Source organism: Paralichthys olivaceus, chromosome 21 (genome assembly GCF_024713975.1).
Source record: "Paralichthys olivaceus isolate ysfri-2021 chromosome 21, ASM2471397v2, whole genome shotgun sequence".
Lineage (NCBI taxonomy): Eukaryota > Metazoa > Chordata > Actinopteri > Pleuronectiformes > Paralichthyidae > Paralichthys > Paralichthys olivaceus.
This window is the reverse complement of record NC_091113.1, coordinates 18901470-19189827: the sequence shown is the minus strand read 5'-3', so window position 1 is coordinate 19189827 and position 288358 is coordinate 18901470. Positions and strand designations below refer to the sequence as shown.

Sequence of the window (288358 nt, the reverse complement as noted above, 5' to 3'; positions counted from 1 at the left end):
TATTGGATTTGGCTGCAACAATGTTTACCCCTGAGTTTACATACAGTTGTGTTCAAAATAATAGCGTGTGTGAGTACAGCTCAAAATCCTTATAATAGCTTTTATTTCCATACACACAAATGCATTGGGAACAATGCACATTCTATTCCAAATCAAAACATGAAGAAACATTTATCAAATTTGTTATTACTTTACAGAAAGTGAAGAAAAAGGAATACTAGGCTGTTGAAAAAAATAGCTGTGGATTTTTCTTTAAAAACTCAAACATTTACTGTACAAACTGAAAAATGCTTGAAGATTTAGCTTTCCTGTCAATCACTGAACTAATATTTAGTTGTATAACCACTGTTTCTGAGAAATGCTTCACATCTGTGTTGCATGGAGTCAACCAACTTCTGGCACCTGTGAATAGGTATTCCAGCCCAGGACGATTGGACTACATTCCACAATTCCTCTGCATTTGTTGGTTTCGCTTCAGAAACAGCATTTTTAATGTCACTCCACAAGTTTTGTATTGGATTAAGGTCCGGGGATTGGGCTGGCCACTCTATAAAGTTAATCTTGTTGGTCTGGAACCAAGATGCTGCTTGCTTACTGGTGTGTTTGGGGTCATTGTCTTATTGAAACACCCATTTCAAGGACATCTCGACATCTCCTCCTCAGCATAAGGCAACATGACCTTTTCAAGTATTTTTATGTATTCAAACTGATCCATGATCCCTGGTATGTGATAAATAGACCTGTCATATCATGATGCTTGCACCACCATGCTTCACTGTCTTGTACTGTCGTGTACTGTGGCTTGAATTCAGTGTTTGGGGATCATCTGACAAACTGTCTGCGGCCCCTAGACCCAAAAAGAACAATCTTGCTTTCATCAGTCCAAAAAATGTTGCGCCATTTCCCTTTAGGCCAGTCACTGTGTTCTTTGGAAAATTGTAACCTCTTCAGCACATTTTTCAACAATGGAACTTTGTGGAGGCTTCTTGCCGATAGCTTGGCTTCACATAGGCATCTTCTAATTGTTACAGTACTTACAGGTAACTTTAGACCTTTTTGATCATCCTGGAGCTGATCATTGGCTGAGTCTTTGCCATTTTGGCTATTCTTCGATCCATTTGAATGGTAGTTTTGCGTTTTCTTCCACATCTTTCTGATTTTGGTTGCCATTTTAAAGCATTTGAGATCATTTTAGCTGAGCAGCCTATAATTTTCTGCACTTCTTTATACTTTTTAATCAAAGTACACTGTTCTTCTGAACAATGGCTGGACCAACCCAGTTTACTCCAATTTTCAGAGAGAAATGCACTATAACCAGCATGTACAACATTTGCTGCCTTCGTCCTTAAATGAGACTACCTATTTGACACCTGTTTTTTCACAGAATGAATGACCTCACTCATTGAACTCCACACTACTATTATTTTGAACACACCCCTTTAAATTAATGATTGAATTACACAGAATCAGCAGCCTGCATGTCATGACTGTTGGGTCTGTTGGTTTTCTATTACTCTACTACACCTACTAGTAAATTATTTGCCATGTGGAAATATAATTTCTACCAAAAACAGTGATCCATCGATATAGTGGTGAGTAGATAATGAATTAATTTTCATTTTTCAGTGAACTATCCCTTTAAGGATGGAGGCTATTAGTGGAATGTAGCAATAACAGTTCAATCTTAAGAATTGATGAGGCGCAAAACAGGACACAAAAGTTTCACCAGTTATAAGTAAGACTATTAAAGACCTTAATTTCTTGGCTGTATATGTACATTTTGTTGTGGACAAGTCCCACTGAGCAGCGCCTTAACTCATGTATCATCACTATTAAAACATTGCAAATTCAGGGCATCATCCCAGTGAGGGCTTAGAGAACACAGTTGAGGTATTGAGTTATGTGTGTCATTTCTTGGAGCTGCTGCAGTGTCTCAGAGTCGAGCCCTGAACGTAGGTGAGGATGGCACTCTGCAGGTAGCTTGCTCTGTTTGTCTCGTCCTCCCTGATCCTCCGGATATCTGCCTCCTTCAACCGCAGCTTCTCCAATATGGAAGACATCTCACTGTCTTTGTCAAGGAGCACCTCTCTGTGGTTACTGCTTAAAACTGCAGGACAGCAGGAAACCGATATATATATATATATAAAGTATAACATTTAAAACAAATCAGTTGCATAGTCGAATGATTTACACTACAGCTTGACCCTTTGTTTCAGTTTTCACATCTGTAAAGTTTGCTTTCATTATGTTTGCAAAAAGTAAAAAAAGACTGTACCTTTAATCTCTCTCTCCAAAGCACAGATCTTCTCTTTGAGTCCTCTATGTACTGTCCTCTCTGCCTGCAAATGTCCAATTTGCTCCTGCAGCTCCACCCTGACCTGGCTCACCTCAGCCACCTTCTCCTGGTCCTTACCTGCCAGCTCCTGCAACAACACCCAACCCGTTTAACACCCAAAGCATGTTGAAGCTAACAGAAAACCCCTTTATATGTCAATTCTGGAGGCATATGTAATGGGAATTTTTACATTTGTGAATGTTTAATTGCATTAGCAGACATGTATGTGGAGGACTTACCAAATGGTTCACCAAATTGTTAATCTAAAAGGGTTAACTTTAAGGTTTACGATGTTGGCTTAAGAGACTTGAGTTTTATGGCTTCTCATGGTATCTCTGATTGGGATCTCACACCTGGGGTCTGAAAGGGGGGGGTCATCCACAGAACATGTAAACAAATGGACAGGATGTCTCCTCCACTGAGTGAAACTACAGGAGGGTAATAAATACCTTTGCATGCTTAGTGGGAGGGGGCTGAGAGTCATAAGAACACAGATTCTCCTATGTTCTTTGCTCATTTGTGCATGTCATTCAGGTGATGTGTACTGATGAGTCCATCTGCAGATGCTGAATTAAACTTTCAGAAAGAAGTGTTTGACTTTGTGCTTGTTTCACAGAAATTGCCACCACACATATCAGGTGGACAAGACCATGGTACAGTAGCCATTAGTGTTAGCTGGGGTTAATCCTAGCATGGTTAAGAGAATGGTTTGTCTTCTTCAAGATACAGAAGATAATATTGTTAATAATTACTGGTTTGCTCCCCCCTGTACATTCTATTGTATTTTTCAAGACACCTAAGTGTTTTATATGTATTAGTATCATTAAGTAGTGTGGGAAATCTGGTATGAAGTTGTGGGTCAATGCTGCAGTGGTTAAGTTCCCTCACATTAACCACCCATTTCATATGTTTCATCTTGCATGGAATCTTTTCTTTTTCCTTCGGGTAGCTTCTTGTCCTGGGTTCTGTTCATACACAGCTCATGTCTGTTCACACCTGGCATCAGAATCTGTCTGAATATGTGTCTCCAGTGACCACTTGTGATCGTGTCTCACTGCCCTGCTCTATATGCAAATAATCACTTAATTTTCTTCTGTTCACAAAGACCAAATGTATTGTTATGATAGGTCTACATGTTGTGAGAGCGAAGAATGTGGCCACAGTGATCGTATCTCAAATGTTTCCTCAATGCATCATGGGTGTATTCACACCTGGGGCCTCTTTTATATAATAGTGCTTATAGGATTCATACTATAAGTGTACGTGTGCACAAAGGCCGAAAATGACGTCCTCAAAGAAAAGATTCAAATTTATAAAACTGTGCACATTCACACCTGAAGGCCATGTTCCCTTTGTAAATCCAACTCTCCCTGGAAACGTGCGTATGTGGATCTGCCTCAAAGTCGCCCACAATCAACCATAAATGGTCAATGCAAAGCACCTCATGAATAAAAAACTTTCCTGCTGACAAATGGGTTTCTCTGGTGAATCTGGCATCACGTGATAGGGAAGAAGCACAACTTTCTGACACAGACATCAAGGTGTTTCTGAGTGAGGTAAAGGTGAAGAAAGATAGAGGGAGTACAGGGAGTCCAGTATTATGTGTTTCACGGAAACGTGGCTTCACGAGCAGATACCGGACTCCAACGTTCCCGGCTTCCAGACGGTTCGAGCCGACAGAGACACCACCACGACCGGCAAGAAGAAAGGGGGGGGTCTCGCCGTGCTCGTGAACAACAGATGGTGTCACCCCGGGTACGTCACCGTTAAACAGCGTGTATGCAACCCGGACATCGAGCTCATCGCAGTCGGACTTTGTCCATATTATTTGCCGAGGGAGTTTACCAGTGTTTTTGCCATCACTGTTTATATTCCTCCATCTGGGAATGCAGAAGCAGCGTGTGACGTCATCCACACTGTGACTGCAGGATTACAGACACAACACCCCGGGGCCTTCATCGTCATCACAGGTGACTTTAACTATGCTTCCCTCTCATCCACACTCCCAACATTCTTCCAGTTTGTAAAATGTGCCACCCGTGACATTAAGACTTTGGACCTGCTGTATGCAAATGTTAAGGATGCATACAGCTCCACTGCCCTGCCACCACTGGGCAGGTCAGACCACAACCTAGTCCTGCTCTCACCATCATACAAGCCTGTGGTTCAGCAGCACCCAGTCAAAGTGAGGACAGTGAGGAAATGGACTCCTCAGGCCATGGATACACTGCGTGGAGCGCTGGAGGCCACAGACTGGGATGCTCTGTATGAGCCACATGGTGAGGACATTGATGGCATGACTGACTGTTTCTCTGAGTACATTGAGTTCTGCATAGACAACACCATCCCCACTAAAGAGGTCCGCTGTTACCCAAATAACAAACCGTGGGTAACAAGCGACCTGAAGGCCCTTCTCAATGAGAAGAAGAGGGCCTTTAGATCACGGGACAGAGCAGAACTCAAACGGGTACAAAGGGAGCTAAAGCGCAGCATCAGGGAGAGCAAGGACAACTTCAGAAGAAAACTGGAGCACAAACTGGAGGACAACAATAGAAGAGACGTCTGAGTGGGATGAAGGAGATCACCGGCTTCCAGAGGAGAGGTGAGGGAGCAGCTGGGAATGAACGACGTGCGAACGAGCTGAACATTCTTCAATAGGTTCAACTCCAACCCCCCCACCCTCCACTGCCTCTACTGCTTCTCTGAGCAACAACCCCCCACCTCCCCCCATCACCCTCTGCCCCACACCACAACCGTCACCATCTCCCCCACCCCTCCGCTGGCTTTCACCACAGACTTTTTCACACCTCCCACCCCCAGGACATCCTCACATCATGCACAGCCCCCCACCACCACCACCTTCCGCAACACACACCTCTTTGCACCACCCTCAAACCCAGCACTGACATCCCCTACCCCCCAGTCTGGACTACACATCAAAGCCAGCCAGGTGAGAAGAGAGCTGGAGAGGCTCAAACCGAGGAAAGCTGCTGGACTGGACCACATCAGCCCTCGTGTGCTGAAGGCATGTTCCAGCCAGCTCTGTGGAGTTCTCCAGCACCTCTTCAACCTGAGCATACACCTTCAGAGAGTGCCAGTGCTCTGGAAAACATCCTGCCTGGTCCCAGTGACAAAAAAAGGACGTCCTGCTGCACTGGAGGACTACAGGACGGTGGCACTGACCTCTCACATCATGAAGGTCATGGAGAGACTGGTATTGGCACACCTCAGACCGCTGGTGTGCCCATCACAAGACCCCCTGCAGTTTGCATATCAGCCCCATGTTGGGGTTGATGATGCAATCATCTACCTGATGCAGAAGGCCTACTCCTCCCTGGACAGACCCAACACCTCAGTCCGGATCATGTTTTTTCGATTTCTCCAGCGCCTTCAACACCATCCAGCCCAGACTGCTGAAGGCCAAACTGGAGGTCACGCAGGTGAGTGCTCCCCTCATCACTTGGGTCGATGACTATCTGACGGGCAGACCGCAGTTTGTGAGATTACAGAACTGTGTGTCTGATCGTCTGATCAGTAACATCGGGGCCCCCCAGGGAACTGTACTGTCCCCCTTCCTCTTCACCACATACACTGCTGACTTTAAGCACTGCACTGAGTTGTGTCATCTGCAGAAGTTCTCTGATGACACGGCCATTGTGGGGTGTGTTGAGGGCTGGAGGGAGGCTGAGTACAGGGACCTGGTCGACCGCTTTGTGAAGTGGTGTGGGGAGAACCGCCTGCAGCTCAACGTGGCGAAGACGAAGGAGATGGTGGTGGATTTCAGGAGGAACAAGCCCCTGCCCTCTCCTGTCTGTATCGGTGGGATGGATGTGGAGGTGGTACCTGCATACAAATACCTGGGTATCACACTGGACAATAAACTGGACTGGTACACCAACACAGAGGCCGTCTACAAGAAAGGCCTGAGACGGCTTTACTTCCTGAGGAGGCTTGGGTCCTTCAATGTCTGCAACAAGATGCTGCAGATGTTCTATCAGTCTGTTGTGGCGAGCACCATCTTCTTTGCTGTGGTGTCCTGGGGTGCGGGCATCAAGACAAAGGACGCCAACAGACTGAACAAAATCATCAGGAAAGCTGAGTCTGTGGTTGGCTCTAAGCTTGTTACCCTGGAGGAGGTGGTGGAGAACAGGATGCTGGCAAAACTGCTGGCAATCATGGACAATCCCTCTCACCCCCTCCACAAAACACTGGACAAACTAAAGAGCAGCTTCAGCCACAGGCTCATTCAACCCTGCTGCTCTAAGGAACGATACAGGAAATCGTTCCTCCCAACCGCAATAAGACTCTATAACTCATCGACCTCTGTCAGAGCCACCATCACAGAACTGCACTAAATGTACCTGTCACCTTTGCACCATGTACCCTGTACTACACTCTGCCCCATATACTGGAACATTTACTCCTGTGATATGTGTTAATTTAAACCATTTTCATATTACAGATCATTTTATACAATAATATTGTCTTTTTGCACACTCTGTCTACATATTCTTACACTCATAGTATATTATATTATCTATTGTATAGTCAAGTACTTATATTTATACCCTACTATATACTATATATTATATCATATTATATCATACTCTGTATATTCTCTGTATATTCTTCGTATATATAAGTCTATATACACATATTTATACATGTGTACATGTTATTATTATTATATTATTATTACTACTACTATTACTATTATTATTATTATATATACTGTTGCTGCCATTATTACTATATACTGCTATTATATTGGTATAATTACTATCTATATAAATATATATTATGTTATATTATATACTATATATATATATATATACTGTACTACTATTTTTATATACTGTCTAACAATAACATTACCATCATATCATCAGTACTATTACCATCATATTGCCACTGCACGTTATCTTATCTACCTATTCATCTTGTGTTTCTGTTTTTATTCTTTCTACCTCAATATTTTATTTTATTCTTTTGTATTGTATTTTATTGTATTCAAATATACCAGCTGCTATGACGACTTAATTTCCCTCCGAGGATGAATAAAGTAATCTATCTATCTATCTATCTATCTAGATTGTTTGTTGGCCACAGCAGTAATATCACTTCTAATAAAAGAAAATGTGTTGCTGATACGGTTAATGCAGTGAGTGAGTGAATATGAGAAAACAGTGCCTGAAATATAAAAAAGGTCAGATTTTCATAATGTGAGAGGATTTGTATTGCCTGTGCATATTTAATCATCCAAAACTGCAGGATTGTTACATTTAAAGATAGCTGCAATATCTCCAATCTATAAAATTTAACAGCAAAGGTTAAAATGATATAGTATTATTCGTATCAAACATGCTGACAATTCGTTTCCAAATAACCCTACTATACGCGTAATCCTCTATCAGTGCCAATGCATCCATCACGCAGCATTATGCATGAGGATCACTGCAGTATTTATGTTTACAGCAATCAGACCAGTTACTTGGCACATCAGAGAAATGGCGTACGCACAGAATAGGTCTGAAAATCTGAAAAATAGCTGGGTCTCCCGAACTGTCCTCCACCAGATGTACAGTTGCCCTTGATTAATCTTTTCCTGGAAAATCATGATATGGGAGTCTTTAAGTACCTTAAGCCTGGAGCACAAAGGATTTTCAACTGTTGATCTATTTAAAAAAACGTAGGAGATCACAGACATATTTAACCAATTTCGAATCCTATAATCATCAGAACACACACACTAGATGATTTGGCCTGAACGTAAGACCATACACTTGCCATTTGTAGGAAACAATCTCAAAGTGGCGATCCCAGAGACTTGAAATCTAACAGAAACGTGCTTGATTCTGATGAGGTGCAGAACAGTGAACAAAAAAAAAAGTTTCACCAATTATATATTGGACTATTTCAAACCTTCATTTCTTGGGTGTATTAGCACATTTTGTTGTGTCAAATCACACTGACCAGCACCAGTTATTTTCCAATATAACCACAGTTAATGATTTGTAAATTCAGGAAATTGTGATTTTTTTTATTCAGCGGACTCTCCTGATCTGAGCAGGTTCCCACTGAAGGCTTAGAGGACACAGCTGAGGTGTTGACTTCTGTGGGCTCTGCAACATCCATCTCTCATTGGTTATTGAGGGTTTCTAGCTATTGCAGATAATCACTCTGTGTACTTCAATCTGACTGAATAAATGTTGAACAACAGTTATTTTTACTAAAATTACTGCAACAAAGAAAAGGGAAAGTGAGCCTTGAGTGCCTGAGTGGCCACTGAGAGAGATGGAGGAGACATGCTACCAAGTGAAATGGTCTCTCCTGCTGCAATGTGAAGTTACATTTTCATTAAGGTGCATGTCAGACAGGGCATGTTCTTATTGTAACAGGAATATCATGGTTCCTCACCTGCTGGAGCTCCTCTATCCTGCGCCGCAGTCCATCCACCTCGATGCTCTGTTGGCTGGTCTTGGCCTGCAGCTCAGAGATGGTTTGCTTCTGCTGGGAGCAGTGGAGCTGGACCTCCTGCAGGGAGGAATGCACAGAGCGATGCTTCTCTTGTAGGGATGCCACATGTTCCTGCTGCTCAGCGGAAATAAGAAGAAAAAAGTTGATGGAGATAATTAAATCTGAAATATCTGGAAAATTAACTAATCACAATTGCACACATCACAACTTCTTGTAGACATAGATTTTCAAAATAAAAGCCCCCAGATGGTGATAGGAAATTGCCAGAAAGCCTGAAGGAGGCTGGATTTTCAAACTAAAAGCACCCATGTGGTAAAAATCCCCCGGATAGTTACAGGATGTTACCAGGAAACCCGAAAGAAGGCTGGCACAGTCTCTCTCTCTCTGTCTGTCCCTCTCTTTCAAATTGGCACAGTCTCTCCCTCTGTCTCTGTCTTTCCCTCGCTTTCAAATTGGCACAGTCTCTCTCTCTAAACAACCTGGATCATGCAGTTTTATAAATGTCTTTCTAGGCACACATTCAATATTTCTTGGGAGGAATTCCGTAAAAAAGTTTCTCCCGATACTCCTCCTGCACATACACAAGGGTCGTGAAAAAACTTGAGAAAATGACAGCGAATGGTGTAATATGACTTTTCTAAGACTACGAAAATGGGGGTAAAGGTCTCTTGGACAAAAGAACTAGAGTGAGAACCGGTCTGACTCTAAAACCAATGTTCTTAAACTGCTCTCAAAACCACAAATGGAGGTTGTCAAACATGATTTTTAGCTCAAAACGTAGGAACTTGTTGGCTTTGTAGAAATGTCAGTATAAAATCTATCAGACATAAACTTTTGTCTCTAGGAGCTCTTACCACCCTCCCAGTGGTCTGATTTTCTCTCCATTTGATCTAATATTAATTTTAAAGGGAAATTCCCCCCAAAGTCACACTTCCTAACTCTTAAATTTCACAGATAGGACTTATAGTTTTTGAACAAGAGCTATTTGTTCAGGAACTGCACCAGAGCATAGATCTGTCCCTTCCCAAGAACAGGTTGGTCTCGTTAGCACCTTACATACACAGAGCGTAAGGTGCATTTGGTAGCTCAGTGGTTAGATCACTTGGACAGTGAATCAGAGGTATTGGGTTCAAGACCATGTGAAGGTAGAACTTTAATTTTGCTTTTTACCAATGCAGCTACTTAGGAACATAACATTACATATCATTTCAAACTATAACCCCCCAGATAGTTACAGGAAGTTACCAGGAAACCCGAAATGAACATATTAAACACATTAGTATCCTCATCCTTCTTGACCTCTCTGCTGCTTTCGTCACCAAATACGCCTTCTTCCACCATAAAAAAATATTTCCAGACTCCAGCCCTCACTTCGTGATTTTGCGGCAGAAACCCTCACCCATGCCTTTATCACCTTCTGCTTCAATTACTGCAATGAAGTCCTGTTCGGTCTACCTGACAACATCTTGAAACGACTCCAATATGTACAGAACTCCGCTGCCAGAGTTCTAACTCGCACTAAGCCCTGGCAGCACATCACCCAACCCTCATTTGCCTCCACTGGCTCCCTATATAGGCCCGCATTAATTACAAACTACTCCTTTTCACTTATAAATCCCTCCATGCCCACTGTATTTAACCAACCTCATCCAACCCTACACTACGCTCCGATGGCTACAATCATCAAACTCAGGTTTGCTCACCATCCCCACCACCAAACTCCAAACTTTTGGAGACAGAGCCTTCAGTGTCGCAGCCCCCACCCTCTGGAACTGTCTCCCTGCCAAAATATGCAATGCTGAATCTGTCAAAATCTTTAAAAAAACTCCTCAAGCACCACCTCTTCACTCAGGTCTTTGGCCTCAGTTAATGCTCCACCCTGCTGCTAAATTTGATCATGTTTTGTATTATAACTATTTTTTCTTTCTCTTCTGTCTTGTCCTCACAAACTTATGTCAAGCGTCCTTGGGTCCCGTGAAAGGCACTATATAAATTTCAGCCATTATTATTATTATTATTAAAAGGAGGCTGGATTTTCACAATAAAACCCCCCAGATGGTGAGAGGATGTTAAAAGGAACCAGAAAGTAACCTGGATTTTCAAAATGAACCCCCCTGGATGGCGATAAGACCTTACTAGGGAAGCCTGAAGGAGGCTTGATTTTCAAAATAAAGGTCCTGGAAGGTAATAAGCTCCTACCAGGAAGCCTGAAGAAGGCTGGATTTTCAAACTAAAAGTCCTGGATGGTGATAGGAACTTGCCAGGAAGCCTGAAGGAGTCTGGATTTTCAAAATAAAAGTCCTTGATTGTAAAAACACCTTACCAGGAAGCCTGAAGGAGGATGGATTTCAAAATTAAATCCCCTGATGCTGATTAGACCTTATCAGGAAGCCTGATGGAGGCTGGATTTTCAACCTAAAAGCAGCCAGATAGTAAAAATCCCAGGTAGTTACAGGATGTTACCAGGAAACCATAAAGGAGGCTGGCACAGTTTCTCGCTCTCTCAAACTGAAAAAGTCTCTCGTTGTCTCTCTCTTTCTCTCTCTCTCTCTCGCCAACCTGGATCATGTCATATCATGCAGATTTTATAAATGACTCTCTCGAGCTGGGATCAAGCACTAGGCACACATTCAAAATTTCTTGTGATGAATTTTCTAATTCCCTGCATAAGATTTAGATTACACAACATTATATTTCATTTAGACCAGGGGGCGCCAGAGTTCTTCAGGGGGATGCGATTGTGGTGATGTGAGGTGTTAAAGATAGAAAATGTGATGTGTTAAAAAAAGTACAGATGTTTGAAATGTGTAAAAATGTGTTCAACAAACATTTTTTAAATATGAATGGAACATTAAGTATAGCAACAGCAAAAGAGGGGGGGGGGGGGGGGGGTAACTCTCCCACACTTTGAAAACCCCTGATTTTGAATTTGAGTTTTTATTCTTTTGCTTTACATCTACATTGTTACACTTCCTGACAGACCACTTAAAATATGAGGACATTCGAGGAAATGTTTTAGAAATAAATGTACTTTACACACATACACACACACACACACACACACACACAGACACACACACACACACACATATATACTGTATATATACACACACATGTTTATGTCCTTTTTGTAGTTAATATCCTGTTCAATTAATACCATCTATAATTTTATTACTTTGTTTGTTATGGTAGTTATGGTCATGTGTGCCTATAAAACTTTTTTATTTTTTATTTATTTATTGACTTCATCATAAAACCAGTTTTCTTTTATGTTGATGAGTGCTCACTTATTCCTTACATTCACCTCACGACCCACAGAGGGCAGTAATAAACACATGCTACCTACCAGGAGTGCCAAAGTGGCGTTAGTGTCCATAAAAGCTAAACAGCAGCACTTGTGTGCTAACATTAGCATTAGTGTGCAGCCTGCAACAGGCTGTTCTCTTTCTCTTGTGTAACAGGGGTGTTTTCTCTAAAACTACAGTATAGCCTAAAGTAAATATCTGAGACTAGTATTCAGCATAGAGGTCTAAAATAGTACAGGACTCTATGCACCCTGCCAAGCTCCTCTTAATAACTCTCCCCTCAGGGAAAACACTCGATCAAAACTAAGACTTTCTGTTTCCTTAACAGCACTAATCGGCCCTCACTGCAAGGGACACCTAGCCACTCAACAAAATCAGGGCTGCTTGATGTCCTGGCTCCCAAATGGTGGAAAGAGATCCTCATCGACATATGGACTGCAAAAAATCGACATCTTCTGCCGCAGGCTAAAGACATCTCTTCCGACTGCACCTTGGTTAAGAGAATAATGTCTAATAACAATCGTGAACTCTGGTGTTTATATAAAAAAAGATTTTTAAAAGTTAGTTGCACTTATACAGTAGCATATTGCACTTACATGCAGCACTTGTAGTTTGGCTTTTTTTAAAGCTAATTGTACTGACATGATTCTTGCTGTTCTGTGTTTGTACCCTCATGATTAAATGCACTTATTGTAAGTCGCTTTGGATAAAAGTGTCAGGTAAATTATATGTAATGTAATCTGAGCTGGAGCAGTGCATTACTGGAAACAAAGCACTGCAGGTTAACCCTGAGCTGAGCATCTGTGGATACTTGGCCTGACAGGACCCACATCGGTGCATGGTGCGCACACAGACCTGCACTGCACTATCAGACCTGGGTTGCATCTCCTGAGCTATCTCTTGTCTCATAATATAAGTAAACTTGGTTTTCAGAATTAAAAGGCTACACTTAGAGGGAACATTTTAACTAAAAGGTGTAGCAGTAAAACCGTGGAACATGTGACACACATTTATTTAGTTATGTTTGATTTTTTTTTCTGTAAAAGGCATACAAAGATTATTATTAGAATTTTCTTGAATGCATATTGGCTGACTCAAATCAGGATTAATTTATTTAATTCACCGTGTTTTTCCTCAGGGGCCAATTGACTCATCTCACATCTAAGACTACTATAACTATGGCATTTCATTAACATTTGCAGTAATGTTACACTGAATTTTTGAAGCCACCCAGCATATCACCCACCCGCCCTAGTTAGACAAATAGATAAACAAAACAAGAAAAAACAAATGGACCGCAGATTTGCAGACACACCTGACAGGACATGACAAGCATCATGCATCCTGACAGATTTACAGACAAACAGGTTGACAAGACAGGACATGACAAATCCACGTATTTATGACACATTTGAAGGTACAGTGTGTAGATTTTAATGATATCTAGTGTTGACATTGTATGTTGCAGCTGAATACCCCTTACCTCACCCTCCCCTTCCAAAAGTGAAAAATAACCTGGTGTAGCCTTTAATTGTCATAAAAAGTCAAAAGGTGTTAAGTTTGTCAAGTCTGGACTAATGTAAAAAACATGGCAGCCTCCGAAGAGAGGGTTCCCTCGATGTAAATATAAAGTATTTAAATATAAAGGGCCTTTTCTGGGGTAAAGAAAACTACAATTCATACAATTTAGATGAAATCAACTAGTGAAAACATCCTGAGGATTATTCTACATTAAATATCTGCCAATAGTTCCCTTTCACCTAAATCTTACACACTGGACCTGTAATATGTAAACACCAGTGTGTAAAAGATGGGTGCATTTTTTGTGACTAAATATTCTCATCTTCAACATGTTAATGTGTTTTTTATATGCACTGAAACTTATCTGTCTTTTTTCAAGATAAATGTGACAAAATATTAAGGTTATTTAAGTGTTATTCTACAACTGATTTTACACAAGCATTTCAGTTGTCAAGTGTGCATAAAGTGTGCTCCTCAGTGTGCGTAGATTCTGTTCTTACATAAAAACAAATCCCAGATAAGAAAACAGTCAGACTTAAGTAAGTGGGTTTTCATAAGAAAATTTTTCTTAAGAAAGGTTGGTGAATGAGGCCCAGTGTCTCCTTGAGGACGTTAGTTGAATAAACTTGCAGTTCTGAGTGACACTGCAAGGAACAAGTGGGGCAACCATGGTAAATGAAAAAAAAACAAAACAACAAAAAATATATATAAATAAAGCCAGATAAAACTTACATTTAGAGGCACAAAAATTGAGAGACCTCACAGTTGGTGCATTTTTTGAGGTATAACAGATGACTGATCAAAAATGCAGATTTTATAACCCACCTCTTCCAAACGCACTTGAGCTCGCATTCTTCCCAACTCGTCCTTTGCCTGGGCCCTCTCTGTCACACACACTGCTTTAGCTTTACTCAGCTCCTACAGTAAATACACGTTACATTTTCACATCAGATGGCATGTCAGCATACACTTATACATGTTTATTTAACTGTGTCCACCAACTGTGACTCTCTACTAACTGAACAGATATATATATATAAGAATCCAACACCCCGACAATAAGGTGTTCCCATGCTCTACATTGATGTTCAGCATGACCTGCAAAGTTGGAAAAAATAGCTTGCAAAGGGATGCCAACATGTGATTGGCACTACTCCTGATTAGCAAACTGACAGGCGAGGTTTAGTCTGACTTGTGTGACGATTAGTCAGGTTTAATAGGTTTCACGATAGCCGCGGTTTGATAAGGTCATGATTTCAAAACCGTAAGAATTGTAAAAACTATGATATCTAACTTATGGTGTGCCGCGATGTGAAATCTCTCGCAAGTCCTGTTTTCTGACCCCCCTTCCTATTAACCATTATAAATGTTGCCTGGAATTTAATTCAACTGTACTGAAAGGTAATAGTATGATAAGGACATGAAGAATGTGGCTGAACCCAGGACATGTTTAGTTTTTCAGAACTAAATATGTCACTCCCATAACAGTACAACTTCTGTTGCTGACCCTTCAAAATAAAACTCCCACACAGATAAATAGATAAACATTACACTATAAAAACTAACTGGATAAAGTTGATGATAATAATATTTTAGTTCATAAACTATATTATTAGCTATCTATTAGCTATATATTGCTTGTTGTGAGTCTTTTTCCTTCTATAGTATCAATAATATATCGTAGAATATCGTGAAACCATGATATTTCCTCTGACAATAATCGGGGTACCAAAATATAAAAAAAAATTAAAAAACACTATGACACTAACTGTGACCTAGCTTTTGGCACAGCATATGACCTTTCTGAAAAATCTAACTTCACCATTCATAATCATGACTTGAAAGTTGATGTGAGCTATTTACAAGTTGGACACTAATAATCACAATAACCCTGTCTCTACATTAATGCAGCATAACAAATAACTACAATCCGTTATTAGTTACTAGTGCAGTGCCAGTTCTTAACATGCCTGTTTGGAATGTGCTGTTTGCTTTGCCTGTAGTAATGCTCTGAGGCCTCATTTATAAGTGCTATAATGCTTGTGTTTCTACTGGTTCGGTTCTATCGGTCAATCTAATACTGGACTCAGTTCAGCACAAGGATCCAAGGTCACAGATCTATACAATCTCTATGAACTGATCACTGAACCTTTGCTTCCTCCTCATCCTTTCATTTGTGTGCATCCATCACGCATTATGCACGAGTGTCCTCGCAGTATTTACATATTTACAGTCATCACCAATTACTTCAAACATCAGGGGACAATATTTGGAAATAGAAATTTGAAAGTGAATAGTTTTTATTTATTTTTGTGAGAGATCTCTAGTGCACTCTGTTGCGCCTGATGGCACAGAAATGTTCAGAGCAACGATTTTACACACACTCGTCCTTGATATATGCACAGTGTTACAGGATTTTATTAAAAACTATTAATGACTCTGCTTTGCAACTCCGCTGTTTATTATTATCTGAATAAATTTGGTGTAAGTTGTTTTAAATATTTTTCAATTGAAGGTTCTTATCGAACAAGATATATCGTGAAAGCACAAATAAGTTGTTGGTTTTAATGATCATGATGAAGTGAATCAATAATATGCTTCAGTTCACCTCCTCAAGTCTTCATCATCATTTCCTGTCTCCAAAATGTCCATACGCATGGGTCAGAGATGGCGTTGTGAAGTCTGCACATTCACCCATTAAGTTTGTTTTTATAAATCCCAACATTTGTGTGAGAAGTGGCGTATGCATGTGTCAGGCCCCATTTTGTGTGTATGCAATGGTCAGAAATAAGGCCCCTGGAAAATACATGAGAAGGATTCCTTGTCATTAACGAGTCCTCCTCAAACAGGTTTACAATATACCGTCACATTTTATTGTTTGCATGATGGACGTTGTGTGCATAGCTTTTTTTAAACCAAGGATCACATTTTAGGTTGATATTTGAACAGTCCAATTGAGTCAAACGGACTGATGGTGAGAGAGAGTTCCTGAATCATGGTGCACAGCAACTGAAGACTCTGGCACCCACAGTGGTGAGTTTGAATGCAGGGACATATGGTGAAAATAAAAATTATCATAATGATCTGGTGGCGAATTTGAAATTTGGTCTGACCCGGTTACTAAACATCACTGTATTTTATCAGAGGACATAGAAGAAAATTAAACTCCGTCACCAGACTGAAGGCACACTACCCCGCCCCTACTGACTGTTACAGGGCATTGGTCACCTTTTCAATGCTTTTCAATGCATTTCAATGTTTATTAAAGTAGTAGTTCACCAAAAAATTAAAATTCACTCATTATCTACTCAACACTATACTGATAGAGGGGTGGGTCGGGGCTTGAGGACACTTGGATGACACCACTTGAGCAATATGGAGGCATGTTATGTTTTTCCTGTTGTTTTATTACGTTTGAAGAAGGACTTACCATTGACTTCAATCGTATCAGATTCTGCTGCAACAAATTATACCACTGAAACTCCAAAAGACTTTTGTGGACTCAAACACTTCACCCACCCCACAATAGGCAAAGTGGTAAGTAGAGCCATATTGTGTCCTTTTAAACATGACACTGAGCTCTGACCTCCTCCAGTTGTATCCGCTGTCCCTCCAGTTTGAAGATGCGTTCTTGCAGAGCTCTCTCACTCTCCTCTAGATGACAATTCACATGCTCCACCTGTATAGAAATTTTAATATTTAGTATAATTTCTTTTAAAAAAGTCTACATCTATTGTCACAGATGAAGAATGTGTGTGTGTAAACTTTGAAACAATTCTCTAAAATTAATTTTCAGGTTTAAACTGGTACATTTTCCATTAGTGTTTGTCTGTAAATAATGTGTATGTGTTTACTGTCAGCCAGGCTGACCAAATTTTCAGTCAGGCAATTAATAAAAAGTCAGTTTAAGAAAGCTGTCAGAAAGTATAAAACAGGCTGGAAAAAACCAAGGGTTTACCCATATTGCAACCCATTGCATTTGATTTGTTTTGTTTAGTTCTTGTGACTACAATATTACAGATTGCAGCAACCATGTTACAGACTACAATAATTAGAGCAAAAGGGCAAAAAAATGAAAAGGTAATCAGAATGGTCTTTCTCCTTAAAATGGTGTTGCATACTCTTGCAACCTGCATAGAACAGAGCAAAGAGAGCACCTGTTTCTGTCGGAGACTGTCCATGTCCCTCAGGGCTTGCTTGGACCTTCGTTTCTCTGTTTCCAGACGGTCTAACAAAGGGTGACAGAGGACATATCAGTTGCGGGTTGCGTGACAAGGACTGTGTGTTTGTATGCATTTGTGTATGTGTGTTTATGCCTCCTCCAGTGGCCGGTGGCATTATGTTTTCGGGTTGTCCATCCGTACATCCATACGTCCCATTCCTGTGAATGCGATATCTCAAGAATGCCTTGAGGGGATTTCCTAAAATTTGGTACAAATATTTATTTGGACTCAAGGATGAACTGATTTTGCTGGTCAAAGGTTAAAGGTCAAGGTCACATTTTTTGCCTTGTAAAGGTGATATCTCTGGAACACTATCAAGGAATCCTTTCATATTAGGCACAAATATTCATTTGAACTCAGGGATTCACTCACTTGATTTTGGTAGCCAAAGGTCAAGGTTCCCTCACAAAGTATATATATGTTTTTCTTGAATGTGATAGCTTAGGATCAGCTTGAGGGAATATCATAAAATTTAGTTACATGATTTTGTGTTTGTTTTGAACTCAATATATCGGGAATGCCCGAAGGGAATTTCATCACTTCTGGCACGAACATTCATTTGGACTCAAAGATGACCTGAATAGTATTTGGTCAAAGTGACATAACAAAGCAAATATTTTGCCTTGTGAATGGAATATCTCTTAAACACCTTGAGGGAATTCTTTCACATTTGGCACGAACATTCACTTGAGCTCGGATTTCATCTTGGTAGCTCAAGGTCAAAGGTCAAGGTGGCCTCACAAACTATGTTTATCTAGCATAAAATCTTAAGATCAGCTTGAGGGAATGTCTTCAAATTTAGTACAAACTTTCACTTGGACTCAAAGACGAAATTATTAGAATTTGGTGCCTGGAGGTCAAAGGTCACTGTGACCTCTTCTACTGTGAATGTGAGATATTAGGACTGCCCAAATGGAATGTCATTACATCTGGCACAATTCACTTGGACTCACTGAATAGATTTCTGTGATCATAGGTCAAGGTCACAGTAGCTTCAAAAAACTAGTTTTTGGCCTCTTGAATGTGATATCTCAAGAATGCTTGAGGGAATTTCTTTTTTTCTCAAACTTTTTGTCAGTTGTCACTTGGACTCAAAGATAAGTGATTATGTTTCAGTTGTCAAAGGTAACAGTTACAGTGACCTTTATATGAATCTGGGAAAAAAGTATGTAGAAATATATACACAGAAACTGCATTGGTTGGCAGAGGCATACAACCGCAGTGCAGTGTTTCTAGGTTTTGCATGTATGAGTGCTACCTTCTGCCTGAGCTAGTCGTAGCTTGAGCTCAGCTGTACTGTTGGTCATTTCCTGCTTGAGCTCAAAAATCTGGTGTTGTTGCGACTTACACCATCTCTCCATCTCCTCCACCTAACACACACACACACACACACACACACAGTTAGACTTACATCTATCATATCTGTCACAACTGACACAAATGTATTGTTCAGTAGTCTTAAAATCGACTGGAGCACCTGATTTATATTTTCTCCTACCAATCTCTCTGAAGAGATCCCAAAACGTTGGACACCTAAACCATCAACATGTCTTTTACATCCTGTTCCAAATAGACAGTTGTAAGAATGTATTTTTGCTTTAATAAATTCATCTTTATTGCAGGCTTTTCAGACTGCAGTAATCTAATCTTTGTTCAAAAAAAACAATTTTGACCCAGATGTTAGTCATGGAGTTTGTCAAGGTTCTGTGCCAAGGAAAGATGCTTTATATTTTTCATCATTCAAGAGGTTTCTTCATTTGTAACTAACCTCTGAGGGATTGTTATCAAGTTGAAAAGCTGACAAGTAAAATTTGGCAAAACTCGTAAAAACATCATCCAAGGTAAATTCACCACTAGCCGTTGATGTAGTATCAAGAATATGTGTGGGTAGGAACCTTTAACATGTAATGTTGCAATAAAGAGTTTGTAAGTCAACCTGTACGTTGGTCTGTCATGTTCCTGTGTCACACCTCCAGATTATGATTTATAATCAACTAACTTCTAAGGTGTCATAAGTAAAGTTGACACATTAAGGATGTAAGGTTGGTGTGTAGTGGTCTTGAGAGCGTCCGTTTTAGCGTTCAAGGCAGTTGACGAAGTGTACACAGTGCTTCAATAGATTTTGTATCGCGTCTGGATTAGAGACACAAGTGGAGGAAAATCAAGTGAATGTGCTCATCTACACACTGGGAGAGGTGGAAGAGGACATACTGATTTCCCTGCACCTGAGTCCGCGAGTGAGTATGACACAGTTAAAAGTAGGCTGGATGCTCATTTTGTGGTTCACATAATCTTTGAGAGGGCAAAGTTTAATCAGCCATCGCAAGAAGTGGGCGAGTCGGCTGACAGCTTTCATAAAGCTCTGCATTGCCTCTTGGGGCACTGTGGATACAGGGCTCTACATGATGAGATTGTGAGAAACAAACGCCTATCAGAACAGTTACAAATGGATTCTTAGCTGACGCTAAAATAAGCAACACAATGCAAAAGATGTGGAGATGCAAGAGGCCACAGTCACCATACTCCAGCAGTTAAAGAAGTACTGTGAGGAGGGATAACCAGACCAATTCTCAATTGAAAGAGTGTTTCAACCCTATCTGCCACTCTCAGGTGAGCTCACAGTTCAAAATGGTCTGCTGGGCCAGCAGCATTTCAACACAAATAGTGTGGACATCAGGCGTGAATGTAGCAAAAGTGATGTGTATACCAGAAGGTATTAGTGTGGAGGTAGCATTTTAATAAACTTGTATTTGAAGTCACATGAGGCCAAGTTTGAATGGTTGTTGTTGGCTTTCTCTATTTAATATTGGAATGTTGACCTTGCTCTGTTGTCTTATGTATAAATCGGGGTTATGTAACAAAATGTGTGTGTCTTGTTCAGCATCAGCATGAATGGTTTGAGTGCAAATACTGAATACATAAATTCAATGTTCTGAAAACAAAATTACTCTTACTTTATTCCTGAGTTGGCTGTTGGTTTCTGAGAGGTTTTGGATCTCTCTAAAGAGTTTTCCCTCTCGCAAAACACAGTCCTACAGGATGGGGAAAAAAATTATACTGAGGCAAGCCAAGGGAATTTTATTGCAAGCACCTTTCATACACAGAGGTTGATCAGGGTGCTGTACAGGAACATTCAAGAAAAATAACACTGAGACAAAATTTAAAGAAAACTATTAAAATTCGGAAAGCACAATTAAAAACAAATTTGAAGCTAAATTTAAAATTAAATAGGTAAGGTAAAATACATACAATTAAATCTGTATCATCAATATCAATATCTTAAAATAAGTTGAGAGGAAGAAATAATACAAATAGACAAAACTTTGTAAAATAATAAAATAGAGTGAAAGACAGTGGAGTGAATTGCATAGCTTCTGTGTGATAGTCCTTGATGGAAAGGTAACATTGTGAGAATGTGCGCACACACAAAAATCTGTTTTAAACTTTAGATATATTGTACAGTTTTGTAATCCTTAAGATTTTTTCTATCCACACCAGAAGAAATAATGGGCAAATCCCACTCAGAGGAGACATGGCACAGCTTTTAGTGTTCTTTGTGCCCAAAATAATATTCTGCTTGAATTGAACAATCTGGGAGAGGTCACTTGGTAATCTGGTAACTTGTAACTTGTACAGCCTTAGTTCAGCATTTAAATCAATAATAGACTCGATTGGTTTCACTCAACATGTGAATCAACCGACCCACTGCCTGAATCACACTCTTGATCTTGTCCTGACATATGGCATTGACATAGAAAATATAACAATATTCCAACCCGCTTCTGTCTGACCATTTTTTACTTACATTTGAATTCAGAATTGTTAATTACGTCAATTCTGGACGGAAATTCTATTATAGTCGATGTTTATCCGACAAAACTGTTCACAAATTTAAAGAACTGCTCCCCTCCTCACTTCCCTCTCAGCCATGTGTCAGTACAATACAAGAAGATTATCAAAACCTTACTCCCACACTAGTTGATAACTTTGTAAATAGTACTGCAGCCTCACTAAAAACAGCACTTGAAGCTGTCGCCCCATTAAAAAAGAAGAAAGTAAGTGAGAGGAGATTAGCTCCATGGTATAATTCCCAAACGCGCGTTCTAAAACAGACATCGCAGAAGCTAGAAAGGAAGTGGCGTTCCACCAATCACCAAGACTTCCACCTAGCCTGGAAGAATAGCCTTATAAATTACAAAAAAGCACTTAGAAATTCCCAAACCTCTTATTATTCATTACTAATAGAAGAAAATAGGAACAACCCCAGGTTCCTCTTCAGCACTGTAGCCAGGCTGACAGAAAGTCACACCTCTACTGACCCATCTATTCCTCTAGATCTGAGAAGCAATGACTTCATGAGCATCTTCACTAATTAAATTACAACCATCAGGGATAAAATCCACCATCTCCTCCCAGTGAATAACACTGATACATTGTCTGGTCCTGAAACCATAGCACCAGATTTATGTCTAAACAAATTTTACTCTATTGATCTTCCTGAACTGACCTCGTTAGTTTCATCATCTAAACCAACTACTTGTCAGCTGGACTCTGTTCCAACTAGACTTTTTAAAGAAGTCCTCCCCCTAATTGACAGTTCCATTTTAAATCAGATTAATATGTCTTTGCTAACCGGCTACGTACCACAGGCTTTTAAGGTAGCCGTTATTAAACCTCTGCTTAAAAAGCCTACGCTTGATCCAGAGGTTTTAGCTAACTATAGACCCATATCCAACCTGCCCTTCATTTCCAAAATCCAAGAAAAAGCTGTTGCTAACCAGCTGTGTGGTTACTTAGATAGTAACGGTTTATTGGAAAAATTTCAATCAGGATTTAGAACTCATCACAGCACAGAAACAGCACTATTGAAAGTCACTAATGACCTTCTTATGGCATCAGATGATGGACTTGTCTCTGTCCTCATCTTGTTGGACCTTAGTGCAGCCTTTGACACAATAGATCATAAGATTCTGCTACAGAGATTAGAACAACATATAGGAATTAAAGGAACAGCACTACACTGGTTTAAATCATATTTATCAGATAGATTCCAATTTGTTAACGTTAACAATGACTCCTCCATGCACATGCAAGTTAATCATGGAGTTCCACAAGGTTCTGTCCTTGGACCAATACTCTTCACCTTATATATGCTCTCCTTAGGCAACATTATCAGAAAGCACCACATACAATTCCACTGCTATGCACACGACACCCAATTGTATATTTCCATGAAGCATGATGAATCTAATCGCCTAGTTCAACTTCAGGAATGTCTCAATGATATCAAGGCCTGGATGACCCAAAATTTTCTACTTTTAAACTCAGACAAAACGGAGGTTGTTGTAATTGGCCCTAAACATCTCAGAGAAACACTGTCTGACCAGATAGTCACCTTGGATGGTGTCAGTCTGGCTTCCAGCTCCACTGTGAGGAACCTTGGAGTGTTGTTCGACCAAGACATGTAATTTGACCCCCATATTAAACTAGTGTCTACGACAGCTTTCTTCCATCTGCGCAATATTAACAAAATTAGAAACATCCTGTCTAAGCAGGATGCTGAAAAACTAGTCCACGCGTTTGTAACCTCTAGATTAGATTACTGTAACTCTCTATTAGCAGGATGCTCCATGAAGACTGTTAAAAGTCTCCAGTTGGTCCAAAATGCTGCAGCACGAGTGCTGACAGGAACTAGAAGGAGAGATCATATCACTCCTGTCTTAGCTTCCTTACATTGGCTCCCTGTAAAATTTAGAATAGAATTCAAGATCCTGCTCCTCACATTTAAAGCCCTCAACAATCACGCCCCCTCATATATCAAAGAGCTGATAACACCTTATTATCCAAGTAGATCACTTCGTTCCCAAAACACAGGCTCTCTAGTGGTTCCAAGAGTCTGTAAGAGTAGAGCAGGAGGTAGAACATTTAGCTATCAGGCTCCTCTCCTATGGAACCAGCTCCCACTCTGGGTTCGGGAGGCAGGCACTGTCCCAGCATTTAAAGTAAAACTAAAAACCTTCCTCTTTGACAAAGCCTATAGTTAGGGCTGGATCAGGTGAGTCCTGAACCATCCCTTAGTTGTGCTGCTATAGGTTTAGACTGCTGGGGGAACTCCCATCATGCACTGAGCACTTCATCACTTCCCTCTGTCTCTCTGTCCCCCCACACCTGTTTATTTAGTTATTTATTTATTTTAACATGTCATCATGTCAAAGTGTCACTTTGTCCTCCCATAGTCCCTCTGGCTCTTCTTTCTATCTCGTTTCAGATAACTCTGGCACTGGGACTGCAGGACAACAACGACTACCATCACCATTGTTAGCATTAATTACAATAACTCAGTAATTCATTAATATATATAATCCTGTTGTAGATCACTACATTGTTATTGTTATAGTCAGCCCTGATAGTGATTGGTGCCCAATTGTTCCCAGTCTCTCTCTCTCCACCTCATCTCTCTCTTCTCTCCCCCGCTTTCCACCCATCTCTCCTTTCCTCCCCCCTTACTTTTCTTTCCTCACCCCAACCGGTCGAGGCAGATGACCGCCCACATTGAGCCTGGTTCTGCCAGAGGTTTCTCCCTGTTAATGAGGGAGTTTTTCCTCTCCACAGTCGCCTGTGCTTGCTCATTGTGGGAACTGTTGGGTTTCTCTACGTTAATATTGTTTTAAGGTCTTGACCTTTAAATGTAAAGTGCCTTGAGATAATGTAAATTATGAATTGGCTCTATATAAATAAAATTGAATTGAATTGAATTGAAAAGTCAATTGCTGTAGTCAATTTTACTGGAGATAAGAGCATTAATCAGTTTTGTTTGGTCATTAGGTCCCTGACTGAGTCACTTAAAATGCCAAGGTTTTCAACCTGCTCATTTGTGTGTAATTGGTTGTCTTTTAGGTGAGCGGCAAACCTATATGTCATCTTTACTGCCAAATATAATTATTTATGTTTGTTCTCTGTTGAGTTTTAGAAAAAAATGTGACATCACCTATTTGATCAGAATATTCATTATTTATTTTAATTTAATTTCTATTCGAACAGTCATATATTTTATTATGGTGTGTCAGTCTGTAATAATGTTGTTTTGCAGAATTTCATTGGACAAATATTGACACTAAGCAGATAATAGCAGGAAACAGAAAATGTGAGTTATGTAGCTTTGCTAAACACTCAACATCTGCTAGATGCCTGCCATGTTAGACTGTATACTGTTACCACAAAGTTATTTTATCTAGTATTGCAAAGTTTAGTTTTTTTATTCCACCTAAAGCCTGACTCATGGAGCTATATCTACATACTGAGACTATCTCCTTACAATGGTGATCCTGCATGACTGGTCCCATAGAGCTGATGAACAACTGGCTCAGTTAACAGGTAAATTTCCTTCATTGCAGCACTTAATAGCAATAATCCCATAGATCAAGTCACTTGTCACTAGAATATAAAAAGCAGCACTGGAAAATAATACTTGCTTTATAAGTTTTATAAGGCTTAAATATTTAACAAGACCCATATGAGAAAGTACCAAAAACAAAGGAAACAGATTCTTAGATCGGATGGGACTCATGGTCCTGTAGGCAATAAATCTCCACAAAGAGGACAAGGTAATAAAATTAGATATTTTTTTAAACAAAAGCACATGACAGTAAAAAATCACGTCCTGTTGATGTCGTCAGAAATACTGCAGTTATTAGAAGAAAACAAAACTTTAAAAAGATGTATGGGACAGACTACAGACAGGTGTGCATGTCAAAGGCTGATAACTGACATTGCCATTGGAGGACAATGTACCTTTTATTTATATATGCATCAATGTACTCAATGTAGAAAAACATTTTCTATTCACAAAACCACAACCACAGCCACAACCATAACCACAGTAGGACATTGACTGAATTAACTTTCTTTCCAGCCTTACCTCTTGCTCTTTCTTCCTCTCTCTACTATGTCGCTGCCTCTGTTCTTCTTTATCAACCTTCACTTGAGTCATCAGTTCTCCCATGTTGTGATTTTTCTCCTCAGAGAGAGCTAGGGCCGCCTCTGTCATCTGCAGTCTGCAGATCAAATCATTAGCAGATTCAAGTTTTTGTTAGAGCATGATCAATAAAGCTAGAATTATTAAGCTGCAGTATAGAAAATGGACAGATGGTTTTATTAAATGTTGAATAAAGTCACATGAGTTACTAAAACCACCAAAACTGTGCTGGTCTTATCATGAACATGGAGTAAAATACGTACTTGGCAGTGAGAGAGTTGAGAGCTGACTTTCTCTCATTCAGAGCTTCCTGGAGTTGGCCTATCTGAATGGAAGTGGACCTAATGAAGCAGAAGGGAAATAATAAGATCTTTACCATGAGGTTATGGATACAAAATATGATTTCCTTACAAATATTTTACAATCTCAATATTATTTCTTGTGAAGATGCAGTTTTATTTTGATTACAATGGTGAAAACATGCTATATCTCCCAAGCTTTATTTCCTTTCAGTCCATATATAGAGGGTTTTATTTTCAAATGGAGTATTGTGACTCTCAAATATACAATAGTGTTTATGTAAGTAATTAAACATGGTAACACATTCTCTTACCTGTTAGAGAATTGTATCTCCTCCCGCTGGCTGTCTATAGTTTCCATCAGACTCAGGACCTGAATCAGAACGACCATGAGTTATAACTATATAAAATATATTTATATAGTTATACTTAATTTATTCTCATATATCCCACCTAAATTGTCATAATTATAAGATGTTGCAGGAGTGATTACTTCCTCTGGTCAAATACTTTAGAAGGCATCTTAAGCAACAAAGGTACATAAGAAACCTAGTTTTTCATTCAGAATGTGTTAACAGAATCCTTCTACTCATAGTTAAGTCACTTAAGAGCCACATTTTTAACTTTCCCCCCATCTGTTCAATACCAGGGTTGAAGTTAGAATAACTACAATCATTCTCATTAAAACAAAAAGTGTTATGATACCTAAATATACTTGAATTTTCATCAGGAACATTTCTTAATATTCCATATTTTCATATTTATTACATGCTGATCACCAACTGCCTCAGCTTGATGTTGCACAGCTCGTGTTTGCACATAAACTGCACATGCCTGCACATTCCATACAGTCTACTGCTGTTGAACATATCCTAACCAGATGTACTGTATATACGTGTATATATTTTTCCCTTCATACTCACTATATAGTTTTCACTGTAAAAAGTAAATTCTTATTTTTTTATTTTTTTATGTTTATATGCAGGAAAGTTGAAAAAAAGGATTTCACTGCACGTCTTTCTGTGTATGGTTGATATATGTGACAATTATTTGAATTTGAATATAATATAAATCACTAATCAAAAGTTTGCATGAAGAAGATAATTCCTATATCCTCCTTTCTAAATAAAACAATATTTTTCCCCTTGTTCTAACCATTTCATTTTCCATCAAACAAATTCAACTTTAGCCGTTTATACATTTTGTGAAAACCTCTGCCAAGGAGGTTATATTTTCACCCCTGTCCCTACTGGATGGATTTCCACAAAACTTGGTGGCAGGATGCGACATGGAAAAGAATGTACCCTTTTAATTTTGTCAGCATCTGTACAAAGAAGCAGATCCAGGAATATTCACACTCAGAGGAGACATGGCAAGGCTTTTAGTGTTCTTTGTGCCAAAAACAATATTCTGCTTGAATTGGATTATCTGGGAGAGGTCACTTGGTAATCCGGGACACTTGTATCCTTTCCTGAACATAGTGAGAGTTTTTTTTTTTTTTTTACATTTTTATAGATTTCTCAGAGACTTATTCATGGATCTTATTGAAAAAATAATTTTCCCCACTGGCACAGAAATGTCTAAGGTTTTATATATCTGTCTCCTGTATCTGATGACATCAGCAAAATACCAAAACAGGAGTGTTAAAGTTACAGTGTGTAGAATTTTGTTAGAATCTAGTGTTGAAATTTCATGTTGGAGCTGAACACCCCTCACCTCACCCTCCCCTTACAAAAATGAAAAAGAAACTGTGGTAGCCTTTAACTGTCATAAAAACTCAAAAGGTGTTTGGTTTGTCCAGTCTGGACAAATGTAAAAAACATGGCGGCCTCTGTAGAGAGGACCCCCTCGATGTAAATATAAAGTATTTAAATATTAAGGGCCTTTTCTGGCATAAGGGAAACTACAATTCATACAACTAATATGAAACGAACTTCATGAAAAAATCATGAGAATTATTCTACATTGAATTTCTGCCAATAGATCCCTTTTACCTCAATCTTACACACTGGACCTTTAAGATTTATCATAACTACTCCAAGTGTTTTTTTTGTTGTTGTTGATATCTGTGTCTCCAGACATGATTCAGGCCAACCCTACCACATGCACATTTGCCTTTTTTTCTTTTGTCCAATGATTAATCCATCACATTATAAGGAAACACCCATTGACCTGTTAATTCCACATTTCTGACCCTGTAACTAATTTCAGTTTATATTTCTGGAAGTTTGTAAACAATATTGATATCGGTAAATCACATATGTTTTGTGAAGGTCTGATTTGTCTCACAGTATAATATATGATCATTCATTGTTAAGGAATTTTTACCATTTTCACATATTACTGAATATGCCACTATATATTATGTATATAGTGTGTTACACTATATATGTACAGGGGAATAGTGTCTTTCTAATTCCATAGCTACACCCTCCTCTCTCTAAGCAATACAAGGTCAGGTTATAGATAAAGGGCCAAACAAAAGTACAGTCAAGTGTCTACTAGGGATGAGCATGATTAATCGACGAATCAATAATTGATCGTTAAGAATTTCGTCTATCACGTTATTTTTTTAATCGATAAAATGCTCGAATAATGCGTGGAGGTACCTATGCATCCTGGCAACGTCAGTCCGCTCAGAGTGGGTGTTTTTGGCGGCTGGACTGACGGTCACCAGGCTGCGGTCGCGTCTGACCCCAGAGCATGTTAACATGCTTATCTTTATCAACAGAAACCAGTAGACTGGTGCTGAAGTTGTATGTGAGTTAGGCCTATAGTTATTTAGAGGCTTTGTTAAGTAGCCTTATTGATCTCTCTCACCCTCTTTTTAGACTCTGTGCCTTTTGGATAGTTTTTGAGTTACATTTTGACAAAACCTGTCAGACCTAAGTATTATTTTGTTTTTGGTTAAGTTATTGTTTAACAAGATTTCTTTTATTATTATTATCTTGGAACAAACGAGGGTCAATTGTGTTGAAGAGCGCTGGCTCGTCAAGTCTAACCATTGAATGTCAGTTTAACTGCCACAAATGTTGTTCTTCTCGTAATAAAGATCTCATCCAGGAAAAACATGCTGTATTTTGTATTTTCATAGCATTTTTAATATATAAAAAGTTAAATAATTGATTTTAATTAATAACATTTTTTTAATGATTAATCAATAATTGATCGTTAATTCTCCCGACGATCGATTAGGAAAATTTAATCAAATGCCCACCCCTAGTGTCTACACTTAGGGACTTTCATATCTAACTCAGATGCGCAAGACAAAGAGGCACCAACTTAAACTCTCACCAACTTCAACTATTTTTGTATTTCATCAGTGGCAAGACGTAAGGGCACAATCTGCTTTAGGAATGCATGCTTTAGGCTTAACTATCCAATACAATGTGAATACCTACATGTAACGCAGAGGGTGACAGCAATTCTAGCCATTCATGGATGTGCTGTTGGAATGCGTGACGCAAGTAGAGGAAGATATATGGGGATGCTGTGGAAGACATTTTCAGACTTGGGGGTGACAATTGCTCATGTTACTCTGTTAGTGTTTGTATATTGTTCCACCTTGTGGTCTCCTTGATGCTTCAAGTCTACATTAAAATCTTCTGCATAAGACATCAGCTGCTGCCTGAGTCCACCTTCACCAGCTTCCAGAAACATCCATTACAATATCCTAATAATAATAAACTCTTGCATGAGGATCCTGGCATCATGGATTGACAAAAAGGTTGATATATTATAGCAGCATTTTTCCAAATTTATATTTGCTATTGACAGCGGGTGATTTTCAGTCTGACCCAGTCTGAACTGAAGTGGTACACAACCCAAACCTAAATATTTGTATTGCGCAGCATGCATATCATCATCTTCAAAGTTTCAAAGCAAAACAGTTTTAAGTTTAGGAACCAAATAACAGTGCCTTTTTTTGCAGGGCTTGGCTGCTCTCTCCAGTTCACATCCACTTGCTGAAGCCTGCTAAGCTGCCTGCCCCACACTCCACCACTGACCACACTTCACCTTTGGCTATTTTTGTTACAAAATCAACCACTTCTTGTTTTCACTGAAACCAAGTTGTCTGTGTTGTCCGAGTGTGTCTGGGTCCAGCTTTTGCAATATCATAACACTACTTGCTTTTTAAGGTGAGTAAAACCACAGTTCAGACTTGTTTTGTTGTAATATTACCACATGCACATATTTTCAATTCATAGTCTAATTAGTTAATTAATTTTGTTGCTATTAATTTAATTTTTTTGATAAGCTCTTTATGATACCTGAGAGGATGAGGTTAAGTATAGAGTTACATGTTCATGGAATTTAGGGGAGTCCATGCTGATGATACAGGATGACCTCTTCAAAACAGTCCAATGAAATAGCCATTGTAAGCCCATGCCATTTCACGTTTCCCTGGTTCATTAAAAGGTTTATGTGAACATAAGCCAGATTCTACTGGACCAAACTACTCAAATTAAAGAGTGAATGTTACTTGGTGGCTCCTCTTGTCCTTCAGTGTCTGGATCTCTTTGCTGAGGACCTGGGTCTTCCTGTGGTTCTCTCGCAGGGTGGACTGTCTGTCTAAGTTGTGCCCTATGGTCTGCTCTGAAAAGGTTAAACAACAAAAAGAGCAAAATGGTATTGGATGAGGACAGAAAATGTGGGTCCAGAGGCGGCAGCGTACATGGTAGTAGTAGGACTTATCACTGTACCACTATTGAGAAGTTTTTATTTAGGGTGAATCTATTATGTTACAGCTACAATCACAGATGTAGCTCTAATTATTACTGCATCTGAATAAAAGACTTACCGAGTGCTTTGAGTGTGTCACTGGGAATATTGTTCCCTGCCAGCTCCAGCTGCACGATGCTCTTGTTTTTTTGCAAAGCCTCTAGCAATATCCTGCCACCCAGAAGACCAATGTTGTTCCATCTCAGGTCTGTCAACACAAGGTAACAGTGATCTAACTTTAAATAAGAGTGGACCACCATTCAGTCATAAATATTCATGTACATCAAAACAGTAATAATGTCAGACTAGACAAGTGTTGTGCTCTGCTCCACGTGGCGTCAAAATAATGTTATTATTAATGACTTTGCCTCACACGGAACACCAAAAATGTTGTGATTATGTACTTTCCCTCACGCAGGGTACTATTACGTACTTTCCTTCACGCGGGGGCGCCATTAAATGGTGTGCTTTTGGGCATTCAATAAATGTGGCTATCAGATAAATAAGATTAATATTAAATAATAATTAAACTGATAAAAGATAAATCAGGGCACCACCCTTCAAAGGAAGGGAAAAGATAGCCAATTTATTGAATAAGTCTCATGAAATTACTGACTACAAATTTGGAACTCTGATTAATAATTAAATAAATAACTATAACCAAAATTACCACATCAATAGCTAGCAAAGTTGAAGGATATGGAGTTCTTGACAGTGTAGAGGTTGGCAAAATTCACACTTATGCAACATTAACTAAGACGTGTTTTGAAGAAAAACATTTATTATGAGAATAATAAAAGTATAAACACACAAACTAACAAAAGGTGTACTTACTATATACAGATGTGTATGCGAGTATGCGTGTGTGCGTGTGAGTGAGTGACTGAGATTCAAAATGGCGGCTGGCCACTGAAGACAAAAGGCCCCCTGGAGTGGTGAGACCATGTGGCTGAGATCACATGTAGGTGTTAAGTTTGTGGAGATGAGTGTGTGAGGTGTTGGTGCCAGGTTAAAGAAAGTAGTTAGATGCATGCAAAGAAAGTGATCCGCATAACAGAACTAACATTAACTTTCAAATAACATATTACCAAATATCACAACAACACAAGTCAAACTTATAAACATCACATGAAACAGAAATAGGATTAAACAGTCCTTTGCTTAGCCTAGCATAATAATAAAGCCCAGTTGTGTTACCCATCCATGAAAAAGAGGGAAAGGTCCTTTTTGGATGTGTTGTTTGAAGTCCAGTGAAGTGGTCTTGTTGGTTTGTGGATCCTGTTGTGCATCTGCTGGTCAGACCTTGTGTCGTGGCCAGTTGTGCTGAAGTTCTTAGGCAGGCTCTTGCGTCGCTGTCTTTGGAAGGTTTTAGCAGTCTGCTCCAGGCAGGCCTGCTGGAAGTTGAGGAGCTTGTGTAGGGAGGAAGTCTCCCTGGCTGGGAGAGCAGGGCCAGAACCTACTCCTCCAGGAGTGGTCAGCAGGGGAAGAGGCAGAAGAGAAAAGAGAACTAGCAGAGGGGAAACTCGGCTAATATTGGCCTTGTGACCTCATGGGTCATGGGGCACACAGTGACCAATAGTTGTTGAGAGTTGTCTCCAGGAGCAGTTTTACCACCTATGTGTGAAGATGAAGCACCCTGGGAGACTGGGTTCTGGAATCTCTCCTTTGTCTCCAGAACCAAGGAGACATGCGGTCAGGCTTTTGACTACACATGTAGGCCCAGCTATGGTTCACAGGTACCAGGTCCCAACACAAGACAGACAAACACGTGGGCAATTGAGAGTCACCAGCTAGTCTAACCTGGAGCTCTTTGGACTGTGTTAAAGCCACACAGGGAGAACATGCAAACTCCAAAGAAATGCCTGAGACAGCCAGCAGATTCAAACCAGAGGCAACAATGGTAATCACCGTACCACTGTGCCGCCCTGTTTAGTAACTTAAATTGAGAAATGTCTTTTTTAACTGAAAACCTGGCTGTTTTTACCAGGATGAGAAAAGTCTAGATAACAAGCTAAAATTTTGCTGACAAACATAATTACTGTGGCAATGTACAAAGTTCACAAGATTTCATACATTGCTTTCTAATTTATGTATTTGTATACAAATTAGCTTTATATGTCTGTGGCACCAATTTTAAAAATGAAAAAACAAAATTGAGTATAAAGTATAGACAAAGTGAAAGGGGTCATGTTTGATGTCATCGTAAATCACCTAACACTTCCAGCGTGGTGTTGTGTTTGAGTGCCAGAGCAAGCTCAGATGCTCCGTGGTGGTTGATCTGATTGTTCCGCAGGTCCAGCTGCGTCAGCACACTGTTGGAGGCCAAACCCTGACAAAAGGGTGAGAAGGCCTCATCCCACACCCCCAACGCATTCCACTCCAAGGCAAGCCTGCAAAAACCATATAAAGGTTTTAAGCAACACAAGTTTTAAAAATTTGGTTTAAGAATACTATTTCAGATGAGAGATTTATTTGTTGACAGCTACTAAATGTTGTAGAGATAATTTAACTCATTTTATGTAGACAGTTACAGTAAGCACAGAATGCTTTTAAAATGACCATTCCATTTATTGAAGGTAGAGTACAAAACCTATATCACACAAGCACATGAAGAGAGTCCGGATGAGGAAGGTTTTGCCTTCTTAGGAGAGATACGTTCAGCAAAAGCCAATGAATGGATTGACGAGTACAGCTGAATGGAGAGGAGGCGGTGTTTAAGCTAGACACTGAGGCAGAAGTGACAGCGATCCCAAGCAGCATGTATACAACTGAGAAGCACGGGACCCTGCAGGCACCACGTAAGGCGCTGTATGGACCAGCGAGATACAAGTTGGAGGTGAAAGGCTGTTTTAAAGGGAAACTGTGTATCAGAAAGAGAACAACAGAACAACAGATTTATGTTGTTAAAGAGTTGGGTAAGCCCCTGCTAGGCCTACCTGCAATCGAATCTCTAGGACTCATAAAAAGATACATACAGTTGAAACTCAGCAGGAGGGGGTTAAAGCACAATTCCCCACAGTGTTCTCAGGCTTGGGGAAATTAAAGGAGCCCTACAAGATTGAGCTTTTGCCAGACGCTGTTCCACACACTCTATCATCTCCACGCCGGGTACCTCTTCCCCTGCGGGATTCAGTGCGAACAGAGCTGGAGCGCATGGAGAAATTAGGGGGTGATTTCAAAAGTGACACAACCCACACCATGGTGTGCTGGCATGGTTGTGGTTCCCAAGCCCAGAGCAAAGATACCAATACGGCTGTGTGTGGATCTAACACCCTTGAATAAGTGGGTTAGAAGAGAGAGACACATCCTCCAAGCAGTAGATGACACACTCGCCATGTTGGTGGGAGCAAAGGTGTTTACAAAGCTGGATGCAACCTCTGGTTTCTGGCAGATCCCCCTGTCAGAGGAGAGCAAGCTGCTGACGGCATTCATTACACCATTCTGGCGATATGCATTCAATCGCCTGCCATTTGGGATTGATGGGGATGGCCAACTACATAGTCAAGTTTTTACCCGATCTTGCAACATACACGGGCCCAATAAGAGACCTGTTGAGTGGTAAGAATGAGTGGTGTTGGACTTCCGGTGTAGCGAATAATGGAGTAGGACGTGTTTCTCTGAGCTCCTGCAACAACTTTAAAAAAATCTATTTTAGGTACACCTTTTGCATCTTTCTTCGGTGTGTGTTTTCCCCACCTTCATAATGTGAATTTAACGCCGTTTTTCTGCCGACCAAAATGCCTCAAAAACCAAACCACCTGTACAACCGATGCGGCCTGCTTCGCACACCGCATCCCCGCCTTGTAGTGACCCCCCCCTCCCGCCTGGTCGAAGCCGCCGGTGGCACTCCTTCACACGACTTTAAGGCCGAGCTGCTCTCGTCACTCCGTGTTGAGATGGCGGCTATTTTCAAAACTGAGCTTCAGGCTGCCTTGACCAAGAACTTGTCAAGCACCAAGACTGAGCTACAGGCAGTGAAGTCGGAGTTATCTAGCAGCATTACAAACATCCAGTCTGATGTGAACACCGTAGGTGAAATGGAAACATCACTTTCCTCCTGCGCCGATGACATTACTGCCTTACAGGCTAAAGTGGAGCATCTGACAACTGAACTGATAAGACTGTACAATAAATGCGAGGATTTGGAGGCGAGATCACGGCGCAATAACATACGGTTAGTGGGAATTCCCGAAGATTTTTCCACCTCTTCTACTGCTACGGATATTTCCTCTCTGCTCAAGGAGGCTTTTAAGCTGGAGAAGGAGCCTCTCGTGGGCCGCGCTCATCGTACTCTCCAGCCGAAGCCGAAGCCCGTAGAGCGCCCTCGCCCCATAATCGCCCGTCTACACTATCATACAGACTGCGTGGACATATTGCGCTGAGCCAGGGCCCAGCAACGGATCAAGATTGGAGAGTTGAGTTTCTCTGTCTTTCCCAACCATACCCCTAAGACAGCTCGTGTCCGAGCCGCCTTTAATGATGTCCGACGCCGGCTACACGAAATACCGGGGATCCGCTATGGTCTGCTCTACCCGGCGCGCCTCCAGATCACTCACAACGGTGCGGAGAAGGAGTTTAAATCAGCAGAAGAGGCCAGTGCATTCATCAGGTCGCTCAACACATAAGAGAACCGAGAAGTGATACACACCATTGAGGAAACAGTGACAGTTAATATTGACATTTATTACTTTTTTCAGTTAATCTGTTTCCTCTTATTTTCATAAACACACAGTATGTGGTTTTCAGTTTAACTTGGTCTTGATTGGTTGTACCTTTCTGTCAAATGTTGCTAGGCTTGCAGGAGCTCATCCCGAAGCTTGATAGTTATGCAAAAAGCCGTAAGTGTTCGTTTTAGAGATCTGACTCCTTGTGGAGTTAGCACTGGGTTCTCCATTGTTTGGGGATGGGGTCATTGTAAGTGCAATTGGGGGGTGTTTTTTTATTTTATTTTTTCCTTCTTCTTCCTTCCTTGGGGATCTGCATTCCACCAATACTAATACTTCTGTTGTCCCACTTACTGGGTCCTCTGTGAGATTCTTGAGCTGGAATATTAAAGGGATGGGGATTCTAATTAAGAGATCAAGGATATTTGCTCATTTGAAACGTCTTAAAGCGGACTTAGTGTTTCTGCAGGAAACCCACATGCGCACTAAAGATCAGGTCAGACTTAAATGTCCCTGGGCTTCTGAGGTGTTTCACTCTAATTTCAACTCTAAGGCCAGGGGGGTTGCTATTTTAATTGGTAAGTCAATTCAGTTTTCAGCTTCTAAGACGATATCAGACAAAAACGGCAGATACTTAATTGTTACAGTTTTAGTTGACATATATGCCGCCAATTTCGATGATCCACACTTTATGAATAAGCTATTTGAATGTCTTCCCTCATTAAACAACAGCCTAGACCGCTCCAACCCACGAACTCTGACCCCTTCTTCAATGCCGAGGTCATTTTCAGATTTTGTGTCCAAGAACGGTTGCACTGATCCTTGGAGATTTATAACCCTCGTGCCAAGGAATATTCCTTATTTTCTCAGATGGATTAATCTTGATTATTATTTTATTGATGCTAAACCCAAAGTACTGTCTGTTAATTATCATCCTATTGTTATTTCTGACCACATCCCTCTTTCTTTAGATATTCAGTTCTCTTCACAACCCCGGTACTCAACACCTTGGAGGTTCAATACATTACTTCTCTCAGATGATAAGTTCACCAAATTTATTACAACTAAAATTGAAGATTATATCTCTTTAAATCAAAATTATATGGAACCAGTTTCATGTTCCCTGCTGTGGGAATCATTTAAAGCATACTTGCGGGGACAAATTATTTCCTACTCTGCCCACTTGAATAAGTCCCGTAAAGCCAAATTGCAAGAACTCTCTATCAATATCACCAAATTGGACCAACAACTCGCTACTTGCCCCTCTCCCAGTTTACTTAAACAGCGTGTTGATTTACAGACTGAATTTGATCTCATCACCACTAGTGATGCAGAGCGACTTCTTTTACAATCACGCTCCACATATTATGAACATGGTGACAAGGCAAGTCAGCTCCTGGCTCATCAACTATGTCGCCAGGCAGCCTCACGTATGATCCCTCAGATAAAAGATTCATCTGGCTCATTGCATAAGGATCCCGCCACCATTAATTCTGTCTTTCACTCATTCTATTCCTCTTTATATAAGACTGAATCTCCACCTGACACGACTGAATTGAATTAAATCCTAGATAGCCTCAACTTTCCTGTGATGAGCTCAGATGCTACTAAAAAACTTGACTCACCATTAACGGTAGAAGAAATCACTCTCGCTGTGAGAGGTATGCAGAAAGCTCCTGGCCCTGATGGATTTCCATTGGAATTTTTTAAGAGATTGCATGATAAATTGTCCCCTTTACTGTATGCTGTTTATAAGGAATCACTGGAACATGGCACTCTCCCTCCCACTTTAAGGCAAGCCTCCGTAAGTCTCCTCTTAAAAAAAGATAAGGATCCGAATCTCTGCGGCTCATACAGACCTCTTTCATGAATAAATGTAGATGCTAAGATCCTTGCTAAAGCTTTGGCCTATCGCCTGGAGAACATTGTACCAACTATTGCCTCACGTGAGCAAACTGGATTTGTTAAGGGGCAGCAGTTATTCTTTAATGTCAGAACACTCCTAAATATTATTTACTCTAAAACTGCCACAACAACACCCGAAGTAGTAATCTCGGTCGATGCTGAAAGAGCATTCAATAGGGTTGAATGGGACTATTTATTTACTGTACTAAAGAAGTTTGGACTGGGGAATGGGTTCATTTCATGGATACGTCTCCTTTACACATCTCCACAAGCAAACATTTCCACTAATGGCATTCAGTCCAATATTTTTACTCTAACCCGTGGCACCAGACAGGGGTGTCCCCTATCTCCTCTATTGTTCGCACTAGCTATAGAGCCCCTGTCAATCTTTCTGAGGTCCTCCTCCACTTTTACTGGGATCTCACGATTTGGGCACAGAATTTAAGTTGTCACTTTATGCTGATGACTTATTGTTGTATGTCTCAGATCTTGTCCTTTCCATTCCCACAATTGTATCTGCTTTCCAGAGATTTGGATCATTCTCAGGCTATAAAGTGAATATTTCTAAAAGTGAATGCTATCCTATCAATGCTTCAGCATCACAGCTCACACAGTCAGATGTCCCTTTTAAAATGAGTCTTTCTGGCTTTAGGTATCTTGGGATCAGGGCAACCAGAACGTTAAACTCTCTTTTTTCTGCTAATTTCTCACCTTTAATGTCTAAAATTAAATCTGACCTCCTAAAATGGAAAAGCTTACCTCTCTTGTTAATTGGAAGAATTAACGCGGTTAAAATGAACATTTTGCCCAAATTTCTATTTTTGTTCCATTGTTTCCCACTTTTCCTGCCAAAGCAGTTTTTTAAAACAATTGATCAAACTATTTCTGACTTCTTATGGTGTGGAAAGGCTCCTAGGATCCGCAAATCCACACTTCAGAGATGTAAATTCAATGGCGGATTGGCACTTCCGAATTTCCAACTGTATTATTGGGTGACACATATTCAAAAAATTTCACTTTGGTTCAAATCAGTGAATCTGCCATGGTGTCACTTGGAGGCACAGTCATGTGTTTCATCCTCCTTACCTGCTCTACTTACCTCTTCTATTCCATCCAACCTCTCTGGCTTTACAAATAATCAAGTGGTTCACTCCACACTTAAAATTTGGTATCAGTTTAGGAAACACTTCAAATTTAAGTCAACATCTACTTTAGCTCCTTTACTGAACAATAATTTATTTCAACCTCCGCTTACAGATTCAACCTTTCACGCATGGCATAATAAAGGCCTGAAATGTTTTGAAGATCTTTACAAGGATGGTATTTTTCGCAGCTTTACAGATCTCTCAGGAGAATTTCATATCCCACCTTCTCATCTCTTTCGATACTTGCAAATTAGACATTGCGCTAAAGCTTTGTTTCCAGTTTTTCCCTCCTCGCCGCCGACTCTACTGTGGGAGGTGCTTTTAAACCATGATCCACTTCAAAAATCACTAATCTCTAAGGTTTATAATGAACTTCTGTCTTTTGATTGCTCACCAGTTACCAAAGTTAAGGCTGCCTAGGAAGATGAACTGGATCTGAACTTGGAGGATGACTGGTGGGACACTGCTCTTAAGAAAATTTACACAACTTCATCCTGCGCTCGTCTCACACTTATACAGTTTAAAGTACTGTTTAGAGTCCACTTTTCTAAAGCTCAACTGTCGCAAATCTATCCCAGTATCACTGACAAATGCAACAAATGTCATGCCTCATCCTGTAAATTAACCCATATGTTCTACTCTTGTCCGCTACTCTCTTGCTTTTGGTTGAATTATTTTGACACCATGTCAAAAATACTTTCAGTGATTATAAAAGTCTCCCCCAGAGGACCATAACCGGTTTACCTCTACTCAATTAGACATTTTAGCTTTTTCTTCCTTACTGGCAAGACGCCACCTTCTTCTCCACTGGAAGTCGACTAAAGCTCGCTCTTGTACTCAGTGGCTCAACGACACCAACATTTTCTAAAGCTGGAAAAGATCAGATATTCAGTGAAAGGTAGCTCTAACAAATTTTATGATAAGTGGCTTCCCTTTCTTACATTCTTCCACTCTCTCCAGTCCCTGCCCCCTGATTGACAGACCCCCCCCCCTCTCTCTTTTCTCTCTTTGTTCTTCCTTTTTATTTATTCATTTACTTCTCTTTTTTTTTTTTTAAAGTTCTTTAAAATTAAAATTTTGTTTTTATTTATACTGTGCAGCTCTAATAATTCATTATTACTTAATAGAACTTTCAGTTATTAATGTATTTATCATTATTATTATTATTATTTTCATTGAATTGTGTTATGTATTGTTCGCATGACCACGTTCATGTGGTCCATAAATTAAGAAAAACATCCTAGGAGGTAGACTATATATCTTACTCATCGTGATGCACAGTATTTTTTATGGTGTCAATATCTATATATTGTTAATTGTCATACAGAGATTATGTGATACTCAATGTAAATTTGACATTGATTCCTGTTCTACTGTGCCTTACCTCCTAATAAAAATATTAAAAAAAAAAAGGATTAGTGGTGTTGGAAAGAGCCACAGAGAGAAGCCTTTCAGAGACTGAAAGCTGAACTGATCTCCCCACGGGTGTTAGCTCCATACTCACCCACAGCAGAAACTTGTGTATCAGCGGATGCATCATCTTTCGGCCTTGGAGGTGTGGTGACTCAAAAACAGACAGATGGAACGTGGAAACCTGTTGTGTTCATCTCTAGAGGCCTGTCAGATGCAGAGAAAAACTATGCACAAATACAGAAGGAGGCTTTGGCAGCTACCTGGGCGTGTGAGCACCTGTCATCCTACTTTCTTGGACTAAGATTCAGGCTAGAGCCTGATCACAAGCCACTGGTGCCACTCTTAAGCACCAAAGCACTGGATGAGCTCCCATCCAGAGTTCTGAGATTCTGATTGAGACTGCTGAGATTCACATTCGACATTGTACATGTGCTGGGTAAGCAGCTGAAAACAGCAGACACTCTATCAAGAGCTCCAGTGAAACACAAGTTTACACAAGAAGAAAAAGAGAATGAGGCAGAGGTCAAAGTGTTTGTGGATGCAATTGTTCAAAGCCTTCCTGCCACAGAAGCCAGACTGAAGGTGATACAAGAGAAACAGAAAGCTGATCTTGTTTGTAAAAAAACTCACCGGATATTGTGAGACAGGGTGGCCAGAGAAACATGACCTCACTGCAGAGCTAGGGGCATACTGGCCTGAAAGAGAGAATCTCACCTTGGCTGGAGGACTGTTGCTCAGAGGCAAGACGATTGTGATTCCCCACTGCATGAGGCAAGAGATTCTCAAGAATCTACACAATGGTCATCAGGGTATTGTTAAGTGTAGAGCTAGGGCCCGCCAGTCAGTTTGGTGGCCTGGACTTTCAGAACATATCAGACAACCGGTGGAAAAGTGTGTAACATGCTCACAGCACAGGGCAGAGCACAGAGAGCCCCTACTGACTGTTGTGGAAAATCTGCTGATCAATGGTCACCTCATCAATGAAGAAAGCGTTCAGGAGCCCTTTGATGTCTTACGCTGAAATATTTATTGATGCTTGGCCAAGGAGAAATTCAGAATTCATCCATACAACATCTGTGCATGATGTTCTCTCATTTTCTCAAGTCTGCTTTCCTGCAGTCACACTTTAAACCCCAACAGATCATTTAATCTATGGGTCTGCTAGTTCCTAAACAATCAAATGTATTTACTAGTTATGGAGACAGTATTGCCTGCTTACGCAGTCTCATATCTGTGATGTCTAAGGAGTGAAGGCTTTGACCTTCGCCAAGCTTTCGCACTTCCCAAACACAACAGCCTTTTGCACTCTGCCCCAGAGAGGACAAGAGACAGTGTCTATGAAAATTCCATAACACTGACCACACCAGTACAAGAGAGACCCTGGCAACGAGTCGGCACAGACTTGTTCTTCTGGGAGAAACAGACTTACCTTCTTGTAGTGGATTACTTTTCATGCTACATAGAGGTAGCTCATCTTAAAGTAACTTCAGCAGAGACAGTTGTGGCAACTATGAAGGATGTTTTCAGTCGCCATGGAACACCAGAGACAGTGGTGTCTGACAATGGGCCACAATACAGCGGAGCTCCCTTTAAGACCTTCGCCATGGAGTATGGGTTCAACCATGTGACCAGTAGTCCAAAATATCCGCAGGCAAATGAGGAGGCTGAACGCGCAGTGGCTACTGTGAAAGGACTGTGGAAAGGAGGAGGTGAGAAAGCAAAGGCGCTGATGACCTATTGTGCTACACCTCTAGAAAGCGGCTATGCACAGCTCCTTATAGGGAGACAGATAACCTCCTCCCGGCAACCCTTCTCCCTCGCTGGCCAAACATCAGAGAATTCAGGAAGTCTGAGAAACAGACAAAGGAGAACCAGTGTCGGCAATACAACCACAGAGTGCGACCTTCATCACAACTGCAGTGTGGCCAAAAGGTGTGGCTTCCCAGGGAAAAACAACAAGGGACTGTCTTACAACAGGCTTCAACACCAAGGTCATACATAATAGACACAGAAGATGGACAGGTCAGGAGAAATCGTACGCACATGCGCACACTTCACAACCCACTAGTTCAGAGTACAGTACCTGTGGTACATCATACATCCACAGAGTCAAGCAACACTGACACACCCAGTCACGCACCAGTTCAGGGTACCAGACACACTAAAGCCTAGTTTATGCTTCTGCATCACGTCGACGCCGCACCTACGCCGTCGACGTGACACAGTCGTTGAGCATTCGAAGTTCTGCGTCGAGGGAACGTGTTGCTCTGCAATTCACCGCCATGGCACTAGGGGTGTAGCTGTGTGTTTGTGTGGTTATAGGCGAATCCTCGCTTTTTCTTCCGTAAAGTAAACAACAGTAAACAATGGCGACCGAGGTGGAGCAGCTGTATTTGTTGTTGGAGCTCATCAATATTGAAGAACAAATGCTTATATTGCAAATGTTGAAGCGCAAGCTACAAAGAAAACGTTTGCGGAGGTGGTTTTTACAACGAGGAAGAAAGACCGGAAAAGCAACTGCCGGAACTTACGTTCTGAGCGGACCAATCACAGCGCTTACGGTCCACGTCGACGCGACGCGTAGTTAGGATTTTTGGGAGGCGCACGTCAGGCTACGGCGTAGGGGTCTGCATCTACGGAGTAGCTACGCCGTAGCTACGGCGTCGACGTGACGCAGAAGCATAAACTAGGCTTAACAGTCAGATACATACTGAGAGCACTAACACATCATATGTGACTTCATCAGGAAGAGTGTCACGCCCTCCAGTACGTTTGGACTTGTAAGACTCTGATTTAAGAGACAGTTCTGTTCTCAGAGAGAGAGAGAGAGAGAGATAGTATAACAAATAAAATGTGTTCTATGATAGTACTGAAAAAGATGGGTTCCATAAGAGTACTATGAGAATTGTTCATTGAACATGTTCTGATATACTTGAAAATGTTTGAGTTACCAGTAAAAGAGATATTACTAGGTTAAAGTGTGTTAAGGGAGTAGATGTCTAACTAAAAGGGGGAGGTGTCCTGCAATGGGAACTCTTCAGGGTTGTTGCTACACATGGGAGTTAGAAGGTAAAACCAGGTGTGTCATTGTTATGTGTTCGTCTGAAGTAAACTACATGTTATGGACAGTGTGCATCTTGTCATTCATCAACCATCGTCATTAACGAACGCAACAGGGACGATAACTAATTTTGCTGGACGATATATTGTCCCACAAATTATTGCCGATAAACGATATTATTGTCAACAAGATAATACATCATAATAATGCACACCCTTTCAAATACAATAAACGTTTATTTCTCAGTGTTTTTTTACCATTGTAATTGTAATTTCAAGAACGTTTAAATATCCTAAATAAATAAAACAAACAAAAAACAATAAACAAAAAATAACAAAAATTGCACTTGAATAAAAATCACAACCAAAAACAATAAAATTGCTGATTCAGTTTGAAGCCACTGTGGCATTTGACCTTGCAATCATCTTTTTCCCTCGCGTTGCTCCGCACGACATTCACTTACTGCACTGTGTGTGTGGAGCTATTGCTAGCGCTAGCAGCCCCGCCTCCCCCCACAGAGACAAAGAGGCTGGATGAATGACAAGAGGGTTCACTCCGTTCATTATGCAACAAACGCCCCCAGGTGCTGAGACCGAGCACAGAGTGAACCCTCTTGTCATCCAGCCTGCTTGGAGGCGAGAGACGAGGAAAACAAACAGGCATGAACATGGCGATATATCGAGGCCGGCAAAATTATCGAGTTCATTTTAATTTATCGTGCGATTAATTGATTTATTGATTATCGGCCCAGGCCTAGTTGTGACACAGTGACAGAAAATGTTCAGAAATAATGAGCATCATTCTAACCTGTGCAGGGTCTTGTTGCATGCCAACAATGTTCCCAACACCTCCACCCCTGCCGATTTAAGATTATTTCCCTGTGAACAAAAATTTTACATGATGTGAATATCAACAAACGTCTCATGAAAAATCCATTAGTGTCTAAGAGAGCCATATGTTTAATTTGGCAGGTGGTACCTTCAAATCCAGGATTTTCACAGTTGTGTTGCCACACAGTCCAGTCAGGAGTACTTTTGCACCTGAGTCACACACAAAGCAGACTTATAAATATACATAAAATCTTATGTGCACAGCTGAAACCCCAATTAATGTATGTAATTTATAATAACAAGTATGTAAGAATGTGTGTCCAAAGTCCAATATACTGTATCCTACACCTCTGAGCCGCAGAGCTCCACTGTTTCCGAGACACACTTTTGCACTGGGTGACATATTCCTTGTGGCAATAGCTCCAAACAATTGTCCTCTTGTTTGAGTAAATAGTCAGTACCTATATAGCGCTTTTCCGGTCTTGTGACCACTCAAAGCACTTAACAGTTTTGCCATCCATCGATTCACACACGACTCTTAAAGTGCATTAATGTGCAGCACTTTGTCTATAGCCGTTTTCAGACATGACCTGCGGGTAAAGTACGGAGAATTGGGTCTGGGTTTATCCAGTTTGCCTTTCAAATATGCACAACCCAGTGGGAGGTTCTCTGCCAGGACACGTCCACAACAGTAACAAATCATCTGCATTATTCAGCCGAGAAGTGGCGCATCAGACAGGCATATTAATATATATAACATAACTCTGCTGCAGATATTAACTCTGACAGCACCTACACACTGTCATCAGCTCTTATCACAAAACACAAACTCTCTCTGTGCCCTCTACGTGTATGATACCTCTTTTAAATGGTAAAAATGTAATTTTTATATAGAGCTTTTCTAGTCTTGATGACTACTCAAAGCGCTTTACAGTACAGTTTTCCATTCACCCATTCACACACTTTCATTCATACAGTGCATCTATTAGCAGCACTTTTTGTTCTATGAGGGGAAATTCAGGGTCAGCATCTTGCCCAAGGTCGCCTCAGCATGGAGATGGAGAAGACTGGGGATTGAACTGCCGACCTTCTGGTTGGAGGACAACAGCTCTACCCCTCAGTCACAGCCGCCCCCACTAGGAGATATTAGTTTTATTTTTATTTTTGTGTCTGTCACGAGCTATAAGTGGCATATATCCCCACAACTGCTTGTGCCAAATCCAGCTGGGGTTCCCTCCTGGATTTCTACAGACTTTATACCAGGAGGTCAGGCGGATATAGCAGGGTTTCCTGCAGCACTTTATAGTAAAGGCGGCCGCCTTGACAACAACGGCCCCCCGCCTTGACTACGTCCCCCCGAAAATAAATAAATAAATAAATAATTCCGCATCCCCGCATGCATAGGCAGTAGGTTAAAATAAGGCCGCATCGCAATGAGGCGGAATAGCGGCATCTGTAGGTTAAATATGTTAAGCCATCTATCATCTGCTGTAACTGCGTGGCAAGGCCAACATTTCTTTTTTATCGGGAAAGAAGCTAAATCCGACAACCGGATAGCATGCCTGTCGTCGTCGTCGCGTATTTGCCTAAGGAGAAAATACGGAGGACCTGCTGAGTCTAGTGCATGTCTAAAAGCAGCTATAGATGCCTTAGGGCTTTTATATCACTGGCATTTTTAATTGGATTCAGATTTTGCAATTTGAACATACACTCACCGGCCACTTTATTAGGTACACCTTGCTAGTACTGGGTTTGACCCCTTTTAGCCTCCAGAACTGCCTTAGTTCTTCACAGCATAGATTCAACAAGGTGTTGGAAACATTCCTAAGAGAGTTTGCTCCATATTGACACGATAGCATCACGCAGTTGCTGCAGATTTGTCGGCTGCACATCCATGATGCAAATCTCCCGTTCCACCACATCCCAAAGGTGCTCTACTGGATTGAGATCTGGTGACCGTGGAGGCCATTGGAGTACAGAGAACTCATTGTCATGTTCAAAAAACGAGTTTAAGATGATGTAAGCTTTGTGACATGGTGCATTATCTTGCTGGAAGTAGCCATCAGAAGATGGGTACACTGTGGTCATAAAAGGATGGACATGGTCAGCAACAATACTCGGGTAGGCCGTGGCGTACTACCAACGATGCTCAATTGGTAGTAAGTGACCCAAAGTGTGCCAAGAAAATATCCCCCACACCATTACACCACCAGCCTGAACCGTTGATACAAGGCAGGATGGATCCATGCTTTCATATTGTTTACACCAAATTCTGACCCTACCATCTGAATGTCGCAGCTGAAATCGAGACTCATCAGAACAGGCAATGTTTTTCCAATCTTTTATTGTCCAATTTTGGTGAGCCTGTGCGAATTGTAGCCTCAGTTTCCTGTTCTTAGCTGACAGGAGTGGCACCTGGTGTGGTCTTCTGCTGCTGTAGCCTATCTGCTTCAAGGTTTAACTTCTTGTGCTTTCAGAGAAGGTATTCTGCCTACCTTGGTTGTAACACGTGGTTACTGCTGCCTTTCTATCATCTTGAACAACTCTGCCCATTCTCCTCTGACCTCTGACATCCAAAAGGCATTTGCTTCCACACAACTGCCGCTCACTGGATATTTTCTCTTTTTTGGACCATTCTCTGTAATCCCTACAGATGGTTGTGCGTGAAAATCCCAGTATTTCAGCAGTTTTTGAAATACTCAGACCAGGTCATCTGTGACGAACAACCATGCCACGTTCAATGTCACTTAAATCCCCTTTCTTCCCCATTCTAATGCTCGGTTTGAACTTCAGCAAGTCGTTGTCACCAAGTCTAGATGCCTAACTGCATTGAGTTGCTGCCATGTGATTGGCTGATTAGCTATTTGTGATAACAAGCAATTGAACAGGTGTGCCTAATAAAGTGGCCAGTGAGTGTATATGCATGGTCTTGTTTTTGACCTAACATGCAATTCTTATGAAGCAGGAAAAGTATATTAATCAATTGATTTGCAGAAAAGGTCAAAACTGTGCTCTCTTTTCATGGAGATTTCACATCCGCGTGTTGCATCAGCACTGTTGTATGTCATATTTTCTGTATTTTCAGATTGAATAAATATTCAAGTGAAACTATTGTCTTTGTTAAATACTATGTTGTTGTTTTTTTTACTGATGTCATTTTTTGCATTCCTTTATACAAACACAGCATTAATTGGAAATGCAAATCGAACAACACAAGTGGCCGGTGAGTGTATAACTAAATCTTTTTTACCAAACCCCTTTCTGTAGCAATTGAATTGCATTATCATAATTGGCCTCTAACAATGGTAATCCTGCAATCACAATAGTGGCTGCATTTTAGAAATCTAATCTCAAATAGCATTTTTGTTTTTTGTCAGATTAGGATTCTTGTGCAACGCTGTGTCAAACTGTGTGATATGAAATGACATGTAATGAAGATCTCCCAGTGAAAAAGCAGTGGCATAAACATAGAGGACACCGAGAGTTCATGGTGATAAGAGCTGACGATGGTGTGGGGGTGCTGTAAACATGATCATTTGATCTCTGCAGCAGAATTAATATGTTTCATCGTGCTTGTGCCTGCTGCACCCTGCTGCACCCAGCTGCTCCCCCTCTCACCTGAATAATACGGAGGATTTGTTGCTGTTGTGAAAGCATCTGTGCAAAGAACCTCCCGCTGCATAATGCATGTGTGAAAGGTCACTGGTCAAGTCCTGACCCAATTCTCCGGACTTTACCCGCAGGTAATTTCAGGAAACGGCTATAATAAGAAAAAAACCATAGCTTTATCTATCAAAACTTTTGTTTTTGTTTGTAGAAGCTAATTCAGGCAGATTTTGGTGAAAGGTAAGCAGCACTAAGTAATCGCACTGCAGTGACTTCTCTTGCAGCTTCAGTCATTCCAAAGTACCAATAATTGTAATGCACATGGAAACACAAAAGATTATCAAGCACACAATAAGTGCAGGAGGGGAGAAACCCAGAACAACAAGAATCAAGTAAGTACAGTTTGCTGTAAAAAAAACAAGACCAAACTACGAAGTGCTAAATGTAAGTACCATTGACTTTTTTTTTTCAAATTTTTATCCAAGGTATTGTCTGAAAAGATGCGTATTTAGTCTTTGGCGGAAGATGCGTAGACTTTCTGCTGTCCTGATGTCAATGGGGAGCTCATTTCACCATTTAGGAGCCAGGACAGCAAACAGTCAAGATTTTGTTGAGTGATTAGCTCGCAATGAGGGAGCAGGAAGCCGATTGGCAGATACATAGCAGAGTGGATGGGCTGGGCTGTAAGATTTGACCATGTCCTGGATGCAGACTGGACCCAATCCGTTCACAGCACAGTATGCAAGTACTAGTGTTATGAAAAGGATGTGGGCAGCCACTGGTAACAAGTGAAGGGGGGTGGAGTAGTGTGAGTAAACTTAGGTAGGTTAAAGACCAGTCCAGCTGCAGAGGTCGGATAGCACCAGCAGTTAGACCAGCCAGGAGGGAATTAGTAGCAATAGTCTAGGCAGATAAAATAGTCTAGACATATATTAGTTACATTTTTTGCATAACAATTTGCACTTGCTTCTTTACAAAGCAACTATAACCATATAATATATGAGCCATCATACACATGGTTTGTCTGTCTCTTACATACCTTCCTCGCTGAGCATGCAGTCACTTAGCGACACATTTGTCAAGGTGATATCTTTTTGGAAGGCCCTGGCCAGCATAGAGCATGTATCCAAAGACAGGCTCTGTCCACTCAGGTCCAGTCTGGAGCTGTGAGCAGCCCTGCTCTCCTGGATCTGAGCCACAACACCCTCCTGGGGCTCCACACCTCCCTCCTTACACAGACCCAGGTATGTCCGCACAAAATCCATCCTCACCTCTTCCTTGTTTCCATTGTGACTTGACCTGTTGTTAATCTAGAACTGAAAGGATCAGATGATTAACCACTCAATAGAAATTGGCTTAAATCAATCATGATGCACAATGCTCACCAACAGAACCTGAACTGATACAGAAAATCAGCACTTGCAGCAGCTGCAGTTGCATGAGTTCAATGAAATAATTGCCACAAATCATACTGTAGCCATTTGAAGATTTACTTTTCTATCTCTGTTTTCCTCATTCGACCCTGTGAAAACTACAAGCAAATAAAAGAAAGTTTCAAATTTACATCTCTCAATAATTTTTTGGGTTATGTCTGTTGATAAACATGCTAGCACAACATATATGTGCCAAAATTAATACACTGCTCAAAAAGGTTGATCCAACTTGCATGAATTTCATCAGGGCAACTCAAAATGTGACTCAGTAGTGTGTATGGCGTCGATGTGCCTATATGCACTCCCGACAATGTCTAGGCATGCACCTGATGAGTCAGCAGATGGTGTCCAGGACAGTCTGTTGCAGTACTTGGCAGCGTTGGATACACGTCCTATAGGTGCTCAATTGGATCACAAGCAGCATAACGTTCACCATAGCACGTTCCCAATCAGTTGTGCTTCCTAAATGGACAGATTGATATCCCTGAAGTTTAACTGACGTGGTGTTACACTGTGATGATTAGTGTTCCCTTAATTTTTTTGAGAAGTGTATAATGTCCAAAAATGTCCATATTGTGGTTCACATAGTCACTCAAACAAGTATTTCACATTCACAATGTGCGTCTCTTAAACCATGTGCAGAATGTGGTTACTCCAGGACTGTATGTGTTCTCTCTGGGTCTATGTTAGCTCTATTCTATAATGCCACCCTTACATACGTAACCTCTGACCTGTGGTCATGTGACTACTTACACTACACATTGAATGAACCTTATTTAAAACAGCATTACATTGTTAAACCAACATTACATTAACGTGGTATACTTCAAACAAATATTTTATCAAAGTTAACACTTTTAACCTCTTATTTATAACATTTTAAATCATTTTAATAATAATATAAACTCAATGGCTTATGAATTTATGAAAAAGTATATAAAATGTAGTCTTGTCTCTCAGACAGTTACATCAGCACTAGGGGTGGGCATTCGATTAAATTTTCTTAATCGATCGTCAGGAGAATCAACGATCAATTTTCGATTAATCATTAACTTTTTTTTATTAATTAAAATACATTTAACTTTTTATATATTAAAAATGCAATGAAAATACAAAATACAGCATTTTTTCCTCGATGAAATCTTTATTACAAGAAGAAAAACTCTTGTGGCAGTTAAATTGACGTTAAATGGTTAAACTTAAAGATGTTCACTGCAGAGGAACCTGCAGCTGCGAGCCGGCACTCTTAAACACAATTGACCCTCGTTTGTTACAAAATAATAATAATAATAAAAAAATCATGTTAAACAATAACTTAACCAAAAACATAATAATACTTAAGTCTGACAGGTTTTGTCAAAATGTAACTCAAAAACTATCCAAAAGGCACCGAGTCTAAAAAGAGGGTGAGAGAGATCAATAAGGCTACTTAACAAAGCCTCATAAAAATAACTAGTGGGCCTAACTCACATACAACTGCAGCACCAGTCTACTGATTTTTGTTGATAAAGATAAGCATGTTAACATGCTCCGGGGTCAGACGCGACCGCAGCCTGGTGACCGTCAGTCCAGCTGCCGAAAACACCCACTGATGTTGCCGGGATGCATAGGTACCTCCGCGCATTATTCGCATTATTCGATAGTTTATTGACACAGAGTAAATCCTGTAGATGATGAAGTCTATGAAGTCAGGAGAAGGAAATCACTTTTGAGGAGTTTCTGTACTGGCTTCACTTTCCCACATCCACATAATTTTTATTTACAGTCTGATTTGATACTGTGGTTTAAAAAATACTCAATTAAAGAAAAAACATACACATCTTTAGAATCATCATGACTTCCAGGCACTGTGTGACAAAGGCTTGTTGTTGGTTAAACATCACTGAGGGAGCACCAGTTATTACAGGGGACGTTTTCTGGTCGAGTCACCCCCAGTTCATAGAGCGCATTATTTGTGCATTTTATCGATAAAATGATCGACAAAATTCTTAACGATCAATTATCAATTCCTCGATTAATCATGCTCATCCCTAATCAGCACTATAACTAATGAATTCATGAGTTAGGGCTAGGCGATGTTGAAAACAATCATATCACAATGTTTTCCATAACAGTCTATATTGATATATCACAATATAAATCAAATCGGCGCCACTGCACTGAGGCACGTTACGCAAGGGACACACCGGAGGCGGAAGCCACACAAGGCATCAATTAGATCTTCTGCTACTTTGAAATTACACATATAGTATAAGTATGTAAGCGTTCGGTGGTAAATGATGATGGTCTTCACAAGTGACTGACCTATGCAAGCCTATAGTCACCTAATCCCGCCCTCTCTCTTTTTGACTGCCTGTTTGTGCGCGTCTGTCTATTCAGACACAACTGACATGTGTGGAATAAATATATAATAAAGAAAACTAAACAATTAAAGTGGATGGGCAGATAGGGAAATTTCATCATGTGGGGGTAATAATCTGGGAGAACAGCAGGGAAATCAAAAGAATGGGATGCATATTTGATCATACATTATATATAATATATCATGTATATATACGGTCGATTTTCAGTATTTTTTGGCCCGATTTGCAAAAAACATTAATCGGTTGTGTTCAGTCACTGCATTGATGCAGGAGTGACCTCTCTGCAGGAGCCTAAACATTAGGACATATGCAGCTGCTCCTCCTACATTCTGTGCTGCGTGCATCAACCTAACATGGCTGTAACTCTATTCCAGCCACATGACTGGTTCGGCGCGGCGCTATTCTCATTGGTTGATCGTGTTGATTGTCAAAACATAGTTGGGATAAGTTCTATCGATGATTTATTGACCACGTCACATATTTCTATGAAAGAAAAGTTATACTGCGATTAATACCGTTATCGTTTCATTGCCCAGCCTATCATGGGTCTAGTAAGAAACAGATTCCATTACTCTGTGGGGCTGCAACAACTAATAGATTTATTCATTATAAAAACAGTTGGCAACTAATTTAGTAATCGATTAGTCGGGTCTTTTTTTAATCACGGCACACTCACCTGAGGTAGGAGCAGTAAAGAAGCCATCCCCGTACCTTGTATAGCTCACGTGACAACAACGTCTCCTCAGTGTTGCCAATTTAGCGACTTTGTCACTACATTTAGTGACTTTTCACCTTCCCTAGCAACTGAAAATCGTATCCATCGACTAGCGACTTTGTCACTACTTTGGCGATCTCTTGTTTCATTGTTGAGCAACAGCAAAACCACGTTCACCGAGTTGTGAATTACGTGACGTTTGCATTTCTTAGCATTCTAGTGTTCCCAATATTTGATCTGTAATTTGACTGCGATGTTGTCACAGCGGCTCCACCATGTAGAATGAGCCGCTGTGACTACACAAAGTTTATCAACGGACCTAACACGATCTAACGCGCAACCGTGTCGTCACAGTAGCTCCACACTAGTCAAAAGCCCCACACGGGCCTGATAAACGGTTAACATGTAACGTGACGTGGATGTTTGACAGCTTTCCCGAACAGTATTAATATCACTTTTAGACATGGAACAACACAAACCTTGGTCACTACAGCACGATTCATTTCCTGGCTGTTGTATCAGACGACACAGCTAACATGGCTGACAGCCACAAAATACCAAACGGTATAATCAGGAAATGTATTTTGGCGCATAGCATCTTGGTCAATGTAGTTTCAAAAACATATGCGTTGTCGAGCAACCTATCCTTATAAGTGAGGATAACTACAAACCAATATAAAACAGTGTTTAATCAAACTTTTTCCGTCGACGTCACACAGGCCATAGTTGTATACCATGACATGTTATATACTTTGTTTTTTTCTGTTTGTTGGGGTTTCAGACATAGTAAACGCGTTAAACCGGTAGATGGCAGTAAAATGACAGCGCTTCGCTAAACTGCAGTCGGCAACAAAGAAATCAGAAGAAGAACACCATCCACCCGAGTAGATAATATATTGATAAAACGAACTGATCCACACTCCATACCAGCTGGTGGCGATAATTCACCAAATCTTTGTTTGCCAACCTATATAACATCTAAAAGAGGGAGAAGTGTATCCACCGGAGGAGTAAAACAGGCATGGCCAGGAACATGAGCACCAGCTTTGTCCCTATAACTAGTTCCTTGTCTCAATTGCAGTCTCTGAATGGGCTCTTTGCCATTTATAAAAAACAAGGGCCTACGTCTGCAGACTTGTTGAATACGTTCAAAGACGCTCTGCTCAAAGGTAACAGCACAGGAAAACCCCAAGAGGTAAGTCCACTGTCAGTTGGTGAAACTGTGAGTGAAATGTTTGTGTCTCGTGCCTTTCAGAAGCCGGTGTACAAAACCCAAACTCGCGTAAAAGAAAGAAGCAGAGCCTGAAGATGGGGCACGGAGGGACTTTGGACAGTGCTGCCAGTGGAGTGTTAGGTAAGTTGACTGTACCATGTTAACAAAGCTGCCACTGGTACCTTTATTGCCTTGATTGGATTGTAATGATGGGGGGCCTCATTTCAAGGGTCCGTTTTACCCAAACGCTTGTTAAACTTGGTCAATGTTTGGGCTTTAATATATCCATGAGGCTGATAATGGTTGTTTTAATATTATGTTTTTATTTAAAATAATGCACATTAGGTTGAAAAGTGCTGTTTTAAAAAGAAAGAAACAACTGCTATAGAGCTTTCTGAAAACGAATGTTATATTGAAGGAGTCAAAATGTGTTCTTTAATAAACCTAAATCTGCTTCAACTTGCTGAGTCAAATGGCCCAGTCAAGCGGAGATGTATGTGAACTTTATTTGATTTGCAGGTATTTGGTCATACACCAGAAATGATCAAATGAAAAATGTACTTGGTCTAGCTGGATGAAAAGTCAGAGCATAAAGATAGGATAGGATCAGTCCAAGGGTCACCAAAAAGACCACCATTCATTCTAAGAAGAAAAATAATGTCTGAACTTAATTTCACACAAAAAATTAAAACATTAAATTCAATGTATCAATAAAGTTTGTAGGATTTATCTACATGTATGTCACATATCGGCCTCATGGTTAACAGCTTTAGTGGCCAATTGTCCTCAAACTTGATAAGAAAAAGCAAAAGAATTGAACTCACAATAAAAAAGCCACTGAATCTTATTCAGGGAATAAGAAAATAAAACAGGTGTCATTTTTTTCTATTTTAGCAAACACACAAAAGGCAATCTCTTCTGCTGTCTCTTTTGCCCTGGTAAAAAAAAATCCACGAATGCGATATTTCGAATATACTCGATGTATTACACGTGAGATGTATATTCGATTTATGATATAGGACATTTCTTTTGACGCATAGCATCTTGGTCAATGTAGTTTCAAAAACATATGCATTTTCTAGCAACCTATCCTTATAAGTGAGAATAACTACAAACCAATATAAAACTGTGTTTAATCAAACTTTGTCCGTCGACATCACATAGGCCATAGTGTTATACCATGCCATGTTATATACTTTGTTTCTTTTGGCTTGTTGGGGTTCCAGACATGGTAAACGCAATGAACCCGTACATGGTGGTAAAATGACAGCGATCAACATAGGATAGGCTTGTAGGAAACATTTATATTCGACTCGAAACAAGGTCATTCACATTGTGTTTTAAGCCTAAATGTTCCTACGAGGTGCATTCAGGGACCGTTGGAAATGCGAACATCTGCTAGCTTAGCCACTTCCTGTGGACGTTTATGAATTTAACAGTTGTGCAGTGATTTAGAGGAGATTTCAAAATATTGAGATTCATATTGTATATCACGAAATAGCCTTCAAATATCAAATATCTCTCTTTCCCCCAGTTGTGAGGGGTGAAAGTGTGAACTCACAATTACTTGAATTTCTATGGGGGAGCTATTACTCTCTACCTGGCCCTAACTGTTCTACATAAATTCTTCCATCCTTTTCTCGATAACTGTGGAGCCAAAATGGAAAGAGGGAGGACAGAATAGAGAGAGAAAAGAAAGAATAAATGTCCATGATCCAAAACTGCGGCCTCCAGGAGCAAGCAGATATTTGTTACAGATCTCTCCAAGACAATGGTCTTAGTCTTGAGGCACACAGAGCAGAAAAATCCTTTGGAGTTAGACTTGGTACTTAGAACTCGGCTCAACATCCATCCTCTCAGAGCTGCAGCATTGGCAATGATGACAATATCGTCTGGAGAGAAGCTTTTTCTTGGCTTAGCCAATTTCTCTTACCCTAACCCAACTGAGCAGTAATTTCAGTTTGACGCTGAATGATGTTCAAGTTCTGAAAGTCATTTCTATTGTTCAGTTGTTTGAGTTTCATTAGACATTTGACAATGTCCGTTGATAGCTTTGAAAGGATTGTATTTGCAGGGTTGGAATTTTGTACTTGGCTGTTCCTTCTTCATTGCATTACTGAAATATGAGTTAATTCCATCTGAGCCTGCATTTAAATTTGGCTAACTTGGCATAAGCTGCAGCCAACTCTGTGTCCATCTGCAGTTGTTTTTTTTTTGTCTTTTCAGACAATCTTCTTGAGCTTTCAAAGCATGTTTTTTCTCCACCAGCCATTGTTTAACAATTAACAGTCTCCTCACAATGCTTAGAGAGCTCCTTTAAGGAAGTGTCATCATTGTGATAGTTATCCTTTGTTACTTTCAGAGATTTTAATTTGGCAATCTATTTGATTTTAGAAAGATGCTCAATGATCAGAAGGCATGCCCCGACATTTATATTCGACATGAAACGAGTTAATTTACAGTGTTTAAAGCCTAAATGTCTACTGATGTGTTCCGCCTAGGTGCATTGCAGGACTGTCAGAAATGATAACATCCGCTAGCTTAGCCACTTCCTGTGGACTTTTATGAATTCAAAATATGTACAGTGATTTCGAGGAGGTTTCAAAAATATTGAAATATATATCATGTATCGTGCTGTAGCCTAAAAATATAGCAATATTTGTTTTAGGCCATATCGCCCAGCCCTACTCTGTCGTTCTCCTTAAGGCATAATTTGCATTGAATGAAATTCAGTGTGAACAGTCAACCGACACACAGAGTAGGGTTCTCACTTACTTACAGAACAGTATGAAGTTAAATCCATGATCCAAAGCAGTTTTCACAAGTCAAGGATGCTCTGTCTCTGCTTCACTCTGTGGGGGTGGGATTAATTTTGTGAAATTCACTCCTGAGGTGTCACAGTCAGGTTCAGAGTTTGAAAATATAGAGTTAATACATTTACATTTAGAGATTTGATTTAAAGACACCTCAATTTGACACTCTGTTTTGACACCAACTATTTGCCAACTGACCAAAGTATAATAAACTCTACTTTTGCTCAAATTTGACCAACACTGAAAATACACTCACTGGCCACTTTATTAGGTACACCTTGCTAGTACTGGGTTGGACCCCTTTTGCCTCCAGAACTGCCTTAATTCTTCGTAGCATAGATTCAACAAGGTGTTAGAAACATTCCTAAGAGAGTTTGGTCTATATTGACATGATAGCATTACGCAGTTGCTGCAGATTTTAGGACTGCACATCCATGATGCGAATCTCCCTTTCCACCACATCCCAAAAATGCCCTATTGGATTGAGATCTGGTGACTGTGGAGGCCATTGGAGTACGGTGAACTCATTGTCATGTTCAAAAAACCAGTTTGAGATGATGTAAGCTTTATGACATGGTGCATTATCCTGCTGAAAGTGGCCTTCAAAAGATGAGTACACTGTGGTCATAAAAGGATGGACATGGTCAGCAACAATACTTAGGTAGGTTGTGGTGTTTAAACGATGCTCAATTGGTAGTAAGGGGCCCAAAGTGTACCACACCATTACACCACCACCACCAGCCTGAACCATTGATGCAAGACAGGATGGATCCATGCTTTCATGTTGTTTACACCAAATTCTGACCCTACCATCTGAATGTCACAGCTGAAATCGAGACTCATCAGACCAGGCAATGTTTTTCCAATCTTCTATTGTCCAATTTTGGTGAGCCTGTGCGAATTGTAGCCTCAGTTTCCTGTTCTTATCTGACAAGAGTGGCACCCGGTGTGGTCTTCTGCTGCTGCAGCCCATCTGCTTCAAGGTTCGACGTGTTGTGCTTTCAGAGATGGTATTCTGTATACCTTGGTTGTAACGAGTGGTTATTTTAGTTACCGCTGCCTGTCTATCATCTTGAAACACTGTTCCCATTCTCCTCTGACCTCTGACATGAACAAGGCATTTTTGGCACACAATTGACACTCACTGGATATTTTTTCTTTTTAGGACCATTTTCTGTAAACACTACAGATGGTTGTAGGTGAAAATCCCAGTATTTCAGCAGTTTTTGAAATACTCAGACCAGCCCGTCTTGCACCAACAACCATTCCACGTTCAAAGTCACTTAAATCCTCTTTCTTGGCCAGTGCTCTGTACCTTCAAAACAAAAGCATAAACTACCAAAAAAAACTAAATAACACACAATATCATCATCATTATTTTAGATTATCCTAAAGACCTAATATAACTTAGCTGCTATATGTCTAGACTGCTGGGGAAACTCTCATCATCAACTGAGCACTTGTATCTTGTATTCCCCCCCCCCATTCATTTTAATACATGTTAATAACTTTCTTTTTCTCCCATAGTCCCTCTCTCTCTCCCATATTGCAGGTATCTCTGACTCCAGATTTGCAGGAGAACAACTATTATTATTATTATTATTATTATGATTATTGTTGTCATGAGGTAGATGACTGAGATTGAGACAGGTTCTAGAGGTTTCTCCCTGTTAATGAGGGATTTTTCCCCTCCACAGTTGCCAAAGTGCTGCTCATTGTGGGAACTGTTGGGTTTCTCTATATTAAATATGATTTTATGGTCTTGACCTTCTATGTAAATTGCCTTGAGGTAATGTATATTATGACTTGGCGCTATACAAATAAAATGTAATTGAATAACTAGTTATATTAAACAAAACTAAAAAGTAAATAAACAAATAATAAATTGAAAAAACAGTAAATGGCTCCAACAACAATCTATACATCTTCATTATTATCTGTCCAGCACAATTTTGCCTTTTTGTGTAATGAAAATGAGGGTTGCAAGCAGGACTCTTACACTGTTATGTTCCTTTTAGTTGTAGGTGTTGGATATGGCACGAAAAAGCTCAGTACCATGTTAGCTGGTTCAAAGGTAAGTTTGTTTGCACTTGTGTTAAAGAGTAAATAGAATTATAAATAAATACAGTGACAAGAAAAACTGAAACTATTAGGATAACCTGGTTTCCTGTTTTGATTAATCATAAGATATGATCTTCTTTACACTCACAACTACAAACACAATGTGCTTAATCGACTAACACACAAACTATTTAACTTTTTAGTGTTTTTTATAGAAACTCACCGAAAAATGAAAATTCACTCTATCTACTCACCACGGTGCCGATGGAGGGGTGGGTATTATATATAAGAGTAGGCAGGCATAAGCAGCCACGCACTGGGAAGGAATCCCTAACATTCAAATTTGAAACGGCGTTATTTACACCATTTTCTTTAGCCTAAATGTCTGCTGATATCCTCCCCTGGAGCCACATTCTCGTTCGCATGTACACACTGCACACAAGCTCTCGCCCAAGTGTCTGCGCAGCGTGCACAGTAGCATCGCTAGTGGCTGAAATTTAGGCCGAAAACATGGCGTAAATGAAGCTGTTTGAATTTGAATGTCTATCACACACTTGGATGACACCACAGGAGCAATATGGATGCATTTTATGTTTTTTCTGTTTTTTTACATCTGAAGAAGTTTTTAAAACAATGAAAACAAAGGTGCTAAGCTAAAACAAATAGACAGCCACACAAAATTATAAAATATCGATAGATTAAACAAAAGGTTTAAAAGAAATGGGTATTAAATCCCTAAATTGTAACCAATTAGATAATAACCAGTGTCACTTTAACGAAACACAAACGACTGTTCTTTGAGTGGCGGTACCTAAATCCAAATGTTTCTGTTGGATTATAAAATTGTTCAGAAAGGGGAACGTTCCACTTATGTCCCAGGGAGTTACCACAGCTTACTCACTGCCCCTCCTCACTTGAACATCTGCGGCCACTGGGGAAGAGAAGGAAGCACCCTGAGCTGCAGACAATCACACTGAAGGCCCACTCGCACACGACCATTTCTTTGGTCACTATCCTGTACTTAGCTTATAGCAAGCATTGAACCAAGTCTTTCAGCCTCCGCGTCACGTCCGACTCTTTCAAGGATCTTAGTCCAGCCCTTTTTTCTACTTTGCCACCCAGTTTACAGTCCGCAAACTCCCACGGTAGAACAGCCTTAACCATCCATTTTCTTCTGCCCCCCTCGTGTCCATTTTCCCTGTGTTTTCTGTCGTCTTTCCTCCTGCCGTGCCTGTCCCAAACCAATCCTTAACAAGCACACAGTCCTGTGTCAACCAATCCTGAGCTGTGTGAGCTGTGTGAGGTGTGGTCCAGTCACAGCTGTTTCTTGATACTCTGATCCATAATCCAAATAAACATCCAATGTAAGTTCAGTCCATAGAGATTTGGCTTGTGAACCGGAGGGTGGCTGGTTCAAGTCTAGCATGGACTAAAAAGTATGGAAGGTGGACTGGTAGTTGGAGAGGTGCCAGTTCACCTCCTGGGTACTGCTGAGGTGCCCTTGAGCAAGGCACCGTACCGGCCAATTGCTCGCAGGGCGCTTCTCCAGGGCTAATAAAGGGCTCATAAAAATGAGTGTAAAAAAAAATTCCCCTTTGAGGATCAATAAAGTTTCTCTTCTTCTTCAAACGGAATTTTAACTTAAAACATGCAACTATTGGATCCAGTTAATTAAAACATAGCTTAAAAGAATATCTCACTTCCATAAATGTTCAAATGACAAATTTTCACCAATTTGGATAAGAACAGTACAATTATCTTTAATTAATTCAATCGATTTTTCGTGTATGACTCACAATTGTAACTTAGATAAAGAGCTGACAACATTAAAGACCAATTTATACATAAATGCAGAAATTTCCGAAAGGTTTGCTTAAGTTTCTTGCCCCTCTATATTAAAACAATATTTTGCTAGTAAAGAATCTTTGTTCTTGTCTCAAGATCATCTCTAGCAAACTAAAACAAAAAATACAAAACAGTAAGATTTGGGATTGGTTGGATGTGTGGGTGGACTCATTACAACAATGATTATTAGTTTTGATACATTCAAGGAAAGGGAATTGGAAACCCATAAATCACTAAATAGGCACTTTAACAATCTCCAAGATATATTATTGGTTCAATCAGTATTAACATTTCTCTGTACCGGCTGACTGATACTATTCATTGGATATCTGTGACAGCAGTGTTGACTAATAATATCAGCCCAGCTAGTTTGTAGATTAGGGCCTACACAAGACTACAAAGTGTATTTATCTTTCAGAAATATGTTGCTGTGGGGGAGCTGGGAAAAGCAACAGACACTCTTGATGCTACTGGTAAAGTGATTCTAGAGAAAGACTTTGGTAAGACATTGTGCACAAATCACATCACATCATCTGAATAGTTAAACTCTTCTGTTTGTATTCTATTACTGGAGCAGTTTGTGATTTATTTCCTCCTTTTTATTTATTTTTTTTTAAACAAAAGAACACATAACCAGGCAAGATTTTGAGGAGAAGCTGAAATCCTTCACTGGTGACATCATGCAAGTTCCTCCACTGTGAGTAAGGCCTCCAATCTGACTGAACGGTTTAAGTGTTTCACTTACAGATTATTTGTAGATAATATCCCATCCATCACATCAAAATCTGGTTTTGATGATCCTGTGGACTTTGGCATCTTCCCCACCATATTTCCTGTTTGCATACAAGATGTTGATTGTCATGGTAAATGGTCTGTATTTATATTGTGCTATTTAGACTTGATGACTCAAAGCGCAAGTACAGTTTTGCCGTTCACCGATTCTCACACGCATATTCATACAGTGCATCTATGTGCAGCACTTTCTCTATGTGAAGGGGCAATTTTGGGGTTCAGTATCTTGGATTTCATGCAGATTGGGGAAGACTGGGATTGAGCCTTTGGTTAGACAAGTTCACAGCAATGTAAAATGGCATTTGCTGAGCACACTGATAGGATGAACTTCAACTTTCTCCAGAAAAAGCCTTTGATTTCATAACCTGGGACCTTCTTTCAGATGATTAAAGGTGACAGATATGTTTTCTGAATATCTCTGGAGATATATTTTGTATAGTTGTTTGAGAGTCAAAACAAGACATTTGAACACTGAACTTCTGATGGACATAATTCACAATTTGCTGACATTTTATTACAAAAGATAATTGATAAATTAAAGAGACAGTGTGTAGAATTTTGTGATATCTAGTGGAGAAGTTTCAAGTTGCAGCTGAAACCCCCCTTACCTCACCCTCCCCTTCTAAACATGAAAGAGAACTTGTTGTAGCCTTCAGTTGTTTGTCCAGTCTGGACTAATGTAAAAAAACATGTCGGCCTCCATAGACAGAACCCCTTGATATAAATACAAAGAATTTCATATAAAGGGCCAATTTTTTTGGGTAAAGAAAACTACAATTGATACAATTTAGAAGAAACACACTAGTGACAACATCACTAGAATTATTTTATACAAAATTTTGCCAATAGATCCCTTTCACCTAAATATCATACACTGAACCTTTAACTAATATATATATTCAATTAATTATTCAAATCAAGATAACAATCAAATCAAAGATATGATTAATCAGCAAGCATCAAAAACTCATATTTACCAAAAAACTAGTCAATTGTTAGAGCAAATGATAGAGCAATTAGAAAAGTCAATTTATCCCTATGCACTATATAGAGGATGACTCGAAGCTTTTCACTATATAGGGGATAATGGTAATCAGTTATGGTTCAATGATAAAAGTAAAAAACATTTAAAACAACACAAATCACCCTTTCATCATCCCTACCTGTTTTCCCCACCCACACCCCACCAAAAGAATAATCCAACCTGCAAGAGAATGGGATGCCGGTCAGCAGTGCGACATTTGCAGGTGTATCTACGTAACGTAATGTCCCAACCCAACCCTTTAATTGAAAATAATTGCTAGTTGCAGCCTGATTGACCTGTAGCTAACTGATGATGATGCTGAAGAAAAGATTTATTGATATTTGTCTCTTCAGCTACTCTGCTCTGAAGAAGGATGGCCAGCGTCTGTCTGTCCTGCTGAAAAAAGGTCAGAAGGTTGAGGCCAAACCTGCCAGACCAGTCACTGTGTACAACCTGACTCTGCAGGAGTTCAAGCCTCCTCTCTTCACTCTAGGTTAGCACATGATGTATCATGAAGTATCAAAGGCTTTCTTTAAACAGAATTTATGATGGAATTTCCTAATACTCCCATGTTCTTTTTAAGCACAAATACAGTTTGAAAATTGTGTCACATTTAATTATATTTCCATGACAGATGTTGAGTGTGGTGGTGGATTTTATGTCAGAAGCTTGGTGGATGACCTGGGGAAAGGTGAGATGAATTCATTATATTTCACAGTTTCCCCCTCAGTGTTTTTATGGAAAAATCAATACACTGTGTGCATGCTGCAGCTCTGTCATCCTGTGCTCATGTGAAGAATCTGGTGCGCACCAAGCAAGGTCAGTTCACCCTGGAGGAGCATGCCTTACACGAGGAGCAGTGGACACTGGAGCATGTCCTGCACTCTCTGCAGCCCTGTACACAGTTGGAGCAGGGTACTAAACCATCAGAGGAACACAATGTGAACAGGACCTAGGCTAACAATACGACATGACTCACTTGTTTGGCTTTTCGATGAATAAAACAGTTGATCCCAGTGTGGCTATTCCTCCTGGTTATTTCAGGTGTTTGTTACAATCATGAAAAACTGATACAATTGTTGAAACCTCTTTTTGGGGACTCTTGACCAGTGTCATTATTCTGGACTTTTGATTTTGATACCATGTATTTGTGGTTTCTATTTGTCTCTGTCTCACCTGCAGTTTCATTTTAATTTAATTTGTGAATAGTTCTGTATTTGAACTTTGTAAACACTCCAACCCCAGCTTCTATCTTCATTTGATCATAGCCCTCGTATTATAGTGTTAGGTAATAGAAACTCAAAGTGTATATATAGTATATGTATCACTTTTTAAAATCTTCCCACTGTTCTATGAAAATGAGAAGGAAAGGCTGTGTTAGGAAAAAGTGCTTGACAATACACATAGGAAATAGACTGGTATTATATATTAAACATAATTTGGACATGCATGACCCACTACTGGACCCATAATGAAAAGGTTTAAAGTATTACTTTATTTTTGAAGAAATTCTGTATAAAGAAAGAATATTTTGTGTGTAATACAGTTGTGAGAAATCTTTTAAAAAATCTTCAGTTTTGTTAGGATATAATGGCATTTCAGTTGTGGTATACTCACCAGCCACTTTATTAGGTACGTCTTGCTGGTTGGACCCTCCTTTGCTTTCAGAACTTCTTAGCATAGATTCAACAAGGTGTTGGAAACATTCCTAAGAGAGTTTGGTCCATAATGACATGATAGCATCACACAGTTGCTACAGATCCCCATATCCACCACATCCCAAAAGTGCTCTATTGGATTCAGATCTGATGACTGTGGAGGCCATTGGAGTACAGTGAACTCATTGTCATGTTCAAGAAACCAGTTTGAGATGATGTGAGCTTTGTGACATGGTGTATTATCCTCCTGGAAGTAGCCATCAGAAGATGAGTACACTGTGGTCATAAAGGGATGGACATGGTCAGCAACAATACTCAGGTAGGCTGTTGCGTATAAACAATGCTCAATTGGTACTAAGGGGCCCAAAGTGTGCCAAGAAAATATCCCCCACACCATTACACCACCACCAGCATGAAATGTTGATACAAGATGGATCTCTGCTTTCATGTTGTTTAGGCCAAATTCTGACCCTACCATCCGAATGTCGCAGCTGAAATCGAGATTCATCAGACCAGGCGATGTTTTTCCAATCTTCTATTGTCCAATTTTGGGGAGCCTGTGAATTGTAGCCTCAGTTTCCTGTTCTTAGCTGACAGGAGTGGCACCTGGTGTGGTCTTCTGCTGCTGTAGCCCATCTGCTTCAAGGTTTGACTTGTGCTTTCAGAGATGGTATTCTGCATACCTTGGTTGTAACAATTATTTGAGTTACTGCTGCCTTTCTATCATCTTGAACCACTCTTCCCATTCTCCTCTGACCTCTGACATCAACAAGGCATTTTTGTCCACACAATTGACACTCACTGGATATTTTCTCTTTTTCAGACCATTCTCTGTAAACCCTAGAGATGGTTGTGTGTGAAAATCCCAGTAGATCAGCAGTTTTTGAAATACTCAGACCAGCCCATCTGGCATCAACAACCATGCCACATTCAAAGTCACTTAAATCCCCTTTCTTCCCCATTCTGATGCTCGGTTTGAACTTCAGCAAGTCGTCTTCTCCATGTCTAGATGCCTAAATGCATTGAGTTGCTTCCATGTGATTGGCTGATTAGCTATTTGTGTTAACAAGCAATTGAACAGGTGTGCCTAATAAAGTGGCCGGTGAGTGAATATGCATGGTCTTGTTTTTGACCTAACATGCAATTCTTACGAAGCAGGAAAAATATATTAATCAGTTGATTTGCAGAAAAGGTCAAAACTGTGCTCTCTTTTCATGGAGATTTCACATCCAAGTGTTGTTGCATCAGCACTGTTATATGTCATATTTTCTGTTTTTTCAGATTGAATAAATATTCAAGTGAAACTATTGTCTGTGTTAAATACTATGTTGTCATTTTTTGCATTCCTTTATACAAACACAGCATAATCTTATAATGATAAGTGGTTTATGAGTGGGGTAATATGCATCTGCCATGTGATGTAATGTCATGAGGCTGCTATAGTCGACTGAAGGTGGTAATGGTGTCAGCTGGTAGAGACCATTCTCTCCAGGAGCTATTAATAAGAATTGTTTTTAACAAAGGTTTAATAATTTTTGGGAAATTTTGGTTTGGAAGTGATTCTAAACTGTATTTCTCTATTACAATTTTCTTTTTGAAGTCATAGTTCCAATATATGCTCTTCAGCATGTCAAAACATTTAACACTAAATAAATACCTAGATGCTTTGTATATGATTAGGAATCTTACATCAACTACAAAATAAATTAATCCAAAATTAAGACAATGTCAAAATCTTTATAATAACTGTTCTGTTCTCAGTGTGTGAAAGGTGAATGAATGTGTGCATGTTGTACTGCACAGCTCATTGAGTGGCCATTGAGGAAAGCACAATATAAATGCAAACCATTTACCATAGCAGGAAAGCAAAGTTTTAATATGTAACAATCACAACAGATGACATGATCTAATGGGTCACTAAATGGAACTGAGCCATTGATAATGTTATTAATTGCATCTGTGCGATGCTGTGTGGGTTTTTTAGCTTAGTCAATACACATACATGTGTGTTCATATACAGATATGTTCATCGCGATATATGTATGTGTACATAGGTGGGCATAAATTCATGAAAACATTTATGTTAACTTATATTCTCTATGTACATAGATACATATGTTCATAGACAGATATATATTAATAAACATATACGTTCACAGACAGATAGACTACGTAATAGACAGGGATGTGCAGAGGATGTCAGAGGAGGCCCAAATTCAATAAAAAAGCACTTTTTGCAAATACAAAAATGAATGTGTGAAAAGACGGCTTTTGTTTTACTCTTTAAAGCAGAGATGTCAAACTCAAGGTAAAAAATATCATATGTCTATCCTGTTAAATAAATGTTTTGCCCTCGACATAGTCCCAGTTTTTAATTTTGGCTCATGTGATTGAGTTTGACACCTGGCTTTGGGGGGCTTGAGGTGTATGTGGAGCAAATATCCAACCTAAAACTATCTTCATCACTGTGTCCAGTTACTGTTACTGCCTACCAGAAGACCCCATTCTACACAACATTGAATCAATCAATTATAGCAGTAAAACAAATTTATAAGTCTATAAACATTTTATTCACATTTAAGTGTGTATTTCATTTTGAATTTGGATTACTTTGGCCTATGTCGGACCAAATTGCCTCATTTTGTTCAGCAGCCGGTATTGGCTATTCTTCCAATTCTGTCTCCGTTTCCTCTGTTCTCTCTCTCTCTGTTCTTCTTCTTCAGTCAAATCCTTTATTTTTGTTATTTTCCCTTCTCTAACTCTCAGTCTCCATCTCTTTCTCTCCTGTCTTAGAAATGATTCTTTAATTCTGGCTGTATATTGATTTTCTCTCTCCACTTTTTTAATACTCTCTGTTCCCCCTAAACTACTTCAGGAGAATAAAATGATCTAAACAGTTGTGATACCATAGTTGTGACACAAGAAATATTAACATTGAGATACTATTAAAATACTATAAAACTATGAACCTTATTAAACCCTGTCTACCACCGATGCACTCTGCATATGTGGAATGTCAAAATGGATTATTTTGAGTGACATCTGCCCTTCATATTGCCTGATTTTATTACATTTTAATGAATGCCTGGCGGTGTTGACAAAAAGTGGGGACACAACTTTGAAATATGCATGTGTCATTGAAAATAAACTTTGCTCTGATATGAGATATTATTATGTTTTTCTTTTAATGAAGCAAGCTCCTTTTAATAATTACAAATATTTATATCCATTTTATTGCACATTTATGATTGAACCCTTCTCTGTTGACAAGCTGTTTTAGATATAGTTGGAAGACAGTAAGTGTCATAGATTTGATATAATAATCATTAAATTAAATTGAGGAAGATAATTGTGTTGAATGTGTTTTGTCCCATGTCTCAAGACAGACAGACAGACAGACAGACAGAAAGAAAGATAGATAGATAGAGCGCCAGCTGCAGCGAAGCAGTACCAGCAACTCTGTCGTAAAGTTATCAATCGTTTGTGGACAGCAGTCTGACGCCACCGGACGCTGGACAGATCAATTAGCTGTAATCATTGTCTCGGTCCAAATATTAGTCGTTTAGTGGCCTCTTTCATGTCTTCAATGCTGCTTATATCCCTGTTTGTTCTCTGAGTCTACTTTATCTAAATTACAAGTTGGCAAGCTGCGGCGCGCGCTTTCAAGACAAATCAGAAAATCGAACAACAGGCTCGTATTTGTGCACACGTTTATCAGTGAGAAGCAATAGTTAGCGCAGCCTGAGCTGAGACGAACTGAGCTCCGCTGCTACCAACATAACTAGATGACTGTACACGTGCAACAGGTCGCAGACGCACGAGAGAGGCAGTGTTACTGACAGTATTGTAGCTCCGCAAACACACGACTCTGTTATTGTTTAAGACTTTGCGGAAACGTGTGTTGGGGAATAAGCGTGATCTTTGTATCGCCTTAGCCGCACTGATATGATGCATTTCACAGGAAAACTCCAAACATTCAAATCATGAGTTAATTACTCGCCTTTCAGCTGCGCTTTTAGGCCAGTGGTTTGCAGTTACCCGGTATATTACCTTGTTAGATAATGCTAAGCAGTTTCAAAGAGCTATTTAACGCAAGTAGATGCCGCTCATACAGTCTATATCCTTTAACAGTTTTTGTCCAGGGAACAGGGGAACTTGATACAAATACAAGACAAAGGAGATAAGAGCAGAACATAAGTTCCCGCTTTTGTATTAAATTTACAGCTAAATGATAAAATACACATACATTATTTAGCTTAAAATTATGGTGCATATGTATGCAAGTCACATAAAATGGAAGATCATCTAATTAAATGTATTTTGTGTGTTTGTTCCAGGAGCAGCCGAATAGCCCACTGATTCACCTGAAATACAATAATCTCTTCTTCTCTGCCATCTTGATCACTGTGGCTCCATTGGAGCTGAAAATAAGCCAATCAGGAATGGTCGTTGGCCACCTGCAGGAAGTTGACCGTGCACTTATCTCCACCCACCTCCGCCTGCAGCCAGATAACAGTCTCAACAGTTGGAGTATCTGCTTGTTCACCCTTGCAACGTGATGGACACCAAAACACTCTAACGGTCTGATCCACAACCCAGAGGGACTTTGTTTGGTTTGTAAAGGGAAGTCCGCAGACTGAAGGTTTCACTGAAAGTTACAGTAGATGGTTCATATCATGTAAAAAATTGAGGGTGTTATTTAAAAACGTGAGAGACGTTGTTGTTAAATAGGAAGGCTCTTGTAAGACTGTTAATTGAGTTCCAGCGCACAGCGGCGGCAAACAGCACCATGAGCGTCCCGCTTTTTGCACCAACTCCTATCCAGCCGGCTCATCCGACTCCCTTCTACATCGAGGACATTCTGGGGAGGACTGCCTCTACTACCTACTCTCCCTCGTCGTCTTCATCCTCCGCCTCTTCATCCTCCTCCTGCGCCACGCTGGTTATCCCAACACCGACTCTCGCATCGCCCAATTCTTCGTTCACTAGTGTAATCTCACCGTACCGGGCGCCGATGTATGAATCCACACCGATCCACGCGGCGCTGTCTCACCATGCAGCTGCAATGTTGACAACGACGTACGCCTCCGCCGGAGCTTTCGCCGGCCCCATCTACCCGTTCCACCACCAGCAGAACCGCTCCATGGGGGAGTACGCACAGGCTCTGCTGAGGCGCGACCAGCTCGGTGAGTTGGGCAAATGACTTGCGTGAAACTCGTAAATAATTCGGGGTGTAGGCATAGGTATTGCTTACTCATTTATTGTGAACGTAATTTACAGAATTTCCTTGAACATCCTGCAAGATAAACCAACTGACCTAAATTGAGCCCATTTCAGCCCAACAGTCAGGCTTGCGCAGTGGATGTGAGAGCAGTTAACACACTGTGCATCAAAACTATTTTTTTTATTTTCAAAAATTTCGTTTCAGTACCAACGAAACCAATTTTGCATTTGCAAGTGTGTCACGCTTGGTCATGCTTGCATATCGAGCTCGCGACCGTATAGTTACATATAACCTATACATAAACAAAGTGTGAAGGTTTGGTGGCTTGTTGTGTTCGGCTCATATTATTCCAGAAGAAACAGTTGTGCCGTGTTGTGCCGTGTCATTGACATTGTCATTACAACAGACATATTTGGGGCCTTTCTTTCCATTCAGTTTGCTGTGGTGGTGTGTGTGTGTGTGTGTGTGTGTGTGTTTGTGTGTGTGTGTGCGCGCGGGGGGGGGGGGGGGGGGGGGTAGCCTTGACTCGTTTTCCTGGCTCCCATTGTTCTCCAACATCAGAGGAGCAAGTCAGAAACATATTTGTGCTCTAAATCACTTGGTATTTCGCTGCTCTCTCTCTCTCTAATGCCAAATTTATCAGGTTCAAATGTGGTATCTGAATAAAATGTAAGCATCACATATAGACAGCGGTGGCAGAGGTTGTGTCTACGGTTTATTGGCTCACACCATTTTTTTAGGGGCATATTTGTCTCCCTTTCGCTCTGTGATCATCTTGTGTGTCAAGCTAAACGACTGACTTTGTGTTGCGCTAAACAAGCTGGGCCTTTCCGTTCATAACGGAAGCCGTGAGCCTGTCAATAGGAATAAATCTGCTTTCAGAAGCTGTTAAATGTTTTCCTGGCTCACCCGGCCAGTCGCTTCCTCGGGAGCCCGCTGCACGCTGCTGATTATTTTATCGACATCCTCAATACAGACATATTCAGGAAACACTCGGCCTCTGATAGCCCGGGATCCGTTTTTCACATATTGTTACACTTCCTCTGGCTGGCCAGCGAGGATGTGGCATGGTTGGCGGCTAGAAGAAAATAAAGCAAACAGAGCGACACGACAGGCCTAATGGGATCTTTGAGAAAAGATAAAGCCTCGTTTGAGAGCAGGCAACAATAATGAAAGAGGAAGGGTTGGAGTGACGTAAACGAGTGTCATACGTGACAACGAGAAACACAAAGACTAAGTCTTCTCAGAGAATAATGGGATGAATTCAGTGTATAGGCCTGATTTGTGTTCATCCACACTCATTTTTATATAATTTTTTTATTTTGTGAAACTATATTGAGTTTACGGAATAACCGACTTGTATAAAAGTTTGATGATGAAATTCACTCGAGGTTTTGTTTTGGCTGCAGATTAGCTATAGTATCCTCATAATACACAATAACGTAATATTAACTATTATTAGTATTATTATTGTTATTATTATTACTTTATTTTATATCATATTGCACATTTCAAAATAACCGCTACAATGTGCTTCACAAAGAGGACAATGAAGACAAAAATACAAAAAATCTAAAAAAGAAGCAAATTAATAGAATGTCATTTAAAATCTAAGCAAATTATATAGTTGTATATGCTGGTGATAGTAGCAGTTTTCTCCAGTTTCAACACTATCTCCTCCCTCATAGTTGTTCTTAATTAATTTAATAAGCTCAGCTTCAGCGTAGCCCAGCTATTTCATTTTAATAGGAATAAACACCAGATAAATTAAGATCATCAGAAAGAAAAGCTGAGGAAGAAGTCATTGTATGCGTGAACTCGACATTGTTTTTAATCATTACAGTACCAATACACATAATCATAAATACTCCCGAATAAAGGACAGGACATCTTCACAGAATCTTTTTGAATTTCATGACATTTTTTTTGGTTTTTAGAAACAGATCACATGGGCCTGGATTAGCTAACTTCCTTTGGAAAAGAGCCGCAGTAAGGTCTTTGACAGCAGTTTCGACCGCAACAGATTTATATTGTGTCAGTGAGTCTGTGTCTGTTGGTGGATGCCATAGCCTATAATCACGCCACAAAGGAGGAAGCACATGCAGCGGATATTTGGCCATAGTTTTTACTCCGTCACGACCTTCCTTTAAAGACAGCATGCAGCAGGCTGGTGGGGGGTGGGGGCAGTCTTCCTGTCCATTAACTACAGAGGAAACTAGGCCTGAACCCGCTGCTTTACAGTCATTTCAACAACACGCAAAACGAGTTTTAAGATGAATTAATCTCAACAATTCACAATGTTTCCTGATTTATCTGAACTTTAACTGTGCACGTTGACCACTATATCTTATTGTTATTGAATCATAAAGTAGAGTGAGACTGTCAGTGTGTTACACAGTCAGATGTTTCGATGAATGTGTGCACATGGGGTCGCATGCTCTCGATCTGAAAGTCTTCCTAGGTTTTTTATTTGTATTTTCTGTGTCTAACTTCCCTTCGATTAAAACGACATATATCATTCAGCTCTATAAACAGCCTGTGTATAATACAATCTTCAATTTCGATTCACAATTGTTTTCTGCACCTTATAATGAGTCATGTGACTCATGATTTTCCCCAGCGAGAGGAATCTGAAAACATTTAGCTTTAAACTGGGAAAATGTAACAACGTTGCCTTTAATAAAACGTTAGTCATAAAAATTTGCAGGTCTGCCACATCCAACAGTCAAAATGAGAGCGACTGTCCTCGTATATGATGCAACTTTATGGGGACTTGTATTAAATGCCCTGTTCTTCCCTCCCTCCTCTAAAGGGAAGCCACTGCTATGGACTCCCTTCATGCAGCGACCGCTGCACAAGAGAAAAGGTGGTCAGGTCAGGTTCTCTAACGACCAGACCATTGAGCTGGAGAAGAAGTTTGAGACGCAGAAGTACCTCTCTCCTCCAGAGAGGAAGCGACTAGCAAAGATGCTGCAGCTCAGCGAGAGGCAGGTGAGAATAAAAGGAAAAACAACTTTAATGTGAAGAAACCTCAAGCAGAATCAGACTCAATGGACGAGGAACAGTTGTTTAACTGCGGACGTGTTGCTATAATTAAATTAAATAAGAATGATATTTAAAGATGCAACGACGTTTTTAACGATAACAGCACCAGTAAATAATAATTATAGACTAATAAAAATAATTATAATAATAATAATCAATAATTTTGAATGAGAGAGAGCAAAAACTATGGGAGAGAAAAAACACAAAGCCACTGACGTCTTCTGTCGCCACTACTTTATATTATTATGATTAATTCTCAATAATCTAACTGATTTAGTTGTGTTTAGAAGTGTAGAAATTGCAGCAGAACTATTCTGCTGTCTGTTCCAATGTTTGATATTTATTTGTTAATAGAAGTTATTAATTGTGTTTGTGTTTGAAGGTCCTACAAGTTAATTTGATTATAAATGAGTCCTTATGGTGTAGTCCTGCGGCACAATCCTCTACGGTCTAATTTAATGCGGTGTGCATTCCACCTTTAAAATTATGGACGGGAAGTATGTAATTATTAATAATAATGGTAAAGTTTGACTCAATTAATAGCCTGTACTAAAAAGGCCTTGCAGTATTTAAATCTTCTTTGACAATTTCATATCAGTTTGGATAAAAAATATTTTAATCCGTTAATAACTGACGCAAAAACGAGACATTTTATCTGGGGCAGGATTCTAGCTTAATGTAATATAATAAGATATATTTTGTTTTGAATTGTTTCCTCTCCAAGGTTAAAACCTGGTTCCAAAATCGACGTGCGAAGTGGCGAAGGCTGAAACAGGTGAGGACTTTTGACAAATGTCTCATGACAAGCCTTCATTAAAAACAATTCTGTCCAACCAGGGATACAATTGTCCATACCCCTCTATGATCAAATCATCTGTTTCAATGTATTTCAGGAAAATCCTCAGGGAGGTAAGAGGGAGCTGGAGAATGACAATCCCGCCGGGAGGAGTAATAAAAGTGATGAGATGACCGACTCGACCGTTATGCAGAGCCCGGAACAGAAGCAGACAGTCTATGTGCGCTCCTTGTCCCCGCAACATCTGCACACAGCGTTGGACTCTAACGTGACATCAGACGACACTGACCAGGAGCTGGACATAGAGGACGACGACGAATTCACACGGAACCCGCAGTTCTGAAGGGTAACCAGTAATCCACAATGACGCGGGATCCACTGGACATTCAGAGCTGGATGATGAAGGCCAGCGGAATCTTCTCACACCTATAAATCTGGTCACTCACCTCCATTCAGACCATTTGGCAAAATAGTCACTGGTGTAATATTTAGGTAACGTTTACGTCACTTAATCCTGTATGACGCGTCTTTTTGTATATAAAGCATATTCGTTTTGAATGTCACTTTGTTACTTCGAACACTGTAAATTAGTTGAACTGTATGTTGTTTTAAATGAGAAACATTTTTAAGTCAGGCTGTTGCCATATGTTATATGAAATCAATACAGACCAAATAATGATGTGGTTAATTGCATATAATAATAAACATATTTTCTGATGAGAATACGGCTAGAATTTTATTGTGATTTAGTATTTTTTTAATTGCTACAGGAAAAAGGTGTGTGACGTGTTTTAAATTATAGATCATTATAATTTGGCAAACGGAAAATATAAATCAATATAAACAAATTAATTAACCAATAATATTTGGACATTTTGAATGACTACAAAATATTGAGTTTACTGGGGAAACATACGTTTTAAGAATGTATTGTATATTCACAGACTACTTGTTTTCATATGGTCTGCTGCTGATCATGTTAAAAACATTAAAGCCCAATTTAAATGCTACCTATGTAGCTATGATTGGCTGCTCTCACATGAGATCTAAGATATTTTGTAGTTTGTAGTTTTTTTATCTTATGACTTTATTATACATAATGATAAAACATTAGACTTTGCGTTGGAATTAAGTGAAATTATTTTTCACATGTTAGGTGTTTCCTTTTTTCTTTCCACTGGTTTAATCGGACTCTGTCGGTTGTCTGGAATGTTTCATCTAATTAACTAATAATCCAGTTTTATGCAAAACAATCAAATTAGCCTAATGTCATTGATGCATCAATAATTTTATGTATAGCTAGTCAAGTTGTAAGTAATGTTAACTACTTAATTAGCTACTCTGTTAATCTGCAATAACAGAGTTTGCATTAAATTCTCAAAATGTATCAATTGTTCTGGGTGAATTTTTCCAACTGGAAAGTAATCACAACTGATGCGTAGACCTGGTCCTATACTGTAACAATTTCAAATACCCATACATTTTTATGATAATGTGCACAGTATGATGCAAATTAGTTTTTATTAATTTGATTTCATATTATTGTTGTTTGATAAATGACACCCTGGATGGATGTTGCTGAATATGTAAGTTTCCCACTTAAAGATGCAGACCCTCACTGCTCTATTTTACTGCCTCCTGATTTCCCAGCGAGTCAAAGCAGCCACAGATTAGCAAACAGTTTAGTCCATGTTGATCGTTGTCCCATCACCACCTTCATCTTCAAATAGCTTATCACTGAGGCCTCATGCAGACACTGTGAGTGGGAGTTTTTCAGTAAGTAGATTAGGTTAATGATTGAGTGAACCTTCAGAACAGCAGGAACTACAGACAGATAGCAGGCCACTGATTGATAGTCATGCAATATGTCCTTAGTACTTTTTAATATAAGGGATGATTATAGTCATTGAGACTAACATTTAAACTGAGATTATGGGCCTGATTAGTAAATTAGGGAAGACTAATTTTTAACCATTTGTGATGCTTAAAGGCAAAAGGTCATTGCTCCCATAACCTGTTTGAGTTGCATTACTGAGGTTCAATGGCCTTTCATGTACAAGACTATTCCTAAACCAACAGTATGCACATTGATCTTAGCCTCTGTATTGTGTAATGGTTCACAAATTGTGCAGGGTAAAGTCAACATTCGGAGGAATAGCACACACAGTTGGTGGGTAAAATTTTAAGCAGATAGCTGGTCTGTTCTTGAGTGCCTGTCTGATCTGGTCAATTCACACACACCACACACACACACACACACAAACACACACACACACACACACACACACACACACACAAACACACACACACACACACACACACACACACACACACACACACACACACACACACAAATTATTGTATGCCATACATATGATCAATATGTGACACATGTTTCTACTAATGACCAAGACTATGATTGTATCTGCATAGTGTTTTATTTATTTATCCTACAATCTACAATCTAGATCAAATAAAGCATGTTCATGTTTTATTAATTATTATCTTTATTAAGATAAAAAATAGTGGCTTGAAGCACAAGACATGATGTGTTAACTTCCTCAGTACTTAACCAAATCATGAATGGCTCAAGCGTAAATACATGGACACAGGACATGAACCAACACTAATGTCCTAGCCTAACCTTAGAAAACGTATGTGCTTCATTTGGCACAAAACTGAGGAAAACAGCAGAGGGACCAAAGTTTGGGGAATTTAAAAACATTAGAATATATTGGCCCCCCTGTGGTAAAAAAAGGCGCTAAAACATAGAGCAGACTTTTGCAGATGTTGTGGTGGGGGATTTTGAAAGACTCTTGAGGCTGAGCCCTTCCTTGGTGATACAAAGATAGACAGTGCATCCGTCCAATTAGCAACGACCCTGGTAGACAGCCTGTAGATCATGTTTTCTGCTTTGTGGTTACAGTTTCTGTATTGTGAGTTCTGTTTTGATTTGTTGTTGTTTTTTACCCATCTGTCACGATAATCCCATATTATGGCATTAAATTGTAAATAACCATTTTTATACAGTAGTGGGCTCAGTAGTGGGAGAGCCAGGTTTTATGATTTTATTTTCTTATATATTTTCAAAGATAAGCCCATATGTTCATGTGGACTGAAGATATTCTTTTTTTGTAATTAAAGGTTCAGTGTGTAAGATTAGGTGAAAGGGATTTTTGGCAGAAATTAAATATAAAATAATCCTAGTGATGTTTTCACTGGTGTTTTTCATCTAAATTGTAAGAAATTGTTGTTTTCTTTACCATAGAATGGGCCCTTTATATTTAAAAATGTTTTACAGTCGTTTGGACTGGACAAACTTTTCAAACAAATTTTTCATGACAATTAAAGTTCACCACCGGATCTCTTTCATGTGGGGAAGGGGAGGCTGAGATGAGGAGTATTCAGCTGCAACATGCAACTTCACCTCTAGATATCACTAAATTGTACACACTGAATCCTTAAACATGTACAAACAGACAGTAAAAACAGACTTAATTATTACTTTGAGTTACAAAATACCCAAAAACCTGTGAGAAATACACCCAGAACAATCAAAATAACGTTAACAGTTACAGTAGTACAACCAGATCATCACAGTGTCCTCCACTGAAGTTCTCACCTTCACTATTAATTCCAGCTAACATGTGTTCATATGATACCATTTCCAACATAGATTCCCCCCATTTCTTAATATCTGGAGAGGATGTACTTTACAGCCATGACAGCCCGACCTTTATTACTGCAAAGTCAGATTTTGATATATTGGGCAGTTCTGTCTGGTCCCCCAGTAGGCAAAGTCTTGTTGATACAGGTACCGTCGAACCTACACACTCCCTTATGTATTCTAGTACTTTTTCCCAAAATCGGTAGACACATTTAAACTCCTAAATTTATATATATGTATATATATATATATATATATATAAACGCATATAAAAATGTTCATTCAACATAGATTATTGGGCAGCACACCCATCCTGTGAAGCTTAGAAGCAGTTAAATAAAATCTAATCTGTATTAATTTAAGTCACAATTACTCCCACCCAAATTATAATCTGATTACAACCCTGAAGAATTTAGCCAGTACATGTTTTAAATATTAGACTAATAGTATTAGACTTTCCAGCTCCTAAACAAATGCAAATATCCCCGGTATTTTGGGTTCTGATGATGTAAAGTCCTTTATTTGTCTTTAGCTGTTATCTATAGCTGTTATCTGAAGTTGACCATTCTGATATTCAAGTGATTTTCAGATCAGGATCAGTGTATTACCTCTGTAATAGGATGAAACCCGTATTGACAGGACAGTGGTACCACAATCTATTGGCTGTGTGTGTGTGTGTGTGTGTGTGTGGTACTGGTGCACACAAGTTAATGTGTGGTTATATTTGAACGACTGAGGAATGTGTTGACTGTTGACCTTGGCCAAATGGCAGCCATTATCTACCCTTGCTGAGGCCTCCCTCCTCTGCTAAGCTGATAAATTAATGAGAGAAAACATCTCTTACATCGATACTAGTGTCGCCAGCAGCCACACAGACAAAGAGAGGTAGAGGAGGAGGGGAACAATTGGTAAGGAGGAAACAGAGACAAGCATAGAACAGATAGCATGGACAAATATAAGTGGTGAGACACAGGTTTATAGAAGTTGTGGAAAAAATAAGCTGTTTATTTTTGTTTATTTATTCCAGTATTAACTTCCTGTAATGATTGAGAAATAATAAATAAACAGAAGATGGCCTCAGATAACTAGATGGAAGAGTATATCTTTCAGTGCAGTATTTAGGAGAAAGTGAACTGTTCTGATTCTGTGTTTGACTTAAAGACCAAACAATACTCATTTCATTTGGACTTGTGTCCCTCCATGGCTCCAGTAGCAGTATTTTTCACAAATACAGCAGTCCAGTGTCGAGGAGTTCTTTTGCAGGAACTATATGATATGCTGGTTTTACCTCATTGTTAGTTATGCATAAAATACTAAATGCTTTATAACTTGTATACATCGGTTAACATACTGTATGTATGTATCTTTCTGTCTAAATGTCAAAACATCATACTAACAAACCTCAGCAACTGACAGAGAGTGACAAAGTCTCCAGTGCAGATAATTAATGAAAATGTTTCCCTCATAGTGCCTGGCAGAATTATCATCCCAGCCTGGGAATATTTAGTCACTGATTTATGTAGAAAGAGAGCAAACAGTGAATTGTATGCTTTTCTGGGTGGCAGAAGACAGGACCAAACAGCTCTTTGAAGATTTTTAATGATAGCAAATGCACAGCACCAAGAGTGAAGGAACAAACCATTAACTCATCAAGAATGACAATAAGTTATTATTATTAGCAATAATAATGCTTATAATAATAACAACAAACAAGGCAATTAAAGGAAATACATCTGTATATTGCCAAATAAAGAAAATAATCTAATGTAAAACCGATGTGATTCATAAAGTGGCATCCAAGGTATCTGTATTGCTCCAACACCTCCACTCTAACAATGGAGAATACTGTGAGGACCCTGGCTGCATATGTTTTCCTGGCTGTTCTCTCTGTTGCAGGTGTTTTGCCCATCGCTGTGCTTAGTCTGCTTTGCCCTGGTCTCCTGCTTTGTTTTGCCTGGCTTCCTATATTAAAAGCAAGACTTCATTAGATTGATCTCTCTCTCCCTGGGCAGCCAAGCTCCTACTATCCTTGTATGTACTTTTGCTTACCACCACCCACTGACAACTGACGTGCCATTCCATAAATTTTGTTACTGTTTTGAATCCATTGAAAAGGTCTGTTTGGACCTCCCTTAGTTGTTGTGGCCTAAAACGAGCTGGTCATAACAAAACAAACTGTCATCACTATGTTCCATGGTCCATGTCAGACATGAAGGATTCCATGTGATCTAAACTGATTTATTTTGGTTTCATCAGACCGAAGTACCAGTACATTTATTACCTTTTCCATGTATTTATCCTCAATTGTAAATCATAGGTTTGATCATTTAGTTTGTACTTCAGGATGCATATTTTCAATGTCATTTATCTTACTTGCATGTTTGTTTTTCACTATGCATAAGATGAAAAACCCTACACTTAAACGTGAAAATAATACAGTTATTTTAAGATGACACAATATTGAATCATTTAACAGCTGAGTGATTTTGACCTTTGTTTTTTTGATTAGTATAACTTAATGTCCATTCTTTTGTCTCTGCTAAACACTTTGATTAATAATACAAAATGGATTAGACATTCAAGTTTATTATTTTCAGACTACAGCCCATACCTTTTCTGCAGAAATAATTCCAAACAATATACTATGGCCCCAAAGACTACTGCCCATTAAACTTCCCCCCTTTTACTTCTCACTATGCAAAATCTACTTCAAATTAAATGTGTACATTGAATGTATCTGTCTGCCTTTTTTGAGCATCCCATATGGTGAGTCAACATTGAGGACTGGAGTTGTTCAAGAAACCACTTACTGTGTGTGTGAAAAGAATCCACATCGAGACATTAATTCCTAAAACAATGTTTCAATAGATGCAGAGAGAGGCCATTTGAAGCAATGGAAAGAGGGGCAAGGGGGGCTGGTAGGAGAGATTAATTCCTGTGTCAGCTAAGGAGATATCACTCACCGATTCATGGGTGCACTCAAGGGTACTATTTGCTTTTCAATTAGGCCATATCCAAATGGAGGATAGCAAGGTTTTAAAAGTATTCACATGCTAGTCAAAAGAGTACAGGATTTTCTGCCTCACCATCCAATTTAGATAGCCCATCTGAACAATTAGCTGCTCAAACAAACTGCCCTGGCAGGGCACACACACTGATAATAAATAGCTATGGCCAAATGTTGCAAACATCCGACTGAATTAAGGTGCTATTAGGGCACAAGTGAATTCAGAAAGAAAATAAAGCATATCTCTTAATGTAGATGAATATGTGCTGGAAATCTTTTCCATTGCTGTAAAACCATAAAGATCTGGCTTTTTCACAAGGTGTCTGTTTAAAATGCCTTTACATCTCTAAAAGGAAACCAATCAATGTATGAATCACTAACTATTTTTTTAATTCAACAAAACTGACAATCCATGAACCACCTGCTCTTTTTAGCCTGTGGGAAAGCATCATCTCAGCAGAAGACATATTGTTCCCAGTGTATATGCATGTGAATAGGACATTGGTGTTCAGAAGAGATGATCAGCTCTTTCTGGGTTCTGTCAAAGATGTTGTTGGAGCTTCCTCTCTTGGTCACGCCAAAGTCTTCCCAGACACCTCACAATGTAACCCACAGTACTTCACCCTTATATACCGGTTATTTATAAAAAGTTATCACCAGGAAGAAATACACTTCACATCCACTCCAGGTCACATCCTCTCCATACTGGTGCAGGGGCATTATCCTTCACTGCCTTGGACAGAGGCACTCATCCTCTTGGGCTACTACTTTGTGGATGTTCTGCTGTTGCCCTCTGAAACCTAGGTTTTCTCAATGCTCTCCAGAGATACAGCCCTGGGAAATCTATATTTCCAACCTCCATGGGCAGGTACTTTGCTCTACCCTTTCTTAGTGGATTTATTAACCGGTGGCTACTATTTTCTGCACTTTCTCTGAGGACGCCATGTCCTAAAAACCGATAGGAAGTCAAGGAGGAAAACACAAGGAGCAGAAACTACAAAATAAAACAAGAAACAGATTGGAACACAAATCTAAACAGAATGAAACAGAGTGGGACACAATGAAACACAGAGTTAAACAAATCTGAAAACAAGGAAAACACACCAGGAGCAAAACTGCAACATAAAAACGCAAAAAGTCCAGAGTCAAAACATTGAATTCTATTCTGAATCTTACAGATAGCCAATGCAGAGAAGCTAAGACAGTTCCTGTCAGTACACGTGCTGCAGCATTTTGGACCAATTGGAGGCTTTTCACAGACTTCCTGGGGCATCCTGATAATAAAAAGTTGCAAGTGCTCTAGTCTAGAGGTAACAAATGCATGGACTAGTTTCTCAGCATCCTTCTGAGACAGGATGTTTCAAATTTTGACAATGTTGCGCAGGTGGAAGAAAGCTGTCCTAGAGACTTGTTTTATATGTGGGTCAAATGCCATGTTTTGGTCATCCAGGCCATGATGTTCTTGAGACATTCCTGAAGCTGAACTAAGTGATTAGATTCATGCTTCATAGACATGTACAATGGAAGTGTATGTGGTGCTTTCTGATGATGTTGCCTAAGGGGAGCATATATAAGGTGAAGAGTATCGGTCCAAGGAAAGAACCTCGTGGTACTCCATGACTAACTTGCATGTGCATGGAGGGGTCATTGTTAACATTAACACATTGAAATCTATCTGATAAATCTGATTTAAACTAGCCTAGTGCTTTTCCTTTAATCTCTACATGTTGTTCCAGTCTCTGTAACAGAATCTTATGATCTATAGTGTCAAATGCTGCACTAAGATCCAACAGGACGAGTACAGAGACAAGTCCATCATCTGATGCCATGAAAAGGACATTAGTGACTTTTAATAGTGCTGTTTCTGCTGTGATGGATTCTAAATCCTGACTTAAATGTTTCCAGCAAACCGTTACTATCTAAGTAGGCACACAGCTGGTTAGCAACTGTATTTGTATAGCACTTATCTAAACAAAGTTAGAAAGTGCTTCACAAGAAAAATAATAAAATCCATGGCTTGAAGAAGAATTAATTATAACAAAATGGTATTCAATTCAGTTAAATTTTTTAAATTGAACCATCACATTTGGCCTCTGTAAGATTGGTTGTTTTAATGAAAATAATAACTTCAATTGTAAGTTGGTGTCATCAAGTGTTTCAGCCTATTAATTACAAAAATGTTGAGAGAGGCTAAATGTAAATCTGACTGGCTACTGGCTTGTATGGCAGTGCTATGAAAGCCATGTGGCTCGCTCAGTAGATCAGACGCCATTACCTCTGTGCCTTTTTTATCTATTTATTTATTTATTTGTTTTTAAACTAAATTTAACTAAATACCTACTCTCATAGGTGGCAGAGTCAGAAGCTGTCATATTAAACCCAACAGTTCCCACAATAAGCAAGCCCTTTGGTGACTGTGGAGAGGAAAAACTCCCTCTTTAACTGGGAGAAACCTCTGGCAGAACCAAACGAAGTGTGGAGGCCTTCTGCCTTGACCGGTTGGGGTGAGCAGAGAAAAATGGGGATAGAGGAGATGGGTGGCAATGAGGGAGTAGAATAGAGAGAGAGATGAGGTGGTGGGGTCATGGGAGGGGAGAGGGACCTCAAGAACCTCACACATGAACTCTATAAGTCTCATTATTGTAGTGAAAGTAATTACAGGTCACATGTTAGAAATGCTTTCCTGTAAAAATAAGTTTTGAGCAGTGATTTAAAGATTGGTAGTGAGTTTGCGAGCCTAATCTCATCCGGCAGGGAGTTCTAGAGCCTTGGGGCGCCTTGAATGGCAAGCCTTGACCTAGGGACAGTCAACAGGGACATGCTGGCTGAGCTCAGGTTACGACTGGGATGATAAGGAGTCAAGAGCTGTGAAATGTAGGTTGGAGACAGCCCATGTTGGGCTTTAAAAAATATTTAAAAAATCTTAAAATCAATCCTGAATTTAACTGGTAACTAATGAAGGGATGCAAGAATTGGTGTGATATGAGCCGTACGGTTTGTATTTGTTAAAATACAAGCAGCAGGGTTCTGGACAAGCTGCAAACGAGTTACCAGGGTTTGGCTAAGGCATGTATACAGGGCATTGCAATAATCCAGGCAGGAGAAAACAAAGGCATGTATTACCTTTTCTAAATCAGCGAGGGATAGAACTGATTTGATTTTAGAAATATTTCGTTGATGGAAGTAGCAAGATTTAATGATTTGATTGACACGTGTTTTGGAGTTTAGATGGGGATCGAATGTGACGCCTAGATTACTCTTATACTTGGCCCTAAACACCTTAGAGATACATTATCTAATGATAAAGCTGTGCTAAATGACTTTGCCTTTGCTTCCAATGAAATTTGGGAGTCATCTTTAATCCTGATTTGTCCTTTGATTCTCACTTAAGACAAATTCTAGGGACCACCTTTTTTCACTCAAAAAGATGCAGAAAAACTAGTCCATGCCTTTGTTACATCCAGACTTGATTATTGTAATTCCTTATTATCAGACTCCAGCAGTAAGTCTTTAAAGACTCTGCAGTTAGTCCAAAATGCTGCAGTACGTGTCGTGACAAGAACCAGGAAAATAAATTATTGTATTAGCTTCACTACACTAAACATTTGAAGTTTGTTTGAGCATAAGAATACTAAAAGGTGATTCAAGAATAATAACATAGCAGTGAGATGAAAGTTTTGCATCCAGAACTACTACAAAGATGTCACTGTTTTTACAATAGAAGAAGAGGAAGATTTACTTTTATTGTCACGTTAACACTTTACATGCATACATGAAATTGTTCTCCGCATTTAACCCATCCAGTTGGCACCTGTTGAAACACGCATAGGAACACACATTGACAGATGCCATGTACACACATATACTGGAGCGGTGGGCTGCTGTTGCCAGCACCCGGGGAGTGGATGTTGGGGGGGAGGGCGGTGCCTTGCTCAAGGGTACCTCAGTCGTGGCGAGCAGGAATCGAACCTTCTGGTTATTGGACGACCTGCTCTACCGCTGAGCCACGGTTGCCCTATACAGATATTTTAAGCATAAGGTGATTGAAAGACACAAGTAACTGGGGAGTATTGAAGCCAAATATAAATACATATTTAAAGATAAATAACTGAAGCTTTACAAAGTAAATGCGTTAACAACTGACTGGTAAAACATCATCAGCAGTTTCCTGCAGATGTTAAAGGACCCCAGCCTCCTCAGGAAATAGAACCGGCTCTGCCCCTTTCTGTGGAGGGTATCCGTATTCGCTGACCAGTCCATTCTATCATCCAGCTGCTGCCTGAGGTATTTATACATCCAGAGCATAGACTGTATATAAAAAAATGGATGTAGCTTCTGGCTCCAAAAAAAGAAGCCTATGCGGATGTGCTTAAAAGTGTAATATCACAGAGATCCTGCAGTAAATAATTTCATATTGGACTTTAAAAAGCCTCTGATTAATAGTTAAATTAATATCTTTTACCAAAATTACCATGTCAGTAGTAAGCAAAGTTGAAGGATATGTTATTGACAGTGTAGAGGTTGGCAGAATTCACACATTTGCAACATTAATGAAGACAACATTTGAGTTCAGGAAAAACATTTATCATGAAAATTAGAAGTTTAATGCTTCCTGACCGGGTGTCTGTGGCTTTCTCAGCCTGCAGGAAAATAATGATATTTATGGGGCACTGAGCTTGATGAATTTACTGCTTGTCATAAATGCAGCCAGAATGCAGTATTTCTGTTTGCCGAAGTAATGGCCCAATGAACACAGCTGCACCAGGCGGAACATCATGGTTCTGTTTCAGTTTTCCGCACTTACTTACTCATTCCTGTTAGGTCATCTGTAAGCCCCGATCCTCCTTCGCCTATTTTACCTATTTTATCTTTTACCTACTCAGTCACCTCAAGATTCTTTGTGATTTTAAACCAACCATCCCTGTTATAATCACCGATAGAAGGAACAGGTGTTCATCTAGCTACCACTCTCCTTGTACAGTCCAATCTTATTCACATTATAGCCCCCTTAACGCTCTTCCCCCTCGATTTTTTAAAGAAGTTTTTAATACAATTAATCCTTTTATACTGAACATTTTAAATAGCTCCCTCTAGACTGTGCCAAATTGTTTGAAAAAACCTGTTATCTAACCCCTTTTAAAGAAACCCAGACTTAACTCCAATGATTTTAACAACATTAGAACCATCTCTAAACTTCCCTTTTTAGAAAAAGTCCTGGAGAAGATCGTTTCAAATCAAATTTTAGCTTTTATATCATAAAACTCATTGTTTGAATCCCTTCAGTCCGGTTTTAGATCCCACCACAGCACCGAAACTGCACTCCTGAAAGTAATGAACAACTTGCTATTAGCTGCTGACACTGGATGCCCCTCCATTTAATACTCCTGGATCTTAGTGTGGCATTCAATACAGTCAATCATACCATTCTCTTGTCCCGTTTTGAGGAGTGGGTGGACATCAGTGGTATGGCCCTGAAATGGCTTAAATCTTACCTCACAGACAAGACTTTCTGTGTCAGCATTGGGGAATGCCTCAATAGCACCCCCTACAAATTTAAACGGGGTTCGTCCTATTCATTTACTTTCGCCTAGAGTAATGAAAATCGGCACACGTGTATCATGCCCAGACATACAAAAAATCCTCTTGACAGTCTTCGCCACATGCAACAGAAAGTCGGCCATTTGGATGAAAATTAAAAACAGCGCCACCTACTGGAAACTGCGAGTAGGCACTCTGGGTCAAACTTAATTGTAAACACCTCAATTTTTCACAGCTGACTCAAGACCTCAGCTGAATCGTAAGATGTGATCAGCGATCATTCTCCAGCGCCGACCGATGGATGGTCTGACATCCTTCATGAGTTTTGAGCGAATGCCTCTTCGCGGGGCGACGGGGGGGACATGTCGCTTCCCCACAGTGGCAAAGCTCGGGACCGCATTGTACTTGCTCGCAAGTCCAGTTAATATTATTATTGTTATTATCTTACAAGACAGACAGACAGATAAAAGAGAAAACAGTACAAAGGATTTGTTCAGGACTGTGAGGGACAAATGTGCGTTGAGAAGGGAGATTTTTGAATGGAGTTTGGTGTGACGCTGCCACAGCCACTACAAACTGCTACCCCCACCTAGTGATATGAAGGTTGCAGCTACTGAAAATGCAGACAAATCTCCTCACATACTGTATTTGCAGATCACTGCACACATTTTCAGATCTGCCATGGCAGAAGTCTAGCAAAAGTCACATGTAAAAAATACCCAGTTGAGAGGGTCTGAGCAGAAACTGATGACATGTCTATATATTCAGCTCTTGAAGAAAAAATACTTTGACTTTTCAGCCATTAATCTCCATGTATGGGTTTACACATTTATCTACACATTTACAGATATAAATACATTTTCATATCTGAATATATATTTGAAGACTTTTTCTTAATCTGACTCACATTCATTTATATAGTTTGCTTCAATATTGGCCCCATAGACATATCATAAATAAATTAAACCTTTGTACTGCCATCTGAGAGCTTCTTTTAACCTTTGTTTTCTTTAGACAAAGCAAGTATATTTTTCTACTATTTATGTGAGGATCACACAAACATGATCAACATATAAAAATAAACTTTTGTTAAAATAATAGTTTTATTATACATGTTGTCTCTCTTGAGTTCTTCCCTCTTACTCTTTGTCTCTCTGCCTGTCTCTGTGTCTGCTGAGTCATGTGGATGTTCCTTCTTCACAGGCTGCAGCCGTCAGTGAATGCACCCAGAGGATTTGCCTATCGGTAGCAACACATGTTCTGCTATTAAAAACAACAAGCTATCTAACAGCACACATGCAGGGTGTATGGCTACACTGCTTTGCTGAACACCCATCTGTGGGTGTGTGTGTGCATATGTGCCTATCTCTCACTTCCCCTTTCTAAATGAACACTGAACCAATTTCACAACAATGGCAGACTGGATTAGCAGCCTGCACAGACACATGTTCACAGTGACAAGGTTACTTACAATATTATACCAAATCGGTAACCTTTAAAGGCAAAGTGTTCTTTAAAAGACTTGACACACCAAGCATACCTTAAAGAACTTAGGCCTAATCAAATCCTCACATTTTCTATTTGAAGTTGCATTGAGGACCACTTAGACTGCAGCTGACAGCTGACTGATAGTATGCATGGAAGAGGAGGAACAAGAGACAGAAAGAGTGCAAGCCAAAAGAGTGAAATGGCCAACCACATATATAGAATTAGTGTCTGAAGGCCAATGTATGTCAGGGCCTAAAAATATAAAAATATTCACTGTAAATAAACATTATGACTGTAATGCTGATCCTATAACTGAATGTATTTTATACTTTCTGCCTATATTTTCTGGTTGTGATCGAAAAAAAGTTATTTATCCATAGAGTGTGAATGTGCATTTATTTTAAGAGTAAAGCAGTGACCTATACAAATTGGATGTAAAGTAAATACGCTTTGTTTATATTAAACCTTTTATTTGTAGGGACTCAATAACACAATGGAAGCATCGCTCTCTGCCGAAGAACAAACTCTATATTTATAAAGTTAAGACATTGAAAACAAAAGCTGAATAATAGTCTCATTTCAAAATAAATTTAGTGACTGTTCATGTTATCTAATCAAAAGGTTAATGACAGCCACTAAAAGGACCTTAAAAATTGTTAATTTCTTAGAGGTTTTATAAAACCTCAACATTGAAATAACATATATGCCACATAATCTTGCACATTTTTTCTCTAAATGATTCCTTAACCATAGGTACAATTATTTACTTTATTAGCAAATTTGTTCCATTTGAATCTTGAATCTTTTTACAGGTTCACAATTGTCATTTCACTAGTAAGAATATTTTTGACCCCATCTCAAGCCTAAACAAGACAAAGGAAGACTGTAACAAATGTCTGTTTTGTGTTTGATAAACTTGCATGGCAGGATGAGATGGATCTCCTCTTTAAGAGAAACAGAGGTGAAGACACCACAACTGAGCAAACAGAGACTACACTGCAAACAATTTATCAGTTGTCGTCATTCAGCAGGTAGACTGCAGCCCCACCATTTAGCAGGATACATTTGATTAAATTATGTCTTGCTATGGTATTTTGTTTATTTTCCAAAGAAGAACTCAGTTGGATGTTTACTCACCTGCACACATTTAACAATCGCAATGGTCTCCTCACTCATGGCCATTGAACACTTCCAATATCAGAGACAAAAAAACTTTTGAAACTTAACTGAGGGATGTATACAGTTATTTTAGAAAGAAACGGATTTGTGTGGGATTAGAAAAATCTTTGAGATTACATCTACTAAACGTGTCTATAGAGGAGAAGAAAACAATAATGAATAGGAGATGGATACAGGGAAAAGAGTGTGTACACATTCTTCCTTGTACTGCATAAAATGTTTCCACTTGATGGAGACAAGAGACCGAGCTGGCAGCCTCTGAGAGGTTTAAGTCTGCTGAGCAATAATCATGCATGTCTGATGTCTATGAGTGAGCAAGCCAGTGTAAGTGGTGAATGTAGCTGAGTAAACTAGACACTGAGAGAGACTCTCAAACACCCATCACAGCCTTTTGTCCTGCTGACAAGAGCTCTTAACAGAGACACACATACACCTACAACAACCTTTTCAAAGTCAAGCCCACTGTCCATTACTGTTAGCTGCAACAGCACAAATCTGGTTTCTCCTTTCAGAATAAGCTGCATTTAAACAAATAATTTCAAGCTGTTGCTCAGAATTACATTTTTAAAATAATTTCCACAATTTCACCTTTAAGTGATTTTATCAGTTAATTTAAAACCCAAGCACATCAAACAGGTACTTAGAAATATAGCCTAAGTGACTGATAAATAAATATTTATTTTTCCTATTGTCACTGTTATATTTAAAGAAAAATATACTGATCAGATATAGTGTAACATATTGCAATTTACAGTATTTTCTTTAGGTGAGAAACTACATGTATATTCACATCTATGTAATGTCCCCAAACGTGTTTTATGACAAAAGGCCAGTCCTGCTTATATACTTTTTACAAGATGATGTCATACACATATATACACGAATATGCTGCTCTACACTCTGGGAAGTTACTAACAAATATTAAAATGAATATGTTATATATGTCTCTTTTATAGCACCCATCTGTAGGGAAATGCATTTTGAGCAGCAGGAGTCTTTTTTAATACAAATGAAATCTTTAAAATTTTACAGTATCTACAATTTCATCATATCATATTGTTCAGGCAAGTGAGTCAGTAAGCAAGATTGTAATTTTATTTAGCAAATTCTTTTGCCAAAATGTCTGCCGGTTATATCCATCTAAATATCTAAAAACATAAGTGGGTCAACATACCTTCCACAGCAGTATGCATATACATGGAGCTCTGCATGCTGGTACTTTATTGTAGTGTGTCTTTAAATTAATATTTACTCAAAGCACTATACAGATGTACATAGTTGAAATGATGGAGAGTACATGACCTACAGTCTCTAAACTCTCTCTTTGGCTCCCTCTGCAGTTCAGCATCAGTCAGCTGAGCTAAAATAGTTCATTAGGGTGGTGGATTATGATACAGAATGTAAATGATACATCAATCAGCCACGACATTAAAACTAATATAAAACTATATATAATTTTGGTTAAAGTTATTAATTTAATTATTGATCAAAGTTCCAAATTTGTAGTTATCACTAAATTGGCTATCGTTTCCCTTCCTTTGAAGGGTGGTGCCCAGAGGTAAGTCAATTAAAAGTTATTATTTAACATTAATATTTTTAATATTAATATTAAATATTTTTCTATTTATTTACACTTTTGGGGACATCCCCGCAAACAAATGATAAATATATTTTTCTATGTTATAGTTGTTATAGTATGTTACAGCGACTGTGTGTGGCAGGCTGCAGCTGTCAGTATCTAATGGTAGGAGGGGAGGACATCACGATGTTGGCTCAGCTCACACACATCCAAACATGCAAAAGTATTACTTGTCCAATTATTCGATTAATAGACGGAATAATCAATAGAATACTCGGTAACACTTTAAATTAGGGAACACATATCAACCATTAACTAGTTGCTTATTTGCATGGATATTAGAGGCATATTGGCTCTTTATTAGTCATTATACAGCACTTATTAATGCCTTATTCTTTATGACCTTATTCTGCAACTACTCCATTGATTAACAGTTTTCCCTTAATAACCTCCTAATTACTGCTTATTGATGGTAAGTAAGGAAGATGTTGTTCATGAATTACAATCAAGTGCTTGGATATGTTCACTTTGTGTGTTCCATAATATAAAGTGTTACCGAATACTTGATTACTAAAATAATCGATAGCAGCAGCCCTAATATATATGTTCTATATAACTTTGTATTGTATCTGTTTACTTTTTCTCTAGAGAAGATAACTGAGACTTTTGTGAGTCTAAGGTACGGCTGGGCATTCAGTCTAATTTGTAAATGCTTTGTAAGGCATAGATAGCTTTGTTTCAAATGTATCATCATTACAGAAGCTGCAATTTAAGGTGCTGTTGAACTGTATTGCATTATGCAAAGTGATAATGCCAGATGATTTTCTTCTAGACAACACAAACCTGTTTTAAAGCTTAAACCATATATTTAGCTGACAACACAGCATTGGTCAAAATAGAGTAAACTATAGTCTTATTAATTATATTATTTTGTTATTGCTAGGCTAATGTGTATACTGCTTCGAGTCCTTGTCACTAATCTAGGCTTAACACACCCAGGTGGCAGTTTTTTGTTTTGTTGGTGAACTACTGCATTTCAATGAAGATTTTGAATGTAATCCAATGGGCCCCTGACAACATCCCTGGCTTAAGGAGTGAACTGTCTGCATTCCATTCCTGGATGTCCTTTACTTCTATTTCCTTAAAGTGTAACTTACAATGGAGGTCAGCAGTTGTTTAGGAGCCTGTACCCTAGACAGACTCAGGAAGCTGGCAGGAAGCTGGCAGACCATGGAAAGGAAATACACATGGAGAGAGGAATAGGTGATAGTTCACAGTGACCCTTGCTGCTGTGATTCATATATCCTCCTCTTTCAAATGGGGCACTTACACTGCTTATTGCTCAATATGAATTGTACATCTTTCCCTTTTCCTGAGTTTGCTGACAAAGGCGTTAACTGTTGAGGTCACAGTTTTGAATCAACATGGCAAAAGGGAATTATTGCTGTGGTTTGTCCCATTAAAACTACCAATTAGATTGATGAAGAGGAAGAAGTGTCAGAGCAAGGTGAAAACTCCTAAACCCTGATTGAAGCTCAACAGAAAAGGTTGACTGGACTCACTGTTTACCATGTATTTGACATTTTATCCACTTTTCACAAACCTGACCATTATATAATATAAATTTGCGTTTAGGAAGTTATAAAATGATAATTTTTGCTCACATCTACTCCTCCTACAGTCCCCATACCATACCTTATGATCAAACCCCATACAAGCTCTGAGCTCTGAGTTCTCTTCTTCTCTCGTCCTCTACTTCCTTGGGGCTGAATTGCAGCATGCATATTACTGCCATCTTCTGGAGTTAGTAAACCCCTACTGTGTCTGGTTTGTCTTGCCAGTCCTGTTCTCTACATACCTCCTACTTCTATCCTTAAGTGGTAAATTGTTCTTTAATGTTTAGCCTATTGTTAAATCAGATTCCAAGATTGTTTCATTTGACTTAATGCAAGGGGACTCAGAGACAGTATTAAATGAGGGGTAATCCTTGTTTTCTGCAAAAGCAAGAAACATCACTGCAATTCTACTAAATAACTTCCCTCGAATATAATTACATTCAAAACGAGCACAGACTGGTATTGGATTCTATGTGCCCTGTCAAATGAGGATTTGTTTATTATTTGGGGGAATATCTACTGATATAATTACATAAACCAGAACAAAACTCTCTGAAACTGATAATCTTATTAAGGATTTTAAACATATGCAAGGCATAATTTTTCTGATACTAAATTAAGATCCCAAATTATTGGACAATTGGAGACCGATAACACTTCTTCACAGTGACTAGAAAATTGTTCACACATATTTTCAAATCATCTGAAATAAGCTCTTTCTCAAAGCAATTTGACATGGCAGATGACTGCTATATTTTCAAAGCATTGGAATGCTGTGGCTTTGGAGAGAACTTTAGGAATATTCTTAAATGCTTTTATTGCAACACTTATAGTTCAATATCTCTGTCAAGTGGCATTTCCCCCTCATTTTAGAATAAATAGAAGCATAAAAAAGGCTGCCCCATCTCTCCTTTGGAACCTTAAAAATCAAATGGGTGTAAAAAATAATTTTTAAATGATTATTATAGTTTTATTACCAATTACTAATCTAAACTACTACTCATACTACTACAACTACGTACTCATTTCTTATCATTACCTTTACCTCTGAAAGCAAAAGAGCTTGATTCCAAAATACTCAGCCATACCCTAGAAGCGAACTCCAAAGACAAAAATTCAACTTTGATCCAAATAACTACATTGTCTGTGGTGAAGAAGTCAAGACTACAGCGGGATTCTGTCTTTTAAGCAATACGTTCTGGTTTGATGTGTACTATTTGCTGGAACCTATGAACTTCAATCTCTCTCACTTTACCAGTTACATTTGGAATCATAGTGGATAAATATTTTTGACTGTTTGTCTCATGAAAGAGATCTATCTCATCATGGTATTGTGCAGGATTTTCAACGCTGAATCGTCTCTCCGATGTTGCTATTAAATCAATACGTTTTCTCATTAAATATCATATGTTTAATCAAAAATAAAATTGAGAGGTTATATACACACCGTAATCTGTTTAATGTTAAGGTCTTCAAAATTATCTGTGGTAACTTCTTAAATATGGAAAAAATAAAGGGATTATAGAGGGAGGGGGAGAGGAGAGGAAAGAACAGTTGGAAATAAAGGAGTAGATTGGGGTTCACCAACTTCATTAACCTGTAGTTGTGCCCAGTAGGAATGCTGGATTGGGCTGGGTCTTGTGCTTCTCAAAAATAAAATGGAGGGGCCGAAGCCATATTGCTGTAAGGAAGAGTAGAGGAAGGGATGATGGATTGTGAAGCGAACACAGGAATGAAAAGTAATAATGAAATAATGAATTAATGGCCAAACTATGTTGGTGTTAAATGTGTGCTTGTGTTAATGTGTGTATGCATGTAAATGAAATTGCCTCTCTAAGACATTATACCTGTATTGTATACTACTCTCTTTAGGTCCCCACTGTGCAGCACATGCCCCTTCAGGTTTGCCTGATCAGTGGGATTGCATGATGGAACTCAGACAGGTCAACAGTGTTGTGGAAAATCTGCTGATCAATGGTCAACTCATCAATGAAGAAAGTGTTCAGGAGCATTTTGACGTCTTATGCTGAAATATTTATTGAAGCTTGGCCAAGGAGAAAATCAGAATTCATCCATACAACATCTGTGCATGATGCTCTCTCATATTCTGAAGTCTGCTTTCCTGCAGTCACACTTCAAACCCCAACTGATCATTTAATCTTTGGGTGTGCTTGTTCCTAAACAATCAAATGTATTTTCTAGTTATGGAGACAGTATTGCCTGCTTACGCAGTCTCATATCTGTGATGTTTAGGGAGTGAAGGCTTTGACCTTCGCCAAGCTCTCGCACTTCCCAAACACAACAGCCTGTTGCACTATGCCCCAGAGAGGACAAGAGACAGTGTCTATGAAAATTCCATAACAATCAGATGTGGTGTTTCGTGACAAATGACAGCACCACAGAATCTATTCAGCGCCCCTGGTTGACTGCCTCAACACCTGCTGGCATCTACTGTTTGGCGAGACTGGAGGAGAAGAGGCCGTGGCTCAGCGGTAGAGTAGGTCGTCCAATAATCAAAAGGTTGGCAGTTCGATCCCCGCTCGCCACGACCGAGGTGCCCTTGAGCAACCACTATTGGTCACTGTGTGCCCCATGACCCATAAGGTCACAAGGCCAATAAAAGCCTTGTTTCCCCTCTCCTCTATCTTCTTTCCTACTGACGGCTCCTGGAGGAGTAGGTACTGCTCCTGCTCTCCCAGCCAGGGAGACTGCTTAAACCTTCCAAAGGCAGCGACGCAAGAGCCTGCCTAAGAACTTCAGCACAATTGGCCATGACACAAGGTCTGACCAGCAGATGCACAACAGGAGTCACAAACCAACAAGACCACTTCACTGGACTTCAAACAACACATCCAAAAAGGACCTTTCCCCCTTGTTATTTGAAAGTTAATGTTAGTTCTGTTATGCATTTTCTTTGCAAATCTTTTCCCTTCCTCTTAAGGGTGGAGCCCCGATTTATCTTTTATCAATTAAAGTTATTATTTAATGTATTAATATTTTTAATATATATATTGAATATTTTTCTGATAGCCAAATTTATTGACTGAAATCCTGAAAGTTTTCCAACAAAACATTACTATCTAAGTAATCACACAGCTGGTTAGCAACAGCTTTTTCTAGGAAGTGAAGGGCAGGTTTGATATGGGTCTATAATTAGCTAAAACCTCTGGATCAAGAGTGGGCATTTTAAGCAGAGGTAACAGCTACCTTAAAAGCTTGTGGTACGTAGCCAGTTAACAAAGACATATTAATCTGATTTAATATGACAAGTTGTTGGTTTACATGATGAAACTCAGTTCAGGAAGAACAATAGAAGAAAAGTTGTTCAAATATAAATCTGGTTCTACAGGTGCGTCTATGGTTTCAGGACAAGACAATGTATCTGTGCTATCCATGGGGAAGAGGTGACAAGAAAATGCCCCTTACCAACCGTCTCAAACATCAGAGCGCCCATGGGAAACATTATTACCAGTTTACCCTTCAAGTCGATTGACAAGCTTCACGTAGAGTCTAGCAAGGGAGGCTTTTAGTATATTTTGGTTGTTTACCGAGTTCACACAAGCTTATGCAACCAGAAAAAAGTCCAGAAAGACAGCTGGAGAGAAGTTCTTTGACTACTTCATCCCATGGTTTGGCTACCCATGGAAAATACATCATGACCAAGGGAGAGAATTTGAAAAAGAACTGTTCAAAACCCTTCAACACTTGAGTGGAGTGGGTCACTCAAGGACCACCCTTTACCATCCTCAGGGAAATCTTGCAGAGAGATTTAAACATACCTAGCTTCAAATGCTCAGAACCCTGAAGGAAAAGGATAAGCAAAGATGTAGAAAACACCTATCAAAAGTTATCCACATATGTAACTGTACCAGGTAGTGTCGCACGGTATACTTATATGAGAAAGGTATCATGATACCAAGCCGTTAAAAATTTAACAATACCTAATTTTATCAGTACTTGAATGATGCTCGGGGCATCGGCTGCATGTCACAGTTGTCACTTTTTCACAGCTGCAGCAGAGCTGTGACTGTCAGCACTGTTTTTACACAGGGTTTATATTGAAAATGACCATAAATGTGAATGAGTGTGACTGTCTGTGAAAGAGAAAGAGACAGAGAGTGTGAGAGAGAAACTACTGCCCATCACCTGAATTTCTTTATGTTAACTTTATGTTAACTTTTAATAATAGCATTATATAAAAGTAGTCCTATGAACTCATATAAATACCAGTACTATACAGTATGAAGCCGTGCATCTTCCGCTCCAGCAAATATTTCACAATAAAAACCTATTACCACTAAAAGACAAATGAACATATTTAGTCAAACAACTTTTATTTTCAAAAAGGTACCCTACCTGGAGTGTTGAACCGCTGAACAGAGGCTGTTCAACAGCCTGAGAGTTTAAATAAGAGCTGTAAATTTCCTGTATGTGCAATGCTTTGTTTTCATCCATAGAGACAAACCTGTAGTGCCTTCCTGTTGACGTGCGTTATTTTTTTGTTCACTGCAGCAGCTGTCGGGTTGCACATCTATAATAAGTCACTATGTTAGTAAAGTTAACAAGCTATTATCTGGATTTTTACAATAATCTAAATTATATATAGCTTACATGCATGAAAACAAACAAACAAGAAAACACTTATGAGATAAACTACAATAAATGACATTGTAAGTCTGGCATTTCCTGGTGACGAAGCTCAAACCCAGATAGAGCTACTCATTTTTACAACACTAGTACCAGGCATGAGGTGATAGGGTTCTCACTTTTCTATTTAATGTACAGCCACCACTCACGTCTGCCTCTGGACCAAGTGGCAACCGTGACGTCAGCCATTGGTTTGTGAAGCCGAGATATTTCGAGATTTGATCAGCGCCATCTTGATAGTTTGGAGCCAGGCTGAGATGGATGCTACCATATTATGATAAAGGGAGGAGCTGGGTCTGATCTCTGACCTCCAACTTGAGTAGTGTAAACACGCCCACCAACACTAGCTACTGAACACAGCTCGACTACACTGAGAACTAGCTGATAACAAAGTTAGCTTCCGTCATCCGAGTTGTTTAATAATGTGAAAAGCCAGTTGTCACATGTCCACATATTTCAGAATTGTAGCTGAAGTCAGCTTGTGAGCTGATGTTAAATAGTATTGTGTAAAATATAATATAATATAAGCACTAAAGATTAATGTTGTAACAGTGAAGATTATGTTTACCTTGATCCACAACTGTATTTCATTTTTTGTTGGATTATAAGTTAATGTAGTTTAATGTGCAATAAAGTTATCTTTGAAACTCTCTTTTACTACTCATGATTCTAAGGAGCACATCTGTATTTTAATCATACAAGTACACTGATGAATGTGTTGTGAGCGCCCGAGCACCGACAGTGCGAAGACCCTATTTAAACTGTCAGTGCTCGGGCCCTATTGAAATTGAAGTTATCATTATTATTATTATTGGTGCCCGATCACTGGCAGTGCGAAGGCCCATTGTAATGATTATTTGGGCCCAAGCACTGACAGTGCGAAGGCCCTATTGAAATTGTAATGATTATTATTATTATTATTATTAGGGCCTGACCACTGACAGTGGGAAGCAGCACTGTGCGGGCCAGAGCACTTGCAAACTCTGGACCTGATACCTAAGATTCTCAGGAGCACGTCTGTAAAAAAGTAACAGCAGCAACATGCACAGTATTTTAATCATACTAGTACACTGATGAATGTGTTGTAAGTGCCCGAGCACCAGCAGTGCGAAGGCCCTATTTAATCTGATGGGATTATTATAGGGCCCGAGCACTGACAGTGCGAAGGCCCTATTGAAATTGAAGTTATTATTATTTTTATTATTTTTGGTGCCCGAGCACTGACACTGCGAAGGCCCATTGTAATATTATTTTGGCCCAAGCACTGGCAGTGTGAAGGCCCAATTGAAATTGTAATGATTATTATTATTATTATTATTATTAGCACTGACAGTGGGAAGCAGCACTGTGCGGGCCAGAGCACTTGCGTACTCGGGACCTGATGCCTCCGCGGGAGAGGGCGAACAGGGACCAGGTGAAACGACTCCGTGTTGTGTGCGTTTTGCGCAGGAGGGATAAATGCTTCACTGGAACCGCGCCCACCAATCATGATTTACAGCCCATGCCATGAAGTGCAGACCACAAGGTGAATATTTTATATAAATCAAATTTAAAACCAAGGCTTATTTTCTGTTTTCAGTAGGTGGTGCTATCACTATCATTACATACAGACTAATAGATCTGTTCAGGTCAGGGCTCTGATGAAGTTTGACCAATTTGGGGCCAATTGGACAATGCACAGTGGAGTTTAAGAAAAATTTCCTTTTCACAGTCGATCAGTAGGTGGCGGTATATGACCCCGATCAAGCCAGGAAGTCAATCAGAGGTTTAAATTTTGGTGCCAATTGTAAAATGCAGAGTGGAGTTAAAAAAAAAAGAAATCCTGTTTCATGGCAAACCAGTAGGTGGGGCAATGACCCTAAGTTAATATTGACATATGGAGCTGTTCAGGCCTGGACTCTGATCATGTGACAGAATTCTGGGGCTTATTGAACAATGCACAGTGGAGTTCTAACAACTTTGTCTCTTTTGGCAAAGGATCAACCTTCGCCACACCTCAATGTTTACATGGTTTTTAGGAAATGTCCCAATTCTGACCATGTTCTTATTGCTTGTCTGAGCTCATTTGAGCTGTATATTGTAAAGCAGCCAGCAGCAATGCAGCTAAGTCTAAAACATGTCAGTTCCTGTGGCCAGCAGGTGGCGCTGTGACAATGAGTCAATATTGACATATGGATCTTTTCAGGGCAGGACCGTGATCGTGTGAATGAGTTTGGAGGCTGATTGGACAATGCACAGATGAGTTATAATAAATCCCTATTTTTTGGCGAATTATCAAACTTTGACGCCACAGCACGGTCAGACCGTGTGACACACACTAAAAATTCGAGGTAGTTTTAATGATCTGATTACTGACCACCAGTTCGATTCACTGTGTCTAACTGAAACCTGACTGCAAAAGGATGAATATGGGGGTTTAAATTAAGCAGCGCCCCCCCACCAATATTGATACTCATACTCCTCGACGCACAGGCAGAGGTGAAAGTGGCGCAGCAATCTTTAAATCTGACTTATCTATCAACAATTGACCTAAAGGTAGTTATAACTCATTTGAAAGTCTCATCTTTAGCCTGATTCATCCAAGCCTGAAATCACATAAACCAGTTCATCTGGTTATTATACATCGTTCTCTTGCCCCTTACTCAGAATTTTTAGCTGAAATCTCTGAGGTTTTATCTGAGCTAGTATTTAGGAAAGATAAGTCATTATAGTGTTGCCAATGACAGTCCTAATCTTTCAATAAAGCCTATAGTTAGGGCTGGATTAGGTGAGTCCTGAAGTTATGCTGTTATAGGTCAAGACTGCTGGGGGAATTCCCATCCTGCACTGAGCACCTTTCTGTCTTTCTGCCCTGACATTTATTTATTTTACTACAATGTCACTTTATGTTTTTCCCTCACATAGTCTCTATCTCTCTTTTATTTTTTCTCTCTCTATAATAATTATAATAATAATAATAATTATTATTATTATTATTTAATAATTGTAACCTTGTTACCAACATCTTCAAAGGCTTCACTCTTGGTCGCCTTATTGCCTCCTTGATACTCAGACTACTGACACATATACAAACCACGAAAATCAATAAACTTTTACAGGCCATGTCTTTCATTAAAATGAGGAATATACTTCGACACCGCCCCTGTCGGTGTAGCTTACCTGTTGTCTCACTGATGCTTCAATGACGCTCACACCCACATCTCGCAGTCGTCATTTTAAATGCGTCTAGAATAGCACTCAGAAAAGCGTTCACCTCCACTGATACCCAACAGTTCCCTTTAATTTATTCAAGCCGCACCTAATTGTTTACATGAATGTATTAGTCCCCGAAATATAAATGATTCTTGTCATCCAGAGTCATGAATTATACATGCGCAGTTTTTGTGTAATGCTAGCAACTCACAGACAAATAAACAAACAAACAAATGCCGATGAAAATATTTAACCACTTAGAAAGTCGTAGAATGAAAGAAAATATATTTTACGGTACGACCGTAGACTGTATATGGTAGGAGCCTGTGGGTAGCACACGGAACCATTGTCTGTCTCAGTAGCAGAAGGACTGATTTTCAGACGTACGGTTTCCAAGGATACATTTCCATCACATAACGACTCACCAGGTTTTAGTTAAGGTCGACTTCAGCTTGTTAAATTATATTTATTGTTAACAGTTTAATTTGTTCGATCGGGACTTGTTATATTGACTGGGAAGTATACAGACTTGGTTTGGAAACAGTGCTAAGTTTCATGCTACCACTGCTTAGTTTACCAGCGCAACAAAGGCGGAAGCTGCTCACGGTAGGCTACCTAATTACTTTGTTTTGCCTTTGTGTGCGTGTGAGTAAAAGTGTGGGTGCACGCCGTGCTCGTGTGCGCATATTGTACGCAAGAGTCTAATCTTTTGAAATCAAACAATGAACTCTGGTGATTTAGGGCAGCTGACTGTAACCGGTCACATGAACTCAGAGACAAAATGAATGACTCATAATGAGTTCAAACCAAATGGGATTTATTGTTTAACGTTAGTACCATTACTCTGAGTCTACACATTTAATTTTCCCATTTTGATGCAGCCTTCACAGCAACTTTAGAAACTCTTCAATGCAGTGATGGAAGATACCAATAATTACTTAAATATCAAGTAATTTATTAATTTAACAAATAAAATAAGCTTTGGTTCATAGGCTGCAAAATTTCAAAAGAAAAAACTCAGAGGGTTTCTTCTATCAGTTGTTTATTTTCTTTCTTATGATGTTTTTTTATTCTCTTGTGAGTTAAAACTTGCAAACTGACCCATGGACAATGATTTGCAGCACAGTAGGGTACTGCATAAGAAGTGTACTGGATAAAACAAGATTATAGGCAACAAAATAAACCTATAAACAACATTTTAGAAAATGCACCAACTAATAGCATTAATTGGGTTTTGGGGCATTTTGGCTGTATAATTAGTATAAAATAATATTTATATAATATATAAAATATATATTCTGCCCCTAAAGCAAGATTTGAGATTAAAAGATGCCTTACCAATTACAATTGAAAGATCCATCCATCAGGGATGGCCCCTCTCTCCAACCCTTTTTGCAATTTACATAGAATTTCTGGCACATGTAATGACAGAAAACTGATAACAGGGAATATAAAATAGTGTCGGATGGTGAGGATGATTTGCGTTACATAAATTATCTAGATGTCTGCCTGAATATCCATATCTTAGCCTGCAAGATCTTCTTTACACATTCAGTCTATATTAAGGATACAAATTAATATTTGCTTACCATTCATCACCTGAGCTTAACCCTCAGCACTCCAGGGCTCTTTTGGCTATTTTGTCTGTTTTTAATGCTTTTGAATATGTCCTTATATACCATATAACACATTTTACCATGCTATTATTTGATTTATTTTATTTTTTTTACAGTATTTAGATTACAAATGTAAAAGTAATTTAAATCCCCTGATTGTGGAATGCAGTAGCAAGTACATTTCTCCAGTTACATATGGTTTTCTCCAAGTATATTCTTTATTTTAAAACATCAACTGATTAGGAGAGATTGCATCCATCCCACGTTGGATGGAGAAGCTCTCATATCTAGAAATATGACAACCTTTGTTAGACAGTCCATACCTTGACAATCCAGAGTTGAGACCAGGAGGCAGAGAGACAGTCTTACAAGCTTCTCTGTGTGTCTATTTGAGCAGTCACCCTCACAATATACCTCACAATATCCTATAGAAACTGTGTCTGCCCCCTGACCACCTAAATTAATTTAATCAAAAGTGAGGGAGAGTAATACATTCAAACCTAAATGTTAACACAAACCAAAAAACAGAAGTATAAAATGCGGTTTATTAAATATTAGGTCACTTAATCCAAAATACTTACTTATGAATGATCTGATTACTGATCATCAAATTGGTCTATTATGTCTAACTGAAAACTGGCTGCAAAGTGGTGAATATGTAGGTTTAACTGAAGCGACGCGCCCCACCCATACTAATACCCGTATTCCTTGAAGCACGGGCAGAGGTGGAGGGGTTGCAGCAATCTCTAAATCTGACTTATCTATCAACCCTCGAAAGAAAGATAATTATAACTCCTTTGAAAATCTCATAATCAGCCTCATTCATCCAAGCCTGAAATCACATAAACAAATTCATCTAGTTATAATTATATCGTCCGCCTGCCCCTTACTCTGAATTCTCTGAATTTCTATCAGAACTAGTTCTTAGGACAGATAAAATCATTATGGTTGGTGATTTCAACATTCATGTAGATGTTGCCAACGACAGCCTTAGTTCAGCTTTCAAATCAATAATAGACTCGATTGGTTTCACTCAACGTGAATAAAACCACTCACTGTTGAAATCACACTCTTTATCTTGTTCTGACATATGGCATAGACATTGAAAATGTAGTAATATTTCCCCAAAACCCTCTTCTGTCTGACCATTTTTTAATTGCATTTGAATTTAGAATTATTGACTACACTGATTCTGGACAGAAATTCTATTATAGTCGGTGTTTAAACAAACTTAAAGAACTGCTTCCTTCTACACTTACTCACACTCATGTGTCAGTACAATACAGTACAATAAGAAAGTTATCAAAACTTTACTCCCACACTAGTTGATAACTTTGTTAATAGTACAGCAGCCTCATAAAAAAAAAACCCTTGACACTTTCGCCCCGCAAAAAAAAAAGAAGGTAAATCAGAGGAGATTAGCTCCATGGTATAATTCTCAAACACGTGTTTAAACAGACATCACGGAAGCTAGAGAGGAAGTGGTGTTCCACCAATCAATATGACTTTCACCTTGCCTGGAAGGATAACCTGATGAATTACAAGAAAGCACTTAGAAATGCCAGAACCTCTTATTATTCATTATTTATAGAAGAAAATAAGAACAACCCCAGGCTCCTATTCAGCACTGTAGCCAGGCTGACAGAAGGTCACACCTGTACTGACCCATCTATCCCTCTAACCCTAAGAAGCAATGATTTCATGAACTTTTTCACAAATAAAATTATAACTGTATAACCACCTCCTCCCCATGAATAGCACAGATACATTGTTCTGTCCTGAAACCATAGACCCACCTGTAGAACCAGATTTATATTTGAACCACCTTCTATTGATCTTCCTGAACTGACCTCACTAGTTTCATCATCCAAACCAACAACTTGTCTAATAGACTCTGTACCAACTGTGATTACTTAGATAGTAATGTTTTGTTGGAAACATTTCAGTCACGATTTATAATCCATCAAAGCAGAAACAGCACTATTAAAAGTTACTAATGACCTTTTCAAGGCATCAGATGATGGACTTGTCTCTATACTCGTCCTGTTGGATTTTAGTGCAGCGTTTGACACCATAGATCATAAGATTCTGTAACAGAGACTGGAACAACATGTAGAGATTAAAGGAACAGCACTAGGCTGGTTTAAATCAGATTTATCAGATAGATTTAAATTGTTCATGTTAACAATGACCCCTCCATGCACATGCAAGTTAGTCATGGAGTCCCATAAGGTTCTGTCCTTGGACCGATACTCTTCACCTTATATATGCTCCCCTTAGGCAACATCATCAGAAAGCACCACATACACTTCCATTGCTACGTACACAACACCCAGCTGTTCATTTCTTTGAAGCCTGGTGAATCTAATCACTTAGTTCAACTTCAGGAATGTTTCAAGAACATCAAGGCCTGGATGACCCAAAACCTCTTACTTCTAAATTCAGACAAAACTGAGGTTGTTGTAATTGGACTTAAACATCTCAGAGAAACACTGTCTGACCAGATGGTCACCTTGGATGGTATAACTCTTGTATAAAAAATTATGAAACTGTAAACAGGAAAATGAAAGAAGATCTTAGGACATGGTCAACATCCCCACTACATTTTTGTTCAATAATAGAAATTGTGAAGTTGTCTATTTTACCTAGACTGTTTATTTGCCACTATTAGTTAAAGCCCTAATCAGACAGGGATGGGATGAACAAATTTCACAATTCATTTGAAATGACTGCAGTGCCCATTGTATACATGCCTGTTTGCTTGGCTTGTGATAATGCTCCGGAGCCTACTTCAGAATGATTCCTTGTCATCAGTGTTGTGGATCAGTGGTCAACTCATTAGTGAAGAAAGCATTCAGGAGCCCTTTGATGTCTTATGCTGAAAAATTTATTGAAGCTTGGCCAAGGAGAAAATCAGAATTCGTCCACACGTCTGTGCATGATGTTCTCTCATATTCTGAAGTCTGCTTTCCTGCAGTCATACTTTAAACCCCAACAGATAATTTAATCTATGGGTGTGCTAGTTCCTAAACAATCAAATGTATTTTCTAATTATGGAAACAGTATTGCCTGCTTACGCAGTTTCATATCTGTGATGTCTAGGGAGTGAAGCCTTTGACCTTTGCCAAGCTCTCACAGTTCCCAAACACAACAGCCCCCCAGAAGGGACAAGAGACAGTGTCTATGAAACAAACAATTAGTAAGCTCTCCTTAGACAGGCCTACAAAGAGGAAGTGATTCTATGAATGTTGTTGCTATGATAGGATGTTGAGACAGACATGTTCAACTTGGTCTGCGGACTGCTCTACAGCACTGGTCGCCTCTTTATTGAATGTTTATTAATATTGAGCACCAAACTCTGCACTGTATTTCCTCTGGCAATTAACAATAGACATGACTAGTGTGAGGTCGATAAGAACAGTTTGTGTGATATGCATGCTACAAAGACAGACAGATGTTTGTTTGGTAGATGGTATTAGTACCAGCACGTTAACAAGAAGTAACAAGGGAGAAGGCATGTCTCTCCCTAATTATAGAGATTATTTCCTTTCTGGCCAGTTAAAAACAATAGTTCACTGGTGTGACAGTGGATATGATGCTTAATGAATGGAAATGGAAAGAGGATGTGGAGGAAACATGATGTGTAATCAACATTCAAAATAGATATGACATGAACATTTTAGCTATTAAAATATGCAATTTGAACTACTATGAAAGAAATTGGGATGCCAAAGAAATGGGGAAGAAAAAGAATTACAAGAATGGTAAAATAAATCAATATCTCACAAAACTAGAATTTCAATAATTAAGATATTTTTCTTATCTAAACCTTTATTTTTATCAACGGTTTTTCCTCCCGCAGACAGAACAATAAAGAAAATCCAAAATCATCAGAAGAACAACTAGAGAAGTTTCAAAGAGGAGACTTATGTACAATGATGAATGAGTAAAATTAGTATTATAAGAGTATTAAAGTGCCAGTGTGTAAGATTTGGATGAAAGGATGAAAATTAAATTGAATGTAAAATAATCCTTGGGATGTTTTCACTAATTTGTTTCATCTAAATTGTATGAATTGTACTTTTCTTAACTCTAGAATGGGGCCTTTATATTTAAATACTTACATCAAGGGGGTCCTCTCTACGGAGGCCGCCATGTTTTTTACAGTTGTTCAAACTCTACAAAGTAGACACCTTCTGAGTTTTTATGACAACTGAAGGCTTCCACAGGTTCTCTGTCATATTTGTAAGGGGAGGGTGAGGTGAGGGGTGTTCAGCTGCAACATGAAACTTCACCACTATATGTTAAAAAAATTCTACACACTGTACCTTTAAAAGAAAAGCAATGTGGATTGGTGAAGTGTTGAGCTTGACCAAAAAGAAAGTATGAGCAATTAATTCCATACCATCTCCAAACTAGTATATAGTAATTTTATTAATGATTTTAAACACCTAAATATCCATATTTTTCTTTATGTATGTTATAGTTCTCTGTGACTAAATTAAATAAAGTCTGAGAGTCTAAAAAGGAAAGCAGATGTGAGGGAATCTCAGTACAAGCAATGATTAGAGATCACAAATTTGCATTAACTTATCAAGACCATATGAATCACGTCATCTAATTTAACCTACACACTTGGTTTAATGCTGTAAAACAATAACATTTTTGGACTGTAATGGAAATTTTGTCATTTGTGGATGTGATATTGCATGAGCAGATGTGTATGTGGAAGACAGACCAAATTGAATCTGAAAAGGCAACGAAATTGCCACCACAGGACACAGTTAACTCAGATGCCCAGCATATGATACAGAATTCAAACCAAATTGGATAATAAATAAGATAAGATAATAAGTAACAAATAACAAAAATACAAGTAAAATAAGGAAGCATGCAATGGTCTAAAAAAATGAATGGAATATAAATAATATATATACAGTGCAAACACAATATATACAGTGTGAGATTCCACAATAGCCATGGCACAGGTAAAAATTGGAACTTAAAATTACTCTAAAATGCATAAATTGGTGTGTGTGGTCTACTGGGAGCATTTCTGGTTGTACACTCTTACTGCTGCAGGAAGGAACGACCTGGTGTGGATAGAAGAGCTAGTGCTGTGATGGCGTCCTGCCAGTGGTGGGACAGGTTGTCAATCAGCTTCGCCATTATTCTTTTCTGTCCCACAACCTCCACTGGGTCAAGGGGGTATCCCAGGACCGCGCTGCACCCCCTTCAGTCTATCCCATCACTTACTGTCAGCAGTTGAAATGCTGAAAACGTGTGAAACAATTTTCTACATATTGTTCTATGTATTGGTGGGAATTTGGGTTGAAAAACCTCATTATTCCTAAAATGAAAACATATACGATTAACAAATCATACATCATGAATCATGAATGATCATGATTATGAATCCTGATGCAGTCAATTTAACTACAATGTCCTGGCTTTGCATGTGGCAGGTGAACTGCGTATGCAGAAATTTTGGGCATTTTTATGTGACCTGTCCGGGTTGTCTGTTCGTCTGTATCTATAAGATAAGAGATTACTTTTATTGTCATGTTGCATGCAGTCCAAACACAATTGAAATGTATCTTGCTCTCCCTCAGATCACACACACACACACACACAACACATGCATTACAGAGGGGGAGCAGGGCAGCCATTATACAGCGGCCATAGAACAGTTGGAGGTTTGGTGCCTTGCTCAGGTGCACCTCGGCAGCTCTGGAGGCGAGCTGGCAGCTCACCAGTTTGCTTACTTGGTCCAGCGGGGGACTCAAGCCGGCGACCCTCCAGTTCCCAGGACGGCTCTCCCAGGACTGCGCCATCGCGCCACCGCTGCCCCCGATCTACATATGTATGTCTCATTCTCGTTAACGTGATAGGTCAAGAATGCCCTGAGGGAATATCTTCCAATTTGGCACAAACATTTTTCACTTGGATTCAAGGATTAACTGATATTTATTTTTATTTGATAGCAGTCATTGGGATTTCGAATTATGTTTACTTCTAGCACAGAACCTAAATGTTTGGATTTAACCCAGGGTGTCTATAATCTTTGTTTCCTGGCTACTGATAGGGGTGCATATGAATATAGAGCTCAGTGACATGATGATTCTTACTGCAATACACCTTTGGAGTTACTTTTAACTTTCCCCCAAAAATGTTTATGTGCACAGGCTTTTGTGCTCAACAAAAGGACAAAAGCATCAATTTATGTACATTGTTACAATTGCAACAAGAAAAAAAGCTCAAATTAACCAGAATAATTTGTTTTTGGTAACATATATTGTGGTTCAATCCCAGGACCAGCATGCAGCCAGATGGGGACAGTGGACTGAATCTGGAAGCCCAGCTGGCACATAAAGAAAGAGAGCAGAAGGAACTTCAAGCTGTAAGGGTTCATCAGCTGGAGAGTTCCCTCAAAAAGGCCCAGGAGGAGTGCTCCACCCTCAGGTATACATCCACCTTATTTCAAAGTAACAGTGAATGTTATATGAATGTCAAGGTACATTTTAAGAATTCCAACAGACCCCAGTCTCCATCATTGACTGATGCCACTCAGAAGGGAATAAATATTGCTGTTTGGTAGGGCTGAATGTCAACATTGTTCGCCTGATGCGATTTCAGTTCCAAAGGTTCATTATCAGTTTATTTGTCTCTGATTCTAGATTCTTCAATTACTTTAGAAAAAAAACAATTTCACATCACAGGACATTGTCTTGAATTTATCCTGGCATCAACTACATGAGCAAACATTTGGGGAAATATAACCCTCAAAGAAACCATAGTGATTGTGCTAATAATGCATATTTTTAAAATGAATTTAGTGTGTGACAGAAACTCAATGTCTGCTCACTAATTTAGTGGCACTGTTTGTGTTGACAAAACATCAATCTTATATCTTCAGACAACTGTTGGCTGGTGCTGATTCCCTGGCAGGAAGTGAATAGAATCAATACACTGTTAAGTCAATTTCTTCTGCTTCACAAATCATAGCCTGAGATATCTGTTCAACAAACACAACACAAACAAGATCAGATCAGTTGAACCAGGGAGAGTTGACTGGCACAACTGAGGTTAGTTGGCCAATAACCCTCCCTGGATTTAAAAGGCAGGATTTGAGCACATGAGAGAAGCTCATGAAGAGAAGAGTGACTGAATAGAGCCCAGCTGCAACACATTTATGTTTGGTTTAATTTATGTTGGTGCTTGTTCACCAAATAAATATGCTGAAAAGTGAATGGTTTCCCTCTGGCTGTTGTTGGGAGACACCGGTGGCAATGTCCTTTGCCACAATCTGTTAATACATTCAAATCAGTTCATTTAAATTGTATTTGTATAGCATCAGATTACAACATACATCATCTCCAGGAACTTTACATAGTAAATTCAAAGCCTTGCAATATTAGAGGAACCCAACAGTTTCTACAATGAGCAAACAATTGGTGACAGTCACATTTCTGTCGGAAAGTTTCAGTCATTTGGTGAAAGAAGGCAGTCCTAGAAATTTGTTGTTAGTAAGAATCAAAGGACAAATCAGGATCAGAGAGTTGTGGTTTAGTTTAATCCGGACCCAAAAGCAGACACAGAGATGGATAGGTTGTGAATGATGAGTTTTTGATCTAGTCTACTAAATCTAGAATTTAGTCTGCTTTGGTAGGCAGATGACAGGCTTGTGGCTGGCTGAGGGTGAGCAGGAGACTCTGTGAGCTGCAGTAAAGACAGGCGAGTTGGCTCTGGCGATCCTGAGACTCAAGGAAAAAATAGGATTAGTTAGATCCACTAGAAGCACACAAAAATACTTTCTCTGAGAGTGTATACCACTGAGGTGACTGACAATCTGGCCACGAGTGGAGAGAAGACCGGGGTTTTTGTACAGCAGTTGATTATGTTGAGATCAGGTGTGTAAAACTCACACCAGGGGTGGGGACTGCGCCCACCAACACACACTCACACATGCACATACAGGGAAGGAGGAGAAAAGGACAACACAGAGAACAGGGAAAATCAATCCTGATAATGTTTCCTAGTGGAAGCATATATAATCAGAAAATAGTGGGCCGTGCACAGAACCCTGAGGAACACTGTGGTTACCTTTGGTGCGCACAGAGGGAGGTTGGATATTGGTCTGTAGTTGGCTAAAACCTCCGGGTCCAGGGTAGTTGTTTTGAGAAAGGGTTTGACTACAGCTACTGTGGTACATATCCTGATGATAATGATAGATTGATTGTATGAGGCAAAGTACTATTAATTAAGGGCAGCATTTCTTTAAGTAACTTGTAGGAATGAGATCTAAGATACAAGTTGTGGGTTTAGATGATTATTGGGGTCAGCTGATCAAGGGTGATCAGAAAGAAGCTGTCTAAGTAATTGGTAGGATTCTCAGCTGTTCCTAAGATTTCTGTGGTTGATGGTGCATTAGTGTCAACTAAGAGCAGGAGATGGTAAATTTCTTTTCTAATAGTTAGAATTTTATCGTTCAGTAAGTTCATAAAGATATTGCTTTTCAAGGAAGGAGGAATACTGGGTTCAATGGAGGTGTGACTCTCTGTCAGACTGGCTACAGTGCTGAAGAGAAACTTGGGGTTGTTTTTATTTTGCTCTATTGATGTGAAGTAGTAGGCAGCTCTTGCTCTGTATACCCTCATACTATCTATCCAGGATAGATGATTTTCAACACAGTTCTTAGAGCGCCACATCCTTTCTAGTTTTCTTGTTGCTTGTTTTAATTCGTGTTGAAATTGTACCATGGAGCTCATTTATTTGTTTTACATGCTTCTTTTTTAGAGGCGCTATGGAGTCTAATGTTATTCGTAGTGAGTTTAAAGAGCTATCAACAAGATGGTCAATCTCAGTGGAGCTAGGGACCATCATTATTGTTGTCAACATTAATAATGTCACCAACTATAATACCTTTATCTCTTTTTAGGACTTTTCAGAATAAGCCCCAGTAGCACGGTTTAACTACAGCAAATATGACCGGCTGTTGTGATTTCTTGGATAGGTGTGGAAGACAAAGAACAAGACTTTCAAATGAGTTATAGCTTAGTTTAGGTTTAGGATGGATAATTGATGGACTGGAGTTAAAAATAGCAGTGTAGAGTCTCGAGGAATGTGTGTACTTATATGATCGGGATGAGTAGATTCATTTAGGCTGACATATTTTTCAGGATGCAGCTAGGTCTCATTGAGGGACAATAAATCAACATTGTGATCTGAGACTAATTCATTAACTAAAACAGCTTTTGGTGACAATGATCTTATGTTTAAGAGTCCACATGTAATTGTCTCGCTTTGTTGCATTGTTGCAAGGGTTTAATTTGTATTTATTTTTTGCATGGAATTATCCCTCTGTTATTGTTTGATTAAAATTATTTTAATGGGACAGGGGGCAGACACAGTCTCTATGGGCATGTGGTTGTGTGACTGATCCAAAGGGAGTGAAGTGTGTAGAACTGCAGCTCTGCGTCCTGGTCCCAATCCTGGGTGGTCATTTTGAACTGAGTTATATTCCTAGATAAGAGAGCTGCTCCGTCCCAAGTGGGATGAATGCTGTCTCTCCTCACGAGAACAGGTTTCCTCCAACACGTTTGCCAATTGTCTACAAAGCCCATACCGTTTGCAGGACACCACCTCAACAGCCAGCGGTTAAATGACAACAAAAAAATAAAATAAAAAAGGTAATGATGTCTGATCTACTGAGCAGGATACATGGCTTTCATAGCACTGCCATACAAGCCAGTAACCAGTCAGATTTACCGTCAGGCTCTTTCAAAGTTATTGTGATTGATAGGCTGAAACACTTGATGACACCAAGATACAATTGAAGATATTATTTTTATTAGAACAACCAGTCCCAAAAAATGTACCTGAATTGAATACCTTTTATTATAATTTATTCTTCTTCCTGCCATGGATTTTTTTTGTGAAGCACTTTGCAACTTTGTTTAGTTAATTGCTATACAAATACAGTTATTATTATTATTATTATTATTATTATAACATGTGGCTAAACATGTCGTCACTGGTCGTATTAGGAAGAGGTTGCTGCCAACGTAAATTACGATCTTACTATATTTACATTTAGCTTTAGCCAGCAGCTTCAGTTTGGATTTGAAATGTGAGGGATACTCTCCCAGGACGGACAGAAGTGCAATATATTCCATGTGTAATGAGTATTTACAACATTGATTAGAATAAACAGTTTGTAGCAGTAATGACAAATGAATTGAGTTCATGTCAAGAGTGTCTACTTAAGCTTTTAAGAGATGAGTGGTGTCAGAACCAGATGCAGACACAGAAGCAGCCAGAGGAGAGGAAATCTTGTGCACCTCCACTTGACTTGGAATCAGACATGGGGCATCTACACTATAATGCCATACAGTGTGGCTCAGGTCACATTTTTTTCTCTCAACCCCCTTCCAAGCCAGAGAGAAAACGAACTGACCTGAACGTAACAGGCATTCTGTTTTTTTGTGTCCAAGCCTGACTCGACGACCCATGCATTACTGTCAGCTGCAATGAGACTGTTTTACCCTCTCCTTGACACTCATTGTGGTGGAAATCTTTGGTTAGAGAAATAAGATAAAGAACCTTAAGACAAAACTGTCTTCCTCAATTTATGTAAGCAGGAAATAGCTGTCGTCAGACAGTGGAAAACACCTTGAACTGTGCTTTCAGTGCAATAAGCACTAGCTCTGAGGGTCGCACAGGGTGAAGGAAAGTTAATGGAGTAGAAGGGCATTGAGTACAAAGTTTTCACAGACTTATTAATGAATTTGCACTTATAATTGCAAACAAACAACAATTTCAACATTATACACTTGTCTCTTATTCATACTTTGTCCACTCTTGTATTTAGTCTCTTGTTTGTCGACTTATTTGTCTATTATATTTACTACTTTATATTATAGTACATGTTTGTTACATACTATTTTTATTCTTCGAATCTGTTTTATTGCAACATCACCATATTAGCAATGCCCTTGACATGCTGCTGTAACAGAAGAATTTCCCACTTTGGGATCAATAAAGTATCTATCTATCTATCTATCTATCTATCTATCTATCTATCTATCTATCTATATAACTATCTATCCTTGCTTTCTCTTTTGGAGCGGTGGTGGAGGCTCAAATTTGTAATGCTCGTGTTTGTAGGGGCCAAGAAAGGGATTATTACTATCACGGTCAGTGACAGTAATACTCCCTTTACATACTTCTTCTCATTCTCCATCCATGCCGCATTTCCTGGAGAGATGGGGTCAGAAAGAAATGAATGAGCTTCACATTTTATCACAAAAACAGACTAAATGTCACGTTCTCAGGAGCAGGTGGACCCAAAAATGCAGAACGAGAAAGGTTTAACAAAAAAGTTTCCTTTAATCTCAGGTAGGTCTTTTACAGAGATCAGACTAAATCTAAATAACAGTTAACTCAAATGTTCTCAGCAAAAACAAGGTAGACACTAGAAGACACTGGAGAACTTACTTGGGGGAATGACGGACAACGACGGGGGGGGTGAGACATAGGACAACAACGAACCAACAGGAAGCACAGAGACTTAAATACACACTGAACTGATGACAAACTAGACACAGGTGGCACAGGACAAACCGGTGAAACTAAAGAAGGCAGGAAGTCTGGGTGGAAAACACACAAGGAGCAGAAACTACAAAATAAAACAGGAAACAGAGTGGAACAAGGAAAACACCAGGAGCAAAACTACAACATGAAACTGAAAACTCAGAACACAAATCCAAACATAAGGAAAGCACAGGTAGACAAATATAGAAATGAGGAGTCCATAATTGAAATGAAACTCTCTTTTCATAAAAGAGGACAAAACACAAGAGTTATGACACTAAACCAGCAAAATGGCGTCCAGCAGAGTTTATACAAGAACATGGTGAGCAATAGGTTTACCAGATGAATTGAGAAAACAACGCCAAATGCATATCTGGAATCGGTTTAGATATCAAAATGATTTTTCTTAGCTAACTTGCATTCTTCAGTGAGGGCTACCAACTCAACAGCTTGGTCAGAGAAATGTGAAGGAGGTTGCCCACACATCAGAGTCTTTTGTAGAGTTACAACTGCAAATACATCTTTGTTTTTACCACTCTCTGGATCTCGAGCAGCTGAACCATCATCAAAAAAGTACACTGGGGTATCAGTCAAGTCAGGTCTGGGTGTGCAATCTCTAAAACATACTAAAACATCAATACAGTTGTGGAGGTCTCCGTCATCTGCAGTCGGGAGTGGCATAGCTGGATTAAGCATGTTACATCTTTTCACCATGATGTTAGGCATTTCTAGAAGTGTAATGTGATATCTTAGCCATTATGTGGAGACAAATGGGACGTATTCTGTACATCTGTGCAACAGCATGGGGAACCAAGAGTGTGTGGTCAGAATCACCCACCATGTATTTGGAGGCTAGCCTTGGTTTCTCTGCTGCTGCCACTGCTCTGAGACAGAGGGGCAGCTTAGTGGGGTTGACAAAACACAGATGTCATAAAACCTTCTTTGTGATCAGAAAATAATGACAATGATAGATCAGGTCTAAGCAAACCAAGTGTGGGAGCCTGATTTAGTGCACCTGTTGCACACGCAGAGACAAAATACACTGCCAGGAGTGCATGAGTTATCACGGGGGTTCAGGCTTTATTCTCTGTAACACAGAACATTTTCATTAACATCAGCCTGTTGCTACATGTGAGCTAAGTGTGGGACAGTCCTCTAGTCAGTAGCTTGACCACACCTTGAGGACCCCAGGGGTGTCATAAGGTGCCTGTCCATATATCACCCTTTCTGACCATGTTAATGCCTATAATAATATGCAAACAGTGTTTATATTCTTTCAAGTGTCGATCAGGTAATAACAAATACAAATAATATATAATTGCAGAAATAATGTCTGGCAATCAGAGTAGTAGTATGGGGGGGAGCTGCTGTTGCTGCTCCAATCACTATGGGTCCCACACACCTTTTAAATCTTCAAATGCCTTTTCTGCTTTAGATCAGACTGTCATGAGTGCTCAGGAGTTTACCATGGACCATGGTTGAGAGAGAAGCTTCTCTTTCTGAGTAATTTGGAATCCACTGTCGACAGCAGTGTTGTGCCAGTTCACACTTTATGAACTAGTTCAAAGTTCAGTTCATGCAGATGAAAATGAACTAGTTCATGTTCATAGTTCACGGTTCTAAAAATGAATTTGTTCACAATACTTTGTTCCCTTATTATATGGATGATTTAGGTGACAAACTTACCATGTAATTAGTTATTAATCGATGGGGTCAGATCATGTCTGTGTATCACTGCAGTCATTTTAACACTGAGTCTTGACTGTGCGTCACATCTCTTGCACTGAGCGTGCACAAAATGTTGACGAGTCATTTTTCATGATGTTTAAATGCAGCCTCATAAACTCTAGAGCAAATCAAAAAAACACTAACTAAACTTCATGTACTAATCAGATCCTTATAACTTGTGATGAGTGTTGGTGTTATTAGTTAAAGTGAGAGCAGTTCAGCAGGAGAGTGGAGGAGAACACAGAAACTCCAGCTTGGTACAAACCAACTGCAGCTTCTGCTCTGATCATTGAGCAGATGCGGACCAGAGAAACTCAGTTTTTTACTGTTTCCACTGCTCTTCAACAAAGTCACTTACCGGCTGCTTCATGAGAAAGAGCTCTGACCTCTCACTGTGTGTGTGGACCGTGTGTGTGGAAGTGAACATGTTATGTTATGTAAACGTGTTCAATGAACAGCATGCACAACACTGGTCGGCAGTATGACATAATCCCCTAGAAATTCATCATTTGTTTCTTAGTGACAGCCCTCTGCTGTGATCTCATGTCCCAGATACTGTAAGTCACTTCCTGTTTGGCAATTGCAATTGCCTCCTCATATATCCTCATATAGGTTCAACAATCGACTGGAGCCTCCTTGGCAGGAAGTACAGTGGAAACTGGGGAAGCTGTGGCTATGAACCCCCATAGTTTAAGCACACCCTCTGCTCCCACTTTTTGAAAAAAGGAGCCACCGCATTTACTCATCCTGACCTCAATGCGACACTGAAGAGGAGTGTCATGTCTGCCAGGGATATTGGCTAGGCCTTTCCCAAGTCCTCAGACTCTATCTCTTCCACTCTCCCTCATCCACAGAGGATGTGTAGGGTGGGTTTAGCAGTTCTTCAAAGTGCTCTTTCCGCCACTTAAGAACTTCCTCAACTCCAACCGAAGTTCCTCCTCCACAGCCTCACCAAACTTCTCCTACACACAAATCTTTGCTTCTGCCCCTTTGGCCTCTTTATACTTGTCTGCTGCCCCGGGAAACTTCTTGGCCAAAAGAGCCCAGAAGACCTTCTTCTTCATCCTGATGACTTTCCTTATGGGTTTTTAGGTTGCCACCTCTACAGGAACTGACAACCTTCAATCAATCAAATATTATTTGTATAGCCCATATTCACAAATCACAATTTGTTTCATAGAGCTTAACAAAGTGCAACATCCTCTGCCCTTAATACTCAACAAGAGTAAGGAAAAACTATTAAAGAACCATTTTAACTGGGGAAAAAGAACGTAGAAACCTCAGAGTGCCACGTGTGAGGAATCCCTCTCCCAGGATAGACAGAAGTGCAAAAGATGTTGTGTGTAACTGAACGCATCAACAAAATAACAGTATTTACAACACTGATCTGAAGAAAGTCTGCCTATGTTTAAAGTATTTATACATAAGAAAATGCCTGATAGAGATGAAGGAAGCAGCAATGACAAATTATTACAAGTAATGGTATGTAAGATCAAGCAGCCACTGATCCACCACCAGGATCATGATCCATCACCACGATCAGCTGCACCATGATCAGGATCCACCACCATAATCAGATGCCACCATCATGATCCACAATCAGCTACCACTGCGATCATGATCCACCACCACTCTTTATGACAAGCTGCCAACACAATCATGATCCATGAGCCGCCATCACGATCTCTGATTTGCAATTCACCATCTATGGTCCATGATCATAATCTATGATCCAGCATCATGATCCATGATGTGGCCGCAGCAGCGATCCTGGTTCTGCAAATGATATAGCACAAGGACACGGAAGAAGAAGTAATTATAATCAAATTATGAAATAAATTATAAGTAATACGTATTGATTAGACATCAATATGATAAAGAGCAACAATATGAAAGAGAAGCTCCAGGTGTTATGTGTTTCCCCTGACAATCTAGGCCTATAACAGCATAACTAAGACCTGGTGTAAGACAGACCTGAACTAACTATAAGCTTTATCAAAAAGGAAGGTTTTAAGCCTACTCCTCTCCTGTGGAGAGCAACCTTGTAGGAATGGGATCTAAGCTACAACTTATGGGTTTAATCAATGGCATAATTGAAGTCAGCTGTTCAAGGGTGATTGGAGAGAAGCTGTCTTAATAATTATCAGGAGTCTCAGCTTTTCCTGAGATTTCTGTGCTTGTTGATGTATTAGCATCAATTGAGGGCAAGAGATGGTAGATTTTATTTCTAATTATTACATATTTTATCATTGAAGAAGCTTATAAAGACATTGCTATTCAGGGATGGAGGAATACTAGGTTCAAAGCACATGTGACTCTCTGAGTGATAGAAGGCAGCTCTTGCTTTGTGGGAGGCCTTCAGACGTGCTCCCGCTTCTGACAGTATTATAACAAGTTGTTATGGCGAAATGGAAGGTCATGGTCAGAAGAAAAGAAAAAGTGGAACAGAGGGAGAGAATTAAGATAATGCCCTCTAAATTCAGATCGATATTAAAAATAAACTACTGGTTTCACAATGACAGTTTGCCACCTCAGATTGTCACCCAAATACAATGAAAGACAACTCGATGTAGAATTTAGTAAAGTAAAAGCCCTTGGAAATATCGTATTTTTACTGATTTGGTTGTGGCAACAGAGAAGGAGATTCTTATTTCACTGGACGAAAATGACGTCATTCAAAAGATGGCAGATTTGTTTTACATTTGTGGTGTTAAGTGTAACGGTTGGACGGTGAATCCAGGGGCAGACACAGACAAGGACAGAGGAGTAGGGAAAGGTATTTTATTGCCAGGCTGAACTTCAGGCTGAGGCTTGAGTGATGGGGGTAAGGGTGGAAGGTCCAGAAGTTTGTCCCAGGCAGGAGGTGTGAGGCAGGGTTGCAGGATAGCAGGGTAGTTACGAGGGGAGGTGGCAAGGAGCAGGGACCGGACCCAGAACAGGAGGAGCTGGAAGGGAAATGGAAAACAGGATGAGGTCAGGCAATGGTTCAATTCTCTATATGATTTATAATAAATGGCAGGAAGCGTAGCAACACTAGCTGGTATATGTTTGATGCTTGATGACAGATGAGATGCAGCTGGTAAGGCTCTGCTTTGACTCCGGTGCACCTTTAGGTAATCACACACAGGAAGAACCACTCAGGGGGTGGTAGCCGGATAGCAATTCCCAGAATTAGAGGTAGAGGGCGTGGTAGGAGCAGTTCGAGGGGCAGATGTAACATGTGGTCACTCTGAGGTGACCTTTATGCTCTCCAGGGAAAACTCCAATATAGCGATCAGTCAGGGACTTGTTCCAGTCGGGTACCATTTACTTTCATAGCCTCCCCCTGCATTGTAGACAACAGTTAGCTTCACTTTCAGATCCATTTTCCATTAGAATCAAAATTTTAATCTGCTTCATTGGTCGAGTATGTTTAAATATTCAAAGAACTAAATCAAATAGATTCACTCATAAGAGGAACGTGTGAATGGTTTAAAATAATTTGTGGAATTCTGCAAGTTTCTAGTAATTTTCTCTTAATATTTAAAATACATTTATGAGAAATAAACTCCAGATTTATCACATAAGCCATGTATCCTGGCTTGCCAGTTCACTTAAACCTTTTATACATTTAAACACTTAAATTGACATATTTCCACAAAGCAACACCTGTTACACCATACAGTGTAATATCTATTGACATAAAATGATTTTTCAAGATCTCAGAAAGATGTTTTTAGCATCTCTATCTTTATGTTGGATCATTCTTCTTTATGTTTCAGAGCAGTGCTACTGTGCTCACATTTCATTAACAACAGTATCATTAATGGTGAATAGTATGTATATAGCACTTTTTTAGTCTTGATGACCACAGTTTTTGCTATTCATTCACATTCAAAAACTGCATCTATGTGCAGTATGTTCTCAATTTTGAACAAGAACACTTCAGCATGTAGAATGGGAAAGACAGGGGCTGAACCGCCGGCCCTCTGGAGAACGACCACTCTTTCCCTTGAGCCACAGCTGCTAAAAGTTACAGGTCCTTCATACCAGTTCTGACTAAGAAGATTTTGGTAGTCAAGAGTCAAGGTCACAGCAGCCTCACAAATATCTTAAGATCAGCTTTAGGGAATGTCTTTAAATTCTGTACAAAGATGAACTGATTCGATTTAACTGTCCGAAGTCACAAGATCAAAGTCACATGACCTCATATTCTTGTGAATGTGATATATCATAAATGCATTAAGGAAATTTCATCACATCTGACACAAACAATCACCAAGTATGATTTGATTAGATTTTAGTGGTCAAAGGTCAAGGTTATAATGACCTCAGACAGTGAATTTATTTGCCTTTTGAGTGCAATTTGTGGTGCAGAATAAAGTGCAATTTCAAGTTGATTATATCATCCACTAACCTGTTTTCTTGGAAGGCAGACTAGAGGATGTCCAGCATGATGCTGGTGATGTTCAGATAGGGCAACACCTCTCTCAAAGGATCTCATAACCACAGACATTAGGGCGACACTGATACAGTCTACTGATATGGGATTGAGAATTGGGATGGTTGTGGTGCTTCTGTTAAGTATAGATGTAAAAATATTAAATGATAATAATGATGAAAACATCAGGTGTCCATTTAGACCACATGCTTCAAAACACACTCTGCGCTTACATTAAATTGTGTCTTTGTTTTTGTGATAGCCCATTAATTGGCATTTTGCATTTTCTCAGGGAACTCTACCTGCAACTGAGGGAAGATTTCCAATTCAACCTTGCCATCCTGGATGAACGAGACAAAGAGTTGGAGAAATATGATGTTATAGCTGCCAGAGCTCTGCGTGTGGAGCACAAGAGGTATGTTTCATATAGAAGATGCAATCACTTATATTCTTCTGTTACTTAGCCCTTTAATTTTTAAACATTGTGTTGACTGTGATTTTGTGGAACCAGAGCTCACCTTGGTAATGTTGGTATGAAATTCAGAAGTTAGACTCAAGAAGAACAATAATGGCCCTAGTAGACACAGTGACTATATCAATCAACTAATACTGAATTACTGCTCCCATTTGTAGGCACGAGGGGCTAAATCAGTTCAATATGCAGATTGCCAAGCTGGAGGAGCAGAAAGCCAGAGGGGCTGAGAAGATACAGGTGAAGCTCAGTGAATGTCAGAACAGTACCACTCGACAAAGGTTGCAAATGGACAAGTTTAAACGGTGAGCCAGGAGGAATAAATTGAGGACAGGACAAGAAAAGGCAAACAGCAGGCAGAGTGTTTCCTCCTTGTCTGAAGGGCCTTCTTTGTGAAGGGTAGGATCACTCAAGTTCTTTGGATTCCTTTAGCTCCATGGATGAGTACATGCTGTTGCATTGCTGTTTGAGGCAGGTCATCATCTAAATTTGCACAGGAGGTACTACTGTACATGCATGAACTGAAGACAAGTCATCCACAAGCATCAACGGTGACCATTACTCTACTGAGCTGATACATCACTTGTGCCGCACACACCAATCATCACTATTCTATGACCAGCCCAGGCTTTTTTTTCTTCACTTTAGTGAGAGAGTGACTTTATCATACTAGCCTGATCATTTTCATTTAAATCTAGAGTCACTTCTGTTTGCTAGGATTTGTTTCATGTCTTGTTATGAAACACCCCTTGCATGCCCTCAACACCATGCCAGCCTATTGGCTTGCCTTGATGCTGCATATATTGTGGGAGGTGACCCGCATCCCCCCCTTTATAACAGGAGCCTACATATGAACAGCTGCTCCAGAGCCTAGCTTAACTGTTAACAGATTTGAGTGCATACAGTACCTCGGTCACTGAACGCTTTTCTCTGGGTAATTGTTCGATGCGTTGGGCAACAGTTGGCTAGAAGTAATTGTAGTTTTTTTTGCTTTATTAATGTTGAAGTAGCAATACATCAGCACTACCCAAGAAAGGAGAGCAGCAATTTTTCCGCCTTCTAGGTAGTTCGGTGACAATATCCACTTATTTACCTTGTTATCCCCACAGAGTAGCAATATACTGTACTACAAGGTTAGCTTTAGATAGATAGATAGATAGATAGATAGATTGACAGATGGATAGATAGACGTACTTTATTCTTATCACTCATCTATAAGCTAACAATTTGGCTTGCAGCAAAACTAGACTGTGTCCAGGGATTTTTTTCTCTGTACCAGCACTGTGCAGGTTGTTAACAAAAGAGGAAAACTATCCTACCTGTCTGTGACTCTCGTGTCTCAGTTCTCTGTGTGTGTTCCTCCAGTGGCAGCTCCGCTGCTGCCTTTTAAAGCTGAGGATCAATCAGCTAACAGCTCTCACCTGCACTGATTGATCCTCTCGTACAGGTGGAGGTGTTCTCCCAGCCACCTCCACACTGCCCACCTAGTGGCACGTGTCTCCTGCCTCACTTTGTAGCACATTTCAAAGTTTTTAACAGTCAATCGAAATAATCAAAATGACATCAATCTGTCTCAATAACACTTGTCTTGATAAAACTAAGCTTTAAGAAGTTAATGTAGGTGACTCTCACCCACTACTAACCTGTAAAATACATTGTGAATGCAGCAGCAATGAAGACACTGAGCATTCAGTTCATCATCCAGACTGCATCTGAGATGTGGGCAGAAGTTACTCCCAAAAAGACAGTGCTGCTCCAGTGCCAAATGTTCTACCTGGGTGCTGCTGTCATTTACCGATCTTTAAGGTAGAATTTACTGATTCATTTCGGGTAGAATAATCCTATCACAGTCTAGGCGAAGGGCAGAGATGGTCGTAAAGGACAGAGCCTTTTGGTAAAAAATCCACCTTGCCACCCAGAGGTATAATGTGTAAATGAATATGTTGCTATAAACAGATGTAGTGACTTTCACAGAGCTCAGGAGTTCAACAGTCTTATAGCCTGTGGGATAAAACTGTCCCTGAGTCTTGTGGTCTTGGTCCGGATGCTGCAGCTACCGTCTTTTAGTATCCTGTGAGCCCCCTTCCTACACCCTGCTGGGTGTAGAGGTCCTCCATGGATGGTAGCTCCATCCTGGTGATGTGCTGAGCAGTTTTCACCACCCTCTGTAGAGTATTACGGTTGAGGGCGGTGCAACTGCTGTACCAGGCCGTGATGCAGCCGGTCAGGATACTCTCGATGGTGCATTTGTAGAAGTTGCAGAGTATCCTGGAGTCCATTTTGAACCTCCGCAGCCTGCGGAGGAAGAAGAGCCGCTGACGAGCTGTCTTTGTGATAACCCTGGTGTGATGGGTCCATGTCAGGTCCTCAGTGATGTGAACCCCGAGGAACCTGAAGCTGCTGACTCTCTCCACAGGAGTCCCATCGATGGCGATGGGGGCGTGTCCATCTCTCTGCTTCTTCCCATAATCCACAATCAGCTCCTTGGTTTTGCTGACGTTGAGATGGAGGTTGTTGTACTGGCACCAAGATGTCAGGGCTCTGACTTCCTCTCTGTAGGCCGTCTCGTCACCATCTGTGATCAGGCCGATGACGGTGGTGTCGTCAGCAAACTTGATGATGGTGTTGGGAGCTGTATGTGGCCACACAGTCGTGCGTGAACAGGGAGTAGAGGAGAGGGCTGAGCACGCAACCCTGGGGGGCTCCGTTGTTGAGGGTCCGGCTGGAGGATGTGATGTTCCCCATCCGCACTGCCTGGCGTCTGCCCGTCAGGAAGTTCAGGATCCAGTCACAGAGGGCGCTGTTGAGCCCGAGGTCCCTGAGCTTGATGACGAGCTTGGAGGGCACAATAGTGCTGAACTGTAGTCAATGAACAGCATCCTCACATACGTGTTCCTCTGGTCCAGGTGGGAGAGGGCAGTGTGGAGGGTGAGGGTGATGGCATCGGCTGTGGACCTGTTCTCCCTGTAAGCAAACTGCAGGGGGTCCAGTGAGTCGGGGAGGGAGGAGGTGATGAACTGTTTAACTAACCGCTCAAAGCACTTCAAGATGATGGGGGTGAGTGCAACTGGGCGGTAGTCGTTTAGGCAGATGGTCTTTGTCTTTTTAGGGACTGGAATGATGGTGGACTCTTTGAAACAAGTGGGGACTATAGACTGGAGCAGTGACTTGTTGAAGATGTCTGTGAACACCTCTGCCAGCTGAACTGCACACACCTTGAGAGCACTGCCAGGGATGCCGTCAGGCCCAGGAGCCCTATGTGTGTTGATCTTTTTTAGGGATCTGCACACATTGCACTGGTTAAAACCAGAGGGCAGGGGCAGGGTTCCTGAGCCTTCTGTACCTCCACAGCCGGGGGTCTCTCAAAGCGTGCATAAAATGTGTTCAGTTCATCTGGGAGAGATGCACACACTTCCTCGGCACCACTTGTTGTTCTTTTATAGTCTGTTAAAGTTTTTAGTCCAGACCACATGTTTCTAGCGTTGGAGCCCTTGTAGTCAGACTCCACTTTGTTCTTATAATGTCTTTTAGCACTGCTAATAGCTCTCCGGAGCGCATACCTGGAGTTCCTGTATTCATCCAAATCACCTGCGCTGTGCGCGACAGACTGAGCTTTGAGTTTGGCTCGGACCTCGCCATTTATCCAGGGCTTCTGATTTGGGAATATTCGTACAGTAATCCGCGGCACGACATCATTGATGCATTTGCTGATGTAGCAAATGACCGTGTCTGTGTGTGTTTATGTCCTCCTCCTCAAACACACACCACTCCGTGGTGCTGAAGCAGTGTTGGAGAGCAGAGTCTGACTGCTCGGTCCAGCGCTGGACTGTCCGTGTCACAGGTCGGTCTCTTTTCAGTCTCTGCCGGTAAACGGGGAGCAGGAGAAGAGATACGTGGTCCGACTAGACTTAAATACAAACCATTTACAGACCATTTAGCTGCCATTATGGCTTGCCATGCAGGTTTTGACAGTCACACTCTGGTGGGTCAGTTTGTGAAGGGTACATGTAATAAGTGCCTTCAGTGAGGTCGATAGTGTCGTGAAGAGTCATTAAGTGTTGTGAAGTGTTGTGAACAGGGACATGATCCCAGGACCCCCTGGTTGAAATACTGATGCTCTACTGGCTGAGCTACACAGACTTCTGGTTTAACCTCTACTGTAATCCTGACTAGCTTTCTACAACTCACACAAGAATGTCCTTGATGGCTTACCATACTTGTTGGGGGTAGGGCAGGGTAGCAACACAGAACTGTACTTCCCTATTTAATATTAGCTATATGCGGATAGTAGCTAATAGTGAGTCATTAAGAAGAGTCATTAACCGTCGTGAAGAGTCATTAAGTGCTGTGAATTAACTGTAAACCGTTTTATTCACCGTGGGAGTTTTCCTCGTTTATTCTGGTCGGAGTCTACATCCCTCCTCAGGCCTTTGTAACTGAGGCGTTACAACACCTGGCTGACCAGATAAACAACGTGGAGAAAAACACCCGGACTCTCTGCTCATTGTGTTGGGGGATTTAAACAGAGTAAAGCTCAGCCATGAACTGCCTAAATATAAACAGCACATTAAGTGTCCCACCAGGGACACAAACACTCTGGACCAGTGTTACACTGTTTTAAAGGACTCATACCACTCTGTCCCCCGTGCAGCCTTGGGACTCTCTGATTACTGCATGGTTCATCTTATCCCGACCTACAGGCAGAAGCTATCTGCTAAGTCTGTGGTCAAGAAGGTTAGGAGATGGACCTACGACGCCAAAGTGGAATTACAAGCCTGCTTTGACTGCACTGATTGGAGTGTTTTTGAGGCTGCAGCCTCAGACCTGCATGAACTGACTGATACCGTGACATCGTACATCAGTTTTTGTGAGGACATGTGAGTGCCCACCAAGACCTTCCGCACATACAACAACAACAAACCCTGGTTCACTGCAAAACTCAGGCAGCTCCGTCAGGCCAAGGAGGAGGCCTACAGAACTGAGGACAGAGTCCTGTACAACCAGGCCAGAAACACACTGACGACCGGGGTGAAAGCAGCTAGGAGCTACGCTGAAAAGATCAAAAACAGCCTTTCAGCCAACGATCCAGCGTCAGTGTGGAGAGGCCTGCAGAACATCACAAACTACAGGAAACCATCCCCCAACACTGCAGTGAACCATCAACTGGCTGACATGCTGAATGTGTTTTACTGTATATTCGACTCATTCACACCTCCCCCCCTCAGTCATAAAAGACCCATCCACACCCCTTCTGCCACCTCTCCCCTCTGACCCCCCACCAGCACTCAAGATCTGTGAAGAGGATGTTTGACGGCTTTCCACAGACAGAAGATCAGGAAGGCTCCCAGCCCAGACGGTGTGTCACCCTCCTGTTTGAAGGTCTGTGCTGACCAGCTGGCCCCATCTTCACCCAGATCTTCAACAGATCCCTGGAGCTGTGCGAAGTCCCCTCATGCTTCATACTCTCTATAATAATCCTGGTCCCCAAGAAACCCACCATCACAGGACTAAATGACTTCAGGCCTGTCGCCCTCACATCTGTAGTCATGAAGTCCTTCAAGAAACTGGTATTGTCGCACCTGAAGGACATCACAGAACCCCTCCTGGACCCCTTGCAGTTTGCATACCGGGCAAACAGGTCAGCGGATGATGCTGTCAACATGAGACTGCACTACATCCCGCAACACCTTGACTCTGCAGGGACGTACGCCATGATCCTGTTTGTGGACTTCAGTTCGGCGTTCAATACCATTGTTCCAGACATCCTCCACACCAAGCTCACCCAGCTCACTGTGCCCTCCTCCACCTGTCAGTGGATTACAAAATTCCTGACTGACAGGAAGCAGCAGGTGAGGTTCGGGAGCATCACATCCAGCACCCGGACTATCAGCACTGGCGCCCCCCAGGGGTGTGTGCTCTCCCCACTGCTCTTCTCCCTTTACACCAACAACTGCACCTCTTAAGACCCGTCTGTTAAACTCCAGAAATTTGCAGACCACACAATGATCATCGGCCTCATCCAGGACGGTGACGAGTCTGCTGACAGACGGGAGGTTGAACGGCTGGTCTGCTTGTGTGGTCAGAACAATCTGGAGCTGAACACGCTCAAAACTGTGGAGATGACAGTGGACTTTAGGAGACGCCCCCCACTCTGCCGCCCATCACCATCACCAACAACTCTGTGACTGCTGTTGAAAACTTCAAGTTTCTGGGCTCCACAATCTCCCGGACCTGAAGTGGGAGACCAAAACAGTCACCATCATCAAAAAGGCCCAGCAGAGGTTGTACTTCCTGCGCCAGCTCAGGAAGCTCAACCTGCCTAAGGAGCTGCTGTCACAATTCTACTCTGCCATCATTCAGTCTGTTCTCTGCTCCTCAATCACTGTTTGGTTTGGATCAGCCACAAAACAGGAAAAGAACAGACTGCAATGGACAATAAGGACTGCAGAGAAAATTATTGGGGTCAGCCTGCCCTCCATCCAGGACCTGTACCTGACCAGAGTCAGGAAACGGGCAGGCAACATCTCTGCAGACCCATCACACCCTGGATACAAACTGTTTAAACTTCTCCCCTCTGGTAGACGCTACAGAACACTACGCCGAAACATCCCATTATAAGAACAGCTTTTTCCCTTAGGGTTTCTCTGTGTCAAACAGCTAAAACCGGGCTCAAATATCAGAATCATCACCTGTAATATATCTGTACATAGAATATACTGTACAAACTGTATATGTATATTTATTATTTCATCCTTGCACTATGCACCATTATTGCACCAACTATTTACCTTTTCGTACATGTACATAGCATTTGTTATTGTCTTTTGTTCTTGTTCATCTCTATGTTTGTTTGTTGTTTTTTTAAACTGTTGTACTAAGAGAACAAAGGAAAACCGGAGTCAAATTCCTCTTGTGTATTCACATACCTGGCAATAAAAGCGATTCTGATTCTGAATTGTCATTTAGTGAGACATTAAGAAGAGTGATGAAGTGCCGTGAAGTTTCGTGAAGTTTTATAAAGAGTGATTAATTGAGTCATTAAGAAGAGTCATTAAGTGTTGTGAAGAGTCATTGAGTGACTCATTAAGTTCTCATCTTCAACATATTATTAATTAGCATTTTAAGATAGTTAAAATCCTTTCATACAACTGTAGAGTTAAAGAAAACACAATAATTCATTGTTTTTCACAATGTCAGTAGGCAAATATGCATTAGAGTGTTCTTGAGTGTAAGTAGATTCTGTTCTTACATAAAAACAAATCCCACATAAAAAAACATAATTGAGTGTCAGAATCTTCGTTAAAATGGCATAATTGGGTTTTAAAGGTACATGTTGCAGCTAAATACCCCTCACCTCACCCTCCCCTTCCAGAGGCCCAAAGAGTACAAGAATGGTAAGCAATTGTTTTCATTGAGTAATGCTTCCTAGGCAGTAGATGTGCGTACACACTGTGTATAAAATGCAATGTATTTGTTGCTGGTCGGGGTTTCTGGACATTCAAATGCCGATCAGATCTGGGACATTTGTCCTCCACGGTGCATTGTTTCGAAAAGTCAGTGAGAATGCGTCTTTTAGGCTAAAAACATAGTGTAAATGATGTGATGTTGTTTCGAGTTGAATATATGAATGTGATGGCTTGCAGACACTTGGATGACACTAAATGAGCAGTATGGAAGCATGATTTTTTTTTTAAATTACGTACGAAGAAGGTGTTCCATTTACTTTTACTACTGTTTAATTGTATTGGATTTGGCTGCAACACTGCTTACCCCTGAGACTCCAAAAGTGTTTTGTGGCCTTAAACATTTCATCCACCCCACCAATGAGTGAATTTAAATTTTTCTGTGAACTATCCCTTTAAGCAATCAACACAATCGTCAGAACCAAGTTCATAGTTTTAAAATAAGAGCTCTATAATTCCGCCTGGTATAAAGCATTGCCGCAATAAAGCAAACATATGCTTTTACCTTGTAGAAAAAATGCTATGTAATGGGGAGTGGGGGATGGCATAGCATCTTCTCTGGCTCACTTTGGAGTTGCATGTCTTAAATCCATGATGTTATTCTCTATAAACCTTGGTTTAAGAAATGTTTCCATGTTTATTATGTCATGGATCTAAAACCTTTTGGTATGTCTGAATTTTTTGTGTGATGTCTGTTTAGACTTACTAGCAAGATTAAAGATGATTCAAAAGGTATGAAATACAATTTTTTTTTCTGGCAGTATGTCACTAATCAAAATGATGCATGCATAATGGAATTTAGAGAAAGTTTCATGGTGAAGCAAAATGCAGGTGTATGTTTTCTGTTATCCCACTCATCGAAGGAATCTCTATATAAGTTAAAACATAGAGGACAGTCACAATCAGCTAACCAGTTAACGAGTTAAAAAGGAATACTCTTGAAAGCTGGATATATGAATCTGCTTAAGTAGCTGGCAGTCTATCTAGAGAAGAACTGATACTGAATGTACAGAAAGCAGAGATCCCTGGTTTCTCTGGGTGTTTGGAGCATGCAAACATGATCTGGCAACAAATCAAAAAGCCACCAAAAGGATGGACGAGATCTCCATATAACGGCTCTTGTCAAATCCTACTTCCAGGACATATAGCTATGCGTTGCATATGCATAGAAAAAGTGCTGCACATAGATGCACCGTATGCATGGGTGTGTGATGTTCTAGGACATTGTTGGCCATGTACAGTGAGAGGACGCCTTGGCCTTGGAGAGAACAGTCCACCCTGCTACAAAGCAACCCCATTACAAAGCTGGGGTCTTGTGGTTGAGGAGGTGCAAAGGCCCAGGGCTCCAGACTGCAACCATTAAGTTGCATTTTGCAACTATTTTTGAAGACAGCACAACTAAATTTTATAAGTAGTCACGCCACTGCGACTTGCATGCCCCCCATTTTAAAAAAAAATCATGATTGTATAGGCTTTCCGTACATAACAGCAGTGAGCGAAACATATTGTGTGTGCTGAGTGGAGTCTATACACACAAATAGAGGCCCTGGGGCCTCGCCCCCACTCACTCACACACAATGATCAGACAAAAGCAACAGTTGGTTTGAACACTGCTGGTGTTTCCTGTATCCTCCCTCCACACTCCTGCTGACCTGCGTTGACTTTAACTAATAAACACCAATATTTATCACAAGTTATTAGGACCTGATCAATACATAAAGTTTACATTGTGTTTATTTGATTCGCTCCAAAGTTAATGAGGGTGCGTTTAAACACCAGTCTTAAACATTTTGTGCATTTTGAATCTGATGCCACAGTATGCGGACACAGTGGAGGACCTGATTAGAATAAGTCTTGAAGGAACTAGCTTGGAGGAGGTTGATATCAAGGAGGCTGTACAGATGTGGTTCAGTCAGGGCAAAAGAGCTAGAAGGCCCAACAAGGGTTGGCCTTCAGAGGTGCCAGGCCTAAGCGGTCCTCAGGGGAATATGCTCTAAAGTTCCTTATTTACTTATATTGTTGTGGTTATTATTTGGTAAATTGTCTATTGATTACAAAACATTTTTCAGTAACAGTTAAAATAGGAAAACATATGAATGTGTGTGTTGTATGTCGTTGCAGGTGATTTAAGGTGTGCCCCTAAATCTTCTGCTTGTACTCCTAAAATGTTCAGTAAGGGGCTACAGTGCTGCTAGTAAAAAAAGTTAGTCTGGAACCCTAAGGGCCATCTCTTAAGCAAAGCTGGGGCAGTGGATCCGATCGGAGAGGGTAAGGACAGAAAGTTCTCTTGGAAGGAGCTGTGTGACATGGAAGCACATTGAACCAGCTTCATTATAAGAGCCACCTACCATCTCTAATTATCCTAAACCAGTGGTATGAAGAAGACCCTGCATGCCACCTCTTTCCTTCTTCAGCCAATGTAAGCCTTATTCAGGTGGGCTGCAAAACAAGCCTAACACAAGACTATTACACCTGGCGAAACACATGCGTGCTGAAGTGCTGCTCTGGAGACCAGGCAGACATCTATTCCTCCTCCATCAATCCATCCCACACCTGCAGTACAGTTTGTCAGTGCAGGTGCGCAGCAAAACATAGCCCATAGCCCACGGTGCTTTGATTCTCTTCAATGTCCATATAATAGAACTAACTGTACCCTAGTAGGAGGGTGTGGAGGAGGCCTACGATTGAAAAAGCCTCCAGAAAGCTGGAAAGCTAGGGTCTGCCAAGTTGAGGTCAGCTGCAGAGGTTTTGTGGGGAAGTCAAGTCACTAGGCTGCTTAAGGACATGGGAGTTTGAGGTCAAGTCCAACAGCAAGCCATTAAAGCCTTCTCCAGTAAAGCCGAATGGGCTAGTCAGTAGTTCTGGATCAAGAGGAGAGATACCATCTGGGCCCCAAAATAACAGCCACACCATTAGGATTAGTAGAGTGAGTTAAAGCAGAGGGGGGCACACCTGAAAAGCCAGGTGTCGGAGATGAGCCCTCTGGGGGTGTTGTGGGCCCATCATTAAAAATCCTATGAAGGAGGGTGCCCACCTGATGGCCCCAATTAAGTTATTTTACCCCTCTGCACATCACTTCAAATACCATCATGACCCCCACCTAGAAGACAGTCCTGTAAATTTTAACATGAATAAAAGTCAGTCTACAATAATCAATGTATGCCGACTCACTACAGTTTACAGATCTATTGGGACAACTCACATAGGTACATTACTTTTTTTTACTTAAAATAACCTATTTGCCTACACATTTAAGACACATAGTATTTATCTTCACATCATCCTGTCATTGCTGTCTTTAGAAAATGTTGGACAGTATGTAAGTTAGAGAGCAGTGAAGTAATATATTTCTGCAGTGCATAGTAACCAAGCAGATGATTGGAACCACACTGACTAGCAGTAATTGCAATGGTCTGAATGATGACTACATATGTGGTACCAATTATTTACTTGGTTACTGTGCTGAAAAGCGCTTTGAGTGGTCATCAAGACTAGAAAAGCGCTATATAAATACAGACCATTAACCATATTACAATAAATTTAACAGTGTTAAAATCTATTCGTATTGTAATATATCTGGTTGCTCTCCTTTGACAAACAGGAGATCAGAGCAGCTTTTGAGAGAGAGCTCAAACAGCAGGAACATGTGTTCAACTTGAAAATGGATGACATGTGTACGTGGTTGCTGTCTCAAGGTATCAAGGTGAAGAGAGGATGGAATCTTACTATTTATATATGTTTGACTTGAGCAATGAGTCTATTTATGTTGTACACCATTTAAAAAACATGTTATCATCACCTTTGTTGCTTCATGTGTGTTGTTCCTTGTCCAGGTAAAGATGCTATCAAAAGAGACTGAAGTTAACCGCCAGGCAAAACTGCAGGCTTTAGAGGCTTTCAAAACATTTGAAGAGTTCTGTCAGTACATACAAACCCAGCTGCAACACCAAGAACAGGAGATCAAAGACCTCATTGCTGTCAAAGACCACAGGCATGTAGTGTGTGTGTGTGTGTGTGTGTGTGTGTGTGTGTGTGTCTTTGTATGTGTGTGTGTGTGGACAAGTGTTTCCAGTGTGCTGACTGTATTCTGTCTCAGGATAAAGGAGCTTAATAATGAGGTGAAGCAAATGGAGACCAAACTGAAAAATACGGAGGAGGACAACATTAACAAGTGAGTGGTCAATAACACAATGTCCTCAAGCAGTCAGAGCTACATGCAAATACTGAATGAGCATGAATAGAGAAAAAAAAAAAAGAATTTGTTAATTCAGAATTTAAGTAATTTTTTGTATAGGATATGCACTAGTAGCAGCAATAAAAATGATGATGACTGTGACAACAGGCGCTCACTGGTACCACGTAAATCAATATATCAAACTTAAATTCAGTAACTCAAACAGAAATTGTCCTGTGTATTTCCTGGCTTCTCTCATGCACAGGACCAACTCATGTCAATACAGTGTCCAGTGGCAGCTCAGCTCTTTGTCAGTGGCACCGGTCTCTTTCTCTGTGGCGGCTTTCTCTGCTATTTAAGCATGGGAGTGATTAGTGTACTAGAGGTGGTCTCCTGATCCATCTCCACGTTGCCATAATGACAAATGTACTAAAAAAAAAAAAGAGAGAGTGTTGTTTTTCTTTTTTCCAAATTCTTAACGGGGAGAATTACTATACATGTAATACTTTTGAAGAATGGACAACACATCTTCTTATTGGCATTAACTAGAGAATGTTTGTTTTGCTGTGGTGTGTGTGTGTGTGTGTCTGTGTGTGTGTGTGTGTCTGTTTCTTTGGTTCTCTGTTTTTTTTAAGGCTTCATAAAGAGGTAGAAACAACTCAGACTGGCTGGGACAAGCACATCAGTCACGCTTCCAATGAGATGGAGGTCAAGAAAACCGAGATGATGAACTTGTGGGACAGGGAATTCAAACTTAGAGCAGAGCTGGATAGGAGCAGGGAGGAGATGGAGAGGTGAGAAAACTGGAAAAGGTAGACATTTTTAATGTGATGAAAGGATAAACTAGTAAACAAAGGCAGGAAAAGATTTGCTATGATTAATCTTTAATATGAGTTATATTACCTGTTCTGAGTTATTTGTGTTAAATGGTCTTCAAATGGTCTGTATTTATATAGTGCTTTTCTAGTCCTGATGACCACTCAAAGAGCTTAACAGTACAGTTTCACATACACATTCATACAGTGCATCTAACTTGGATAGTAATGTCCGATCCTGTATCGTACTGGCATCTGATCGTAGTGGTCGACCATGATCTGGGTGGTAGCTGATGGTGGATCCTGATGGCAGCAGTGGATCATAACGATGGATTATGATGGTGTATCCTGATCGTGGACTATGACCGCTTGATATACAATATGTCTCCTCAGATACTCGACTATTACTGACAATAATTCCTCAATTTATTTAGCTTCAATCATGCTACAAACTATTTACTCTAACCAATGCTGTAATTACTCTACTATTTAGATAGATAGATAGATAGATAGATTACTTTATTCATCCCCGAAGGGAAATTAATTCGTCATAGTAGCCAGTATATTTGAATACAGTAAAATACAATGCAATAGAATAAAATAAAATATTGAGGTAGAAAGAATAAAAACAGAAGACACAAGATAAATAAGTAGATAAGATAAGGTGCAGTGGCAATATGATGGTAATAGTACTGATGATATGATGGTAATGTTATTGGTAGACAGTATATAAAAATAGTACAGTATATATAGTATATAATATAACATAATATACATTTATATAGATAGTAACCAATATAATAGCAGTATATAGTAATAATGGCAGCAACTGTATATATAATAATAATAGTAAATATAATAATAATAACATGTACACATGTATAAATATGTGTATATAGACTTAAATATACAAAGAATATACAAAGAGTATGATATAATATGATATGATATATAGTAGAGGTATAAATATAAGTATTTGACTATACAATAGATAATATACTATGAGTGTAAGAATATGTAGACAGAGTGTGCAAAAAGACAGTATTATTGTATAAAATGATATATAATATTAATATGGTTTAAATTAACACATATAACATATGATGTGAAGTAAATTTATCTGACGTTCTCCATCACACGTGGCATCTATTGCACTTCTGTCCGTTCTGGGAGCAGGATCCCTCACATGTGGCTCCCGCTGAGGTTTCAATGCTCTTTTTCCCTGTTGAAAGTTTTTTGTTGTTGTAGTTTTTCCTTACTCTTGTTATGGGTTAAGGACAGAGGATGTCACACCTTGTAAAAGCCCTATGAGACAAATTGTGATTTGTGAATCAGAATCAGAAATAAAACTTTATTGATTTATTGTGTTTGTTAGAATTGCTAACAAACACATATAAGTAAAAGGTAGAAATATAGCATATAAGATTAAAAATAAAAATAAAATATGAAATATTGTACATACTTAGTGCAAATGGATATGCATTGTAATGACTCCAGTCTATTGACTCAGTTTTTCAGAGGGAGAAGTTATATAGTTGAATGGCCACAGGCAGGAATGACTTCCTGTGGTGCTCTGTGGTGCATTTTTGTGATCTGAGTCTTGCACTGAACGTGCTACTGTGTTTGACCAGCACGTCATGGAGAGGGTGGGAGACATTGTATCTTATGCAGCATCCTCTTGTCTGACAACGTTGTCAGAGAGTCCAGCTCCAAAACTACAGCGTCACTGGCCTTGCAGATCAGTTTGTTGCCCTTCTTGTAAAGGGCATCAGTGTTCTTAGCCCAGTCCAGCTTATGAAAACTCCCAGGTATTTGTAATCCTCCACAATGTCCAAGCTTCCCCCCTGAATGGAAACAGGGGTCATCGGTGTCCTGACCCTTTGTCAGCTCCTTTGTCTTTGTCACGTTGAGCTTCAGGTTGTTCTGCTCACACCATGTCACAAAGGTACCCACCACAGCCCTGTATTCAGCATCCTCACCCTTGTTGATAACCCAACTATTACAGTCATCAGAAAGCTTCTGATATGGGCTATACAAATAAAATCTGACTGATTGATTGATCTACGGGCAGCACTTTTTTCTATGAGAAAAGCCAATCCACACTTATAAAATGTCTGTTTGTCTTTTCAGGTACAAGCAGCAGCTTTGTGCTGGTTTGGAGAAAGAAAGGAATTTACAACAGTTAAAAGGTGGAAAGCTGGAGTGGCAGAGAAACTGTGAGGACATGAAGGCCGAGTTCTACCCTGCCAATGAGAAGCAGATACAGGAACTGACACACACTAGAGATCAGGTCAGGTCCTCAAACATTACATGAACTTAGCGTTCAAGTTCATTGTTGATGGGTTCAAAAACTGGCTATGGTATTCAGTCAAATACTGTGTTAATTTATTATTGGTGCATTCTTGAGTCATCTAAAAAAAAAAAATCAATATCGGAGCCAATTTAGGCATATTGGTTGACACTTTCTTTACTGAGCTTTACTATTGTTTTCCTCTGTTCAAATGAGAAAAGGCAGCAGTGGTAGGCACTGATCAATTTTAATTCCATGAGTAAGTTGATCGTAAACCAAAAGTGAAACAACCAAATGATTCAGTTAACACAAGAAATTTCTCTTATACTGGCACTTCTCCTACAAGTCTTGTATTTCTTTTTAGAACATCAGAATCACACAAACCTTTATGTAGCAAAGCATTTTTCTTTGACGTGGCTTATACAGGTACACATAAAATAAAATGAAGAAAAATACACACATATTTACATGAAGAGAACAGTTTGACTGAGTATAATAGTGTTCTACTGTAATAATGTCATAATTCCCTCAAAGCTTGTTTATCACTAGGGCTTAGCTTTAATAAATCAATTTTCTGATCAAAATTGATCTTCATTTGAAGGATCTGATATTGATTAATAAAACAGCGAGATTGATCTTTTAATGAATGCCTTTTCTGGGAGCACCCTGCCCTGTTCCTGCCCCCACTCACTCACATCGAGAAATAAGCGGTGAACCACAGATAAGGGAGGAGAGCACTTTTTTTGAACAAGGTGCTTTGTCGAATCAGTGTCAGTTGGTTTGTACTGTGCCTTCCTCCCCTCTCCCTCACTGGCCTGCACTCACTTTACATTTAAACAATGACAACTAAACAGAAGTTATTACTACTCATATAGTACTTGAAGATTACTTTGTGTGTGCTTTACTGCTCAAGAGTTTATGAGGCACGGTAGCATATTGCTTTCACACCAGAAAAACTGAAAAATGATCCGTATTACATAATAACGTAAAAATATAACAGCAATATGCTTCCATAATGAGGCATTTGTACACATCAGGAGGAGGTTGTTATTCTGGCACCATTTCTCTAGGCTTTTAATCTCTACCTGGTAGGCCCTTTTGTCGTTATTAGAACTCTCTCCCTGGAACTCTCTTGGTGCCAAACGTAAGAGTAAATAATTTCCCTGGAACATGGTAGGACAAGTAAAAGGGAGAATCCAGCACCAGGACAACTGTGATAGGGAAAACTAATAAGCCTTTCAAACAACTGACTGTACAACAGAAAAACATGATTTTATCCACTACTGCAGGATACCTGATTGGCATTTAATGACCTGCATAACTTCTCATTCTCTCACGGGCAAGGGTAACAACTTTGGGTAATTCAGAAAGTAAAAGGCTACAGGGAATGCTAATGACTGGGCCTTAAACTTTGATTGTGGGTGACTCTGCAGTGAAAGACATGAGAAGCAGTGAAAGCACCTTAATTTTGCTTTCCAAAGATATGGTTTTGAAAATGGCAGGAAGAATCCAACATATTGTACCTGCACATCCCACTATAAAAACACATCATACTGCACAGTGGAGCATGTATTGCCCATTCAGTGCACTTTATTGACAACTTCAACTTTTTCTGGGACATCTTTTTAAGGCAGATGGACTTTTTCTCAACAAGGCAGGAACTAATCCCCCTCCTCCCCACTCTTGGAGTTCACTGACCACATGAAAAAGTTGGTCACCGCTGGGATCCTACTTACCCCCCATGACCCCCTCATTCACCTTCACCAACTACTCACTCAGTTTGCTAACTACACTACAGGGAAGCTTCGCTAGGACCAGATTGAAACATAGTTGAAAAAGCTGTTGGTTTTGACCACACCAAAACACTGAGACTGCTCTTGTTAATGTCTTAAATGACATCCAAATAAACACAGATAGTGGAGAGTAGCAGAGTTTTGGCAATGGAGTTTACCCAGAGTCTGCCTTTCATACGTGCACAACACAGCGGAGGGGTCTCTGCACAACAAATCCTCCGCATTATTCAGGCAAGGGGTGGAGCAGCTGGGTGCAGCAGACAGAGGCAGGAAATGACGTTACATATTAACTCTGCTGCCTGGATAACATGATCTTATGTACAGCACCCTGACACCGGTGTCAGCTGTTATCACCACAAACTCTCTGGACATCTTCATCGGTGTCTTCTTCGTGTGTATCACCACCTTTTCACCGGGAGATACTTGTTTTCTTTTTGTTTTCTTATTTTTGTGTCCATCGCCTGTTAGAAGCGTCATCAACCAAACCCGCCTCTTCTGTTCCATATCTACAAGCTTTCATACACTCAGATAATGGACAATAAACACATTTGTCACCACATTTTTGGAGGTGACAAACACATTTACATAACCACACCATCAAGGGACTACACTCGACTTATAATTGACTAAGTGCCTCAATTGGATGAGTAAGAATTTTGTACAGAGAAATAACAGACGCATTTGTTTTTGAAGACAGAGAAGAACAATTACAAGTCAACGCTCAGCTTGAATCTGTTAAGTTAAAGACCACAAACCAAGCCATAAATCTTGCTGTCATAGACTCAGACCTTAACTTTCACAACCACCTTAAAGGGATAGTTCACCAAAAACATTTAATTCAATCATTATCTACTCACCACTATGCTAATGGAGGGACAGGGTGAAGTGTTTGATTACATTACATATCATTTAGCTGATGTTTTTATCCAAATAAATGTATTCAACCTTGAAGGTACAAACCCAGAACAGCAAGAATCATGTAAGTACAATTAGCTTAAAAAAAGTAGAACGACAAGTGCTACATGTAAGTGCAATATATAAACACCAGACTTGACGATGGTTGTTAGACATCATCTTCTTAACCAAGGTGTAGTTGGAAGAGATGTGCCTTTAGCCTGCGGCGAAAGATGTTTAGACTTTCTGATGTCAATGGGGAGCTTTTGCCATCATTTTGGGAGCCCACACAGCAAACAGTCGCAGTGTTGTTGATTGGCTAGGTGTCCCTCACAGTGAGGGAGCAGCCAGCCAATAGGTAGATGCTGAGCAGAGTGGACAGGTTGGGATGTAAGGTTTAACAGTATCTTGGATGTAGACTGCAACTGATCAGTTTGCAGCATGATATGCAAGTACTAGTGTCCTGAAGCGGATGCAGGCAGCCATTGGTAACCAGTGAAGGGAGCGGTGTAATGTGAGCAAACTTGGGTAAGTTGAAAACCAATCGAGCTGCTGCATTCTGGATGAGTTGCAGAGGTTGGATGGCACACAGGCAGAACAGCCATGAGTGAGTTTCAGTAGTCTAGATGGGTGAGGATCAAGAAGGTTGTTTTGGTGAAGATAGGAAGAGAGTTAATTAAAGATAACATGCTTGAGTTTGTGTGGGTTGAGGGAGGGTTTCTTGCCAATTGACAGGGAAGTGTTTATAAGATGGGTGACAAAAGGAAGATGAACGGGAGCAATATAAGAAGAAAACTGGAGATTGTGAGAAGGAATGAGGTCAAGGGGCAGGTGGTTGGACAGGCAGATGTTACCAGGGCAAGAACTTGATTCCGAGACAGGGGGATGAAAAAAGAAAAAGAAGGGGATGAAGATGAAGATGTAGACGGAAAGGTAATTTCAGAAGGTGGGTTGAAGAATGAGGAGCGAATGTCATCTACCTTTTATGTAAAGTAGTTGACAAAGTGGCTTGTTAGAGGGACGGATGGAGGTGGGGGACTGGGGGGGTCAAAGAGGTTGGAAATAAAAAGAGCTTTTGGATGCAGAAATAGAGGCAGAGAAGGAGGAGAGAAGAAATGATATGTGAGCAGGTGTTTTGATTTTCGCCATTTGCTTTCTGATGCCTGCATAGTGGCTCTGTCGGCACGCACCATGTCAAGCTACCACGGAGCTGGAGAGGACTTTTGCACCTGTCCTGAATAAAGAGGACAGAGAGAGAAAAGTAGTAAGTCAGATGACTTCTCTGTCTGAATGTTGATGTTGCATGAACTCCATCTTGCGATAAGCTGACTGACAGTTCCAGAGGCCCCCTGTGACAAGGTGTTGGGTATGTGTGTAATGGGTGGGATAGATAAGGGTGGATAGGTTATGGTACTGTTATGAAGGCGTACGATGACTTATAGTATCTACGAGAAGACACATGAACAGGGACACATATTCAAATAAGAAAGTAAGCAGAGCAACAAAGCGTTTAGACTCCAACCAAAGACTCCTTTGTCTTTTTCCTCCATGACGCCAACCAAAGACTCTTTTGTTTTAATCCTCAGAGACTCCAACCAAAGATTCCTTTGTCTTTATCCTTAGAGTATCCACTGGTGCTGACGCTTCAACTAATTCTGTTTTTTGAACACCAGAATTGACGATTGGCTACAGCTGTGCTGACCACACCCCTGCTTATGAGTCAAACAAAGCACATGGTCGTAATGGCCCAGCAATTGAAACTGATAAAGGACAAAAGTCTAAATACTTATGGAGTCTCAGGGGTAAACAGTGTTGCAGCCAATCCAATCCAATTGAAGTAACTGGTGTCTCCTTTTGCAGACGTAATAAAACAACAGAAAATAAAAAACATAACATGCCTCCATACTGCTCATGTGGTGTCATCCAAGTGTCTGGAGGCCCCGACATTTAAATGCTTACACTGCACAGCTATTTTAAATCTTTATTCTTATTTAATTTATTTATTTGTATTCTCTATTTATATCTTAATTTTTCTTTTAATGCTTCTTTTTTGTTTTGTCTTATGTTGCATTTACAATTTGTCATGATGCCTTTTATATTCTATGTAAAACACTTTGAATTGCCTCTTTGTTGAAATGTGCTATACAAATCTAAAACTTGTCTAAACAGGTCATTGTTGGGGCGTGAGGTGTCCCTAATGATGTTTTGGGCATTGAGTCTCACCCTCTGTGTCAGAGTTCAGATTTGGTTTATTTTGGCGAAGTGAGTTAAACACACACAATGAATTTGTTTCTGGCTGATCATTAGTATCTATTAGTACAGACAGTGTATATATAGGTTATATACAATAAAATATACAGACATGTTATTTACAGACAGCATATATATATATATATATATATATAAATATACAAGAAAAAACAGTGTAAAAGACATGAATACATGAAGACCCACTGTGATTTTCCAACCTGCGTTGGTGCAGTCTTTTATGTCCATTCTGTAAAATAATACAAACAACTAAGATATATACAGTGCATTAATCAGTCTGTATTTATCCACACACAGGATTTTATACCAAGGGTAGAACTTCTGGCATCTGAAGAGATCTGCCGTTTGAAGGAGCAGAACAGCATCCTTCGGGCTGCAGTTACTCAGATGAGAAAGGACATGGAATGTTTCAACCATCCCCTATTCCACTCCCAGCCACAGGCAACCTATCCTCAGTCAGTTCAGCAACCAGGATCCCTTGCTGCCACATCCATCGATCCAACAGCTAACACTCAAATAGCCAATGGACCACTTCCCCATTGCCCTGACCTCTTTTCCAGAGTCAACCTATCAGGTTTGGACAGCACTCTTTTTAAAAAATGTTTAACATTTATTGAATTATGCTTTGCAGAATGAAAAAAAGGCATTTTCAGACCTGACATGCAGACAAGTTTGGTGAATTGTGTCCCAACTTTACTCCAGAGTCTGCTTTTCTTACATGCACAACTTAGTGGGAGGTTCTCTACACAGACCCGTTCACAACATCAAAGAGCCACAACAACATCGAATCCTCTGCATTATTCAGGCAGGAGGTGGTTCAGCCAGGTGCAGCAGGCAGAGGCAGGAAGTAACATATTAACACGATTAACACACAGTCACCGGTGACGCCTCTTATCGCCACAAACTCTATAGAAAGCCCACTGAAAAAATGTTTTGCTTGGCACAGAATGTTAGGACAAAAACAGTTTTCTGTGATGTACATCAGTAATGAGTTTACTAGGAAGATCAAGGAGGAGTGACACTGGCTCCAGGTCAAGCTTTAAGGAATAGGTCACCGAAAATTTTTTATTCTCTCATTATCTACTCACCACTATGCCGATGGAGGGGTGGGTGAAATGTTTTCGAGTTTCAGGGGTAAACAACATTACATACTTTACCCACCCCTCCATCTATATAGTGGTGATACAAAACACAGTACTGTGATGATTTGATTGATACTGTTCAGAAACCAAAGTCAGCAAGTCTCAGCAAGTACAGCATTTGTTGTGTTTTGTAAAAACACAGGAGGTGGAGTTTTAAGAGCAGGAGAACTGTTAGTAATCTCTGGTCATAGCAAATAAATGCTAACATACACTGTCACCAAATTTCTGCATTTAGCAATTTGGGGAAAATAATATATATTATGTCAATGTTAACATAGGGGAAATAACTACAGTTAGTGTATCATTGTTTGAACATCTAAAGCTCATTTTAACAATACCGTGATAAAACTGATATCCATGATAATTTAAACATCCAGCAAAGTTGAGAACAGATGATTCTGAGCCCAGTACCTCACATATTTTAAGAGAGCATTTAATTGATTGATTTATTGAGGTCTGGAAGGTTCAGACCATCCACCTCACCTGGGATTGATTAGAGATTGTCATTTACACTAGATGAAAGTCAAACCAACTGTTTATCTTACAAATTATTTTATGTGAGAGTAAAAAATCATTCTCATTGGATACAGTAAACGAGGGAGAACATGTAGCTTAGAGGTACATTTCTGCCAAGCCAGGATACAGGAAGGGGGTTCCAACATGTCAAATAAAGGGGTAAAATTGGCTTTGAACATCTGGTGAAACTCTGATGTTATGGATATTCCAAAATATACAAATTCTGTTGATGACAATTTGAAAGGAGAAGGAGAGCAAGGCAACATTCATGAACTTGAATGTTTGCTTGATCAACCTTAATACCAATCAATCATGTTTCATTTCATTTCATTTATTTGACAGGGACAATGCTCATTAAACAACAGCGAAATGACTATAAATGTGCCTGAGTTTGTCTCAATATGCACATTTTCTTCTGTTGTCCCTGGCCAGTTTTTTAAAATGGCAACCTAAAATTTGAATAAAACTACTTGTTACAGTTTGAATGTCACACTCTGACACTGCTTACCATTTTCCTCCCTCACAGCCCATCCCGAACTGCCACACCCAGAATGATAATGCTGTTACAAGGTCTCAAACAGGTTTCACAAACATGTCAGTAAATTCAGTGAATTTCAATGACCTCCCCAGTCACCAGCTCTAAATCCAGTGGAAGACCTTTGGAATATGGTGGAAAAGGAGAAAATATGTGATGCAATCATATCAACATAAAGCAGAATTAGAGAAATATTTCCAACATAATGTGGAATATATGACACAAAGCTTTAACAAGCTAATATGGATCACTTCCAATATTTAACACCATTAAAGCTAAACGTTTAAAATTGTATTTTATTCTGGTAATGTACTGACATAAACTGAATCTAATGAGCCAATGAAAGATAGGGAAAACCCATTTAAAATTACAGAGCCACTCATTCATCTTGAAATGGCTGATGGTAATGTAAGTTGTAAGAACAAATATGAAAATAAAAAACACAAATTTAAACTCTAACATATTTTTGGAATGTTGTATTGTATTGCATATTGTATTAGTTTTTATTTGTCTTCATCTGTCTTTTTCCTCAGATGGGCAGAAGGTGAATAGAGTGGCACATAAAGAATCTGCTCTCTGCAACATCATAGAAAAGGTATTGAAGGAAAGAACTAAACTAATTGAAGTTTAATGGCATCCAGGTAACTTTCTGGATCAGATGCTCAGACTAAAAGCTTGTAATGTATTAAGAGCTAAACCATAACTACGGAAATTGAAAAAAATGGCAACATAATTATGCACTAATTTTATCTCAATACTATATATCATTGCCTCAGTTAACAAGGCAGGTGATAGGAATATATTGTGTGAGGTACATCCAAATTGTTTCAAATTTAATCTTATCTTCCTTCCAGAATGCACTGGTAGAACAGCTTCAAGAGAAAAACCTGTATTTGCAGCAGCCACAGTTGGAAAATGTCCAGGGTGCAAGAGACAACCCTCCTCTACTGCATACCAGGTTGAAGCAGGCAGCATTGTGTATTGCCCGTCTGAGCAGCGAGAAACAGCAGCTGATAGAGATGGGCAACCACCTTCGTTCGCAGATTACCACTGCTGGACTACAAGGTACAATTTCAGAAATTCCTTCATATAAACTACATTAGGGGGACGTCCTATGAAAATGTTTCTTTTCTGTGCTTTTCAACATTTGTGGGTCTCTGGAGTGGCTACCAATGCTGAAAAATCAAAATATCAGGGCCATTTTGTCAAGGGGCTATCAATATACCAAAATATGTGAATCAGTGTGTCGATCAGATTAGAAGCCCAAATTAAAATCAAGTTAGGGAGCTCATGGAATTAAACTGCCGCTCTCCCTGATTCTAGACCAAGTCTACGCCCATAAATTCAGAATTATCTTTGCCAACGTGGAGTGCATTTGTCTGCTCTTTATCGAAAGTCACCTGGCTGAGGAGTGGACAAAGGCACCTCACACAGGAACACGCCAATCGGAATTGTCTGCAACAAGTTTGGTCTCTGGTCATGTTCATCAACTTCATCCATTATAGGAAGAAGAGTGTCTTTAGAAGTAGTGAGTGCTTTTATTTTGGCAGGTCATCAGGTCACATTTTACCACTGCTGCATACACCGCCAGACCTTCCCTGAACAGTAGTACAGGCTGTCTGGGTGTTGGAATTAACATAAGTCTGTGCTCAAATGGACAACTGTATAATACTTTGAAGCCGGCAGGAATGAAGCCAAAATCAAATTGGTATCTGAACAATGGATATCATTAATAGCTTGCAAATCCTGAACATATCTATACTCATAAGATGGTATGGTTTTGGAATCTGCAAGATGGGGGTATTGAAAGGACTGGTGGTTTCTACCAGTACCCGAGGTGTCAAAAGTATTCACATTCATTACCCAAGTAGAAGTATAGATACTAGAGTTTAAAAATACTTCTGTAGAAGTTGAAGTATCAACTCAAGTTTTTTACTCAAGTAGAAGTATAAAAGTACTGGCTTCAAAACTGCACCACAGGGGCCTATAGCGCACTACACGACCTCCCCCCCAAAAACATAATTTTCCTAAAGGCCATAATGACTATAATGTTATATTAAAATGTTAATGTTGAAAAATTTGGGATGCACTAGGCTACCCGTTTCAGCCTCATATATGCCCAATGAAAATGAATGAATTTTAGTATAATGCAAATACATTAAAGAACCATATATGTGTGCTACTGAGCATTAACATGTGTTTCATGGAGCGGAAGATATGATGACTAGTTATATGCCTATAAGCATTGTAATGGTGCAAAAAGTCAAACTTCAGAGGCATGTTTTCAAGAACCTTTATTGGAATGTAAATGAACATCCAAGCTTAGCTGCAGGTGATTAATCAAAAAAAAAAAAGATCAAACATCCTTCCCTTCATCCCACTTTGTGTGTGTGTGTTTGTGTGTGAGGATGTACATCAGTTAAGCACACTACCTGCAACAAAGAGTTACCAATAGGCTTTGTTCGGCCGCAAAAGCAGCTGGTTCTCAAAGTTCTTTGAGCCAGTGCATGCTCTTCTTGGCCTGAAGATCAGCCCTGCAACACTAAACAGTCTTTCACAGGCTGCTGAGGCAGGGAGTGCCGTATTAAGCTTCAGTGATAGCTGGCACACAGCGGGGAAGGACTTGAGTACCTCTACTGTGTCTCCGGGGCACCCCAGGTATGTGTCCAACTGCTGGGTCATTTCAAGAGGGCCGGTCCTCTTCAAGGAGGAAAAGAAGTCCTCTTCCTCAGATGATTGGGAGCACTCACTGACGTGATTCTCAGCCTGACTGTCCAGGTGGCTTCTGATATAGTCAAGGCCTGTGAAATAAAAAACAAAAATCAGTACAGATTAGACCATATGACAGTATTGTAACTGTGTACTGGATAGTATTGTTTTTGTGTGTGTGTGCGTGCACGCGTGTGCCACTAAATGTCATTTCAAACTAATTTCACTGCTTCCATGGAAATGACATGTATTAAGGGCAAGTTGAGAAGTGAGACACTTACCAAGTTTAAGGATATTGTTGTCACTTGTCCAGCAGGTCTTAAATTTTGGAACTAGAAAGGCTGCAACTCTGGATCTGCAAGCATCTCTCCGAAGCGTTTTTCAAGGCCTGAAAGAAGTGCAGCAATCAAAAGCTCACAGAACTTGGAGGCGACCTGAAGGTGCTGGAGCTTGGTCCTCAGTAGAGTTATGGTGGGGACATCAAGTACCTTTGCAACTGGGCTCATCGTCTTCGCATATTCTGCAAGAAATGGAGGAACTGATAATTAAAAAGGAAACATATTGTCATCTGAGACTTTTAGAAATGTAGTTGTGTTGCTACAAATTACACCCATTTCTATATTATTCTTTCTACGGCTGAGAAGAGAGAATTCCACCTTGTCGCGACAGGCCTTACAAGCTGGAGTTTGCAGTTGTCTTGAATTACTTCAGATGCAGTGGTTGATCTTGAACTTTTGTTCCACAAGCTAGAGCATTTGGCAAATGTGGACCTCGACACGCGCTTGTACAATGGGTTGACCTCTGCTTTTGAAGCATCAACTGTGGACACTAAATTGAGGAGGTGGCAGGCGCAGCGATGGTGCTTGGGTAGTTGGTATTCCAAATAGTCATCTTCGTCCAACATGGCTCCAGCATTAACAAATTCAGCACCCTCACCGCTTTCCTCTTTTTCATCGTCATCATCGTTTTGGGCACCATCATCCTCTTCTCCATCACCCTCTCCTGCAGGTTCAGGATTGTTGTTCTCGTCAGTCTGCCCATAAACTCTGAAGGCTTTCAGGAAGTTTGATCCATTGTCAGTTGTAGTGCGAACGATCTTCTCTCTGATATTGAATTCTGTGTGAATATCATTTAGGGCACCAGCCAGGGCAGAAAAAGTGTGTGACCCTCTAAGTTGCTTGCATGCCAAGGCAGCACAGGATCTCTGCATTGTCTGGGGGTTAAACCAGTGCGCAGTGACACCAATGAAACTGCGACGGTGTGCCGTCCTGCAGTCTGTTGTTGTTGCTATGAACTGAACTTCACTGAGGGCAGCTTTCAGTTTTCTTTTCATTTCAACAGAGGCCTTTGTGACTTTGTTTTTAGTATTGTGTGTCATTACATTTGTATTTGGCTGAAGATGTTGCACAAGATCAATGAAGACCTGTTGCTGAACAATGTTGGGTGGGTGCAAGCCTTGGACAACAAAATTGAGGACTACTTTATCCACACTTGCCTGGGACACTTTTAGAGTCTCCCACAGCTTGGTTTGTTTGGAAGGTGGGGCCAATGAACCTTCAGTGGATGACTTCCTTTTGAGGGCTGCAGAAGTAAGTTGTGTGTACCTCTCTAGATGAGTGGGGTGTTTCTTCTGTGGAGAAAATACATGCACAGGCACAGATTGAGATTCATATTATTTCTCTCAAACCACAAGCTCAGACTATCTAGGACTTCCACTGTATTAATTGCCATGCCTGGCTACCAGCCTCCTCGCTGGTGCTTGGTTGGGATATATCCGAAATGGAGCAGATGAGCCTGGCAGCGGGACGAAGCAGTAGTGATGGCAGCGGAGCGCAACACTGAAGCTTCGATACGCACTTCAAACCCGGAACTACAATTCCATGAACCACTGCTTCGAGGCTTGCTTGCGTGTGATGTGATTTGTAACATGCAGGGGCGATGGATCACATGCAGACCAATAGTGTGTCGGAATGGTATATGTTTATACTCCTCAACCAATCGCAATCAAATTCACTCTATGTTTTTGAACGATGAAAAAAACCCAGGCAAAAATGAAATACGAGTAACGAGGCTGTTTTAAAAATGTAAGGAGTAGAAAGTACAGATAATTGCTTGAAAATGTAAGGAGTAGAAGTAAAAAGTCGGCTGAAAAATAATTACTCCAGTAAAGTATAGATACCCAAAAATTCTACTTAAGTAAGGTAACAAAGTATTTGTAATTCGTTACTTGACACCTCTGACCAGTACACCTCAGTCCAGCAGAGATTGAATCACGCCTTCAATGCCTGTTATCGCTCTGAGAGGCAAGGGATACTACTAAATTGCATGTAGCATAGCATTAGCATTTACTCTCACTATGTTAGTCTAGAAAATTCAACATTAAAATGCACGTAGGCCATGTAGAGATCTTGGCTAAAATACTTGTTATTGGTTGGTTGTGAATGGAGAAGCGGCATACTGCTTCTCTCTTTGGCTGGCATGTAGCCACCATCTCTTCAATATGTTTTGGTTCACAGACACACAGCAACATGTGGATGTGTGTCACTTACTCTGTACAAATTATTTTGACTGTTGAATTGGAAAGGTGCACCATTGTGGACCAACAAAATATTCATATTTCAACAATTGTTTTGTATCCAAAAAGGCATTAGCTTATTTATCTGTAGAAGTGAATGCTTTTGCACAGTAACACTGCAAGACAGGTCTCATTACAATCATCAATGCCTTTCAAGCTGTAAATGTTTGCATTAGGGTGATGGATAGAACAGTAAACAAAACTTTAAAGGCAAAAACTATTTTAATTGAGTGTAAAGAGAGATAAGGTTGAATGTGTAATTTTTTAAATTTAAATAGTGTTGATACTCAATTTTCTGAAAGTTTAATGTAGAATTAGAAGCGTAGTGAAACCACAAGTTTTTAAAAAGGAATATATATAAATTGTTTTATTATTTTTGTATTTATTAAGTGTAAACTAAACTTTAGGATTAGTTGTTCATAACTTAAGTGATTGAGTCATACAAATTCAATTGTGGGATTGATTGTAAAATTATTATTTATTTATTTATTTTCTGCAAAGTTACCTGCATTTTATTTCAAATTGTCCATCCACAGACTTAAAGTCTGAAAAGTCCAACTCTCAAATTCAGTTAACTAGATCACCCATAAGATGGAGACAAATTTGACAAAGTTGTGTGGGTGTTTTGTTTCAACAGGAGGAGAGGGATGATGACGGTGTTTAATTTAGTATCGCTTGAAGTGGCCTGCTTCTTGACGTTTTATCAGTTTCATACAGAACACAGTGAGAGTAACTTCTAAGTTAATGGCTTTAAACCTTTCATACAATAGAACATGAGGCATGGTCATTCATCTGCGTTACTTTACATAAATTAGAATTTTATAATGTGTTTTTTGCATTTTGCTGATTTTGAACATTAGTGATTATTATTCTATATAGTATGGTAGTAATAGAAGAGGAGAGTATAGAGACTGTCTGTCTCTCCCTGCTCTACTTTAGATCTGAACTCGGAGGTCATCTATCTCTTACTTGCAGTATAGTGATTTGATATGATGAAACATTTTATTTAAAAAAAAATGTTTTACAAATTGTTCACAGTTTAGTTTTAACCTCAGCTGTGGACTGATTATGTTGGCATATTCACATCAGTCTGAAAAATAAAAAAACACTCATACATTTATTTTTTAAACCCTGCTGCAGCCTCTCAGCTTCCACAGTTACATTTTCCTTTGCTACATCAGTGGTGGCAAACTTAGGATTTTGAATGAAAAGTCAGAAAGTCTTTCGTCCCAGCTGGCAGCTATTGTTTTTGCTGGGCGTGACCCAAAGTCACCCCAGAAAGTCCCAAAAGACATAGGCTCCTCCCCAGGGTGCAGTGGGCGACAGCTATTGCCTGTGCCGAGAAAGAACCTAAGTCGCCCCGAAAACCGACCAACCACTGTTAAACATAATTAGTACAGACTTAGCACACTAGTACAGTGCATTATAAATATATATATCCCATTTTCACTACAGCTAAGTTCACCTCCTTTCATTTCGGCTGATTCAGTTTTGATTCAGATAGATCAATTTGTATTTGACTGTCACACAGGGGTTGGGCGTCAGGTCAGTCGTCTAAGAAAAAACAACAGGCAACTCCCCTGCACACTCATACTGGCCTTTGATTGTTGCAAATTTGTTACTGGGCAAACAGGTCGGTGGATGATGCAGTCAACATTGGACTGCACTACATGCTGCAACATCTCAAGGGACATACGCATGGGTTCTGTTTGTGGACTTCAGCTCAGTGTTTAACACCATCATCCTGGAATACTCCAACCCAAACTCTCCCAGCCTCTACCTGTCAGTAGATCAGTAACTACCTGACAGACAGGAGGCAGCAGGTAAGGCTGGGAAACGTCACATCCAGCACCTGAACCATCAGCACCGGCGCCCCCCAGGGATGTGTGCTCTCCCCACTGCTCTTCTCCATCAACACCAACGACTGCACCTCATGAGACCCGTCTGTTAAACTTTGCAGTTCACAGACGACACTACGGTCATCAGCCTCATCTGGGATGGTGTGAGTCTGCGTACAGACAGGAGGTTGAACAGCTGGCCCTCGGGTGTGGTCAGAACAACCTGGAGCTGGACAAGCTCAAAACTGAGGAGATGACAGGACTTCAGGAGGAGCCCTCCAATACTGCCCCCCTCAATAGTACTGTGTCTGCTTTGGAGACCTTCAGATTTCTGGGATCCACAATCTCCAAGGACCTAAAGTGGACAGGAACAGACTACAACGGACAGTCAGGTCTGCAGAAAAAATCAACTAGCTGTGGCTGAGGGGTTGAGCGGTTGTCCTCCAACCAGAAGGTCAGAAGTTCAATCCCCAGTCTTCTCATCTGCATGCCAAAGTTTCCTTGGGCAAGATGCTGAACCCCAAATTGCCCCATAGAACAAAAATAAGTGCTGCTAATAGATGCACTGTATGAATGTGTGTGTGAATGGGTGAATGGCAAACTGTAGTGTAAAGCACTTTGAGTGGTCATCAAGACTAGAAAAAAGCTATATTAATACAACCATTTACTTCCTTGGACAGATTATCATAGAATGAGAGCCTTTATATGACTGTGGGGAGAGAGAATTCAGTTAGGCTGACATATTCTTCAGGATGCAGCCACCACTGAGAACCTCTGTCTTGAGTCCAACTCAACTCAAAATTTACCAGATCTACACTTGTTTCTCTTACTCGACCAGGTAGTATCCTAGTTTAGAAACACAATCTCTGTAGCAAGGCATCAGATCTCACTGATCAGATCTCAGGATCTTGAGTTTCAGCCTATGTTACCTGTTCCTGCCGCTAGCATAGCCTCACTCAAAGTCACTTTTGTGCAGTATCACCTGCTTTAACTTGAAAATTATATCTAGTCTACATTATATTCCTATACTTGACTGCTAAGCTAACAAAACATCATGCCATACCTGCCTTGCAACTATGCCTCACTTCAGAAAGCAAATATAAAGATTGCTGACCTCCTGTCGGAGGACATCCGGCGGCTTTCGGATGAGCTGCACAGAACAGAACAGAGACTCCTTCTTGAGCAGCTTTATCGAAGAGCAGACCTTAACACAAACATCCCTGACCCAGTTCTCTGGGAACCCTTACACCTGTCACCAGCTTTCATCCTGTTCAAGGTTCTATTCTTGGTCCCATCCTATTTTTGCTGTACCTTCTCCCATTAGTAAATGTCATCAGCAATTTTAATGGGATATCATATCATTCTACCTCAAATCTACCTGTCTTTTAAGCCAGACAATGTCACTGCCATTGAGGAATGTATGCCACTTAACTCCCTTCAGTTAAATTCAAACAAAACAGAAAATATGATCTTCAGTCCCGATCAGCTAGCGGGCAAACTTCATCATTTCTCGGTCCCTGGCAACCAATGTTAAAACCACAGCTAAAAACAGGCATCACATTTGATTCCCATCTGAATTTTGCACACGTTAATGAAATCATAAAATCCTGCTACTTCCATCTACGAAATATTTCCAAAATTAAATAAATTCTCTCCCTATCTACCTCGCCTTTGTCTTTTCCTATCTTGACTATTACAATGCATTTTAAACATGTCTTAGTCAAACCATAGTAACTCGTTAGATCTTGTTCAAAAGGCTGCTGCCCGTATTTTAACTAAAACAAACCATATGTGTCATATCACACCAATCCTTGCATCTCTTCAGTGGCTGCCAGTTAAATTTCAATGTTAAGATTATTTTCAACATAGGCTGGCCCCTACTTACATTTCGCAACTCTGACTCCCTACAATTACAGTCGCAACGTGCAATCGGCTAGCCTGTCCTTGTTAGCGGTCCCTTGGTCAGACTGGCTACTTGAGGTGACCAGGCTTTCTATTTCAGGGTCCCGAGGCTCTGGAACTCCCTGCCTGATGAGATTAGGATCACCAACTCACTACCTATTGTGAAATCACTGCTAAAACATATTTTTTACAGTAAAGCATTTTTAACATGAAATTTGTATTTCTGGTACCACTGTGTTGTTTTAACTAATGTATTTGTTTTATCTTATTTTTATTGCAACTACATTTTATGTTTTTTCTTAAATATGACAGCTTTTGACTCTGCTGCCTATGAGAGTGGGTATTTAGTTTAGTTAAAAAGGGCATAGACATCAGGTTTACCTTTAGCCTCTGCATACCTCAGGCACGGCTTTTCACACTATTGCGATTAAAAGGCTGAAACACCTGATGAAGCCAAGGCACAATTGAAGATTATTAGTATTTTCATTATAACAACCTGTCTGACAGAGATCAAATGTGATTGATACACAACTGTTACTGGTCTCTCTCTCCCCCCATCTCTCTCACCTCTTAGCCACCCACCTTTCATCTCTTCCCCATTTTCTCCGCTCATCCCAAGCGGTCAAGGCTGATGGCTGCCCACACTAAGTCAGGTCCTGAGAGGTTTCTTCCAGTTAATGAGAGTTTTTTCTCTTCACAGTGACCGAAGTGCTTGATCATTGTGGGCACTGTTGGGTTTCTCTATAAATTTTAATTATGTTATTATTTAGCCATTGAAATTTTAAACTTTAATTGTAATTCATTCATCTTTTTGCTATGGATCTGTTTTGTGAAGCACTTTGTACCCTTGTTTAGATAAGTGCTATACCAGTAAAGTTATTATTATTATTAATTCTAAAACAGCCTATGATGACAATGATGTTTAATAGTCCACATTTAATCAGCTTGCTTTTTTGTGTTGTTTCAGAAGTTAATTTTTATTATGTTTTTATGTGGAATTCCTCTTTTGCTTATTTTCTATTTACATAAATAAACAGGGCAGGGGGCTGACACTCACTATGGGACTTTATTGTGTCTATTGTGTGACTGATCTAAAGGGAATACTGAGTGTATAGCACTGCAAGCCTGCCTCCTGGTCCCAACTCTGGGTTGTAAATTCGCATTTATAAGCTGTGTATTCTTAGATAAAAGAGCCACTCCATCCCAAATGGGATGAACATCTTCTCAGCTCATAAGACCAGGTTTCCTCCAAAACGTTCAGTTTCAAACAGGTCCAACTGTTTACATAGGCGAAACCGTTTGCAAGACACCATCTACAGCAAGCGGTTAAATGACAACCTTTTTCTACCAGACATCTGCTGACATTTTTGATTGGGTCGCTTTATATTTATGGAGGGTTTAAAGGGCCAAAACTAAATATATAAATATTTACTATTGTGCTTTCTCAATTCTAACATTTCTACGGTAAATTATACTCAATGAATATTGAGCACTAAAGATTAATCTTCCTACAGTGAAGATCATGTTTACCTTGAACAACAACATTTTTGTTGGATCATAAATTATTTTTTTTTTGAGTTATCCAGAATAAATATTGTACTACTAATGATTCTAAGGAGCACATCATGTAACAGCAGCAACATGAACAGTATTGTCCCCATACAAGAATACTTTGGTTTTAATCAAATCAATCATTGATAATTAAGATATGAGTTGATACTTTGCGTATGTGTATTATGACAATGAGAACATTCACCATAGTGTCTTGTTTCATTTATGATGGGGTAAATGTGCAAAAACGAGGCAAGTCATCTGTAGTCAATGTAAAATGTACTACATTTTAATCATAAATATCAGAGGTTAAGTCAACACTTAATTATGTATATCTTATACATTCTTTTAAAGTGTTAACAGCAGTAAATTAAGTCACAATTAATCCTGGTGAACTCATGTTGTACAGTTCCAGCTGTTTGTGATTGAGGACTCTTCATGTCACATTGGTAAACACTTGACTGTGAAGGCTATGACTGCTGAAGTTGCCCCATTTACTAACTCTAGGTAAATAATTTGCAATTTATGTTTTAAAAATGTTACTACCACCTCTATAAATAGCAGAAATTAGGTCAAAAGTAAGAAATTTAATCTGAGAATAGGGAATTAAAGATAAAGTTATGTTGGTCTGTCATCTCACAACAATACACTGACAGTTAATGCTATTGTTTAACCACATGTAAGAAATTACCAAAACTTTACGTTCAACTGAACTATCAGCACATCCTCCTGGACTTTTTAAATGTACCTTATTATTGAGCTTAACTTTAACACCTGGTAAACAACGATTAGCTGCCCTGCTTATAATAGAGCTTCACTTCAATACCTCGTTAACACAGGTTAGCAGCCCTGGGGGAACTGACAGGCCCAGCATTGCAGTGCTATCGGCTAACTATCTAACTTGGTTAGCATCATAATTCACATTCACTGGGACAGTAACTAGCATGCAAACAGTTTCCTCTTCTCCAGTCCCAACACATAGAAACACACGTAACTTTTGTTGAGCAGAGAACACACGTGAAGACCAAAACGTTAAGAGAACAAGGATAAATAAAAGTCTAAATAATAGTATAAATAAAAAATAAAGTATAGATAAATAGACTGAACTATAAATAAAGAAATAAAAGTATAAATAAAAAAAATCGAAATATATAAATAAAAGTATAAAAAAATACAGAAATAAATGTAAAAATAAGTTGATGATAGGCCTCTGTCTTATATCTTGTTTTAATTAAGTGAGAAGATAACACCCAAGACAATGGAGGTAAATTATGAAGTTACAGAAATGATAACAATTTTTTTTAAATAAATTATTACTATTTCTCTTTGTCCCTGTCTTTTTCTTCCTCTCCTCCTTTGCAAAGAATGTAATTGATGGCCAGACACCTCAGACCACAGACACATTTTTGACACCCACACATATTAATCTTAACTATGTTAAAGAAACCAGCAAATGAGACTGTTATCTGTGATGTACATTGAAAGTGTACCTCTCTTGTCTTCCTACCTTAAGGTAACGGTAAGCTGAGCAGGAGGGAGACAACTAAGTCTGTTACAGTGGTGCTGAAGTCCAGATGAAGGTGCATCGTATCGGTGCTCCCATTCCTGTAAAACACCACCAAACACTGCCAAGATCTGGAGACATGGAGCCCATGTCAAGACCAGAAACTACAATGGCTGACACACACAGGAAAAAACTGTTAGTATATTAGTCATGTCCCTCTCAGCCTGTGACAGCAAAGTCAAAACTCAAAATATATTTATTTTTTCAGCTCCTATCATCATCAGAGCTCTCTGAGCAGCAGACCTCAATTTGAAAATAAACCTATAGGCTCCTATTTTCAAATACAAGTATTGTAGGGACAAATCTTTTTGTTTTACTGCCTTGTAATAATATAAAAATGATCGCAAGATTCGTTCTTCAGGTTGTACTGTTCACTTGATTGACACAAATCTAAGAGTAACGCACCCAGAAAATGAATATTTTGCTATGAATGGTAATATCTGACCAAAAAGTATGCTGTGCATGAATATTATAATCATCATAATTATATAATTATAGAGTAGCTGAGGCTAAAGGTAAATCTGACAATCTTAACAAATGCACTCACAGTAAAATCTTATTTTCATAAACAATATGATATCTGTACCATAAGAATGAACCTTATTGTCCATTCACATGGAAGATCTATCATCTATTACCTTGGTTTTCAGCAGGATCTCGGATAAAGTTGATGATAGGCCTCTGTCTTATATCTTGTTATAACGAGAAGATAACACCCAAGACAATAGGAGGTTAATAATGAAGTTCCAGATATTATAACAAAATATACTTTTAAAAATGATTACCATTTCTTTTCCTCTCCTCCTTTTTTCCTGTTTTCTCTTACTCTCCCTTGAATGTTTTTATTTTCATGTCTTTTTCTTAAAAACGCTTACGTTTTTTGTAATCATCATAGGCAAATCATGTGAATTGAACACGTGTACAACACGACACGTGACACACACAACCAGTTTAAGTGAGCGGAGTGACACGGATTCATGATCCGACACCATCGATTAATAACTAAATACATGATCGTCATCTAAATCATCCAAATAAAAACAGAACAAATGAAAGTAAACTAGTTGATTTGCATCTGTATGAACTGCACTCGTTCGAAGTATAAACTTCTCGTCAGTCTCTGTTTACACACTGAATTACTTCCGTGGACGCGCTATCGGAATGGTCCATTGTAGTGGGGACTGAGGGGGGAGAGGGGTTGCTGAGATACTAGTTACTCATAAATTATAGACATTGTGATGCCATTTTAGCGTATGGATTTTTAGAATGGAATTTTTAATTAACGAAAAGTTAAAATTAGATCTTAACCAAAAGTTTATTAGGTGTTTTATGGGAGTTCTGGGCCAAAAGCCCTACCTACCTTTGCCTAATGGTTAAGTCTGTCTCTGCTGACTTTGTTTTTCTTTTACTACCTCATCGGACTATTATACACGTCTGCAAGGTTAGAAGACTAACTTTTCCTGTGTAACTAGGGATGCTAGACATGGAGCCTACATGTGGATGAGGACATATGTGGGGCCTTTGAAATGCTGACAGTTGCAATGGCGGCACGTTGCAGCATTATCTGCCCATTTCTGACGGCTTGAATAACAAAGTAAAAGGGTGTGCTGGTTATGTGTTGCAGCAGAGGGAACGATATGTGAAACCCTTTGCTGGGCTGCCTAAATTAGCTCAATCAAGCTTAATGCGATGGGTAATAGAATTACTTTCGATAAAAAATGGGCTGTAAAATTAATTTATCTTAAAGACATGATCTATAAAATTAACTTCTGCTATAGAATCCGAGACAAGGAATTAATTTCTGAAAGAAAAGCTATTTATGTTAAACTCTAATCGTATACTTGGTGAGCATTGTGTTTATTATCATTATTTGATTTAACAAGCTGTTTAAGAAGGCTGGCTCCGTCATCAGCTGCAAACCGGACTCTTCTGAAGTGGTGGTGGAGAGGGGCACTGAACAAACTTGTTATCCATCGTGGACCTCCCGAGTACCCTCCACCACCTAGTGGACAGACAGCGGAGCAACAGACTGGTACAGCTCTGCTGCCGCAAGGACAGATAGAAGAAATCGTTCCTCCCAACAGCACTATGACTGTACAATTCCTCAACTCTATCAAAAGGTGACCCTCAAAATCATTAGCCCTATAGTTTCTGTCCACACCAAAACCAATAAATTTTTTGCACATCTTCTATTCATATTCATTTAGTTATGTTTATAACATATACATTTGCAAACAACTACTGGAACTTTGCACGCTTGTCTTTTTTGTCTATTGTTCTTCTATTTATTTGCGACGACCTTGACAAACTGCTGTAACAAAATAATTTCCCAATATGGGATCGATTTATCTGTCCGTCTGTCTATCTGTCTATAATTAAAGATTGTTAAAATTATTTCATCCAATGAACCCATTTGTCTGTTTCACTAGTGAGCAAAGGGTCACAGTGTGATTATTAAGCCTGTTATCGCTGTGCTACCACAGTAGGTCAATGGTAAAAAGAAAAGCATGATATTTTGTTAGAACATCATGCTATGTGAAGTCATGAACTCCAGTAACCCAGAGAAGTCAGACGAGCTTTACTGGCTACGTCATCATCAGGGCCCCGCCCTGTAATCACCCTATCTCCCAGCGACACCCTCCTGCCTGTTGTCATTGGATTAAACCTCACACCCCCACTCTGTGATTGGCTAATTTATATGCTTCCCAGAACACTTCAGCGTGTATACCCACGTGTCTCAAACCAAGTCTGCACTTTAACGTTCAGAAAGCCCGGTCCTGTAAAATTCAACAGGAACATGTAAAGGTTTATGGGCTGCTTTTAGAGAAAAGGAAAAAGACGAATGCCTGAAGACGTTATGCATATGATATCTGTGTTGTAGGCTTTAAATGGTACACATCATTTAATGAGAGTTCTCAATAAAGCAGACTGTCCCTGTTTCACATTATGCTTTATAATAATTCATAAATAACATGCCACCACGCAAATAGGTTACGATATTATATTAAACCATCCAAGATAAAATGGTACTAAATCCAAATACTGTCTATTTCATACAACTGCCACTAGGGTCCAATGATAATTAGTCAGTAAGCCACGTTTCTCGTTAACATTATACCGCAAAACATCCACATGCTTTTGCATTGTCATGACGAGGTTATTAATGTGCTCTGTACAGTTTCTCAATACTGCTATTACCGTTAAATGCAAAATTAATTGACCAGAACGTCATTGGACAAACATTATTTACATGATTTATTTCATCTTTGGGGAGAAAACTCTTCATGCCATTTGGTCGTCTGATACAGCTGTCACCAGCAGTCTGGGTAGGGGATGGGAGGGTGATTTGAACTCTAGTAACCCCATCTCGACAGTTTTTTTCTTCTGTCCGACTATACGGGGGCGTTCAACGAATTACTCCATCACTGGCTGTATCCAAGAGGCCTGCCTCTGTTCTCATTGGACTGTACGAGCTGTCAGCCCATGTGGCGTGGCCAGACAGAATGTGAGATTTAAATTCATCGGAGGAAAAAGAATCACTGATGCGCCGAAGGTAACCCTTCACACAGGGGAAACGATAGAGGCAGCCTTTCCTCCCTACAGTTTAAGTTCGAGGAACACTACCGTGGACTATCGAGCTAACGCAAATAACGAGGCACTACATACCATTCAAGCGCCGACATCTCACCAAGTGGCTCGAACTTGTGATTTTGCAGAGACATCACACCGTCGGTGAAACACAGGTAAGTTCGCTGGTGGTTACTAGCTTTGGGGTTCAGCTAGTTATGTCGTCACTGACATGCATGACCGTGTTTCTTATTGGTATAACCTGTCATTGTTATTTGTTTACAGTTAATGACAGTGTTTTATTAAACCGAAAGTCCTTTAATTTGGCGTGGCAAGGCAATTTTAACTTTAAAAAGGAATGACTTGACATATTCTCTTGGTCAATATTTTTTTTCACCTCGACATCACCATATGCAGATTTTAACTAAATGAATTGTAACTAGGAAAAGAGCTGCATTTTTTTTATTCCTCTTGATGGAGATTAACTGTGTTGATAAGACAAAACTAGGAATTATTCCTCAGTAGTATCTTATTCTTCAAATATTATGTGTTTCAATATATTGCATTAATTTTTAGTACTGATTATGGCTAAAAACCTTTATAAATTAACAAAAATGTTAACACAGATTCATATATACCGCAACCCCACAGTCATCAGGGTTTGTGTTACTTTCTCAACAGTCATAATCAAGGTGATAATGTTGCACAGACAAATTAGTGGTGGAACATTCAACATGCACACTGTAACAGCAGTGTGGTGAATGTTTAATATGATGCATCTGCATGGATGCATTGAGAGAACTGCATACATTTCGCAGCAAAATAATCCCTGCAGCTTAATCACCAAGAGATGGCTAAAAAAGTGTGGACGGGGCTCCTCAACATAGTCCATTATTACTCTTTGTAAAGTATATATCAAGTCATGAGGTTGGTACTAAAAGTAATTTAATTTCTGAGTGACAATACGGCTGGTATTAAAATATTTCTATGTATATGTATATCTATAGTATATGTGACCATTAGGTGTTACAATATATCATAGAAAAAAAGATGTGGTGAAACTCGTCCAATAAAAGCAATCAAGCTACATTACAGTCAGTGGTGAAAAAAGTGTTCAGATCCTTTATTTAAGTACTTCAGTATCAGTACCAAAATGTGAGCTGCTTTTAGACATGCACTGAACTTCAGGGAATCTCCGGACATTCATGCAGAGGGCTGTACGTGAGAACACAAAAAGTAAGTCTGAGTTAGAGCCTCCTGATTTTCTCAGGAATATTCCCGGTCAGCCTCCAGGTAAAAACTAGACCAGATGACGTTGTGAAAAAACAGCTGGAAACAAAACAAAACAAAAATTAAATTAAAGACAATATCTCACAGTGACTACGAATATGTCAAGAGGACTTTTGGTGATAGGTGATGCATCAATGTCAACGTATGTGAACAAAAACACGTGATCCCCACAGTGGAATTAATGTTACATCCTGCCTCTGTCTGCTGAAATACCTCTGTGAGATTTCTGTGTTGTGAATACGTTGTTCATGTGTGAAAAGCACACTTTGGAGAAGTTCCGGCTCCATTCTGTGGACATTCATAGTTAAAGTATTAAACTTTTTAACTGCTCCTAAAGAAGCTCTACCTCCCACATTCATGCATGCGCAGTGCCAAGGCAGCCACTGGTCTCAAAAAGCTGAAATTAGACACCTCAGACCTAAGTAAATGGGACAACACAATGCTGACCTATTGGTTCTCTTAAACAGCAAAAGTTAATTAACATTACCCACCTGACAAGCAGAAAAAGTGGAACCTCTTCACCCCTTTTCATCCCTTTCAACTCTCTGTGGTCTTTTCACAGCTGAAATGCATCACTGATGTTCACGCAGATCTTCGCCCTTTTATTACTTTGTTATCTTCACTGGGTTAGCTATGAAATTGATATTGGGTATAACATTCCATGAGATAGTGGTGTTAGCATTTCCAGTGGCTAACAGTAGTTGTTTCACTTTGTAATACGTTATATGATCTTACATTTTCATGTTGTCCTCTAATCCCTCGATAGTAGAAGGCAGAAGAATCATTACATTATGGATAAGAGTACCTTTAGCCCAAGAGGATGTTTATGACTGTTTATGACTCAGGGAAACTGTTTTCCCCCAGTCCAGTGCACAAACACAAATACCCATGTTGCTAATTGGTTGGAATAGTTATGTGCTGTTTGGGTAGCCCGGTTGTCGTTGTTTCCCTAATACAGAAACAGGCCTGTGTATATAAACCAGTTATAGAATTTGATAAAAACTGTATTGGATTAAAATCAAGTTTTTTACTACAAACCTTCCAGGCTAGTAGCGTGTTAATTACAGTGAAATATTTATCCATTTATTTTTTAATTTCTTTGTTGTTTATAAAGATAAGACAGTCCAAAGGCATACTAAATTTCGGGGGTTTTGATTTGTAGATAAATAACATGGCAAAATTTGAAAAAGAAAATAAAACCTTATCCCTTTATTCTTCCTATCAGGGACAGCTGTAGAGTGCAGCATTTAGACATATCCATTTTGATCTTATCTATTAGAGGGGTGTTGTTATCCTTCAGCAAATTATCTAAATGTGGCGTAATATTTATTCCCAAATACTGAATTCCATTGCAAGGGACAATACCTCTGCATTTTTTTCTGTTGGTGTCATATGTAGGAGACAAGCGTTGGCTTTGTTAAAATGAATTTAAAATCCTGAATATTTTCAATATTGTTCTATTGTGCAACATATATATACATATGTATATGTTTAATCTTTTAGATCAGTAATGTATGAAATTATATCATCTGCACATAGAGATATTTCTTGTTCATTATTATAAATCCTTATCCCTCTGGATAAAGAGAAGAAGTCAGAGGTTACACCAATAGTATTAACTGGTGCTTTAGGATTTTTATAAATTGATTTGATCCAACCTATATAATTAGAACACACATTGAATTTATTTAAAATAAAAATTTAGGGGGTCATTGCCACACAATATGTGCTATGTTCATAGATTGAGAAAGTCTGAGAGAATAATTGGAGTAATTCTATGATCTTTTATCATGTACATATATTTTGAATGGATAAAAAATAATCTATTCAAGAATATGAATTATGAACATTTGAGAAAAAGTTATAATCTCTGACACCCTGCCTCAATATGTGCCCAAACATCTGATCAGCCACATTCTTTACAGAACCCCTGAAGGACTTTTGAAGATTTCGAAATAAGGTTCTTAGTCTGATTGGATTAATCTAAGATCGAATTCATTGTGCAGTTGAAATCTCTGCCTATCACCCCAAATCCTTTACAGTTTGCATTAAAGAGCAGCACCCGACATGAATGTTGGTTCATCTGCATTGGAAGCATAAATAACAGAGTAATATTCCGTGGATCAAACCTGAAACACGAACCTACCATTTGGGTCTGCAGTTAATTGTTTTAAATTGAAAGGGGTCATTTTATTGATCCAAATAGCTCTTCCTCTACTATGGGTCTTATATAAAGAAAAGTGCCTAACCCACCCAGTCCCTTCTTAATGTTATATGTTCATTGTCTGAAAGGTATGTTTCTTGTAAAAAGGCCACATCAACTCTGTCTTTTAAGAAAATGTAATATTTTATGATATTGATATTCCACTGGATTATTTTCAAGTCTAAAATGGTGAATGCCGCAAAATAATGTGATTACCCTTTAGTGTGTACAGTTGGTCAAATAGAAAGATTGTCACTGCTTCGATCAAGGGACATGATAACAAAGAAAAAATAAAACACATAGGACATTTATCAACCTGCCTTAGCTGTGTATTTTTTAACCCACAACAGTATATCCACCTTGTTCATAACCAGAGAAAAACAATAAAAAGAAAAGAAGGATATTAACCGAAGGAAAATTAATTTTTTGTTGTTGAAACAGCATCCTAGAGCCTCCATCCTCAGTGCACTTAAAATATATATAATTGTTATTCTTCCCCTACAATGCTAGAGGAGGTAAGGATGGATATGTCTTTTGGAAAAAATTACATTTCAACCCCCTGTCCTCCAGAGTTTCATGGTACAGTCCTTTCGTTAGTGTCAGATAGGGAAATCACGTAAAGTATGAAAAGCTGAAAGCAGAAAGCAGAAAGCAGGGAGTTCCCCACTCTTCATAAATCTTTAATAGTCGAATCATCACATCTTGTAGTTCGGTGTCAGAAAAAAAGAAGAGTTAAAGGGGTAAAACTAAATTCACAGAGGATCATAGTAGTAAAGCCTACCTCCATTTTAAGAATGGTGTAGTCTCAAAGCATCACTCATTGTTGCAGGAAGTAAAGACAGCAAGGTTTTTAAAGTATGAAGTGCAAAAGATTCAGTTTCTTTCGGCACATCAAAGAAAACAATGCTGTTTAGATTAAGAATTGAAGCTGATTAGGGTACGCAAACCTTCAGAATATACTCATCTCCAAAAGTATTTTGATCACCCCATCAAACTACTTTCATTTACGGCAAGACTCTGCAAACAGATCTCGGTGAAATTAAGCAGTACGAATGGTGAGTTTAGTAGAACCCTTTAAGATAAGTGTGTTCTTTGTAGACTGTAGTGTCAATTATTTTATCTTTGAACTGTAAGAAGCAGATCATTACTGGTTTTGGCAACTTTCCAGGCTCTGGATGTGGTTGTAGGGAGCAATGCACTCGCTCCAGCTTGAGTGGTTGATCCAGCCAGCCAGACAGTTTCTGTTGAATTTACTAAAATTGCATATGGCTGCCTTCCGCCTGCCTTTTATGGGAGAGCCAGTTCCACCAAGTTTTTCCTTCTCCCTCTGTTTTTCTGATCATTGTTCTTAGCTTCCAGAGTTTTTTTTAATCAGACCTGATTAATGGTAGAGGGGGAAATATCTAAAATTAGGTTCTGTTTTTAGCTTTAGACTTTTTCCTTTACTCTTTGCTTTAAACATTTACTGGAACTGTGATACGTTGAGAGGGGAAAAACATTATTTGATGATAATTGTGTTGCATTTTAAAAGCTTGTGACATCCATTTTTGTGAAATCTTAATTTTAAAAGTAACTAGCAAGTTAATTTATAAACGGAGTGGAGTTGAAAGTACAATATTTCCTCTGCAGTGTAGTTGAGTGTTCGTAAAAGTAGTAAATAGTGAGGTAAAGTACCTCAAATGAGTAATTCATGCACAAAGCAGTATTCATGACCACTTCTCTCACATGATACTGCTGTCTGCTTAAACTAATCATGAAAAAGCAAGGGCTGTAACTAATTACAAAACGGAAAAGATAAAAAAAAGTTTTTAAGTAGTGCTCACTAGGGTTTTGTAGGGTACAGTAGGGTTGACTAAGATGTCGATCAAAAGAAGCCACTGTCTTTCTCTCTCTGACACTTTTTTCAACATTTTAAATGTTGATTTGTTTGAAATGACGCCACAATATCAACACTGATCATCTCATAAGAGTTAAACCTTTCTTCAGAGTAGAGTGGGCATTCATCAGCTGTCCCACTCTCTCTCTCTGTCTCTCTCTCTCTCTTTCTCTCTCAGAAAACAACATTTGTAAACCTAGACATGTATGGAGAGATGGAGGAGATGGTGGGTCACTAGGTTTGGCTTGATGTGTGCGCAGTGCGAATGATAGAGTATCAGAGAGGAGCAGTAAGCTCCACATCCCCAGGGAGCGCCTCTCCCTGGGGATGTGGAGCTGTCCGTGGTCTCTGTGTCCGTAGCCAGGTCCGTAGAGTTTTTTCAACAAAACCATGTTGTTGGAATGGAAAAAATGTTTTTTTTCCAGTGTCTGCATAAACCCTTTACTATATGTGGTCAATGTTAGCAGTGAAACCAAAGCAGACATTGTTTAACACCATATACTTAAGAATTTGTTCATTTAGCGCAAGTCATATCATCATTGGACATTCAACAAGGTTATAGCGTATCACATTTTTTCCTAATATTGTGCTGCCCTATCAGCTGATGTTAATTATATTATTTTTCAGTTAAGGTAACTCCAGTGTGCTGGGTTGGCAAGTCTGATTAAGAGCAGGAGGTGATGTGCTGCAGCACCAGTGTGATCATGCAAGAAACCCAGAAAGTAAGGCCTGTAATAGGTAGTATTATAGGTAATATGTAGTTGTTCTGTTGTGGGTTTTAGACTTAATATTATTAGAATAGTATTGATAAAACAAAAGTAAAGTTTATAATTTATATTTCTTTTCTTCTCTTTTTGGATGCATGGATTTGCCTATACTGCCTATGCCACAGGTTTGAGACTCCTTGGTAGTTCAAAGGGAAGGCTATACAAACTGTAACAATTAGGGTAAAACTGAATAAATGTAGGTGAAGGCAAGATGGGGGGGTTGTCACTTGTTAATTACTTTTTGTAATATCCTGCTAACTAACAAATAAACAATCAAACACAGACAAACACATAACATCCTTGGCGGAAGTAATAAGCCAATTACAACTTGTAGATGTTCTTCTGATGTCAGGTGTGCACAAAAGAAAAACTGATCTTGTAATTTAAACAGTTTTCAACACTGCCATTTTTTGTTCATCAATTAGTGGATGAGAATGATATGGTTGTATGCAAAATAACAATGGAATTGAACATTTATCATAACTGGAGCCATATGTGTCTCTCAGAGAGAAAGAAAAGTGGGGTCAGAATTTTTTTTTTCTCATCATCTTCTCGGAACTGCCACTCACTTTTAGTAACAGTGGAATTTCATCTCCATATCTCAAATTAATCTCAGGATTGCGTTCACATTACACTAGTTTATTTCTTTTATTATCATAATGTTTGTTGGATTTTCATTTCTACAAACAACAGTAAGTGAGAGGAAGTCAGCAACATGGGCTAAACATCTAATGACTGTACACTATGTTTTGAGGGAAGTATTTTAACATAGATAGATATATAGATAGATAGATAGATAGATAGATAGATAGATAGATAAACAGTTATTGCAGCAGTAATCAGAAGTTCTGGTGTGGATAGAACCTATATAGGTTAGAATTGTACAGTCTTATTGTTGTGGGCAGTAAGACTTCCTGTATCTGTCCTTGCGGCCATGCTTTGATTTAGGGTAACACTGTCCTTAGCTACGAGGTCATTGGATGATGCATAATACAAAAAAAGGCCTGACCTAGTAAGAAGCAACAAACACACACACACACACACACACACACACACACACACACACACACACTGTTCAAAATGGATATGCTCAAGTACCAAGAACAGATGACATTGTCTACTATAAGTGCTCTTTCATGCATTTTCAAAGGGACTCCTTTCCAAACCTGCCATTCGGTGTCAACACTTATAACACAATACAGTTACAAATCTTGTGTTGTGTCATTTTTGAGAATTCATATTTTGCTGTGAAGAATCATTTCAGGAACTATGAATGACATTTTTACACTACAGAGTGTTGTGCTGTTGATATGTGATTAGTAATTAAGAATGCCCATACTTAACCAGCTGTCATCCCACTGTGGGGCTTACAAACACAAGTCACACATACATTCAGAAATATTTTTTTAATTATAAACCTTTGCTATTATTTTAAAAACAAAAATTATTAGTTTTTTTATTTTCAAAAGTTAAACTACACACTTAACAAGTTTTCAGCAAAACTAGTAATTTAGTGGGATGTATCATCAGTAGTGCATTTGAAAAGATGATGTCAGACATGATTAGGATAAAGTTACATAGACACTGTGTAGAATGTTGAGGAGACATTATTCTTGATGTTAGTGTTAAACTCATTATTATTCGTTACACACTAACGTCCAATGTCATCATCAGTTTACGAGTTTCATCAGTGGGTCACAAATAAAAAATGTAATTGCATATTTAAAATTGAATGATGCCGATATTTGATTAGGCATAACATATATGTTCATATATATCTGAGTATTTTACCACAAAAATATATATCCAATATAACAAGTCTCTGAAGAATATAATAGTAGTTCTCCTTGGTGACGGTGTGAGTTTGGTGATACACTGCTTTATTAGTCCTTCTCCTGTTGTTCTCCTTACATACATGCACATATTGTTAACGCCACAAATCTCTTAGCCCATCTCAAGCATTTGGCATTGTTTTCCAAGGCATATGTTATGTAGATAGGTGGGAGGGAGAGAGAGGGGAGAGAGAGAGGAGAGAGAGACTAGGAACAGCATCATGTTTCAGCTCAGTGAAAAAGAGTGATAATTATGGATTTAAAGATGTTATTAATAATAGCAGCAATGATTACTATAATAGTAATACTAATAATTGTCTGAATCCTGCAGCTCTGGAGTCAGAGATACCCATAAAGAGAGAGAGACTATGGGAGGGAAAAAACACAGTTAGTGACATGTAATAAAATAAATAAACAAATGGGGGGGCAGAGAGAAGGGGAGAAGTGCTCAATTCAATTCAATTAAATTGTATGTGTTTAGCGTCAAATCCTAATATACATAATAATGCTTGGTGCATGATGGGAGTTCCCCCAGTAGTCTAGACCTATAGCAGCATAAGGAAGGGATGGTTCAGGACTCACCTGATCCAGCTGTAACAATAGACTTTATAATAAAGAAACGTTATGAGTTTAAACTTGAATGTAGAGATGGTGTCTGCCTCCCAGAACCAAGAGTGGGACCTGGTTCCACAGGAGAGGAGTCTGGTAGCTGAATGCTCTACCTCCTGTTCTATTCTTACTGACTCTTGGAACCACAAGAGAGCCTGTGTTTTAGGAATTAAGTGATCTATTGGGACAATACGGTGTTATGAGCTCTTTGACATGTGAAGGGGCTTGGTTGTTAATGGCTTTATATGTGAGGATCTTGAATACATGGACTAGTTTCTCAGAATCCTTCTGAGACAGGATATTCGTAATTAATGTTGTTGCTTGCCGGTCTGGTATCAATCACATTCAGCACAGTGCATATAAAATGTGCCCCCCCTCATGTTATTGGCATATCTCTCTTACACTCTGTTCACAGTAACTCAGCATGGATGAGATAGTCATAGCAGGCATATCGGGACGTTTGCCTGAGTCCAACAATCTGGAGGAATTCTGGGAAAACCTTATCAATGGTGTGGACATGGTGACAGAGGACAACCGGCGATGGACACCAGGTGAGACTCCACGTACAGCAAGATTTGGTTGATTGTCCTTCAGTGGAAGTTCAGTTCCACTCTCCCTCTCAATCAAACTTTTTTGGAGTCACAATCAGATAGAACTCTGCAAAAAGTGATAGAGATGGGTACAATTTATAGCTATGAAAATATTACATTTGTGGGTCTCTCTCCCAGCTTGCTGGTGATTTGCAATACATTCTGGGTAGGGGGCATCACTTCAATTTAAAACCACATATTCATCTTTTTGCATTCAGGTTTCAGTTAGACACATTAAATCAAATTGATGGTCAGCTATCAGATCATTGATAAGTAGAGATTTGGAATTGAAGGACCTGATATTTAATAAACCACATTTTATCCTTTTATCTTTTGGTTCTGATATGAAGCTTAGCACAGAGAAGCATGTAAGACTGCAACTCTGCCTCCTTGTCTCAACTCTGGGCTGTCATGGTGTTGACTGGCTGATTAACTTTGTCATATTTCTAGAAATGAGAGGGGCCCCATCCAGAGTGGAATGAATACCATCTCTCCTAATCACACCAGGTTTCCCCCCAAACTTTGCCAATTTTCTATGAGGCCCAAATTGTATTGTGGACACCACCTCAACAGTGAGCGGTGAAAGGATGACATGGGGCTGTACATGTCATCACTGGTAACGTTAGGCAGGTGTCCAGAGAAAACATTGTCTTTGCATAGGTACACACTAAATCAATATTAATCTTCGTGACCTCTTACTGACGTGGTCAGATGTCATTACACCCAACAATCTTACTGTAGCTACATTTAACCTAAGCCAGCAGTTTTAAATATGACTCTATGGTGCCAACTCTGGCTCCAGGAATACATTTGAGTGTAATCGCCACTGCTGCAACTTATTGTTGCTCAGAATAGAGTTGCTAATAACCTGAGTTGGTTCCCTTAGCAGGTGTGTCGCTGAAATAAATGGGTAGACTGACACTGCACTGGTTGGCAGAGGCATATAGCAGTATTTCTAGTTTATTTCAGTACTTCAGGTAAAATCTATCTTTGATTTAATCTGGATTATGCTTTTACCGACATAAACAAAAATTATTTTCTCTAATTAACAAGGTTTACAGAGGAACACACACTAAAATACCCCCACAATGTTCATGGGTGAGTGTTTTTTTTAATAGAGCAGTGATACAAAAATTACTTGTGATCCAAAAAACATTTCCAAAATGATTTAGAAACATTTTGTAGTGACTACAACACTGAAACACATACCTCATGTTCAAAAAATAAGACTCTTACAGATGAAATGCTGTAATATCACTAATTCTACTTCTATTTGCAGAGATTAAGGGCGGTGCATGAACTGGGTCTCTTTCCCATCCTCCATCTAATGAATAAAAGACCCATCCCTCAGTTTTTGGCAACCATCTTGAGCTTGCATTCATGGGCTGAAAGGGTTGGACTGGGTTAGCTAACACTTGTGAGACCACACACCAGGCATAGGCAAGGGAGAGCACGGTGAATAGAAGGGGAAACAGAAGCAGCCAGAGGATCTAGGGACACAACAAAAAAGAGAAAAAAAAAAGATGTATTTTTTACTCAGGAACCTAGATGTTTTTTATTTGCACACAAACAGGAATATTGAAATTGGTCTTAGGATGGCGTAATGGTAAATGGTTTGTATTTATATGAGCATTTCTAGTCTTGATGACCACTTAAAGCACTTTACACTACAGTTTGCCATTCAACCATTCACACAAACATTCATACAGTGCATCTATTAGCAGCACTGTTTTTTCTATAAGGGGCAATTCGGGGTTCAGCATCTTGCCCAAGGACACTTCGGCATGCAGATGGGGAATACTGAGAATTAACTGCTGACCTTCTGGTTGGAGGATGACCGCTCTACCCTTCAGCCAAAGCTGTCCCTGTGCTGCTACTGTTTTTGTTGAACAAGTGCAGTGAGTGTGAGCAGCTTCCTTTAGAGTTGCTATTCATCATGTCTGACAAACCACACTATAGCTAGAGGTCTGTCTGAACTAGAGCCATTATAATTTTTGGTAATATACAGTAAAAGGAACAGCACTCCCTGGTGACCTCTTTGGTAGCTATATTACTGGAAAAGCCCAAGATTAAGATGGTAGTCTCACAGAATATGTTGGTCAGTAATTGTTCCAAGTGGAAGATGCAGTAAGCATAATATTCATTTAAAATGTATCAGTATGTAACCACTACAGCCCCTGGATGCTGCTTTTTTAAATATCTTTTTTATATTTTTCCCTGCAATATTATTCTTTGCAATACTAACTGTTAATTAATAGTGTCAGCTTCACATAACAATCGTTATCATCTGTACATTCCATTTCCTTATTTTCTCTCTAAATCTTAGGAACTTATGCGTGATGATGGTATGTTTAGTCATATATGATACAAAGTCTGTACTGACATTGTGCTAAGAATACATTTCTTTGTGAGGAATTCTTTTGACAGTTATCATTCACCAATGTTGGTCTTTTCTAGGTCTGTATGGTCTTCCAAAGAGAAATGGTAAACTGAAAGACATTAGCCACTTTGATGCAGCTTTCTTTGGAGTGCACCCCAAACAGGCCAACACCATGGACCCCCAGCTCCGTCTCATGCTGGAGATTGCCTATGAAGCTATTTTAGATGGAGGTGAGGAAACTGGGTAATGATTAAAGTAATGCAAGTGAAAGTGGATATAAAAAGTGGAAAAGGAAACAAAGTAAATTAATTCTGGAAAGTGAATGAATTGCACCGTTTTTAAAACTGTGTACTTTAAAGACAACTGCATTATCTGAGTGAGGCTACCTGATGCTAAGAGAATGTTTTAAAAACAATATAATCTTGTGATGCAGGACTGAACCCGACCACACTACGTGGCAGTAAAACCGGTGTTTACATTGGGGTGAGTGGCTCGGAAGCTGGCGAGGCATTCAGCAAAGATCCAGAGGAGCTACTGGGCTACAGCATGACTGGCTGTCAGCGTGCCATGTTGGCCAACAGATTATCCTACTTTTTTGACTTCAGTGGTATGCACACACATCTAGGTCCAACATAAGCTTTCATTCTTTGCCTTTTAGTTTAATGCTGATCTGATAACATTATAGATTCATGAAAATACTAATTCTATTGTCAGTTAATACTCAATTAGTATTACTATTTCTACTCATTACATCTGGAACAATATTCTCTACTAAATTGTAATATATCTGGTATATTCTCAGTGTGAGAAACTGGCAATAATTATAACAAGAACCATTACAAGGATTTGTCTGTATTAGTATACTGGATGTAGACTGAGTATAACCTTCCATTTTAGTATTCATTTCAGACTGCATTTTCCTCTTTGCTATATCAAACATTGAGAGAAACCTCCTGGCTGCTAATACTGAAAATTACATTAACTACTGTGCTGAATTGTTGTTCGGCTGTCAACACTTATTTTGTAATTGCTCTGTGACATTCAAAATCCCTGTTCTGACTGCTTCAGAGTAAAGCAGTGTTTGCTCCTAACTACTTTGGAACATTGCTGTGTAGTCACGTTTCTCACATCTCTTTTTTGTCAATAACTGTAGCGTCCTTGTTAGTGTCAGAGAGACAGGACAAGCTGAATAAACAGAAATGTATGAATGAAGGAGCACAGAGCTTATCAAATCTACCAAAATTGCACTGGATCTGATATCAGCAGGATTGTCTGCATATTTTCAGGTAGACCTAGATAAAGTTGTTGGTTAAACATTTTCAAGCATTGTAGATTATTGAAATTACTTGTCATTTAGATGATTGTTTAGCCTTAACAGAGGCCTGATTATCCCAGGCTTATTCTTTTTTGCAGATATGATTTCTAGATTTAATCCACTGTTTTCTCCTACCCTAGGCCCCAGCACTGCCATCGATACAGCCTGCTCCTCTAGCTTGCTGGCTTTAGATAATGCATTCCATGCTATCCACCAGGGCCAGTGTGATGCCGCTCTTGTGGGTGGAGTCAACTTGCTACTCAAGCCAAACACCTCAGTGCAGTTCATGAAACTGGGCATGCTCAGTCCTGAGGGGACCTGCAAATCTTTTGACTCGTCAGGTATAAATTTCAGGGTTTTTCTCTCTTTCTCTGGTCACACACTTATTTTTATGCCAGGTGTGCATGGGTGAGTCAAGTGTATTTAACTGTATATTATTTACACTAGATGCACTCTGGTATAAGGTTAATCTTTATATCATTCTGTCAGGTAATGGATACTGCCGTTCTGAGGCGGCAGTGGTGGTGCTACTGACCAAGCGATCAATGGCTAAAAGGGTCTATGCCACAGTGGTCAACACTGGCAACAACACAGATGGATATAAAGAACAAGGTGAAGAGTAACTGCCTGTAATCTCTATACTCTCATGCATGAACGCATGGGCACTACATCGAATATCAAAATTTCTCTGAAACAATAGTCGTAGAATACATCTACGACTAGTAGATGACTAGTGAATTCTCCCATTCACACATGCATTCATACAGTGCATCTATGTGCAGCACTTTCTCTGTCATACATCACTCATACTGAGACAGCCGTCGGGCAATTTGCGGTACGGTATTTTGCCCAAGAACAGTTCATCACACACACACACACACACACACACACACACACACACACACACACACAGTCTCATTGCCCTGCCCTGCCTGATCTCAGCCTACTATCTACTGTCAATCAAACACTGATGTCTGTGTTTTATTAATAAAAGCTGAACAGAATAGATGAATAGATAAACTAAATTGTTCTTTCTGACATCAACAATGGAATGTGGGGATGTATCAAAGTACAATGACTGTAGTCAATGTGCAGTTTTGAACTAATTAGATCAGTAGTAATAACACTTATTTTGCTTAACCATTGAGATCTGAGCATACATTGACATCACTGAAAAATATACATGGTACTCTCACTTTCAGTTTGTCCTAAAAAGTGAATCAAACAATCTTGATCATTTGTTCACAACCTATATCATCACCTGACTAGTTGTGTTTGTTGCTCTATTTTGTGTGATCTCATCACAATTAAATTGGCCATAGATACTACACAGAGAAACTGAAAGAAATTCAAAAACATCTTGATGCTACGAGATTATTTTAACATTGCTGCAACGTTGTTTGGATACAGCTAAGAGATGACAATTTAATTTTTTTTTACTTAAATATCTTGTGATGGTCTATGATATGAATTTGTGAGTAGAGTTACAGTTACCTAACAATTATGGTATGTGTTTTGTGTCCTTATGCACTCCTCTTGGTCCTTCAGGTGTCACATTTCCTTCAGGTGAAATGCAGAAGAGACTGGTTCATTCTCTCTACCAGGAGGCAAATATAACTCCTGAGCAGGTGGAGTATGTGGAGGCCCACGGCACAGGAACAAAGGTCAGTGCATTCATAAAGTTTCAGAAATAGACTTACAGCCTGTTGTCAGTGCAGGTCTTTGTTCCATAAGACAAATACATTAAACAGTTGTTCATGAGCATCATACTGAAATTTATAGTCATCTTCACTCAAACTGTACTTCAAAGTTCACTCTCCACAAGTGTCTTACCTCTATGGCATCTATGCTCTCTATATGAAGGTTGGGGACCCACAGGAAGTGAATGGCATTGCTGGTGTATTTTGCCAATCAAAACGAGGCCCTCTGCTTATTGGCTCCACCAAATCCAACATGGGTCATCCAGAACCGGCGTCTGGTCTGGCTGCCCTTGCAAAGGTGGGGTTTCTTTTTGTAGTTACATTTTTGCTGATATTTTCAGACTGCTTCTGTGTGTTTCACACTGTTTGAATGTCTAAACTGGAACAAGGGACAAGAAATCTGCCATTGTGGCCCCTTTCTTGTTGCACCCACAGTGTTCCACATTTCTGCAAAACTGGAAATGTCTTTTTGTGTCTTTGTAGTGAACTGAATCACCAGCAAAAGCAAAATATAATCAGGAAAGAAGCAACATTTAATTGATTAGTCAATTAGTAACAACCAATAAATAATCAAGAAATTAGAAATCAGCAGCGCTTTCTTTATTGTTCATCACACACACACTGCAGGAACAGTTACCAGGGGAAATTTGGTGTTCAGCATCAAGCCCAAGGACACTTGTCATGTGGAATTGAGACTGATATCAAACTGCCGACCCTCTGGTTTGTGGACATTGCAGTAACCTCGCTGTTATTTTGGTGGTTTGGTCATTTTAAGATTCAGTTCGAAAAGATTACAGCTTGCCTGCCTTTTGGTCCCTCTTTTTTTACGATCTAAGCTTATGAGACAAAGCACATTGTGCAAGTGCATTTATGACATGTCCGAATCCACGTTTGTTAACAGCCACTGATTTGCAGTTCTGCTTTGTGCCGTTTGCGCCAAGTCTAATATAGTGCCCTGAACATCGTAGCCCTTACGAACCCTTGCCCAGGAACAACCATAATTACATCAAAAGCCCTTAGTTTTGCACAACCTATATGTCTTGTCTGCACATTGACATCTTCATCTGCACAGGAACTCTCATCATATTAGGGTGTACAAAGTTCATGGGAAATCATAGAGTCTGTGCTCCACTGCAGCCTGAGACTCTTTCTCATTGCTGCCAATGGCTAGTCTGACTCAAATTTAAAATTCAATCAAATTTATTTATATAGCACAGTATCACAACAAACAGTTGTCTCAGGCTGCTGCACAAATGTCCAAGATTTTAAGAAACACAAAATCCAACTTGTTCCACACCGAGCAAGCATGAGCAACAGCGGGGAGGAAAAACTCCCAGGTGGAAGAAACCTCCGGCAGAACCGGGCTCGGTGTGGACGGCCTCTGCCAGGACCGGTTGGGGTCGATGGAGAAAGAACGAATAATATAGGGTAACAAAAGCAAATAAAGGGGGGATTGAGTCACAGTGTCAGGTCAAGGGCTTGAATCCAGCCCGGGAATCTCCACATGGACTTTTGCATGGTCTTCCAAGGGTGCGGTGGTCCCCCCGGGGACTCCTGCCTCCCTCATGGTCAAACATGCGCAGTAGTAGGACCCATGGCTCCAAAGGTGAGAAGTCCTCAGGTGAGACTGCTGGTGGTTGCGTGATCCTCCATGTCAGCCCAGCGACCTCACTAGGTCCATACCTCATCAGGACCCGAGCCAGGACGGGCCACACAGTATGGACCAAGGAGGGGAGGAGAAGACCCAAGGAGTTAGAGATATGTAATAAGATATAACAAAATAAACCAGGCAGAGAGTGAAGAAGAGAGCAGGAGCTGGTTTGTGGTGCTTGATGGGTGATCCCCCAGCAGTGTAGGCCTATAGCAGCATAGCTATGGATGACTATGGTTCAGTGTTGAGCTAAAAGCCTTATCAAAAAGGAAGGTTTTAAGTCTAGCCTTAAATGTAGAGACCGTGTCTGCCTCCCTCACTGAGAGTGGGAGCTGGTTCCACAGGAGAGGAGCTTGGTGACTAAAAGGTCTACCACCCATTTTACTCTTAGTAACTCTAGGCACTACAAGGAGTCCAGAGTTTAGGGAGCGAAGTGGTCTGTGGGGGCAGTAAGGGGTTAAGAGCTCTTTAATATATGATGGGGCCTGATTGTTGAGGCCCTTATAAGTCAGTAGGAGGATTTTGAAATCTATACTCTGTCGAACAGGGAGCCAGTGAAGTGAAACTAAGACAGGAGTAAGGTGATCCCGTCTTCTGGTTCCTGTCAGTACTCGTGCAGCTGAGAGGTTCTTAAGGACCTGCGTGGACATCCTGATAATAGGGAGTTGCAGTAGTCTAGCCTAGACGTAATAAAGGCATGAATCAGTTTTTCAGAATCCTGTTTTGGCAGGATGTGTCTGATTCTCTTTATATTGTGCAGATGAAAGAAAGCTATTCTGGAGGTTTGACTTATTTGTTGGGTTAATGACAGATCTTCATCAATGATAACTCCTGTTAGTGGAGTTCGGAATCAGGCGGTATCATCTAGGTTAACCGCCTGGTTAGACAGAGTTTCTCTGAGATGCCTAGGACCCAGGATCATGACCTCAGTTTTGTTTGTGTTTAACAATAAGAAATTCTGGGTCATCCAGGCCATGATGTCTTTAAGACAGTTTTGAAATCGAATTAAATGGTTCATTTCGTCTGGCTTCATAGATAAATATAACTGGGTGTCAACTGCATAGCAGTGAAAAAGAGTATTGGACCAAGAACCAGCCTTGTGGGACTCCATTATTAACTTTAGTGTATGATGGGTATTCATCAATAACACTAACAAAAATCGATAAATAAGAACTAAACCAGCTTAAATGGTTGTATTTATATAGCGCTTTTCTAGTCTTGAATACCACTCAAAGCGCTTTACACTACAGTTTGCCATTCACCCATTCACACACACAGTGCATCTAGAGTAGCACTTTTATTGTTGTTCTATGAGGGGCAATTCGGGTTCAGCATCTTGCCCAAGGACACTTTGGCATGCAGATGGGAAGACTGGGAATTGAACTTCTGACGTTCTGGTCCCTCCAATCCCAACCTCTTGCTCTAATCTTTGAAGGAGAATGTTATGGTCAATGGTGTCAAATGCAGCACTGAGATCTAACAAGACCCGCATGGAGACAAGACCCTATTCAGAGGCCAGGAGAATATCATTTGAAACTGTGACTGACTAGTCAATATATTTGTGTGTGAGAGAGAAAGATGAGCGTGATGAGGGTAAAGAGTACAGCACAGAGCTTCACAATGAAACAATAAAGCAGATCTTTTTTATTGTGTAAAAAAAGCTTTTCATTTAATTTGTTGTTTTACATCCCCCAAAACAGGTGTTGCTTTCTTTGGAACGAGGAGTCTGGGCTCCCAACCTGCATTTCAACAGTCCCAACCCTGACATTCCGGCCCTCATCGATGGTCAGATTAAAGTTGTTGACCAGCCCATACCTGTCCGAGGAGGCATAATAGGCATTAACTCATTTGGATTTGGTGGTTCAAATGTTCATGTAATTCTTCGTCCAAATGAGAAACATGCTGATGCAACTGTACCACCAAGGATTGTTCCCAGGGTGCTTAATGCCTGTGGCCGTACAGAGGCTGCAGTGAATACCATTCTCCAGAAGGGGAAGGAACACGCTGCAGATGACAGCTTCCTGTCTTTGCTGAATGAGGTCTCAGGAGGTCCCTCTACTAGCATGCCATTCAGAGGATACACTGTAATTGGCTCTCAGAGTGATGTAATGGAAGTGCAGCAGGTGCAAGCCTCAGCCAGGCCTCTCTGGTATATCTGTGCAGGTGAGTCATCAATCAATTTAGAGGTAGAATTTTTTCTCCTTATTCTTGCATCAAATAAAATAAAATGTATAATGATACAATTTTTTATAATTTCAGATATCAGTTTGATATATGGTTTGCTGGCAATTCCCAATCAATACCAGCTTACAATTCAGTCTTTTGATTGTCTGCAGTAGTGGTTGGACTGTTTTTTTTTTAAAGTATATTTTTGGGGCCTTTTATGCCAGGACAGTTGAAGAGAGACAGGAAGCAGGGGGCAGAGAGAGGGGGAATGACATGCAGTAAAGGGCTGTCTGATGCAGGATTTGAATTGGGGCCCACTGCAATGAGAACTGTAGCCTCTATACATGGAGGCGCTGGCACAACCCACTATGCTACCACCCACCCCAAGTAGAGCAGGGCGGCTAAAAATAATTGTTTCTTCTTATTCTTGCATCAAATAAAATAAAATGTATAATGATACAATTTTTTATATTTCTTAACTTAAAATGTATTAAAGTCTTGTATTATTCACTTGAATAACTTGAAAAATATTTGAAAATTAAAAAATATTTGTCTCCAAGTTCTAAAAACTAAAAGGTCTAAAGCTGAAAAATGTATTTTTTTAACACTTGACTCTGTCTCTGTTTGCTTATGTAGATTTACACTATACTTATGTTTAATTAGATTGAAGTCTGCAGGCTTTTGTTGATAAGCTTCGTGAGTGCATTGTTGGCTGATTAAACAATATTTATCAGTAATCTGGTGTCTAGAAAGAGATTTTGCTTTTGGTAAGGATAATTTTTCTATATATTTCAGTATTGTATTGTGTGAAGAAAATTTTCAGTAACAGACATTTCAAAACCTGGGCATATAAAACCAAAATTATGTGCATGGAAAGAAACTGTAAATTAAATGAATCGACCTATTTAAACATTTTTGGACAATAGAATTGGACAATCATGGTACACAGCTTTTTTTGCATGTTCACTCCTAATGGTATAACAATTATACAAACTATTTGTCATTGGTGGCATTCAAATACAAGAATACATATCCACAATTGTTGAATATCATGACAGATATTGCTCAAACATTTTCTATTGAGCATTGCAACGGAAGTGTTATTTCAGATGTCCTTAAAAAGATAACGACTCCAGTAACTGTAATGCTGGATTAAGTTCTGTGACTGTTTATTGTATCAACAGGTATGGGAACACAGTGGGCAGGTATGGGCCGCAGTCTCATGCAGCTGCAAGACTTTAGAGAGTCCATTCTGCGGTCAGACGCAGCCCTGAAAGACACAGGCCTGGTCGTGTCTCGTTTGCTCATGGAGGCTGACGATACCACTTTTGAAGACACTATTAATGCCTTTGTTGGCCTCACTTCTATACAGGTAGAGTAAAAATATGGTCTTGGCTGTAGGAACCTTGATATGGCTAATCAATAGCAAATTTGTGTCATATTCATATGGACTATATATATATATGTGTACAAGGTGCTCCTGTATATATATTGACTTGTATGGGTTAGAAGAGCAATATATGAATAAAATGTCTGTGCCTGTGTGTAATTTGCCTAATCTTCACGGTTCTTCTGATGTTATAGAAACCCAAACAGAAAGGAGGTTATCAAAGTAACCCTAACCCTAACCTAAACAGAATACATTACATACATATATATATATGTTTTTAACTCATACAGGGTTTGGATGATATGTAGTTCCTATGTCATGTTCCTTTTTCCTGATGATCGAATTGTATTTAATGACACAAAAAGCATGTATCATCATACATGACCCCAGTAGAGTTAGTGTCTGATTTTGAACAGCCAAAACATAATTTTCGATTGCGCTATCTTGATGTCTAGAACTTTTAAATGTGCTCTGTGTAATTTTCAATTTCAATTTTATTTGTATAGTGCCAAATCATAATATACATTATCTCAAGGTACTTTACATAGAAGGTCAAGAGCTTAAATATATGATATGTATATATGATCATCACTTTGATTTTGAGACATTGTTGACCCAGTGCCAAGGTTGAGACCTGATTCAATAGATCCCAGCTCTTCTTAGTAAACAAAAAATGGCATAATCCATGAACTGTCCAAAAAACTAGAGCATGATGTTTCATCACCACATGAACTTGACAAATTATTCCTGTCTAACTGGTCACTGAACTAAACTGTTCTCCACTGCCAATCACTATTTTACTGACAAGCCCCACCCACCAATGTAAGACACATACATCAGTCACAGCAAACAGAGAATTCAAAACGTCCTCAAAAGATCCCCACTGTCACAAGACCAAGTTAACTAAATTTTAGTTTTGGTAGTTTTAACTACCAGAGTTTATTATACTGGACGCTTATTTTAAACTGAAGAATGCAGAGGACATAGTATCATTTTAGCCAGTTAAATGAACTCTGTCTTCCAATTTGTCACTTCTTCAGGGCCCCTATGCATGTGGCTATTGACATATTGACATTATCATTTATTTTAAAGTGCAGCTGTATTTTGAACAATAATTTTGAGTTTTGCGGTTACCTATCATATATCATATGTAAACTGATTCGTTCAGTTCATCGTTCACAAAAAAAACCCACTGCTCTTCTCGAGTGGCGAGATGAAAGGCACGGCGTGATTGGACCAAAGTGCAAGAGCAACAGCTTACGTATGAAGAAATCATGTTAGTGCATGCCCTGGAAGTCATAGAGATTGCATTGCAGTTCCTGCAGTTTGCAAAAACGTTTTACAATGAAAGTCTATGAGAGTGAAGTGGGGTGATTTTTTTCAGCCATATTGAAATTGCCCTGTGCTCTATTGAACAGGGCTCAATGCTGCAGCTGATTGAACATGATATTCAGCAGGCAGGACAAACTGTCTTGAGAATTTGTGTAATTTAATACATTTTAAAAATAATAATGACGATTATAATGATAATTAATTAAATGTATCACTATCATATTTTTCCCTATCGCCTCCTATTGACCAGCTGATCCTGCTCAAAGCACTTTACAGTACAGTTTTGCCATCCACCCATTCATATGGTGCTTTTATGTGCAGCACATTCTCAATGACTCATCATTCATACGCTGACACAGCCATCAGGGCTTAGTTTGCAATTTGAAATCTAGTTGCAAAAGGAAGGTTCCATGCAGTGGGAGAGGCAAGCAAAAAGTATAGTTCAGTGTTCAGTTCTTGTGAAACTTTAAAAAAAATAAGTTCTTGAGCTGAGGCAAGATCGCTTAATGCCACAAAAGTAGATCATTACTGTCATTTAAAAAACACAAGCAACTGAAACTAAACCCTTATATGTTATCTCAATCACCTTGTTACAGATCGCTCTGATTGACCTGCTCAATAAGGTGGGTCTGCAGCCCGATGGCATCGTAGGACATTCAGCAGGAGAGCTGGCCTGTGGCTATGCTGACGGTTCCCTTGGCCACAGTGAGGCAATCTTGGCTGCCTACTGGAGAGGCCGTTGTGTCAAGGAGGCCAAACTTCCTCCAGGAGGCATGGCTGCAGTTGGTAAGCAGTCATTATTTTCCAAATTTCAGGTAGATAGGCACATTTTCCAGAGGGAAGGAGTTTTATTAAAATAAAAGAAATTATATATATATATATATATATATATATATATATATAATGAGGTGGGTCTGCAGTCCGATGGCATTGTAGGACATTCAGCACAAATCCATTTTCAATCACAGACACTGACATCCAGACATTTTAATGGGACAAGGGATCTGTGATCTTGTGATAATCATGTAGATAAATATTTTACGAGCATATGAACTTGTGGCAGAGGCTTATCACCAGATGTTCCGCAAATACAGGAAAGTGGAGTCCTCTCAAGTTTGCTCCTGAGAAAGAGGTGTTATTTGACAGGTGGTAATCAGTGCTGGGTTTTAAAATATTAGATGAACTTAAAACCTTGATGCTCTGGAGGAGTTTAAAAGTTGCTTACCTAAGAGTGTTCCCACTTAGCTGAACAAACAGAAGGTTGTCAAATATTATGATGCTGTGATTCTCACAGATTAAATGGTTCTCACTCACAAGACTGTGTTTGTTGAGAGGGTTGCTGTGCATATTCAAAAGATGGTTCAATCTCTCTGGTGTGCTGTCTAAACTCAGCATTTCTAACAACATTGAAGGGAGGTCCGCTACAATGAGCCCAGTTTGTGTTTATTGTAAAAAAACGGGGACATTTTGTTGCAAATTGTCATGCTTTACAGAAGGAGAAAAAGGCAGTTAAGTCTGTCACTTTGGTTAAAACATCTAGCCCCATGTTTAAATGTTGTATCTGTACCTAGCGAGTCTGAACTACAAGTTTATGCTCCATTTTTCATACATATGTTTGTGTCCTTAACCAGGGATAGTGAGCCAGGGAAAGTTCCAGTGACTATTTTGAGGAATACAGCATTAAGTCATTCATTTTGAATAGTGTGTTGCCTTTCTCTAATAAGTCTGCTGTGGATGCTGGTGTTCTCATGTGCAGCCTTTGCAGACTTGATTATGGGTCCAGTGTTTGTGGGAATTGCCCATGTTTTCCTATTGAAGGCATTCATTTCATTTTGGGCAATGATTTGGCATGCAGCAAGGTTCTGGCCTGGCCTGAAGAGTAACTATATTGCTGGTAAGCCAAAGCAGAATGTTCCACTGGCACCTTGTACCCCATTGCAGCTGTTGGTGAGTCTTTTGAGGGAGTACTTGTGGACTGTGTCGGCCTGTTTCCATATAGTAAGACGGATGAAAAGGTTTTGTTCACCAATCGTGTGCAACCACACAATCCCCTGGAGGCATACCACTGCGTAACATAACTGCTCCTGCTGTAATAAAGGCGTTAGTTAAGTTTTTCTCTATGTTTGGGTTGCCAAAGGTTGTTCAGACAGACCAGGGGTCAAACTTCAGGGGGCGCTTGGGCGATTCCATCAGATGCTTAAATCAATGTTACATGCTTGTGAGCTGGCAAGAGAAAATCGGGTTATTTCTCAAAAGTGAATGAAAGGTCTGCAAGATAGAAGCAAACAGCAGAGTTTCATAAGTTTCATAAGGTGTTAGTCTTGTTGCCAATCCCTGGTTCCAGCCTGCAAGCTCGCTTCAGTGGTCCCTATCATTGCCACTCTCAAATCGAAATCATAAATATAGGTTGTGTCATATTAATATGATTAAACCTTACTCAAACGTAAGCCTGTGTCTACAGATGACAGTGTGACATCCAGCACGGCAAGACTCACCTTCAATTAAACAACATGCGTATAGAGTCAATCCGGATAAGCGGCTTCAATTTAAGAGAGAGGTTGAGTACATGCTCGAGCATGGGATTGCTGAGCCCAGTTCGAGCTTGTGGAGTTCTCATGGTTGATAAGCCTGATTAATGGTTTTGTACTGATTTCCGTAAGATAAACAACGTGACAAAGCCAGATTGTTATCTATTGCCTTGAATGGAGGCTGTATGGATCGGGTTGGGAGTGCCTCTTGTCTAACAAAATTTGATTTGTTAAAGGGATACTGCCGAGTTCCATTAATGATCGCACCAAGGAAATTTGCCTCTGTAACTCCAGATGATTGCCTACAATGTACGGATATGGCTTTTGTTATTCGCAATGTACCTGCTATTTACCGGCAGCCTTTTAACAGTTACAGTAAAGCTAAAATTAAAAAGCTTCAGGTGGCATTGAATGATACATTTAAAATCTTTCTAAGGTTTCCAGAGATGGGCAAGTGCAGGTCAGGTTATTGTGGCGTTTAATGTTCCTACTTTCCATGCTGTCTTGAGGAATTTCATGTATAAATGTAGGCTTTGATTAACTTATTCGAGAAATGTTATCATAATGGCCTTACCTGAGCCTCGACACAGGGACAAATGGTATTCCTCTTCTTTCTGGAAACACTAAAACAATTGCCTGTATGTGTTTTAATAATGATTTAATGATATATGGAACTTTTGTGTCTGCAATAAAGTTGAAGTGAATAGTCTTACACCTGTGCTCATTGTCCATCCTTCAGGGCTGACCTGGGAGGAATGCATGGCTAAGTGTCCTCAGGGAGTTGTCCCAGCCTGCCACAATGCTGAGAGAACCATCACCATCTCTGGTCCTCAGGTCAAACATTCAACCAAACTTTGTTGAAAATCATAGCAGTGACAACATGGAATTTGTTTTAAAGGAGCCTTTAAACTTTGTTAGGTTGTAGTATTTCATTGACAAATGTGATATGTGTGTTTCATTAGGAAGCAATCCGAAAATTTGTGTCTGAACTGAAAGACCAGGGAGTGTTTGCAAGAGAAGTGCACACTGCTGGTGTCGCTTTCCATTCCTACTTCATGGCTGCCATCGCTCCTAACCTGCTGGCTGCTCTAAAGAAGGTAAATAGCTCTGCTGTATTTGAATTGTCCACAACAGTGAAGTCATGACGTTTGCACAATCTAACAGCTGCCATACTGTCTTCGTTAATGAATGAATGAATTGATTTATAATAATTTGTAAACCTGTTTTGTATCCTGCATCATGATGACAGTTTTGGTTGCATTTATACCTGAAACTGTTATACCAGGCTAGATATGTCAAATTATTAGCATCATTGTTATAAATAATACTATGGTACGAGTAATAAAGTAAACCAAGTTGCCTCGTGCACATCTTTTCATGCTTTTTTGATTGTATTTGACTATGATCATGATTATAAAAACTACCAAATAATACAAAAGAAACATGTTGTGTATAGGTTATCACGGAGCCACTACAGCGTTCACCCCGCTGGGTAAGCACCAGTATCCCTCAGTCTGCGTGGGATTCTCCTCTGGCTCTGTACAGCTCAGCTGAGTACTATGTCAACAACCTGGTCAGCCCTGTGCTGTTTAAGGAGGGCCTGAGTCTGGTTCCCGAAAACGCTGTGGTGGTGGAGATTGCACCTAATGCTGTGCTACAGGTACACTAAGCATGATGTTAAAAGACCACAAACATTCCAAAAAGCTGCAGTTTAAGCATTTACACTCCTCACATTAACACACTGGCTACTGTTTCTACAGGCATCAAATTACATGCTAGCACGTACTTACTGTATGTATCATCAGTGAGTCAATTATCAACACTGTCTTCATTTTTCTCTTCAAAAAACTTTGTATTGCATGGAAGTATCCATAGTGAAAGGGAAATAAAATATAGTTGATTGTATTGAATTTATATATTATATATGTATGTATATATGTATATTTATATTTCATATTGTAGCAAGGGTTAGGGGTTAGGGTTAGGGATAGACTCCAGTCACATGACTTGGACTCAAGTCAGACTCGAGTCACGATTTTGATGACTTGACACAATCAAAATTAACTTCTAACTTGACTTGGACTTGAACACCTACGACTCAAGACATCAGTCAGACTTGACATCATTACCTTCAATGACTCAGGGTTTCCACTATTTTCATTTTGCAGTGGCAGCCTGTGCTGTTTTACCCTGCTGCATGTCCTCACTCCTCCTCTGAACTGTGCTCACTTTACTCTTTAACAATAAACACCAACAATCAAACTTTGTTTAATTTAACACACGTTCACCTGCCACACATAACACGACACGTAACGTGACATGCACAGCCAGGACAACAGTGACTAGAACAATCTGGATTCATGATCCAATACCATTGATTAATAACTGAATAATAACTGTCTGTATGAAGTGTCAGAGATGGGCAGACACAGACACACACATGCACACACACACACACACACACTCCTGCAGGAACGAGAGAAACAGAGTAATGTGCTCAGATGCAGTGGCGCTGACAAGACAGTGGCAGGGCCCTTACTGTGAAGGCAAAGTAATTACATTACTATTGATTTTAATATTGATTTATTATTATTAGGTTATAGGGGTGTAACGGTACATGTATTCAAACCACATATTTCTGGTACAAACCTTTCGGTTTGGTACACATGTGTACCAAATGAATGCAGCGAGTCCACGTGTGGAACTTAATTGTATGCATACGGGTCTCAAATTCTGAGGGACAACTTTAGCAAAGGACAGGATGTGCTGTAGACTTGTGGTCATAGCAACCGGTGTGTGAAGACCCTCCCTCATCATTTAAGTCTGCTTTGTGAGAACACAGTTCCCACAATGAGCAAGCACTTTGGCTAGCCATCCTTTTTTCTCCATGGTGGGCAGTTTAAAATGACAGCTCTCCTGTTTTATACATTTTGGAGTATACAATGACTGAGATTTCTGCTGTGTCTTCTTCTTTGCTATGCATTTCAATCCCCTACCATTAAATAGTGCTGTCCAATAAACAGGAAGTTTTCCAAATTCATAACACATTTTTATTGAAATATTAAGTCTCACTTCAATTATATCCTGTAAAAGCAACTCACTCAATCCTTAACTTGGGACTTACTTGGGACTTTTCTGTCTTTTTGGTACATTACTCTCGACTTTATCGATTAGACTTACATATGACATTACATGTAAGATACATTACATGATAGACAATGACTTGGTCCTACCTCTGATAGCAACTAAGGTTGTTGCGATAATCCAACATTGATGATAACAGAATAAAAAAATAAATATGTTATTAATAATATGCACATGATAATATATGACATCTCAACTATTAGGTTCATATTCCATTATGATAAGTGTTAGTTTCTAGGGTTGAATGAATAATTCTAAATCTGTGGTGAGTAAAACCTTTCTCTTTCTCTCTCTTTCTTTCTCTCTCTGCACAAAGATGCACTTTATAATACATCACACTTACACTGCTGGCAACTCCGTCAGGAGCAATGTGTTTCGGTATGTTGCTTGGGGGAGACTGGGATCGAAGAGCTGACCTTTTGGTTTGTGGATGAGCTGCTCTAGCTTCTGAGTGTCAAACCTTTTATACTTGTTTTCGGCACAGACCATCCTGAAGCGCAGCCTGAAGCCTACGTGTTCCATCTTTCCTTTGATGAGGATAGGAATCCCCAACAACCTTGAGTTCTTCCTCTCAAACCTTGGCAAAATCTACATTAATGGGTCAGTAATTGCCTCACTCTATTATTTTTAGTGACTTTTGGTGTATCAGTTTAGGTTGGAGGATATGTTGTTCTGGATGGGCTTTGCTGTTTACTCCTATTTGAGCACCCTTAGATGCAGTTTGTTATCATTAATATTAAAATTCTTTTTGATGCACCTCTGTAGCATCAATGTGGATGTTAACAAGCTCTGTCCAGCCGTGATGTACCCTGTGCCAGTTGGTACCCCTTTGATCTCTCCTTTGGTCCACTGGGACCATGCCCAGACTTGGGATGTCCCCAAGGTTGAGGATTTTTCTTCTGGCTCCGGAGGATCCAATTCTGCCACCATCTATAATATTGGTAAGGACTACACATGTGGAATAAAAATTGGCATCCAACCTCATTGTCATATAAAGGAAAAATATTAAACTGTGCTTTTTCATCATACTTGGCCACCTTGTGGGTCATTGTCCAAAACCAACAACAGATGTAAACCCGGAGTCTACAAACAATTACCTGATTGGACATTGCATTGATGGGCGTGTACTCTACCCAGCAACGGGCTACCTGGTTTTGGCCTGGCGCACTTTTGTGAGAAGTCTGGGTGCTGTCATGGAAAGCACCCCAGTAAACTTTGAGGACATCACCATCCACAGAGCTACCATCCTACCAAAGACAGGTGAGAGTAGAGCATCAGGGGTGTGAGCACAGGGGTGGGGGTGTATGGAGTTTGATGAACATTGATGAGGCGGACAAGCAGTTCATCCGCCCATCTGTTTCTGTCACTCAACATGTCTTTTCTTTTAATTTTTCTGCACTTCTCAGGTTCTATCGTGTTGGAGGTGCATCTCATGCCTGCCACCAACAGATTTGAGGTTTCAGAGAATGGAAATCTGGCTGTTAGTGGTGGGTTTCTTTGTTTTTATATGTTATATGTTGTTTTTGAACTGAAAATATTCTGGCCAGAAGTTATTTTTTTATGATTTACATTTTTTTGAATCATATAATACAATAGGATTATAATTATAAACAAATAAAACTGTCCAGCCACATATACAGTTTGTATACAAGTGACGGCTCCTGCCATATTTCTAAGGGGGGGTAATTGCTGCGATGATGGCTAAGGTTACCTGTTTAATGGGTAAATAAACTCAAGTCAACTAGCCATTGCATTACGCCAAAATGCAATAATAGGTGTTTTTTTCTGGTCACCTCACATAGCAAGGCCACCAGTCGCAACAAGACACGGATTGTTCCTTAGGCTACATACTGTACAGTCATTTTGTAGACAGGTCTTCAATAAAATTACTTTGGCTCTAAAATGACTGAAAAATCCACTGTGGTCAACAGATAAATTGTCATCCATCAGTACATTTTAATATGAAGGGAGACCTGTTTTTCCATTGATAAAATAAGAAGTGCAGTTGCAGCTAATCAAGAATATTTATTTTATAGCTAGCTGTGTTGTTATTTCACAAAGAAATTAATGTTGGCATAGCCTTCTATTTACTACAGTTAGCAGTGCAGATCACAAAGTACCCACTAGAAGGCAACATAAGACAAGTAACATATTTTACAGTATTTGTGGACAGCTACAAGTACTGTACTACAATTTTTAGGTACTTTATACTTCTGCTGCAATACATCACAGAGGAAATGTTGTACTTTTTTACTTAATTTGATAACTAACGTAAGTTACTAGTTACTTTTCAGATTCAGATTTTATAAAGAAACTGATATGAAATCAGTTTAATATGATGCATTGTAATAGAATAAACTACCAATAGTATTGAGATGAGTGAGCTCCACCTTGACTATAATCGTAAAAATGCCGCTCACACATTAATGCATATAATGCCAGTTTATCCTAATAACTACGACTGAACAGTATTTCTTTTAGCGTCATGATCAAGTTGCTGCCAGTGTTGAGATCAAGTGGCAGCAAGGTTGCGCCAAAAATCTATTTCCAGAACTCTTTGCTGTTTCAGATTCTCAAAGAATCTCATTGTACCCTTTTTGTAAAGATCACCTTTCTAATACAGTAGCTTCCAGAGAAAAGGTGCTTTGCCAATGCAGAGCTTTGGATTTAACCCAATTCCTGCATGTAGATGCAGATAAGGGCGCTTATCTACACACTGGATGTGCTTTTACACTAATTTGGCCAAAACAAGAAGTATTGATGAGAGAGGGTTTTCCAAGTCAAGCCAGGGTGTAGCTTTCTCTGGGAGTAAGGAACCAGTGTGTCATGTGTCTTAGACTAAATGCCCGATGGTAGAGCATATGGTTCTAAAATCCTTGTTTATTTCATAATTAGTAAGCAAGTTGTCCCTCTCACCTCTGTTGGCTGATATGGTGCTAGTTGTTTCTCATCAATGTTTCAAATCAAATCAAAGTTTATTGTCACATGCACCAAATAACTTAGCGTCATCAGAGCAGTGAAATTCTTGTGACATGGCAGGCAACATCTACGCAGTAGACGGGAAATACAAGATAAAAATAAAAATAAAAAATAAAAAAATATATATAATAACATATGACATATAACATAGTAACATATAACATTTAACATAACACATTTAACATAACATTTAACATTAACCTAGTAAATAACATTTAACATAACATTTAACATATAACCTAGTGACATATAACATTTAACATAACATTTAACATACAACATAGTAACAACATATAACTTTTAACATATAACATAGTACAACAGTTTAAATTTGAATTTAAATGAGGGGCTAGCAGCAGTTTACAGGGTGAAGGAGTGCGGGATATTAAATTAAGTATTAAATTAAATAATATATGTGTAGTAAGTGTAGTTGTATGAATGAGGGAGCAGAATGTACATGGTGATGCGACTGTTCAGTGGGTTAGTGTTGCTGGTTCAGAAGCCTTACGGCCTGGGGGAAAAAGCTGTTTGTGAGTCTGGTAGTCCGTGCTCGGATGCTCCGGTAACGTCTTCCAGACGGCAGCAGTGTGAGGATTCCATAGCCTGGGTGGCTGTGGTCCTTTATGATGTTCCGTGCTTTTCTCAGGCATCTTGTGTTGTAGATGCCTTGCACGGAAGGGAGATGGCAGCCGATGATACGCTCCGCTGTCTTCACCACCCTCTGCAGGGCCTTACGATCAGCAGCGGAGCAGCTACCATACCAGGCAGTAATGCAGCCTGAGAGGATGCTCTCAATGGTGCATCTGTAGAAGTTTGTTAAAGTTTTGGCAGACATGCCAAACTTCTTGAGTCTCCTCAGGAAGTACAGGCGTTTTTGGGAAGTTTTGACCGCAGAGTCCGCTTGTCTGGACCAGGTAAGGTCATCCTTGATGAACACACCGAGGAATTTGAAGTCGGAGACTCTCTCCACTACAGCTCCCTCGATGTGTATGGGATCGTGACCCCCCCTCTGCAGCTTCCTGAAGTCCACGATCATCTCCTTGGTCTTGCAGACGTTGAGAGACAGGTTGTTGTCTTGGCACCATGTTACCAAGCCCCTTACCTCATCTCTATAAGCGCTCTCATCGTTGTTAGAGATGAGACCCAGGATGGTAGTGTCGTCCGCAAATTTCAGGATGATGTTAGAACTGTGTGTTGCTACACAGTCCTGCGTGTACAGGGAGTACAGGAGGGGACTGAGTACGCAGCCCTGAGGGGCCCCGGTACTCAGGGTCAGTGAAGAGGAGGTGTGGTTGCCCATTCTCACCACCTGGGGTCTGCTCGTCAGGAAGTCCAGGATCCAGTTACACAAGGGGGTTTTAAGACCCAGGCTCCTGAGCTTGGGGACGAGCTTGGCAGGCACAATCGTGTTGAACGCTGAGCTGTAATCCACAAACAGCATCCTCACATAAGTGTTCGCCTTTTCCAGGTGGGAGAGGGTGGTGTGTGTTGTGAGGGCGATAGCATCATCCGTGGACCTGTTTGTACGGTATGCAAACTGCAGGGGGTCAAGGGTGTTCGGAAGGGTCGAGCAGATGTGGGATTTGACCAGCCGCTCGAAGCACTTCATGATGGTGGAGGTCAGTGCTACAGGGCGATAGTCATTTAAACAGGTGATGGATGGTTTCTTGGGTATGGGGATGATGGTGGCCTGCTTGAAGCAGGTGGGGACTGTTGACAGTTGAAGGGAGAGGTTGAATATGGAGGTGAAGACCTCTGCTAGCTGCTAACGGCCTCGAACTCCATCGGGCCCAGTTGATTTACGAGGCTTCACTCTTTGAAGCTCTCGCCTCACGTCAGCCACGGTCAGGGACAGAGTGCAGTCATCATCTCGGTCCTCGGCCAGTCTCGCGGATGGAAGGATGTCGGTTGTCTCAAACCGTGCGTAGAAGGTGTTGAGGTCATCAGGTAGAGAGGCGGCGGGCTGATCATCACTGCTATTTCTCCCTTTATAGCCTGTGATGTGTCACAGGCCACCCCACAAGCGTCGGGGGTCAGAGCTGAGGTAGTTGGATTCCAGCTTGTCCCTGTATTCTCTTTTTCCATCTCTGATAGCCCTCCGCAGGTCCCATCTGGACTTCCTCAAGGCCTCTGGGTCACCGGAGTTAAAGGCAGAGGACCGTGCTCTGAGCTTAGCACGGACATTACCATTTACCCAGGGCTTTTGGTTAGGGAAAGTCCTGACACTGACCCTAGGGACGACATCATCAATGCATTTGGAGATATATGAAGAGACAGTGTCTGTGTATTCGTTGATGTCCCCATCCGCTGCAACACAGAACATCTGCCAGTCTGTTGTTTCAAAGCAGTCCTGGAGAGTGCTAATGGATTCAGCACTCCAGCGTTGAACTGCCCGAAAAACCGGTTTCATTATCAGAAGCACTTTATTATTACATTACATTACATGTCATTTAGCTGATGCTGTTATCCAAAGTGCATTCGACATCTATGAGGGGCTATTCGGGCTTCAGCATCTTGCCCAAGGACACTTTGGCATGGACTGTGATTCGAGCTGCCAACTTTCTGGTTGGAGTCTGTCTTGCCATGAAGAGGGAGAATTTTACCTTGCGAGAGAGACCTTAAAAACATTAAAGAAATTCTTCCCCAACAAAAGGTTAAGGTCCATCATTTTGGCAAACAAAATCTAGCATGAGCATAGAAAATATTTAAAAGGGTTACCTTGTTTGTCCGAGCCATTTTCATAAGTGATAAAATGGTTAGCCATGTTAGCACACTCCTTCTTCTGTAGTGGTGATCCATGGCAACAAATGTCACAGATAAAATAAAATTATCCCACAGGGCTAGTGAAAAGAGAGACAGGAAAAAAGACATTTCCTTAGAAACTTCATAATCTCTCTTATGCAAAGAGCGAGGAAAACAAAAAAATACAGCTACATATTTCCCAGTCACTCAAAAGAAAAAGGTCTGTTAAAGTCACTGCTAATCTTTTAACTTCTGTGTCAATCCAGGAGTGGAAATAATGTCCTTCTAGAAGGGGGGGCTAGATGAGCTGGGTCACCAATGAGACCATCAGAAAAAAAGCTCTGAGAAGCCAAAAAAATACAACTTTTAGATGCACATAAATGGAGAGCAGAGCCCGCTAGTCTAGAGAATTAATGTTGATGAGAGCCTTCTTTGGATCATCAAATTCACGATGACCCTCCCCCGTCCGGATGATGAGCACAGCAGGAAATACCAAGGCAGTCCATGTGTCGGTCATACTATGCTTTATAAAACTTGAGTAAAATATTACTGTTGACCCATTTGTGATATCTTTCTGTAAAGATTTACTCATTTATTGTAGTTTATGTTGTAGGTTTTATTCAGTTCCTGAGTGAATCAGACTTCCAGGTATGCCCACTGCCTCACTTGGTGTGACATCAGACAGTATTCCTCCAAGATTCTCATACGTTTGGGAATTGTTGACTCTGGTTTATGGAGAAAGGTGATGATTATTTTTGTGAATGTCATTTCACCATGTATTTTCAAAAAGAAAATCCAGGAAGTAATTTACGCTCCAGGAAACAGTGAGAGAAAGGACATTCAGGGGACACAGTAGGGCTTATTTAAGGGAGGAAGTTTTTAACAATTCATATTTTCTATTACTGGTTTGAGTTATATCCTGATATTGATTTCATGTGATGTTTGCATACAAGTAAATTGCAATAGCATGGACCATAAGCATAGAAGGTGGACTGGTAGCTGGAGAGGTGTCAGTTCACCTCCTGGGCACTGCTGAGGTGCCCTTGAGCAAGGCACCATACCCCCCAATTGCTCACAGGGCGCTTCTCCTGGGGCTGCCCATCACTCTACTCTATAATCTCTCTCCAATGTGCATGTCTTTGAGCCCTCTGTGTGTGTGTGTGGGATTGGGTTAAACTGCATGTATAAAAAAAAAAAAAAAAAAAAAAAAAAGTTAAAATGAGCGTAAAAAGAATTTCCGCTCAACCTCCATCTCACACCAGGTGGGTGAAAGAGCTGTTACTGTCCATTAGACTTGAAAAGCTTAGATTTTCTCTCAATGGTTCCTTAAACTCATTTGAAAGGACTTGGAGACCTCTCTTAACTCATATTGAATCTCTGACATTTCTCTGACATCTGATTGTGATGACTGAGCCCCCCTCCCCCTTTTATTTATTTTATTATTGTATGTATGTGTATGTACATATGTGTATATATTTCTATGTATATATATATGTATATATTTCTATGTATTTATGTTTTCTTATTTTTATTTTTTATTTTTTAATTTTTATTTATTTATTTATTTTTATTTTATTAATTGATCTATTTCCTGTATGCAATTTGTTTTGTTAATGTGACATCAAGGGATATATAATGTGGGAGGGATAAAAAGATAAAGGAACAAAAAAGGTCAGAATGGAAGTCTTTGTCATACTGCAATGTTAAGTTGTTCCCCATTGTGGGATTAATAAAGGAATTAAAAAAAAAAAAAAAAAAAAAAAAGCTGCCGAGTGACATTGAGCATCCACCTAATTTCTAGTGTATAAACTTTTTTTTTCATAAAAGTAATTTATGTTTCCAAAGATGGTCATTTGGCCAACAGTATTTAATTACATATTTCCACTCAGTGAAGCAATCATATAGAGATAGTGCAGTGCCTGTTCTAAACCTGCCTGTTTGGAATAGGGTGTTTGCTTGGCCTGTGGTAACGGACACCAATTTGTTAGATCATGGACAAGATGAAAGAAAGTTTCTATGTTTTTATTCTGCATCTTCTGGGTAGCTATGGCTCAGGGATTAAAGCAGTTGTCCTCTAACCAGAGAGTCAGCAGTTTCGATCCCAGTCTCCCCATTCCGAATGCCGAAGTTTCCTGGGCGGGATACTGAATCCCAAATTGCCTCTTCTCATAGAGAAAGGTTCTGCACATAGATGCACTGTATGAATGGGTGAATGTAAAACTGTGTTGTAAATCACTTTGACTGGTCATCAAGACTATAAAAGCTCTATCTAATTAAAAAAATTGGTTTTATTTCAGGCAAGGTGACCATTCTGGAGGATGCCGCCCTCAATTCACTCCATAGTCAGATAAGTCAGCAAGCTGCTTATGATAATGGTGACCCGAAAGTGAAGCTGACAACATATGATATCTACAAAGAGCTGCGACTGCGTGGCTATGACTATGGAAAGTCCTTCCAAGGCATCTTGGAGTCAAACAATTCAGGTAAAAGGGATAGGTGTAAGTAATAACTGTGTATTGTTTTCTTGAATTGTTTAGATTACTATTACATGTTTTTTTGTTTTTAATAGAAATATATATGCAATATGATAGTATCTTCCAGCCTAAAATAAAAATCTGTTGCTATACAATGCTTTTGCTTCAATTGTCATTTAATTGGCTGTTTCCAGGAGATAGAGGGAAGCTGCTGTGGACAGGAAACTGGGTGACATTTCTGGACACCATGTTGCAGATGATTGTAGTGGGGCTGTCTGGTCGAAGTCTGCGCTTGCCAACCAGGATACGCTCAGTTTGTATTGATCCAGCTGTCCATCTGGAAAAGATCTGCGAGTACACTGATGGAAAACAGGGTGTGTGTTATTATTGTATTCACAGCCAATTTGAATAGATAATACGTATCTGCTCATTATTAGTAGCATATCTCATGAAACGTTCATCTTATTGGCTTCATGCTTAGCACGTGGATTGTTAAGGGCTCAAGGAAATGTAGCGTCAAATTTGGAAACAATTTGGAATTGGAATGGCGATACATTCAGTATTATTAAACCATGAATAAACAGGCAACCAGCATGCTCTAGCAGTGGCGACACATAATGCATTGTTGATTATGACAACAGGTGTGTTCATGCTAACAACAACTGATTCTCTAGTTTGGGGTTCTGCACACTGACTCAAGCTTCACTGAACTTTGAAAGTAAGTAAAGACTGGCTTCCCGCAGCTGATCTTTACTTGCTGTGACTCAAGTACTGTAGGTCACGCTTTTAGAAAGAAAGCTGCAACTGGCATTAACTCTAGCCCAGCAAACAGCCCAATCAAAACAGGCATGTCAGTGTTTTTATATACAGTGCCAATGTGTCTGTTTGTGTGTGTGTACTCTCACCTGTGTGTGTGTGTGTGTGTGTGTGTGTGTGTGTGTGTGTGTGTGTGTGTGTGTGTGTGTGTGTGTGCGCATGTGTGTGCAATTAAGGCAACTCAATACGCCTGCGTGTGTGCGTAATAGCCTACTTGTTGACAGATTTTACAGATGTTATTAGAAACACATTTACATGCTGTTCATGTAAACTCCAAAGTCAAACTTTTATCTCTTTAATTTCTCTAGCTGTGGATATCCATGTAGACAGTTGCCTTGACAATGTGGTAGCTGGTGGAGTCCAAATCTGCGGTCTGCATGCCACTGTTGCCCCACGTCGGCAGCATCAACAGAGTCCACCAACCCTGGAGGAATTTCTGTTTGTTCCCTATGTGGAGACAGAGTGCCTAACAGCCAATGGGAAACTTACAGAGCAGCTGAGAATCTGCAAAGGTATACAAATAAAAATCCTTTGTAATCGTTGCGATGTATAACGCTCCATCACTTTGGATAACAGTTTTCGTTTTAAACACCTTTTAGTGATTTAATTTAATATTTATTTTAAATTACAGCTATGCAGTAGTATGATACATAAATACATAAGCTTACTGTGGCAATGGAAGATACTGGATTCCAAGGGGCTGAAGAGGTGTCTATTATTTACCAACCTAGGTGTAGAATCCTCTTCTTTTCTTCTTGGACTGCAATGTTCTACAGCAGTATTCATAGTGGGAAGGCTTCTACTTAAAGTGTTACTCGAAAACAATTTCACCTATTTGAAATATAAACTATATAGTTGATATATAAGGTGCAAAGGTGTGTAAAATAGGGGTGTTGATTATTGTTGATGATTCATTAACTCTGAGATCTTGTATATAAGAGTGTCCATCAGATTTATAAATAGTATTTGATGGCATCATTTATTTTATAAAGCCAGAACCAGCCAAAGGCATTAGAAAAATTTCCTGCTGATCAAACAACCACAATTATGATAATCTTAACATTGTGTCTGTAAGGTCCAAAGAAACAAGGTCTGTTTAACACTGCTGTTTCTTATAGGGCAACCATTCCAAACCATTTGTTGTTTAGGTCTTACAGGTATCATTCACGTTGAGCTCTCAGAAGTATTAAGAAGGCTTATATTATCTTTATTTTTATTTTTTTTCACTGACATTTTCTGTCTCCTTATTGCAATCTTTTAGAATGTGCTTTATATTGAACACCTCTGAGTTTTTCTGCAAAGAAAGTAATTTTCTTAATTTGCTTCTTTTTGCTTTTTACACTTAATCCCACTCTCTCCAGGTTTAATTCACAGACTGCAGCAAAAGTTGGCCCCTCATGGTGTTAAGCTCTCCATCCCTGGGCTACAAGTGGAGTCAGACAGCCCATTTCCATGCCTTGAGCCCAGTCAGCCCGGCCTGCCGCGGCTGCTGGCCTTGCTCTGTGCCTTGGAGCTGAATGGGAATCTTCAGTCTGAACTGGAACAGCTGGTGGAGAAGGAGAGGGCATGTTTGCTGCAAGACAGCCTGCTGCAGGGACTGCTAAACAACCATGCTCTCAGACACTGCCTGGACATCGCTTTGGAAAACAGCATACCCGGCAAGATCAAAGTCCTTGAGGTAAAACTGAAAACTCACAATAAGTCTTATGTAAAGAATAAGCAAATTTTATTCAGATGCAGAATGACTGCATTATGCTTAAACCATCTTTATTTTACCCTAACAGGCTCTAACTAATGATGGCCAGCTCTTCTCTCATGTGGTACCCCTCCTAAATGTCCAGCCCATGCTACGTGTGGACTACACCGCCACGGCGTCCAACTTGGATCTTTTGACCCCCCACCAAGCAGCCTTAGAGGAGCTGGCGGTTACTTCAGCTCAGTGGGATCCTCTGATGGGCCCGGCTCCTGGAAGTATGATAGGCGGGTCAGACCTAGTGTTGTGTAATCACGCTTGGGGCCCTCTGAGGATGGACCCTAAACTGCTGGTGGCAAATCTGTCTTCTGGAGCCAAACACGGAGGGTTTGTTCTCCTCCACACCCTGCTGAAAGGAGAGACACTGGCTGAAACAGTGGCCTTCCTTTCCAACACAGCCCAGAGCAGCAACCAGCAAGGACTACTCACACAGGTTAACAGGTTTCTAATCATTTAAAGAAACTATAAATACCCTTTATCATTTTTGTGTATTTTATTGCACCGATAACTCTAAAAACAGTTCACCGTTTGATAGAGGCATAATTTTGTCAACCTATATGAGTCAACACTTCTGAAGCTGGAAGTTCAAATACATAATATTTCATTTTCAGTGACATTCTCTTGGAGATGCTAACATCACTTTATGGGAGTGGGGGTAATGTTTTACTGATAATATCTCCTTCTTCTCTCAAGGTTGAGTGGGAGAAGGTCTTCTCTGAGGTCTCCCTCAGTCTGGTGGCTGTCAGGAAGTCTTTTTATGGCTCAGCCCTTTTTCTTTGTCGCTGCCAGTCTCCAGCCAAACAGCCTATTTTCCTTTCTGTGGATACTACTGACTACATCTGGGTGGAAACACTCAAGGTGGGTTCTACATCCTTCTGTGAGTTTCAAGTCAGAACTGTGACTTCAGTCATCATTAACATACTTTAGTCATGACTGTGAGTAACTGTGTGGATCTGTCTGGCAGGCAATGATGGCAGAGACATCAGACTGTCCAGTGTGGTTGACTGCCTCTCAGGCCAACTGTGGCATTGTGGGAATGGTCAACTGTTTACGGCAGGAGCCAGGTGGCAGCCGAATACGGTAGGACATATCCTCTATGATACAATATCCCGCACTAGTGTTGACAGAGGACTAGAATTTGGCCTACATTCTACTGTATTTATAACTTGAAATAAATTTGATATACCATATGTAATAGTTATTTGTATATATTGGTTGAATATTTTCTATATTTATGATCATGACTCTACTGCTCTCACTTTCAAGGATTTGCTTTTTTTGCTCTGTGTTCTGTTTTTTAATGTCCTTTTCTCGGTTTCCTACTTATTTGTCACCAGCTGTGCATTTGTGTCCAATCTAAATGAGTCTTCAGTTGCACCAAGCCTCCAACTGGATCCTGAGTCCATGAAGTCAGTGCTGGAAAGAGATCTGGTTGTAAATGTGTTCAGAGATGGACACTGGGGCGTCTTCCGACACCAGCTCATCACTTCCGGTACCTATATATAAAAATATCACTTATTATTTGGTTTAACTAATGTGGTTCTGATGCAGACCATTCACCATACATCTCTATTGTAAAACAGTGCAACAATGGTTATCCGTGTCAGGTCAGTCACGTTGGCTGGTCTGATTTTTTTATACCTTTTATACAGAAGAGATTCCAGATAAGAAAACATTGGTGAATGTCATAATATTTGAGTGGGTTTTCTGTCTTCTTATTGCAATCTTTTAGAATGTTCTTTACATTGAACACCTCTGAGTTGTTGAATGAACAATAAGAACGGTTGGCGAATGAGGCCAATTTTTTTACCTCCCTGCATTGTTTCCTAACATGAATGGATCGACATCTACAATATCTGTTGTCGACAACATTAATTGTGGATCAGGTCAGAGAGTGGAACCACAGATCCACTAACCAGAGAATGGGGGGGTCGATCCCCGGCTTCTCCAGTCTGCATGCCATTTGTACAAATTTACCATATACCAAAGGAGGGTGACACCTCGAACATACAGTATTTGCTCTTGCAGAACACCATACCTAAGCAGATCAAAGTTTATGCCATATTCATAGCTTTAATTCCGAATGAAAACACGTATGAACATTTAAATAGTTGGCCATGTGCAATAATCATAATAATTTCTCACATGTCTACTTTGTCTGACCTCTGATTTACAAGCAGACACATATAAACCCCAATCAGAAATCATAAAGAAACACACACATAAACTTTCCTGGCTAACAGGATCTTTTTAGCTGCGCTGTTACGCACCTACAGTAAATTGGCAACAATTTTAATAATTGTCCGGAGCAGTTGTAGTGCCTTTTCTCACTATTTTAAGAGTATTAATGAACTAAACAATTGAAATTGAAATTCAATTCAAAAGACTTTATTGTCATTGCACAGTCATACTTTGTACACTAGCACAACAAAATTGTAGCACAGTCCTCCTCCTCGATGCCAAACAATTAACAGGACACAATCCACTACACAAATTGAAATAAAAATAAGGGTATTCCAGGACCAAAGGCATTTAAAGATGCAGATATACTATACAAATAAATAATTGTACCAATAATGTACCAATACATACAGGTAATATGCATAAGTGTTATATTGCACAGTTATAAACAGATATTACACTAAGGGTTTTATTTTGGGGAAGTGGCAAACTGTACAGAATAAATAGTGTACTGATATATCTGGTATACAAAAGAGTTTTATTGCACCGGTGATGCCCTGAAAGTGTTTATTGCACAGAAAAGAAAAGGGTTGAAAGTCCCACAGTGTTATTGCACGTGGCCTGCAGCTGAAATTACACATGATTAAGTCAGATATTTACATTATTTATTTGCATTTATCATTGCAATCAGTTCATCAATGGAGAAAACAGTCTGCACATTATTCTATGAAGAAAATTGGTGTATCTTCCATGATACGCCAATGGCTCTTGTACAGTAACAACTTTGCTAAGTATGGGCCAGAATAACAAACGCTGGGGAGAACATAACCTCCTTGGAGGTTGGAGGTAACAAGAAGGGTTCTCTGAGAGCATATACTGCCCCCAAAGCTAATGCTCTATTTCTCCATGTCAAAGCAGTGTTTCTCACATAGACTGTATATAAAGAGGTTTCTCATTATCTAGACTTTGCAGGCCATCTATATCCTAATTTTTCCCTCCACTGTTTCATAATGAACCAAAACATTTTAGGATTTTTTAAATTTTTCATAAGAGATTTCTCACTAGTTTTTTTGCTACATTGCTACATTATACTGCTGTGAGCATGCTTACATGATGTTCCATAAAGTTTCTACTGCCAACAGAGACAGTCAGACATCAAGGTTGTCAGTTGCAGTCAAGCACGTACCCTTTAGACCAAAGTCTAAAGTCTTGTTCACATTCTGAGCACGGGCAGGTCCCTCTGTTTTCCCGACAGTTTTGGATATACTGCTTATACAGATCTCTTGATGGGGAGGTTGTATAATTCCTTAAAACAGAACATACCTTTATGAATCTGCAACCTGCTGATACCTTTGGGGCCCAATATAATATTTTTTTAATATGATATAATGAACTAATATTTATTGGTCAGTTTTCACATTGAAATGGAGGGATTGTTAATCATGTCAACTAAAAGAATACATAACAGAAATATTTGAAAAAAATTGTGTATCTCAAAATAAAGTGCTTGATTGAAAAAAATAAAATAAACAGTGCAAACTGGAATGGCGCTCTGAGAACATGTACAGGTACCTCGAATATGCCCTATCTTGCCAAGTTTCTCATTAATTATTTAGACTGTGGCGGTTTACCATATTTTGATTTGTCCTGCCACAGTTTCATAATGAACAAGACAAATGTCCAGCTCAGTTTGATGCTAATAACTTGTTTTCCTTTGTGACATGCCACCTCTCTGTTGAAAAGAGTTTATGATATATCTTAATGGCTTAACCTTTCATTAAAGCATTTGTTTGTGTTTTGTGATTGCCAGATCAAAATGAAGAGTTGACAGAGCAGGCCTACATCAACGTGTTGACTCGAGGTGACCTATCTACTCTGCGATGGATTGCCTCCCCACTCTGTCATTCTGTGGCCAACAACTCTGAAATGCAACAATGTTGCGTGTACTATAGCTCACTCAACTTCAGAGATATAATGCTTGCAACTGGCAAACTACCACCAGACGCTATTCCAGGTGTGCATAGAAGACTATTTCTACAGCAGACACAGAAATAGACATCAAATCTGTCAATTTGCACATCAAGCTCTCACAATCTATTACATTTTCCTTTTCATTGTACTTTCTGTAGGGGGTATGGCTCTGCAGCAGTGCATGTTGGGTATGGAGTTTTCTGGTCGTGATCCCAGTGGTCGGCGTGTGATGGGCCTGTTACCTGCTAAAGGCCTGGCAACAAGTGTGAACGCTGACAGACGGTTCCTCTGGGATGTTCCTTCCTCTTGGTCAGTTTTCATATTTGTAAATATGCTGTGTGTTGTGTGTTTTTTTAATCATCCCATATCATGTCCTTTGGGCAAGATACTGAACCCCGAAATGCTCCTCATAGAAAAAGTGCTCCCCATAAATCCACCGTATGAATGAGTGAATGACAAAAAAACATACTGTAAAGCTGTTTGAGTGGTCGCCAAGACTAGAAAAGCGCTATATAAATACAGATGTATTTCATTGGAAAACAACATATTTATCCAGCCTGGCATGCCATCACTTCTCTCACAGCTAGAAAATCTCTGAACAAGAACAAGGAATAATCACACTTTATCAGATTTTAGAGGGCGAACAGCTCCTCGATTCATTCAATAGGATTGCGTCTGACATGGTTGGGCTTAACAGGTCTGGCCCACCCACCCACAATTACTGGGAAAACATATTCTCTTAAAAAATGTATTATTAAAATTTACTTCAAATTAACAAAGACATTTATTAGGCTACTATCTGATTGATGGTCCAGATTTCACACATGATAGCTAATCAGTCAAGTTCTTAAGGATTTGGTTCATGTCCATATCCTTCCTTCATCAATCTCATCCACTGGGACTACTACTTCCTTGATGTCTCTAGTGGACTTGTCAGCTCAACAACACTCTATATCTATAACACTCAAACTCAAACAGTACCCACAACAGTTTTTGGGCACAAGTATGCATTCTTTTGGTGCAGTATTAGTGAGGATGCAGTATTCTGTAAAATGTGTACATTTGGTTAGGGACAGGGAAGAAAAAATCTGAACACGCTTATCAGATAGCTGCTGTTACGACCCAGACCAGGTGAAAACCCAGCTGCAACATGATGAATGAGTCTACCCTCTTCTCATCTTTATTCAACTGTTTTTGCTTCAGGTTGGGCCAACTGTTATGGGCTAGTCAGGGAAGTCAGGACCCAGTTGCAGAGTTCAACAAAAGAGTTTATTAAACGAAAGGAGGGAGGACAGTTCCTCAGGAAAATACTCAAAAAATAAAGTAACAACGCAAAAGCTCTCTAGGAAAAGTAGCAACTAAAAATCTCCATAGAAATGGGAAAAGACTCAGGAACAAAAGTACAACTGAAATGGTGTCGAGGCACAAAACTCACAATACAAAGGGACATAGAAGGAATAACTCGAGGCGAGGCGATCAGCTGGAGTCACACGATGCACAGGCTTGGCACTGCAAGGCAAATGAATAATCCGGCACAGGAGACAAAGGGAGAGTGGTTTAAGAAGCCAACCAATTAGGGCATAATGAGCTGTAGGTGTGCCAGGTGCTCTGTGCTCCAGGAGATTGCCCCGCCCCTTGGTGCACACTCTGTATGAGAGAGAGAGAGAGAGAGAGATGTTAAAACAAACCAAAACATAACATCAAAAATCAAGCCACAACACCAACAGCAAAACAACAAACAAAAAAAACCTATAGGCTAGCAACCTAAATTTACCTACTCAGATTACATAAAAAAACAAAAAGACAAGTTACTAACCTCACTCCTAATCCAAAAACAGGAGAAAACAAGTGTTAAACAAAAATGCTACCTAACCCTACCACACCAGGCTGGTACATCAAGTAACAGATCTTAACACATATCATAAGGTACAATTCTGGCTGGCAGTCTGGCTGGCAGTGGCAAGAGGAGAGGCTGCAGGAACTATGGGAAGCCAGCCTCTTAACCTGCAAGTATTGTATTTGTTAGCGATGCATGATAGTGAAATGAAGATAAATGGTTTGTATTTATATAGAGCTTTTCTAGTCTTGAAAACACTTTACAGTACAGTTTGCCATTCATACATTCACACACACATTCATACAGTGCATCTATTAGCAGCACTTTTTTGTTCTATCAGGGACAATTCGGGGTTCAGCATCTTGCCCAAGGACACTTTGGCAGATGGGGATTGTACTGCTGACTTTCTGGTTGGTGGACGACCAAGCGACCCCTCAGCCACAGCCGCACAGATAAATGGTTTAATTGACGTAATCATGATAGGATAAGATTAAACTGAATTTATTGAAATGACTCTGTTTGTCCTTACAGAGCTAAGCACATTTAAATCAATAATCATGATTGCTTTTGTTGTAAGTGTGCTGTCTGCATCTAATGTTTGAGAGGTTTGGCTGGTTGTGCCTGTGTTGTTGTAACCTTACATACAAAATTTTATTCCAGAAGTTTGATAGTGGTATAATCATCACATGTGCAAAACCCATATTTGAATAATTTCCGATGTGATGGTCGAAGTTTCATGAAATTCATATTTAGCCTTACAAAAAATGTGATCAACTGTAAAAAATACACATCAAGTTCAACATAGATGACACACTTAAGGGTGCTGTAATTTCAGCTGGATCTGGTCTTGTAAAGTTTGGTGCAGATTCGACAATATATAATCAAGTTGGAAAAACTTCCTGATTCAAGGCAAAAAGTCAACATTTGTCAATCATGCAACAGACATGCAGAAACCTCACAAAGAGTACAACTTTTCATCTAGAAGGTGTTCAGATTACACTGACGCAAAATGAAACCGATCAGTTTAATCTTCTTGGAGGAATTCATTAAAGTACAATAGATTAAAATGGCAAAAACCAAGCATAAATTGTACATTACATTCAAAATAGCTGAGTTCATGTTGGGTTGAGGGTATGTGTCCAAGAGGCCTTTTTGTAAGCCTGGATATAGTACACATACTAACCGATTTTCATACATGTTGGTGAAACGTGCTGCAGGGGCTGCTTTGTTGAAATTTTTTGGGTGCAGTATTGAGCCATAACTATAGTAAGGCCAACTAATCCAATGTCTCTGCATCACTTTGAAATATTTCAAAGTTGTGTTTCACCATCTCTCAAAGTTCAAAGAACTAAGCATTTGTGGAAATCCACAAACCTAAATCATGTTCTCTAGTATCAACAAGCATGGGAGATCCTGGTTACTCATATTGTCAGCCTTAAGCCTTAGAAGTCTAATCTTTTCCAACAGTGACTGCCATAACTATCTTAAATGTTTTATAGGCATAACATGTGTGTGTGTGTGTGTGTGTGTGTGTGTGTGTGTGTGTGTGTGTGTGTGTGTGTGTGTGCAGGACCCTTGAGCAGGCAGCCTCAGTGCCAGTGGTCTATGCCACAGCCTACTACTCTCTTGTGGTGCGCGGCAGGCTCCGCCATGGGGAGACTGTTCTCATCCACTCAGGCTCAGGGGGTGTCGGCCAGGCTGCCATTGCTATAGCACTCAGCATGAATTGCAAAGTCTTCACCACAGTCGGTTAGTATTTAACTACTCACAAACGCACTAGTATTGAAATTACAAACTGTTCAATGTTATTTATTTTATATGAAAGCTTATTTCTGCCACTTAAAGAGAGGCCAGTTTTTGTTATTCAATGCTTTCTTTATCATAAGTATGATAAGAAGAAGAATGCCTTTATTGCCATTGAACAGGGTGTAACAAGGAAATTATAGATGACTTGTTGACTTTTTATAGCTATGATACAATCTCACTTTTGCAGTGATTATGACCCACCAAAATATGATTGTAGTGTCCACAAGAGAGTTGGTGTATTAAAAGTCATAATTATAATTATTAAATCTAATAATAACTGTCAAAACCTCATTTTTGTGTTATCACAAGGCTCAACAAAGAAGCAGGCCTACTTGCAGGAGAGGTTCTCTCAGCTCTCGGGGGAGTCCTTCGCTAACTCCAGAGACATCTCTTTTGAACAGCACATCTTGCTCCACACACAGGGCAAAGGTCAGCCTCTCATATTGCAGTAACAAGTTGTGTTCTGGTTGACTTTGAATTACTTTGACTAAAGACTAAAGTATTTCTGAAATAAAGAATTAATTAAGTATTGATTTGAAAAAAACACAACACCACACTACACTACACTAAGTTAAATTACATTGTTACATAGAGCTACAACAAAATTATGATTGGATGATTACATTTCAAATTTTTTAATTGGAATTTCCTCATTGTACCGATTAGCATACAAGATACATAAATGATAGCTTTGGATTGTTTTTGTTTTTATGTTTTTTGAACAAGAACAATTCAACTACATTTTCATATTTAGAACGTACAAAACACTTGTTTGTCATACAAAGTGTTTTCTGTGTGTGCTTCAGGTGTGAATGTAGTTCTGAATTCTCTGGCTGAGGAGAAACTGCTGGCTAGCATTCGCTGCCTAGCTCGCCATGGACGATTCCTGGAGATCGGCAAATTTGACCTCGCGAACAACTCTCCATTGGGTCAGTAGGAAGCCTCAAGATTACACCCTCAGGCCGACAGTAACAATGCAAGTTTCTGATGCTGCTCTAATTTCAGAAACATCCTTACATATATATGTATTAAAGTTATTTACATGTTTCTTGAAATATCAGAAGACATTAAGATTGTCTAATGGTATATAGTATATTTATATTGTATATTTCACTATACTGCAGCTATTTAAATTTCTTGTACTTCCATCACAGTTTTGTGGCTAGGTCATCTTAAGGTTTGTAAGGTTTACACCCTGCCATGCTGTTACTCCTGCATTGCTTTGCAAACAAATTTGCAGTGATGTGACTGAATAAATGCAAAGTAGTCATGACTGAAATCTTTGATTTTTCAGAGACAGTCTGAGTTAGCACTGAGCAGTATTATCATGTTTTTGTGATCTCTTCAGGTATGGGTCTTTTCCTGAAGAACGTAGCATTCCATGGCATCTTGCTGGATGCTCTCTTTGAAGATGGTAACCAGGAGTGGGAAGAAGTATCCCAGCTACTGAAGGAAGGCATTATGGGAGGTGTAGTTCAGCCTCTAAAGACCACAGTGTTTGAGAGGGATCAAGTGGAGGAAGCATTCAGATATATGGCTCAGGGCAAGCACATTGGCAAGGTCCTGCTGCAGGTTAGTTTCACCTCTGACGTTCAAACTTTGATATTAGTGTGAGGATACAGCAAATTGTTAATAATTGAACATGGTCTATTATGGTCATGGTCTATTAGAGAGGGAATATTGAACAATTCTTATTGTAAGGTAATGCCTTCTACCTCAGTTTCTGTTAAACTCACATGATTGTTATGTGTCTATTACTTGATAGTACACCACATCAGTATACTGTATATCCTCTTACTTGTCCTCTCTTCACACAGGTGCGTTATGAGGAAAGGGGTGCAGAAGTCCAAACTGCTTCCCCCTTGTCTCTTCTGGCAATCAGACGCACTTATTGTGTCCCCTCCCACTCCTACATCATCACTGGTGGACTGGGGGGCTTCGGTCTGGAACTTGCACAGTGGCTGATGGAGAGAGGAGCCCACAAACTGGTGCTGACTTCCAGATCAGGCATCAGGAATGGTAACACACAATAATTATAATATTAATAATAATAACTGTATTTGTATAGCACTGATCTGAACAAGGTTACAAAGTGCTTCACAAACTCCATGGCAATAAAATGAATAAATAAAAACAAATAAAAAGGTGAGGGGAGAAAAATGGGGAAGAGAGGAGGGGAGGGTTACCAGGAACAGTTATGTAACCATCATATTTAAAGGTACAGTGTGTAGAATTTAGTGATATCGTGTGTTGAAGTTGCATGTTGCAGCTGAGCACCCCTCACTTCACCCTCCCCTTCCAAACATGAAAAAGAACCTGTGGTAGTCTTCAGTTTTCATAAAAACTCAAAAGGTGTTTAGTTTGTCGAGTCTGGACTAATGTAGAGAGGACCCCTCCCATGTAAATATAAAGTATTTCAATATAAAGGGCCTTTTCTAGGGTAAAGAAAACTACAACTCATACAACTTAGATAAAACAAACTACTGAAAAGATCATGAGGATTATTCTACATGAAATTTCTGCCAATATTTCCCTTTCACCTAAATCTTACACACTGGGCCTTTAAGCTCTGTCAGACTGGTTGGTATAATAAGAATAAAAAAGCTGAGCCTCAGGGTAGGCTGAGGCTAAAGGTAAATCTGACTGGCTGCTGGCTTGTATGGCAGTGCTATGAAAGGTCAGTAGATCAGACATCATTACCTCTGCCTTTTCAAACTAAGGCAGCAGAGTCAAAAGCTGTCCCATTTTAGGAACTTGTAAAGTTGTAAGTTGTATCGATATTCATACTGTCAAATCTTGTCAATGGGGCTTCCTCTTTTGCTATTTAAAAGGCAGCGTTGAATTTGATGACCATTCTATTTTCACCTCATAAGCAATTACTCTTATCCAACAACTGGAAAGAAAGGGGGAGTGGCTCAGTGTTGTGGTAATGCATCAACCCCTACAGGTTTTGTATTTTTTACCTTTGTTATGCATCTTCAGTGTTTCAAGCTTGAATTGCACCAGCCTAGTTACAGCTGTGGAGTTGTCTGCATCGGACGGGGCCGCATTGCTCACAATACACATACAGCGTAGCACTGGATATTCTGTTATCCATTGCTCCATGTTGGGGGTGATTCTTCTTCCCAGTCTTCCTGGCTGCACTTGGCTCTCTCTCTCTCTTCCACCTGCCTCCTCTCTATGCTTCATTTTTGAAAGACAGCTTGAATCAGATTTGATCGATTGGTGCATTTAATCATCTGTGCACTGTACATATGAACAGCTAATGAAAGGGAGAGAGCCAGAGATGAGCAAGCCAGAGAAGAAAAAAAAGGTTCACAAATGCAACCTTGTGAAATTCAAATTTTTTTTAACACTCTCATAAAATAATGGCATATGTTGCAGTATATAGCCCTGTAGTTGAACTGTACATAAAGCAAACCTGAAGCTTTGCTCTGGAATCATCAATGATACAGATTGGTGTACCATGTGCTGCTTGAACAAGTTTTTCCTCACAGTTTACTTTATAACTGTTTATAGGATACCAGGCAAAGCGAGTGCGTGAATGGCAGAGTCAAGATGTGGAGGTGCTGGTGTCAACAAGTGATGTCAGCACGCAGGAGGGAACAGAGAAACTCATCGCTGAGGCCAGTGCACTGGGTCCAGTGGGCGGTATCTTTCACCTAGCAATGGTAACACACATACATTTTGGAGGAATAATTCATGTTCACCTTTGCCAACGAGGCTATGTTTTCATTTGTGTTTGTTTGTTTGCAGCATTATGCAAAAAACTACTTAGCCATTATATTTTGTGAGGAGTGAGGCATGATCCAAGGAAGAACTTATCAATTTTTTATGTTGATCTGGATTAGGGGGCAAATCCCATGATTTATTTACCTTCTTTAACATTTTTTAGATAGGGTTTATCAACAGTTCCAAATTTTTTTTTTGATTTTTTATTATATAATTTGTTTTGACTCTGCAGATAAAAACCTTATATAACAAAAATAATGAAAAGTATTGGCGGTCGATGCATACCCTAAACCCATGTTGTATATAGGCTACTGCTATAGAGTTTCATAATGATACCCATTTTTTACACAACACAATGTCTCTAACTTAATGTTTTGTACCATTTCCCTAATTTAGCGCTTTGAACAGTCAGTCACTCTCTTTTTATCTCTCTCTCTCTATCTTCTTTCTCTCGCACACAAACACACTGATGATCTGCAGCACAAGGACATATTAGATTTGCCCAAATAAAACAAGTTTTTACCATCATCTATAGGCTGGAAGGATTACATTGCTTGTTTCTTCCCTCTTGCATTAACAGCTCCAATCATCTGGAAATACCTTTCAGTTGTGAGTTGCAAAGTGCAAAAATACATTATGTTGCTTAAAAATCATGCCCACTTTTTAGGTTACCAGTAACATTCTAATCCAACACTAAAAATGTAATTGTAAATCACTGCTAAATAGAAAAGTAGTAGTAGAAGTAGAAAATTAAGATTGAACAGAAAACAGAAATTTACGAAAAAATGTAAACCAGAGATAAAACGAATGATGTGTAATATGATATGTTTGACACTTTATGTCACTGCAGGAAGCTCTAATATATCATATTTTATCTAAAAAAAAAAAATCCATTACATCCCACTGCTGCAAAATTATTAGCGCTGCTGAAAGGCGCTGATTCAGGATCAGAGCAAAAGCATCAGTTGGTTTGTAGCGAGTCTCTTGTCTGGGTGTGCTCCCTCCTCACTCCTGCTGACATGCGCTCACATTAGTATACTTTGTGTTTGTTTGATTAATGAGACATGCTTTTAAACACATTGAAAAAACAAAATTTTGCGCGCACTTGCCACAAACAACACCAGACGCTCACAGCCAATACATCATTGGTAAGGTGACTGAAATAATCTGGATTCATGAGCCAACATTATTGATTGATTACTAAATAAATGTGATCATCAGTTTGTGTGTAAATGCAGACACACACTCAAGTGCACATACACACACAGACACACACAATCTTAGAGGAAATGCTGCAATACTATAATACAATACAGACCCAAAAGCTCATCTAAATTATAATAGATTATGAAATATATTATCATATATTAGTGGTATGAGATGGTTTCAAAATGATGACAATAAAATCATTATTGCAACAATCTCTGGTACAGTATATATTCCATCTAAATTTGTTATCATGACAGGCCTACCTTAATATATTTTATAATGTACCAAGTGAGAGGTTTCTTTGCACAGTTTACAGCTTTAGTTATCTGAGAATTTCTTTCATACCCAATCAAAATTGGTGTTGAGTTGAAGTAGAAATCAGGGTATTGTTTTTATCTGTGTTTTGGTTGTGTGTGTGTGTGTGCCTATAGTTTGTTGTTGACATGATAGAAATAAACCTTTACACAATTATTTATTATGTTAAGGTAAGCTTTTTTATACTTGTGGATTATTTAACATCAGTACTGTTGTCATCCATACTCACAGTTGATACACATCTCAAATTATGGTATTAATGCTCAAAAACTGCTTCTCATTGATTTCACTTTCACTTAAACTCCATTAACATGATTGACATGTCATTATCAGGTACTGAAAGATGGCATGCTGGAGAATCTGACTCCTCAGATCTTCCTTGATGTCAACAAACCAAAATATGATGGCACCATAAACTTGGACAAGTAAGGGACAGTCTTTATTAACCTTCTATTCAAATTAGGGATCATTTAAGCACTCCTATTTACTTCTCTCTTGATCTTGATGCATTCATTTCATTTTCTCTCTAGAGTGACGAGAAAGTTGTGTCCAGACCTCAAGTACTTTGTGGCCTTCTCCTCAGTCAGCTGCGGGCGTGGCAATGCTGGGCAAAGTAACTACGGTTATGCCAACTCAGCCATGGAACGTGTATGCGAAAAGCGTCGTTACGATGGCCTACCTGGACTGGCAGTCCAATGGGGTGCCATTGGTGATGTAGGCGTGGTGCTGGAGATGATGGGTGGCAATGATACAGTTATTGGTGGCACCCTACCACAGCGCATCACATCCTGCATGGAGGTGCTTGACCGCTTTCTGTGCCAGCAGCGGCCAGTGATGTCTAGTTTTGTTCTTGCAGAGAGGATAGTGATAAAGACTGAGGCAGGAAGCCAGAGAGACTTGGTGGATGCTGTAGCTCACATTCTGGGTAAGAGCCAAGCTATACAAAATCATTCCCACCAAAACACACGTTGAACAACATGTTTTTTCAAACAAGGTGTAATCAAGCTTGTCATCTGTTATAAATGCTGACACTATATTGACCCACGTTGTGCCTTTGCAATGTGATTGGATGATTGGATTTAAAGTCAATCAATAAATCAAAATGTATTTGTTTAGCCCATATTCACAAATCACAATTGGTTTAATAGGGCTTTAACAAAGTGTGACACCCTCTGTTTCTGACACAATTAATGTTATAATGCTGATTTATGATATAAATCTATCATAAATTAGACAATATTCCTAGTTGTTACACACCATTATGTTCATTGTGTATTCAAGCAACAAAATATGCATTTAGTGGCTTCCTGAAGTAAAAAACAAGGAGTCAGACAGGAGATAATAGTAAATACCTACTTTGGGCCACACACGTCTTGCTAGTTTTCTGACTATGATTTTTCCGCAGCTTCCTAAGTTAAATTCATGTTTTTTTTGTGGGAACTGAACGCATGTGCATTGTGCGCACATGCAGGCTGCATCCAAACCTTTCCTTAGAGGATTCAGTGACATATTTTTCTTGATATTTGAAAGCAAACAGTGCTTAACAGTATGTATTTTGGCATTTTCCAAGTCACTTTATTAATTACAATCAATATGTACATTACATTGTTATTACCTCTTAATATCCTTTTGGAACACAATGCATTTTAATTAAGTTACTCTCTACTACTACTAGTTTTTTTATGAGATACTTTATTACTGTAACTCAAGTTTTTATTTAGAGTACTTTTACTTCTACTTGAGTCATTTAATTATAAAGTAACAATACTTTTACTTCAGTAGTGTTTCTGTTTACTCTACCCACCACTGCAAATTATTAAATTTAATTAAATTGTTAGTTTATTTATTTTATTTTGTTTTTATCTGGCCCTAAGATGGCATAAACACTGCCCTAAATGTATTTTACATTACGCTTTGACTTACTCAGGATAGACATGTTGTTCTTATCTATTTTTTAAAATTTCTTTAGCTAAATGTGATCATGTCAATCTCCTGGATCTTTCAATGCGCTCTTTATTCCCAGGTGTTCGGGATGTGAAGAGCCTGAACGCTGATGCGTCATTGGCTGACCTAGGACTGGACTCCTTGATGGGTGTGGAGGTCCGTCAGACCCTGGAGCGTGACTACGACATTGTCATGACCATGAGAGAGATCCGCCAACTCACTATCAACAAGCTGCAAGAACTGGCCAATTGCAAGCCAGGCGGATCAAATGGTATTATTATGTGCTGTTCTCATCACGCATTTTAACAGAGTTATAAAGTGTTATATCTTCTGTTTCCATTTTAATATTAATATCTATCATTCTAGGCCTACCGACAATGTTTCAAAAGAAATCAAATCAAACTGATAACTCGTAAACTCAATTACTGTTAAATGTATCACCAAAATTTTTGTAGAGTTATTAGCAATATTTTGTTAATACTATAGCATACATTATATGTGCTAATAAGTCATATATATATATACACTGATATCCTACATCATAATATAATTTAAAGGTTCAGTGTGTACGATTTAGGTGAAATGGATCTATTGGCAGAAAATTGACAGACTGGACAAACTAAACACCTTTGGAGTTTTTATGATATCTGAAGGCTACCACAGGTTCTCCTTCCAGTTTAGAAGGGGAGGGTGAGGTGAGGGGTAGTCAGCTGCAACATGACACTTCACCACTAGATGTCACTACATTCTACACACTGAACCTTAAACACTGCTGGCCAATATCCACACTGGCCAGAAGGATATTGTAATGTGTCTATTTTGAAATATTCTGCCTGTGTTGTATTTTAGACTGCATTCACTATTGTCTGACACATACAGATGAAGAATGAATGTGTTCTTGTGCTTTTCCCACTATTTTTCTGTTATAGCATGTTGCTTTTAAAATCATGTGTTTCTCTCACCCTGGGAATACAAGCTGTCTTTCCTTCCTCCAACTATCCAGAATCTCATCATGCTAAGAGAGATGGCGTTAACCTTTCGTTGGAGCCTGATTGGACCCAGCTATTAGTAAACCCCAATAGTCCCACAGTGACACCACTCAACAACATTCAGAGCCAAGAGAGACCACTGTTCCTGGTCCATCCGATTGAGGGCACCATTGCCGCCTTTAAGACACTTGCCTCCAAGCTCAGCATGCCTTGCTGTGGCTTACAGTGCACAAAAGGTAAAGTTTACACAGATATGAAAATATGTATATGATGTGTGTGATTTTACATTATACTGATTCTACAGTGTACAACTAAGCTCATCTTAGTTTATCCCCTCTCTCCAAGACGCGCCTCTGGACAACATCCAATCCCTGGCAGCCTACTATGTCACCTGTATCAGACACGTTCAGCCAGAAGGGCCTTATCGAATTGCTGGCTACTCCTTTGGTGCCTGTGTGGCATTTGAAATGTGTTCTCAGCTGCAGACCCAGAATCAGTCTGTAGAGTACCTCTTTCTGCTTGATGGATCACACTCCTATGTGGCAGCGTACACACAGGTTAGATAAAACACATTCACATATACAAAATAATCACAGATTCCACAATATGACCTGGTGTAATGACATGTAACCATGTACCCGAGAAAAAAACATTTTACACATTTTGTTGTATTAGAGGGTTGTTAGAGACTAACCTAAATGGGATCATCAATAAATCAAAGAATGCACTCAGCATAAATTAATAGGTGAATATTTTTTTTAGGGGGAAAAAATGAAGATTGAAATAACTACATTGATTATAGCAAGTTAAATCAGTATTTTGTTTCCAGAGCTACAGAGCCAAGCTGACACCTGGGAACGAGTCTGAAGCTGAAACTGAAGCTTTGTGTGCCTTTATCCAGCAGTTCACTGGCATTGAGTACAACAAGGTATGCTGTCTGTGATGGAGGTGCACACACATAGTTGCTCACCAAAGATTTTCATTATTCCTCTGTGCTTTCCTAGTGGCGGTGTGTAATACTGTGTATTTAAGGGGTATTTTATTGAAATTTGGAGAGATCCATATAGAGAAAATGTCCTCAAGCAAAGGTCCAGAAGATCATAATGCCTAGCTAGTTAAAAAGCTAGACAAAAAGCCTTTGACAGAGTCCAATGGTAGTATCAATTTGAAATTCTGGCAGGTTTTGGGCCAGAATACAAGATAATAAAAGTAGGTAAGACTCCTCTATACCAAACTACAAAATAGTAGTATCTACAACTCTGTCGAGATAAATCTAGGATGTAGGCAAGGATATCCTCTACCCCCATTGTTATTTATTATACAAATTGAGCCATTAGCTATTGCAGTAAGATCAGATGAGGAGGTTAGACATAGGACAACAGGTTAATTATTCTATTGAACCCAAAAGAAAGAAAAAAATCCAATAAAGAACTATAAAAACTTCTCAATTAAGGCGTTTTGATTGTTTGACATATTTAGTTGTTTGAATTGTACACTGATGATTGTACAGTGGAGGATGCCACATTGTGTAGGGAGACCACATGCCAATAAACACTGCAGAAAAAAATGGTCAAATATAAACATATTTGACCCCAGATAACTTCCATAATTATCATAATAATACATTAGAACCAAAGCTCTTCTTATTTGGCTTATACCCAACCAATAACAACATTAAAATGAGACAATAAATATTTTTAGAAATGGCTGTGCTGTTGGCCAAAACAATCAAAAACCTTGAATGTACCATGAAGAAAAAGATGGGTAGGCCAAGTCTAGGTTAATGGCTTTCTGAATTTTCTCTGCTTTTAGAAAAACTCACATATACTATCAGGGGCAAGTAATCACAAAACATCTGGTTTCCCTTCATATGTTATCTAGAGAAGACTTAACCCATGTAATGGAAGCAAAAGGAGATGCTCTAGTATCTGATACAATGATTGCATACAAGATATTTTTGTCAATATTGGTATATTTAAGTGTGATCCTCATCTTTTTATTTATTGTAGTTTCATTTGTAGCCTTTATTTGTTTTTTGGTTGGGGGGTGGATGTGTTATTGTTTGGTTGTCATATTGTATGTGTCTGTAAGATATATTTACTGTTATGTGTTTTTATAAGGACATTTTGTAATAAAATTCAGAACAGAATACAATGTAGATAATAGACTGTGTTTTGGGAGACATCTAAGACATTTTCATGTCTACAACATCATGTGTAACCTATGTACGTCTGTCCTTAAATCATCAGTTGGATCTATTTCTCTATATTGCCTCAACAAGTTAATTTCTGCAGAGTTCTTCATCCAAATTGTGTCTGAATTCTCCCTCTTATTCTGCAGCTTCTGGAGACTCTTCTCCCACTGTCAGACCTGGAGGCCCGTGTCAACAAGGCAGTGGACCTAATCCTCTCCAGCCACAAGAACATCAGCCGAGACTCACTGCACTTTGCCGCTACTACCTTCTACTACAAACTAAAGGCTGCTGATGGTTATGTGCCCGCGACAAAATACCATGGCAATGTGACACTACTCCGTGCCAAAACCAGCAGTGAATACGAACAAAACCTGGGAGCTGACTACAACCTTAGTGAGGTAACATGCACTAGCACACAACTATTTAAACCTGAATTAATCTGTTAGAGATCATGAAATATTCAGGGAGCAAAGGGAAAAAAATACTTTTTTTGAAAATATACTTCTGCTGAAGGTAAGATTTTGAAGTTAACTGTCATGTTTTCTTCATTTTCTTAGTTTTTTTCTAAAAGGAAAAAGATTTGATTAGTTTTCTCATCATTGTTGCATTGTTGAGAGTCACTCTACATAGGCTTGATAAGCAATACCCTACTGATACACACATATAGTAAGGTTGTGGATGAAAGAAGGTCTGCATTATGCTGTCATTTTAAAAGAATCACATACTGTTGCTGCCAAATCACATAAGCCCTTTTTTAAGACATTAACTCTGGAGAATGTTCGCACAATAGGGTTTGGACTTTATCCGGAGTTTAACTTTCATATATGAACAACGCACAAGAAGATTCTGCAGTCAATGTATTCACAACAGTTGCAGTCTGCTAAATTCTGCAGCTCTAATATTGCTCTCTAGAGAAGAGTCGATATGGGGCTCTAAGCAAAATTTGATTTTAGGGCCCCCCAAATATTAGTATTGCTGCCAACACTATTGACCATTGTCAATGCTAAATGATTCACACACTGACAATTGTTTATTATTGTTATTATTATTCTAAAGGCATAATCTTATATTTAACAAAATGAAAAACTAAATAAACAGATGTTTAACTATTAAACATGGAAGAAAACAGTAAATAGTAAAGAGTTACCCTCACTCAATGTTATTATTCTGATATCTTATTAAGTTTATTAATAGGTATTAAATAGATTCTCAGTTTTGACATTTTTAGGGTCTTAAATTACATTTATTAGGGTCTTAAAAATGTCAAAAGCATTCAATCAGATTTTTTTTAAATGGTGCAAGCACCCTGTCACATGACCTTAAAACATTGTGGGAGTGAGCCAGCTACAGTCAGTGTGCAGTTGCTCTCCTCCACCTTGGGGGCGCCTCTGTGACATTACAACTCTGCTCTAACTGGCTGATATGTTTTTATTCTAAGAATTCAGATATGTTTTGTGCTCCGTATAGTCATAAATGTAAGGTGTTAAAAGCCAAACCCCCATTTTGTACTGGAAAAATTTCCAACACAGGAATAATATCCACCTCTTACCTCGGATTTAAAAATAAATATATTAGATGTGTATGCACTGTATGAATGTGTGTGAATGTAATAACTGTACTGTAAATTGCTTTGAGTGGTCATCAAGACAAGAAAAATGCTACATAAATACAGACAATTTACTTAATATGTAACCACTGGCATCTGTCTGCATCTGTCACTTCACACTACAGTTTAAATTTTCAGCTGAAAGAAAGTTCTCAGTCAACTTTGTTCAAAAACAAGGATTTCCTAATCATCCTTTTAATCTGCAATGAAAAAGTCCAAGTCAAACTAACTTTGTCTGACTTGACCTGCTGATTTGATCTGCCAGCAGCTGTAGAGGGGGAGTAAAAAAACACAGACGTCAAGTCGGACACTTTCTACTTCTCGTAGCATCAGTGAGACGAGATTTTAAAAAATGTTTTTCAATGTGGTTGTCCTCCATGGTCATCTCCTCCTCAAACAACACTGACTCCACAACGTGCCACCAATGTTTTCTTTTAATCCTGGCTACTCATATTCCCCCCGCTGGCGACTCTGTCTTGGGCAACCTCCCCGTGGATGGCGCAGTCTACTGGCTCAATGCAACTCTCTCTTGTCTATCCTGGAAGCTGATTTTCACTATCATAGCCTGTGACCTGCCCCACTGCCAAACTGCACTCCTACAGATCCTTGCAGCTAGCTGTTGGGGAGGATTGACAGTATGTCGATGTCCAAACCAGAACCATAGCCTGTGGCCACTCTGCTAGAGGCCTGAGCTGCCGAAGACGCAAAATACTAGTTATGGAAGTTTTCTAGAAGCTGGTGAAAAAGAGAACTCAGGCAGCAGCTGATGTCTTATGCAGAAGATTTTAATGTAGACATGATGCATCAAGGAGACCAGAAGGTGTAACAATATACAAAGGCTCACAGAGCAACATGAGCAATTGGCACCCCCGAGTCTGAAGATGTCTTCCACAGCATCCCCATATATCTTCCTCTACCTGTGTTACCTATTCATCCATGAATGGCTAGAATTGCTGTCATTCTATTTTGCATGTAGGTGTTTGTATCCTATTGGATAGTTAAAGGAGAAGTTAGTTTTTTTTCAACCTGGTCCTTATTTCCAGCATATGGTATGTAGATCTACTCAACCATAAAGGTTTGGAGTAACTTGGAGTCCTTCGGACGCTTTTTGATCCACACGCGATCGGCGTATATCCATATAACGCAAGTGATTGGGGCATCCACAATACAGCCTCTAAATAACGCATTATCTGCTGCGAAACTCTTTATTTACTATGAATCGCCAGCACTAGTCCCCTGTGAGTCCAAGTTGCTTTGTTTACACAGAGTCGGTTCAGACCTCCATGGGGCCCTAGGAAAAATTCTGCTAAGGGGCCCTCCTAACTGAACCCCAAAAATGTTGGCTTCTGATGCTTGCTGTGCACATGTGGTGCTGAAGAGGAACTTGTGTGTGGATACTAGACTTAATGCTGGTAAAAGCTTGAGAAGAAAACTAAAGATAGTGGGATTATGAATGATCCTCACCCTATCAATGGACTACTCTAGCTTCTGCTGCCTTGCAGATCAATCAATCAAACTAATTTGTATTGCCCTCATTTGACTCATTGGCTAAATCAAAAAATCAATTAAAAGCAAGATTAAAAAGACAGGATATTAATTTAGATTTAAATTATCGATAGTTGGACAAGAAAGGATAGAAACAGAGGTAGGAGGGCCAAATTTAATAATTTTTGTTTTGTTTTCATTGAGTTAAAGGGAATTCTTTGACATCCAGCATTTGATTTCATCTAGCAGTTATAGAGTTGTTGTTTTCTTCAGGAAGGTGTTGTCAGGGGTAACTGGTAAGTAAAACTGTGTCATTAGGCATAACAGTGACAGGAAACACTACACTTCTGAGAAATAGAGACAAAAAATACTGTAGTGGGTAAGTGATGATATCACTCACTGAGTCAGTGGTCATCCAAGACACATTTGTGTTTACACTGTTAAAAGAATGTGTTTGTTCATACCTCTACTAAGAGTTGTTAAGGCTAGAAAGGCGCTATATAAATGCAGTCACTGAATATATGAACTTGTATAGGTGACAAATAAATATATTCAATTATTTCTTTATTTAATGCTAAATAAGTTCTGTTTTTATCTTGATTCAGGTATGTGATGGCAAAGTATCAGTCCACATCATTGAGGGAGACCACCGCACCTTCCTGGAAGGAGAGGGGTTGGAGTCCATTTGCAGTATCATCCACAGCTCACTAGCATAGCCATGTCTCGCGGCAATGGAGGGCTAAAAATGGCCATCCCAACCTCACCCTCCCTCACACTAATTCCACAACATTCCCGAAATAGGTTTCTTCCTTTAGGTAGTTCAAATTATAAGTTTAATTTACAGACTAAGTCATAGGTTCAACAGTCTTTGGACACTGCATGTTTACATGATATGCCCTAATATCCCAGATGCACCTTATTGCTCTTTTCTGTACCTTTTCAAATCCTATTTGTCAATCACACACTCTCTCTAACCAATTAGAGCTCTTAATTTAGAATAGGAATATATTTTGTTGTCTATGAAATAGATGGTTTTAACTGCACATTTTGAAAAGACACTTTTAAATTCAGTATATTTGATAAGATTTGATATTTAGGTTTGTTTTTGTTCATAATTTGAAATGCAAATAATTAGCAGTACTTATGAAATACCCTTTTGCATGTTTTGTAACAACACAACTGTTTAACTGTTAGACTTCAAAAAGTATGCAGTTAAAGGACCACTTTAATGTTTACTGAGCTACAGCGCCCTTCGTAGCATAGCATCAGCATCTCTTTTAATCACTTTGTGTCCATTAAGTGGTTTTCATAAAACAGCCTGTCAATCTCTTGATCAGAACTCTGACTGTGTACTCCCACTCACTGAACTGAAACACAGCTAAATGTTTGGACATTCTGCATGATCCCAGAAGCCCTGCCACTGTAACAAATACACCACACTATTTAGAATGCTTAATGTTTTTAAACTTTCCTGACTGGGTTTTAATGACTTCAAAGTCTTTTTAAATACTGTTTGGCATTACTATTGAACCTTCTGGGCCAGGTTCTGGTAATTTAAGCTGTCACTATCTGTCAGTTATACACTGCTCACAGGAGATCGTACCTGCTCACCAAAGTTACATTACATAAGAACAGGCATTTGGGGTGAGGAATGTGAATTACAGTAGCTCCATTGTTTCTATTCCAAGTCAGTGTACCATCAGAATTATGGTGAAGCAACTATATTAAGGTAAAAATAAAAAAATGTATAGAGTTGCTCAAGCAATTGGTGTCCAAATTAATTAAATACATGTAATGTACTGCAGCTTCAATGCAAATGATGTTATCTTTCAATATGTTATTTGATTAATCAAACAGTTGGCAAGGGTCATTTAGGTAGTAAGTAATCTCTCATCTAAAAAGTTGACAAACAGTTATTACCTTTATACTGCAGTACCTCAAATAAATGTTTGCAGAAAATTCTGAGCAGCAAACCCTTGAGCAGCAAGGGGATTCACTTGGGATCTTTGCTAAAAGGCTGTATCCTGTTAGAGCTGTCTCTGACTCCCATGACCTCCCTGGCTTTATAATGCCAGGAACTCATCTAGTCCCACATAACATCAGTCAACCTGACTTCTGAGGCCTCCACTCTAGTCTATGAAGGGTCAAGTGACTGGAGGCAATGTGGTGACTGATTGCAGTGAAGAGAAGGAAGTGACAGTATATGTTCATCTCTTATATTGTAATTTTGTTATGACTAATAAAAGCATTGTACCAAGTACTTTGACTATTTTTTGTCTTTTTCCACCAAAAGTTGTCATATAGAAAATACACATGATGTATAAACGTCTTTATGTAAAGTACTCTACAGGACACTGAATGTAGACTGTATAGCAGGTGTAGCCAATGTGTTGCCTGAGATGTTCTATAATAGTCACCACTGAGATTTATTGCTAACGATGATCAGCGCAGACACCATAGGCAGACACACATTACATATCCTTGCACAGAACCATGCCACATGTCCTTCCTCCTCACTCCACCACTGACCTGCCGTCACACACTTTGACAGTAAACACATGAACAGGACTGAAGTTTACTTTATGTTCGTTTGATTTGCTTAAGAGTTTATGAGACATGTATTTAGACACATGAAAAAAAAGGCTGTGTTCGTAATTGGAAAAGAGCAGAGTAGCAGAGTCTCTTGTTTACTGGTGCAGAGTGATGCTCCTCAATGCAGTGGCGCTGTCAAGGTGGTGGTAGGTCGGAGAGGGGCTTTGAATAATTGATAAGATTAACAGTGAAATAATTCAAGTTACATGTTAAAATATACATGTGTTTTCCTATAATTGGTAAATAATTATTATCAATGATTGTTTGGAATCATTACCAGTAATAAGTGTCCCAGCAGGTAAGGGGCGTCGACTGCCTTGTACTGTACATCAGCCAGAACTCGTTAGGCCAAGTACAGCACGGTGGAAAAGGAGTGCCTGGCAATCCGTTGGGCGGTCAACACTTTTCATTATTACCTCCTGGGACGCCCATTTACCCTATGTTCGGACCATGCTCCGCTCCAGCAGCTCCACTGCATGAAAGATACCAATGCGCAGATTACTTGTTATTTGGCCTTACACCCTTTAAATTCAAGGTGATCCATAGGCCAGGGGCGCAGATGGTTGTGGCTTACTTACTCTCCCATTCAGATTGGGGGGAGTAGGTTAGGCTGGATGGCTGCCCAGCCTAAGTAGGACAGTGGGGGTATGCTGTAGTGAACCATCCCTTAGTTATGCTGCTATAGGTCTAGACTGCTGGGGGGACTCCCATCATGCACTGAGCACCTCTACATTTCTTTCTGTCTCTCTGCTCCCCCACACACTCATTTATTTATTTTAATACATGTCAATTACTATTTCACTTTGTGCTCCCATAGTCTCTGTCTCTCTTATTCTCTCTCATTTCAGATATCTCTGACCCCGAACCAAACAACTTTTACCATAATTACTATTATTAATTACAATATTTCAGTAATTAATTGTTATATGAATTGTGCCTGTTATCAATAATAATTAACAGTCTTTACACTGTGTTCCCGTTCTTTCTCGCCTCTCTCTCCCCCTCCTCCCCCTCCCCACTATCACTCTCTCTTCTCTCCCCTCTTTTCCACCCATACCTCCTCTCATTCCCCTTTTTCTTTGCGCACCCTAACCGATCGAGGCAGGTGACCGCCCACATTGAATCTGGTTCTAGAGGTTTCTCTCTGTTAATAAGGGAGTTTTTCTTCTCCACAGTCACCAAAGTGCTGCTCATTGTGGGAATGGTTGGGTTTCTCTATATTAATAGGATTGTAAGGTCTTGACCTTCTATGTAAAGTGACTTGAGATAATGTATATTATGATTTGGAGCTATACAAATAAAATTGAATTGAATTGAAAAATTGGATCTTCCATTATAAGGCAACACAAGCTGTATACAGTTCCATTGCAAGGACTAGGTCCTCTCTGTTCATTGTCATCATGCCTCCACTGCTTCCCGAGAGACCTGTGTCAGGAGATCTTGCCCTCCAAATAGATGAGGGATATATTGCTTTGTCTAAAAACATACAGTCAGTAATTTCTATAAAGATTGCCAGTGCTGAGCAACATTCTTTGCCGATGAGATTTCTGTAAAAATCTTGACTGCATGTGTGAGGATGCCTGTTACTGGTTGAATCAGCTTCTTCACACTAAAAATCACAGAAGTTACTGAAGTTTGTGAATAATCCACAAACAAACATATACATTGATAGATAAATTCAACAAGTAGACACTATAACAGCCTCATTGTTGCTTTGTTCTTTTGCATCCAACATCATCCCCACACCACACTCACGCTTCATCCATGCATCCACACTCACTCACTCACTACTGATTACAATGATGAACACACCTCATTACCCCCCTTGTTTGGGTTATGTTTATTGTCTGATCATTTTATTTAAATAAATTACTTTTTTTGGCTTTCATGTCATGGCTATTGAGCCAGGTCATGACAGATGGTCATCGTTAAAAATGCCAATGTGAAAAGTTGAGGCATGCACCCACTTTCTGCTTAAGGAAAATGAGGAGCAGAGCTTGTTCCTTCAAAATCATTCATGGCATGCATAACAGTCAGGTCAATTTAAGCCTGGGCAGGTCGAAGAGAGTTTTGGGGCATTAAGTCAGAGAAGGCCACATCAAGGATTTTAGTATTTCTAAAACTGCTGAGGGTCGAGGAGGGAGGAGTGATCATGCCACACATAAAATGTGGCCCTGACATGTCAAACAAATATGCCCAACATGGCAAACCTGAAATCTGATTGGTTAAAGAATATGACAATTCACATTATTATCCCCATTTGTCTCAACAGCAGAGGGGATTCATTCGAAATTCTGAGGGCCTCAGGGTAGATTTTCTTCCCCCGGAAACAGCATGAGTGGAAATCTGATTGGATAAAAGTTCTAATTTATATGAGCTACACTGGAAACAGTCCAAGGGACAGGGTAGCCTTGAAATAAAATTAATAGACTGATTGATGAACGACCATTGTAAAATACAGATGGCATTAATATAAATTTGATTTTCCGATTCTGTCAATCTCTTTTAAAACATATTTTAAGCACCCTGCAAACATAGATCTCTTAGGAAAGATGTAACATTTACTAAAATCCAGGGTTTTAATTTTGAATGTGACACACATTGATGCATTACTCACCTTTTTTCCACACACAGCCATTGACAGACAACTGTGGTAACTATGAGACATATTCCAGATAGAAACAGCAGCTAGTAGTAATAATGCTCCATGAGGCTATTCACAAAATTAACTCCACATGAAGAGAGTAGGGGTGAGAAACTCTAGGCACCTCCCGATTCGATTTGATTCTGATTCAGAGGGCTACAATTCAATGATTAAACAATTATCAATGCATCTTGATGCATCAAATAATTTAATTTCTATTCATGATTTTTTTTACCACTGCATAACTAGAGGTGTTCATCTTCACTAGCCTCATTATTTTTGCTTGTAAAAAGTATTTCAACATAGAGCTCACTTTACTAAGGCCAGGCTGGCAAAGATCTATCCGAATACTGACCCATTATGTCCCCGATGTAGAGGTCAGCCAGCAGACCTAATGCACATGTTCTGGCGGTGTCCGAACCTCTCCACCTTTTGGGTAAGTATCTTTAAAGCTTTTAGTGAGATGTTTGGAACCCAGTTAGATCCTGATCCGATCTGTGCCCTCTTTGGTCTGACACCAGTGGAAACTCGGACTGTCTTACCAGCTATAGCCTATGTAGTTGTTGCGAGACATTTGATCCTTTTCAGATGGAAACAACAAGCTCCTCCATCCTTTTCTCACTGGGTCAATGATGTTATGTATTTCTTAAAGCTAGAAAAAATCAAATACACACTCAAAGGATCCTCTCAATCCTTTTTCAAAGTATGGAGGCCCTTTCTTGACTTTTATGACTCCTTGCAGGAGCCCTTTGACAATGAATAGGGTGGAACTACACGATTGATCGTTTGATAATTTTTGTTGTTGTTGTTGTTGTGATTGCGTCTGTTTTGTTATTCTCTTTTATCTCTATTTTTGTTTTCTTACTCCCCAAGTGTGTTTTATATCCTATAAACCTATAGATGGGTGGGTGGGTGTGTGGATGGGAGGGGATGGGAATGGTGAACTCACTGTGTCAACGTATCTGCTGAACAATTCACTTCTACATTTTGGAGATAAATGTGTAGCTTGAAGTGATATGCATATGTTCTGTATTTTTCATCTCTGTGGGATAATAATTGTAAAAAAACATTAAAACATATTTACAAAAAAAGGGTATTTCAGACTGTTATTGTTATTACAAGTGTGCTGTAATTTACAAAACAAGTTATTATAACAATTTAAAAAATCTAAAGTCTCAAACAGTGTTTAGTGCTGACATTTATTCAGTTCAGACTTCACATCTTTAGCCTTTACTGTATAAGGGTGGCACAGTCTGGCGCCCCTTGTCAGCATCAATGCGCACTACTCCGCTGGTCAACAAGAAACTCTGCTTCTCTGCTCTTTTCTAATCAGTCACACTGAGAGCTGATCTTTATAAAAAATATTTATGTTCCAGGATAAGTGGGGGTGGTTTCTTCTGCAACAATAAAGTAAAAAAACTCTGCGTTGTGTTCTGCGGGGATGCTTATCTTCTGTGTGTGTATTTGTGTGTGTGTGTGTGTGTTTGTGTGCACTTGTGTATCTATTGGACTTCGGCGTCATTACACATTCACCAACAGGGGACCATGGAACCAACAGGGGGCATTGTTTAGGTCCCCTGTTGGACATGCTTTAAATCATATTAAAATCATGTGAAAAACCATCTGGTGAATTTTTTTTAACTTTAGCCAAGAGGGGACCTGAATGTGTATGTGTGTTAAAGTCGATGTTCAGCAGTGTCCCTGCAGGGGACCCATTCACACACGTCGCTTTTTACACTCCTCCATAGTGTGAACGACTTGCAGCCCCTGCAGCCTTTCAGACTGTAGAGAGGCTATCAAACAGGCTACTTAATGAACAAAACAGTACCTTGAAACATAATGTTATTTTTTGAAACAAGATATAAAGGTACAGTTTTAATGGATGTTGCAAGTTTTAAGCTCAACACTGTATTAGGTGTAATAGAAATTTAAAATTTTTGAAAAATTGAACCAAATTGAAATAAAATGGTCAGCATTAGAACATTTCTTTTGAATTTTGATTATACACTAAAAACAAATTGGTCATGCTATTGTTGCTTGTCTAGTTTTTTAAGCACAGGGTTTTAATTTTACAATAAACTTGTGTGCTCAATCTGTATTTAAAGGATTTTTTTGGTGATTTACAACACAGAAAAGGGTCCACACTTGGTTTATATGGAATGACAGGGGTCCACTGTTGGCTGGTATATAATGACACAAGTTCTCACTGAGTTAGCATGGAGCGACATACAAACTCCAGCATAAAAAATTACTGATATTAACGTATTGGCACAACAATTAAAAATGCTCCTCCTATATTTATAGGAGGAGCGGGGACTCATCAGTTTGTCTGAAATACGAGGAAAAGTCATCTATAGGATAGATTCATCTTACTAAGTCCTATGTTAAACTACTGCAGCACACATTTCTACAGTCTATTCATTTTTCACCCCACTGGTGTTTTATATCCTTGACTGCATTGTTGTCATGGGAAAAAATACTTAAACTACTCACAATTTGACACGGCCTGATGGCTCGGAGCCACAAAAAGTTATTCTGTGGGCCATAAGCAAAAATTGATAATTCTATGAGAAAGAAAATCATCAAAACTTAATACAAACTGTGGTGGCGGGCTATGGTTAGGGCGCCAACTGCTGGACAACAGGGAGGAGTGGCTCAGCCGGTGATCGGACAGCTGTGCAGAATCAGGTAATCAGGCAATCAATAAGAGCATGCTGGTAACCTGGTTCTGCTCTCTTGCAGTAGGCTGGCTTCCTGAGACTGGAGCAGCTGGCGGACATGTGTGGATGTGTGGGTGGGTTGAGAGACCCTCGAAGACATATGTGTGTGGTTGCCAGGAGAGGCGACCAGAATAAAGACTGAGTTAAACCGACATTCTCTCCTCCCGTAGTTTCCCGGAGTGGGCCGAGTAATCCCACACAAACATTTCGAATGAAGTAGCACCATTAATGTTGCAATGTTTTAAAATGTGGGGTGTACTGTGTATACTATTGCAACACACATTTTTATACTCCTTGACTGCATTGTTGTTATGGGAAAAATACTTAAATTAAAACTCAGGGTTTTAGGTCATTTTAATGTACTTGCATCCTATATCTATATTTACAGGGATGCATTTTACTTATTATTCGCATCGCAGAAAAAAAGGGTCCACGCTTGGTTCATATGGAATGACAGGGGTCCACTGTTGGCTGCTACATAATGACACAAATTCCCACTGAGTTAGCATGGAGTGACATACACACTCCAGATTGAATGAATAAAAAAGAAATAAGCAAAATGGTCAACCAAAGAAAAGAATTATAATATAAAGCATAATCTAATTTGTAGTGTTATATTTTAGTAAAGTGGTAATGTTGTCACTAGCTTTTGAAATGTGTGATGTACTGGAAAAACACAAGTGAAACAATATTAAACTATTTCAGATACTGACATAAAAGTGCTACCAGAGAACAGTAAGTTAACAGGTAAAGGGGGAAAAAATGTGTTAATGGGAGTCACCAGTTTATCTGAAATACAGTACAAATGATAAATCAGGTAGAGTACAAATTAACCTCACAAAGCTCAGTGTTAAACTATTGCAACAACAATTTCTACAGTCCCTAAGGCTGTACTGGAAATGTTTTACTTCTTGCCTGCATTGTTGTCATGGGAAAAATAAAAGTGTGACTTGTTTTTGTTTTTCTGATGATGACAGTCTATGTAACATGTTGATGATAAAAAATGTATTGGCAAATACAGAAGGCATATTTGATGGATGAAACTGAGTTTGCATAAAATAAACAAGTTATTTATATTGATTTTTCTTTGGAACTTTGTGCTATAAAACAGAAAAGGAATGACTTTAGTCCACACTTTGGCTGTACAAAATGACACTGGTCCTCTGTTGAATTGGATGGAACAATACTTAACCTGCTAGGTTTTTGTTTAACGGTTTGTATTCAGCAAAACTCAGAAAGAAGTGTCAAAATGCAGAACAGTTTGTGTTAGGTCAAAGTTTATTTGAAGTGCTTTGAAGTACATACAATCACACACTCCTAAACTGAGAGTTTCTCACTTGCTTTTGCTGCACTCCTAACGACAGAAATGGCTTTCATCATAATAAACAATCAAGACAGCTTATCATATGAAAAATCCCCCCCCCCCACGGTAGTACAAACTTTCCACCCTCAGTGATGAGTGCTGTTAGACAACAATTGCTAAATAAATAAATGACAGTACAGTAATTAAAGTATATAAATATCAAAAACAGATATTTCAATATTATGGCAATAATGCAATGTTTACATAAGCCGGGTAAAAAAAAAAAGCACAAACAGTGAAAGAATTAGCTGTAGCCAACTACAACAGCTCACATGTTAAATTCAGTACACTGAGGCTCCGTTTACATGGACTACCAACATTGTGACCCTCACACTGATGCTCCGTTTATATGGACTACCAACAGTGTGACCCTTACACTGATGCTCCTTAAAGCGAGCTACCAGTATTCAGGCACACAACACTGACACTCCATAATGCGAGCTCTCAGTATCCAGATGATTGCACTGGTGCTCCATAATGTGAGGTGTCAGGATTCCGACAGGATTCTGCGAATGGAAGAACGTACCCCTTTTGACTCAAGGGCAATGATGATCTTTTAAAGCCCCAGTTGCCTTTCTTGATGTAGCAGTGCTGTCTTCGCAGTGTCCATCCTCTTAAGTTTCTGAAAACACATGGCAATAAAATATTTACATGTGATTCAGGTGATTTAATAATTTAAAAACACTTGAGTTTAGTGGGCAGATTTTTCTTTACCATTACTACAGTGCATATAGTGGAACATTTTACCTTTTTGATTTCTGTTAGCAGTCCCCTCAGATTGGACATTTGCGTCTGAGTTGCTGGACTCCTCTTCAGCTCCTACATGCTTTCTTAGTTTGGTTGATGTGAGATTTCCTGGGTGTTTAGCTCCACAGCTCTCAGCAAACCATTTTAAGCTGTCATATCCACGAATGCTCTGTTGAGATCCATAAAATGGATGGGCAAAAATGTAGGGATTGGTTGGGGAAATCCCAACCTCTTTTCTAGTTTTAATCAGAAGTTCCACAGACTATTTTATATTTTTCGGGAACAGCACAGGTACTTTGCGGCCCCTTTTCCCCCGAATCTCTACCCTGATGAGATTCTCACATATTTTTTTTTCAAACGGTGAAAGGCCCTCCAAAATTTCATCATGCATGCTGTGTTTGTTCCTCTGTAAGTACAGTATGTGTTGAGTTCCATTCTCAAAACTTCTCCTTCACGGCGGCGATTGAACAGGATTAACTGTGCCAGGGTGACTTGAGAGAGCTCACTCCATGATTTCTGTGATGGTTAATCAATAAGAATGTTTTTGTGGACCTCCTCAAGACATTTCAGGTGGTCCTGGAGCTTTTTGATGTCTTCTGACAAAGGTAGTATTTGGGGGCTGTTCCATTTCTTCTGGTAAAGGGTTTTCAGGGCATTGGATGACACGTGTCGTCCATTCAAGTTCAATCAACTTGATAAGTTGCTCTGCTTTTAACTTTATGTCATCGTCCCCTTGACGCAGAGCCTCTCCTTGCAAAATGTAAAACACTTTCACAAGAGAAGGGCTCAGTTTAAGTGCTGTTGAGGGCACTGAGAATCTGTTGGATAACTCATTAAACCCGGTCATCTGTTTTACAGACTCAAGGACTGTGTTGAAGATCAAGTCCTTCAAAAAGACAATGTCCTTGTCGATGTTTCTTGCCATCAGAACAAGTCTGGCAAGTTCCCTCATCTTGTTTCTGATGTCTGCACGATGCCGTCCAACTTCTCCATTTTTGAGGAACATTCTCTCTCCCAGTGAAATAATAAGGGTGTCAGCCTTTACTAACTGAGTTACATTGTCATACGCCATTTCCTGGAGAACCGTTTTAAGTCCAGTGGAAATTGCAATACCCATGGGTAACATCAGGGAACAACTTGCCTGAATTCTTCTTATCACCTGCTTATCTTCTTTCACTTGGAGTCTGCAACGTTTGTGGTGTCTCCAGAGATCTGTCTTTATATACATGGCAAAGCAAAACTTGCAAGGCAGGTAGTTAGTTGCAGCTGATGGATAGTTTGCTTGCCTTTATGGTATGATTTGTCCTTTCCCAGAGGACAGGACAGAACAGTTGTGGTGATAGTTTCCTATGTTTCTTACTTTGGTCAAAAGCAAGCAGTGCATTGTCGATCCTTCCTTGTGTGCAATTGCCTTGGCCACATCAGGTTTATCTGAATGCTTCTGCTTCAGATGTCTCGTGATTTTTGTGTAAGGCTTCTCACAGTAATGACAATAATTCTTCTTATCATAGACACGTTGGTGTGTTTAAGACATTTTCACTGCGATGTTATGTTGTTGAGGGTTACTGAAATGTGAATTCTGTTCAGTTTTAGAAGGTGGTTTTCCATGGATTACTTCCTTTTCTGCCATTTCTTCTTCTGATTGTTGATCCTCAACTTCTTCTTCATCTGACATTTCCAGAGAAAGGGAAACCTTTTCCTCTGTGGTCTGAAATAAAGAAAATGTAACTTATTAATTACTTTGCAAATAATTAGATAATTATATCATACATGCATCACTTTTTCATACAAAGTTATGAATTTCTTCACCACTGCTTATATAATTAAACTCTTACTTACCATTTCACACTCAGAAAATGCCTCTCCTGTGGGAGAAGATGGAAGCAACAGGTTACTGCCAATAATATCAACTTGATCGCTGACAATATTCTCTGCAATGTCCATCTCATCTGGGGTTTCGGGACAGTGATTTGCTGTATGGGTTCCATCCTGTAACAACAATAACAACAACAACAGAAAGTAGTGGATGAATTCATACTGCATTTTAAGTGACAGTAAAGAAATGTAGGCATTGGAATGAACAGTAAGACAAAATCTCTACTGTGGAAAAATCTTTAGTGTCTTACAGTTAATAAACTTTATATTGCCCAACCCTACTTGAAAACCATTACTTACTTTATTTTGATTCTCATTCCCAGCCTTGTTCGTGGTTCAAGTATAATCAGACTGATCTGTCAAACCTGTATATAAATCAAGATATGTTTGATCAATTTCCATGGAAGTGATTTAAGACAATGTTCCAAATTATATAATATATTTAAAACTATGGTACTTACACATGACAGCCTGAAGGCATTCTTCAATGGTGGGACGTTCTTCAAGTGGTCTACTCAGCATCTAGGTAATAATATCTTTCCATCTTTCCTCACATTGAAGAGTGAAGTTGCCCATTCTGACATTTTGAGATAGCCCAATGGGATCATTGGAGTAGGGCATTTTAGATTGAAAGGGATGTTGTCCATCAGTCAGGATGTAATGCACCAAGCACCCTGCTACCTAAAATGTAATGGATTACATTAAAATAATGTCCACTAACAGTCACCATGGCAGCTCTTTGCAGTAAATTAATGGCAAGTAACTAGCCAATCTGTACAGGGTGAATTATAATTATAATTATAATAATAAAAGTTACTTTGAATATTGACAGGTGGCCACTTTACCATGGTGTAATTCCATTATTATTTTGAAGAGATCCAAACAACATTGTAATGATGGACCAAAATGCCATCATCATGTACAATAAAATTTACATTTTCAAGGTCAACTTACTTGAATATCTGATTCCTTCTTATATTTGTATTTTTTAAATGAGATCATGGAAAAACAAGAGAATATATAAAGCATACCACAGTGTAAACATAATGGGAATGTCTGGAATTTCTTCAGTGAATATAGATGAAGAAAGAAACCTTACCTTCTTTTCTATGTGCTTATTGCAAGAGGATGCAGTGGTTTTCTAAACTAAAGGACATTCACATCATGAAATTAAAGTATACAAGATTGTGTTTGTTTTAATCACTGACAGTATTTAAAAGGGCCACTCTGCATTTTGAGTTTTAACAATATGTTTAAAGGAATGTATGCCAGTTTGCAAAGCACATTTATAATATCAGTTAGGGTCAACAGTTTTTTTTAGTTAGGGCCTTCATAGTCGTACACAATTTCTTCTCCTGCGAGTATTTCTTGGGTTGCAAATGAACACAGATGTGTGCTATTCTGCTCATCCAGAATCTGTTGGTCACATAAGCACAAACACAAATGAATTACAGTCAGTTTGTAATTAAAACAGTTAATAAATGAACACAGAGTTACTTCTGACAGTCTTTCCGTATTTTTACTGCCATCAATGCTGAAAAAAATAAAATAATAATAATAATACACTTATTCATAGTTAGGACATTCATGCAGTTTTTTTAGATTAGATTCAACTTTATTGACATTGCACATGTCACAAGTACAAAGCAATGAAATGCAGTTGTACTTACCAGAAGGTTTGTCCTCAAAAGGAGTAGAAATACAAAAATGCTGCATCTACATCTGAGTACTCTTTATACCGGGCCTCTCCTTCCAAACCAGTGATATTTCTTCCAACATACTCCAGCAAGAAATCTCCTGGCTCAATGTTTTTGGTTGCAATAACTCCATAACCTGAAAAACATGATGAGGGTAGCAGTGATCAATATGCAGTTCACTGCCATATTCAGTAGCAACCAAACTGGGATTCTTTAATTAAAAAATATGGACCTACTTGAGGGTAGTGAACAGAAAATCTTATATACTTAAACAAAAACATACCTTTCTCTCTGCTGATAAGTTTCTTCTGAAATATGTTTTTGTCCTTCCCAGAAGCGATGAAGTGCAAGGCTTCCTTTTCAGGACAAACCCTTCTGGGCCTCATTTTTCTGTGAAAAATTAAATATATATATCTATATAGATATAGATATATATATAGATATATATATTAAACATGATACACTGTCTTGACCCATAACAACTTGGTTCCAAATGACTGTTTATACAAAAAGCTATACAAAGCATGTTAACCTTAACTTGGGTGACTTCATGAAAAGATACAAATCTATCAGTATTTTTGCAACATAGTTTTACCAACAGACTAAATAGAATCACAAAAGGGAAATTTGTTAAAATGTGGGACTTACCTGTTGTTTTAGCCTCAAAAAAGAGTAGAGAAATCTCAAGGTTGGTTGTTGTCCTCCAAAATGTTGCAGTGTTCAACACTCAACACCTCAGTTAAACAGTGGCAAAAGTGCAAAGAATTCAAAGATTGATTTTTGTCTTTCAAAAAGTGGTCAACACTTCCAACACCTCCTAAAAATAAAGTAGTAAAAAGGACACAAATCTAAGTTAGAATTTCGTCCTCCCAAATGTTGCAATGTGCTCTGCAATTCCAACACTTCTTCAAAAATCTGTATTAAAAAGAGTAGACAAATCCAAGGTCGGTTTTTGTCCTTCAGGAATTTGCAAAGTGGTCAACACCTCCAAATCACCAAAGACTGTCTCCTTCTGTAAGGAGCCCAGAATATATACAGTCCTGATGAGCTATCTGGGCAGTGATTGGTTCTGAGGATAAGACATCCCTAATGCTGCCATACACATGCAAATTTAAGGCAGAAAGAACTGAAGGTGTCTTGGTTTTAATTATTTTCTGCCTACTGTGAAAAAGGAATAAAAGTGAAAATGAAAGATTTAAATTGTATGGGGTGCAGGAGATGTCACCCAATAGCACCCTAAATGGATGGGGAAACATAACTAAATCCTGGATTGTGTTAGATCAGGGGCCTGTTGTTCGCATGTAGAATAAAGAGATTCAGGATAAGTGAAAAAGCTAGACAAATAATTGAAAAAAAAAACAACCTTGGATTATTGCTTGTACTCCCACTCTTTACAAAATGACTATGAATAAGCTGATATTAGATTGTTTTATTGTATGTACAGTCCATATCCATATCTATAGTATCTAGACTCATTTCTGCTTAGAATCAGAGTGAAATAAATACATCTTATATTGTGCCCCTTTGACTTTGTGCAAACTCTCAGATCCTTAGTCACAATACTTAAGGTTTGGCAGCATTCAAATATGCTTCACCTTCTATATTCGCCAATGCATGTTTGTCATTACGTGTAATATTTTCCCTCTCTCTCTCACACAAACACACACACACACACACACACACACACACACACACACACACACACATACACACAAAACATGAACTAAGGTTTAGTTTAATAATGCTGCCTGTGACAAAAATGAAGACAGGTACTCATGAACTCCAGTAGAGCTAATACTTTGAGTAGAAATGTGTGTCACAGTGGTTCAAGAGTGGGCTGTTTGGGGTTATTCCATTCACTAGCAGATTTCTCCCCTGCATTTCTGACAATCTGATCAATCAAACCTAAACTCTCATGCCATGTAAAGTTGTTGTTCCCAGACAGCATTTCTAATGGTAGACAATGGTAGCTCATGTAAATGCCCTATGACAAAATATGGTTTCCCCCTCCAGAGACACAGGGCATTAAACACCTGGCCATTTTCCGTTCCAACTTGGTCACACGACTACTGACAATGATGTTTTTTATGGCCTAATGTATATATCAATGAAGGAGTGTGAGCGTTGCTTCAAACCATTTAACAGGGGACCTGTGTAATTTTGATCAAACAAAGAGGGGTCCTCAATCACTTTATACAATCCAAGTGAGGACCAATTTTTCTGTTTTTGAGCACTAAGTTCAAAATAAAATTCTACACATTAAACTCTCTTTAAAACTCTGCTTCCTGTTTTGCTGGTTACGAGAGAGGCAGTAGGTAACTATCAGGGACAAGTAATTGCAGGTTGTAAGGATGCTCAAGTGCAGGAAAGTCATTATCATTTTCAAAGCCAGATTTACTTTGGCCGAATGTCCCTAAGTATCTTCCCATCCCACAACAATAGTATCAAGCTCAACATGCCTAATGCATTCTGATGTCTCATTCATGTAATTGAGGGGAAATTAGTGCAGGTTGTAACTCCAATGGCACTCTAGACTGGCACCTACAAACACTTAAACTCAAATTTGTGTCTCAATAGCAAAGGGATATGGTGTCACTTAAACTGTACATTTGTGTCTCAATAGCAAAGGGACATGGTGTGGTTAAATTGTTGATTTCAGGTGATAGGACCATAGCCACACTGCCTCTATGAATCTCTCACTGCTTTTAACCATATATGTTGTAAAGCATTTCCCTCTACATGCACCACTGCTGGTGAGCCTGCTGTTTTAAGAAAAATCTCAGCATTATTCTTTCTGCGTCATCACAGAGTAGTTAAACAGTAGACCTTTTGGGGTTATTCCATCCACTAGCAGATTTCTCCCCTGCATTTCTGACAATCTGATGAATGCTAATCTCTCATGCCATGTAAAGTTGTTGTTCCCAGACAGCATTGGTATGGCATGGTAGCTGACAAACATTGTTTCCCCCTCCAGAGACACAGGACATGAAACACCTATACAAACCTCATCAAACTAAAAGGAGAGATCATATTACCCCTTTCTTAGCTTCTCTACATTGGCTCCCTGTAAAATTCAGAATAGATTTCAAAATCCTGTGTTGTATATTGGGGTAGCGATGATGTGAAGATGATGAAGGAATCTCCGCTGACACCGTCTTGATTGTATAAAAGGTTTATTACAAAAAGTTCAGCATCAATACAAGCACTGCAGTCTGCTTGGAGAGAGATCTGGGGCCAATATGAATCTCTTCTGCCTAACAGATTCAACTCCCTGTTTATATATGAGAGTTGTTGTCGTAAACCTAAAGAAAACCCATCTGGATTTCCTCCAGCCCTCCTCATCTGCCTGGTAACAGGGAGGGAAAGGCGCCAGCTAAAATTTAGAGTGACCATTAGAGCCGTGATCTAATGCCCTGATGTCAACATTCAGTTTTCCTCTGAAAACCTAACTTATGGACCTCCGAATCCTCAGGACCTATGGGCTTCAGACCCATAGATTAACTTCCTTCAAAGAGAACACAACACATGGCATTTCAGACACCACACCTGCTCCTCACATTTAAAGCCCTCAACAATCAAGCCCCTTCATATATCAAAGACCTGATAACACCATATTATCTAAATTGATCACTTCGTTCACAAAACACAGGCTCTCTTGTGGTTCCAAGAGTCTGTAAGAGTAGAGCAGGCAGTAGAGCGTTCAGCTACCAGGCTCCTCTCCTGTGGAACCAGCTCCCACTCTGGGTTCTGGAGGCAGACACCATCTCTACATTTAAAGTTAAACTTAAAACATTCCTTTTTGATAAAGCCTATAGTTAGTTCTGGATTAGGTGAGTTCTGAACCATCACTTAGTTATGTGGCTATAGGTCTAGACTGCTGGGGGAACTCCCATCATCCACTGAGCACCTCTCCACTTCTCTCTGTCTCTCTGCCCCCCCACATTCATTAATTAATTTATTTTAATAAATGTCAATGACTATTTCACTTTGTACTCCCATAGTCTCACTCTGTCTTTTTCTCTCTCATTTCAGATATCTCTGACCCCGGAACCTCAGGACAACAACTTTACCATTATTAATTGCAATATTTCAGTAATTCATTATGATATGAATTGTGGCTGTTATCAATAATAATTAATAGTCTTTACACTGTTGTTTACATTTTAACTAGTCAGATCTGATACCTGATGGCGCTCAAATGTTTCCGGTCTTCCTCACCCCCTCTCCCCTACTTCCTCCTCCCCTCTTTTCCACCCATCTCTCCTCTCCTTCCCCCGTTTTCTATGCTCACCCCAACCGGTCGAGGCAGATGACCGCCCACATTGAGTCTGATTCTATGTAAAGTGCCTTGAGATAATGTATATTATGATTTGGCGCTATACAAATAAAATTGAATTGAATTGAATCAAACACCTGGCCATTTTTTCCTTTCCAACTTGGTCACATAGCTATTGACAATGATGTTTTTTTCTGGCCTTATGTATATATCCATGTAGGAGTGTGAGCGTCGCTACAAAGCATGTCACAGGGGACCTCATTTTGATCAAGTTGGGCCCAACTTTTATGTTTTAGAGCACTAGTTTCAACAAAATTCTATATGAAACTCTCTTTAAAAATCTGCTTTCTGTTTTGCTGGTTATGAGAGGGGCTGTAAGGCATCGCTACACTGAATATTTCAGTGTACATTCCCATACATGTTAAACTAAACAACTCAAGGATTAAAAGTCATTTCTGTGGCAGAAAATGTTCTCTACAAAATTGAGGTAAGAATTACATGGCAAATGCTTTTTCTCTTCACAAAAAAATGTGTTTCACAAATATACACCCTCTAGAATATAAAAATGTTGGTAGCCAGTCACCACTTATACTTAAAGTGTTGCTATGAAAATGTCTATCATGTTTACAAACTTCCTTACTTTCTTACCACTTTTCCAGAAAAGTCAAGTCAGTCGTTCATGTACAATTTGGCAGGACATTCACACAGCAGAAGGATGGTATGTTTTTGCACAATATTTTTGAATATGTCTCACCCTGAAAGGGAAATTAAAGTTCCAGTAGCTGAAGAGCAGTGGCTAGTGTATGTCATGACAAGCAGTTGTCTTTGTTGCAATTTGTCATCCATATTTTAAGTGTTTAAAGTGACAATGACAATGTTAAGAGATAAATGATAACTATGATGCTATTTATGAATGAGAAATAAAACCCTAGAACATCTAGATCATGACACAATGCCTTCGATGTCCTTGGGTGATAGTTATGTCCGACGCAGTGAAGACCACGAAAGGGAAACCATGGGGACCAACCATGGTCTATGTGCCTATATCCAGTGGTTTGGCAGGGGAGGCATGTGTTGGGACTCACGTCTTCCACCGGTGCCTTAAAGGAAGAACTGCCCCAGATGTGCTATTGATTCACTGTGGTGGCAATGACTTGGGACGTGTGAAAAGCGTGCTGCTTGTCAAAGCAATGAAGAAGGACTGGCATTACCTCCACTAACAGTTTCCTCAGATGAAGATTATTCTTTCTTCAATTAACCAGAGACGCTAATGGAGGTACAGCCCACCAGGGAAGATGGATAAGGTGCGAAAGTTTGTCAACAGTGTTATGGAAACTGCATAAGCCCGTTTTACAACTTTTATTCGATGTACATTACATTTTGACCATTTGGTCTGGACTTGATGGCTTGGACTGTAATGTGTGATTAGTGGGACTGGTTTGGCGTTGCGTGATGGACACAGGAAGTGAAGTGTTTATTCTTCCCGCGGTGCAAAAAACACACACAACACGGGGCCATTTCACCCGGCCCCCCGCCGCCCTCACATGGCTGCATCAGGTCCCATGGTTCACAAGTGCTCAGGCCCCACACAGTGCTGCTTTGCAGCGCTAATTCGGTTTGGGTTCTATCAGTAGCTATATATTGTGTCTTGCATTTGGTTTTAATAGTTTTTTATGTGTGTTGCATGGTTTTAATCATTTTTATGTTTGCTGTTTTGACACCGCATGTTTATTTGGACAAGGATAAAAGTGATGACAAACAGCTGTGATTAACTGGACCACACCTCACACGGCTCAGGACTGGGTTGGATGAAGATTAGGGAAAGAGTTGAATGTGACACAGAGAATGAAACACTTGGTTCAATGCCTGCTAAAAGCTATGTAAAGGAAAGTGACCAAAGAAACGTGATGCATGTGTATGAGCCAGTGTTTGTGTGTGCCCGTTACTCAGGGTGCTTCCTTCTCTCCCTCATTGGCCGTAGCAGTTCACACAAGGAGGGGCTGCAGGACAGTGGTGAGAACAACACACGTGGGATCCGGAATTGAGAGAAAAAGGTCTGTATTTATATAGCATGTTTCTAGTCTTGATGACCTCTCAAAGCTTTTGACAGTACAGTTTGCCATTCACCCACACAGTATCTATTAGCAGCACCTTTTTGTTCTATAAGGGGCAATTTGGGGTTCACAAGGACACTTCGTCATGCAGATGGGGAAAATTGGGGAGGACAACTGCTTTACTCCTCAGCCACAGTGATATCAATTTTTTACTTACAACATTGTTGCCTTGGACCGTAAGTATCGTTTTTATTACTTTTTGTATTTTAGAAGCAGAACACAGTAGCTGTACTTCTATTTTGTTGAGAAACATGTAAAAATGTGTTAAAGCTAACAAACTAGTGGTGGTGAGCACAATGACCCAGCTTTGTTTTCTATCTTTTGATTATGTTCTTAAATTGTAATGTATTGTAATTTGTGTTTGGAGTTTTGCTTTGATGCAGTTTTACAGTAAACATTCTTCAGTAAACAAACACAAAAAGTTAGGCCTTGTGGTTTTTTGGAGGACTTCACACTATTTATTAATTGCCAAGCTTTGAAGATAAGCAACCCATGGCAAGGACAGGATTTAGACAGGAGTACAGCATGTATTTACATGAGGACATTTTGGACATTTGACATGTACTGGACACTCATAGCCCACATACACAGATAACTCCCATCACTTGTAAGTTGCACAGTACCATTTTCCATCAGTTAATAGACAACAATTATTCAGTGAAATAAATGCAAATCAATGCAAACTTTTGAGTGATCACATTGGCTTTTGCGGCAACAAGTAAATATTAATGATGTAATTGTATTTATGAGCAGGGTTTTATTGATTCTGCATTGCACTCATACACTAACAACATGAATTTATGAGGAAGAGGAATCTCCAACTTCTAAATCCTATAAAATAGTACAGAAATGCCACCAGCACATCATTAAGTGGGATCAGTAAACACTTAATGTGGATCTTAACACAAGGATAGAACTTGATATGAAGATTATTCATGTTATTTTATTACTTGGCATTATGTCAACAATGTCTTACAAATCTAATACAAAGGACAACAGATGAAGAGAATGGTGGTGACATGTCAATACAGAACTTAAATTTGAGAAATCTACAAAGAATAAGCTGTGAAGGTAAAACAAAGGATATTTTTGAAATTATTTTATGGCCATTATTTAATTCTTGATTTAGCTTTATTTAATTTTCATTTACATATTGAATTTTTGTTGTAAGACAATTAAATATAGTATAAAATTGGGATATTATTGCAGCCAATTAATTATAGAATAACAATTTTATGCTGCAAATATGATCAAATTAATGCACAACACTTTCATTGTGTTTGTCTGTCTCATTAAAACATCATGAGTGTAAAAATACAACCATAGATCTTTCCTGAGAGATCTGAACACAAATGCACAAGTTTAAGTACATCTGTTCAGTTACAATCCTTCCTGAATGCGTCTCCTGTGATCAGATCTCACTTCTCTGCTCTATATGAAAATAAACAACATGTCATTTCCGTTTGTGACCAAAGACCAAATGTTGTTTTTAAGCAGTCTAACTATATAGATGTGTCTGTTGTCAGTGTGTGTGTGTCATTACAGTCACAGTCACTAATTTGACAAAAAAAGAAAAGTAAATGGTGTTAAAATTTTAGTGGTGGTCACAAATAAATGGCCACTGAGAAGTGTAAAAATACTTTGCTTCATGGTGAAACCATAGTGGTCCAGAGGTTGAGCAGGCTGTCCTTTCGATGTGTCTCAGGAACATTTCTGGTCATATTGCATACAGATGCAAAGTGAAACTTATTTTGTTCCTTCTTTTAAACTCTCTCTTTATAAAAATACTTGATACTTGTAATTGTGTACTCATGAATCTATGGAGGATAAACTAAATTAATTATTTTCAATATGCCAGCCTTTGCCCTTCACTGATCTACTTCTGGTTGCAAGGTGCAGATTATAATGACCAAATGGAACATGATTTGATAACAAATATAGTGAAATGGTATTTAATCTTAGAAGAAGGAAGTGTCTGAAGAGAAGGCCCCTGCCAATCTGAACTCCTCCCTCAACAGCACACAGAAGAGCCGCTGAGGCAGAGCTTTGGAGTACGGTGCCGGCCGAGGGACACATGTACGCAAAATAATCTCCCTGCCAGCCGGAGAGGGGAAGTCAGGCACTTTGTTGCTTACTCCAGTTGGCTTCCTGGCATTTCCCAACTCTTCGTCCAGTGGTGTCAGGAGAGTAGCCTGAGGATAAAGAGAAATTGAAGTTACCTGTAATTAAAAGGGAAATCGGGAAGATATTGAAAAGATCTTTATGTAGTCAGTATAACTGCTTTTGGACATGCACTGGAATCCACAAATCCCTCATATTTTCTCCAGAGGAAGTGCATGTGTGAAGGCAGTGCATGTGTGAACTGCTCCGCAGTGTCTACGGTTTTAATCTGCCTGACCTCCTGGTATAATGTCCGTAGAAAGTCAGGAGAAGTTGATGAATGAACACAGCAGGGGATCCCCTGCTGGATTCCCTGCGAGCAAGCGGGTTGTGTGGTTTTTGATGCTTCTAACACGTAATGACGCAAATAACAAGAAAACAAAAAGACAACAAATATCTCCAGGTGAAAAAATGGTGAGACACACATAGAAGATACCGACAAAGATGTCTAGACAGTTTGTGGTGATAAGAGCCGACATCTGTGTCAGTAGCTGTTCACATGATCACATTATGGCTGTGGATGAACGGTTGTCCTCCAACCAGAATGACGGCAGTTAAATCCCCAGTCTTCCCATCTGCTTGCCGAAGTGTCCTCGGGCAAGATGCTGAACCCGAATTGCCCCTCATAGAACAAATAGTGCTGCTAATAGATACACTGTATGAATGTGTGTGTGACTGGGTGAATGGCAAACTGTACTGTAAAGAGCTTAGAGTGGTCATCAAGACTAGAAAAGCTCTATATAAATACAAACCATTTACCATTATCAATGCAGCTGTGTTAATACTTCACTTGCTGACTCTCTGTCTGCTGCACCCGGCTGAATTTCGATGAATTTTTGTGGAGTCACGATCAAAGGAAGAACCCATTCAATTTTGGTGCTGATCTAGATCAGGGGGCAGATCCAGAATTTTTTCATCATCTTTACCATTGTGAGATGAGGGACCTTTCAAAATTTTTGTTGATTTCTCAGAAAATAATTCCCAAAACTTGTAAAGAATGAGGCATGTTTAGGAGACTGATATTTGTGATTGTGTGCAATTTGGTGCAGATTCCAATACAAGTGCAAATTTAAATGTTGTTTCATATGGGGCCTTGATCGAACTAGCATTCAAAGTAGAATTTATTGGCGGAGGTAACCAGGTGTAAGCTTCTACTCATATAGACAGGGAGAAAAAAATTAACTGAAGGCTCTGATATGCTGCTGCAGTATCCAATATCGGTGGAGTGAGCACATTAAATGGGCCTGAGAAGCGTGGCCAATTCAAAAATAACAAAAAATGGTCTTTATGGTCAATGGTATGTATTTTATATAGCACTTTTCTAGTCTTGGTGACCACTCAAAGCACTTTACAGTACAGCTTTTTGCCATTCACCCATTCACACACACATTCATAAGGACCATCTATGTGCAACTCTTTCTATATCATACATCACTGTTGGCACAGCTATCAGGGACAACTTGGGGTTCAATATCTTGCGCAAGGACACTTTGGGGTTGGGTAGACTGGGATCGAAGTACCAACCTTCTGGTTAGAGGAGGACCCGCTCTACGACCTGAGCGACAATGACAATTATAGCTGCAAGCAGCATTGAAGGATCCTCGCTGAGCACAACAGAGCGCAATGCGGATGATGAGCTGTTACCCGGAAAAAACATGGTTTAGAACCTTGATCTTTCGGTTCATCACAAAGGACCAGACTGTTCTGTTGCTGTTCAAAGCTTACTTTTTTATATTGTATTTATGACATTTCATAATGATGTCATTCAATCAATGAATTATATTGTGACCATTTATAAAAAAAACAAAAAACAATTGGTTAATCTAGATAAGCTGTAATTCATGTCTCTAATCATATTGGCTATATAAACTTTAGGTTGAGACTATAGTCATACAGTATACAGAGATAACTCAAAAAATGCATGATGCCTTCTTTGTTCATGAAAAAGTTACAGTATAAGTTCCTAAAAGATACTGCAGCATTCTGATTAAAGGGATAGTTCACCAAAACTACCTTTAAGCCTCCTCTTCTTGTCAATGTTTCTATCAAAATTGACAATTGCCAGATGGTTAGAAAATGACTTGTAAATGCCTTTTTCAAAATATAGCAGACAGATCCATTTTCTTCCAGTACTGTCTAAAGTTCTGAAGAAGTTTGTCTCAGAACAACCGCTACATTATTTAGAGACAAAACATGATTAGACATAACCATACCACAGAGTCAGCTACATGTTTACTATTGGAAAACATGAAATAATCCCTCAATGAATGTAGTAGGAGCAGTGTTTCTGGCTTTTAAAAAAAGCATTCGACACAGTAAACCACAACTTACTTTCCGAACTCATCTAAACAGTCACTGTCATGGTTTGTTTCTTATTTGAAGGGTTGTGAACAGTGTGTTAATATTAATTTTATAAACAGTAATCCTCCTATCCTTTTCTCTTTTTATATTAGGGCTGTAACCAACAACTACTTTGATAATCAATCTGTTGATTATTTTTTCAATTAATCGATTATCAATCAGACAATCAAAAAGAAACTTAGTGTTCATGAACAATGCCCTTTCTATATGTATTACTGATATCGGGAACTTAATTATGATTATAATTCCAGGTTCAGTTATCTTCAATAGATGAGGAAGAAACTGTTGCCCCTGTCCAGTCTCCCGGGGGATGAAGGAAAAGGGAAGCTGACTATATACAGTGGACTGATACAGTCCACAAGACTGAGACCACTCAGACGATTGATTCCTACTATATACAAATACAGGCAGGCTGTGCAAACGTCCATGTCACAAACACTGCTTTCAAAAGAGGAAATGAAGATACAATAGTGACACTTGTTAGAAAGAACCTTACTTGTGAATAAGAAAAGATCTTGTAAAGGACTTTGATTGATTGTAGGTTTTTTTTATCTAATATGACTGGTTATGTGGGACGCCGTTCTGCGTGCGGTGTGTCGCAGTTGTGTACCTGTCACATTGGAGGAGCGTCTACTGCCAGCTCCACTGTTTGTTTTTAAATAAGGTTTACCTTGAAAATGTCCAAAAATAACAGTATTTTTCCCATCATGTCACCACACATCAACATTGCCTACTGCCCATCACCTGAAGTTCTTAATGTGAACTTTAAATATAGCTTCAGCCCTTGTGAGGCTTCTGGTATGATCGCTGTATTTTAAAAGGAGTCCTATGTACTCAAATAAATACCGGTACTATACAGTATGAAGCTGTGCATCTTCAGCTACTGCAAATACTAAAAAATAAAAAAAACTCTTTAAAACAAATGAATGGATTCAGTTAACATAGACACAGGAGTGATTTGATTTTGAAAATGGGTTCAGGAAGTGATGCAAACATTTACTTTTGCGACATATTCAAAGGATAATAAAGATGTGTCTTCAGAAATATTCGAGCATTAAAACTATGGTGATGGATCATTTTCACTGTTTATACTGCTGAGAACAGCACGTAGAAAAAAATCTGTGAGACCTCTATCCTCTAGAAGAGCAGCGCTGCTGGTGTGTCAGGTCTAATCTGTTAACTGCCAAAGAAGTCACTGGCATCAACACTGACTACCACCCTATAGTACTCACACCCATCATGGCGAAGTGCTTTGAAAGAAAGGACACGGACACAGAGCAGTTTTGCTTATATTTCCACATCCGTGTCCAGTCTTTCAAATATCTGAATATTCTTTAGAATTAAAAGTTCACTGCTGAAAGGTTGTACTTGCATGCTTATGCTCTCATATTATCTTTTTAGTGATAGTGGTATAAATAGTTTAAAAATTGTGAAAGTAATATCATTTATTGCACAATTTCTGAGCCAATAAATCTTCCAACTATTGACAGGCTTAATTTAATACTTAACAATGCACCAAGTGAGAGGTTCCTTGCATAGTTTACAGCTATAGTTCTCTGAGAATTTCTTTCATATCAAAGCAATTTTTTTTATCCTACAATGAAATAACCTTCAACTGAAACAATGTATATGTATGTATATGAACAGCAAAAGTAACAAATAACAAATTGTCCCCACACCTAACCTCTTGATCCACAGGAAACACACTGCATATGTTCACCAACATTTAAATTATATACTGTAATATGCTAATAATTATTATTATCAAATATCGATTACTCAATTGATACCATAAGCAATTAACTAAAGCTGAAAAATAGAATCACATTAAACACCATACACAGACTATACCCAAAAATGCACATATTGACTTGTGTAAATGAAGGTAAATTAAATGTTTAATCAATCCCAAATTCCCGCAAAATATAGAATTCATACATTTTAGGAGGCATAAATTGTAAAATTGCATTTTTTTTTATAATAAAAAAATTAAAATGGTTATTATTGATGCACACAGACTCCTAGAAACCATAAGTATATGCATATTTTTGCATTTCTGTGCATTTGTTAAAAAGTCATAGAGGAACTGTAGACACATGTATACCCTGCAGGGTATACATGTTTTTGGAAAGAAGGTCTCATTGTTAATTGTTACCTCATCACTGGTGAAGTCAGTCAGCTTGACACAAGCAGCAGGGGGAGAAACAACACAAAAACATTGTCTAATGGAGAAAATGTACAACAAAAAAAGAAAAAAACATGTCTCAAGAGGGCCTGAGGAACTGCTTGAACCATTTTGTGGGGCACAAAAAAATGCAATGCTAGGGAGTAGCACAATGTAATATTAGACATTTTAGAATATATGTTCGTTAAACTGTAAACTACTTAGAAAGGACTTGTCTCCACTCTGTTTATAATTCAATCAATATTTATGTCAGTGTTTGTGTGTGTCTGTGCATACTTGTTTTTGTCACCTCCTCTGGACCTTTTTTATCAGAACAAACACTGTCCTTGCCTGATAGATAAATGGCCATCTGCGGGGACAATCCATTTGTAGCACTATCTAATTTTGCTTCCCTTTCTATACCTAAATACCAGGACTTCTCATGGTAAGATACATTGCGTGACCATCCCATGTAAACAGTCTCAATGGAGCATGAGAGAGAAAGTGCTTACCCTTTGAGCGCTGACAAAGAGTCTGTGGATGATGCTGCCAGCTGGGCCCTGGCCAGCTCCAACGACTACAACCTCCGGTTCTTCCAAGAGAGAACTCACAAACCTGGAGAAATCAAATCCCAACAGTAATACATACAAACTGAATAACAACTGATACAATATACAGTATAGTTAGCAAAACTGAATGTTTTACCTCTAGATTCTGAAAAAATGTAGGTTATTGCAACACCTTAGAGAAACATTGTATGACCAGATAGTCACCTTGGATGGCATTAGCATGACCCCAGCTCCATTGTGATGAACCTTGGAGTTATTTTTGACTAGGACAGGTCAACTGACTCACACATAATATAAATCTCATGAAAATTGGAAGTTGTTCTGTTTCGGGAGCGAGTGTTGACTAGTTGTGAAAAAGTAAATTTGCGCATTGTCCTGGTTCAAGCACACATTCTTCATGTCCTTCTGTACTATTACCTCTCGGTATAGGTGAATTAAACTCTCGGCTACATTTATAATAGTTAATAGGAAGAGAGAAAGAGAGAGAGTTAAGTGTGTGTGTATGTGTGTGTGTGTGTGTCTTCGTGTCCGCATGTCAGCCGCTCCTTTGGAGTTGGTCAGACACTGAAAGTAAACAAGGATTTCTCCTTTCGCTGTGAACTCCTCTGATGGAGTTTTTTGTCCAGCGTTGGTAGAAACAAGTTACTTAACTTACCTCTTCTCAACTAAAGTTTCAGTGGCTCGCACACACAAGCGCATCATGCACACACAGAATGTGACTTGCGAGAGGCAGGACACCATAGTTATAAATCGTAGTTACAATTCTTATTGTTATGAAACCGTGACATTATGAAACCGAAAACTAATTGGTAAATCCCGACATCCCTATTCTAATTCTGCATTGGATCTCTCTAAAAGAGATTGTCCCAATAGATCACTTCACTCCCAAAATACAGGCTCACTTGGGATTCTTGTAGTCTGTAAGAGTAGAATGGAAGGTAGCGCATTCAGCTACCAGGCTCCTTTCCTGTGGAACCAACTCAGGATCAGGTGAGTCCTGAACCATCCCTTAGTAATGCTGCTATAGGCCTAGACAGCTGGGGGAAACTCCCATCATACACTGTACACTTCTCTCGCCCTCTCTCTCTGTCATCCTGACCCCCCATTTATTTTACTACACGTCACAACTGTTTTTTGTTTTTTCTCTGCCAGTTTCTCTCATATTCTGCAGGCATCTCTTGACTCCAGAGCTGCAGGAGCTGCTACAATCATTAATAACACTATTACAATTATATATATCCCTTTTAATATTTAAATTATAACAACTGTTAAACTCTTCTCTCTCCTCTCTTCCCTATTTTCCTCCACTCACCCCAAGCGGTTGAGGCACATTGAGTCTGGTTCTGCTTGAGGTTTCTTCCAGTCCATGAGGGAGTTCTTTCTCTCGACAGTCGCCAGAGTGCTTTCTCATTGAGGGAACTGTTGGATTTCTCTATAATCTTTGAGGTCAAAAGCACCTTGAGTAATGTATGTTACAATTTGACGCTATACAAATAAAATTGAATTGAATTTGCACCTATAGGTATAATTCAGGTGGAGCACTTAAGTTATTTGCCATTTCAATAGCTGACTTGCTAATTTGGGCAATAGTTAAACACAATTCTTCCAGAAAGAATAAAGTGTTCCTGCTCAAATATAAAACCAAGGTTCTAAACTGAAATGCACCTAAAATAAAGCAATGTCTAACTTACTTTTCTAGTTCAGCTGTGTCCTCTTTACTCTCACCCTCATTGACGGCAAACTTGGCCTTGAGTGAGCGAGCTTGTGTGATGACTGTTTCCATGGTCATCAACTGGTTGATGAAATCCTGCAGACAGAGAAAGGTCACAAAAACATGTTGTCAGAACAGAAAATTAACTAAAAAGGCTTTGACTCCACCTTATTAACTAGTCCATATATTCCCTACCTCCTCCCAAATAATAGAACGATGCATTGTCCAGTACAGTAGCCTTTGATTTATACTTTTCTTCTATAGTTCTTTTTGAGCTGACTTCACTAGTCTAAACCATCCACGACTATTAGATCCTAAACATCCGTACATTTTTATTTAAAATAATAGTTCCATATTAAATCAGATTTAATAGGACTATTTATGGTTGTTGGTTAATGTTAATAGCTCATTATTAAAATGAGTAGTCGATACATCAAGTAAGACTCTCGAGGAACATAACACCTTTCTAGTCTTGATGGCCAGTCAAAGCATTTGACAGTACAGTTTTGCCATCCACCTATTCATTAATACAGTGCATCTATTTGTCGCACTCTCGTAATGGCACAGCCAGCTGGGGCAAATTGAGGTTCTGCGTCTTGCCCAAGAACACTTTGGCACACAGAATGGAAGAGCAGGGAATCAAACCACCGACCATCTGCTAAGTAAGCCACCTGCGCTCCAGAGCCACAGCCGCCCAACTGCAGGTAGGCACTGTGTCTGTTAGCTGGCATGGTAAGTCAATAAACAGCATATTGTAGAAAGCCTGATGTATAATGACACTTTGCCATATCCTGCAGGTGACAGTGGTTACGCACTCAGATGCTACTTCTCCACCCCATGTCCAAATCTGCAGAGTGCAGAGGAATCTCAGTACAATAATGCCCATGCTCAAGCACACTCAGTTGCGGAGTCTCAAATGCTTCAGGTCGTAAACTTTTATATCATTATATATTTTTATCAAGGCTTGTGATAATAATGAGGACCCGAACCAACCCTCGACAATAAGGCCATCAGCTGGGATCGTAGATCCATGAGATTGTAGTTTATGGCATTAAAGCCAACCCTGACGTGTCACTGACCTCTAATTTCTTGTTGTCATGGTTGTGGGGCTGCAGAAGCTTGCTGGCCTGAGATGTAGCTTGCTGAATGCTTTTTTTGACCGATGGAATGTCTTCTACTAACTCTGTTAGAGAGAGAGAGTAAAGAGGAGACGGGATAAGAATAAAAGTAATTGATTTAAGTTGGGAAAACATAAAATGAGACCCCTACATTTCATATCAATAAAAAATAGTTTCAACAGAATATACTGTAGTAATGTATAATAATTATAATACATTTTAATTATAGAGTGCTTCTCAAAGTACTTAAAACACACTTTGTTAAATGTTAAAATTAACATAAAAAGCAGTGGTTGCTGTCAAACATGACTCCGAGGTTGTGGATGTGTGAGGAGGGAGAAAGAGTGGAATTGTCGATGGTGAGGCAGAAATTGTGACTGGTTTTAGTGAGGGATTTGGGACGCGACAATGTGTGCCAGTATTTTTGACAGAAAGGGTCAAGTCCGGGTTTTTTGAGGATGGGGATGACAGCAGCCAGTTTTAGTGTTTTTTAGCATTTAAGACTTTGTATGGCTTACTAAATTTAACACTTTTTAAGACGTTTTATGTCCCTGACTGAACCCTGCACAGACAAAATTAAAACAATTCAAAAACAGCCAACATTTACTTAAATGAGACACATTATGCTTGTTTTGGGGGTTCTTAATTTTAATTTAGGGCACTACTTGAAAATGTTTGCAGGCTCCAATGTTCACTTTTGTTTCTTTATTCTGTAAAATGATGCACCAGCTACTGCCACTCAGACTCCCAAATGCCAGCTTCTCCTCCAGGAAAAGTGAGTAGAAAGAGAGAGAAGAGAGTGGGAGCTTTTATTGGTCTGGTGACCTCATGGGTCCTGAGCATAGACTGTATGGTCCTGAGGCATACAGTGACTAAAAGTGGTTAAATGTTGGGTCAAATGTTGGGTCACCTATGGGTAAGATGAAGGACCTTAGGAGTTTTGGAAGCTTGTCTTTGTCTTCAGAACAAAGTAGACATGTGGTCGCAGGCTTTGGTTATACATGTAGGTCCTACATTACATTTCATTTAGTTGACGATTTTATCTAAAGCGACTTACAGTAGGTGCATTTAACTATGAGGGTACAAATCCACAACAACAAGAATCAAGCATTCACAAACATGTTATTTCCACTTCTTGTCTAAATTGTTTTCTAATGTATTATTATATTGATAATATTGTGGTAGTTTGCCAGTGCTAGCAGTGCACTAAAGTGTGACTTACCCTCCTCCTTCAATTTCATAATAGCAGCATGGAGTATGCAGGGCAGGAGATGGTGTGTTAGGTCAGCAGGTTTCTGTACAGCCAAATAATGCAGAACCTACAGAGGCAAAATCAAAATCCAAGCTTAGTTTCCCCCATTTATCTGCCTTTTATATTTGTTTACAGAGGAAAATCCACTCATGGAAAACATTTACTGATGTTGAAAAACGTTCTAGTTCTACATAAAATTACCTTCTCTGCTTCCTTAGTGTCATCAAAAAGCCTTCTCTGGCGACGTGCAGGTGTAACCCTGGCTGTCTCCCAAGTCTCTGCCCACATGTTGCCTGGGATCTTCATCCTGGCACTAAGATTCCCTTTCACCACTGTGTTACCTTTCTCATCGATTACCTCCTCCTCTATGTAATCCCTTGGTGAATACCAGCGCACAAAGTCCTCCAGAACACAGCCTGGATTGGCTGCCTGCAGAGACACAAGGGACATTATCTAGTATTAACAATGAATAATACTGAGGATGGGTTAGCATTGATACTCATGCTTGACCAACATAGATTATTGGGAGCTGATATTAAGACTAATATTAGTAAGTTAAATATTTCTGATAATATTTCTACAAATCCTCTGCATTATTCAGGCGAGAGGTAATGCAGGAGGTAATCAATTCCACTGCATAGATCACATGCTTCTCTCACACAGACACCACTGTCAGCTCTTATCACCACAAACTCTCTTGACATCTTTTTTGGTGTGTTCTACGTGTGTGTCACTGCTTTTTCACTGGGAGATATTTTGTTTCTTTTTTTACATCAACCCTCCAATCGCTAATGGTGAATCAAGTGGGGAATCCTGTGTTCTCACATCAGATTCTCCTGATTTCCTATACACTTTAAAATAGGAGACCAGGCGGAGAAAGTCTGGAGAAACTGAGGAGGCTGTCACTCGGACATCTGTATTCACATGCACCGCCTCTGGAAAAAATATCTGCAGAGTTCAGTGCGAGTCTGAAAGCTTTAGTGTGTAATATGGACACCAATACCATGCTAGAATGAAAAGTTGGTCTCATAAAGGACAGGTGGAGGTACCTTGACACAGATGGTGGCTGCTCTATACACTATAGATGGCATGTCACATTATTTTAACATGATGCATATTGTACAATATATTGCAAAGGTGTTCCCTTGCTGACTGCAGTTTTTAGCTATTTTAATAAATCACAGGCTTATCCAAAATTCATGAATTTCCTCACTTTTATGCCTGTCACATGTGCTTAGTAAGAACCTGCTGTCATCTGTGAAGAGAACAGGGTGCCAGTGGTGGAGGTGCCAATCAAGCTGCACGGTGCTGGGCTGTGAGCATAGATCCCACATAGAGGACCTTGGGCCCTCAGGCCATCCTCATAAAATCTGTTTCTGATAGGTATCTCATCCATTCAGTTCTCTCTCTCTCTCTCTCTCTCTCTCTCTCTCTCTCTCTCTCTCTCTCTCTCTCACATTGTGTTCTCATTACAAATCTTTGTATCATTCGTACTTTTCATATTCAATTAGAAAACCAAAATTGGAAAATAAAAAAACAAGTCATCACTTTGTTATTAATTTATAAATCTGATACCAAAAATTTTTAATTTTTCGTAGTTTGAATTTTTTCAGATCACAAGTAGGAAAATTTAAAAACAGGTATGAATAGAACGAATCATACACAGATTTTCCAATAATATGCAGATGGTATGCAGCTCTATTTTTTCCTGCAAACCATCTGAATTGGTTAAGTTGCACACAGTGTGTGGTCACATTTTGTGATTTAATAAAGTACAGTATAATCTGTATAGTTCCATGTGTGGAATGGTGATAGAAGATCCTGATTTTGACCAAAAGGGGAAAACATGGGAAGAAAGCCCATTCCCTGTTATGTTTTTTTTAATACTTTGTCTTTTCTTTACAGGTTTGTAACTGGTTAAATCACACTTGTGGTCAAAGAAACACAACATGTATGTAACTGTATTCTTGCACTCGCTTAGTCAGGATGTGTCCCTTGTTTATTTTGAACACTGTGAAATAACGTGGTCAGAATGCTAATGCTATGGTAACGTGAACTAGCTTTATTAATTGAGCATGCTGTATCTGTATGATTGTGAAAAAAGTCTCTGACCATGGCATGGCGTCAAAGTTTGATGATTCGCCAAAAAGGAAGTGAAATGTTTATTCTTCCCGCAGTGCGCAAAAATGCACGCAACACGGAGCTGTTTCGTCCGGACCCTGTCCGCTCTCCCCACGGTCAGGTCCCGAGTTAGCAAGTGCTCGGGCCCGCTCAGTGCTGCTTCACAGCCCTAGTTAATGTTACATTTTCTACTGTCAATTCTTTAAAGGTAGAGTGTGTAGAATTGTGTGATATCTAGTGTTGAAGTTACTTATTGCAGCTTGAGCACCCCTCACCTCACCCTCCACTTTCAAACATGTTAAAGAACCCATGGTAGCCTTCAGTTGTCATAAAAACTCAAAAGATGTTTAGTTTTTCCATTATGGACTAATGTAAAAAAACATGGACTTTGCCTTTATATCAACAGCAACATTATTGTTAGTAACCTCCAGTAACAGTAAATACCTTATTGTCAGTGATACATGGGGCAATGTTGGTTATTGTTGATTGTAAAAGAGAAATGTCTAAAATAACATGGCAGATTTATACCTACAATATTTTCTACTTTACAATGGTGAGGAAGAGGTTGATGTGCAACTGGCTTCAGCAGTCTGTCTTGTGCACTCACACAAACACCCCTCTGACTTACTAACTGGAATAGTGTTAAGTGACTCAGTCATGAAGTGCAAAGAAGCCAGATTTTTTCAGCACACACAGAAAAGACAACAAGCACACTGTAAGGAGATATTCACTGAATGTGACAAAAAAGAGTATTGAATTATACATTTATACTGTTAAAATAATTAACAACACAGGCATTCCTCACCTTAAAGGACTCCATGTCAGAGAGTAGACAGGCACTCTGCATCCGGGCACGGAGGTGGGTACCTTCAGCAGATGTGCCCAGTTTGGCAAGTACTTCTGACTGCTCCTCTAACAGATCCTCTGTCATGGGAGCAGGTTCCTGAAAATCAAACACATGCAAAGCTTCAGTCTTCCTCCATTTACTAATGTCATTTCCACATTAATGAGCAATTAGTTTTTGTTAATATGTGATTCAGTGATTTTTATTTTTTTTATTTTATGCTTTGCAACAGCAAACAACCAAATGAACCCTGATACAGGTACCAACTGGTGTAAATCATACCCTTGTCCAAACTGCACTGGGTGCACAGACTTCCCTACTTGACGTAATTAAAAGATGGGAACAAACCTTTAAAGAAAAATCCGTTATGCTTTTATTGACATTGGGCCTAATATGAGTTTTGTGTTCTTATCCTAAATTCTTGCATAAACTTGTTGAATGCCACTTAATACCATAACACCATATAAGAAGTATTCATTCATGAAAATGTCACTAAGAGTAAAAAGAAGAACATTATTAGTACAGAGATGTCCTACCCTCCAAAATGCAGACAGGAAAGTCTATATATCTTAGCAGCATCAGCACTGGAATTGAGTCAGTGTCTAAAGCGGTGCAGGTAATGCTGTGGGTCACACTTTCATGGAAATATTGAAGAAATGGTTTGATATGAAAATGGCTCCCCATGCCAAGGCAATCAATAAGAGGTCGTCGAGGGAAGGTCTTTGTCATTATATGGGTGAAAACCAAGCGGCAATGAGCAGGCTCAGGCCTTAATTCGCTATGAGAATTATGTCCCATTTTTGCAGAGACCCTTATATTTATTCAGGTATAAAAGATGCACTAAAAAGTAGAACATTAAACAAATATAAACCCCAATAACAAAAAAGTCCTCTTGTTGCTTTGATCATAATTTCCTTTTTTCCCCATAACTCTATATATTAACAGTTTCATATAAGCTTATTTTTCTCTCAGTGTATGCCCTCTTTGGATCAATTGATAATACTAATATATAGTATATACTGTACAATACAGAAATATGTGTATTCCTTTTTTTATTTCTGTGGATGCATGAGTTAAAGAGACAGAGAGACCCTAACCTGTGTGACAGGAACATAGATAGGATCTGCAGAGTTGAGTAGAGTCATGTTGTTAAAGGGGTGCAGCCTGCCCTCTGCTTTACTTTTGCTTCCATCCTTTTTTTTCTCAGTATATGGAGTTTCTACCTCCCCCTGGTCACTCAGACACTCATAGAATTCCTCCTCACTGTCGCTCCAAGAGTCCCAGGATTTTCCCACAGACATCTCCCTTGTTGAGGCGGATGCTGCTGCTGTATCAATTGGTGACTCTGGTACAGGAAAGCTGTTCTGGTAGCCACCAGACACCCTGCTCTCTCGTTCTTTGTTCCCGTCCAGCACCTTGCGAGCCTCATCTCTGGCCCTCTTTCTCTCAATGCAGCAGTTCAGCATCTAGGCAAAAGCATTATTCCTTTTCAATCATGGAATACTGAACATTATCTGAACATACAACATTTTCTCTCTTAAGATTATGGCTTGTATCCATTCAGATAATGTCCCTAAATCACTCAGACCTCTTCAAATGAAATGTTATTTATCATTATTAATTATATTATTAAAACCAAGCCGAGTTGTAAAAAAAATTATAAAAAATACTATGCATATCATTTATAGTCTTAATTTGGGTGATACCTACACCACAGCTGGCACTGGGCTCTGCCAGGTTAATTTATGTCAATATAATTATATAGGATAGGATAACTTTTTTCACCCAGTGTCATTTTTCCCCATTCATAGCCATTGATCTACTTGTATTTATACTTCAAACACACAATTGGTTGTTTTACATAAATGGCTACCTGTAGCTTCTGATGCAAAAGACAACAGCGAAGATCAGGAGGTCCAACAGCCAGTCTGCAGATTAAGAAGCATGAGGTGATGATGGATATAAATTAACATCACTGTATGTTAAATGGAGAAACTAAAAAACATTAAACCACTTATATGGTATATATTTCACTATCTTGAAAAAATAATAGCAAAAATCTAAACGCAGCACAAAACACAGGGCAGTTGTGACTATGTTCACTGAAATTCAGATCTAAATGATAAAACAAATATAGTGCTATGCTCTTTACCCAAGAGCAGTCCATGTGTGTTGTACTTACCCATATACGAGGTGGTTGTTTTCCCAGCGGTAGCGCAACTCTAGGACAAATTCCTGCCAGAGGTGGGCAACAGCCCGCAGCCCACCATAATTGTAGTTTGCCAAACACACACATAGTGCTAGTCGGTAGGTCAGACTATCACTGGGTGCTGACTTTAGCTGGAGGAAAAGGTTCTGGGCACAGAAAGAAAGTAATGAATAAACATGTACACTATATCAGTATGGAAAAGTTCAATTCAGAGCAGGACTCAAATAATGTGGGATAAAATAAACTGATACTGGTGCAGCTTAGCTAAAATTTGAATAAACAATTGTGCATTTTGTGATAACAGCATTAAACTGAGAGAGGTCCAGATAGAAAAAATCTCCACAATGAAAGGTCAGAACGATTAAAATGTCTAACTAGCATAATGATTTATTGCAATTAATATTGAAATATTAAATGTATCAATATCTATGTTGTTACATATGATGTTACTATGGACACAACACTATTACAGAAAAGCACTGCTGTGATGACATTTGACAGTTGGCAGTTAGCATTAGACCTCACTATGTGCCATGGGAAAGCATATGTTCTCCCCTCTGCTAAAGCCTGTGATGTTCTCTCTCTGGTGTGCAGGATGCAAACACAGCACTCTCCTGCTCAGACCTGGTATTAACATCCATGCTAGTGATGCGATCACAAGTGGACAGTGTTAGATTTGTCTGTCCACAGCTGGCATTAAAATGTGTCCTAATATGTCTACTGTGACCACTTGTGGTCAGATCTCATTTTCCCACTCTATATGTACATCCTGTGTGTTTTCAAGACTAAATGATGACCATTTTGGATTCTGGAAAAAGCTGACTTAAAATGTCATCTTAGATGTCACTACCAGGTGATATGTAAGGTTTCAATCAAGTGGTAAAAGAGCAGTGGAAGAGTCAACTTACACAGTCAGAGTTTTTATCTTGCTCGGCTTTCTCATAGGAGTTTGCCTGTGCAGCTTTATTCTTGCTTTTCTCTGATGATCGCTCCACAGCAGCATCTGGGAAGAGATACTGAGACATACAAGAATAAAAAAATAAATTTGTGTTGAAATCCTGCTTAACTCAACCATCACGCTACATTGACATTTAGAATAAAGGAGAATATCTTTCATGCTCAATTGGGCTCTGCAGGGGGATAGAGTCATGGTTTGTTTATGCAAAAGATCACAACCTATTTTATTTCATATGAATTACCAAATAACGAATGCCCTGACCAGAATTTGAATTGATGTCACCAAGTCCCCAGTGATCTTGTCCCTACACTATGCTGCATTAGCCCAACACAAAACACATTAACTATAACTAAAATTCTGTTTTTGACAAATCATTTTGTGTTGGGTGTGGATTTAAGTCATTACTGTCTTATAGTAGTGGGACAGTGTGCAGGATTCCTCTTCTCTCACCTGCTGTCATGTGCTTTTTCTCAGACACACCTGTCCACTATATTTTTGAAGGTGTACATTGGCCTTTTCAGTGTAGCTATATATACCCTCACCAGCCACTTAATTAGGCACACCTGTTCAATTGCTTGTAAACACAAATACTGTAGCTAATTAGCCAATCACATGGCAGCTACTACATTTCGGCATCTAGATGTGGTAAAGACAACTTGCTGAAGTTCAAACCGAGCATCAGAGTGGGGAAGAAAGGGGATTTAAGTGACTTTGAACGTGGCATGGTTGTTGGTGACAGACAGGCTGGTCTGAGTATTTCAAAAACTGCTGATCTACTGGGATTTTCACACACAACCATCTCTAAGGTTTACAGAGAATGGTCCGAAAAAGAGAAAATATCCAGTGAGCAGCAATTGTGTGGACGGAAATGCCTTGTTTTTTTAAACTTTATTTTTTTCAAGTTTTTTGTACAAAACATGGGCAGCATGAATACAATAAATACCAAAGTATGGTTACAATATTATGTGACCAAATAATTCAAATGCTAGCCATGTAGTGTCCTTTTTAATAGAAAAGAAACAACAAAAAGGGAAAGGAAAGAAGAAAAACAAAAAATAAATATGCACACATATGCCTCTGCACCTGAACACATACGCGCACGTATTCACTTACACCCACACGTCCGAATAATCGTAAACATAATCATATATACAAAATTGCACTCACACATGCGCACATTCATAAAATGAATCTGCCATACTGTGTCCACATCCTCTCCAGCATGTAGGTTGTAGTCCTGTCTGTTTAGACTTTTGCTTTGGTGTTATAAAAAATCTAATAAAATTTTTTCTCCACAGTCAATGTGTGTGTCAATTATATTTGTCCAGTCTTCAGAAGTAATTACAGTTCCCAATTCTTTTTCCCATTTCGCCTTAATAAACCGTAGTTTGTTGAGTGACCTCTCCATTCAGCTATGTGTTTGTATAGTTCTCCAATGGTTTTTCTGGAGAGGTTTGTGTTATAGGCTATGACAAACATTTTGGTAATACTTGATATATTTTCCTGTATAAGTCCTTTAATGTTCTTATCAAAGTAGTGCCGGAGTTGGAGGTACCTATAAGAAATCCTGCCGAACGAGGCCGTATCTGAGATGGTTTTGAAGTCTATTAAATCCTGGTTTTCAATGAGTAGACATAATGTGTAGAGTCCTTTTCTTTCCCATTGAATGAAGCCGCCATCACTCATATCTGGTCTGAAATCTGCCGTTCCAGATATCATCTTATCCCATTCTCTAAATTGACTATCAGGGACACAAATAGGTAAGGACTCAAACAGATAAAGTAATCTGGGTAAAATATTTGTCTTTATTGTCAAAATTCTGTGACCAACTTCCAGGGGCAGGGAGGCCCATCTGTCTAGATCCTCCTTTATCTGGGAATTAATACTTACATAATTTTCCAAGAAATGTGTTATGTCCTTTGTTAATTTAACACCAAAGTATATAATAGAGGTAGAGTCCGAGTTGAACCTGTACTTGTTTTAAGGTCTAATGATGGCGCAAAATTGAACATCAAGGCTTGTGTTTTATCGACATTAAGAGTGTAGCCTGAAAGGGTTCCATTAATCCGCAGGAAATCCATTAGTCTTGGTAGTCCTGACTCTGGATTCTTTAGGCTGACCAAGACGTCGTCCGCAAAAAGACATATTTTGTATTATATACCTTTTATTGTGATGCCCTCCAGGTCGGGATTCTGTCTTATGGCTTGAGCAAGAGGTTCAATAAAAAATTAAAGAGCACTGGGCTGGCTGGGCAGCCCTGATGACAGCCACGTTGCAGGTGAATAGTTCCTGACAGGCCTCCATTTACCTTAATTCTGGCTATGGGGGACGTGTGTAGTGTTTTGACGCCTTTAATGAACTTCCAAATTTTTCCATAACTGTATAAAGAAATTCCCAACCCACCGAATCAAAAGCTTTTTCCGCATCCATGCTAAGTAGGATAGCTCCAATTTTCTCCTTTTTTATATGTTCAATAATGTGGAGGGTCCTCCTTATGTTGTCCTGAGTTTGTCTACCTTTAATTAACCCGGTTTGATCTTCATCAGAAGAGGTATCACTTCCTCCATTCTTTTGGTCAAAATAGCTGCATATAATTTATAATCTTGGTTTAAAACGCTAATAGGTCTATAAGATCTGCATGTCTTCGGGTCCTTGCCCTCTTTTGGAATCACTGAGATGGCTCCCTCCCTCAGGGTATAATTTAAGCTTTTATGTAGTATTGGTATCAACTGCTCCCTCAGCGATTTATACCATTCTCCAAGAAATCCGTCCGTCCGTGGAGACTTAGAGGATCGCCTTATCAATTTCTTCAGCTGATATTTCTTTTAATAATTTTTTTATATTGCAATTTCCCCAGGGAGGGCAGGTCCAACTGGCACAGGAACTCTTCTACTTTAGCGGGATCAAACGGTGTGGGTTGGGTATATAGGGTCTGGTAAAATTTCTCAAATGCTTTTTGTATACCCCCTAGTTTATATGTAACTGTTTTAGTGGTAGTGTCCCTAATCTTGTAGACTGTATTTTCTGACTGCTGTTTTCGCAGCCTCCAGGCTAGCAGCTTGGATGCTTTGGAGCCTGCCTCATAGTATCTCTGTTTTGTGAACCTGAGATTTTTCTCTACTTCATCAAAGTAAATTTTGTCTATTTCTTGTTTGATCGGTCTCATCTGTATGAGTAATTGTGGGTCTTTACTCTTACTATGTTGTTTTTCTAGTTCTGTTAGCTGTTTTTGCAGGTTTAAGTTTTAGTTTCTGGGTTTTTCATTTTTTTAATGAATGCAGATTCTGCTATAATTTTCCCCCACAGGACTGCTTTGGCGGCGTCCCACAGCATCACTGAATTCACATTTCCATCATCATTAAAATCCAAATAAGTTTTTTATTCTTTCTTTATTTTCTCTTTAAACTCAGGGCTATTTAACATGCTTACATTTAATCTCCACGTTGTCATTGTGGGTCTAGTATCTAGATGTAGTTTTAAGTGGACACTAGAGTAATCTGATATATCTCTCTGGTTTATCTCACATTCCTTTAGCCTGTGCCTCTCTGAGTTATGCACAAATAGATAGTTGAGTCGTGAATATGCATTGTGACGGTTTGAGTAGAAAGTAAACTTTTTATCTTGATGGTGGAAATCCCTCCAAACATCTATCAAACCTAGATCTTGAATTCTTCTTTTAATCCATCTTTCAGTGGGGGTGATTTTCCTTTTTTGATTAGTTGCGTCCAACTTTGGGTTCAAAATTATGTTGAGGTCACCTGCACAGATTGAGACTCCAGCAGATTGAAATGCTATTAAATCAAATATCTTCTTGTAAAATGTTTTGTTGCTGCCTGGAGGCGCGTACACATTCAACAGGGTCATGCCCTTGTCATCTAAATTGACGCTTACCATAATAAACCTGCCCTCCCTGTCTTTAATCTCTGACTTGATTTCAAAAGGAACCTTATCTGGCATCAGAATTGCCATGCCCCTCTTGTGTCCTGTTTTAAAGGATGAATAATAAGTATGTCTAAAACCCATATTCTTTATCTTTTCATGTTCCTGATCTGTGAGATGGGTTTCTTGACAGAATATAATTTGTGCCTTTTCCCTTTTTATTTTTGATATCACTTTACTTCTCTTTACAGGAGTCGACAAACCATTGACATTTAGGGTGACAACCTTAAATTATTTGTTACTCAGCTATAGACCAGTATTCTCCTATACATTCACTCGCCTCCCCTAAGAACAGCAAATATTAACCATGAACAGTAATAACAGAACAATCACAACAATAAAACGTGGCAGTAAACAAGAAATTGTCTTCCATGGAAGAGGTTTTTCCTGGACCTCTTATAAAGGGGGATGTTTCAGCCGCAAAGTTTCACCTGTTCCCAGCTGAAATGGGAACTCCCTCGATCTGCCCTCGGGTCTCGGTGGGATTGGGAATCCCTTTGCTCGTACTTCATCTCTGGCTTGATCCACGTTGTCATATGTAACTGTCCCGCAGTCCAGAAAAACGCGAATTTTTGTCATCAGTGTGCGGAACTTGATTCCCTTATCTTTGAGTACTTTATTGATCGGCAGATATTCCCTCCTTTTATCCATAACAACTGTTGCGTAGTCGTGGTCAAAAAACACCCTATTCCAGTCCACCGTGATGTTTTTTTTCCATGCCGCGCTGATAATCCTCTTTTTGGTTGTGTATTTCAGGAATCTAACGATCGTGGATCTCGGGGGCCATTACCAGCTGATTTGGGTCCGAGTGCTCTGTGTGCACACTCAATACCAAGTTTGTTTGGGCCGGTGCCCTCACCCAGTTCAGTTTGAATGAGGTTCTCAACAAAGTGAATCATGGAGGTGCCCTCGGCTCCTTCTTTTATGCCGTGGATCCGTATGTTATTGCGGCGGGAATGCCCTTCGAGTTCGGCTGGCTTTGATTGCAGTTGGATTTGAGTTCTCTGCATCTGGTTTAAAGTTTAATTCACTTCCATACTGAATGTCTCCACCTCTCCGACCTGTTGCTCGGCTTCCCCCAGTCTCTGCAACACCACTTCAATTTTCTTCACGGTCTACTCCATCTTCAGATTAAAATCCGATCTCATTTCACCAAGTTGTTTTTTGATATCCTCTTGAATATTGCTCCGGAAGTCTGAGAACTGTTTAGATATTGTTTTCCAGCTCAGATGTAGCTTTAGCCATGGCTTCACTTACGACTACACGGATGGAAGCTAATGAGACCATTTCGCCTAGCATAGCCTCGTCGCCACCACCACCCGAGTTATCCTTGTCAGTTCCCTTTTGCTCCTCAATGGTCTCCGCCCAACATTAGTATACTGTATACTCCTGAACTCTTGCAAGGCAAATCTCCTGTATTATATGGGGGTTTACGGCAGTTCGGTCAGGAGCCATCCTCTCGTGCTACCGAAGTCGACGGAAATGCCTTGTTGATGTCAGAGGTCAGAGGAGAATGGGCAGAGTGGTTCAAGATGATAGAAAGGCAACAGTGACTCAAATGACCACTCGTTACAACCAGGGTATGCAGAATACCATCTCTGAAAGCACAACACCTCAAACCTTGAAGCAGATGGGCTACAGCAGCAGAAGACCACACCAGGTGCCACTCCTGTCAGCTAAGAACAGGAAACTGAGGCTACAATTCACAGCTTCACCAAAATTGGACAATAGAAGATTGGAAAAACATTGCCTGGTCTGATGAGTCTCGATTTTAGCCGTGACATTCAGATGGTAGGGTCAGAATTTGGCATAAACAACATGAAAGCATGGATCCATCATGCCTTGTATCAACGGTTCAGGCTGGTGGTGGTGGTGTAATGGTGTGGGGGATATTTTCTTGGAACACTTTGGGCCCCTTAGTAGCAATTGAGAATTGTTTAAACGCCACGGCCTATCTGAGTATTGTTGCTGACCATGTCCATCCCTTTATGACCACAGTGTACCCATCTTCTGATGGCTACTTCCAGCAGGATAATACACCATGTCACAAAGCTCACATCACCTCAATCTGGTTTCTTGAACCTGACAATCAGTTCACTGTACTCCAATGGCCTCCACAGTCACCAGATCTCAATCCAATAGAGCACTTTTGGGATGTGGTGGAACGGGAGATTTGCATCATGGATATGCAGTCGACAAATCTGCAGCAACTGTGTTATGCTATCATGTCAATATGGACCAAACTCTCTTAGGAGTGTTTCCAACACCTTGTTGAATCTATGCTATGAAGAATTAGGGCAGTTCTTAAGGCAAAAGGGGGTCCACTCCAGTGAGTGTATATTTACCATTTATAAGACATAAGACATCAGCTGCTGCCTGAGTTCTCCTGTCACTAGCTTCTAGAAAACTTCCATAACAATTATGAATTTCTCTTACCAGAAGGACAGAATTGAGTACATCAGTGTTCAGGGGTGACTCATCATCGTGTCTACGGCGTCGGATGTGCTTTCGGGCACTGTGCACCATATTGGAGACAGATAGTTTAGAGATAGGCACTGTTGCTGCTGGCTCTGTCAGCTTGGATAAAGCAGTGCTGACGTCACTATTTTCTACAGGGACAAAAACAGAAGTTATGGTTACTCACTTTAAGCAATTACTAGAGTTTTTGAGATGAGTAATAGGGCTAAAATGCTCCTTTTGAATATGGTGTGCTTTATAACACTACAGTCATAAATTAAGCCATCCACTTCAATGTTAGACAATATAGCCAGTAACCTGACCTTTGCCCTCATCTTCAACCAATCTTCTTCCAAGAACATCCTCAGTAGACTCCTTCCTAAAGGAGAGCTTCAAGAACTCTGTCAGTAAGTCACCTGCAAGGGAAGATTAAAATGGGTCAAAATCTTTAATATTATTTCACTGCCAACACCACTAGAAAACTTTCATCAATATTTTGTCTAAAAGGTATCATAACCACAGATACTAAAACTTTCTTTCTGCAAACAGTCTAGGCTGGTGGTGGTGTGGTGGTAATATTTAAATATTTTTCATGTTTTTTTAAGTATGCGACCAACCCTATCACAAACCTCATCCACAAGATATGATAAAATAAAAACAACTTAAACAAAATTGAGTGAACCAGAAAATAAATTCCACATATAACAGCGATTAAACATTAATTTGATTGTAGTCCTATGTTCCACTATCTCTAGCAGGACATTTATAGTTTAAGTAGTCAAAAACTGGCTGCTGGATCCTGCTGTATAAAAAATGGATCCCCTGATGGAGAATTTCAACTCTCAAGTTTTAAAGGCAATGGCATCTGAGTGGGCAACAGATACCAAAGTACCACATCAATCACAGCCAACGTAGGATCAGGGTTGTATTCTCTTAAATGCCACTGGCCAGGAGTCATCTGGCCAGGGGTCATCTAGATAGGCAAAGCCTGTCTTTGCTTAAAATGAGTACTTTGAAAAGAGCTCCTCCAGGTTATTAGCGATGAACTGGTTACTGAGTGGTAACATAGTGTAGGAAGTTTGGTGATGCCAATCCTCCAGCCCTGTGCCACCCCAGATGTGCCGTTTTTATCTGTGGTATTATTCCAGATAAAGGCTGAAGTGGTGGCAAATGTTTTATTGGCATACCGTGGGCCTCATATTATCAATCATCCAGTTTGTGAGTCAGCAGACTCCCAGGGATGATTGGCCTGGCAAAGAACAGAGGATTGATGAGGCAAGATGATGTTTTCTAAATTTGGAATTTGCGAATGGCAACTTTGCTAGCAATGGACTGATTTTCATGTTACCAGGGATTGGCAGGCTAGTGGCTGACATTGGGACGATCTGGCCACTTCTTCGGTCTATGCCGGTGTAAGTATGCACCATCTTCAATGTGTGCATTGTGGGGAGGTGCATCCTTAAAGGGACAGTTCTTCAAAGCTCATGGATGAAATAACAATGCTATGCTGGGGTCTGACTATCTGATGCTGCTGAATATTTGTATGAGCACATACAGTATATGAAGCCTTTTGCAGCAACAATAAAATTGTCCTAAAACTTATACAAAAAAAAACATCAATGGGCAGAGACTTAGCTATCATTAGCCATAGATTAGCTAGCTAGGTGACATGCATGATACATAAATATAAGAAAATAAGAAAACACTTTGTACAAGTTAAGCTCTCACTGACAATTTGATAAGCTAAGAAGTCTTCTCCTCGACTTCGGTAAATGCATACTGTTTGAGTCAGGGGGAACTGTGGTGTTAAATAGGTCTTATTTATTGAAATCACTCTTTTTCCTCTGCTGTAGTGATGCAGTGGTCATCATGCCACCCCCCAGTCTCGCATCCAGGAACACTTATTTTTAGAGAATTCATGAAAGATTTTTCTTGTTAACAGGTGAAACGGTATCATCTCATTGCCTTTCATTAACTTTTTATATTTGCAGAAATTGTGTTTGGAAATACAAATTGAACATAAAGGAATTGTTCTTACCCAGTAAACATTGAGGGTTTTCAGCAGTCCTGACTCGGACAGACCAGTGAGGAGCTTGGAGAGGGTCAAGGTCACTGCCAGGTCACACAAAGAGAGTATATTTGATTAAATCACAGTGCCTGTTGCTGGTTCACATTTCTGTCGAAATTAAGTACATAAGACACCATGATCTAATTTATATCATAATACATATTTTTTTAAAATAGAATTGTTTATTACCCTGCATGCCATATGGCCACAACAGCTTTTGTGTCCTTGCTAAAACAGAACTGTGTGCAGAACTCTCTTTTTCTTTCACATAGGGCATTATCACAATATGAAAAAGTTAGCATTTCCTGATTGGGATACATACAACACATGCATCATTCCTCCCATGCTTCTCTTTTTTAAAGTATTTGTTTATAAGGCCAGTGTATTTGTCTGTGCTGACAGGGGCAACAAAGAACAAAATAAAGAAATTTATAGGATAGGATATAAGGACATACGGTTTTGACATCAACGGGTGTGTTTTAACCTGTTTTAGTATCATGAATCATCACTCAAACACAGATGTCCTTGTGTTGTGTGTGAAAGTTGGCATTTTGGACTTTTTTCAAGCTGTAAATGGGGCCAGATATCTTTTCCCCTGCATGGCCAAAAAACACTCACACAGGTCCCTCGGGGGAAAATAAGTTTCATTTTTGGTGCGGCGTTCAGGTGCTGTCAAAAAAACAACACTTAACAGAAGACAACCAAGCCAAAGTCTCTAGGTGTACATCATTTGCCCATTTAATAAAGCAAACTGGGATGTTATTATATATACACTGTACATATTTTAATTAGTTACACCTGTATCATTAAAAATAGTCTTCAGAGTTGTGTTTAATTGCAGCATTGTTCATTCATAGCCTCCTCACTGGAACTCATCACCTGCATGTGTGCTTCTGCGCAGGTGTAACAAAAAGTTTGGTGGGGCTGTTAGCCCAACCCTACCTGAGCCAAATGTTAAATATCTCTCAGAGACATTTTTGTTAACAGAGTCCATTTTATCTAATGTTTTGGTTTTGTGTGGGGTTTTATTTATGTTTCATATATTTATGAATATATATTTATATCACTTTTAGAAACACCAAGAAAATGAGTGCACCAGTCCTGGCAAACCTACAAGCTACACACTGGGCCTCTGATCCCCCCTGCACCATGGTTGATGGCCTGATCTGCCACTACAACACTGCTCTATACCTCAGTCTCGAGTCCCGCCCCCCATAAAACCCACACTGTCTCTATCATGTGTCCAGCACGCTGGTTCACTGCTGAACTTTGCACCATGAAGACCTCCGGCTGTCAACTGGAGCAGATCTACAAAAGATCTGGCCTCGCTTCCCACTTGGAGGCCTGCAGAGACCATGTGCAATCATATAAGGCAGCTCTCTCACATACCAAGACACACTTTTACTCCTCCCTCAAAAGTGGAGGCATCACACTGTGCATTCCTGTGCAGCTAAAAGCACGAAGGGTAGCCCAATGCAGACATTCCAGAAGGGGAAAAGCCAACTTCAGCAATGCTACTGCTATACCTGGTTAACCTTGCAGTCCTTTTGCTCCAATGGTATACAGATTTAAATGCTAATTTCAGGTGTTCTATGCCTAGACTGGATGGAAGCGTCTGTCATGACCACCCGCCAGACTGAGGACAGCAAGAATTGCAAATGATAGTAGAGTGAGGAAAGATCATAACTACAAGTTCGATTGCACACAGGTCTGTGGCTAAATGGCAAAACAAAATACTCCCGCCCCCTCTTGTGTCCAACCAAATTCTGTGCAGTTTTGTTAATGGAAATCAATGTGTTGCCCTTCCTGCTCCGCTGGTTGCAGCAGGGAGGGCATGGTCTTTTCTCATCTTCAACAGCTGATCATCTCCTGCTCCTGATGCCGGCTCCCTGATTGGTCGGCCCAGTCCCCACTCCACCAATTCCTGAGATGCCAGCAACCTGAAGAGTATATAAACTCTGACCACCTGCCAGTCATGGCAGCTGTACTCGACTAGCCAGACATGCCTCTTGTATCTTGCTGCTAAACCTTGTTAGCTACTTTTTGGATTGCTGTATATGAGGCATTCGTTAGATTTATCACAGTTGTACACTGCTGGTGACCGGGCCAGGACATTAAATTTACAAACTGATCTTGTACATTACATGGTAATTTCATATTTCTGTATTTTTACAGCAATATTTCTTACACTTAAGTCTTGCATGTTACTTATTACTTGCTGATGCCTATTTTGACTGTTGCTGCTATAATACTGCAATTCCCCATTTTGGGACTAATAATGGATTATCTTATTTTATCTTATAAAACTGTAAAAACTAGTAATTCACGTGGCCGCTTGGCAGCATCTGTCTGGTGATTGAGGTGGCTTCTTACCTAGGAAAAAGTCTAAAAATAAATTAAAAAAAATATAAAAATAAAAACAAAATTATGCATTCTTAATTACTGTAATGTCATAAAGCAATTCAAAAAGAGCAAATTAGCCATATTACTCATCTCAAAATCGAAATGCTTCTTGCTACAAATGCATAATTAATACATTACTTAAACAGTAACTAAGATCATAACTTTAATAACGTCTTTCTATAGATGAACATGTGACAGAGACAAAAGAGTTTAATTGGGAAATAGGGAGGAGAAGGAGAAGATGCAAGGCTTCATACTATATAGTGCTATTTATTTGAGTAAATATGATTACTTTTAGACAAGGAAATACTGTAGTCATACCAGAAACTTCAGAAAGACTAGGGTTACATTAATAGTTAACGTAAATAACTTCAGGTGATGGGCAGTAGGCTCTCTCACACACACACAAATTATGGTAATTTTCCTGTGTAAAAAGATTCCGTTGCAGTAGCAGAACTACAGAGCTGCTGATCAGCGGCAGAACTGAGGCTATACTGATCAGCAGCTGGTGTGACAACTGACAATCGCAACATGGAGCCGTTCCGCATAGTAACATTTTTAACGGCTGGGTATCACAATAACTTTTTAATATCGGTATACTGTGCAACACTACTCAGGTGGTCAGGAAGAATGAAACAGAAACTGTGCTGAAGGGTTCATTTATCATAGAAAATAAGACCAATATTGAGTCTATCATGTTTCTTGATTTCCTACATGATATGCAATAGATATTTTTCTGTTCAAAAGTATGAAATTGTATTAAGAACATCATGACGGAAGAATATGGAACAGTGGGAGTTACAAACACTGCTGACAGGGAAATCTATGACAATCTTACCTGTAGACTTCATTATCCACAACTATGCCTTCTGTCAGATGAGGCCAAGTGGTTGCAAGATGAAGTTCACTGCAACAGCCAATGACAGTTTAACCCACATTTATTAGAAGGAATAAATTGATGAGAGAAGAGAGAGGGCAAGAGAGAGATACACAGCTATGCAGTAAAGCACTGTATATATTCTCATGAGCTGTTTATGCTATTATTTACACTTGTAAAATGATAATAATAATAACCCCCTTGTTATATAAACTTGTTGTATTGGATTCTTTAATAGGTCAGTTACTTCTAAATAGAATTCACTTTGTTTGTAGAGTACTGTCCCCAAATAGAACAAATGTACCTGATTGGCTCCTCGCAGGCTCCAAAAGGAAGTTTACCAAACTCCACTCCTCCCACTTCACCTCCAAGAAGTGTGTCAAAGTCTGCCAAATGAATACATTCATAAATGCATAAATTAATTAAAACATATAGCAAGGGGAAAAATTGCTACACTTCTAAATGCGTGACTAGAACCTATTAGGGAGGCCATGACTGAAGGAGCTACAAACATTCAGTGGCTTCAGAGTGAGGCAAAACATGTAACTAACATTAAAATGGTTATCTATGTTTTGAGTATTGCACAACACAAAACAGAGGCCTTCACTGAGACCATTCATTGAAAAGTGTAATCACTTTTGTTCTTAGGTTCTAATGTATCTGCTACATTTTTCTATAGGATGGGGTTGTTTTCAAATATGTGTATTATTAAAACCAATCTGATATTTGCCCTTTCTCTTTAATCCTTTTCAAATCTTTTGATAGTGTGATGTTTAACAATTCAATATTAAATGAACAAACAGGTAGTATGTTGAAACCAGTTTGCTGTGTCTACCGAGTAAACAGATTCTTTGTGTGAGAGAGATTTGTTCATCTGAAATTGCACTTTTGTGGCCATTAAAAAACATCTAGTATGTGCAGAGTTTGCTAAAAATCACAAAAGAGCCTTCAAAATCAAGACAAAACTTAAGGGTCTTTCAAAGAACAACACAGCTAACATGGCTGTGACAGGTAGGTATACACTCTCCAAATTTCATAAAAACTAAATTGTCATCTGTATGTGTCTGTATGAAACAAGTATCTAAAAGCTACATTTTCAAGATGTCTTACATTATTTTATGATATGATGTTATTGGATTCTACTTGAATATGATGACAGCAATTTTGTAAAAGCAACAGTATGTGATCGAAGAGATTATTTTATACTTTGTAATCACATGATCCTCTGTTTTGTATGTGCATACCTGGAGGCTGCTGTGGCCACAAATACTGCTGCCAGTCCTGGAGAATGTAGGTAAAACGGATTGCAATGTTGACTGGAGGTAGAGGGGACTGGTTACAACCCTGAGCAAAAAAAAAAAAGATGTTAAGTGTGTGACAACCCTGGAGTTGTCCTGCTGTGGTGTTGTGCTTGTTTATGTGTTTCTGGTTCCTGTAGGTGGAGTCAGACCATGGGAATCAGCAGGGTTGTGGCACACCTGTGCTGACCAGTATTTAAGAGGACTGCAGACTGGGCTCTGGCTCTCTCCTTCACTAGGACCACCATGGACATGGCAGCGGCACAACATTGATAATTGTTTGATTCTTATTTTTATACACACACCCACACACTAGAGACACCACTGACAGAACTGATTACCATGTTTACTTTAAGTTAGTTTTCTTTGAAAATAAACACTTCAAGTACCTTATGAACTTCCTCCTTATTTGTTACACAACAGAGCCAATGTGTAACAAGTGGTTTATGCTAGTCTGTCTTTTTTTGTTGAAAAAGACATATTATAATGTAACGTTGAGCATGTCTTCACCGATATGTTCTAAGAAATAAAATAAATTGGACAAACAGACTAAGAAACTTTTTTCCATCTTCGTCGTCTAGTCAATGTCATCAAAACATGGGTTTATTTATGCATTTTCAATTGCAATTTAGGCAGACCTTTTTTAGAAACCTTCTTAGTTTTTGGTTTGTGGCATTTTTGTTATTAGTATATTTCTCATTTTTGGAATAGCCAATATAACTTTCCTGTGAGGATTGTATGGCTACCTTTTGGTCTGGTGTGCTTGACTGCCCTTGACCGCTGCAATTTCATGTTGAGAGACATTAAGGGCGAAGGAGGAAAAAGCCTGTCCGAAAAATACCTTTTGTAAATGTGGACTGGGACTAAGAAACATACATTTAAAATGAACAATGTTGCAAAATAGCAAGTGCATATAAAGATATCCAGCCAGTCTGCAAACTTTGCACTTTTTTGCTTTCATTGATCAACTGAACCGTAAGGTTTTTAAGGTCCTGAACAAGAATTTTCAACATTATTGTCTTTTCAACATCTTGCCTGAAATGTGTTTGACGCCAGTCTTGTTATAAAACTGCAGTACCAGGCTCCATTTCAACGCTCAAACACTGGCTTGCAGAAATAGCCAAGAAAGTTAATGGATTGTTATATTAGGGGCTATACTTAATGAATTAAAGAAACAAGACCAGAACTCAATTTTGGATGAGAAAAAAAACCCTAACCCTAACCCTAACCAACTGTGTGTTTCTTCTCTGTCTCAGCTGTACCAATAAACTCTCCCTGGTTCACCTGGAGGTTGACACCAAATAGAAGAACTATAAATGTAAACATACAGTATATGTGGTCAGCTCATTACTGTCTTTACAACACAACCTCAACAAAACAAGTTAAAAATAAACTTACTCCTACAGAATGCCTCTCCTTCTCCCTTTAGAGCACATCCCCTCAAGACCACTTGGGCCTGGCACCTCTGAAGGCCAACCCTTGTAGTTGGTCCTTCTAGCTGTTTTGCCCTGACTGAACCAAATACAGCCTCTAAGCTAGTTCCCTCAAGACATATTCTAATCAGAAGGGTCCACACGCAGGGACCCTCTGAATCAGTTTTAATTCTCTTTTGTGCTGAGAATCCTGTCATATATCATCATGTCCTCCCTGTTTTTCTCTGCTCACCCCAAACGGTTGAGGCAGACGGTCGCCATATTGAGTTTGGTTCTGCTTGAGGTTTCTTCGCGTTAATGAGGGAGATTTTCTCTCCACAGTTGCCAAAGTGCTTGCTCATTGTGGGAACCATTGGGTTTCTCTATAATTTGTAAGTTCTTGACTTTCTATGTCAGAAGTGCCTTGAGATAATGTATATTATTTTTTGGCACTATACAAATAAAATTTAATTGGAGACCCTGCATCCTCATATGAGGACATGCCTCAAATGCACATTGCTGCATGCACATTGCGACACGTTTACTACTACTAGGTGGTAGCAAAAGCACAAAACACATTGACACCAAAGTGTCCTTGGGATACTTAAGACTTCATAGATGTTTAATGCACTAATTGTAAGTCTATTTGGATAAAAGTGTCCACCAAATTACATGTAGTAATTATAAGGAAGAGAGGGCACACCTTTCACAAAAAGGAAAAAAGTATCAAGTCACGTCCGCACAACTTCTGCTGTACATCTTCCAGAGATGGTCAACCTGAAGAATCCAGTGCGTTGCAGAGAAAAACGCTGCTCTAGGAAATCTTGTGCATTAAGTGCAAAGTAAACACAATTGTTATGAAGTATTTCATAGAGGACAAGAGATGTGACAAACTGTTCCTACAGACAAAAATAAGTTTCCTAGTTAGGATTATGGAGCAGGGAAAATTCATAGTTACATAATATTGGAAAGATTTTGCAATATTTGCAATTATGTTTATATGCAGCCTTTTGAATAGTTGTTATTGTGTTTCTATGCTTTCAAAGTGAACTCAACAGTTTATGTAGCCTTTCACACAGGCCAGAGGTTATTACAGACTGTTCTTACAGCCCAGGGATATTGATGAGATGTTGCAATACCTGTTTTTGCAAGCCTAACCCTAACCCAGGCTTTAAAATAAACAATTGTATACTTTATTGTTTTATTCTTTTCCTCACACATATATGACCACTTAGTGTGAACTCACAAGCCATGTGTAATGCAGTACCTCTAAGTGGTAATATTAAAGAATGACTGGACATTGGCTAGACAAGCAGCAGGTCTCCCAACAAATACATGAACACCATCCTTTACAAAAAAGAGTGTTTACCATATTCAAGGAAAATAAAGAAAATAAATATAACCCCAGAGCTTAGAAGTCCCCCTCTTGTAGTATTCATGAGCCCAGACCTCGGAATTTTTGGAGTCTACTAGTTAGGATGGGTTTGCTGAATATTATAGAAATGGTGAAAGCCATTTCATAACCACAAGTTCAGTTCCATGGCTGTTTAAAGCCTAATAAAAAAAAGTAACTTTTCTCTCGTGCTAATGCCTATGAAGTGTGCCATTGTAGACATTTCAGTAGGTCTGCAACTTACAACTATTTTAATCATCAATTTGTCGTAACTGTTAACAATCTTATTATTGATCGGATAAAAAGACAAAAGCAAATTTTTGTCCTTTCCAGCTGTTTATTCAAAAAGGAACTGAGTCTTCTTGTACAATGCTCTTTCTACATACTTGCAACCTAATAATGACTATCATTCCAGTTTCAGATGTCTTCAATTAAATTTACCAAATTAACCACTGAATGAGCCTAGAGGAGACATATTGGTTAAAGCTGACCACAGAAACTGGAAAATAAGCTCTGAGCATCGTCATAACATAAAGTGGTGTTGTTTTACCTGAACAATAGAATTGCATGAAGCACAAACGTATGACTTATTATTATGTTTTCACCCCTGTCCTTTGTTCATTGATTGGTGGGTTTTTCTATAAGCATTGCCACGAAACTTAGTGAAAGGTTGCAGTATGGTTAATTGAAGAACCTCTTGCACAACTGGATCAGGAAAAATGTGTCTTTTCACTTTCTTAAACATTGCATCTTTTAACATTTTCACTGATTTGCTAGAGAATAAATGGGTGTTGCATCTTGATGAAAAAAACATGTGTCTGTAATTTGGTACCACTTGACTAAATTTAAGAAGACTATTGGGCCTCGACAGGGGTTTGCACTCTACAGAGTACCAATCTTGTATCCTCAGTTACAGCACATTTTCCAACAGCAGCCGGAAACTCCTGCAGCTTAAACTGGACTCACTATAGATGTACTTGAAAACACTTGTTAGCCTAGCAACATATAAATAGTGAGTAGAAATATATTATAAATGTATAATTAAACATATATATACAATTAAACATTTATCATTTATTTTATATTAATATGAATAAAATTACCTAGTTATACTTGTACTCTCTCTATGTAAAAATAATATTTGTTGAAATGGATGAACATGTGATTGTATAGTCCTGAAATTTCTTTTTTAACAAAAATAGGTAGGCATAGGTTTTTTGTTCATTCGGTTTAGGCAATCTGTTGTAGTGACAGAGAACTTTAATCCTGCTTGTCAGTTCAAATACAACCCTTGGATAAGGGAGCACAAAAGAAAGAGAGAAATGGTTTTCATTTAAATAATGTGGCTTGCTCCATAGCACTAACTTACTATTTTAGACTTGAAGATGTCGAGCAGGCCAGACAGGTGGTTATACTGACTTGGCACCTTTCGGAGGTGGACCATCTCAAAGTCAGTGCGCACACCTGGCCCCTGGCACTCTCCAGCATACATCCGTCTCCACTTCTGCTGGATCTGAACAAATATGGGGACCTGGCTGAATATAGACACATCAAAAGGAAAAATAATTAATACAAAATCTCAAACTGTCATTTGGATAATGCTCCAATCCAGTTCTTCATCTTGTAACCAGGTTTCTACTCTGAATCTAAGAGCTGGTTGACAAAATCTAGTATTTAAGTTTTCACTAGTTACTGCTACTGTTACTGTGAGTTGCCCTGAACAAACTCTTTATCTTTACAATCGGTTTTGCTGAAACCTATTTACTGTTACATATTGTCATGTTACCACCACCTGTAAGTGTAAACGGAAGAGTCAAAACATTGGCTGAATGACATCATATCACTGTTGCAATCATATTACCAAAAAAGCAGGGAGCCACACATAAAAATACTGTTAATTGTTGTTAACAGGAACCTTGAAAGTTAGATTTGCTAAATCAGTTATAAAAGTTTCAGTTAGTTCAACATGCACTTTGAGTCAATAAAACAACCTATTGTCATAACACCTATTTCAATTTGTTTAATGACAAATGTCTATACCGCCAACATCATATGTGAGGATGTAAACCTTGCTAAATTCAATGTCTACCCGAACCCTCGGTTGGTGAAGTAAAAAGCATGCATGAATCTGTGTTAGGTCTGTTACTGTGAAGGAATTTTTGACCATCCCCATACATTACATCAGCACAGCACCATCAAGAGCTGTTTCATACTCGCGGTTTCATGTCATGATTTCATAACCGTAAGAATTGTAAAAATGGCCATGTCTATGGTGTCCTGCCTCTCTTGAGTCACATAATTTGTGTGTGCACCGTGAGGTGAAATCTCTGGTAGGAGCAGCTGACACACACAAACCTCTCTCTCTCTCTCTGTCTCCTTATTAACCATTAAAAATGTAGCCAAGAGTTTAATTCACCTATACTGGAGATACTAATAGTGTAATAAGGACATGAAGAATGTGGCCTGAACCAGGACAGTTTACCTGCTTACTTTTTCTAATTAGTCAACACTTATTAATAATAATAATAATAATACATTTTATTTGGAGGCGCCTTTCAAGTCACCCAAGGTCACCTTGCAAAGAAAATAAAAGATTAAATGATCAGAAACAATGTTAAAAACAAAACATCAACATAAAAACAAGTGAAGTGCACAGTGTCCGGTTATAGGGAGTATGCCAGTTTAAACAGGTGGGTTTTGAGTTGGGACTTGAATGATGTGATGGAGTCTGACTGTGTTATGTGTAGGGGGGTTCCAGAGTCTGGGTGCTGAGCAGCTGAATGCTTGGGCACCCATGGTACTGAGGCGTCAATTGTTTTGGAGATGAAGGGGAGATTGGAGATGGGCCGGTAATGGTTAAAGGTAAAGGACAGCTGGGTCAGCACAGGGTTTTTTCAGGATGGGTGTGATGGCAGCCAGTTTGAGAGTGGGGGGTACAGTACCAGTGGTGTGGGAGGAGTTAATTATGTTGGTGATCATGGGGGAAATGGACAGCAGACAGGTTTTGACAAGGGAGGTGGGAAGAGTATCGAGCTGACAGGTTGTGGTTTTGGCTTTAAGGATGAGTTCCGAGATGGTGTGCTCTGATACTGGGGTGAAGTCGGAGAGGGAGCTGATGAGAGGTTGGCCATTGATGATCGTACAGGGTGGGTCATTTGAGGAGGTGCAAGATGAGGCCACATGTTGATGAATGGTGTTGATTTTAGAGCTGATGAAGTCCAGGAGGGCAGTGCACTGATTGGTGGAGATGTCTGAAGGGAGGTTTTTAGGGGGCTGAAGTAACTGTTGAGAAGAGGACTCTGTTGTTACCTGTACCAGTGTTGTAGTAGTATGAAGATTTGGCAGTGGTGAGGGTGTTCTTGTATTGATGGAGATGGTCAGAGTACATTTGGCTGTGTACAGTGAGTCCAGTCTTTTTATAGAGTCGCTCCAGTCGACGGCCAGTAGCTTTGAGCTGGCGGAGCTCAGGGGTGAACCAGGGAGCAATGTGAGTAAATGAGACTGATTGGGTTGTCAGGGGGGCCAGGGTGGTAAGGGAAGAGGAGAGGCAGTTATTATAGTCAGTCACCAGGTCAGCTGGGGAGGATGCTGGGGGAGGGCTGGGGTAGGAGCTGATCAGGGTGGAGAGATCTGTGGTGTTGATATGTTTGATGTTTCTGAAGGAGATGGTCCATTGTTCTTTGGCTTTGTGTAGTTGGGTGTGGATGTCAAAAAGTACAGCTTTGTGGTCAGAGATGGGGAAATCAGTGACATCAAGGTTAGTGGGAGTGATGTCAGTACAGCAGATTAAGTCCAGTATATGACCTTTGTTATGGGTTGGGAGGTTGAAATGTTGTGTGATACCAAGACAGTCCAGGAGTGTTGTGAAGTCTTTAGCAAAGATAATGGATGGGTTTTCAATGTGGATGTTGAAATCGCTGAGGAGGATAACAGTGGGGGATATTGCACATACAGATGTTAGTAGTGATGAGAATTCTGTGAGGAAAACAGCAGAGGGTTTTGGTGGTCTATAGATGGTCACAATGATAGTGGGTTTGGGGCCTGTGAGTTTTACAGCTAAACATTCAAAGAGGAGTGATGGGGGACTGTGACAGCAGTGACTTTGATGTTATCACGGTGAAGGAGAGCGAGGCTGCCCCCCCCCCCCTCCCAGTAGCACCGGATGGTGAAAGAATAACCAGGTGGCAAGCTAGGAGAAGTCATTTGGTTGTTGGCAAGTCTCAGTGACGCATAGAATGTCTCGGTTATGGTCAACAATAAAGTCTGTGATCAGCAGAGCTTTGTTATTGAGGGATATGATATTCAGCAAACTTTGTTTGTGAAACCGTGATATTTCTCTCACAATAATCACGGCACCAAAATTTCCTATCGTGACATCCCTAGTTTCCTCTGGCAACATTATGGATCCTGAGCTCATCTGGGACTTTCATTGATTTCCTCCTGATCCTTGTGTATGCGTGCGGCTCCTAAATGCCAAATCATCCACACATCTGTGGTTTATCAACTCATCAAACTGCTGCATTATTTGAATAATATAGATGATAAAGCACGTTATGCAATGGGGCATGTCCACTGGGTGCTGGACGCGAGCCTAAATTTGTGTACAGCGTTCACCCTGCTCCTCCAAATAAAGTAAACTCTGGTTTCAATAAACCAAGATGGCAATGGCCAAAATTCTATACTCAATATGTAAAGATTTCCTGTTATCATCTGATTGCAGCGGGACAGGTATGACAATACATTTACTGGTATTCATGTTTGGTTTTTGAAATGCACATACTGTGGAATCATTGTTTCGTGTCATTATTACATTATGGGGTAAACATTTATGATATAATAAAGTAGAAAGACTAAGCAGTAACACCAATTATTTGTTTTGTGAGTGGGTGGTCATCAAGATGAGAAAAGCCCAATATAAAAACAGACCTTTTACATACAATGAATCAAAACAGAAGGTTCACATTTATGATAAATCACACTCACCAGCCACTGTTGGCCAGAGAAATGGAGATGGAACTGAAGAGCAGATTGCATTTTGACTCACTGACGATGGCCTCACAGTTGGTTCCAGGGGTAATGACCACAAATTCTCGTATACCATACCTGTCACCACAAAAACAGTCAAAGCAGAAAAAAAATACATCAGCATCATATATAGTGTAGTACCAAGAAATTAGCTGCGGATAGTATATACTGATTTTATGTACTAATTACTATGATAAAAGTTAGTCTTGATTATAATGTATGTATTATGTGTGCTCATAAAAGGGCACCACTGCACTACACACAGAAAACTGCATCTCATTCAACATGAGATTGTCCTCAAGGACAAAGTTCGACAAACACCATCCCTCCATGAAAATCACAGTATGATCTCCATTTACAACTTAAATCACTAACATTTCAACATTTTTTTCCACAGGGACATACACACAAACACACAATTTGAACAAGAGGGATATTTTCTCCAAACCTGCCCCTGTGGTGGTTTACATTACATTACATTTAGCTGACGCTTTTAACCACAGCAACTTAAAATAAGTGCATCAACCATGAGGGTTTAGATGGGACTACCCTTTCCGGAGGTCCTAGAGCTATGGGAGTTGAAACACTAAAATATAAAATCAAAAGAATCGTGTTACATGTGTTACTAAACATATATGACAGTACAATGTATTGATGGCACAGTCATTTTATTATTAATAATAACATGCTTATTACAGAGAATAGTGCTAAAAATAAGAACTGGAAGGCACAAGACACTTAATAGTCTGACAATAGTCTGTCACAAAGCACAAGGGGCCAAAACATTGGACTCACATTAGTTTTCCTGCTGCAGATCATTATTATTTACAAAGACCTTCAAACCCGAAATATTAGAGCATCAGTATATCCATAACTAACACATACACAATAAGGAACAAAAAACAAAGTCCTTTCATTTTTGTAGGCCAATGTTCCTTTACATAAAGTATGTGATCTCTGATACTTGAAGTAAAGCTCATTTGAAAAACCTTGTACATTCAAGCTGGAAATTTAAATAAAAGATGAACTCATTATTATATTGGGTGAATAAAGGTAATCTGGGACACTGGTTAATGTGGGATACCTGAATTCCAGTCCATATATTTCCTTTTCTAACTAAAACTAATCAACAGCACTTCTACTGTAGATTAGCATGGGGGTAATGTCACAGAAATGGGCAGGGTAAGTATCAATCAGAAGACCGTTAGAGACAGCTAGCTCTCTAGGACAAAGATTATTCAAGAAGCACAGATTGTCTGTCCTGTGAGATCTGCAGTCATTGGCCTAACATGTGCAGAAGACAATGATGATGGGTCTCTCACCTGCAAGAACAGTTTGTTCACTAGGTAGCTCCAATAGAATGAATGAATAATCTGTTTGTTAGCTTGTTTTTGATTGAATTTGAATAGATTTTTTAAATATGTAATCCATTTTTAATATTTTTAATTAATTTTATAGTTTATTTAGGCTAGGGTCCTAAATGTCCTACAGAACCCAAATTCACCCCATCATTCACTTGCCCCTTACTCTGAAATTGTATAGGAATTCTAATGACTTAGTTCTGCATTTAATCCACTAATAAATTCAACTGGTTATATTCAACATATATAAATAAACCCAGTCACCGTTTACATCACACATATGGCATAGAATTAAAATAATTAAAGGAACTTCGATGATGTTTTATTCCACAGCCATGTGCCAATACAAAAAGGAACGTTGAGTTTCACCTAGCCTTGAAAGATAGTCTGATAACTAACAAAAATGCTCTAGAAGCAGCTGTTGCATTGGATTTATATTTAGACAACTTTTCTTCTATAAATCTTTCCAAGCTGACTTCATTCAGTAGTCTCTTTGACCAAGGTTAAATATGAAAGCTATACAAATGACCCTGGTCTCTCTTCTCTATCTCCCCCTCTTAACCCCTTTTCCTCTCTCTCTTTTCTCCCCTCTTTTCCATTTTCCTAACAGGATGGATAGTTACTCCGGCACCGGGACTGCAGGACAACAACGACTACCATCACCATTGTCATCATTATTTATTTAGTTATTGTTATAGTCAGCCTTCATACTGATGGTGCCAAATTGTTCCCGGTCTCTCTCTCTCTCCACCTCATCTCTCTCTTCTCTCCCCCGCTTTCCACCCATCTCTCCTCTCCTCCCCCCTTACTTTTCTTTCCTCACCCCAACCGGTCGAGGCAGATGACCGCCCACATTGAGCCTGGTTCTGCCAGAGGTTTCTCCCTGTTAATGAGGGAGTTTTTCCTCTCCACAGTCGCCTGTGCTTGCTCATTGTGGGAACTGTTGGGTTTCTCTATGTTACTATTGTTTTAAGGTCTTGACCTTTAAATGTAAAGTGCCTTGAGATAATGTAAATTATGAATTGGCGCTATATAAATAAAATTGAATTGAATTGAATAGTTTTGGGGAATTGTTGGGTTTCTTTATAACTTTGTATGGTCTCCACCTTAGATATTTTTTAGCACAGCAATCTCAGCCTTACATCAAACAGGATTTGGAACTCTTCTATAAGGAACTATTTTTGACCAGCATCTTGTCCTGGAAGATATGCAAATAGTGTCCAGTTGGAGGCTGTATCATTAATCAAAATCAATCATATCTTATATGTATATTCCATATTCACAAATTACCATTTGTCTCATAGGGCTGAAGAAGGTGCAACATCCTCTTCCCCTAACCCTCACCAAGAGTAAGGTTAAAACTACCAAAAATATCCATATTAACGGGCAAAAAATACAGAAACCTCAGAGAGACTAATGTGAGGGATCCCTCTTTTCGAGGAATTGCAATAACAAAGTTGTCTAAATGGAGAGGTGTGTCAATGTGTAAATTATTCATACAAAAAACTGTCGGAAAGAGATGAAGGGAGCTGTAATGATAGAGGTATTGCCAATAGTGTAAGTATATATGAGTAGGCATATTGTATATTCAAGCAATCTAGTTGTATTCTGCTTGAACTCTGCCTGACTGCCACCTACTTTCAGTACAACAAAGATTTATACACACTAAGACAAAAGCTTGTTCACCCTAAGGACAAAACACCCAAAGACAAACAGAACAATGTGGTTAATGCAGTCCAATGCTACAAGGATTGGAGAGCCAGTTCCACAGGCCAGGACTCAGCAGTTTACTTACACCTCAAGGACAAGGAACACTCTTGAGGATGGTAATTGTGCATATTTTCAGATGGTTTGACAGAAAAGTAAAGGAAACCATCTTTATCAACCTGGAAAAATCAAAAACTTTCAGCCACCTACAATGCATCATCACGATTCTCGATGTGGTCACAGTAGTGATCGTGGATCTACAAATGATAAAGCACAAGGAAGAAGAAGCCAAGTCAGTAACATGCATTGATGAGACATTAATGTGATGAAGAGGAAGACGACATAAGAGAAACTCTGTGTCATGTATCCCCCAATAATCTAAGCCTACAGCAGCATAAATAAGAGTAGAACTGAGCTTTATCAAAAAGGAATGTCTTTAAGCCAACTTTTGAACATAGAGGGTATCTACCTCCCAAACTGAAACTGGGAGACGATTCCACTGGACAGGAGCTTGATAGCTTAAGGCTCTGGCTTCTAGTCTCTTCTGGAACAGTGCTTTTGTGGGTTGAAATGATATAATGAGCTGTTTAAGGTATAAGGGACCCAAATCATTGACAGCTAGTCCCTGGGGGACAGTTGTTCATCATTTAAAAAAAGTTACATTTTATTTTCAAAGCCAGTGGCTGGCTAGCTAGCGTTCATCCCACCTTTTGACTCTGTAACTATGTTGTTTCACTTAAATCAACTTGTGGTGGATAACTCTGAACGTAAAACAAAAGCGTGGACACATTTTTCTGCATCTTTTTGAGGAAGGACTTCCCTGATTTTGTTTTGATTTTGTTACGTAGGTGAAAAAAGTCTGTCCCTCAAATTAGTTTTAAATGAGTGACTCCTGTCATGTATATGTAATATGTACTTACCTGTATTACATCTAATTTTAAAACAGATACAATGCATATCCCTATCCTAGGGATGTGTAAATTAAACCAGTAAGATAATAGATCTTGTATCGTCACACTATGCTAGGAAGTTAGCTTTAACCTTTTGAGTCTCTTGCTGTCTTTAAAATTCTGAGAATTACTTTTATGAATTTTAAATGATATCTATGCTTTTATGGATTTATATAATATATGGTATTGAGTTCCATTTATGAATAGTAATGGGTCAGCAGACAGTCGGGTAAAAAAAAAGGACACTTCCCACCACTGACTGGTAGAACATACAGAGCATCTCAGTAGACATCAAACGACCTCAATCTCCTGATTTCAAAGATCCTGCTTTGACCACTCCAGTTTGTTGTCCAAGTGCACATTATTCTTTTCATATAAGTGTGCACCATTTCACTGTCCTTTCCTCCTATGCTGACTAGCTGGTCACAAGTTGGTCCTGAGTTGTAACTGTATAGCTGAGTGACAGCTATGGGAGCTTGAACTGAAAATAACAAAACAAGAAACATGATTCCCCTGGGGGACAGTTGTCCATCATTTAAAAAAAGTTACATTTTATTTTAGCTAGTGTTCATCCCACCATTTACACCAAACAACATGTATAATTCAACAGCAAAACACACTTACCAGCAATTATCCCTTTGTCCAAGCAAAAAAGGTGACAGTCATCTTCTTTCAGGTCGGCATGTTCAACTAGCTATTGAATACCCACACGTTGTGATGAATGTCCTTCATCTCAGTCTGTAGCCATCCTTAAAATCTCTGTAGTTCACTTAGGCAGCTCAACGACCCCCCACCCTAAATTCTTTCATGGATTTGCATAATTCAAATGAACACATGTTATGGTCAGCAAATCGGGAATTCCAGATTAATCATTTACTGTGGTAATGCTGGTAACAGATTTCTTTCTGAAACTTCAAAAGTGACTAGCAGTAATTAAGCAACGGCAAAGACCAGTTGCAGCACTCAAACCACAGAATCTTGAAACCGTGCCACTGCTGCTACTCAAAGAGCTGGTCACCGGGTTTATTCAATGTTCGATGAAGCTCAACTCAGTACGCAGAACCCTGGACAGGAGAATCAGTTGTCCTGACTACACCCATTGTCGCTATCGACAATGACACTTTCATTGATGAGTCCCAGCCACCAGAAGAAGAAGAGAATCAGAATCAGAAAAGCTTTAATTGCCAAGTAAGTTTGCACATACATGGAATTTGTTTTGATGTTGTTGGTGCATGTCCGGCATCTCTAAATATAACAAGATAAAAAAAAATCAAGTATTAAAATTTAACAATATAAATATAAAAATATATATACACAGTATGTTTTTTGAAGGTAAAAAAAAAGAAATAAGAGCAGTACAGCTGAGTAATTATAGTGTTCACAGTATGCAGAGTATTTCCAATATTAGTATATAGCTGAGCGTTAATGTAACGCATAGAGTTGTGAGTGCAGTGTCAATGTGACATATGGAGGCAGAGGTGGAGTGTGAAAGAGTGTCAGGGTGGGTTCCGGGCCTTGTTGATAAGGCTAATAGCGGATGGGAAAAAACTGTTCTTGTGGCGTGAGGTTTTGGTCCTGATGGACCGCAGCCTCCTGCCAGAGGGGAGTGTCTCAAAGAGTTTGTGACCGGGGTGGGAGGGATCAGCCACCATCTTTCCTGCACGCTTCAGAGTCCTGGAGGTGTACAGGTCCTGGAGCGACGGTAGATTGCAGCCAATCACCTTCTCTGCCGGCCGAATGACATGCTGCAGTCTGCTCTGGTCCTTGGCAGTGGCAGCAGCGTACCAGATGGTGATGGAGGATGTGAGGATGGACTCAACGATGGCTGTGTAGAAATGCCCCATCATTGTTTTTGGCAGGTTGAATTTCTTCAACTGCTGCAGGAAGTACATCCTCTGCTGAGCTTTCTTGATGAGGGAGCTGATGTTCAGCTCCCACTTGAGGTCCTGGGAGATGATAGTTCCCAGGAAACGGAAAGACTCAACAGTGTCAATTGAGGAGTCACAGAAGGTGATGGGGGCAGTTGAGGCTGAGTTCTTCCTGTAGTCTACAACCATCTCCACTGTCTTTAGAGCATTGAGCTCAAGGTTGCACCAGATGGTCTATCTCCCACCTGTAGGCAGACTCGTCACCATCAGAGATGAGACCAATAAGAGTGGTGTCGTCCACGAACTTCAGAAGCTTGACAGACTGGTGGCTGGAGGTGCAGCTGTTTGTGTACAGGGAGAAGAGCAGAGGAGAAAGAACACAGCCCTGGGGGGATCCGGTGCTGATGGTCTGGGAGACGGAGACATGTTTCCCCCGCTTCACGCGCTGCTTCCTGTCAGACAGGAAGTCAGTGATCCACCTGCAGCTGGAGTCAGGCACACTCATGCCTCTCTCCCCCCTGCTGAGGAGGGGGAGGTGGAGGTGATGAACTGTAGCTGGAGCTGTTGGGAGGTGTCATGGGGGATGGTTGCAGGACTGTCCCTTTGTCTTGCAAAGTGGCAGTAGAACTCGTTCAGGTCGTTGGCTAGGCGTTGGTCGTTGATGGAGTGGGGGGCTTTAGGCTTGTAGTTGGTGATCTGCCTGAGCCCTTTCCAGAGAGACACAGAGTCGTTGGCTGAGAACTGGTGTTGGTGCTTCTCAGAGTACAGTCGTTTAGCCTCCTTTACAGCCTTGCTACTGAGCATTCAACATTTATTTAAATTAATCGTACTGTGAGTCGAAATTGCACCAAATTCGACATTGCACTTCCTAGGTCCCTTTACAATACAAATGACAACTGTGAAGCAGATGAACAGTTCTCAAGATATGTATTCAATATACAGGCAGGCAGACAGACAGACAGAAATATTTTTGGAGATAAAATGCCCTAATTTTAGGAATGACAGCTACTATACAGTCTGGATCCTACTTCAGAAATCTTTGTGCTTCCATGATAAACTGTAATCAGTTTTCTGCATTTTCATTTTTTCATTTAATAAATACATTTGTTTATTACTGTTCACGTGTGGCTTATACACAAGTTTGAATGATTTACTTAACTGCTGTTATTTTTTCATTAATTGTAGAGGTTAACAGCTCTGTTAAGCAATCAACACAATCTTCACACTAAAGTTCAAAATAAAAGCTCTGTAATTCAGCTTGATATTAAGTAATGAACAAAACAAATGTTTATTTATCTTTTTTATAAAATTTCTAAAGAGTAAGTGATTCTATTAATGTTGACAGAGATCAGCACCTGCAACACCCATGAATGTCTGCATCAGTAGGACATGGTGGCATTAAAAAGTCACCGAAATTATCTTGCGGGGCAGTTTTAGCCCATGGTTGCCAAACACTGATGTAGGTTATCCTAGCTCACGGATTAACTACATTCAACTCAGCCAGCAGACTGCCTTTTAAGGCAAGCTGGTTTGCCCCCACTGACTGTAAGGAACTTTTTGCCTGTTTATTTAAATGAATTCTGTGTCCAAATTTGATCCTTGGGCCCTTAACAAGACATGCAAGTGTGAAGCCAATGAGGTGAACGATTCTCAAGATATGAGTTCAGCTCAATTAATCAGGCACTGCGTGAGTGGCAGCCTGTCACAGCAGCTCTCGCTCACTTTTGAGCTTTTCCCCCTTTTTATATTTATTTTCTTACTTTTTACCTGTTCTTTTTTACTTCTCTTTGGAGCTCTCTCTCCGGTCAGTATGGAGACCGGACTTGTTTCTCTCGCTCTGGTCTTAATACTTCTTTTTTCTACGTTTTCCGCCGTGTCCGGGGAGCTAATACACTGCCCTATTGTTTACAGTATTGGTCAGCTGTTGGCCCCTCACTGCCCGGACACGGACGCTAACCTGGACGGCTTTCAACTGCGGCGGGCAGATAGGACGACAGAGAGCGGGAAGAGCAAAGGAGGAGGGTTGGCTGTCACATCACTGTTAAAGAACAGGTCTGCAGTAAGGACATCGAACTTTTAGCGGTTAGCATGAAACCGTACTACCTCCCGAGGGAGTTCACACAGGTGATTGTGTTCGCTGTGTATATCCCCCCCTCTGCTAACGCTGATGCAGCTTGTGATGTTCTCCACTCAGTCACAAGCTCACTGCAGATACGGCACCCACAGGCCCTCTTCCTCATCTCTGGAGACTTCAATCATGCCTCTCTGTCCTCCACCCAGCCCACATTCAAACAATATGTCACCTGCAACACCAGAGACAATAAAACACTGGACTTATTTTATGCCAACAGCAAGGAGGCATACAGCTCATCCCCCCTCCCTCCCCTGGGAAGATCTGATCACAACCTGGTGCATCTCCTGCCTGTTTACAAGCCCCTTGTTAACAGGCAACCAGTGGAAACCCGCACAGTTAGGACATGGACTGAGGAGTCTGAAGAGGCTCTGAGGGACTGCTTTGACTCAACTGTGTGGGAAGAACTGTGTTCTTCTCATGTGGAGGACATCAACAGTTTAACAGGCTGCATAACGGACTACATAAACTTCTGTGTTGATAACACTGTACCTACCAGGACTGTACGGTGTTTTTCTAACAGCAAACCCTGGATTAATCCTGACATAAAGGCTCTACTTAAAGAGAAAAAGAGGGCCTTTAGGTCAGGCAACAAGGAGGAGCTGAAGGCTTTGCAGAAGAAGCTGAGGAAGAAGATCAGAGAGGGGAAGAACAGCTACAGGAGGAAGATGGAGGACCAGCTGCAGCAGAGAAATGTCAGTGGAGTCTGGAAAAGCCTTAAAACGATCTCAGGGCTGAGGAAACCAGACTCCCAGGCTGCGGGGATCAGACGTGGGTGAACGACCTGAACCTATTCTTCAACAGGTTTGACCAGACACCCACCCCTCCCCCGGCCCAGTCATCTCTGCTGCCCCCCACCACCTGTTCCATCCCCCCCATTTCTTGCCCCATTCTCACCTCTACCTCCCTCTCCACTGCTTTCATGTTGCAGACTCCCTCCACTACCCCCCCTGACATTCACCCCCAGGGGGGAATGTATACCATTGCAAACCAAGTATGTTTAGGAAAACAGAGCCGAATAATTAGTTTGAAATACCAACCCATGTTACTCAATTGATTCAACATGGAAGACATGGTAAGTGGAAAATAAGGTTGGGGTTGTTGTTAAATCTTAACACCGATCTGTTCATTTAAAGCACAACCTGATTTCTCTGAGAAATATGCATTCTCTTTGCATGAAAACGTAATGAATGACCGAACTCACCATCTGACCAGGCAGTGGGCTCGAGGCGGGAAATCATTGTTCATACACAGAAGGTCCTCCATTGCCAAGGGGAAGGCATCTAGAAAGGGAAGAAGCATACAAAGGTTGTGTCAAACACTGAATATTGAAGGGCTGATCTCATTTTAGGGTGAACTATTTTACTGGTTAACACCAATTTAACATGACTTTCATTGCAAACATTAGGCTAAAATGCAAATGCTAAAAAACATTGCTGTTAACTACATCAGGTAACCTATATATTATGGAACATTGAAATCATGAACATACCTTCCTCAATCTTGTCCTTCCCACTGTCCTTTTCACATTCTTTTTTCAGAAAGTGGTGAGTTATGAGGAACTTAAAATCAGCAAAATTTATTTCCTGAGAATTCTCCCCCCAGGTGCCTCTGGTGTATTCACCCTGTGTTCAAATAATGTCACATCATAATAAAGTACAAACAAAGAAACTCTTGGCAGCTGAATATTTAAGGATAAGAGTAGAATACCTTTTCCAGGGACAGGTTTCCTGCTGAGTTCCCAATCAGCTTCCAGTCATTCAGCACTTCCTCCACTCTGGACACAAACCTATAGGCAAATTAAATTAGTTTTGTTGTGAGCAGTAGGGATTATATGGACATACGGCACGTTTGCCCACTTCCTGATTCTATTTTAAACACATATGTACACATATAAACTTACATACACAAATGCTGTATTATGTATGAGTTCCATCATTTGGAACACACTGTTTGGTGCTGCGTAAAAAAAAACAACATGAGGGAGGTCTGGTGTGGAATGAGGACCATCACCGGCTTCAGACCAGCTAGCGGCAGAGGAGCTGAGGGCAGCTTGGACATGGCCAATGAATTACACCTCTTCTTGCTCAAAAGCTGACTGTCTTCTTCCTGACAGCTCCATCCATCCTCCTCCCCAGCCTGCATCCTCTACAGTGCCCTTCACACCTCAACATGTTACAAGACAGCTGATGAAACTCCACTCGGGCAAGGCTGCGGGCCCTGATGGTGTCAGCCCCATGGTGCTCAAAGCCTGTGCCCCCCAGCTCCGTGGAGTGCTTCACCATGTCTTCAACATGAGCCTGGGTCTTCAGAGGGTCCCTGTGCTATGGAAGACATCCTGGCTCATTCCTGTGCCGAAGATGCCGTGTCCCAGTGGCTCCAGGGACTATAGACCTGTGGCGCTGACGTCCTACATCATGAAGACCCTGGAGAGACTTGTTCTGGAGCAGCTCAGGCCCATGGTCAGGACACACTTAGATCCCCTCCAGTTCACCTACCAGCCCCAGCTAGGAGTTGAGGTCACCATCATCTACCTGCTGAATCGAGTCTACGCCCACCTGGACAAGCCAGCAAGCACTATGAAGGTCGTGTTTTTTGACTTCTCCAGTGCTTTCAACACCTTCAGGCCAGCTCTACTGGGCAAGAAACTCACAGTGATGCAGGTGGATGTCCCCATCATGGGCTGGATTGTGAACTACCTGAATGGCAGACCACAGTATGTGCGCTTGCAGCACTATGTGTCTGACAGAGTGGTCAGTAAGGGGTCCTCTCTCCCTTTCTCTTCACCCTCTACACCACGGACTTCAGCTACCAGACAGAGTTTTCTGATGACTCTGCAATAGTCAGGACACTGATGACCAGTTTAGTAACTGGACTATCTGAAGGTGGTGTCAGACAGGAGGATGCTGCATAAGATACAATGTCTCCCACCCTCTCCATGACGTACAGGTTAAACACAGGAGCACGTTCAGGGCAAGACTCAGATCATAAAAATGCACCATAGAGCGCCACAGGAAGTCATTCCTTCTTGTGGCCATTCAACTATATAACTCCTCCCTCTGAAAAACTGACAGACTGGAGTCGATACAAGCTTATCCATTTGCACTTAATATGCAATGTACACAATATTGTATATATTTCATATTCATATTAAATCTTATATGCTATATTTCTACATTTTAATTGGGGCAATTGTAAAAAACACAATTTCCACCTGGGATCAATTAAGAATTTCTGGTTCTGATGTATGATTGTTAACACCATGAATCATCACATACAGTATGTGGCATAACAATGGTCTTTTGTCTGGGTCTGAATCTTTTAATTTTCCCCAATGGTCTAAATGAGTTGAAGGACAACTCTACTCCAGGCTCCTCATGCTTCTTTTATCGTAACATACACACAGCACCTTAAGTGTGTGAAAAAATACATTTCAAGTTAATTTTTTTCATATCAGTCAAAACAGGTCAGTGTCATATTTTTGTTGATTGCTGATGTGAACAAATCAGTTTATATAGGATGAACGTGAGAGTGAACATCACTCACGTTTTACCATACACGGCATGAGGCCCTCACAGAATGAAGTTCAACACCACGTTACGTCATATATCTGTGGGAAGAATGTATCTTCAATCTGTGTTACTTGTTGACCTGCGCCAGTGTTATGCCAGTTCACACTAGAGAATAAGAATAGTTCAAAGTTCAGATGTAAAATGAAGTTTGAAGTTAAGTTCACAGTCCCAAAAATGAACTAGTTAACAAGTTAACTTGTTCTATTTTATTATTGGGATGGTTATGATTTAGATGAAAAACTTACAGTGTATTTAGTGAATAATTGATGGTGTCTGATCATGTATCCAGATCCTCCGGTCACTTAAACACTGAGTCCTGGCTGCGCACATTACGTCTCATGTTGTACTGAGCGAGCACAAAATGTTGATGCCCAATTTTTCATGATGTTTAAATAAGGCCTCATAAACTGTGCAGCTAATCAAATAAACGCTAAGTAAACTCCATATACTGATCAGGTCCTGAGACTGTGTGTCACTGTGAGAGTGAGCTGGGGCAGGGCCTGTGTGTGTTTGTGTAAACTCTAACTCACAGCAGTAGAAGTGTCTGTATCGCTAACACCAGCCACGCTGGGCCGTGTCTGGGGAGAGGTCATGCGGCGTGTGGTAAAACAGTGCCATAAAACGTTCACTCTCACTTTCATCACATGAAATGATCCGTTCAGTCTTCACCAAAAATAGGTAATGTACAATACTGACCTGCACAGAGTAATGCACCTAAGTGCAGTGGCCTGATTTGATTAATATCGCAATACTGTACAGTATATGTCGACTGATGCGTGATAAGATTTTTTTTATTTTATATATCGCCCAGCCCTGCTGACTCCACATTTTAAATATCTGGCTTTCTGAACATTCTGGTAGGGTGTCCCCCTACAGGTATTTGTTGAATATCTTTGATCTAATCAAATGAATTCACTTGGATCAATCTAATCAATATAGTTAAGTTTCAAGGCCATTAGAACTTTACCCATTGACAAAACGCTGGGAAAAACACTAAACATATCAGTTTTATTTTAAATTGTATTTTAGTATCCAGCAGCAGTGGTGGTTCTCCAACCAAAAGAAAAGCAATCACAGAACTGTTTGAAAACTTATTTCATAAAGAACAGAAACCAACACCCAAGCCTTGGTCTTAAGTTGTGGATGAGGAGATGCAGTGTTACAAGGTGCAGTGTTAGAAGGAAGAACAAGGAAGTGGGTGAGAGCCTTTTCTGCCATTTAGGCAAGTTGGCTCAACGCTACCTTAGAGTCCTGGCAACTCTCAGTGAGAGGGTGTTCTCCACTGCAGGGGACATTTTCACAGCACAGAGAGCAGGCCTCTTACCTGAGAATGTGGACATGATGTTGTTCTTGGAGAAGAACTCTAAACTTAATTGAAGCAGTTTCACCAAAATGTGTGGTTAATGCACCAACCACTGTTCATTTCTCATAGGTTCTTATAGTGAGTGTTAATTTCTGAATATTTAATTTTAATTACTTAGACTGTTCTGAAGAGAATTGTTTTTTTGTTTTGTTAACAGCATAGAGAGCAGGCCTCTCACCTGAGAAAGTGGCAGAAATGTGTTGATTTATTTTTGTTTATGCAATTAATACATGTGAAGTCATGTCCAACATGTTCTTAAGTTTGTTCTTTACTGTCCCAAATATTGGTGATTTAATAAAAGCCCGTCTCTGCTTTTTCTTCTTCTTTTTAATCTATGGTGACCTCTGGACTGAGAGGATCTTAAACCCTCCCCCTTTATTTCCCCAATACTTTCTTTGTATGTCTTTTCTATACTTGTCTGTTTTCTGGAAAAGTTTTGTCTGTCTATGTAGCATACCATTTATGTCTGTAAAAACCTCAGCTCTTCTGGCTGCAGCTGATTCGCTCCTGATGGTTTCAGGTCATGCCGTCTTTCCGATAGGTGTCATCGTGGTCCATTTAGTGGTACCTCGGAAACTGATCAATACGCACGTAGATGTCCAGGGAGGTTGTTGAACGTGCAAACGTTTCTTTCTTTTATAAATGCACGTTGCTTTATACACATACACACATCTGCTCATATTGAAGGAGTTAACGTCATTGTACCATCATCTTAAAGGATGACGTAAAATGACCGCGCCGCTCAGTCCGAAGCGTAGATGACATGCAGTAAAATAACATGAAGCACATAGTCGCACATCCGAGATGATCAACGGTACCTCGTTTGTGTATGTAACATGTTAGCAGCTGGTGTAATGATGTTTAGTGAGACAATGAGCTCGCCTACCGTTCCCACTCTGACGCTGTTGTGAAGTCGGTGATCTCAAACACCTCCGACTCGGGCTGGAGAAGACATACACTGGTTAAAGTAGATCATGAACTCGGTACACATTTAGACATATCCACTGCACTGAATCGTTTGGCTTGAGGAACTCATTTAACATCAATGGAAACACTTACCTCGCTGTCGGCAGCCATGCTAGTGTCCTAATTTTGCTGTTTTTGCTGTTTTCGTTTCGTTGTTGTTGTTGTTCCTTCTTCTTCTTCTTCTTCTTCTTCTTCTTCTTCTTCTTCTTCGTCTTATTCTCCTTCGGTTGTTAAATGACTGTTGGCAAAGAACGTACACGTGCATTAGCGCCACCCTATGGAACGGAGTGTGGCTCAAAACGGCTGTTGAATCGAGCTGGATTAATTTCTTTTCCCTATTCACGTACTTTCAAAGAACCTAAAAAGCCCTGCATCATACATCCGCCTAGTTTCTCCACAGCATTACTCTGATATTTAGTGTTTGTGGGCTCCTCTGAAGAGTGTCCTAGAGCAGGGGTTCCCAAACTTTTCCATGCCATGGCCCCCCAAACAGAATTAGCTTCTGGCCAGGGACCCCCTTTGCAAGCCCACAGATAATGCAACAAAATTTGTAAAGAAACATCAACTTTTAGAATGTTTTTTCTTACTTTTATTCACTATTCAATAATTATTACATTTGTTTAGCATAAGAATATGATTAACTAACATGTTTTCAACACTGTAATATTCAATTCAATTCAACTTTATTTTTATAGCGCCAAATCATAATATACATTATCTCAAGGCACTTTACATAGAAGGTCAGGACCTTAAAATCAAAATATAAAGAAACCCAACAGTTCCCACAATGAGCAAGCACTTTGGCGACAATATGTATTATGTATATTATAAACACGACATCATGAATGATGTTTTGACTGGCAGGCAATCAGAAAGATGAGCATGGCAAATAACATTTCGATATGATATATTATTATAAATTATTTTTTATAATAATAATGATTAAAATAATGATTAGATTATATTTCATGATAATGATTTAAAAAAATAATAAGATTCTATTTTTTTTTTCTTATCTTCCCTCCTATTTTCTGAGGCCCTTTAGCGCCCCCTGGCGGCCCCCACTGTTCTTACCATTTCGTTTTCATATCTGACTTGATTGTGCTTTTATCTCACCCTTGCTATATATGTGACATGGTCAAAATTACATGTGCATGACATATTTAGCTTTGTTTTGTGAGACTGCTGTTTTTATTTGACTGTGAATGTGTGTATAGTATCTTACATATATTATATTTTTTATAATTATCTTAGTGTCCTTTATATTCTAATCTTCTTTGGGTCTGTTGTGTGGTGTGTGTATTTTTTTTTTTTTACTGTTGTAATGTAATGTCCTCCAATGACCCACACCCTATGAATTTACCTAATTACCTGAGTGACTTGTGAAGTAGGGTCTGGGCAGCCTGTAAAATTGGCTGGTATGACGTGAGGGGCATGGCGGGAGCCTGAGGCCAAGCTGCACCGCAC

The 288358-nt window shown here is 39.6% G+C and overlaps 6 protein-coding genes across 13 annotated transcripts; 4 read left to right on the top strand and 2 right to left on the bottom strand.

The window, feature by feature from the left end:
* Window positions 1-86: 86 nt before the first annotated feature.
* Window positions 87-52572, bottom strand: lrrc45 (leucine rich repeat containing 45). Of its 4 annotated transcripts, XM_069518088.1 has the most exons (20): window positions 52472-52572; window positions 49241-49376; window positions 48521-48797; window positions 47494-47635; window positions 44024-44085; window positions 43853-43923; window positions 33069-33247; window positions 30937-31065; window positions 30619-30731; window positions 26450-26508; window positions 26100-26177; window positions 25780-25915; window positions 20816-20893; window positions 19120-19231; window positions 17796-17866; window positions 17225-17317; window positions 14464-14556; window positions 8753-8926; window positions 2276-2423; window positions 87-2107 (listed from the first exon to the last, which is right to left on the bottom strand). In XM_069518088.1, the coding sequence occupies exons 4-20, from the start codon at window positions 47555-47557 to the stop codon at window positions 1908-1910; spliced, it is 1860 nt and encodes a 619-aa protein (XP_069374189.1). In that variant the 5' UTR covers window positions 47558-47635; window positions 48521-48797; window positions 49241-49376; window positions 52472-52572; the 3' UTR covers window positions 87-1907. The 4 variants fall into 4 exon arrangements, with proteins under 4 accessions (XP_069374189.1, XP_069374186.1, XP_069374188.1 ...); XM_069518085.1 differs by lacking the exon at window positions 47494-47635; XM_069518087.1 differs by lacking the exons at window positions 14464-14556; window positions 47494-47635.
* Window positions 52573-52881: 309 nt separating this feature from the next.
* trub1 (TruB pseudouridine (psi) synthase family member 1) lies at window positions 52882-62756 on the top strand. Of its 4 annotated transcripts, none has more exons than XM_069518090.1 (8): window positions 52882-53161; window positions 53251-53346; window positions 58037-58092; window positions 60343-60424; window positions 60549-60621; window positions 62094-62233; window positions 62375-62431; window positions 62538-62756. In XM_069518090.1, the coding sequence occupies exons 1-8, from the start codon at window positions 53014-53016 to the stop codon at window positions 62660-62662; spliced, it is 777 nt and encodes a 258-aa protein (XP_069374191.1). In that variant the 5' UTR covers window positions 52882-53013; the 3' UTR covers window positions 62663-62756. The 4 variants fall into 4 exon arrangements, with proteins under 4 accessions (XP_069374191.1, XP_019938274.1, XP_019938275.1 ...); XM_020082715.2 differs by having other exon boundaries at window positions 52884-53161; window positions 62512-62756; XM_020082716.2 differs by having other exon boundaries at window positions 52886-53161; window positions 53248-53346.
* Window positions 62757-67874: 5118 nt separating this feature from the next.
* On the top strand, window positions 67875-73186 carry hhex (hematopoietically expressed homeobox). Its single transcript, XM_069518089.1, has 4 exons — window positions 67875-68584; window positions 71435-71613; window positions 72392-72442; window positions 72561-73186. Exons 1-4 carry the CDS (start codon window positions 68188-68190, stop codon window positions 72804-72806), a joined length of 873 nt encoding a protein of 290 aa, XP_069374190.1. The 5' UTR covers window positions 67875-68187; the 3' UTR covers window positions 72807-73186.
* A 25812-nt stretch (window positions 73187-98998) lies between these two features.
* ccdc57 (coiled-coil domain containing 57) lies at window positions 98999-147147 on the top strand. The gene is made up of 14 exons (XM_069518092.1): window positions 98999-105855; window positions 106305-106454; window positions 118025-118147; window positions 118366-118444; window positions 129269-129370; window positions 129501-129658; window positions 129764-129838; window positions 129962-130019; window positions 130391-130635; window positions 132787-132946; window positions 138199-138475; window positions 140628-140689; window positions 140949-141159; window positions 147012-147147. The coding sequence occupies exons 1-14, from the start codon at window positions 105392-105394 to the stop codon at window positions 147110-147112; spliced, it is 2265 nt and encodes a 754-aa protein (XP_069374193.1). The 5' UTR covers window positions 98999-105391; the 3' UTR covers window positions 147113-147147.
* An 8515-nt stretch (window positions 147148-155662) lies between these two features.
* fasn (fatty acid synthase) lies at window positions 155663-216866 on the top strand. Its single transcript, XM_069517022.1, has 42 exons — window positions 155663-155976; window positions 164793-164928; window positions 167425-167577; window positions 167781-167954; window positions 168803-169003; window positions 169152-169274; window positions 170211-170326; window positions 170526-170660; window positions 173714-174176; window positions 175364-175551; window positions 177498-177687; window positions 180169-180263; window positions 180392-180526; window positions 180886-181089; window positions 183058-183173; window positions 183339-183514; window positions 183642-183833; window positions 183980-184060; window positions 190592-190777; window positions 190963-191142; window positions 191893-192096; window positions 192946-193262; window positions 193369-193770; window positions 194031-194195; window positions 194302-194417; window positions 194675-194829; window positions 197329-197532; window positions 197648-197798; window positions 200897-201075; window positions 201442-201561; window positions 201939-202061; window positions 202481-202704; window positions 202950-203151; window positions 204652-204803; window positions 206722-206813; window positions 206919-207313; window positions 208412-208603; window positions 209336-209557; window positions 209667-209878; window positions 210151-210249; window positions 211662-211913; window positions 215212-216866. The coding sequence occupies exons 2-42, from the start codon at window positions 164802-164804 to the stop codon at window positions 215320-215322; spliced, it is 7524 nt and encodes a 2507-aa protein (XP_069373123.1). The 5' UTR covers window positions 155663-155976; window positions 164793-164801; the 3' UTR covers window positions 215323-216866.
* Window positions 216867-235069: 18203 nt separating this feature from the next.
* rab3gap1 (RAB3 GTPase activating protein subunit 1) lies at window positions 235070-287125 on the bottom strand. 2 transcript variants are annotated; one of them, XM_069517012.1, is made up of 25 exons: window positions 286985-287125; window positions 286812-286867; window positions 282701-282779; window positions 282483-282615; window positions 282195-282273; window positions 272932-273051; window positions 269318-269483; window positions 265090-265189; window positions 264150-264231; window positions 263807-263875; window positions 260536-260609; window positions 258821-258913; window positions 258477-258649; window positions 252052-252159; window positions 251117-251289; window positions 250808-250862; window positions 250032-250400; window positions 248896-249033; window positions 246171-246398; window positions 245940-246036; window positions 244679-244782; window positions 243580-243695; window positions 241832-241934; window positions 241311-241334; window positions 235558-236826 (listed from the first exon to the last, which is right to left on the bottom strand). In XM_069517012.1, exons 1-25 carry the CDS (start codon window positions 287000-287002, stop codon window positions 236593-236595), a joined length of 2991 nt encoding a protein of 996 aa, XP_069373113.1. In that variant the 5' UTR covers window positions 287003-287125; the 3' UTR covers window positions 235558-236592. The 2 variants fall into 2 exon arrangements, with proteins under 2 accessions (XP_069373114.1, XP_069373113.1); XM_069517013.1 differs by lacking the exon at window positions 241311-241334 and having other exon boundaries at window positions 235070-236826.
* Window positions 287126-288358: the final 1233 nt, after the last annotated feature.

Bases quoted from the DNA above. Each gene is read 5' to 3' on its own strand.
- ccdc57 (XM_069518092.1), top strand. From the start codon at position 105,392: ATGATCATGATTATGAATCCTGATGCAGTCAATTTAACTACAATGTCC. The intron at 129,659-129,763 runs GCATGTAGTGTG...ATTCTGTCTCAG, and splicing joins ATTGCTGTCAAAGACCACAG to GATAAAGGAGCTTAATAATG. The intron at 132,947-138,198 runs GTCAGGTCCTCA...ATCCACACACAG, and splicing joins TGACACACACTAGAGATCAG to GATTTTATACCAAGGGTAGA.
- rab3gap1 (XM_069517012.1), bottom strand. The intron at 282,780-286,811 runs GTAGGCGAGCTC...ATTTGCCTATAG, and splicing joins ACAGCGTCAGAGTGGGAACG to GTTTGTGTCCAGAGTGGAGG. The intron at 244,783-245,939 runs GTAAGTCACACT...TCTCTCTAACAG, and splicing joins TATGAAATTGAAGGAGGAGG to AGTTAGTAGAAGACATTCCA.
- trub1 (XM_020082714.2), top strand. From the start codon at position 53,014: ATGGCCAGGAACATGAGCACCAGCTTTGTCCCTATAACTAGTTCCTTG. The intron at 58,093-60,342 runs GTAAGTTTGTTT...TTTATCTTTCAG, and splicing joins CCATGTTAGCTGGTTCAAAG to AAATATGTTGCTGTGGGGGA. The intron at 60,425-60,548 runs GTAAGACATTGT...TTTAAACAAAAG, and splicing joins GATTCTAGAGAAAGACTTTG to AACACATAACCAGGCAAGAT.
- fasn (XM_069517022.1), top strand. From the start codon at position 164,802: ATGGATGAGATAGTCATAGCAGGCATATCGGGACGTTTGCCTGAGTCC. The intron at 175,552-177,497 runs GTAGAGTAAAAA...ACCTTGTTACAG, and splicing joins TTGGCCTCACTTCTATACAG to ATCGCTCTGATTGACCTGCT. The intron at 180,527-180,885 runs GTAAATAGCTCT...TGTTGTGTATAG, and splicing joins TGCTGGCTGCTCTAAAGAAG to GTTATCACGGAGCCACTACA.
- lrrc45 (XM_069518085.1), bottom strand. From the start codon at position 48,746: ATGGATTTTGTGCGGACATACCTGGGTCTGTGTAAGGAGGGAGGTGTG. The intron at 26,509-30,618 runs GTAACATTCACT...GTTCTGATTCAG, and splicing joins AGGACAAGAGGAGCCACCAA to GTCCTGAGTCTGATGGAAAC. The intron at 2,424-8,752 runs GTGAGGAACCAT...GTGTTGTTGCAG, and splicing joins GGATAGAGGAGCTCCAGCAG to GAGCTGGCAGGTAAGGACCA.
- hhex (XM_069518089.1), top strand. From the start codon at position 68,188: ATGAGCGTCCCGCTTTTTGCACCAACTCCTATCCAGCCGGCTCATCCG. The intron at 68,585-71,434 runs GTGAGTTGGGCA...CCTCCTCTAAAG, and splicing joins GCTGAGGCGCGACCAGCTCG to GGAAGCCACTGCTATGGACT. The intron at 72,443-72,560 runs GTGAGGACTTTT...AATGTATTTCAG, and splicing joins AGTGGCGAAGGCTGAAACAG to GAAAATCCTCAGGGAGGTAA.